This window comes from Leptidea sinapis, chromosome 19, assembly GCF_905404315.1.
Source record: "Leptidea sinapis chromosome 19, ilLepSina1.1, whole genome shotgun sequence".
NCBI classification, from domain to species: domain Eukaryota; kingdom Metazoa; phylum Arthropoda; class Insecta; order Lepidoptera; family Pieridae; genus Leptidea; species Leptidea sinapis.
This window is the reverse complement of record NC_066283.1, coordinates 1619107-1858689: the sequence shown is the minus strand read 5'-3', so window position 1 is coordinate 1858689 and position 239583 is coordinate 1619107. Positions and strand designations below refer to the sequence as shown.

At 35.6% G+C, this 239583-nt stretch overlaps 9 protein-coding genes and 1 non-coding gene across 20 annotated transcripts; 4 read left to right on the top strand and 6 right to left on the bottom strand.

The window, feature by feature from the left end:
* Window positions 1-4687: 4687 nt before the first annotated feature.
* On the bottom strand, window positions 4688-6126 carry LOC126969926 (26S proteasome regulatory subunit 8). The gene has a single exon (XM_050815562.1). The coding sequence runs from the start codon at window positions 5967-5969 to the stop codon at window positions 4761-4763; it is 1209 nt and encodes a 402-aa protein (XP_050671519.1). The 5' UTR covers window positions 5970-6126; the 3' UTR covers window positions 4688-4760.
* A 6234-nt stretch (window positions 6127-12360) lies between these two features.
* On the top strand, window positions 12361-48194 carry LOC126969915 (MTOR-associated protein MEAK7). 7 transcript variants are annotated; one of them, XM_050815545.1, is made up of 11 exons: window positions 12361-12508; window positions 13238-13367; window positions 26059-26191; window positions 27293-27384; window positions 31507-31703; window positions 34574-34710; window positions 36294-36440; window positions 36889-37115; window positions 38686-38871; window positions 39967-40092; window positions 44382-44496. In XM_050815545.1, exons 2-10 carry the CDS (start codon window positions 13239-13241, stop codon window positions 40084-40086), a joined length of 1368 nt encoding a protein of 455 aa, XP_050671502.1. In that variant the 5' UTR covers window positions 12361-12508; window position 13238; the 3' UTR covers window positions 40087-40092; window positions 44382-44496. The 7 variants fall into 7 exon arrangements, with proteins under 7 accessions (XP_050671502.1, XP_050671498.1, XP_050671499.1 ...); XM_050815541.1 differs by having other exon boundaries at window positions 13238-13400; XM_050815542.1 differs by having other exon boundaries at window positions 12364-12408; window positions 13238-13400.
* On the top strand, window positions 22241-22379 carry LOC126970060 (U4 spliceosomal RNA). Its single transcript, XR_007730528.1, has one exon. It is a non-coding gene; the product is annotated as a U4 spliceosomal RNA (small nuclear RNA).
* Window positions 48195-54793: 6599 nt separating the features above from the next.
* LOC126969928 (zinc finger protein 382-like) lies at window positions 54794-63126 on the bottom strand. The gene is made up of 5 exons (XM_050815563.1): window positions 62988-63126; window positions 59160-59807; window positions 57744-57897; window positions 56247-56378; window positions 54794-55064 (listed from the first exon to the last, which is right to left on the bottom strand). The coding sequence occupies exons 1-5, from the start codon at window positions 63046-63048 to the stop codon at window positions 54884-54886; spliced, it is 1176 nt and encodes a 391-aa protein (XP_050671520.1). The 5' UTR covers window positions 63049-63126; the 3' UTR covers window positions 54794-54883.
* Window positions 63127-63261: 135 nt separating this feature from the next.
* On the top strand, window positions 63262-146140 carry LOC126969873 (NACHT and WD repeat domain-containing protein 2). Of its 3 annotated transcripts, none has more exons than XM_050815457.1 (24): window positions 63275-63735; window positions 106944-107086; window positions 108484-108672; window positions 111538-111705; window positions 119381-119531; window positions 120414-120570; window positions 122175-122327; window positions 123949-124148; window positions 125065-125157; window positions 126204-126332; window positions 126932-127037; window positions 127917-128079; window positions 130066-130274; window positions 130990-131248; window positions 132158-132333; window positions 132850-132926; window positions 133404-133940; window positions 134860-134977; window positions 135434-135563; window positions 137293-137365; window positions 137618-137754; window positions 138149-138349; window positions 140821-140961; window positions 141555-146140. In XM_050815457.1, the coding sequence occupies exons 1-24, from the start codon at window positions 63668-63670 to the stop codon at window positions 141788-141790; spliced, it is 4014 nt and encodes a 1337-aa protein (XP_050671414.1). In that variant the 5' UTR covers window positions 63275-63667; the 3' UTR covers window positions 141791-146140. The 3 variants fall into 3 exon arrangements, with proteins under 3 accessions (XP_050671415.1, XP_050671414.1, XP_050671413.1); XM_050815456.1 differs by having other exon boundaries at window positions 106923-107086; XM_050815458.1 differs by lacking the exons at window positions 130990-131248; window positions 132158-132333; window positions 132850-132926; ... (6 more) ...; window positions 140821-140961; window positions 141555-146140 and having other exon boundaries at window positions 63262-63735; window positions 106923-107086; window positions 130071-130266.
* A 2126-nt stretch (window positions 146141-148266) lies between these two features.
* On the bottom strand, window positions 148267-151832 carry LOC126969955 (cytochrome c oxidase subunit 6C). The gene is made up of 3 exons (XM_050815602.1): window positions 151675-151832; window positions 150996-151168; window positions 148267-148401 (listed from the first exon to the last, which is right to left on the bottom strand). The coding sequence occupies exons 2-3, from the start codon at window positions 151166-151168 to the stop codon at window positions 148338-148340; spliced, it is 237 nt and encodes a 78-aa protein (XP_050671559.1). The 5' UTR covers window positions 151675-151832; the 3' UTR covers window positions 148267-148337.
* Window positions 151833-154725: 2893 nt separating this feature from the next.
* On the bottom strand, window positions 154726-182237 carry LOC126969872 (protein piccolo-like). Of its 2 annotated transcripts, XM_050815453.1 has the most exons (9): window positions 181508-182237; window positions 176857-177031; window positions 174176-174371; window positions 171449-171712; window positions 167261-167514; window positions 165819-166214; window positions 160247-162587; window positions 158337-159956; window positions 154726-157874 (listed from the first exon to the last, which is right to left on the bottom strand). In XM_050815453.1, the coding sequence occupies exons 2-9, from the start codon at window positions 177028-177030 to the stop codon at window positions 157807-157809; spliced, it is 5313 nt and encodes a 1770-aa protein (XP_050671410.1). In that variant the 5' UTR covers window position 177031; window positions 181508-182237; the 3' UTR covers window positions 154726-157806. The 2 variants fall into 2 exon arrangements, with proteins under 2 accessions (XP_050671410.1, XP_050671412.1); XM_050815455.1 differs by lacking the exon at window positions 154726-157874 and having other exon boundaries at window positions 159784-159979.
* A 5898-nt stretch (window positions 182238-188135) lies between these two features.
* On the top strand, window positions 188136-194992 carry LOC126969936 (coiled-coil domain-containing protein 102A). Its single transcript, XM_050815574.1, has 2 exons — window positions 188136-188292; window positions 191465-194992. The coding sequence occupies exon 2, from the start codon at window positions 191477-191479 to the stop codon at window positions 192608-192610; it is 1134 nt and encodes a 377-aa protein (XP_050671531.1). The 5' UTR covers window positions 188136-188292; window positions 191465-191476; the 3' UTR covers window positions 192611-194992.
* On the bottom strand, window positions 194988-219577 carry LOC126969922 (snRNA-activating protein complex subunit 1-like). 2 transcript variants are annotated; one of them, XM_050815556.1, is made up of 9 exons: window positions 219368-219577; window positions 219114-219261; window positions 218949-219042; window positions 217774-217808; window positions 217066-217309; window positions 214240-214365; window positions 212709-212816; window positions 196772-196877; window positions 194988-195653 (listed from the first exon to the last, which is right to left on the bottom strand). In XM_050815556.1, the coding sequence occupies exons 5-9, from the start codon at window positions 217190-217192 to the stop codon at window positions 195170-195172; spliced, it is 951 nt and encodes a 316-aa protein (XP_050671513.1). In that variant the 5' UTR covers window positions 217193-217309; window positions 217774-217808; window positions 218949-219042; window positions 219114-219261; window positions 219368-219577; the 3' UTR covers window positions 194988-195169. The 2 variants fall into 2 exon arrangements, with proteins under 2 accessions (XP_050671513.1, XP_050671512.1); XM_050815555.1 differs by lacking the exon at window positions 217774-217808.
* Window positions 219578-221277: 1700 nt separating this feature from the next.
* On the bottom strand, window positions 221278-226965 carry LOC126969952 (cytochrome c oxidase subunit 5B, mitochondrial-like). Its single transcript, XM_050815598.1, has 4 exons — window positions 226795-226965; window positions 224973-225146; window positions 223544-223587; window positions 221278-221595 (listed from the first exon to the last, which is right to left on the bottom strand). Exons 1-4 carry the CDS (start codon window positions 226880-226882, stop codon window positions 221533-221535), a joined length of 369 nt encoding a protein of 122 aa, XP_050671555.1. The 5' UTR covers window positions 226883-226965; the 3' UTR covers window positions 221278-221532.
* Window positions 226966-239583: the final 12618 nt, after the last annotated feature.

Sequence of the window (239583 nt, the reverse complement as noted above, 5' to 3'; positions counted from 1 at the left end):
ATACAAATAACTCCGTTGTCAAAGAAGCTTTAATTATTTCTTGAATTTTTGCTCAGCCAATCCTAGTGCACTGTAGTATTTTATTGTACAATAAGAAGGAACCCTTAAATCTAGCTGACCTATTACATGGCACGTAGGAACAGTTTATTATTGAATTGAATGAATTCATATCAAAAATGCAGACCTACATTTTTGTACCTACGTTCATAGCCTCAGTTTGACTATCTAATATGATTAAAGATTTTAACACATTCACTGCTACCTTCAGAAATTTAAATAACTTCTAAAAACCGACAATAGGCAGAACCTAAAACCTCAAACTCACACCGGAGCCCTTGGTTCGATCCTCGTCCGACACGTGCCATATGTGTTTTCGGTATTCAAATTCATAATAATATATGATCATTTACCAGTGGGAAGCTCCTTTGCACAGGATGCCGGCTAGATTATGGGTACAACGACGGCGTTTATTTCTGGCGTGAAGCGGTAATGTTAACGCATTACTGTGTTTCGGTCTGAAGGGCGCTGTAGCTAGTGAAATTACTGGGCAAATGAGACTTAACGACGTGACGAGCGCAGTTGTAGTGCCACTCAGAATTTTTGGGAGTTTTCAAAAATGCTGAGCGGCACTGCATTGTAATGGGCAGGGCAAATCAATTACCATCAGCTGAATGACCTTCTCGTCTCTTCCCTTATTTCCTTAAAAAAATATATATCTGATCGTTTATTCTACGCTAGGTCAAAAACACTATTATATTTCCTCTGGTGTTAGAAGCGAGTATGGGCTGCGGTGATCACATGCCATCAAATGACCCCTATATTTATGCTCGTCTGTCGTCTTCTCCAATAAAAAACGGTGCTCAATAAATTAAAGAAAAAATACATGTATAATAAGATGGTCTTTTTTTTACCTGCAGGGTACTTCCGATCTCAGCTTTAACGCCCAAGTACAAGAGGATCTATCAGATACAGAATCAGACCTGGATGTGAAGGAAACACAACGAATTTTGCGAAGAAGATAATTATTTTAAATAAAGCGATAAATAAGAATATAATACAATGTTTATTAAGAATATTTAAAACTAATAATAATAATTAATTTGTAGTTGTTATTAAGAGATTTATCTATGATTCTGCAAGCAGAATTTAATCGAAAAACGTTTAAAATGTTTTATTAAATTATTTACACAGATATTTTATATTGTCAATTTTTTTTTTTATAATGCATGTTGAGTTATATTATGGTTAATTAATAAAAATCAGTACTATTATCGTAAGTCTCGTTTTCTTTTAGTGATCTTGTACACCCTTCGCCAAACTTCAAGTTCACTCCGACGTTGCTGCGAATAGTTACGTAGTAACCAAAAAGGAAATAAAGTATAGGTAACGATAATATGGTGACGAATTATAGACATTTCTAATAACTACTAGATACTACTACCGCTTCGGAAACAAATGGCGCACTGAGAGAGAAGAAGCGGCGCAATATCATTTAGAACGATGTTTCTAGCAATTTTATGTAAACTAGTAAATTACCTTACATTAGTGAATATGTTTTTAATACTTGTTACTGTGTTCTATTGACTGATACGATACCGCCAGGAGATTAACAGGCATTTATTTTCTCAAAATTTATTCCTTTAGAATTCTTTTTGATGTCATTTCTAATAACTTCTAGATACTACTACAGCTTCGGAAACAAATGGCGCTCTGAGAGAGAAGAAGCGGCGCAATAAACTCTCCCAGCATTCTTTTTTTGCGCTCTTTTCAATAAAAATATACAATATTGTACAGTCATTTCTATCGCTATAAAATAATCGCAATCTAGTCCCAGGCTGTCCGATCATTTAGATATTCAGCAGTGGAGTAATAGGATTAACGACAGAGCCATTTTTTATAAAACATTTAAATTTATTTATAGATAATGCCTGAACAGTGGCTGGGACTTTATTATAGAAATGAAGTGAAGCCTACTAGAATTAGTTATAAGCAATCCCTTATTTCTAGTGTTATAATAATAAAAATCATTATTAAGAGAAAAAAGGTGACAATTTTTAGGATTATCACCATCATCATGCGAAAACTTTTGAATAGTGTAAAATGTTCACATTAGTATAGTAATTAAGTTATTGTAACACTGTCAGTTTTCCAAATAAAAAAAATAAAATAAAATCATCATCCAGATCGTTGGTCCATTCTCGAGCCTACATCGGGCCTACCAATACTGCGTGTTCAGGCGTACCTGAACGTATGTACGTGGACTCGGCATTCGAGTACTTTACCGCCCCAACGGCCATCTGGCCGTCGAACTAAGTGCCCTGCCCACTGCCACTTCAGTTTCGCAATCATTTTCCCGCACGTTTCAGACAATCGCTATTTTCTTATAGAGTTTCGCAAGGCTGCCAAAAAGCCTTTTTTTGGTTACTGCAAACCTAGACCCTTCTCGGAGGGGCGAATACGGAATGTATCTGTGTAAACAAGTGCGCGTGGCAACTTCAGAGCGAACAAGAACTTTAGCGAGCATTATACAGACATTCAAAAATCTGATCAAGCCTTAATTTGCTCTTTGACTTTTGAGGAGAAAAAATAAAAGTTTTGTGTACATCTTAGCCGATGTGCGCGAACAAACGTTACGTAGCTGAGCGTGTAACAGCTCAGTCTCATCATATACCACACAAAATGCTCAGACAACCTAAATAAGTTTTCATTAAAAAATTCCAGGGTCAGGGTTCTCATAAAATAATGGTATTGAGTATACTGTACTACGTATACAACAAGACATTAAGGTTTAAGTGGTTGGTATATGTATTTAATTGAGATTTTGATCAGAATATAATCGAATAAATGAAAATACTTGTCTAAAAAGAAACATTTCGGGTTATTAATGAATAGTTTCACTTCAGTATTCAAAATTATGCTCTATTTGATCAATTCTTTAAAAAACTCTACCAAAATGGTGTTAGATCATTTCAAAAGGCTCCAGCTCATGTCCATACGGTTTTTCGCCACGAAAATCTCGGTTTGTTCGCCATGATCGTCATTTCTGTTGTATGGATCACTTTGGAAGCTTTTTGACGTACACGGCGACACCATCGTCTATATATATATGTGTGTGTGTGATTTATAACAAAGTTTTATCGTAGTAGCACTCTATGAGAGTATACTGACGACGCCAGATGTTTTCACAGCATCAAAACGGAACTGAGCCGTTGCCTCTTCCTATGGTTTTACCTTGTCAACTGTCATATTATACAAGGTCGCACGTTTGGAAGAGAACCATGTTTGCCTTGCCTTGGTCCTCTTGTATTCTATAGACACTCATGATATTAATAACCATCGACTTCGGCTCGGGCCTGTTAATAACAGTTCGTTTACAAGAACCTCATGTATCACAATATACATACTATAACTTAACCATGTTTTATTTGGTCCATTATAAGACAGTTTTTTTACACGCAGCGCATTGTGTCCAAAATAACTCCCTGCCCGCACCTCACTACCCCCTCAGTACTACCAGCGCCAGATACATTACCAATGCAAATTAATTATTTTAATATTTATTTATTTTTGCAAGTGAGTACGAAACAACGGTGAAATTATTTGAAAACTGACAACTGCAACTAGTTAGAAATACGCGGAACGCCATTGATAATTTAACTACTTCGGCGTGATTTACACCCCTAACTATTGAGGGTTTCTAGTTTGTTCTGTATTCCGAGACTATTATATTAGGCTTATAAAAGTATTAAATTATTATCACAAGTTAAACATAAGCGGGAATCAGAGTTTTTTACACTGAAACTCTTACAGTGAAACATAAATTACACCACCAGAAACTTTTACTTAACAAAAACTCAAATTATAAAGAAATCACATTATCATACCCATGTGACGGAAAACGAAACGAGTAACACAAAAGAAAAGTTATTCTCCCCCTCCTCGCGTCGTTTTCCTCATTTCTGAGGGTCGTGACTCCCCCGCTGCATCAGTTTCTCCCGTACGATTCCCCTCCATCTGCTGCAATCCTTAGCCTTATGAAGGGCATCATGGAAGTTGATGTTTAGAGCACATTGTATTTGGTCCGACCATCTTGTGGGACTGTTCATCAATCAGCTGTTCCAGGTTATAACCCTCATTACAAGCAATATGTCCAAAGAATTCCAGCATCCTACAAAGGCATATTATGGAAAGTCTAGTTTTCAAGTTATTCTAACATAGTACATTATAAATTATATCGCAATAGAATTATGTTTTTGCATAGTGGCGACTATGGAATCTGTCATCTTGGTTTTAAGTATTTGTTGTTGTAGAAGCCGCAGTAATACGTACACACTGTTAAAATTTCAGTTTTTATGGGTAACCATATCAGCAGGAAACTCCACAAACATGGATTGGTGGACTGTGTCATTCCTCATTAGAGCATTTTCAATGGACTTTCTTATACATACAACCAGATTGTGGAATAATCTGCTTGTGTGGTGTTTCCAGGATGATGACAAAGCACACCTTCCTAAAAAGCCTTGAAAAATGATCACTTATTATAGTTCAATCTAAACACTTGTTTGTCCTCCTCTTCAATAAAAATTTTTTTTACAGAATGCTAACCTACCATTATGACTGGTTACTTTTTATATGCAACCTTAAAAATCAAAAACAGACACTAACATTTGTAAAAATAAAACACTAATAAAATCAAAATAATTATATTTATGAAGGGCTATTACATAGAATAAAAGATTCGTAAAAAAGAAATAGAGACATTACTTCCACAACTTTTTAATAGACATGTTCTTCTCTGAATCTTTCTGCATCACCTTAGCTACTGCCATTTCAAAATCTTCTTGAGTTACATGAACTCTGCGTTCTCTGAGGGCATACATACCAGCCTCAGTACAGACACCCTTAACTTCAGCACCCGATGCTCCTGGCATCAACTCTGCAATCTTCCGCAAGTTGATACCTCTTGTTAAATTCATTTTACGAGAGTGAATCTTCAAGATATCCAAACGCGCTTCTTCATTTGGTGGTGGGAACTCAATCTTCCTGTCAATACGACCAGGTCTCAACAATGCTGGGTCCAAAATGTCAATTCGGTTGGTGGCCATGATAACTTTAATATTTTTGGTTGCTTCAAAACCATCCAGTTGATTTAGCAACTCCAACATAGTTCTCTGTACTTCAGAATCACCACCACTACCAGACTCAATTCTTGAAGATCCAATAGAATCTATTTCATCCATGAATATAATGGATGGTGCATGTTCACGGGCCATAACAAACAATTCTCTTACCATGCGACTTCCTTCACCTATGAACTTTTGGACTAACTCTGAGCCAGACACACGAATGAATGTACATTCAGTATGATGAGCTACAGCCCTAGCAAGTAATGTCTTACCTGTGCCAGGTGGCCCATATAAAAGTACACCCTTTGGCTGTGCAATACCAAGAGCATCAAACAGCTCTGGATGTTTCACAGGCAACTCAATCACTTCCTTGATTTCTTTAATCTGTTTGTCTAATCCACCAACCATTTCGTATGTGGAGTCAGGAACCTTTTCCACCATCATGAGTGATACCAATGGATCTACTTTATTTGGCAGAATTTTATGCAAAGTGTAGCTCTCATTGCGCAGTGCTACACGACAATTAGCAGTAACATCGTTAATATCAACGTTTTTATCTAAATCCACTACAAACTTGCCTTCTGGGTGTACCTTCACTAGAACTTTCTTCTTATCCATTGGCTTGACAACTTCACCGACATATGAGCCTTGTTCCTGGAGAAGCTGCAACTCCTCACGTAACATACGAACCTTCGCGTTAAGTTCATTACGCTGAGCTTGAAGACGTCGAAGATTTTGAGACTTTTCGGCGACGATAAGTTGAAGTTCTTCTATCTTTGTTGTGTAGTAAGGGCGAAAACCCTCACCTTTGACGGAGTCCACCTCCATCTTTGTGAGCGTCATATTGAAGTTTTGAGTGATAAACACGCATACAAAAGTTTCAGTGTTTTAATTAATGGAGCTTACTGAAAATGAATTGTAAAATCAACTATCTACAACATAGCATTCACAAAACTGAAATGCGAAATCTCAAATCACGATTCATTTTTCAAATGACAACTGTCAAAATCAATAACATAATGTCATGCTTCAGACCACAGACTGAGACTTGCCTAATGCGTAATGTCTCTACACTGTTTTGGAAAGTTGACCAAAGTTGAGGAAAAGTTTTGTCGTTGAGTTTCTGGCAACTTCTTTTTAGCCCTAGTTAAAAAATTTAGTGATGTGGTCCTGAAGTACCTTACTAACTACTCAACGCATCTGTCTGCACTACCCTCTCGGCAATATGCAAAACATCTGCAAAATGCAAGGAGCCGTCTGGAGACCGGTTCCGATACGACTATTCACAGCTGGTCTGTTGCCATTCCCTCCCTACCCACGAAATAATGGAAACCATAATGAACCGCCAACTCATGGTATCATACCTAACAAATAGATGGGTGGTGGATATCGAAAACAAGGGAGAAGGCCTGGTACTTAGGCTAGATATAGCGAAGACTGTTGGTTATGTATGGTACAAGGCTCCTCTCAAAACCTCTAACTTTTGGGCTTCTCGAGAGTTTATGCAATTGGACTACCAGCATCCTCATTAGCCCACCATACAGGTCATTGTCAACGGGTATTGCTCGAACTCGAACCCTGTGAACGCTGGAGTTCCCCAAAGCTGTATGCTATCTCATATATTGCGTTGATATTTTGATTAAACCCCTCCGTATGGAAGAAATCTCGAGTTACTATTCTCAAAACGGGATCCAAGGCTGCGGTGGAAAACTATCGGCCAATAGCAATTCTTTCAGCTTTAGCTAAATCTTTTGAGAGTGCCTTGTACGACATAATCTTACCGCAGTGTATTCCCTTCGTTACTGAGACGCAGCACGGGTTTCTCCCACGACGATCAGTAAGCTCAAACCTTCTCCACCTTGTGGATCTTGTATCATGGGAATTAGAACAAGGCAACCAAGTGGACGTCATCTACCTGAAGGCGTCTACGTCGACTTCCAGAAGGCGTTCGATCGGGTTGATAACGACGTCATGATTCACAAATTGAGGATGATGGGTTTCTCACCAAAACTGTTAAAGCTTTTTGCAAGTTACCTATCTCAAAGAGAGCAATTTGTTAAATATGGTGAGTTTGTATCTAATCCTTATAGAACGCGTTCTGGAATTAGTCAGGGGTCTAATTTGGGACCTTTGCTCTTTATCCTATTCATAAATGATCTCCCAGAAGTCATACAGGATGCTGAGGTGTTACTGTTTGCTGATGATCTAAAGTTGGTCAAGGCAGTAAAGAGCTCAGAGGACTCTTTATCTCTACAAGACGATTTAGATCGGGTTTACAAGTGGAGTGTTGATAATAAGCTGTTTTTTAACCTGTTGAAATGTGAATTCATGTCATTCTCACGCTCCTCCGCCGTGCAAGAGTTCAATTATTTAATTGGTGATGTGCCGGTGATGCGAGTACAGGAAGTACGAGATCTTGGGGTTGTATTCGATCCTAAACTCACGTTTCACTCACATGTGGAGACTATTGTTGAGGCAGCTTACCGACGGCTTGGATTTGTTCTACGTAATGCATCTCATTTAACGTACCAAGCACTTCGTATCCTTTATACGGCGCTAGTCCGTAGTATTCTCGAGTGCAACTCAGTTATTTGGAACCCACATGAGAGCAAATATACTTTAATGATCGAACAAGTCCAAAAACAATTGCTTAGACATTTGTATAAGAGGCAATATGGATACTATCCATTTATGTACCCAACACTCTTTTTACAAGGACATCTGAGCTTTGATTCACTGCAGTTACGTAGGTACGTAGCTCTTACTAAGTTTGTTCTCATAATAATTCAGGGCAGAGTGGACTGCGTATACTTATTACAACGTTTGTTGCGTTTCTTTGTAGCGACCTCGTACGTACGCGCGCGGCGACACGCACTATTAGCGCAGCCACCTGCACGCACTCAAGCGCATAAGCACACGCCTGTAATACGAGCCATCTGTCTTCTAAACTCTGTACTTGAGGTAGCACCACAGTGTGATCTATTTGCCAGCTCGATGGAATGTTTGGTCAAAGAATGTAAGAAAAGATTTGAGAGTTTGATGCCTGTAAGCTCTATAAAATAAGATAACTAGTTTATAATTTTCATTGTTTGTTTTTTCTTTAGTATAATATCTTTGTAACGCTTTAGATTTAATCTGTAATGTTACATTGTATCTTTGATAAATAAATAAATATACTGCTTTTTCTGTGTATCAGTGATATTTTGGACCATGTTTAGTTTAACCCTATTCTTGGGAATGTAACTCTGCAGATACATCAGTTTGAAAAATTCTCAGTCTATAATTTTTTCGCTAAAACAAAAAATATCTATGAAAATATTTAGATGTTTTTATGCTTTTTGAACGTAACTTAATTTTTTTAAAGTAGGCAACACGAGTGAACTGTAAAACCCCTTTAATTTTCAACGGTCGACATGCTCCCGCGCAAACAGATATAAAAAAAATTTTCAAAATAATGTGTTTTATGGTTATTATATGCATTTTTTTGTGAATTTATAAAATATAATTTTTTTTTCTAATAAATTAAATAATTTTCAGTATAAATAATCATCAGATTGATGGGTTTATTCACATTTTAAATGGCTGTATCTCGTCGTGCACATTACCAAGTGTGCAACAGTTTTGTGTTTATTTGGAATGTATCTCGTAGTACACACTGCCAAATCCATAACCGATTCATTATGCTTACAAAAGCCTAGCTTATTTTCTGTTTTTTTTAGGTAAATAAGTTGCATGTGCTTTCAATGGGCAGAAAAATACTTGGTTTGGTCCCAAAAACCCAAACAATCATCAAATGATGAGGAAAATTCGGAGTCTGACTGTGAATTTGGCAATATTAAGCTATTGCAGAGCTTCTATCGCGGGTCTTGAGCTTGGGGACCGAATCCAGAAATTCCGTAACGAAAATTACCTAACACCCCCCACTACATGTATATAGATATTTCGCCTTCGTCGTTACAGTTGCCGTGGAACAGCGGTTATCACGTATGCCTTTAGTACAGAAGGTCCCAGGTGCGAGCCTGGGGTACGTCTTGATTTTTTTTATCACATTTTTTTTAATTTTTATTATTATGACAAGCATTTTTATTTAGTTTCACCTGTCCCGTTGTCTGTCTGTAATCAAATCCTGCAAGTAAAATTTTACTCACTTCCCGTTTGCTTTTTTTTAATTAGTTTTATCAAAAATAACCTCAATATTTTTATTTTCATTGTTGTTTTTGAAATATTCATAATATGAAAATGTGTCAGTCGACAGTTGTGGGTCCATTCAATGGGAAACGAGTGCCATCTTGTGTTAAAATATAAAACTACGATAAATAAATTTATCACTTTCTTTTCACTTTTTTGGATCACTTATTGTATCCAAAAAATAATCCAAGCAACTGGAGTTCACTGAAGAAGGGTCGAAAATACTTGGTACAAATGGTAATAAATTTCCACTTATTTTGGCTGGCGATTTCAACATCAACTTTGCTGATAAAAATCAGAGCAGTTGACAACTTTTCTTTCGAAAATATTGAATTTGAAAATGAATAATGATCCACAAGAATCCGCAACAAAATATGGAACCACCATTGACGCGGTATTTTCCAGATATTTAGAAGATATCAAGTCTGAAACTTACGTTTGTTATTTCAGTTACCATAAACCTATAGTTTCAATGATAATTTTTCCTGAATAACCTACATGTATTGTAAGAAAATAAAAATATTTTGTACAATTTTAACTTCTCACTTATTTAATAAAAGAAAAAAAATGTTTTCTTATCGGTCACCACGCTCAAAAAGTGTAACTTGAATTAATATCAAAGAAAAAAAAACAAAGGAAAAAAAATACTGCATAAATAAAATAAATAAGTAAAAAATGCTATGCAATAGCTTTACCGCGGCAGTCCCCGAGTGTCACACGTCTTTTATTATTTTTCAAAAGCACTTCAGTACTGGATCTTCACCGAATCCTTCGCTTCAAAATCTTCACTTACTTTCTGACGGTGAATGTGACCTTGCAAAAGTGCAAACGATATTTGATTCCGGCCCTTCAGTACCAGCACAACCACTTTTTTTTTAGACCTAGGAATAACCGAATTTTACCTGTTACACCTGAGCCATCGCCACCTACAGTAGGAGCTTCACTTCAGCCAAGATTTGCTGTTAAAGACCAGCGCCCATAAAAAAGAAGCATTTAAATTTCTATTGGATAAACAAGAACGCCAGTTTGTCTGCTGTCATCTGTCCTGAAATCACCAGGCACTGCAACGCGCACATGGGAGGTGTAGATCTTACGAACATGTTGCTTGCCCTCTACAGAACTGCAATGAAAAGTCGTAGTAAATACTTACCAATATTTTCACAGATCTTGGATATGTGCGTAAATAATGGCTGGATTTTATATATTATCATGTATAAGACAAGGGCTACTGAATTCTGGGAGACAACAATTATGAAACAAATGATTTTATGTCACCAACACCAAAGAAAACCACCAAAAAACCTCGTACTGCAAAGCCAACTACTGCGTCAGATTTGATGGATATAATCATTTCCCGACATTTGGGGCCAAGTGTCGATGCAAACCTTGCATAAAAGGGCAGACCAAGGTCTTGCGCATGAAGTGCGGTATGAGACCATACCTACTGGACGTCAGAAATTGATTTTTTTTTAATTTCCATAGCAAGCATACCTAAGCAAATCTCATTTTGTCAAATTTTTTCTCAGAGAAGCTTTTGTATTTTTGTTTATTTTATTGGTTTGTCAACAGGATTGATATTAAATGTAATTTTTATTGGATTTTAACAAAAAGTACAGATTTTGATCAAAAATGCGATCAATTTTCCTATTTTTCTAACCAAATTATTACACAATAAGGTCATAGGTAACTTGGCTATGTATCTGTAGAGATACATTACATATCTTTACATATTATCAAGGACTCTTGGCACTGTATCCTACAGGACCCATGTGTTTTTTTAAAAACTACTCTCATCAGATTTTTTTCTGCATTTTTCTAGGCATCTTTGGGTTATAAATATTACGCCATATGAAAATTATTTTGATATTCAAAGATTCTTTTCTCTGCCAAGTAAAGGGTTAACACCCAGAAGACGATGAAACACGATTTGTGGTAGCACCGCTCTTAGGCAACACTCAACTTAATACCTCGCCTAGTATCAGAATAAACTAGGTGTCTTATAAAAGCACGGCAGTACTTCAATCCGCTCCGCATGTCGAGTATTGCTATCATCTGTGGTCTGGTGCCCCCAGTTTCTGCTCGAATCATTTGACTGCGTTCAGGATATGGCAGAGCTGCTCGCATAGTGTGGAATCCAGTATTTTTTGAACGGCTAGATTACTTTGCGTTGCATATAGACGTCGCTGCATCTACCGCATATTTCAACACAGGGATTTTTCAATAGAGCTGTTTAACCTGATTCCTGCTGCCGAATTCCATTTTCAAATGACATGCAACAAACTTAGATATCATCCCAACGATCGGGTTGTTTGGAATTCATGTACAGTGTGCTTTTTTAAGAAACATTCTTCCACGTATAACTCAACTATAGACTGAGCTTTCTTGCGCGGTGTTTCAATGATCATACAGGCCGGCTTTTTAAAAGGGGAAGGGTTGCAGGAATCTTTTGGTAGTGGTCCCTCAACATCATGCTTGACTTATTCTTTATTAATAAAAAGTTGATATTCTTGTCAGAAAAAAAGTTGCAAAGTCGCGAAAGTCATGCAGTTGTACTAAATATGCCTAAAATATTCTTTAACATGAACTAGCCTCCCTCGTTAGAGTACATAATATATTCATATTAGTACTCACTAGTGTCTAGTTGCCTAATTTCCACTTTCAGTTCAATCTTCCGCCTACACAGTCCACTAGGCACTAACCTTATAGCCTAAGCACATGATCAGATTTGTTTGGCCGGACCTATTATAGTCTAAGCACATGGTCGGATTTTGTATCGCCGGACCATCGCATGGTCAGCTGGGCGCCTCGCACGAAATTCATAGTAATAAATTAACAATTATTATTTTGTGCGATGGACAATGCGACATACCATGGAATATGGTCCGCTACCAGCCCGCGTCCGATGGTTCCGCCCATAGAAATCTATTAAGATTTCTATGGTTCCGCCGTACCTACTCGTAAATCTATTATAGTAATAGTTATATATCTATTAGAGTAGTAGCTAATAGTGTTTTGTGCACTAACTATTAAGCAGTAACCACTTGTAGTTTCTGCGTGGCGGACGGCGCAGTGGCAGATAGTCGAATACCTTTGTGTTAGTTGTCAGTACCTAACTACCTAGACCTATCTACTCTCGTCTCGCAACATTACGGAGAATTCGCGGCTATTTCAAAATTCTTCTAATTTAGTGACAGGTAATATTGTCATTTTATGGAAAATATAATGTGACAATTAATGTGAAATGACATAGAATTAATCAAATAAATTGATTCAATCTGATGAATTTATTATTTATTATTGATTTTAAATGTTGTGGTTTAGAAAACTTTATTTGTTTTGTACAAAATACGCAACATTATGAAAATTTAGGAATTACGCGTAATAGTGATTGATATTTTTATGTTCGATTGTTTTGAATTATTCTATTTTGAATTATTTTCATGCTAAATAAGTATTTTTGTTTTTAAAATAATTAACCATTTTAGTGATACTCGTACTTTGAGTTATAGGTACTTGAAAGTGATAATTAAAAGGTTTGTTGCCATCCCAAAGTGAGAAGATTTTTGAATTTATATTTATTTACACTCTGATTCTAATTGTCTCGCTCAACTAAACTAAATCAACAATGGCCAAAATCATGTGAATGGAAAATCTTACATGACATCTCGTGACTTAGATTGGAACTTATTATAATATATTGTTTGTTTTGTTTCTTTATTCTAAACTAATTTATCATGATAAGCTGTTAGGTTTATTTAACATTAATAATTAGTTTAACAGCTTTAATATTCGTAAATAAAATTAGGCTTTTAATTTAATACAGATATTCGCTGGTTTTAATTTTTATTATCAGTGTGAATTCTTCTGCAAAGCTTAGTTCTTTGCAGTTCACATATGTAGGTAACAAGCAATTTTCTTTGTAGAATGGGGAATACAAGTAAGAAATTAGCAGCAAAGTGTACTTTATTAACAAGAGATGAACAAAAGTATGTGGCCGCAACATTCCGGGCAGCAAGCAAGAACTCTGAAAAGATCCGCGAGGAGGAACTCATCGTGAGTGGAAAAGTAGATCCAGTGTCATTAGAAGTTTGTGCATTTATGTTTTGTTTTTATTTTTATTTTGGATTAAGTTTATTTTGTTGCTCAATATGTGAAGAGATACTGTTTTCAATACTTTACTTGGATACATATTTCATTATAAGAAAGAAAGCTACAAAATCCTTATAATTGAGAATAAGTACTTTTTATAAGCTCTATTCTAAATATGTTGTTATGATGCATGTAATTAGTTATATTAAGTGATAAAGTTAGATTAAGTATCAAGAAAACCTTAGCTAAACTGTTTGCAATTGTACACATAACTTTTTTATGGATGGATGGACACATTTTTTATGGATGAAAATGACAAATGAGTGGTACAGGTCACCTGTTATTAAGTGATCACCACCCACATTCTCCTGTAACACCAGAGGAATTATAGAATCATACTGGAAACAGAATAATACCGGAAACACTGTCAAGTTCATTCTACATCTTCATTGTACATGGTAGAAAGTTACTTGAAAAAACACTTTATGTGAAAACTTCAAATATACTCTTTTCTATGGAAGAGGAGGACAAACAAGTGTACAGAACACCTGATGCTAAGTGATCATCATGGCCCATATGCTCTTGCAGTATTAAAAAATTAAATTGCAATAATCTCATTTGTAAAATCTTCTCGTCCCAAATACCACAGTGTCTGAGGACGAAGGTTTTCAACCAGTGTGTGTTGCCAGTGATGACTTGCCGTATGCAGAAGTGGTAGCTAACCATGGGCGTTATGAGAAAACTCATGGTCGCTCAAAGGGCAATGTAGAGGGCTATGCTTGGAGTTTCCCTGCGAGATTAAATTGAAAATGAGGAGATCTGTAGGAGAACCATAGTTACTGACAGCCCAAATGATCGAAACTGAAGTGGCAGTGGGCAGGGCACATACTTCGATGGCTGTTGGAGTAGTAAAGTCCTCGAATGGCGACCACACACCGGAAGACACACAAGATGGACCGCCAATTTGGTCAGGATTAAGGCAGCGCAGGACCAATCGTCATGGAAGTATTTGGGGGAGGCCCTTGCCCACTCATGGATGTCTTCTGGCTGATGATGATTATTTTTGCTTTTTGGAGTCATGAAAAATGTTATGCAAAAGAAATACAATCATGTATGGGCGGTTATCTTTTCACAATATTGAGTCACATTATATACAAGTCTTACACTTATATTTTATAAGCAAGTAAATTCATTTTGTAGTTTTATGTACAGTGGAGACTCGATTCTTGACCTCTGTGATATGGATTTGCCATTATCCCAAACCAAATCACTGAATGTGAAAGAGCGACATCTCAAGTCAATTCCCTAATAGGATGCAATTATTGGGATTGAATTTGTGTAATAATTAATCCCAGTAGTTATCGCTATAAAAATAACAAATTCTTTAAATTTGAATGAGTAACATCTCAAGTCAATTCCCTAATAGGATGCAATTATTGGGGTTGAGCAAGATATAAACTATAAAGTGGATCCTGGATGGAGTCACCACCTAAGAGTGGAATAAGACATACCAAGATTTACGAATCATGTGTCACTCAAACTGTTGGCTCAGTTGGTAAGAGCGCGGATGAACCCAAGAAGATCGCGGTTTCGAGTCCCGCATTATGAGTTGTTTGTTGTCTTCTACAAACAACTTGCTAATTATCCAGATATTTGATTATCCAAATGACTCACAACAATTAATCTGGTTAACCGAGTCTCTACTCCAACTAATTTTGTGAACATAATATTTGTCCAAATTACCAACCATCAATCAGTGTGACTAACTTGTATGTAATGATTTTAATTCATTAATTGTTTTATATCTATCAGAAGTAATAAGATATTACATATTCATCACTATTTATATCCACACCAACCCAACTATAAAGCAAATATCTATTAATACAATTTCTGTGTCCGCAGATGACTTAAAATAATATTAGGCATAATATTACTTTTATTTTGATATAATTTATTGATAGCACTCTCTGATAGCTTGACCCCCTGTGGCATTGTGGTCCATAGGACATTTAGGCCTCTGCATCTTATCCTCTTGTGATTGCATGGGTGGCTATTGAAAGTTATTCTATCTATGCCTGAATTTATTAAAATGTGTATGTTTTGAGCTACAATTTATATCAAATATAGGCAGTTTAGTTTTTATTTTTACTAGTTGAAAAGCTTAATTTGTAACCAACTTTAAAAAGGAGGTTTTCAATTCGATTGGTTTTTTTTATGTATGCTATTATGCTGAGATTTATGATCCGATTTTCGTGATTCTTCTTTAGTTTCATGCGGAATGTTTGCCATTTGGTCCCATAATGAAATAGTTTGGCCCAGTAGTTTTCATTTTATGTATATTTTTGTTTACGTGGATCATGTTATTATAGTTTGTATATTGCTTTTTTATGGTGCCAAGCCCAATGTAGGTAGGTACATGCTATGACATGTACCTACCTACACTCGCCACGCGTGACGTTGAGCGGGATGGCTTCGTCTAGAACCAAACAACCCAAGCGGACAGGCACCGACTTAAACCCTAGCAATACAAATAGTAATAGTATTTTGTATATTAAAGGTTGCATAAGAGGTGTATTAAATTAAGTTATTTTATACTTTTCAGTTTTTGAAGTCGGTTTTTTTAAAGGAAATTCTTTTTTCTAAATAAGCATGTAATGAACATACTAAGATACTACAAAAGAATGCTGTTTCATTTAAAAAAACAATTGAATGCTACTTTTGAATTTTAAAACTGTCATTTCTGTTTTCTCATATCCGCTCCAATCTGTGTTAACCGTTCGAATGACGTATCGTCATACGGACGTCATTCATAGTTGAACAAAGCATACAAGATTTTATGACGTCACTCGAATGGTTAATATATATTCGTATTTAAATTACATTAGGTAGGTATGTACCTATGCTTTAAGATTTGAATGACCCAATTTCCATGTTTAACTTGTCACCAACTTCAAAATGTAATACAAGTTTCAAGATGTGTACTGAGATATATTTTTGAGAAAAATATGTCAAAAATTCTGCTCAGGTGTTCGGATTAACCCTCTTAGCAATACCATGACCCTAACAAATAGTCATTACAGCATGAATCAGCATCGAGTCATAAATATTGATCGATTTCTAAATGGTACTGTCGCACTCTGACTTCATCAGACCTTAAGAGAGGCTGTAACTAAACCAATCGTGGCCAAAAATAGGGCAAAGTGGAGCTAAAGAAAATGTTGACATGGATTGGTTATGTTACCAGTTTTACCAGTGTGAGGATCCTTTGCGCAGGAAGCCGGCTAGATAATGGGTACCGAAACGGTGCCTATTTCTGCCGTGAAGCAGTAATGTGTAAACTTTACTGTGTTTCGGTCTGAAGGGCGCCGTAGCTAGTGAAATTACTGGGCAAATGAAACTTAAAATCTTATCTCTCAAGGTGACGAGCGCAATCGTAGTGGCGCTCAGAATTTTTGGGTTTTTCAATAATCCTGAGCATTGTAATGGGTAGGGCGTATCAATTACCATCAGCTCAACGTTCTGCTCGTCTCGTCCCATATTTCATAATAAAAAATGTATGAGAGGGCTGATGAAAATGTTGGAAAAAAATTCATGAGTACGGAGACTAAGGTCCGCATACCAGAAGGTTTCTCAGTAATTCGTGATCAAGTGTGTTTTGTCTCTTTTATGCATAGTTATTAAGACAGTGGCAAGTCACACTGCATGTCGGATTACGTATTCAGAAATACGGACTTAGCGAGCTTGTATAAAACAGTTGATGCTAGTGGACAAAGCCAGAGTCGCATGAGGTTCGAAATTTTTGCCCTGGAAGATTAGTTAGGTACCTATAACACAAACATACGACGGCCACTCGGGGGCATCCGATGAGAAAAAACACTTCGATGGTTGACCGTAGTGTCATTTACCTATTAGAAGTTAAATAAGCGAGTTTACAAATTATATAATACAAGGGGCAATAAACTTTATGGAATTGACTAGCAAGAATAGCTGTTATATTATTATTCAGAATTATCATTAACTTAGTTACATTTACGCTTATAACGACTTTTGTCAGGAACTTTCTGATAAAGCCTCATCCCCTGCTTGCGATTTTAAGCGAGTTCAAGCAATCTCATTTAACAGGTGCCTTGACGTCAATTTATAACCTACCAGTTAATACTGACGTGTTTACACGCTTTTGTTTTATGCGTCCCATTTTGCAGATTTACTGTTTTACGATGCTTTCTTGAAATCATAAACAATTTATAGAACATTGAATGTAAACATTTTTAGTAAAGTCAATCTTGCTCGCGTAAGCAACGGCGCTAATTGTTATTGTTAATTGGCGATTATTGTTTTTAGATTTACTTCTACTATCAAAGATTCCTATCAGCCCTCGGAACGGATTTTAATACACAAATGTAGCTTCAGGCGCGTATGTTTATTTGCAGCCAAGTACAGCGTGACCGACGCTGAATATACATTAAAATTCTATAAAAGAACCATATGCACTGTAGGGTAAAAAATTAGTAAAAAAATGAAAAAAATATGCAGTCTGTATTAACAAATGAAGCAGTAAACACATTATAAATTATTATGTTTAGTCTGGAAGATATTCGCTGGGTGTGATTTGTGCATTTCGCCCCTGTACCCCCCGCCATTGAGATTCTTTTTCTGTTTTCTTGCGCGTTGAATGACACTATTGATGGTCCAGCCGAGCCTTTAGAAAGGTATATAATAGATATGCAATCGGTTGACTATCGCTCACCGCGACGCGCATTTTATTCATGTTAATGTTTTCTCAAACATGAAGATATTTTTAGAGAAACAAACCTTAAGACCTAGATGCATAGGTAAGTAATAAAGTAATTCTTTCTTCAGCTACAGTGTGAGTTGTAAGCTAGTTTTGTTCTTGCCAGATTGTTCCTCGGCTTTACAGCCCTCGTGGTTGCTAAGTAGCCAAGTAGGGGGAAAATGGCGCCTGTCTTTTTGCGCGCTTCTGCCCTGAGTTAGTACCCAGTTAGTAAGTAGGTACGAGTAGATCGTAGTATGAGTAAACTAATGATGGGTCTACCGCAACTACGAACTAAGTAGGTACCATATTTGGGAAGAAGTCTTGGCTCAGAAACAAGAGAGTAGACTGGGATCAAGACAGTCCAAGAACTATTCTGCCTAGCCATGGCCAAGGAAAAGTTGAAGACTGAAAACTGTCTGCTGACCTCTAGTAATGGAGAGACACGTGAAGAAAAAGAAGGTACCATTTAAAACGATAATAAGATATTAAACGGGCATCTAACGTTGCTTTTTCGTTTAAAGGTATAACTAAGTGTAACTCTGCTAGGTTCTATTACCTATTCTTTATTCTGCGCTTTATGTTACACATTTCTGCTTCAAATACTCTGATATTGCATGAGAGTATTCGGTCACTGTCCCACACTTTTTTTTATGAAAATAAGGGACGAGACGAGCAGGACGTTTAGCTGATGGTAATTGATACGCCTTACCCATTACAATACAGTGCCGCTCAGGATTCTTGAAAAACTTCAGTTATTCAACTAACTACGCCCTTCAGTTCGAAACACAGTAATGTTCACACATTACTGCTTCACGGCAGAAATGGGCGCTGTTGTGGTATCATAATCTAGCCGGCTTCCTGTGCAAAGGAGCCTCCCACAGGTCCTGGTCTTCTTACGTACATTCCCATCTGGTCAAGGAATGTGCTAAGCCTACATTGATCTTAACAAACATTTAATTTTAGCTAATTACTACATGAATTAGCAGAAGGTTAATTATTAGTTGCTACTTGCAACAGTGAAGGCATTCTGGCGCGCAGATCGTAACAAGAGGAATGTTGGTATATTTTGATTTACGACCCACGGGATCGACGTGTTCCTGTAAATAGACGATCTAAATAGAAGCCAGTATATTTCAGTGATTTATACAAGAATTGTTGCTAACAACAGGACGTAGCACGTGCCTATTGTTTGATTAATGCTACCTACTGTGTTTATATTTGCCGGGCCACTACTACCACCACACCTATTTCATTCGCTAAGTACCTGAAGGAAGTGCTACTGCTTTGCCCTATAGAAGACGCCCGGTATATACTAATAATATATCTTATACTAATAAATGACTTACTATTTTGATTTTTTTGTTGCAATACCGATCTAGCAAGAATTCACTATTCAAAGTCATTTAAACTTCCATTAATTAGGCTTAAATAAGCGCTTTTGAATTTTCACTAAGTATTTCTTTTAAATTACTGAATTTATCATATGTTCGCAAAAAGGTGAGCTTGTGAGAAGAACATACAATAAACTCAACGGCCACTCTTTTCAATCAAATAGAGTATTTTACAATGGCTCTAATTTACATAACAAATTAGTTTGTAAGCTGTTGCATACAATATAAAAATCGTGCTTAAATAATATAATTATTTCATAAAAAGTAATAAATACTTAATAAGCTGTACAAATATAAATTATTGTATATTGGATGCATCATACTTTATCGAGTTTCAAGCTCATCGTTTTTGAGCATCGATCTTATAAGTGTTTAGTGTAGTACTGAGCTAGGGGTCCCGGGTTCGATTAGTTCCGATAGGTGCAAACTTTAATTAATATCATTCATATTTCCGATTGTTTCCGAGTCTTTTTTTTAAACGTATGTATGTATGTTTAAGTAAGTATAATATGGTATTACATAATTATATCGTTGTCTTGCACCCATAGCACAGGCTAAGCCTAATTTGAGGAAAGATAATTTATGCGTGTCAAATGTCAATATTGAAAAAAAGTAATTATTTAAAAAAAAATTCAGCGAACCAACGCGCTTTAGAAATGGTAGAAATCACACTTTCAGAATACAGAATGGGTCGGAGTTTCTTAATTTCGGATTGTAACAATTTTTTTCGCTATACATACATACATCTCTTACACCCCGTAACCGCACACACACTAACATAAAGGTGCTTCACTTGCTAATATAACGGCGTCTTCTTTTTTTACTAGTCCGTAACATACATATTGTAATTGTGATTATTTAGTCGAGAAATCGTTCTATAATGTTTTATTCGTGAAGAGCGCGTGAGAAGTTGACATAATTACCGGAGATCTTTCTTACATTTGCATCAAACCTTCATTCAATAATGATATTTTATTCTTGTCATGGTTCCTTTATTAATACAACCCCATGATCGTGAAATGTAGGTATATGTGGGCGAATATCCATATATTGTATTTCTTCAAGTATAAACCAACATGCTTTATATAGCAAAAGCCCACGGCAGTCAGAGTTCAGACTTTTATTTTATAAAAGCTTAAATTGTCTTTGTGTATGTCCCTAATACAGGTGAAAATAGTCCCCGACTATGAAGTTTGGATCAGTGGCTTTGAAAGTTTGGAAAGGTATTTTACGAATCGTTAAAGAACATACAAAACATGAGCTGTTATATTTTATTTGGAATTATATAAGAAATAAGGTCGTCCATTGTCAGTCACTTAGTATGGTTGTAAACCTTTTGCCACGACACCCTTAAATTATGATAAACTAGCTGACCCGGCAAACATTGTTTTGCCAAATAAATTGTATTGATCTAGTTGATAAGAGATGGCGCTAGTTGTATTCATTAGTAACAATCACACTTCTATTATATTTTGTATAATTCACACTATAGTTTTATAAATTATAGCCTATTTGTTATTCTGGTGTGTAAGCTATATTATTGTAAAGTTTCCTCAAAATCTATTCAGTAGATTTTGCGTTAAAGAAGTTCAAACATACATCCAGACATACAAAATATTAGTAGGATTACCTTTAATATTATATCCTACTAACTGACCCAGCAAACGTTGTATTGCCGATATTAAAATCGCGATACAAAAGTAACTGTTGATCGTAGATGGTTGAAAATTTGAAGTTGCATGTATTTTTTAATGCTGACTCATAATCAAACAAATTTAAAAAAAAATTCAAAAAAATTAAAAAAAAAAATTGGCGTGGACCACCCTTAACATTTAGGGAGATGAAAAATAGATGTTGTCCGATTCTCAGACCTACCCAATATGCAATCAAAATTTCATGAGAATCGGTCAAGCCGTTTCAAAGGAGTTTAACTACAAACACCGCGACATGAGAATTTTATATACATATATATATGTATATATCTCATAATATGGCTACGTAGGTATTATTAACGAAACAGTTGCAATAGTTCCTAAACCCTTATTCGTATTTTTCATGTACTTAGTTTAATTTTCTTAACTATTATTAGTTATTTCATCAAACAATATTTTTTTTATATGAAAGAGGAGTATAAACGACCGTACGGGCACCTGAAGTGTATATAGGTATCTAATTCTAAACACTTGAATTTAACTATCCGTCATTTTAAAATTACAAGGGCAGGAATCTGTGTGTGTAGGTTAATATAGTTAGGTTGTACTTTAGTTTGAAAATGTCGGTTAGAATCCAAATAAATTATATTCTTTTTTTAAGTATAAATTAAAAAAAAATCATGTTCAGCATAAAATTATTTAAAAGAGTGGCAGTGAAGTTTCGCTCCACTTCTTCGCTTCATTACTCAGCTAAACTTTTTCTAAGTGGTGGTATATAGTAAAATGCATAACTTTAGTATTTATATTTATAAGTAGCGTTTATAACTAGCATTATTATAAAATATTTGAGTTTGAGTTATACTTCTCAGGTTTTATCTATGATAAATCTGGAACGAGTACCTCTGGCAACTAGTTATTTTTCCACGAAAGCGGTAGATGGCGCTAGCAGTCTGTTAGAATGCGGTATAACTATTTTTACACATAACATGACGACATCACTTCATTCATGTTATAATTAACTTTGCGCAGAGGCAATATCGTAACCAATGAGGTTAATCCGAGGTGCGATTATTGCTAGTTGAAAACTTTACCAATACCCCGCCGCGTGGATGTGAAATACCGTCCGCGATGGCAATTTTTGAACGGCTGTAATGGCCTTAAAAATCTATAAAATCCTATCATGACGCCAAGTGGCAAGTATTAGTATGTTAATAGTATATACATATTATGTAGTAATAATAAATATTGTTAACTCAAAAAAGTTGTTCTTTTGATTCTTCCAAAAAGAGACACTTCAATTGTATTTTGAATATTTGTACTACTTCGATTTCCGCAGAATAATCTTTACATATAAATAAAATTGGAGTGTCTGTTTGTAATATTGAAATAACCGTTTTTTACTAGATGGACATGAATATATAATATACGGTACATACACTAAAATATTTTTTTTTACAATTTTTGTCTGTCTGTTTGTTCCGGCTAATCTCTGAAATGGCTGGACTGATTTTGACGGGACTTTTATTGGCAGGTAGCTGATGTAATAAGGAGTAACTTAAGACACGTTTATTTTAGAAAAATAAAGTAATGTTGCATGACCAAGAAACGTTGTAACTCTAAAAATAATTTATATGGCAAAACAACGTTTGCCGGGTCAGCTAGTACGAAATATAACGCACTCTTAATGTTAAAGAAGTATAGGTATCGCTTTTTTCGTGGCCTCGAGCTTAGACTATGTGTGCATCATCGATTTATTATTAAAGACTGATTGACGAAAGCCACGCCGCGAATGTAAATATTTAGTGGCGAAATGAAATATTAAACGGACGTGTTCATAATTTTGTTTGTTTGAAGAAGATCATCAAATTAAATGAGGTGAAGCTGATGCCAGCCACCTATTTATGGAGCTGGGGGGCAAACGAGTGTTGTGATCAGTATTTTTTTATATTTATTCTATATATTACAATCATTACTGGCACTGCAGATTAAATATGCATCTCTCGATCCTAGGTGTCAGATATTGCAGAGCGTGTAGATTCTGTAATAGTGCAGATGAAACCCTTCTTATTTTTTTTATATGAAAATAAGGGAGGAGACGACCAGGACGTTCAGCTGATAGTAATTGATACGTCCTGCCCATTACAATGCAATGCCGCTCAGGATTCTTGAAAAAACCCTAACTGCGCTCGTCACCTTGAGACATAATGTGTTAAGTCTCATTTGCCCAGTAATTTCACTAGCTACGGCGCCCTTCAAACCGAAACACAGTAATGCTTACACATTACTGCTTCAGGGTAGAAATAGGCGCCGTTGTGGTACCCATAATCTAGCCGGCATCCTGTGCAAAGGAGCCTCCCACTTGTAAATTGTAGTGGTATTATTAAACATCCTCCCTGAAAGTGGTCCTCGTACAATTAGCATCTTTTTGGGAAGTCCAATTTAAACCGCTTAAGTATCGTTAGATTGCTGCAAAAGATTTAATAAGATTTAGAAAAAGAATCAATCAAGCAGTGAGCTTTATTTAACAGTGGCTATCACAATAGATCACAGTGGTCGCAGTGAAACATGCCTACCCTAAACTGTATTAAAACTTTTCTGACCATAATTTATTAGTTATTTATGCAACTGTTGTGTAATAAGGGGTATTAAAAACGAATGTGGGTTAGAATAGTATCACATGAGTGTTTTAATACCTAATTATCAACAGTTGCATACAAGACTTTATCCACACCCAGAATATGAATCCTCTAAAAGATTCTGAAACAGCTTACTGCTAACACTAAAACACCAGTCCTAGTAGTAACCTAATATCATTCATTACTGATTATATACATATAAACTAAGTATTGAAACAATTATTTATTTTAGTAGTAATTTACATTTTGTATGGCGCAATAATTAAAATTAAAATGTTCTTTTGCAGCGTTTAAACTTTAAGATGAATCGCTCATTTTTTGTAAACAAAACAATAAAAACATCGAAGAAAAATGGCGGGGATTCGAATAACCTACTTTTTTACGGCGTTCTGGTAGTGTGGAACGTGCGTAAACGAAAATGTTCTTTTTTTGTAATTCATACAGATACCACGCATCGAGCAATAAGAATGTGGCTGTCTGTTGAAACTCTTTGCGCATGAAGGGATTGAAAAAAAAACATAATAGTGTTGTTATAAAATTCAGTACAACATTACAACACTCGTTTGGATGATTTAATGGATAATAGGACATTGGGTGTTTTAATGTTGGCAATAAGCTAACTGTTTCAGAATCTTTAATAGAGGTTTTAAAGCATGGGTGTAGATAAAAAAATATTACAAGAGCCGAAACACGAAAAAAAATGGCAGTCGTAGAGACTGCCGATAGAAGTGAAAGCATAGAACTTTTATTATTAAAATAAAATTTTGTTAGTGTTTAAATACAATTAAATTATTAAATTCAATTTATTTTTAAAACTTATTGTCAATAATATTTTAATCAAACAAAAACACTATTTCAACAATGCCCAGTATAAAATACACATTGAACATTTTACTAAATCCATTCAATTACACTTATAAGATATACACAGCACTAATGTTGCACAATACGGCAGCTGTATAGCTACAGATATACTGCTTTAAGCATTTCGATGACGCGAACCCATAAGATTTTCCCCCTACCAAAAAATGATATACTAACATATTAGTTTCTAAGAAATACTATCACTTATGGGCCAACAGTCTAAAATAAATAGTTTTTTTTTATTAAATTCTGTCCATCGCGGCTAAAGAAGTTTTACACTTCAATAATTAATTAAGAAGCGTTGGTGGTGAATTAGGTAGTACCGTTGACTGTTACCATGGAGCGTCTGGGTCGATCCTGGGCCGCCTCGTAACTGTTTTCGGTTTTCGACGTTTTATGAGTTCGGTAATGTGATTCCTCTAGCGTAACAGGAGAGCTTACATACCATCTGGTGACCCGTATACAAACACAGCCATGATTATCCTATTCGTCTATAACAAAATACTGCTGCTTATTCTGCATGTTAGAATGTTGCTCGAATTTTCTCGTCAATTAATATTACGAAGTTGGTGTTGCTTTTACACCCCATGCATAATTCAATATTATCGCCTACATTATGACCAGTGCAACGTTTATACGCTGGAATAGGACATTTTCATCTATCAAAATTAAATTATGATATTATGTTATATATAGTGTTTTTTCCCATAAGTAATAAGAATTCTTAAGATATTAAAAGATATGGCAGTTATTTTATTATATCTCAACTTATATCATTGTGATTCGGGTCCACTGTTTTCCATCTCTTGTTTGCAGTGCATGTGAATGGAGTTGTATTTTAATATCGCTTCAGAGGTGTATGAAAAGGGACAGTCACGAATAGAAAGTTTTAATGAGCTTGTTTGGAAAAGTAGACACGATTTTATTGAACTGTTGAAGTAAGACCAAATGGTCTACTTAGAATAAACTACGCGTTCCAGTAAGACGGTTGTTCCTTTTGTATGTGTGATGTATATTGTATAGCATTTACAACAAGATCTCAGAAAATGTTAGAAAACAAAAGTATTACGATAATCAAAAGAATTATTAATAAACGTTTGTATGGTAAATAAAGGTTACTATAACATAAATGACTTTCTTAATGATACCACAGACAGGGAGTGAAGCGACCGTTCTCAGCTCGCTGAATTTGTTGCGCCCATTCTTCTCAGGTCTGAGGCATTCGTTTTGTAATAGGTCGTAGTTTTTGACTTTCAATAAGTGATGTTACAGCCTAATTTAATTTTAGTAGAGTTCATTAAAAACAAATTTATCGTGATTTTATATATATTTCAGAAATTCTGGAGCCCACAAATAGATCCGAGGCTGGCCCAGTACCTGTCAAATTACCTGTTCGGCTCTGGAGCGGATAAGTTGACTACAGTTGACTTCAACCGGTTCGCGGAACTTTACGTGTATAATGTGCGAGGTATGTAACTAATTCCACTGTCATCGGTTACTTATTGGACATTAATATAATCCTAGATACATCATAATACAGGATGTAGGGCAAGTACTTTCAAAAATTCGAGCCAGTTTTTGCCTTATTAGCTGTGATTATTAGTCATGATTTTACTTGTTATTCACCGAGTATAGCATCCCCATACTTATGGGGATAGATACTTATCTATAAAATCTTTTTCGGTATATTTCTGTTATCTTTTACCCTTTTATTAAAATGTAAAAATGATATAAGGTCAATTTTTGTCGCATTAGCTTTGATGATAAGTCATGATTTTACTTCTTATTCACCGAGTATAGCATCGCCATAAGTACATATAATATCTTTTTCGGTATATTTCTATTATCTTTTACCCTTTTAATGTAAAAATGATATAAGATCAGTTTTCGTCGCATTAGCTTTCATGATTAGTCATGATTTTACTTCTTATTCACCGAGTATAGCATCGCCATAAGTACATATAATATCTTTTTCGGTATATTTCTATTATCTTTTACCCTTTTAATGTAAAAATGATATAAGATCAGTTTTTGTCGCATTAGCTTTCATGATTAGTCATGATTTTACTTCTTATTCACCGAGTATAGCATCGCCATAAGTACATATAATATCTTTTTCGGTATATTTCTGTTATATTTTAACCTCTTCATGTAAAAATGATATAAGATCAGTTTTTGTCGTTTTAGCTTTAATGATAAGTCTTGATTTTACTTCTTTTTCATCGAGTATAGCATCCCCATAATATCTTTTTCGGCATATTTCAATTATCTTTTAACCTCTTAATGTAAAAATGATAGATCAGTTTTTTGTCATATTAGCTTTTATATTTGCTTCTTATTCGCTCGGTATTAGCAACTCTATAAGTAAAATATCCGTTTCTGTATATTTTCGTTATCTTTCAACCTCTTCAGTATAAAAGTAATGATGTGTGACTTTTTGTCTTAATAGCTTTACTATACTTTATTATGTAGTATGCCAATAGCTATGACACATCGTGTTATTTCTTTTAATTCGAAGAGTATAGCGTCTCTATGAGTATCTGCTTTTATCGATCAAATATGCCTGCAGGCACAATAGAAGAAAGATTGACGGTGACATACAATTGTCTGGGAATGGATTTCAATGAAGATGTCGAGCTACCGTTTCAGCTGCTGAAAGAGGTACGTACTATAGTGCACCACAAGCCACAAACTAAACTATGATCCCCACCATTTCGATGTGTGACGTCCAAAGTGTGGAATAAACTTCCTTAGGCAGTATTGAGTCCATAGAAAGGTCGTTAAAGGTGTTTCCCTCGCTAAACTTTTAGTTTAGTCTGAAGTTGCCGCGAGTAATTGCGCAGCTACTTCAAATAGGTTCTCGGAGTGGTGAATGCGGAATGTATCTGTGTGGAATAGAATAATATTTATTAACCATAATGAGTGAAAATAACATAACATATTGCAACAACACTTGGCAAACGTCATGAAGATACATCAGTTCGTAAAGGAGCTATGACATGGGGAGAAGAACTGAAAAGAAACTCTCAGCCCATCTTTTAAATCATAATCTCAGTTTTAGGTCGCCTGCGCAGAACCAGACAATTTTTAATTTTTTTTATTCATCATTATCCTCTATATAATCTACTCTACTATGGTAAGCCTTCTTCATAAAAGAAGCTTTAATATATTTCTTGAATTTGTACTCAATGATTCCTAGTCCACTGTCTGGTATTTCATTGTAAAATTGAATACCAAGACCTATGAAGGAGCCCTTAACAGCAAAACAGTAAACAGGTGCGCCTGAGAGCTTCAGAGTGAGCTCGAAGTTTGATGAGGGATTCGAAACAAGCGAGCATAGCCACCTTATAGGCCGATAGCACTCGATATCTTGTGTTGTAAAGGAATCGGTGATCTAAGGCGATATAAGCCGGGCGGCACACCAGGCATACATTTGTAACTCGATACGTGTAGCGCCACATTTAACGCCCCCATACATTTGTACGTGAGCACGCACACCGAGCAAACATTTGTGGCGGGCGCACTTTGTAGCGAGACGTTTTCCGCGCTACACGAATTCAAGATCCAACACGTTCGTTTTTTGTGTCGCGTTGGTTTGCAAAAATGAAAGACAACATTGAATTTTACGTTGAGTTTATTGCAGAGGTTGAAAAAAACCCTGTATTATACAATCACACGCTCAATAATTATAGTAACAGACGGATTACAGAAATTATTTGGACTAAGACTGGCGAAAAATTCAATGAAAAGAGTAAGTACCTACCTACCTACCTAGATTAAACGGATGAACCCAATAACGTCTTTTTTTTCTCATTAATTGCCACATCAAGAAATCTTCGTCATCAGACGATGATGTCGACATTCTCAAAGCGGTGCCACGCTACAACTGTGCTTCCGATGTGCGCATTTACAATACATTTGTAGCACATACAATTGTAGCGCAACGATTGTGGCTACGTAAATAACAAATGTATGCCTGGTGTGGGGCCTGACTAAGGTGACGCGTTCGCTCTTTATACTAATCGCTAACCCCCTTATTCATAATAGTCTGCTAACTTAAAGCATTGCTAATTCTCACTCCTGTCTTCTTCTATTGACCTAAGTCAGAATGAGAAAAAACACTCCTAAGCGGCTGTATAAAGTTAGCGGACCATTATGAATAAGGGGGTAAATATTTGCAGCGTAAATTAAATAGAATTTGTTACTTTGTTGAAATGCATATTATACTACGATGCCGCAGTCGTTCGTCGTAACGCTTCGCTGCGGCGGCGTATACTTGAGCGAAGTGAGGTAAATTGATTGATGCTTATTGATCATGAACATTCGAAAATGATCAAAGGATAGCAGTCTTTCAATTACTTCGTGGTCTTCTCTCGCCGCGCCCACATGGGCGCGGTGGGGGAATGCTGATCAGGACTTTTCGTCCCCTGCAGCAAGGATCACTCGCCGCCCGTTGAAACGGGCGGGTCATTGGGGGTGAGAGTCGTTGCTCTCTGCGGTCGTCTTCTTTAATTTATGGTATGGTTGGGAGAGCGCCCCCCCCTTTGTGGTCGTCTTTTTGGAGCTGAGGGAGCGCCTGTTCCCTCAGCTGAGGTCCGGTGATTGTTGCCGGTTTGCGCGGGCCTTGACGATCAGCCCCGAAGAAGAGGGAGGGCGATCAGCCGAGCCGCGCGCAAACACGTCACTCTACATCCTCGTCCCGCACGAGATCACGCGGGTAGCGGCGGCTGTCAGGTGGCCGCGCGTGCCAGGGGGCCAGATCTCGCAGATGATGGAGATCGGACGAGTCGGCACGCGCGAACATGTTGACGGCGAGACGACGAGTGAAGTCGTCCAAGCCCTCGACTCTTAGGTCCCTCTGGATTGTTTGGTTCCTCACGTACCATGGTGCGCCCGTGATGCGGCGGAGGATCTTGTTCTGCACGGTTTGCAACCTTTTCCGGTTAGTTAGATTCACGAGCGCGTACCATGCAGGCGCGGCGTACGTGAGTCGGCTGCGTAGGTGGGTCTTGTACACCAAGACCTTCACCCTCAGAGGGAGGCTTGAGGAGAGCACTGGACGAAGTAAGGCCATCGCGACGTTTGTCGACGCGATGGTCTTCGTGACGTGCTCGTTCATGTTGAGCCGGCGGTCGATGGTGACCCCGAGGTACTTTACCGTCGGGGACCACGAAATGTCCTGTCCGTTTAGCTGCAACCTATGCTGGCCAGTGTGCACACTCCCAGTCGCGAGCGCCTGGGTTTTGCCAACGTTCACCGATAGCCGCCACTTCTTGAGCCATTCTGGCAGGGTGTCCAGCTGGCGCTGCATCTTCACGGCGGCGTGCGTTAGGTTGAGTGACGATGTAATATACGCCGCGTCATCTGCATATAGCGCCAGAGTCGCCGACGGTTCGAGCGGGATGTCATTTGTGTATTTTGCGTACAGCAGGGGAGAGAGACAGCTCCCCTGCGGTACGCCAGCAGAGATAATCTTGGAAGCTGAAATGGCATCGTCTACCCTTACTCGAAACCGACGGTTTTCAAGGAAGTTGGCGACTATCCTCACCAGGCGGGGAGGTGTCGAGGTTGCAGCTAACTTGTGCACGAGTCCAGTATGCCAAACACGGTCGAACGCCTTCTCCATGTCCAGGAATACTGCCACAGCTTTCTCTCTTTTGTTGAGAGAAGCGGTGAGGGTGTGCAGTACCCTGGACAGCTGGAGCGTGGTGCTGTGTTCAGCGCGGAATCCAAACTGTTCTTCCCTAAGCTCTATGTAGGGTCTTAGGAGTGACAGCAGGAGAGATTCGAATATCTTAGACTGGGTCGCCAGAAGAGTGATGGGCCGGTAGCTATGTGCTTTATGTCTTTCAATTTAAACTTATTGTGATTTGGCGCAATTTTTAAATAAATATAAATAGCGCGTGCTAATTTAGAATAAATTGTAAGTCATGTTTCAATAATTGAATGAAGTTGAAAATCAAAATTCTGTCTCGTCAATAACCTAGAAAATTTCGACACTAATGTTTACACATAACTGCTTCACGGCAGAAATAGACGCCGTTGTAGTACCCAGCCGGTTTCTTGTATGATCATGTGCATACCCTATTGACTTGAAACGTTAATTATTAGTGAAAAAGTGATCTCTCATAGTTACGTCGTCTCATGGTGACGAATGCAGTTGCAATTTTGAGTTTTTCAACAACTGAGCGGCATTGCATTGAAATTGGGAATGGAGCGACCGCCGTCAGGCTATATAAATTTTAAATTTTATTGTATCGATATGAGTTCAATTTTTTTTAAAGTCGCTCCAGAAATGGCCGAGTAACAATTTCACACAGAAATCGATTGGAGTCACCCGGTGGGAGCTCCGCTCAGCTTCGCTCAGTAAAATATTATCAGTAAAAATCTTTAGTGTTAATTGCGGTAAGTTTCACAAAATGACGAAGCCGAGTCAACAGCTTCCTCGTGGGTGAGCCTGAAGGTGGTTTGTGAAGACGTGAAACATGTGTCGTAGGGATTTGGTGAACACAACGTAGGCTATACCGGCTACACTAGTTTTTTAATGAAATAGGACGAACTGTAGGTACTTTTATTATTTCGTGGGATAATTTATTGACACTATCTTTTTTTTTGTAATGGTTACCGATAAACCAATTGTTTTTGGTAATTTTTAAATATCTTACTCCCTGGTGTTGCTGATGTTCATGAGCGTATGCCTCAACACTCCACGTGAGCCTCTTGCCCGTTTACCCCCCTTTATATTAAAATATAATAATAAATGATATTAAAATATTTTTTCAGTACTGCGAAAGCATAGCAGCCACTTACATGAAAATAGTTAAGTCGTCGACGTCCAAACGCGTCAAGACATGGCTGGACAAGGGGTTCCGAGTGGACGCGGGTCATGTGCAGGCGCTGGGTGAAGCAATCGCAGCCACGGCGGGGGGAGACCCGGACTCGCCCCCCCATCATTGTACCTCATCGCAGCTTTCCAAATGGTAAGCAGACCTATGAAAGGCTTCATCATCATTTCAACCGGAAGACGCCCACTGCTGGACAAAGGCCTCCCCAAAGATTGCCATGACGATCGGTCCTGCGCTGCCCTCATCCCAACTGTTCCGGCGATCTTGACTAGATCGTCAGTCCATCTTGGCCTACCAATACTGCGTCTTCCGGTAACTAAACTATTTTTTGAGCGAAAATAACCGACGTGTCGAGCAGTACGTTCAGCTGATAGTAATTGATACTACTTATTACAACGCAGTGCCGCTCAGGATTCTTGAAACACCTAAAATTCTGAGCGGCACTACAATTGCGCTCGTCACCTTGAGACATAAGATGTTAAGTCTCATTTGCCCAATAATTTCACTAGCTACGGCACCCTTCAGACCGAAACACAGTAATGGTTACACATTACTGCTTCACGGCAGAAATAGACGCCGTTGTGGTACCCATAATCTAGCCGGCTTCCTGTGCCTTCCACTGATAATATGAACACCGTGAAACAAAAACGTTATCTTGTGGGGGGCCTACCAAGACTTTGTCTTCCGGAAAAGTATTAAAGGCTTATAAATATGTACTAATTTAAGTATATTTATGAATATAAAAATAATAACTCAGTGCTCAAAAGACTTTTTGAAATAGCTAACCGACTCGAACGTTTTACAAACAATGACGTCATAGTCCATAACAACAAACAAACAACAAGGGTTGGTTAAAAAATTTAGCACCATTATTATTATACTGGCCAATGGCATCGCTTCTCAAATATTTTATTTTCACAGAAATTATTAAACTTTATAAAAAATATTTACTACTAAAAATAAAATTTATATATCAACAACATGTAAGTATTATTATATATGTTTTGATAATAATCTTAATATATATAAACTAGCTGACCCGGCAAACGTTGTTTTGCCATATAAAGTATAATTCACGCGATAGTTTTATAAGTAATAAAATATTGCCTATATTATAGCCTGTACATCATTTTGTTCTATTGTCAATAGTTTTTGCAGCGCACGCAAAAATATGTTTTCGATTTTACACCTTGTGTTACAAAATAGCAATTTTATTACGGATACCTAATTTTGAAAAAACATAGCCTATAGCCTTCCTCGATAAATGGACTACCCAACACTGAAAGAATCATTCAAATCGGACCAGTAGTACCAGAGATTAGCGCGTTCAAACAAACAAACAAACATATTAGTATAGATTACGTGACACGTTGTTTGTCCGCGATGGACTCCTAAACTAATGAACGGATTTTAATGGGGATTACTTCATGGAGAGCAGTTTAGTCCGACTTGAGAGATAGGATAGTTTTTATTTCGATTTGGGACTTAATTATTTTTAATTCCAATATTTGTTTTGTATGGACATATTTTCTGTGAGAGTATTTATTGACGCACGGTTTGACAGTTCTGCTGTGAAACAATTTCATTGTAACAACAGGGAGCATTTTTTAGGAAATAATTCTTGATGTTATGAAAAATTATTGGACAAATACATAATTTAGTACATACAGTATTTTTTTATTATCCACAGAACGACGTCTGTTGGGTCAGCTAGTAGTATATAATAATAAATTTTACTGAAAAATATATTTGACTTTTATGATCATGTCCTTACCCTATTGACTTGAAACCCTAATTATTAGTGAAAAAGTGATCTCTCATAGTGACGTCGTCTCATAGTAGTCATGTCCTATTGTGACGAATGCAGTTGCAATTTTGAGTTTTTCAAGAACCCTGAGCGGTATCGCAATGAAATTGGAAATGGAGCGACCGCCGTCAGGCTATATAAATTTTAAATTTGATTGTATCGAAATTTTATCTAATATATAAAATTCTCATGTCATGATTTTAAACATTGAACTCCTCCGAAACGGCTTGACCGATTCTCATGAAATTTTGAGTGCATATTGGGTAGGTCTGAGAATCAGACAACGTCTATTTTTCATCCCCCTAAGTGTTAAGGGTGGTGGTCCACACGAAATTTTTTGACATTGACATTTTTTTTTAAATTTGTTTGATTGTGAGTCAGCATTAAAAAATACATACAACATCAAATTTTCATCCTACTACGATCAACAGTTACTTTTGTATCGCGATTTTAATATCGGCAATACAACGTTTGCTGGGTCACCTAGTTATATATAAAAAAGAAGAAGCCCGCTGAGTTTCTTGTGCCCGTTCTTCTTAAGTCTGAGGCATACTTTTTCGAATGGGTGATAGTTTTTGCCTTTCAAAAAGTGATTTCATATTCAATTTTGAATAAAAATGTTTGAATTGTTATAGCCAGGCTGATTCACCATCGGGTGCACAGGTTGCTCATGTTGTCACTCCTCTCATACCGATACCATAACCGATAACCGATACCGATCCAATAGGTTTAAGAATATTATTGACAATTATTGTGTGCTTATAAAGTTTCGTAAATTTTTTTTGAAAAAAAAAAAAACTGTATTTTTAGCCAAAATAACCGACGTGACGAGCAGGACGTTCAGCTGATGGTAATTAATACGCCCTGCCCATTTCAATGCAGTGAAAGGATCCTTGAAAAACCCAAAAATTCTGAGCGCCACTACAATAATTGCGCTCGTCACCTTGAGTTCAAACCGAAACACAATAATGCTTAAAAATTACATATGCAGAAATAGGCGCGGTTGTAGTATTTATAATCTATGGCATCTTGTGCGAAGGAGCCTTCACTGGTGAAAATATTTATGGATATTTTTTTCCTAGTAATTTTATCTGTGTGACTTCATGAAAGTAATATGCCAAAACGGCCATTATGTCGCTAGTATAAGTACAATAAATACTATTTAGAACAGTAGTAACTTTTGAAAGATCTGTTGCAGGCTACAAACAAATATACTGTTTAAGCAGCTGGAGGAGCTGGTCTTCGTGAATCTGTACGGCATCAACAAGCGAGGCGGTGACGAGAGCCCCTCGCCTCTACCGCCTGCGCCCGTCACCCTCCTGCCCGCGCCTGACGGTAACATGACAGACGCCCTACAGCATTGCAAATTAACTACAAAATATGTGTTTTTATTGCAAAAGTCCATCTGCTTTATAAAAAAAACTAGTGTCTCCTGCCCGTGTATGCATGCCTGGTGAACAAACCTCAACTTCAATGTTCACCTCCTCCTCGAGTCGTTTTCCTCATTACTGAGGGTCATGACTCCACCTACACCAGTTTCTCCCGTACGATTTTCCTCCGTCTGCTGCGATCCTTAGCTTCACGAAGGGCATTGTGAAAGTTGATGTTCATAGATCGTGGGACTGTGTCCTCTGGGACGTTTGCCATCTATCTTGCCTGTCACCATCAGCTGTTCAAGATTGTGTCCCTCTTTACGAGCAATTTCAATGTAACTGTTTGAGAAACGTTTGAACCCAAATAGCTTTAATTAACTCAACGATTTTAAGCTTTTCATCAAGACCTTTCCAACGATATATTATGTGGGTCTGTACCTATTGTGGTTGCTGAGGAATAAAATTTCCAACGCCACCTTTCTTTTACAAAATTATTATTTCTTTGGGTTAAGTCAGAGATGGCTATGTCACCCCCGTAACTTAAACAATTCCTTAATAATTAATAACAATAATAGTATTGACACACTTACACAAATTATCTTGCCCCAAATTAGGCATTGCCTGTGCCACAGTAGACATATTATGTAACAGTATGAAAACTTGTTGATAATAATACTTGCCTACACGTGCCTTCATTCCATTGAAGCAATAGGGTTGTCAGCTTATTTTTCTAACCGACTTTAAAAAGGAGGAGGTTCTCTAATCTAGTATACAGTCCTGTTTAAATTTTATCAAAATTTCATTGAGATATGGTCATATGGTTGTCCGTGATTTCTACATGGGATTGTACCCAATGAATAATGACGGTTTTATTTGTGTTTTTAATTTTGCATATGGGTTCTAAAATGTCTGGCTATCGGGTATCCTCAAATATTCGAGGGCGCTCTTTGAGTCAGAAATCACAAACTTATCACCTTCAAGTGACAATATTATCATCATCAGCTGGAAGATGTACACTGCTGGACAAAAGATTTCCACGACAATCGGTCCTGCGCTGCCCTCATCCAACGTATTCCGGCGATCTTGACCAGATCGTTGGTCTATCCTGTGGGGTGCCTACCAACACTGCGACTTCCGGTAACAATATATAAAACAGGAATTCAGTTATTGCCTTCGCTTGTTCACATATACTACATCCACAGCGCAATTTGTGAATGTGTTCTACGAGTCATTTTGAAAGCTAGATTTCCGAGCAGCGCGGCTCTATCGCAACAGCCGCAGCGGCTCTGATACAGAAATGACTTCCGAACTGCGCGAATTTAACTTTTTTCCCTTTTATGTATAGACAAGCCGTTCCCACACGCTTCGCTGGCCGCATTTTAAAAGGAAATAAATAAACGAAGTAAAATAAGTAGCCATAAACCATCTAGGATAAATTTTGCATCGAATGGTGGTAGTTTCATGTCGATACGATAAGTGGTTTAGGCGTGATTGAGCCTCAAACAAACACCATTTTCATTATATATATATAGATATGTTCTGCAGGTCTGGACGCGATGCCTGACTACCCGGCGTTCATAGACCTCTCCCACATCGCGTGGATCAACAGTCAGCTGCCGCAGAAGTATCAGCACAAGTGGAGGTTCCTGTTCTCCTCGCATATACACGGAGAATCCTGGTCCACTATGGCAGGTTAGTAAATGTTTAACAAAACAATACCACCAGCGGGCTTCATTGTTCCTGTGCCGGTTTTAGTACGCAGAAATACTGAAAGGTTAATTAAATGTACAATAAGTATATAATTTACTTCACTATAAGCCGCCGCACGCAACTATATAAGGCGCAAATTTGGCCTCACATGAAGTATTGTTCTCACCTCTGGGCGGGTGCTCCCCAGTACCAGCTTCTTCCATTTGACAGCATACAACGAAGAGCGGCTCGAATCATCGACGATGAAGTCATCTCCGATCGGCTTGACTCTTTGGCGTTGTGTAGATATGTGGGTTCTCTCTGCATCTTCTACTGCATTTATCACAGGGAGTGCTCAGAGGAGCTGTTCGGGTTGATTCCAGCGGCCGAATTCCTTTGATCTTATGAAATAATTTATAGTATTCGAGCTTGCGTGGCTTATCTACTTCAGGTCGCATCCAAGAGCAAGGTCCATCAGTCCTCATCATAGAAGACAACAACGGATACATATTCGGGGGCTTCGCCACCGCGTCCTGGAGCTTCAGCCCCAACTGGACCGGAGTCGATGACAGCTTCCTCTTCACCTGCGCGCCCAAGATGAGGATGTACCCTGCAACGAACTATAACGACCATTACCAGTACATGAATCATCATACGAAGACGCTGCCCAATGGTATGGTAAGTGCACATCATCATCATCAGCCGGAAGACGTCCACTGCTGGACAAAGGCCTCCCCCAAGATTTCCACGACGCTCGGTCCTGCGCTGCCCTCATCCAACGTATTCCGGATCTTGACCAGATCGTCGGTCCATCTTGTAGGGGGCCTACCAACACTGCGTCTTCCGGTACGTGCACATCTTCTTGAAATTTTGCTACAAGGAGCAAGCTTGCAGGTCCAGAGGATTTTTTTATGGAATGGAGCCTGAGCGAGTGTACGGTTTCCCTCATGGTAGGTGATCACCGCTGCTCATACTTTCATGCAACAACTGAATCATCACAGGTGCGTGCTCGTCATCATAACACATACCTATGATGAATTCGCGATGTTTGGTGTTTTTTTTATAACAACGAGACGAGCACGACGTTCAGCTGATGGTAATTGATACGCTCTGCCCATTACAATGCAGTGCCGCTCAGGATTCTTGAAAACTTTGAGCGGCACTACAACTGCGCTCGACATAAGCTGTTAAGTCTCATTTGCCCAATGATTTCACTAGCTACGGCGCATTTCAGACCGAAACACAGTAATGATTATACATTAGTGCTTCACGGCAGAAGTAGGCGCCGTTGTGGTACTAATAATCTAGCCGACTTCCTGTGCAGAGGAGCCTGGTAACTGGTAAACTGTTTTGGTGTGCTTAAAGTGTGATCATTTCTTGGCTTATCAATATTCACAATTACAATATCTTGACAAAAAATATTATTTCTATCACAATTAGAAAATGATGTCCTCTTACATCCTAGAAGTGTTATTTTTATCATATTTAAAACAGCACCAGCGTCCTTACGTAGGCTGTGTTTCGCCCATAAACACGTTTAATTGTTGCCATATTTCTCTTGCAGCTTTTATGGGTTACCTTCAATCCTAGACATTATTATTGATCGACGATGCTATACGTAAAGATACAGTAGAAACTCCATGGCAATATTTTCGCCCTTGGCAGCTTCAAAAAACCTTTTCCAAATCTAGTTAATAATAAATATCAAGTAAATAGTTGCCAGATGTTTTAAATATAAAAAAATAATCACGGTTGCTTTGTTTGTTAGCCCCATTTTAAATTTTAATTGAAAAGTATCAAAATTTATTTTGAATTTGAAAACTTGATGAATTTAGTATTTTATTGAGCTCTCAAGGAAAGCTGTTAATTTTTCAACAATAAATAAATAGACATTGTCTAATTAATATTTCAGAAAAAAGTAAGAAAGAAAAATTTATTATTTGTGACACATTTTAAGGAGGGTAGAGTATAATTATTATTGTATACCAGAGATTGAATTAATTCTTAATTTATCAATATATCATTAATATTCTTTTTTAGCCACCTTTATATTTTACATTGTAAAATGTTTATAATAAATTAGTAAATAATCTGATATTTTTAATTATTCCAAGACAACACAAATCAGCTGTGAGTCGTTTCATACGCGCGACGTTGTTCAGCATTTCTTCAAACAAATTATCATGAAAATATTATCGTATGTGCTGTAATTAAATAAAAAATTAAAGGTATTTTCCAAATGTTGCAGATAATGGGTGGTCAGTTAGAGTTTGGTGGTATCTGGGTGCCCGCGGAGCCCTTCGGCGAGGGTTCCTCTGCGGAATCTTGTTCCACATACAAGGGCTACAAGAGGCTGAGCAAGGAACCACACTTTCACATACGATCCATTGAAGTCTGGGGTGTCGGAGACAAACCGAGTGTGGACAAGGATATGGTAAGTTTTTGGTATTTTGATAGATAGAGGCTAGGGGGGGGGGGGCTAAGGATTATCATATATTACTTTTTATTTCAATATATAAAGCGAGTAGTTTTGACCTCACGCAAATTTTCGTTATTGCGTAATGTATATAAATAAATGAAATTTGTTAATCTATTAAATAATAATAAATTTTATACGGTATGAAATGCTTGCGTGACGTCATAGCAACGCGTGCTGCTATCAGTAAGTGCAGTGTAGTGACGTCACAGCGGTTAGGGACGCCGTTTGACAATTTTTTATGTTTTACAATGGAGTCAAAATTTTGTAACACATTTGTTAAATAAAAAAGAGGTGTCAAGCTTGACGCTGTAACATAAGTTTTTGTACTTCACACCATTTTAATGATGAATTATTGTGGGCTTACAAGTCCCGAATGTTTTTATGTGTGCATGACTTTAAAAAGTGCTTCATTAATGACCAATTTCGGTAAAACTACAAGCACGGTTTATTATTGCAAACATTTAAGGAAATGTATTGTATGATAATATCGTAATTTTAAGGTACTTATTTTTTTTTTATTGTCAGTGGACTCCAGATTGACAGATAGTTATTGTTACCTTCTGTATGTTCATAAATTGTGACATTCATAATGTTAACACGAGGAACAAACATATACTTGTTATGCCTACTACTCGGTTGGGTCGAGTTAGTAAGTCTTTTGTTGGGCGATGTATATGTATTGTAGAAGACAATATGATCCCACAAAATGTACAAAACAAATGTGTTACGAAATTTAAAAGAATTGTTAAAAAACGTTTGTGTGGGAAGGTTTACTATAGACGATATATATAAACGATTTTCTTAATGACACCACAGACTGGGAATTTAGCGAACACCGGCTCTTTAATTATAAATGTTTATTGTACGATATTACATTGTAATCCATATTTTTATATATAAAAAAAGCCCACTCAGTTTGTTCTTCTCAGGTCTGAGGTAATCTTTTTTGAAAGGGTGGTTGGTAGTTTTTGACGTTCAATAAGTGATATTGAATCCTTTTTTGAATAAAAATATTTGAATTTGATAAACTAACCAATCCTATTTCATCAGCCTAATCCGGTCACCGAAAAAAATAGCGTACTGAACGCTCATGAACCTGAACGTAACTTTTTACACTTGATTGGCAAACCTGTGTACAGCGAAGACCTTCCTGACGTCCAGAGTTCATGATTCCTGGTATTATTATCATTCACAATCTAGTAGACTTGGCAGTATTCATGAAAGTGTAGTGTAGTATGTGGGTTACTGGTAATTAAGGCCGCTTTTCCACCTGCAAGCAAACTCGCAGAAGTCTTGCAATATTGTTTACATATCGTACAAATTCCTGCAATTTATTTCTGCTATAACTGTCTTGCGAGAAGCTCGCGGATCATACTATCGCAACTTATTGCGGAGGTGTTTACACAATAGCGCTTACGAGTGTCACGATTGCCACTATCGAAATTTATTCCATTCTATACTGTGAAATCATGCCGCCAAGACGCGCAGTAGCTGCATTTACCATTTTGTTGTGGAATGAGAAAAAAAGATCAATTTGGGTTCGAGAATGGATTTCTAGACGAGGAGCTGGTGATTATCATAATTTATTAGGTGAAATACAACTGGAAGATGGTCAAAAATATTTCAATTTTATTCGTATGACGGCAGTTGATCGAGAAGTGTTAGAGCCCGCGCAGACAGAAAACGGTCAGGAGTTCCGAGTTCCGCGTTCGGCGTTCATTAGAATATACTGAGTCTATAACAACAACGCATCAGCGTTCGGAACCGTACGATAATTATCGTACACATACGATAATTTTGTGCCTACGTACGATGTACGATAGCATATTATTATCGTACGCAGATTGTACGATAATTTCTATCATGATGCAAAATTTGAGAATTTATATTATTTCACTCATGCGTTGATAGTCTAAATCGCAGTAGCATGATTTTATTTTGTCCAATAAAATCTTAGGAAAATACCGGGAAATACAAATTCTCTATTCCTATTGGTCCTTACGATCCGCTCTACTAAGTTTCACCACTGCTGCATACTGTAACTTTATCCAGCGCCTGCTGTACACGCTTTCTTATTGGTTAGTATAGCATCTACCAATGCGAACAAGAGAATATAAGCTCGATATTTCGATTATGTTCACACTTCATATGTATCGTATATTTTCGTGTAGAAAAGTTGGCAGTTATTTCGTTATATTATTATGATTATATGTCTGTATTCGCTCTGACAAACGGAATTATTCAAATTAAGTGAAGAAAGAAGTAATTTTCTAGAACAGCAAAATTTTGATTACACACTCGGAGTGATTGTTATCATTGGCAAGTAGGTATATTTATCAAATACATTTTTTCAGTGGCTGTATATTTTCTGTAACTTACTAACCTATTAATTATTTTTTATCTGTGCAATGAAGAATGAGTTCTACATGCAAAGTAGATAGTACGAGCAGTCAACTGGCTGAATCAGACTTGGATTACAATTTATATGATTTATTTATCTATAATAGACATTATCCTAAAAAATACGATAATTTCGATCCTTGTACGATAATTTTACGCCCCTGGTACGATAGTCAGTCCACTCCAAGTTGCTAACGCTGCAACGCATACAGCGGGCAGTGTGACCGCGGCGGTCAAAGCGAAATGTCGCGTTCCAAGAATTCTTTTCCCGCCAAGACAGAGAACGCCGGAACGCCGCGATGTCTGAGTTTGGAATAACGGAAAAGTTAATTGAATTGGTTAAGGAAAGGAGTTTATTAATCGACATTCGAAAATAAATATAGAATCGTTGTTCATCTTTAAGTAAATCCTGAAAAATATTACTGAATTCGTCTTGTTCTTCTCGCGTTGTGTTAATTGGGTGCACCCAATACTTCCTTTACTTCTTAGAAGCTGCTGAGCTCCACAAGGTCAATAATTCTTCATCGGATGACGAACTTTCTAGTGACATGTGCAAAGACCCAAACGAAACTAGAACGCGAGAGTTTGCACGCCGTTTGTGTGCGTTGGAACTCTTAGGCGGTCAACAGTCACTAGAACGCAGAACTCTGACCGCTCTCTGTCTGCGCGGGCTCTTATTATAAGTAAAAATTGGTGACGTTATAAAAAACAAGTCACAAAACACATTTCACATATTCGATATCACCGAAGTAAAGACTGGTATTGAAACTGCGAGTCAAAAGTGTAACTTAAGTACATTAACTTTTGTTCAACGACTTTTGTCGAAACTTAATACATTGTCTTAAAATCTGTTTTCATTGCGTGGGGACTTCTAGTCATGCAAACCACTTCAGTGTAATCTACGTTAGAGATCACGGTCGAAACAATTGAGCGCTTACGAGAAGTGGACTCTATGAAAAAATCGTAGAATAAAAGTTGGTACCAGTAACTCCGGATAGTCATATATTTCTGTATGGTTATTATATTTGTGTACGGTAGAAGTAGATGTATGTATGTTCATATAAGTGAATTTGCGAGAAACTGTCATAACCATAATGTTAACACCAGTAATAAACATAAGCTTATAATGCCTACTCGGCTAAGTCGAGTTAGCAAGTCTTTTGTGGGGCGATGTATATGCTTTTACAATAGGATCCCAGAAAATGTTCAAAACAAAAGTATTACGTTATTCAAAAGAATTGTTAAAAAACGTTTGTTTGGTAAAGGCTACTATAGCATAAATGACTTTCTTAATGATACCACAGATTGGGAATGGAGCGACCGCCCTCAGGCTATTAAATTATAAGTTTAACTGTACAATATTACTTTGTAAATGTTACTTTAATTGTAAAACATATTGACACGGGAGTGGGTCAGGGATTGGAAATAATACTCCGCTTATAGGAACGAGTCTTTATTTGCGTTCCCTTTATCTGAACTTGCACTTCGCCGGTCTGCCGCTGTTCCTCTTGTGGGCGGCGGTACCTTCAACGCGTCACACTGCACCGAACACTACTTCTCTTCTGTCTTCTTCTTCTTAGAACACTTCCACTTTTCACTACTTCTTCTTTTCTTCTTCTTCTTCTTTACACTTTCGAGTCAGAACTAGAACTGCCGTAGGCCACGCTTAGTACGGCTTATATACCCCCGGATCCGTTCTATTTTCAAAATGATTCTCCCATTCCATCTTTAAATTTAAATTGTACTAGAAAATTCTTTTAACTATTTTTATCCTGCTTACACATTTTTCATCCCTTTTTTTCTGTTCGATTTGATCCTGAACTTACTAGAAATTTCCTTTAACTTTACAAAACCCAAAAAAATCCATACACTGGTAGGTGTATCGAACCCGGGTCTACAGCGTCTAAAGTAAACACTTTTCCGCTGAGCTACGAGTATTGCTGACGGAGCTGTTGAAATTAACAATGTGTTGAAGTTTGACAACTCTCGTCATATACTTCAAAGGGTTGCTACGCAACAATATATTTGATGAAAAAAAAGCCCGCTGAGTTTGTTGCGCCCATTCTTCTCAGGCCTGAGGCATTCATTTTGGAATGGGTGGTAGTTTATTGACTTTCAATAAGTGATGTCACATCCTATATCGAATAAAAATTTTTAAATTTAAAACAGACAAACTCCAATTTATCATTTCGGTATTGTTCACAAATAATTGTGTTAGTTTACGTATCTACGTGTAAAATAAAACAAATTATTTTGATTATAGTTAAACATTGTAACGATCAATTTTATTATTCATATTATGTACGTCTATTCGACCCCTTATGAGGTCGGCAATGCTCTGGCGTTGTAAGAAAGCATGGGACGAGGTGATCTGTACCATAAAAAAAGTTGTCAACATTTATAGTAGGCAATTATTATTAGCATATTTTAGTAATACCACAATTATTAATAATTATTTCTGTACATAGATATGGTATTTATTAATAGTATTTATAGTCAATCTATATTACAAGTCGTAAATTGTCGGTTTTTTTGAATGAACACAAAGACAGCGGTGTGGCCAGTACTATTTTTATTTATTTTATGGAAATAAGGGACGAGACAAGCAGAACGTTCAGCTGGTGATAATTGATACGCCCTGCCCATTACAATGCAGTGCCACTTTGGATTCTAGAAAAACCGAAAAATTCTGAGCGGCACTACAATTGCGCTCGTCACTTTGAGACGTAAGATGTTAACTCTCATTTGCCCAGTAATTTCACTAGCAACGGCGCCCTTCAGACGGAAACACAGTAATGTTTACACATATCTGCCTTACGGCGGATATAGGTGCCGTTGTGGTACCCAAAGGAGTCTCCCACTGGTAAAAATACTGTTCGAGTCGTGCGCGATAACGAACTGAACTATGTATGGAAAACTATGAAAGCACATTCGCACGCGCCGCGCCGGGAACAGGTACATACATGCTCGGTTCGGTCACTGATGAAATGCTGCTTGCTGTATATTTGGCTGCTAAACATTAAATCACGTTATCTTGTAAGAAAGTAATTTGTTAATAATGTCAGGACGAGCGTGACGTCAGCATCCTGGATGCGAACCCCGATGCTAAGGCGATACTGGACATGGCAGGTCGCACGCGGCACAGCGAGGGACTGCGTGAGGAGCCGCCCTTATAATATACGACGCTAAGTAAGTTTTACACGATACACGTTAATATTTATGTATAGTTTTACTAATTTAAGGCGACACTAAATGCCGGCGACCTTGAGCGATATGAGTTCACGGCTCCTATAAAACAAAGCCAATATTTTCAAAATTCTTGCGTCGAAAATTTAACATTTTAACAGTCGCAAACTGTTTAATTACTTACAATCCTCATTATTGATTACTAATCTGAATAAATGTACCAACATAAAAAGGAAAAATCTATAAGAACAACTTTTATGATAGTAGTATACTAAACAAATGCATGATGCCGAGAAAAAACTTGTTTAACTGCAAAGAAAACTGGTAGTTCATAATTGCTCTGGAGTGCTAACTTTAACCAACAATAAGCATTAGCAACCTTCAAGTAAGACTTAAGGGTATGTGTAACAGGATAAAGTAGTGTTTACATATCCAAATGCTATATTTTCACCACAAAACTTGTCTAAAAACACCTTGTTTGCGTGTTTTCTGTTTACCCTTCGCCTTAATTGCTTATCATTCGTTTGATCACATTGATACATTAAAACGACGTAAAAATAAAAGAACACACCTAGTATTTGTCACTGTCAAACGTTGTGTAAACAAACGCTACAAACCGTTACAAAGCGTCCCACTTAGGATCCATTCAAGTTGCGCGTTGCAAATGTTTTTTAATTTTGTGTAAATAGCGTCATTATTGGTGTTTAAATAATTTAGCTCAAAATTGGCCAATTCCATGGCTAATGATGATTAAAAATATCATAGTACAAATTAATGAATATTATCGGGATCAAACTAAACAAATTCCAGCCGCAATTAAGCTTGCCTAAATCACATTGGAAACCCACAAAATAGATGATAAGTATGCCGTGAGTGGTTGTTTAATTTTAGTAAATAACAGTGCAAAAAGAATATGGCATCGTCTATGACGCTGATTTGAATCCTGCTCGAAGGGCCAAGTATACCAAAAAAGGATAGGTATAGGTTAGAATTGGCGGCGATTATATCCCTACCCACCACATGTGTCTTTCATTTGTTGAGGTTGTGTGTAGCGTTGCCAATCGTAGTCTAAAATAGAGCATGGTAGTCGATTTCGGGTATGTGCACTTTAATGTGCACGACACAGGCAACGCCTAGTGTGGGGGTGAGTATAAAATGTTAATTTGTACATGAAAAGTGCGAAATAAATGATTTTGTATTTTTGTTAATCTAAAGACACTAATTTGCATACGCTAAAACATTTTTTGTTCATAATATACTGACTTTTTGGCACATACCTGACAATTTACATACTCATTTAGGTAATCTCAGTGGTGCCCACTATACAAAAAAAATACTCTATTTATCGAACCAAATTTTTGATTATATTCAGACACAAAAATAAGGTCCGTTTCTGCAGGAGGCAGCCACTAGCTTAGCGAAACACACTAAAGGCCGTTCCCAATATACTATCTGCAGATAGAGATAAATTACTACCTTCTGCTGTCAGTAATTAGCAGTCAATAATCTGAAGCTGTCCCAATATACCCGATAAGTCATTCTTATCGCCTTATATTGGGACGCGTGAATTGATATTACATACAAACTTCTATCGCTGGTAAGCTATAGGTTGTCCCATTGACAGACAGCGTGTACGGATAAGGTGAGTTACCGTCGATAAGTTTAGTCGGACAGAAAAGTCAGCGATAAATACGATTTTTATCTCAAATAAGAGATAGACTGATCATTGACAGATTCACAGATGACGGCTATAATCTTGTAAAAACCGGATATAGCCGAAATGCACTACGTTTTTAGCCGGATTATACTTCGTCGCCAATCGCGATACTGTAATTACTACTATTTCAAACTTGTGCCAAATGACTGCACGTTTCATAGTAAACTAAATTTCAATTTTTATTCAGACAGTCCAGCCTCTTATTCCATAGTTTTTACATCCTCTTTGGCAGCCACAATGACAAGTAGTTGGAGGAAAAAAAATGTTTAAAAAAATTTAGATTAATACATGATACTCTTTTATATTAATCTGTACTCTTTATTCATCCTCTCTGTAGTCAGACATACTCTATTTCTTGTAAAGAAAGTGCAGCCCTAGTTGTGTGTGAAATTGAATAATTTGTTGTAAGCCTGACCTAGGGCGCTTTAAATAAAAATAGGCACATAGTTATAGACGTCGGGTTGTGGAAAATGGTCCAAGAACTCTTCTTCCTTGAAAAGTGTGGGAGGCTCCTTTGTACCGGATGCCGACAAGATTATGGTTACTACAACGGCGCCTATTTCTGCCGTGAAGCAGTAATGTGTAAGCATTGTTGTGTTTCGGTGTAAAGGTCGCCGTATCTAGTGAAACAACTGGGCAAATGAGACCTGCCATCTTGTCTCAAGGTGACGAACGCAGTTGTAGTGCCGCTCATAATTTTTGTGTTTTTCAATAATCCTGAGCGGCACTGCATTGTAATGGGCAAAGCGTATCAATCACCATCAGCTGAACGTACTGCTCGTCTCTTCCTTTATTTTCATAAAAAAAAGTATACATACAATTTAATTTTCAATAAACACCCAAGTTTGAATCAACGCCAAAATCTTTAATTAAGCATATTAATATATTTCCAGTGAATCAAGAAGTAATCTACAAGTGACAACATGTTCTGCGATCTCAATAATGGTGCAATTGATGGTGATTTTTATTGTGTTGAACAAATGATGAAAGGATTACGAGGAGTTTCAAGTATAATCCGCAAAAAGCAACAAAATATTACGGTGTGTTTTATTACTCTATGTAAGCGAAACAATTGGAACTCGTTACCGAAAAAAAATTCCATAATAGTACAATTAAATTGATTGAAACAAAAGTAATTATGATTTGTACTATTGACAAAATTGATTCATGACCCACGTTTGCTAATAATTCTTTGAAAATTATAGAAAAAGTTAGGTTTATATTTGAATGAAAAAAATTGTATGACATTTTATGAACTATTATCAAGCGAATTTCGACCTACTTATTTATTATGACTGTAGGGTAATGGCATGAAAGTGGGTTACGACTAAATTTTGTCGATAGTACATCTGTTTATGTGACATACAGACGTTAATACTATAGATGTATAGAACAAAATGGCGTCGAGTGTTTTCGTTGAAATACGCGCGAAAATTTAAAATACACTTATCGATTGATTAAAAATTAACGATTTTGTATGGTCTGTTATCACCCTGGGATCTTAATTTTTTATGAGAAAAACGAGACGAACAACACGTTCACTCGATAGTAAATGATACGCAGTGAACGGACTACAAATTAGGCGCGTCGCATTCAGAAGCAAGATGTTAAGTTTCATCATATCACTAATTTCACTAAGTACTGAGCTCATTCAATCGAAACCCAATAAGGGTAAGCGTATACTGAGACTCAGACGACTCAGGTCCACGCATCACAGGGCAGAGCAGATTTTGTAATACAGTGAAACCTGGTTAAGTGAGACATCAAGGGACCTGCAATGTCGTTTCACTTATAGAGGTATTCCACTTACCCAGTGTCTCAGATATACAGGTATAAATAAATATCTGTCTCATTTACAGAGGGTTCCATTAATAGAGGTGAGAATACAGGTTATTTCAGTTATACAGGTGCGATCATTAAATAAAATAACGTGTTATGCATGTAAATGAGTTCTAATAAAAAAAATATTATGTACTTAAAGGTAATCATACAAATGTAATCAAATTTTCTTAAACCCTTCCATCCAACCATTGCTGCTACAAAAATTATGAATATCGAGCCTTCGCGCGAAATCTTGTGCCTTTTCTTTAATCATCGGTCCACATACCGGAACGTTTTTGTTACGAAGTTGCTTAACCCATGTTAGCAAACACTGTTCAAGTTCAGGATATTCTGATAAACGTACACGTTTTAGTTTTCCTTGTCCTTCAGAACATTGTGATTCAATTTTATGTTTACTCTGAATTATTCTACAAAGAGTAGATTTTGGCACATTAAATTCCCACTTTCATAAACGGATATTAACTTCAGTTTTTCACGTAATGATAACGATTGTAGCTTTCGTTTTGACATTTTTCAAATAAACATCTGTATGATGATAGTAAAGCGAAACTAAAACTCAAGGCAATTGAAGCTCAAAATTTGTACTTACGTACTTGGAATTACGTGTGGAATTTGTGGGTAGAATAAGAATGAGTAAACAAACAATGTTATCTATGATGATAAATCGAAAGAACAAATCCCAGATATAGAGGTTTACCTCGTCCCACTAACAGAGGTAATTCAGTGCCAAAGTGTTGGGACCTCAGCATGAGTTCCAGTTATGGAGGTTTCTCACTTATCCAGGTCCCACTTAACCAAGTTTCACTGTATATTATGTACGTACTAAGCGCAGTCACTTACGGCACAGACATGCGTCTGTCTTGCCGGCACAGATAAATGCGCGATGCGTGCATGTTTTTAATTCTTAACTTTGTTGCAATTACAGATCATTTTATTGAATTAGTGCGTTGTGAACCTTATTTGTATGATTCTAATCATAGTATTTTCTTAGATTACCGCGAGTGTTACACATTTAAATAAAGCACTTTGAAAGGATTAAAACGCGTGTAATTGTAACTGTGTTTTTACATTAGGTTTCTACGTAAAAGTTACATTTTTATTTTAGCTAACCCGACGTTTCCAGAACTCGTTTACAGGGGGACTGCAGATGAATGAATGAATAATAGTTTTAATCCTTTAAAAGTGTTTTATTTAAATGATTCTTGCCATCGATACTATTAAAACAATATATTTAAAGAGGTTATAATGGGTAATTAATTATTGCCGAGTAATAAACGTTTTTCATATTATGTATGTTAAATAAAAAACCTACAAGCGACTTCTTGCAACCGCCTTACAAAGAAACCACCCCTAGTGTATTTAAGTAATTTTTATCTACACCCATGCTTTAAATCCTCTATTAAAGATTCTAAAACAGTTAGCTTATTGCTAACATTAAAACACCCTATGTTCTAATAACCATTACATCATCCAAACGAGTGTTGTAATAAAATTCAGTACAACATTATATCATCCGTTTTCATAATAAAACTCATTTGGATGATATTAGGTTGCTAGTAGGACTGGCGGTTAATGTTAGCAGTAAGTTATAGTGTTTCAGAATATTTTGTAGAGGACTCATATTATGGGTGTAGATAAAGTCCTGTATGCAACTGTTGATAATTAGGTATTAAAACACTCATGTGATACTATTATCATATCTCAGCATACGGTTAGTCTTATCTATATCTAGGAAGCCTACCACTGGTAAAATAATATTATAGTTGAGAAATATAATTTCAACTTACTGTACTTTTTCTATTATAATTTGTAACTTATTATTTATTGTTCACTAATGTATATATTTTATGTAATTTTAAAATATATTTAGGTATATAATTATAATAATTGAAAAATTTTGATCTGTGTAATATTCTGCCGAGTTTTTGAATATCTGTACAAAGCTTGGATAACTTAACTAGTTGAAATTGAAGACTTTTAGAAACAAATAAATTATCTCATTTTCAATATCGTAATGTTAACTTATTTAACGCCTTTATAAATAAAAATGAATAATAGTTCTTATTAATACATCTCATTGAATTAAATATCTATTAATTAATTTTTGTTCTCACTGACAATGTCATAAATGATATGGCTGCAGACTGGACATGAGAATTTTTAGACAGAGACATGGTTTATAAAAACAATGATTTTCATAATACTTACTTGTACAAATTTAATATTTTACTAAACACAAGCTAATATTATAAGTATATTCATATGATTTAAATAAATAATGTTTATTGTTCCAGAAATGAGTCTATCAATATGTTTGATGATATGTTTCAACCCCGTTATTTTCTGTTGCGTGTTTCAGTCAATTTTCACTTATTTTTTGTTTTTATGAACTATGGCGTCACGTGACCGCATTGGTTGTGACTTTTCAAAAATATTACTTTGTTTTACTGTACGGTATTATTTTTTTTTTTTTCGAATAAGAATATTATAAAATATATGCATATACAGCATATAGATTCAACAAACGATTAATAATTATTGACATATTATGTGAGAGAAAACTACTTAACTATTTGGTGGCTATATAAAACTGTATATACGTGAATACGACGCCGCTTATCAATACTTGTCATAGAGATTGACCAAAAGCAAAATACTACAAACTTCACTAACTCACACATCTGTAAACCTTTGTTTACCCAAACATTACTTTAAATGTAGGTATGCATAACCTGTCTTTTTGAAATATTTTAATTGCCTGTCGGAGGAGCCATAGTAATTATTATTTTATACAAAATAATTGAATTATCTATTAAATTTTACTAAATATGTGATGATTGATTATTTATTAAATTTTACTAAAAGATGTGTGATTCTCAGACGTACAAATGTTTAAAAGCCTTGTATTTTTAAGTATTTGTGTAGGTTTTGTAAATCCCTCTCGCTAAATTTATAATGATAATCTTTCCTAGCAGATATAAAATAACATATTTCGTGGTCATTACATCCCACGTAGCTTTGAATAAGTCCCTTAATTCTTTTTTTGTTTTATTCATACAAAAATATTTTTATAAGATTATTGTGATTTTCGGAGACTAGTCATAAAATACCGTTTTATCTTTATACGTTTAAGTCAAACTTTATATGTTCCAGAATATTACTTATGGCTTTTTAGTTAGGAGTTATGTTTGTTTATATTTTGTTTTATGTAACGCTTATCAATTAGGTAGGTATATGTTTATTAATATCTACTTATTTTTCTGATTATTACATATTCTAATTATAACTAACAATAATATTATTTAATGTAGATTATAATATTAAAGAGCAAGTGCATTTTATGTGATGGATATACTGTAAAATCTACATTTCGAAATAAGTATTTTCCAAATGCTTAAAGGTGTTTCACTCTTGTAATCGTGTAAATTGAAAAATGTTTTAAATATTCTTGTTCGATTTGTTAAAGTTGGAGCTGATGGTCTAAGGCCCGGTATTCACCAAAGCGGAGAGGAGAGGAGATGTATTTTAATAACCAATCAGATTTTGTTATTTCCACATCTCCTCTCCGCTGAGCTTCGGTGGAAATGGATCTAGCGGAGAGAAGATGTCTCATTTGTCTATAGAATTTTGTGCCGCGTCGAACGATCAAGCGGCGCGGCGGAGCGGAGATGCGTGAAATCACACCCGAAAGAATTGTTATAAGCACAGCTCACATCTTCTCTTCGCTTTGGTGGAAATAACCTGACAGCTTCACGGCTTATCTCCTATCCGCTTTGGTGGATACCGGGCCTAAATCTGGCATTTCACGATCGCGCCACAAGCCAAATGTAGGAGCCCCGCGACTGAATCAAACCGTGAATGAAAAATGTAGAGTTTAGCGCGGCTTGGTGGATATCCATACAGATGCATAGCTATTGCGGGTCCACGTAACGAATACCGCGAACAAAGCTATGGAGAGAGGCACCTTTTGTGTATTATCGATCGTACCCAACTTTGAACCTTTTGGAATATTTTAAATGTTTAAACTAACGAATTAAGAAATATTTATGATTTGTTAAATCTTGTTATTTCTCGTTCATCGGCCCATAAAAGAAAAAAAAGCTTTGTCCCTGATTTGTTAAAAAGGGCTTACGCAAAACTTAGTTTTCTATTTACTTTGAATTTGACGATTTCTATACTACGAAAATAATTTAATATTATTCAATTACGTACTTACTCTTTTTAGTTCAAAATAAATTAATCACTACTGCTGTAATTTTATTTTATATAATATTGTGTATATAAATTATGTACTTATACCAACTTTATCAAAAAAATATCATTTCCTTGTGTAAAGTGTCCGTTAAACTAATTTATAAACATTTTGTTAATAAATTATGAAATATTCTATGATGCTGTTTTATTTTGGGTGTATAAAAATAATGGAAGGAAATGAACTTCCTTTATTCAATTTCGTAGAGAGGTCGCTTCATTCTGCGTCTTATACTGCATTTTTCACGGGGAGTGCTCCAAAGAGCTGGTTGTCCTGATTCCTGCCGCCGTATTCCACCTTCGCAAGACACACCCCACCATCTGGATGGAACCCCAACATAATTCCACATAGGTACAACCAAACTGTGGAATGAGCTTCCTAGTGCGGTATGTCCGGGTCGATACGACATGGGAACCTTGGAAAAGCGCATTTACCTTCTTTAAGGCCGGCAACGTTCCTGTGATTGCTCTGGTGTTGCAAGAGAATGTGTGCGGCGGTGATCACTTAACACCATGCTACGCTCGTTTGTCCTCCTTTCCATAAAAAAAATCTCACAGTAAAATACCATATGACAACACTTACGAAGTGACTGAAATATATACAAGCCCTGCTGTCTCAACTTCAGACAGTAATCTAATTTTTTTTTTGAGCATAAAAAGCCGAGCTATGTCTTCCTGATAAGGTAGTAATAAAAAGATTCTCATTGAACCCATTGTCTTATTTCTTAATTATATTATGTTAATTTTCATTTCCAAATTTCCAATGACCTGTTTGACACTTTGTAATGAAAATTTAATACATTTTGTCTGTTAAGTTTAAAAAGTATGTGTTAATCATTCATCTGCAAATAATATAGTCTCACACAAGTTATTAATATGGAAAGGCAGATCATTTATATAAATCAGAAAAAGCACTGGACCTTATACGAACCCTGTGGCACGCCCATAATAAAATGCGCACCTAGTCTTGCTTTATTTATAACCACTGTTTGTCACTCCAATTATTTTTATTGAGACGCCGTAATGTTGCAATTTGGCCAGTAAGGTTTTATGTTCTTCACAATCGAATGCCTTTGACAAGTCACAGAAGACACGATCATATTGTTTGTTTTCCAAAGCATCAAATACTCATCACCTGCATCTGTCGTATTTATAACCTTAGTAAAACTTAATTTTGTCTGTAATTAAACAGTTTATTCAACGTAAAATGAGAAAGCAATGACTGTACATATTTTTCTCAAATATTTTACTTTAATCCTTATCATTATTGATTGGAATATTGTATATGTTAAGTTTTTTTTATAAAAACTTATGACCTTCCTAAGACGTCGAACATACCTACTCGGTTCATAACTTTCTGTATTCTCATTAACAATGCCACAATTTATGTTTATATTATATGTTTATGGTTTTTCAAAGTATATTCCTTTACTATGTACACACTTGCATTCTCTGGGACCATTGTATAAAGCAGTTGTTCCAGTCTTCCTATGAAACGTCTTGAGTGGCGCCCTCACTTCGCATTCACCGCTTGTTCAAGATTTGTAAATCGTATACCTCTCTGCTTATTCAATCTTCAATCTTATAAAATAATCACTAGATGCGAGGCCCGAGTGTATGGTGGATGAATGAGAGAACATTGTCCGCAAAAACTTTCAACCGCCAACAACTGCAAATTACTAACTTCAGTTCAGCGACTTCTCAGACCTTCGATTTGACATTAAATCGTTGGTAACCGATTGTAAAAAGATAGCAGAATACCACAGACACAACGATTGAAGTCCGTCTAGCTGACGTGAATACGCTTTAGCGATTTTTGGATAGGATCGTTTCTCGAACGTTCGATTTAAATCACGTGAATACGAATCGTAGGTGAACGACAAATGTCGCTGCGATATCGCTCATGTAAAATTACGTGAATCGAGCCGCTGGGCAAGGACCCATCCACATACTACTCGGTCCTTTCTGATGCAGTCCTTTGGTTTTACTGTAAGCGTAGTGTTACTGTAGTGTATCTAATGTCCCGGTTTGCCGAAAAAAGAAGCAGCCAATGCTTTGACTTGACTGACGTTGGCAAATCTTCAAAAGTAAATACCGAGGTTATGACTTCGATAATAATATGACATTGCTGATGTGACAAGACCCGTATGGCCCAGTAGATGGTAACTCCGACTAATAAGCTATGGGTCCCGGTAGGTAGTAAGTTACCTTGAACCCTCTAGTTCAATTCAATATCTGATCTGCGATGTTACTATCTACTAGTTAGTACTACTACTAGTCGACCTATCCCAGCACTTCTATTCGCAATCAAATCACATTCACAATAACTTTGTGCAATCAATCTATTTTCATCCCATCTATCTACATGACCAACCCACTTGTCTCCAATTTGAGTACAGTTAGGAGGACACTTTTTCAAAATAAAATTAACATAAAAATATTTTATTTATTATTTACATTTCATTATAACAGATAAAGCAACATATAAATCCGACAGTTCCATTTCATCAAGTTCATTTCCATTTAAATAAAAAACTTATATTTAGAAATAGCTGTTTTTTACAGACAAATTTACGTAACAACTAAGCTTAATTTCACGTTTCTTTTGATGGATAAATCAATCGGCTCTTCGCTATATTCGACGGACTTCATATCACACTTAGAAACAGGATTCTTGCTGCAAATCATTCCGTACAACGGAACGGGCGCGTTCGCTAACTGACAGCTCGTGTGCGCTTGGCGGGTGTTCATTCTGTAGAAAATTATAAAAATATGTTATTTAATAATTATAAAGTTTATATGGATAAAATGTATGCATGATACATAGTACTATCGATCTGTAGCACGCCTTATCTCGTTCTGTGATTCGTATATAATATTACCACTGTTTTGTATGGGCAAATTATGCCGCTAAACACATGATAGGCCATGATGGTTCCAAGTCTCGAAAACGCAACAGCTAAATGATTCCTTTTTTATGCTTACAAATACTATAAATGTGAAATTTTTTATGTTTGTTACAAGCGACGTTGATTAAAATAATGGATATTTATTAAGGAAGAGGAGGACTAACGAGAGTACGGGACACCCGATGTTAAGTGATTACCGCCGCCCACATTCTCCTGCAACACCGGTTGTGGTGCCGTTGTGATGTTACATCGTGTGTTCTCAACGATAAGCGGTACTGTACCCTCACCAGAACACGCATTCTCGGAGATGGATTTTCCGACTTTGGCAGAGTCGATACCCTCCTGGGGCAAATAGTCTTCCAGGATTGCAGTCAAATTGTGGTGAAGGGTTGGGAGCCAATTCTCGTCACTAACCGGTGTGCAACATAGCGGTGCTAGGCCACGCTTTCCACACCCGTGGTTGTCTGTACGATTGCGGTAGCAATCCGGTCGTGCCCGGCCCGTTTGTGACGTATCATAATTACATTTGAAGACTTTGACAGTTGTTTCTTCGACTCGTTTAAGGGAGTGTAAATGATAGTTTTTTATACTTCTGCCATTTATAATACAAACTTTCTCAATTGAGGTTGAGTGGAGTTAAGGAACATTTTAGTAAACGTATTCTACGTTGCCGAATACGGTTTTACCTGATTCCTGCTGCCAAATTCCACCTTCGCACGACACGCCTCTAATTCCCACCATCAGGATGTGTGGCGGTCCTCCACAGTGCGGTTTTCAAGGAGCTTTCTTCCATGTACTACAAAGCTGTGGATTGAGCTTCCTTGTGCGGTGTTTCCGGGACGATACGAAATGGATACCTTCGTCCTTCAAAAAAAGCGCATACACCTTCCTTAAAGGTCGGCATCGCTCCCGTGATACCTCTGATGTTGCAAGAGGATGTGGGCGGCGGTGACCACTTAACACCGGGTGACCGTTAGGATCGTGTGTCCTCCTTTTCCAAAAAAATAGTCCATGAAAGTCCTCACTTGTACTTCTTGCAGGCTTCCGCTTTGTGCCTCTCCAGGTATCTGTTCTGGCTGAACGCCTTCCCACACTGCGGACATCGCCACTCCCACGTGTGATGCCCACGTGTACGCTGATGCGCTCGCAGATTCGAACTAAGATGAAACATCCGCCTGGTTATTTTGGTGGTTAGCGGGAATTATAGCATTACTTGCGGCGGCGTCGTGTGCCGGGTCGTCTCCTTCCCTCAAATATGTGCGAAGGGAACGATGGCTGGTTCATGCGTCAACACGTGAACGTCTGCTGCTTGTTAATAAATCATTGTATTTGTTGGATGCAATTACTAATTGTGACAGTAATTACGACCATCATGTTCACGAAGCATTCTTACACAAACAATGAGTTCAAGCTCTAAAGATTGATGCATCCAATATACGATAATTTATATTAATTATACAGTTAAGTATTTATTACTTCTTACGAAATAATTTATATAATTTAACCACGACTACTATTAATATTGGATGCAGCACCTGACAAACTAATTTGTTATGTATATTACAGCCATTGCAAGATACTCTATTTGATTGAAAAGAGTGGCCGTTGAGTTTCTTATATATTATGTTTACGAACTTTTACGAACATATGGTAAATTCAGTAATCTAAAAGACATAGTTGTTGTAGTGACGATTTAGAAGCTCTTACTTTATTCCTAATTGAATAAAATTCGTGGAGTTTCATAAAATGAAATGCGCGTAATAAATGAAAAGCAAAGTGTGATCAATTGAGTCATTTTTAACCTCGTACCTGGAATATTCACGAGGTGAGGACAGACGTGTTATTCTCACTTCGAAGAAATTACGTACATTTCAAATAATATTTATTCTCCTCCCAGAATCAAAGTGACGATACGCTGAGTTATACTTTATAGGAAGTCTATTGACTTGTTTTAATGATTCATGGATTTTATACTAAATTAACTTAATTCATACTAACAGTAAAGATTTAAGCATTTTTTTATTATGAACAAAACAACGTCTGTCGGGGCAGCTAGTATAATATAAAATATTTAATTTTAATGTGAATAAGTAACAATACGAGTAAGAAGTTCACCTGCCCAGCATATTACAATACAGTGCCACACAGTGAACTCAAAATTCTGTGCGGTACCATAACTGCGCATGTTAAGATTGATACATTAGACATAATATTTAATTAGCCAATCTAATATATAATTATATTATTTTCGGGCTGATTTCATTAGCAAGTCGTGCATCTCAATATAATTTCCGTATGTTGCAGAATAATGCGGTAATAATCGTTGGAGTAAAATTAGCTATGCGTGCTAGATTTTTCACAGCCCTGGTGACATGCAGTTTGCATCTTTAGGGCTGCTTCGGAATGTATCCAATGTCTTTCAGACAATTTACTCAACTGACCTTGGATGGCATTTTTCTGTTTGATGTTATTTTTTAGACGAAGAAATAATTTTTAAACTTTGATTTTGTTACAATATTCACCGATCAGCGAAGGTCCGGCCGCAGTGCGCATGCGGACAAGGAAAGGGTCGCTCGCCAGTGTGCAGTCGAAGGTGGCCCTTCAGAACCCAGGGCCGGTCGAAACTCTTCCCGCAGAACGAACACATGTGGTTGGCTCGCGGACGACGCTCGCACTCTGAGACCAAGTTATACTTGAAAATAGCTTCTTCTTCAACCGATTTAAGAAAGGTTGTTTCTCAATGCCAATGTTTTTTTTATATTTGCTGACGTTGGCTCGTAAGTCTATTTTTATAAAATTGGGGGTATAACGAGCGTACCTACGTTTCACTTAGCGGATGTTGTCGCGCACACTATCTTGAATCATCAGAAGAGTGGTAGGAGCCTTAAGGTCACTTTTTTGTAGATACCCATGTCGTATTATCCTGGAAACATCCCGCACCAAAGCTCATAAGTAGGTGCATCCTTAGTTGTGGTATCTCCTCCTATATTTAATATGGATTTTTTTAAATATTAACCATAAGCATTAAGTATAATATAATAAGAGGTATGTTCTAGATGCAACGAATTATCGACCATCAAATCATCTCCCTACATGTATAGCATACTCCTTACATACCTTAAAATAGCAACACATATTTTGACCCCTGGTATGTCCATAGGCAGCTGTAGCGTTCTATTAGCTGAGATACTTAGTTCTCTCCCGTTCACCTCTCATACATAAGTAGGGAGGGCAAAACAGCAGGGATGTATTCGTTGGTAGGAGTTAACCATTGGTCATGTTTTCTTGCAAGTACACGGGATCTTCTTTTATAATAAACATAATTGCAAGAAAACAGCCCGCGTCATAGTAGCTTGGTGATTCTTTCGGTGTGGAGCCGACTGATGGCAATATAAGCCGATAAGGCAGGGCAAACGGGGTGTGGTAAAAGAGATAACGCGATCTCGCCCCTTCTTGTCTCTAGCCCTGGACTCGAAACTGAAAAGTGACTAGAAACTCATTTCTGAATTTCATTTAATGGGGGACGCACGACGCAATCTTATACCACCAAAGGGGTATTATCTTCGAACATTGTAGAAAATTACAAACTGTAGGCCGTGTAACACGTCCATTCAATTGTTTTATCAATGGAACTGACTAGCTGTACATAACAATCTATGTCTGCGTCACAATAGCGTTGCCAGCACTTGCACTGAACCTTTGTAGTAAGTGTGAAGAATGCGGTTTTACAACATGCGTCACAACTCAGATCATATTGCCACAGTTATAAAACTGAGCAGTACATTTGCTCTTTTCGCCAAGAGCATATTCACGCTGCAAAGGCCGGCAACAATATCTTGATCACTGGTATTGCGGATATGGATAAGTGAATACCAAAATAGAACTTGAATAACACTTAGGTATCTACTATAATGTTATAAACTTTGCAAAAAGCTTACCATCTTTAATAGGGTCCATATCTTTTTGTTTATCGTCGTTTAAGGTTTCGACATCAAAAGTCTCTTTGCAGTATAATAATTCCTGATTTAATTTATCTTCGCTGTTATTTTGAACAAGACTTTTCAATTTCTCAGCAATTTTATCGATTTCAAAGCCTTTGAAGGAACATTTCAATGCTTTCAGGGGCTCTCTACTTTTTATTTCTTCTATGATTGGCGCTAAAGGCTCACTACTGGCTACTTTCTTAAATTCTATTTTTTGTTCGACGACGTCTGGTTTCGAATGTGCAGTTTTTGATGAGTTAGCTTTTTTTCTACGTCTACGAGTTTTTTCAGCAAATACTTTGCGCTGAGTTTTAGACTCAGTTGATCTAAGGTTGTACGTTGATTTGTCTGTTACCTCGCGTTTTTGGTTCACCAATTTTTTGGACGATTCTGATATTGTTACCGCTTTCTCACTTTCTGAGGCATAATCGTATGTCTCGTTTTCTACAAAATTTGGGAGAAATTGGCTTTTCTTTAGGAGTTGCAGGTAAAATCGCGTAGATATCGGAACTTTATCGTGATAAATAGTTTCGTTTGCTTTTAAAATTATCTTTTGCTTTTTCAGAGACATTTTAGGTCCTCGAGCAGTAGATCTTATTTCATCTAAAAGCAATTTCATCATTTTGGGAGTTGTGTTAAAAATCCAAATTGAGTATAATTAATTATTAATTTGAAAAAAATATAGAGTAGAGAATAGTATCGATGGAACTCTAAATTTAGTGAACCAGTAGGGTATGGTACTAAAAATGAATTGAAACCTCATGGTAGTAAAAATGAATTTGAAAAAAGTATTGGTTGATTGCGATCTCACAAGATATAACATTATGAACTTTATACGTTTATAAAAGACTTTTTTTAAAATTGTTTATGAGATACAAGTTGCTGACAGCCAGAGGAACGGATGGTTGGCGAGCGGAGTCTATAGTAAGAGGGTTCCCGTTGATTACCATAATAATCTTTTGCTATCCACTTTTTAGGGTATCATCATACCATCAATAGGGTACCAACCCTAGAAGGAAAATGGGCTGGTGGTATTGTAGTTAATATAAAATATAGTACTAATCTAACCGCCGTAGAAAGATACAACAAATTACTAAGTTACAATAAATGACTGACAATAGATTCTGAACTAAGTATGTACTAACAACACATAACTAACACACTGCGACTTTCCTTACCTTCATCTCAGGATTGGGACTGCCGCTTTGCCTCAATTTTGCCGGCTATAGAGCAGAAAGAGTAAAATGCAAAATGCCGCTAAAAATCTGGGCTTTGATTGCCAAGGCTAGTCGGTATTTTAAATCAGAACAGTTTCTAAACATATATCAAGGTCGATTTTGTGTGGAGTGTTTTCGAGGTCTAAGTCAATGATCAGATAAATGGATGACAAGCAAAAGGACGTGGAAGAAATGAACCAGCATTTATTGCGTTAAGCTGTTATGTATTCTGTGAATAAATATTATTTAATGTAAAGAAAACAAATTTAAATACGCTGAGCCGTTGACTCTTACCACGGAGCTCAAGTTTCGATCTCGCCCACTACGTACCAACGCTGGCCGTTGACTCTTACCACGGAGCCCCAGTTTCGATCTCGGCCACTACGTACCAACGCTGAGCCGTTGAATCTTACCACGGAGCCCAAGTTTCGATCTCGGCCACTACGTACCAACGCTGAGCCGTTGACTCTTACCACGGAGCCCAAGTTTCGATCTCGGCCACTACGTACCAATGTCCATGGGTGAGGTTCTGTATACAGGGTCAACCTACTTCAGACACCAGCTGTTTAAAATGTAACACTAATGTACTGTTTTTGCTGTAAGATTTTTGGTGAGGAGAAAATAAATAGATATATTATTAATGTATATTCGGTTTTCAAATTCATGTACATGAATTTTAAGTGAGAGGCTCCTTTGCACAGGATACCGGCTAGATTATGGGTACCACAACAGCGCCTATTTCTACCGTGAAGCAGTAATGTGTAAACATTACTGTACTGTGTTTCGGAATGAAGGGCGCCGTAGTTAGTGAAATTATTTTGCTTTACGTTGATGAAATTACTGGGAAAATGAGACAAAACATCTTATGTCTCAAGGTATCGAGCGCAATTGTAGTGCCGTTTAGAATTTTTGCGTTTCTTAAGAATCCTGAGCGGCAATGCATTGTAATGGAAATGGCGTATCAATTACCATCAGCTGAACGTCCTGCTCGTCGCGTCCTTTATTTTCATAAAAATGTATATTCATGTACGTCTATTGGACGCTTTATAAGGTCGGCAATACTCTTGTGATTCCTCTGGTGTTACTTGAAGAGAGGATGGGCTGCGGTGATCATCTACCTGTGGTGACCTGTATTTATATTCGTATGTTGTCCTCATCCATAAAAAAATAGTAAAGGCATTGAAGCCATCTTTGGGATGGATCTGCCAAATATTAGCTCGCAACACTAGAATCCTTAGATCGCCGATAAGAAAGGATGATAAATAACAAAGTAAGTAAGTAAATTTTCTAATGTGCAAGTATGGGGATTGAACACGCTATGAACTTTAGTGCAGATCCCGTAGATGGCGCCACAACTGGTGAGTCAAACAAACATACGAGTATAATAATAAGATTTATGAATTATCCCGTATCCGTCATTCGAACGTTTGCGGTTTAAGCGTTGGGGGCATAATGTCCAAGGACCTTGATACAAATTCAAATAGTTCTAAATGTTGGTGTCTACTTAATTTGTTGGTATATCTAATCTGAGATGTGAAGGAAATCATAAAAAAAAACCAATGAATATATTAACGCATTATATAGTATCGCAGATTTCTTTAGATGAACTAGAGATGAATATTTTTGTATATCATTGTTTTTACTTATCACTAAGCAATTCGCATTGCATGCGCTTTACTTCCGAGTTACTTCACAGCAACAGAAATCAATATTTAAAGAATGCTCACAGGTGTAGCCTAATACTAGATAGCCTACTATACCTATAACTGGCTAATGTATAAAAATATGTAAAGAAGTCTTCAAATCAGACTACTAGAACCTAGATATAAACGCGTTCAAACAGAGAACTCTTCATCTATAAAATAACGGACGTGACACGTATAAATAAGTATTCTAGTACCTATGTGTGTGGAGAGTATGATGAAAATCAGCCTCAAAATAAGTAATTCAAGAGTATTCATTATTCGAGTCAATTCTTTTGCACTTGATTAGGTATGTGTTTACTGCTTAGAAAGATACACAGCAATGTGACGTCATATAATTAGCAGTAGGAATGCTTGAACAGAATAATCAAACTCTTTATTTCAATAGTATATACCTACACGTAACACGATATTTTAGGTACACAAATTTATAATAATATGGGCTCACTAGTAGGTATATTTTTGGTGATGGTGTTTTTTTATTATACTTCTCTTTAGGTAAACTTTATATTATGATTGGTACCAAAATAGATGTGATTCGACCCTAAGCATATTTATTATCCTGTAGGTAGGTACCTACATATAAAGCAGACTGTTCAGGAAGTACCGATAATATATTATAATAAGTATCAATATTTCGTCCTTCTTATCTGTCGTCAAATCTTCCTTAATACTACTACATACAATAATATACCAAATACTGAAAATAGCAATTACATACATAATACTATACAGTAATATGAGATAGGTCTATACTTTACAATCTAATTTGCCCCCTATATGCGTTCTATTACTTAGTTTTGTATCTAAGAAATAATAAAATAAAGTATACTATTTATACTGATCTTATTCACGAAAATCACCTGTTTCATGAATGAAAAATCCCATTAGCGGTCGTACAGTATTAATAAAACATTTAGGCATTGTGTTTTTTCAACCTGTTTTACTTAAAATCTACAGTTTAAATTGAAAATAACTTGAAAATGTAACACATAATATTTCACTGTAAAGCACTTGTTGAAATTCGACAGATAGAAACAAGAGAAGTGTTTATTTTTAAATTTTAAATTGGAACGGTTACGGCCGGTCACTATTGACTGCCAGTGTCATCTGTGATGTCGCCTATTTTTAACGTTTGTCAAAATAGATAGTAAAATATTGTAATGCAGTAACTATTAATAATATAGAAAAACAAAAATTATTAAATGTTATAAAATATATATTTTATTAATTTATAATATATAAAATTGATAGCCACAGCAAGACCTCCTTTTTGAAACGTGAAATGGAAAATATGGAATTGGCGCGCAAGCGAGCTGCAAAATGGGCGGGGGGTGAATGACAAGAGGGCGCAAATCGATTTTATTCGCTGATGAGGCGTCGGTACGGATGCGCGTGTGTATATAAGTTTAATTTTGCCGCTAAACATCGCGTCGGGCGATGGTCAACAATATTTCAAGTTACATTTGCGTATTTTTGAGTGTATCTGAATTGTGTTTAATATCTATGGTGATGTTGAAGTGAGGAGCCAATCGGCGACGCCATGGGCAATTCTTGCAGCTCCGGCCAAGCTCATAAGGATAAAGACAATGTGTCTCAACAATCTGAAGAGTATGTATTCTATTGTTAAATATATTTTTTAACTCGCCATGAAGGTTACAACTGACTACAACTTACAAGTATAACGAGCCTGTTGAATGCACAAAATATCACGTAGAGTTTTATGGTAAATATTTTAAATCTCACGGCAAGATCAATACCTAACATCTCAGTGTTATAACAGAATACATAACTTAATGCTTATATTAAACAGTAAATATATTATGGCGGAAAATAAATGTAATATTTAAGTGTCGACGTTTAAATGCTTAGATAGCAATGTTATTAAGTTTGACCTTCAATAGAGTGAATACATTATACGCAACCAACATGAATAACTTTATCAAAAGAAATTGCATTATCTACAATAGAGTATAATTATCTGTAATCAATGGAAACGCTTGTATGAAAGAGTTCAGTGGACAAATTTCCATACTTTGCTAAATAAAATACGTCAAATGTGGATTTCCACCATTTAAGCCACTCTCCGTTGCCGTTTGCCCCCTGTATTATAATAACCGGAGTTAGACTCGGTGGTTCCGTACCATCGTACAACTAGCTTTTTAAGTAGGTACTTAAGTTCGAGATTTTTTTTTTATTTTTTAATACAAACTACGTACAATACAAAAAAAAACAACTACTTTAATACAACCCGCCGACACACAGACAGCTAGTCTAAGTAATAGGTTCCGGTTATCCTCGGGTATGGTACCCTAAAAGTCTCTTATATAATAATAAGAGATACCAATGCCAAGAGATAGAGAGTATCAATAGGTACTCTTTTAAAAGAAACACTAGCGAACATTTCTCAATACAATCGAACTCCAATGTTTTCTACTTAATTTTTAACCCAGACCAATAATATTTAGAAATAAGATAATTTATACGTCTAGATAGAGAAGAGACTCTATATCTATATCTCTCTAACGCTGTTAGACAACCGATGAAAACAGGCCAGGAATATTTGTATAGTGTGCGCGACAAGATCTCACATCACACTTGCGATTTGTATAACAACTTCTGTTAGTGTGCGTGAATTGCTCAAAATAGAGGTTAGTTCTAAACTTAATTTTTTTTTCGACGTTCTCACAGCTGTCATAGTCATCTAGGCCTATAAATGATCTAAGATTAATATCATCATTATCTGTGTCTCTCTATTTGTATTGTTTTATTTTTTTTAATGTTAGATTGCTTACTTTAAAGAGCAATGACGTTCTAGAACGTCATTGTTAAGGAGTGTTTAAAACGGCTTATTCAAAGAGGTCGCATACAGAGTTCCAGTCTATAAAACCACAGTATTTCTTACTCAGTCAAATTCAGTTTCCAAATTCCGTTACGACCAGTTAAGATTATTTTTAAATAGTCGGGGACGAAACCTAGTTTTTTATTCAGGTTTAATAGTCGAAGCTAAGGCTGTCCTTATCGAAGTGATTTCGCCTCAAATCACACCCGCGTTAGCGCCACAGAAATATTTATTAAGAATTGTTAAATCTGAAAAGAGCCTAAGCTACTGTTACCTCTTAAGTAGAACGAATAAATGATATAAGATAACTTCAATAATATACTATTTAACATCTTATCGTTTTAATATCTAGTTTAGTTATCAGCCCTCGAGTTGGTTGATAATCATCCAACATCAATTACTTGTTTTGTCAAAGTACTTCAAAGTTGAAATACAAAATTTCAAAAGGCATTGATCGGCCGCCATCAATTGAACCCCACACCCGAAGTCATTTCGTGATGCGCTAAGTAAGCGCCCTTTACGACTACGTCTCTAGCTGTATGTGTTCTTCCACGCCACGGAGTTCTTAAGAATACCGACTTCTTTTTTTACCAAGTTAAAGAATACTTTAAAAAGTTTCGTTATCTTTTTTCGGTTATATTGCGAAAACTACTGAACCAATCGGAATAATACTTATACTTATATAGCGTGTTTCGGAGTAGGTTTTAGTATGTGATATGTTGATGATTACTTATGTGGCACCTTTTTTTCACTTAGAAATCTCTACTAATATTGTAAATATGAATGTAAGTTTGTTACGCTTTCACGCCTAAAGCACCAAACCGATTTTGATAAAAATTAGTCCAAAGATAGACTAGAGCTTGAAAAAGAATATAGGCTCCCTTTTATTGCAAAAAAAAAAAATGAAATTCGTCATTATCGAAGATAAAACCATGAAACATTGTATTTAGCACTTGATACGAAATGATTTATAAACATTTGTTCGAGCAATTTTGAAACTTTGAACTACATGGGGATGAAATAGGAGATTAAAGTTCACAGGGAAATACTATTAAAGAGACTTCACAATGAGAAAGAATATCCGCTGTATTATAGAAGAGCGCTGTCAGAAAGAGCAGTTTGTATGTGTATTATTTGAAATGTATCCTAAAAGATAAAAAAAATTGCCCAAAGTAACTATTCAACGCGGACGAAGTCGCGGGTTAAAGCTAGTAAGTAATAACCCTTAGAGCTTTAGCTCTATTACTTACTAAACTTACTTTAGTAAGTTTATTTCAATTACTAAGTTAAAAGTGACTTAGACTGACACTGACGTCAGTCTAAGTCACTTTTACCAGTGGGAGGCTCCTTTGCACAGGAAGCCAGCTAGATTATGGTTACCACAACGGCGCCTATTTCTGCCGTGAAACAGTAATGTGTAAACATTACTGTGTTTCGGTCTGAAGGTAGGGTTGCCAACTATACTTTTTTCAACAGTATTACACTGTTTTTCACTAAATTATACTTTTTACTGTTGAACAAAAATAAAGTATACAAAATACTGTTTTCAGCATGCAAACACATTATGTGTTATACTTACTCGCTCACACTTTGTTTTATTTAGTCAGAGGACGCTCACTGCTGCACAGCGTGAGCGTAACCACAAACAAATCACACCGAGTTTCTGAACGAATCTGTCAATGTCAAATATTCAAGACTGTCAGTGACTTCATACTGAAGGGCGCCGTAGCTAGTGAAATTACTGGGCAAATGAGACTTAACATATTATGTCTCAAGGTGACGAGTGCAATTGTATAAATGGGCAGGTCGTATCGGCAGGACGTTCAGCTGATGGTAAATCAGCCGAACGTCCTGTGCGTCTCGTCTCTTATTTTAAAAAAAAAGTCAGGGATAACCAAATTCCATACTAATTAACATGAAGTAAGAAATGATTACACTAATTTGACTTAGGGCGCCTTTTCACAAGGTCGCAAGCGGTGCGACTGTAGCAGCGCGACAATCGCGCGGCTCTTTTTTTGTATAGCGAACAGCAGCGCGGCAGTCGCGTGCAATCAGTCTCATTCGAGTCAATGTTGCAAGCGCACGTTTTGCATAATGGCAATAGACACAGAACAATTTATCATCGAAATTCAATTGCGTCCTACTTTATGGGATACATGAAGAAGTGCGCCACCCCAATCTAAACAAGTCGCGCGGCTGCAGTTGTAATGAAAAGGCATCAGCTACTGTCGCGCGGCTACAGCGCGGCAGCCGCGCGACTGTGAAAAGGCGTTCTAATTCGTTACTCTCGGAGTAAACCCGAAGGCTTGCTAGTTTAGCGAATTATCTACTAACGATGAAATATCGTTTTATTTATGTCGTAACTTCACCGATTTATCATTTTAATGATAATATCCGTTTTCCTATTAAAGAAATACAAAATACAATGTAATTATGGAATGGTTTTATTTGGTAATAGATTAAAGTTAAGCGATAATAATAATAATTTTAGTGTTGCTGATCATAGAATTTATGGCCATCAGTGATGACCGTAATGATGTAATTATAAACTTTTATATAATCGACTTTTCCCCTCGATAACTCAGAAACAGGAAGCCCTGCGATGGTCTCGGATTTACCATATTAAAAAATCAGATGTCGAGTCGAATGGTATATTTACGACGACCTGTATAGCCGAGTGGTTAGCGATCCTACCTACTAAGCTAGAGGTCCCGGGTTCGAATCCCGGTAGGTGCAAGCATTTATATGATGAATATGGATGTTTGTTTGCGAGTCATGGATTTATGTATGTTTATATGAATTTATGTATGTTTAAGTAAGTATTAAATATATCGTTGTCTTGTTACCCATAACACAGGCTATATATGCTTAATTAGGGGCAAGATAATTTGTGTAAAAAGTGTGTCAATATTATATTATATTTAAAAAATTGGTAGATAGTTGGTTTTGCTTCTAACCGGGCGATAAATGTCACTATAGGATAACGTAGTCTGTACCTATTTAAACACAACACTTACTTATACTTCATAGACAAACTGGTAGTAGCTAGTCCTAATCTAAATTCGGGCTTTATGCTGGACCAGTGGGAGGCTCCTTTGCCCAGCATGCCGGCTAGATTATGGGTACCTCATCCGCGCCTATTTCTGCCGTGAAGCAGTAATAAGTAAACATTATTGTGTTTCGGTAAGAAGGGCGCCTAGCTAAGTCAAATTACTCAGACTGAACATCTTATGTCTAGGAGACGAGCGCAATTGTAGTGCTGCTCAGAATTTTTGGGTTTTTCAAGAGCCCTCAGCGGCGCTGCATTGTAATGGGCCGGGCGTATCAATAACAATCAGCTGAACGTGCTGCTCATCACGTCCCTGTCATAAAAAAAGGCCTAGAAGATTTTTAGTAACAAAACAGTCGCGGTACGGAACTCTGAAGTGAAAAGACGCTTAAATACCAGTGGAACAAAGAGCACATCAAATGAACAGAACTCAGTGACTGACAGCGTATTATGAAACGTCTTCTATTATCAACGCAAATTGTTTTACAATGTGCCTCGGTCTTACGTCATCATGGATTTACCGGAATCGGATGTTTTGTTCAGTACTTCTTTAGAACATCGTTTCCTACTTTATGAATATAAACATTTCAATCACAAATTAAACGTTAAACGATCAAGTATCTTATATCTTTAAACGAGCAATTCTTGAATATATATCTTAATATATATAAATTACTAATTATATAGAGAATTTATTGACGCACGGTTTGACAGTTCCGCTGTAAAACAATTTCACTATAACAACAGGGACCATATTTTACGAAATAACTCTTGATGTTATGAAATATTATTGACAATTCATAAAAAACAGTAGTATATTTATTATGTACAGAACAAAGTATGTCGAGTCAGCTAGTATATATATATTATAATCGGAATCTCGGAAACGGTTCCATCGATTTTCATAAAATTTAGTATACACGGGATTTCGGGGCGATAAAACGATCTAGCTAGGTTTCATTTAAAAAAAATGTTTTGTCCGTGTTTTAATGAGAAACAGCTACAATAGCATTAGAATACATAGGTAAATTTCGCCACTACATACAAGACTGTCATAGCTCAGATGGGACATTGGGTGATTCGGAAAGCAGAAGACCCCGGTTCGAACCCAGATTCAAGTTTTTTACATTTTTTAAAATCTGAGCAAGGCTCAGTCGTTCGAATATTTAAATTAATGAGCGAACAGGAATACCGTTAGTTACTGTGGTACGCTGGGGTCAACTGGTGGTAAGTGATCTGTCTTTCAACATCATAATATGAATTACAATATGATTGTTGACCGGCCATTTACCCTTGTATCGACTTCAACGCATTACAAAGTCGAACATAAGTACATTTCATTACAAAAGTACTTAATAACAACTCTTAACGCGTAAATAAAACACTTCTTAAAGGATTAAAACGCGTGTAATTGTAACTCTGTTTTTACATTAATTTTTCGTAAAAGTTAAATTTTCCTTATTATTTTATCGTTAATAAGACGTTTCAAAATCCAGATCTCGTTTTCAGGAGGACTGCGAGGGGGACAACGAGATAAAGAGAGAAAAGTTAAAAGAAAGTTACAATTATACGCGTTGTAATACTTCAAAAATTTACATGTGTAACAATCGCGTTAATAAAATGCCCCAAACTAGGCATAGCCTGTAGTATGGTCACAAGACAACGATATATTCAATACAATATACTTACAATACCCCGCGACTTCGTTCGCATACGTTAGGGATCCCTATTTTTTTGAAAATAGCCTATAACACCCGGGGATAATGTAGCTTCCCAACAGTGAAAGAATTTTTCAAATCGGTTCAGGAGCTGCGGAGCCTATTCAATGCAAACAAACAAACAATCAAATCTTACCTCTTTATAATATCAGTATAGATAAATACATAATATTAACATCCATGGCTCGGAAACAAACATCCATATTCATCACATAAATGTTTTCACCTACCGGGATTCGAACCCGGGACATCTAGCTCAGTAGGCAGGGTCGCTAACCACTAGGCTATATGGGTCGCCTTTAGATCCAAAAATTTCATCAACTGTCACGTGAAGCGTGATAAATGAAGTATACTTTTATTCATCAAGAAGGAAACAAGATTCTAAAGAGGTGATAAGAAAAACATCCGATTCCATATTGACGTCAAGGAAGACTTTTCCACAGTCACAAAATATAAAGTACTATCTTCACCCGCGACTTTGTCCGCGTTTAACATTTTTTTATCTTTTAATAAAACACATACAAACTCCTCTCAACTGCTGGCAGCGCTCTTCTATGATACAGCCCATATTCCTTGTCATTGGAGACAGTCTCTTTAATAGTAATTCCCTGTGAACATTAATCTCCTGTTTCATCCCCATGTAGGATACAAAGTTTCATGGTTTATCTTCGATACTGACGAATTTCCATACAAATTGTCAACGCCTATTTCAACCCCTACATTTTTTTTTTTTGCAATAAAAAGTAGCCTTTGTCCTTTTCCAAGCTCTAGTACTCTGTACTAATTTTTATTAAATATCGGTTCGGTGGTTTAGGCGTGAAAGCGATACAAACAAACTTACATTAACATTTATAGAATTAGTAGGGATATTTATATATATACTAGCTGACCCGACAGACGTTGTTCTGTATATAATAAATAAAATAATGTTTTTATATGAATTTGTCAATAATATATCATAACATCAAAAATTACTTCGTAAAATATGCACCCTGTTGTTATAATGAAATTGTTTCACAGCAGAACTGTCAAACCGTGCGTCAATAAATTCTCTCATAGAAATTATGTATGGACATATCAAAGGAAAAACAAATTTGTTGTCTTTATTTAATTTAGCAGCATTTTCCTATTTATTCACCTTTTAAACCTTCTCTGGACTCAACTAATTCAAGACCTTCATTTGCCAAATCGGTCCAGCCGTTCTCGAGTTTTGGCGAGACTAACGAACAGCAATTCATTTTTTTATATATATAGATAGTATATTTGTAATAAATACTACCTAATGGCGACACAAGTACATTGTTGTACTGCTTAATACCTACAACACTGTCTCGACGTCTGGCCGTTAAGAATAAGCAATGGTTATCACAAATTCAAATTCTAATATTTTTATTCAAAATAGGACATAAAATTTACTTATTGAAAGTCAAAAACTACCAAAGGTATGCCTCAGACCTGAAAAGAACAGGCGCAACAAACTCAGCGGGTTTTCTATTTTTTATATAAAAATATGGTTACAATGTAAAATCGTACAATTAAATTTATTATTTAATAGCCTGAGGGCGGTCGCTCTTTTTTTTTAATGAAAATAAGGGACAAGACGAGCAGGACATTCAGCTGATGGTAATTGAAACGCCCTGCCCATTACAATGCAGTGCCGCTCAGGGTTCTTGAAACACCCAAAAATTCTGTACGGAATTACAACTGCGCCTGTCACCTTGAGACAAGATATTAAGTCTCATTTGCCCAGTAATTTCACTAGCTACGGCGCCCTTCAGACCGAAACACAGTAATGCTTACACATTACTGCTTCACGGCAGAAATAGGCGCCGTTGTGGTACCCATAATCTAGCCGGCATCCTGTGCAAAGGAGCCTCCCACTATTCCCAATCAGTGGTATCATTAAGAAAGTCATTTATGGCAAGTAACTTTTAACCACACAAATGCTTAGCCGAGTAGTAGGCATTATAAGTTTATGTCTGTTCCTGGTGTTAACATTATGGTTATGACAGTTTATAGCAAATTCAATTATGTGCCTGCTTATTTAGTAATACATGTCTTTCCCAAGTTTAATCTTTATCAGCAACAGAATCCATTGGTACAATAATACAGGTTGTAATCATTTTGAAAAATCATTCAGGTCGATTTTCGTCAAAAGTTCAAGAAATTTTAAAAAACTAAACATGTAGTTATTGGTTTCTCATAAATCGAGGGTATAACTCCTTTCACGACTTTTCTCTAAGTATCAAAGTTTCCGACTTGGCCATCACCGCCCTTCTCAAAAAACCATCCTGTAGAACTGAAACTGTACAAAACTTGGTGCAATACATTTTAACGTTGCCACACGTCAACTAGCACACCAGTGGGAGGCTCCTTTGCACAGGATGCCGGCTAGATTATGGGTACCACAACGGCGCCTAATTCTGCCGTGAAGCAGTAATGTGTAAACATTACTGTGTTTCGGTCTGAAGGGCGCCGAAGCTAATGAAATTACTGGGCAAATGAGAGTTAACATCTTATGTCTCAAGGTGACGAGCGCAATTGTAGTGCCGCTCAGAATTTTTGGGTTTTTCAAGAATCCTGAGCGGCACTGCAATGTACTGGGTGCCCACCCAGTATCAATTACAATCAGCTGAGCGTCCTGCTCGTCTCGTCCCTAATTATCATAAAAAAAAACAATTTAAATGACAGGTTGTATAACTGAAGACATTAATGGACTTTGAACAATTAACGCGTCTCAAGTGTGCAGCATTATAATTGTATGTACTTATATCAATCTGAAATCATTGATTATAATAAGATCGGTTACCTAGTCTTGTTATTCATTATAGTCTAGTAATTCATTATAACAATTAATTGCTTGGCATATTTCCTTTTGGCGTCTTCAATAACAGATAAATAAATGGTTTTGGTTTACAATAACGAGCGGGTATTGCAGCGAGAATTTGATGAAGTCATTTGTCTTCATTATTTTCATCATTCCGTGTGTGGGTTTGTGTGTTCTAATTTTGTCGTGACTTTTCTTAGGGCAGGTTGTGACAGTCTGTCATTAAATCTGTTGTCATTTGTATATTAATAAAACTATTATTTTTTGCAAAAAAAAACTCGCTACTTTCAACAAAACTTTCTACCAACTAAAGATTCTAACGGCAAATTTTTGTCATAATATTATCATTTCTTAAAATTTAAGTATTTTTAAAGTTCCCCTTATAGGATCAGGTCGACAGTCTCTTAAAGGTGTGAAAAAATTAAACATCTAAGTTAACGTAACAAAAAGGTACGATCGGCAGATATATTTCTCTTCGACACTCTCAAGGGAATCAAAATTTATAGGGTATTTGACCGAGAACTATAAAATTTTGCAAGTTATTCCGTCAAATACTACAAGTATAGAAAAAAGTCGGAAAAATATATACATTTTTAATTATTCATAAATAACACGGTCTTTATGCAAGAAACGGCGGTCCTTGAGTTAAGCGAACCGAAGATATTTTATATCTTATGAAAGGGCTTCATTGCCACAAGCTTAAACAGATTTTAATTATTTTTATGATTTAGTTTTCTCTTTATGACGAAGAATTAAAAAAAATAGCCAATATCGAATCAAAACGCGCTCAATTGACCTTGGTTTGACCACTCCTGCCTCTCGCCGAAAGCAGGAGTGCTATCAGGCTGGGGTCAAAGCAATGGTATCTGATGATGAGAATACCACCGAACTTAACAAAACACTGAAATCACTCCTTCAGGTCCCTCAATACAGTTATTGCTAGGCGAAGTCGAAGCACATTGGCAGAATTGGCGAGAGACTTGCACGCCTTCCCTCGGGAACTCGTGCGATCTGGTTACGCCAAGGCTGTCGAAGGAAATTTCTGTCAGCCTTTGGCGTTGCGTAGAGACGTCGCTTCATTGTGTGTCTTCTACCGCATTTATCACGGGGAGTGTTCCGAAGAGCTGTTCAACCTGATTCCTGCCGCCGAATTCCACCTTCGCACGACACGCCACAAATTAGGATATCATCCCCACCATCTGGATGTGTGGCGGTCCTCCAGAGTGCGGATTTCAAGGAGCTTTCTTCCACGTACTACAAAGCTGTGGAATGAGCTTCCTTGTGCGGTGTTTCCGGGACGATACGACATGGGTACCTTCAAAAAAAGCGCGTACACCTTCCTTAAAGGCCGGCAACGCTCTTGTGATTCCTCTGGTGTTGAAAGAGTATGTGGGCGGCGGTGATCACTTAACACCAGGTGACCCGTACGCTCGTTTGTCCTCCTATTGCATAAAAAAAAAGCCTACCGTTCTGCCACTGCACAGGGACAATGTCGCTGACGCTGGCCCATGTCGTGAAAGGCTCCCTTTTTCGCGTCCAACTGGACTCTGGATGTCGAAGGTGGATCACCACCGCATGTTCCGCGGTACCACTCATACATGCCGGAGGTAAAATGGTAAAACGGCATGGCGCCGTGCTTAAGGCGCTTTCTGTCTTAGACGTTCATACATCGAGCGGGCGCGATGAAATTCACCGATAGTGCTGCGGACATGTGCTCCAATTGGCGCCATTCCTTACTCGTCTTTTCCGGTTCTCCTACTCAACAGGCGTTGTACCAAAATTATGAAGAAGACATCAATGCACCATAACCCTAAGAAACTTTAACGCGTGGTTCTGTCCAACTACCGCCCCATTGCCATTACCTTCAAAGTTATAGAGTAGAGTATCTATCGCCGCTCTCTAGGATACCTAGAGGAGCACCAGTTGATCAGCCACTGCCACAACAGTTTCCGCCAGGGTCGCACAGCTGGTGATCTTCTTGCATATATAACCCTTAAATGGGTGAGAGCGGTTCAGTCGTAGATAGAGGCGTTAGCGGTGAGTTTGCACAATTTTTTGGTCAGCTAACCTTCAATCGAGTGTGGCACAGAGTGCTTATAGCATAGACTAAGTATAGTAACTAGACTAATTGATGGCTTCCGTCTCACTCACAAGAGAAAAAGAAAAACTTATGCGAGTCTTATGTAAAGAAATGAGATAGAGTGATTAGATTTTTTGTTTCGCCATGCGTGCCGGTTTTTTAAAGGTCAGTACACCCGGTGTGCTAAACAAACTTGACAGCGCTGCAAAGATATTTTGTTTACTTTTATTTGCGTCTATAAAAATAAGCTATTATTGTTGTGAAAATATGGTGTGATGTTGTGTGTTACGATGTAAAAGTGCTAGTGAAAGAACACTTGTGTTATATTATGTTCCTATATACGACATCTTGGCATGAGTAAAGTGTGTTCAAGGTGGGTCCCGAGAATGCTCACGCCGCTGCAAAAACGTGAGCGCGTCAACTGTTCCCGCGAGTATTTGGACCGCTGTGGAGAAGTTAGGGAAGAAATTATGGCCCGAATTGTAACCGGTGATGAAACTTGGGTTCACCACTATGAGCCTGAGTCAAAGCAGGAGTCGATGCAGTGGCACAAAAAAGGCACACCACCCCCAAAAAAATTTAAAGTGTCGCAATCGGCCGGAAAGATCATGGCGACTATTTTTTGGGATACTGAAGGTATTCTTTTGATCGATTATAAAGAACGTGGTGTTTCTATAACGGGAGAGTACTACGCTTCCCTATTGGACCGATTAAAAGAAGCTGTCTCATGTTGGCCACGCCAAACTGATGTCTATTTACTTTACTTAGTACGTATTTGACCTAGAACTATTCTAGTCTATGGCTTATAGCGAAAGTGCAATCCTATCGACTTTCCGAGAGTTTATGAAAATATATAGTAGCTGGGACTAGTCCCAGGCTGTCCGATCATTTAGATATTAAGTAGTGGAGTAATAGGATTTACGACACAGCCATTTTTTTATAAAACAATTTATTTATAGATAATGCCTGAACAGTGGCTGGGACTTTATTATAGAAGTGTATACATTTACCCTTAATACAATTCCTAGGCGAGGGAGTCTACGCAACGTATCATTTAATATTTGATCTACTTGGTCTCGTACTTATATTTGTCCAGCTCAGTTCACTCATTGAATACGTATAATATATTGCTATTTCATAATATTTAAATATATATCTATTTTCATCAAGCAATAAAATTTAATGACCTACGTATTATAAATACGGATAGTCTCGTAAATATATCGAGCCACATAGTCGAATAAAAATAAATGTTGTGAACTAGCTTTGGCGCTCGGTTACATCCATGTCGTTGGTTACGGATGAGTCTACTTGGAAACTTTAATATCTAGTTAAATTTATATAAGTGTTTATTAAGTTTTAAAGCATAAGTATTATATTATATGCAGAGTATGAAGTCGGCTATCAAGTTAGTAAAATTTTACAAATTGATTTCAAAATTCCAATTTATTAATTGAATGAACCTACAGGTACAGATGCGTACACAAAAATAGAATTGTATATTTAATATTTTAAAATTCTAAATGCAACTATTTAAGCACAATGATATTATAATATAGATGGTTTTATTCTCACAAACAACAAAAAAAGTGTTTCACCCATAACACGAACACGTGAAATGATGTTAAAAGATAGCCTAGACAGCTACGGCCTTACAAATAAACTTGGTATACAGTTATACCTGAGAATAATCCAAGATAATGCTTAATGTTAGTATATCGCTGACAACACTGTCAATACAATGATAATTCTGAAGTTTTCCGAATGTGACGCAGCCTTGCAAATAAACGCGGGAAACGTGATACGTCGGAATAAACCAATCAAAAGCAAGATGTCTATTTGTAAACATTTTGCATATTCTTGGTTTATTATCAGGTATAACTTTATATCAAGTTTAGTAGTAAGGGCGCTAGTGTTTGCCACTTTTTAACTTTGTATTCAAATCGTCAAAAAAAAAGCTACAATTAGCATACTTTGTGCTGATCCCATGTTGGCTCTTTATTAGGTACCTTTATCGTTAAACAGTTTGTAATTTTTAAGTGATATCACTTCTGGGATTACGTCACTCGGACGGTTGGCTTCGTTGGAAGGACGTAATCCGAGCGGGTTCGAGTCCCCCATCGTCCATAAATTTTTATGCAAATTTAATTTTTACGTGAATAATATTAAGTAATTATTAAGTAATAATATTATAAATTGTTAAGAGATAAATAATGTCAATTTTACGAAATAAAGATGTTGTAAATTTGTAATAATAAGTATGTAATAATTAATAATAGTCACAGCAGCAACTGTGAATGTTGTGTACATCTATTATTGGTACTCGCATCAGTAATGTAATTTCCTAGATAGTGTTATATGTAATTGTTATATGTGTGTACTGTTGATGTACCTTTTAAAATAAATAAAAAATAAATCAAAATAAATTCATTTACACGCGTTGTCACTATTTAAGATAGGTAATTTAATATTAACGGTCCAAAATGGGTGATAATTTATACTTGGATCACATGGCGCATTTAGTAATTAGTAACAGATTGTTCAATGAGCAAAAAATGGTAGTAAAAACATCAAATCATGTTCAAACGTGTACTACACTGGCCTGCAAAAGTAAGTATCACACTTTTCAAATTAAATTTTTTTCTTAACTATAGAAGGTAGAGATTTAAGATTAAAAACGTTTTGTTGCAAATTTTATAGGCTTTAATTCTTAGAAACTAAAATAATACATTAGTAACATTTTTTACTTAAAAAAGGTATAACAATGAAAATAGACATTTTTAGTTTAGTGTAAAAAAAATTCAACTAAAATGTATTACATGTTATTTAATTTTTAATAACTGGTATTGCCTCCTCGAGCTCTGATTACAGCTTCGAGCCGGTTTGGCATGCTGAACACTAGGTTTTGGAGCCGATGTTGGGGAATATTCTCCCATTCTTCTACCAGGGCCTGCTTTAGTGCCCTGAGGGTAGTAGGTGGTGGTCTGCGATTTCTGATTAGCCTCTCAAGCTCATCCCAGGCGTGTTCAATCGGGTTGAGGTCAGGACTTCTTGGTGGCCAAGCCATCACGCTGATATCGACCTCCTGAATATACTCTTGTACGATATGAGCCGTGTGTGGCCGGGAATTATCATGCATCAGCATCGATCCATCACCCATATTTGCTAAATACGGCCCTGCATACTCATTGAGAATCTCTTGAGCATATCTTTGCCCAGTGAGGGTGCCATTTTCTATGGCTACTAGCTCTGTGCGACCTTCTGAAGATATGCCAGCCCATACATGTACACTGCCTCCACCGTATTGGACTCTTTCTGAGATGCAGGCTTGAAGGTATCGCTCACCAGGTCTACTGTAAACACTTCGCCGTCCATCAGAAGTGTAAAGGGAGAATCGAGACTCATCTGCAAACAAAATTCTTGACCATTCTTCTTCATCCCACTTCATGCGTTCACGGGCGTATCGCAGTCTCGCTACTCGATGCTGTCTCTCGAGTTTTGAGGCACTCGCTGGTCTTCGGGGTTTCAAATTTGCTTCAGCAAGTGTTCTTCTCACTGTACTGTCACTAATGTAGTCCCTCCGGGTCTGAAGTAGCTGTTGCTGGACTTCAACTGCATTCTGGTGGCGATTTCTTAACACAGTGGAAATAATAAAACAAGACCCATCGATCTTGAAAAAAATTTAAAACAGAAAAAAAACTGTGAATGGTAAAATAGTAATTCGGAAACGTCCATTTTGAAAAAGGAATGGTTTTGTTTTTGAAGTTTTTTTTCAGCCAATTCTTAAAAGAAGGTGACCGACTATTTTTTATGTACAAAATTAAATTCTCTTTGGAGTCCTTTTTATTTCGAAAGTATATCTTGTAAACTTAAAACGTTATCCTAATTTTAAAAGTGTGGTACTTACTTTTGAAGGCCAGTGTAGATTAAATATTAGATTGATTCAACACGAGCAAAACGTTCATCTGGTGGTATTATACGCCCTGGCCATTACAGTGTAGTGCCGCTCAGTATTATTGTGTTACAAATATTAAAACCATAAGTCTACTTTACTTTAATTCCATAGACATGTTGGTTCTCTCTAATCTGCCTCCTAACAACTTAACGTCCTCTTTGTTCAGTAAGTTGCAACTATGGTTGTCTTCTAATACCATATTCGTATATTAAGTAAGTAATATGAGAAGTAATTGTAAATCTAATAAAGCGCTTATTGTGAAGACGACGTTTTAATCGTACGGCCTAAAAATGTATAGAACCCAAAATTCTGAGCGGCATCGATGCTCTCGATACTTTGAGAGGTAACTTTGTTAAGTCTCATTCAATGATTCAAGCCACTGTATGGAACAGTTCAATCTGGCAGCAGTCATGTGCTACCACTGCTCTTAAGACGCTGTAGTAGTGAGTCTATCCGTGATCCTGAGTAATATTTACACATCACTGTATCAACATTTAACACAGAATGAAGCGCCACTGTGGTGTCCACTTAATTCGCATCCTATGCTAAGCCTCCCACTGGTAATAACTAATAATACGACCACACATAATGTTCCATATGGGTCAACTACAGCCTACGTACGGACGCGTTAGCGCTCCTTCATGAATGGTAAAAAATCACATATAATCCAAAAAGGTCCGAGTTTAAAATACATTTTACATTCATTTTCTGCATTTTATTTGTACGTCTGAAGGGTGCCATAGCTAGTGAAATTACTGGGAAAATAAGACTTCTTATGTCTTAAGCTGACGAGCGCTATAATTGTAGTGCCGCTCAGAAAGTTTTGGGTTTTTCTAGAATCGTGAGCGGCACTGCATTTTCTCGTCCATTATTGATATAGAAAAAAAAAATATAATACTCAACTCGGTTAATATACATCGGGTTCGGCATTGGAGAAGAGTGTGTTCCCCTTCCGCCCACGCTGTCCGCTGTCGTACAGATTCTTGCCATTGCGAATCGGTATTTGTATCAGTTGCACGTGTTTTGTGTTCACATTAGTGAAATTTACTATCAAGTTAGTTTCACTTATATAAGTGCCTAACCTGTGCTTTAAATAAATGCCTTTCCGTCAAGTTCTTGTAATAACCCTTGCATGAGTCAGCGTTGTAATTATTTAGTGGTAGAAAAAAGGAGTTGACATACTAATTGTACTAACACTATTATTTTTTATGTGAATATTAATATTGAAAATATACATGACCTTAGCTTATTACATAGAGCCTTGTAATAGGCAAGTTTATTTTTGCCATACCAAAAGTTGACGTCTATGTATTTTTCAAGCCTTACGTAGCCAAAGCAGTGGGCAAAAGTTAGTTTACATAAAGAAATGCAGTTGCTCATAAATAACTCCCATCCAATTACATCGAATATGTTCACAGCGACATGCGAGAGAACAATGACGATTGGGCACTTGGCAAGGAAACTGTGCCACGCTAATTCATTGTGGACATGCTTCTCGACACCACGCTCCAACCGTCGTATGACTAATTTAATTACTGTTGTCGCTTTATGGTTCTTCTTCATTTTATTGTCACATTAGCGGCCTTGTATTACATACCAACTTATGCCCGCGGCTTCGTTGACATCTTCAGTATCTTATTTTTTTCGTTCCATGTTCCTTCGTCCTTCGTTATATTATGTGAAGCCGACCTATAGGTCGGCTTATACGAAGTATAAGTATACGAAGTATACTTCGCGTTGCGCTTCTTCAGAAATCCTTATACACCTGGGTATTCTATATCTTTTTCTATTACCCTGACATACCTACTAACATTCTCGACTCTTTTCTTCTTGTATTTAAAACCAAGAGCAAAATTATTTTCACATAAGACCAATATCATCAGTATTTGTGTGTCTCTTTTTACCTTATTATGTTTACTTTTCAATAACTTACTAAAACTTATTAAAACTTCGATCAAAGATCCAACGAACTACAAGAACTTTTATACAAGGGGCACACTAAAAGTTTTGCGCTTCTTTCGGAACTATTTGAATTTCGAATGTTATATTTTTTGAAACATTGCAAACTTCTTAGTAAAAAAAATCAATTGGTGGGAAATCATTTGTCAATTGTTTTTTATCACGCATACGCATACGCAACGACAATGGAATTAAGTCGAAAAGATTTTAAAGCGATGACTTTTTATGATTTTAAAAGTTCTCTCTCTCCGCAAGACTGTGGTGCTCGTCTTCAAAATGCTTTTTAGATGAAACACCTTGCTTGAGCGTGAGGCGATTGTTTGCTGAATTTGAGAAAGGTCGGGTTTCTTTACATGACGAATTTCCTGAAGGGCGGCCTACAACCGCCGTCAACGAAAATAATGTGGCTACTGTTAAGCGGCTTATTGAAGAAAACCCGCGGATTACCTATGAGACAATTCGGGGACTATTGGAGATTGGTATGAGTCAAATTCAGAAAATTTTACACGTAGAATTGAAAGTTCGGAATCTTTGTCGTTGGATCACGAACTGACAGCGGAGCAGAAGTGGGCTCGCGTGGCACAGATGCTAGTGAAGTACGACTATGGACATTCTAATGCTGTTTATGATATTGTGATAGGAGGCGAAACGTGGTATTATGGTTTTGAACCCGAAAAAAAACAGCAATCTTGTGAATGTGTGTTTAAAAATGAGAACAGGCCAACAAAAGTGAGGCAGGCGAGAAACATTGGTAAAAAATACCCATGCTAATGCCGAGTGTTATTCTACCATTTGTTTACCCAGGTGTTAAAAAAAGTTCGCGAAAGACGACCAAAAAGCTGCGTTCTCCTACATCATGACAACGCTTCATAACATACGGCCAACAAAATTAAGTCATTTTTAGCTTCCGAAAAAGTACAACTCGTCACCCATCTTGCCGATAGCCCCGACGTAGCACCCTGTGATTTCTGTATTTTCCCCAAAATCAAAGATTCGATGAGAGGTTTCAATTTTACCAATTCCGAAGAGGCAGTGATAGCGTTCAATTAGCACGTAGAAAACATGCCAGATCTGTGGTTCTTCTGTTTTAAAAAATGGTTCGATAGCATGAAAAAATGTGAATATAGTATTTTGAAAAGCAATAGATATAATATTTTGGTTGGTTTTGTAACTTAATAAAACAACATGTCATAACATTGCCAATTCCGCGGTCACCTGGAGGGCAAAGCCAAATTGGCTTCGAAGAAGCTGGGCGTCATAGATAGAGCACGGCAATACTTCAAGCCAGCCCACATTCAAGCTTTCTAAAAAGCGCAGGTCCGGCCACATATACTGTGATCTCCGGTCTGGTGCACTCCAGTATCAGCTGGAACCATTTGACCACATGCAACGCAGAGCTGCTCGAATTTTCGGGGACCCAGTACTCTGTGAACGGCTCGATCATCCGGCGTTGCGTAGAGACGTCGCTTCATTGTATGTCTTCTACCGCATTTATCACAGGGAATGTTCCGAAGGGCCGTTTCACATGATTCCTGCCGCCGAATTTCACCTTTGCACGTCGCGCAACAAATTAGGATATCATCCTCACAATCTGGATGTATCGCGTTCGTCCAGAGTGCAGTTTTCAATAAGCTTTCTTCCACTTATAACAAAGCTGTGGAATGAGCTTCCTTGTGCAGTGTTACCGACATGAGTACCTTCAAAAAAGCCCGTACACCATCCTTAAAGGCCGGCAACGCTCCTTGAATTCCTCTGGTGTTGCAAGAGAATGTGGGCGGCGGTGATCAGTTAACACCAAGTGACGCGTACGCTCGTTTGTCCTATTTTCCATAAAAAAAGCATTCTATGGTTAAAACCAAGGAGAAAAGAAGAACGTTTGTTTTAGAGATGATACTAATTTTAGAAAAAAAATATCCGCAGTGCGTGAATGACAGTTCCAGTAAATCTTAACACGGCTAAGGCATCAACAGATCACGTCAATGGTAGGTACTCTTCTTTCATAAGAACCGTATAATTTGATTGGTACTTCATAGTAGGGATCAATACTGTCATCAATGTTATAGTCTCTTAACAATCCACTTTGTTAATTTCTGTTTAAATTACTTGTAAACTAATTGGGTGTTGGGTCGCCAATAATTTATTAATTTTATTTGTTTTGTTTTAAATAGAAACACATCTTAGGGTAATAACCGCCACAAATACTCGTTTGGTCACCATCTCTTCTCTATAAATAGTTAAAATCTAGAGTCGCGGACAAATAATTAAAATATTTGATCACACAAATATGAGAGTTAGTACGCACGTTTGGCGCCGCGCCAGCTATAAATGAAGATTGTATACTTTTAAAACGTACTTATATCGGAGTGTTGCGGAATTCGGTCCGTAGTAAACATTGTTGACGACACTGCGTTTATAGATAGCCGCTCAACGTAATGACAAATATTAATATTATTTATATTAAGTATGTCTACATACTTATACGCATATTCACCAGTGGTAGGCTCCTTTGCACAGGACATGCCGGCTAGATTATGGGTATTTCTGCCGTGAAACAGTAATGTGTAAACATTATCATGTTTCGGTCTGAAGGGCGCCGTAGCTAGTGAAATTACTGGGCAAATGAGACTTAAATTCTAATGTCTCAAGGTGACGAGCGCAATTGTAGTGCCGCTCAGAAATCTTGGGTTTTTCAAGAATCCTGAGCGGCACTGCAATGTAATGGGCAGCAGAATCAATTACCATCAGCTGAACGTCCTGCTCGTGTCGTTCTTTAATTTTATAAAAAAAAAAGTAGTTATACCACGGACGAGTAAAAAAAGAAGTACTCCGCGCCGTGATTTTAGCAAGTGAAGCACCGTTATGATAGTGTGTGTGCGGTTACGGGGGATACTAGTTACACAATTTTTCTCCCTTAAATAATTATATATGGCCACAAATACTTATATAGTATCGTTTTTACACTTTTCACAACGCACGACGGCATTTTTAAAATAGTTTATTGAGACGCTAACCGATCTGTCACAGACGATGACAATTCTCATAATGGCCGCCTATCGGCCTGTAGTAGTGTAAGTGTGTGCGTGGGGCTATGTATTTACACGTTAATCGGCTTGTTTTGGTGCTACACTGTTATGTAAGGTGACACGGAGTCCTAATTTTTTTCTAGTCCGTGACTTATACGTGAAATTTACCACCATATTACATATAGCACTCTTTCTCACGGTCTCATCTCGGGACAGTGGACGATAATACAAAATGGATACGACGCTTTTAACTTTGAACCTCAGTAGCTATTTTGTTAATAGTTGCAGTACCTCACAAAAGGTAGAACCACTGAGCCTTTAACCTATTTATCAAGACAATCTGTTATGTTTTTTTGTAAAAGTGATAGCCCTCACTTCTAGGATTAAAACACAAATAAAATTTGACAACAAAATTTTATGAACGATGCGGGACTCCAACCCACGACCTCTGGCGTTCCGTGCCAGTGCTCTGCTAACTGAGCTAACCGTTCGAGTGACGTATCGTCATAAAATCTTGTATGCTTTGTTCAACTCTCAGGTTGTGGCTTCATCTACAGGATCTACTTTACCGTTGATAACCTGCTCAACCCCAATATTTGCATATTAGTCAAGTCCTCAAGTCAATTTCCTAAGGTCGCTGGTTCGAGTCCCGCATCGTTCATAAAATTTTGTTTTTAAATTTAATTTGTCTGTGGATCAAGCTTATATTTGAGTAATGGTGATTTTGTCTTATCTTGGTCACAACCACAGAACAATCTATTGTAATGTTGCAATGTAGAACGTACGGCACTCCACACAAACCCAAGTGGTTTATGGGTGCTATTGTATTGTATTATCCTTTATGTTTCCTAAAATAAATATTTAAAAAAAACACAAAAAAGACAATCTGTTTTTTTTATTTTATTTTATTTATTTATTATGAAAAATAGAATTACAATTTATTATTATATAACAGGCCAAAAACCACAGAGGTTTATCGGAAATGTTAGAAAAAATACTATTATCGCCTACAATAAATATTAATATTAACTTATAAATACACAATTTAATAATATAGGTAAAATCAAAACTATAAAATAAAATAATGTTCTGTGGTCACAACGTACCTACCCCATAATCGGTTTAAAGAACTTTAATTTCTCATTAAGACTGTCGTCACTTACATGAGAACATAAAATCAGTGAGTGAGAGGCGAATTTGCTCATTGCTGCTTTCCAGTTTTTTAAGGTGGTGGTCCAAGTTACAAGATATAGTTTATTGTTATTATGATAAGATGTTTTTATTCATTGCTTTGTAAATGATATAGCAGCCTTTTTTTGAAGATGTTGAGCGAAGTCGCTTCTCTTACAGTTTTCGGAAGCTTATTGTATAGCTGTGCTCCTGCAAATGTTATATTATTTTTACCATAGTTGGTTCTAATACTAGGTAATACAAGGTGTCTGGCGTGACGTAAAACATATTTGTTGGTATTGTGTTTTGTTGTGAATGTTGTATTTGAGTGAATGAGTCTATGAGTTATCTTATATATAAGTATGCATGTGTAGTAGTTGTAAAGTTGAGTAATGTTCAATAGTTTCGTTTCTTTGTAAATAGTTTCTGTAGGAGTTAAGTAGTCATAATTATGTAAAAATTTTATTATTCGGTTTTGTAGCGTTTGGATTGGTTTTATATTAGTCTTACCTGCATTACCCCATATTTCAATGAGGTAGAGTAAGTGTGGCTTAACTAGGGCATTATATATCAATAGTCGAGCTTGTTTTGGAATACACCGAACTATTTTGTGTAGAGAGCCTACTAGAGATGAAAGTTTGTTTTTTATATTTATTAGGTGTGATTTCCATGTTAAGTGTTTATTGAGTGTCAATCCAAGGTATTTTTCTTCAAAAGTCTATTGCAATACTTCTCCGTTGATGGTAAGATTAGGAATGTTAGGTAGTTTTTTTATTTTTAGCACTTAATATCATATATGATGTTTTGGAGGCATTGATAGTTAAAAGGTTACATTGAAACCACTTTTGCAGTATATTTAAATCATCTTGTGCATTTCCCATTAGTTCTTCTAAGTTTTTGCCGAAGTAAAATAGACATGTATCGTCTGCATAAAGGGTAAGATGACCCTGCAAACCTGCTTGATGTATGTTATTTACGTACACCAGGAATAATAAAGGTGCTAGAAGGGACCGCTGAGGAACCCCGCATGTCAGCAGCTTGGATTTGCTTTGATGAGCTCCAATTTTTACAATCTGGTACCGACTTTTTAAGTATGACTCTAGGATTTTGTGTGCGGTTTCTATTATACCGATGTGTTGCAGTTTTTCTAGGAGCAGGGTGTGGCTGACGGTGTCAAAAGCCTTTTTGAGATCAATAAAGACTCCTATTGCCACTTCCCTCTGATCTATTTTGGTTTTTATTGTGGTTACTAGATCAATGGTGGCACCAACTGTATTTGATTTTGGCCGGAAACCGTACTGTTTATCATATATAAAGTTTATCTCAGTTAGGTATTTCTCTAATCTGTTATATATGATTTTTTCAAAAAATTTTGAGAATGTCGGTAGAACTGAAACTGGTCGGTAGTTCCCAGGGTTAGATTTATTGCCTGCTTTGTACAGTGGGGTAACTCTAGCAACTTTTAGACTGTCCGGAAAGATACCTTCAGCCAAAAGTTGATTTAGACATTTTGTTAATTTATTTATTATAAGATTTTTGATACATTTTATGGCTTTGGTACTTATACCATCCAGTCCTGTACTCGTGTTGGGATCTAAGTTGTCTATAATTTTGGAAACCTCATTTATAGTACACGGAGTAAATTGAGACAAATTTGATGTTTGGTGTTGTGGTTAACTATGGGTAGTGTATATGTGTTACTATTATGAAACTGTTTGGGTATTTTGTTGGCCAAATTTGTCCCTATATTTGCAAAGAAATTGTTAAAAATTTCGCATACCTTATTATATTGGGTCCGTAGTAACAGTGCCGTTTTCAGAGGTTAGGTTTGGAAGAGCACAACTATTAACAGTTTTGTTATTAGAAAGGGTATTGATTAATTTCCACATTTTTTTCGGGTTATTTGTGAATTTTGAGAATTCTCCGTAGTAATATTTTTCTTTTGTCTTCCTTATTAATTGTGCTAGGTTGTCTCTTTTTGTTTTAAAATCTTTTTCTAGTTGACTATTGTTAGGGTGTTGTTTTAGTCTACACCATAATTGATTTCTTTCATTAATTCCTGCTAATATCTGTCTGTTGATCCATTCATTTTGTGGCTGATTAAGTGTTTTGTATTTGTATATTTTATTTTCGGAGATCATCTTTTTAATGTACTCATCAAATAGTGAGTAATCAAGAGTAAAGACTTCTAAAATTGTCGATTCAACCGTTTTATATAATTTCGCAAAATCTATAGACTCGTATTGAACTATTTGTTTCTTTGGTGGTCGTATTCTTTTTAGTTCTGTATAGATATTCTTATGGTCTGATAAGGATGACTCAATGATAGCTGTATGAAAATTGTCTTTCTTTAGATTTGTAGAAATGTGGTCTATGATTGTTCTAGTGGTTTCAGTCTCACGTGTACAGTATTTTGGATCAATTTTGTTAATCAGTTTATAGCCGGATTCCATAAGCATGGTACTGTAACGTCTAGTTGTACTGCCAGAGCTTAACAAGTCGATGTTTGTGTCTCCAAAGATGATAGTTCTCTTTTGTTTAAGAAGTTGTTCCTGATAGTCACAAAGAAAGTCATTAAAATTTGTGTGTCCAGGCTTATACACAACCCCAACTGTGAGTGCATATTTGTGGAGATATATGGATAGGTAGTTATTTCCACCGACATATAATGATGTAGTTATGTCGTGTTTTAAGTTGTTATGCACATATATGGATACACCGCCTCCGATGATATCTGGTCTGATATTATAGTAATGAGTATAGTTTTGAATTCGAAATTGTTGTACTTGTGTATCCGACCTTATCCAGGTTTCAGTTAGTAGGACTATGTGTATACATTTTTTATAGGAATGTAGGATACAGATGAGTTCGTAAAATTTACCTGGACTACATATGCTTCTTACGTTGGCGTAGAAAAAGTTAAGACTTGATTTACAGGTAAGTACATTTTGGTATGTGTCAACTACTTGATATGTCATTGTGTCTTCACTGTTTGAGTTTGCATTGCGGGTATTGAGTTTGGTTGTCATATTTAGTTTTTTGAATCATTGATTTCAATAATTTTTGGTAAACCCTTGACATACTTTATTGTGATGTTGTTTTCCCCATTAGCTTTACGCTGCGCTAGTTCAGTTTTCAAATCTTTCAAGTATTTTTGTTGCGCTGGTGTTTGATCTGAGTAAATTTTTATGTTCTTACTTAATTTATCTTTATTACGAAGTTGCAGTTTCGCGGTATGGGAAGATTCGAAGCAAACTTTGATGCTACGGTCTTTTTTTGCATTATACTTCCCAAGTCAAAATATTCTGATAGGTTTTGGGCAGTCCTCTAATAGGCTATTTGTGATATTAGTTACCTCCTTCATATCATATAAGCGGCCCTCCTTAGTGTTCGTAGAGTTACATTCCGATATACCCATCAAGATAATATTTTTTCCCCTAGAATAACGGTCCTGTAATTCATGAAGAAAGTTTTCATTGCAGGTGATGGTACTCGCAATCGTGTTGTTTTTCATTCCCATAATATCAGATTCAATTGTGTGAATTTTACTATCGGTTGTAGTCGCTTTGTTAGTTAGATCAGATATTTGCTTCTTCATTAATATCTGTTCCTTTTTTAGGGAGTCAGTTGCTGCTTTAATATCATTCAACTGAGTTTTCATTTCAGAGATGTTTTCTTGAATTGACTTCATTGTATTTTCTTGGTTTTCCGTGAATTTTTGTAACATTGCTGTTATGTCTCTGTGGATATCTTGAAGCTCTTTTGCAAAATTACAACTTACATCTGGCTGCTTTCGTTTTCTGTGTGTAACTTGAGACTCCATTGAAAACTCACTTGCTTTGGATAAGTTCGTTAAAGAACTACTTTGGCCCGGTGGTGATCGCCTGACGCTCATGATTTGTACCACACAACAGAATAATTGTCGGTATTGTGTATGAGTCAAATGCGAGTAGTTTCGAGTTACTTTGTTTTGTTCGGAAAAAAATATAGCCAGTCGATATCTATTGGTATAATAATCTAGATGTATTATAATTGTGTTTGTATCGGTTTTATGTTATTATAGTTCGTTGACAATGTTAAACAATGTACATTTTCATTCAAACACCAAAATTGGATGTGATAAACAGTGTAGTTGTTTATAGCAATTGTTACCTTTTTGAAGGAATGCTGCTTGAAGATATTTGTGTTTCACAATAATTCACGATATTTTTACTAATCGTAAGTATTTTGAGCAGCCACCATTTATTATAAATTTTCACCGGTTCGTACAGTTATTTAACTCACATATAAAGGTATTTGTCCCGAGAATCTAATTTTAAATGATATTTTTATGCCGAGCACAAACCACTGTTACGCGTTCCGTTAGCCAACTTGCAATAATATACCAGCTTATAAAGGAAATGAGTATTATATAGCTATATATCAATTTGTATCTCAGCATCCGTGATATGAAATACAATCGGATGCCGAGGAAATAGATCGTAGCGTTCCTCACCGCAATACTGTTTGTGTTACCGTTGTAGATAAATTTATATTGCTGTACAGAATATCTGCCTTATTCATAATAAAACGCTTTTCGATCGTATGAAGCTATATTAGTTAAAACGTCTATTAAGCCTATCGAACGTTTGATAAAATTCCTTCTTCATATTCGTTAGATAAATCCGCCATAACTAATACGTCTCTATAGTACGCAATGTTGCCAATTCGTACAAAAAAACATGATTTTATCTAATATAAAGGGGAACTGTCACTGGAAACAGACATCTTTTCAATGTCAATGGTTTGTCAGTTGTCAAAAGTCGATGTCGAAATGACGGATATCCAACAACTTTGAGCGGGAAGCTATTTATCACATTATTTAACGATCAGCTGATCGATGTCGGCCATGTTTTTTTGCGTTCGAGTGCTTAAAATAGGTTTATAGTAGGGTCCTAGCTACTACTTATAGTACGTGACGTGACTTATCACGTCAGCTTTATCGAAGAGATAATGAGCGTTTTAGCTCTAATATCCGATTGTGAATATCATTTTTAACAAGCGTATATTAGCGATGTTTTAAATCTCCGCTAAGTTATTATGAATAAGACAGTATATCTATATATTTAAAAATTAATTGCTGTTCGTTAGAAAACTGTACCGATTTGGCTAATTTTGGTCTTGAATTATTTGTGGAAGTCCAGAGACGGTTTAAAAGGTGAATAAATATGAAAATGCTCGGAATTAAATAAAAAGAACGATTTAGATTTTTCTTTGATAAGCCCCCGTCGTTCAGAAATCAAATTAAAATAATAGTTTAAAATAAATAACTGATTAGAATTTTTATATCTTTCTAACTTTCTCAGGGGGTAAAAAATAAACTTCATTTTATGTAACTATAGTAGGTAGATTAACTACTATAGTTCTTTCCATAGTAATTTACTATAGTAATTTCTGAACGTAAACAATCTTATTTGACATTTGACAACATATCTTAAGATAAAATATATATAAAATATCTTAAGTTTTGTCAAAAACTAAAATTTCTGAACCTAACCGCAAAACAAAACAAAAAATATAGTTTATCTTGAGTTTATCAGAAAGCTTTAAATTGATTAACAGACTGTGTCATAACTGTGTGTGTCTGTCAATATCAAATTGAAACCTTATAAGTAGTCAGTATTTTTTGAAAAACTCTGTTTTGTAAGTGAGCGACATCATGTGTAATTAATCGAAAATAATAATAAAATTTCATTCATTTTAAGTTCATTTTATACAAAAGTTTAGGTCTTTTATTGATCGATTGAGGCAGTATGAAGTCTGCCGGGTCAACATCACGAATATGAATATCTCGTTTTACAGCGTTTGTTACCAAACTCCTCCCATTGTTTTTTTGTAGGTATATTCGGTAGGTCTAGTAGTTATTATAGATGAAAACTACTATCTAGACTACTGTCAAACGCAGTCCATCTGGAAAAGCGCGTTTGCAATGATCATGAATACTCTGGCTAAATATACTATCGTAAAAATGTAGCTTTTAAAGCAAAACCTAAGGTGCAATTATACTAGTTTATGTCGTTTATAGTTCGACGGACAGGTGGCCGTTGGGGCAGTAAAGTCCTCGAATGGCGACCACATACCGGAAGACGCAGTGTTGGTAGGCTCCCCACAAGATGGACCGACGATCTGGTCAAGATCGCCGGAATACGTTGGATGAGGGCAGCGCAGGACCGATCGTCGTGGAAATCTTTGGGGGAGGCCTTTGTCCAGCAGTGGACGTCTTCCGGCTGATGATGATAATGATTAAATCGTTTAGAAAGTATTTTATTTAAATAAATAAATAAAAAGTAACGATCGCGTATGTGTAAAGAAAATATTATACTTAAAGCTCTTTAGTACAAATAAATAAACACATGACGACAAAAAAGGCTCATATAGTAATTGCTTTCTATGAAATGATAACTTTGGAATATTATGTGTAGCTAGGCGTTTTGTCTGTAAACTTACAAAGAATGACGTAGTTCGTGCGTCATACATCGAAAGTGGGTCACGGAATGCCGGTATTATCAATGTGTTCTTTTCAAATTTAGCCATTTGGATAACAACGCTCTGATTGTTTTCTTGGTACAAATAACTATAACAAGAACTGAAATCTCCAATTATCACAACTGGTGAAAAATCTAACATGCTTGTTAGAAAATACTCGGATGTATTTCGTAGTGAAAAATTTTTTAGGTTATGGGAAAAATTAAATGGCGTTACCGTCACACTAAGGGATTAAGGATAAGATAACTATGACGTAGAGTTGGCAACACGAAATCTAATATATAAAAGTCACGGTGTGCGGGACCGTACTCCTCCGAAACGGCTTGACCGATTCTCATGAAATTTTGAGTGCATATTGGGTAGGTCTGAGAATCGGACAGAATCTATTTTTCATCCCCCTAAATGTTAAGGGTGGTCCCATCCCACGAAATTTTTTTTTTTTAATTTTTTTTACATTATGAGTCAGCATTAAAAAATACATACAACTTCAAATTTTCACTCATCTACGATCAACAGTTACTTTTGTATCGCGATTTTAATATCGGCAATACAACGTTTGCTGGGTCAGCTAGTTTTTTTATATATATATAAACATTTGATAGGGATTTGAAAATTGAATGAAAATTATCCGTTTGTTAATTCAGTAACCATGAGCATTATACGTAGATCACACTAAAAGTTTTGCGTAACTTAAAAAAACAACATGTTATAACCAAAATAGTATGTTTTACGCACACACTAAAAGTTTTGCACTTCTAACTAATCGGAACTATTTGAATTTCGAATGTTATATTTTTTGAAACGTTGCAACCTTCTTAGAAGAAAAAAAAATTGGTGGGAAATCATTTATTAATTGTTTTTTATCGCACATCAAAGTTCTACGTACGCAACGAAATTGGAATTAAGTCGAAAAGATTTTAGAGCGATGATTATGATTTTAAAAGTTCTCTCTCTCCGCAAGACTCTGCCGCTCCTCTTCAAAATGCTTTTGGGGGAGAAGGACCTTGCTTGAGCAATGGTTTTCTGAATTTGAGAGAGGTCGGCATAATTAGATACATGACGAATTTCGTGAAGGCCGCCCTTCAACTGCCGTCAACGAAAATAATGTGGCTACTGTTAAGCGGCTAATTGAAGAAAACCCGCGGATTACCTATGAGACAATTCGAGGACCATTGCAGATTGGTATGAGCCAAATTCAGAAAATTTTACACGAAGAATTGAAAGTTTGGATACTTTGTTGTCGTTCGATCCCTCATCAACTGACAGCGGAGCAGAAGCGGGCTCGCGTGGAATGGTGCTCACAGATGCTAATGAAGTACGACCACGGATATTCTAATGCTGTTTATGACATTGTCACAGGAGACGAAAATAATGTTTTAAACAGTAGTTTAGTTAGTAGTTGTGACGAGGGGCTGCTGAAAACCAGTGTTGTGTTGGTGTCTTCTGCACTGACCAACAATATACTGAGTCAGCTCCTTTTAGCAGGGAATCACGCTCACACTGTTATTATTATTACTTTATTTTTAATCTTTATAATACTGTTACGGTATTTAATTTAGTATTTTAAGATTTTAATTAATATTGTTAATTGTTGTGTTTTTGTGTGGGTGTTTTTTTATTGCTAATAAAGTGTTTCTATTCTATTCTAGTTGGTATATAATATATTCAATCAATGCAATCTTTCAGAAACTGATTAGCGTGGCACCTCGCGTCGGTGTTCAAGCTTAGCGGGTACGGAACCCTGATAAAGTATCATAAGTAATTAAATTGCATTCGCGTTATACCCTCGGGTCGGATCGGTGTCGGGTCGCTCTCGCCCTGACCTACTTCCTGCCGTGACGCACGCCCGCGTCATATTTTCTTCAGCAATAAATTACTATAATATATTATTACTAGCTGAGCCGACAGACGTTGTTCTGTAGACAAAAAAATGATGTGGTGTCGTGGGACACCAGGTAGGAACGAAGTTCCTTCGGCTAATGTAGAATCGACACAAATTGCAAAAAAAATCGTGCTCAATTAGGTATTATACACTACTCGCTTGTAAACCGTTAAATGAGACTGTCGCGCCTGCGCAAGTCTCATTTAACGGTTTTATTCCACGCACTTTTTTCCACTGATTTTTTCTTACGGTTTTACTATCACATTTTTTTCAGTTCAGTCGCGCAGCAAAATCCCTATCCCCTCCAAGCCTGCCGTAAGGAACTTCGTTCCAATAAAAAAAACTGTTTTATAGGAATTTGCCTATAATATATCAAAACATCAAGAATTATTTCGTAAAAAATGCTCCCTGTTGTTATAATGAAATTGTTTCACAGCAGAACTGTCAAACCGTGCGTCACTAAATTCTCTCATTGAAAATATGTCCATACAAAACAAATATTGAAAATAAAAATAACTATGGGTCCCAAATCGAAATAAAAACTATCCTATCTCTCAAGTTGGACCAAACTGTACTCCATGAAGTATTCCCCATTAAAATCTGTTCATTAGTTTAGGGAGTCCATCGCGGACAAACAACGTGTCACGTAATTTATATATATTAAGATTTAGCTGATAGACTATGAAATAATCTGTTATGTTTTAAAGATATATAGAGATAATACACAAATAATAAAAATTTATTAACGATGCGGGACATTCAGTAAAATTGTGTTTTAACTTTTAAGTAAGTATATCTTTATTTGGAACAAACACTACAAATATAGGTAAACATTTACATATTATAATAACAAAAAATATGAAAAACTTATCTAAATAATTACGAATATAATATACATGCCTAAACTGATTAAAAGTAACATACATTAAGAACCAAAGAAAAAAAAAGTAAGGCTTAGGGACTACGCGCACTTATTCAGCTCCTATCGCGTTTCGCTGAACGATTTTGGTCACACTTATACAGCTCTGCTTCTATCAGCCGCGTACGGCGTCGTAAGAATGAGAATAATAACTTTAAATCACGTCTGCACTCTTTAATCTTTGCGTGCATAATGATTACGTCAAATCAATGCAGGAACAATACAGGTCGCAACTTGTCGACAAGGAGTCGCGAACCATCCCTGTAAAGAGCTGTTCCGCCGAATTCGACGGCGAACAGCGCTGTACGCGACCGAACGCTCTCTATAGCATTCGTATAATAAAAACACATTAATTCTCATTTTATGCTGGTTTGCCGCGAAAGCAGAATGGACGCGGAAAGCTGAATCGACGCGTACACGTCTCCATACAAAATTGTTGTTTTCTATGGACAAAAGCTGAAAAGAGCTGAATAAGTGCGCGTAGACCCTTATTCTATATCAACATAATAAGGTGGTGTTTGCAGTGTTTTGTCCCAAAAAGGTTTGCTACTCAGCATATTAGTTGGGTATAACCCAACACTGATTTTCAGTAGCTACCTTCAATAATGCGGCCGTCGCGATTACAGCCACAAGTGCTTCCATTATTAAATACAATAATTAGTTAATAAATAATAAATAAATAAATGATAGTACTCAAAACATAAGATAAAAAATAACATTGTTGTATACGGCTAGGTCGTAACAATTTTGATATAATATATTGATTATCTAATCTATATATATAAAAATGAATTGCTGTTCGTTAGTCTCGCTAAAACTCGAGAAAGACTGGACCGATTTGGCAATTTTAGGTCTTGAATTATTTGTGGAGGTCCAGAGAAGATTTAAAAGGTGAATAAATAGGAAAATGCTGCTAAATTAAATAAAAACAACAAATTTGTTTTTCCCTTGATGTGTCCATACATAATTTCTATGAGATAATTTATTGACGCACGGTTTGACAGTTCTGCTGTGAAACAATTTCATTACGACAGCAGGGTGCATATTTTACGAAGTAATTTTTGATGTTACAGAACAACGTCTGTCGGGTCAGCTAGTATATGTATAAAATTCTCGTGTCCCGGTGTTTGTTACATAACTCATCCTATTTTCAAATATTTGTGTAATTAATCCCATAAGTGAGGGTCTTAAAACATAAATTGTTTACATTTGCAAGAGCGACATCTCAATTCAATTTCCTAGTATGCGAACTTTGATTGAGCAGGTATCAACTGTAAAGTAGATCCTGTAGATGAAGCCACAACCTGAGAGTTGAACAAAGCATACAAAGATTTATCAACGATAAGTCACTCGAACGGTTGGCTCAGTTGGTAATTTTTTTTTATGTATGTACACCGATTACTCTGAGATTTATAATCCGATTAACGTAATTGTGCTTTAGTGCGATGTGGAATAGATGCCATTTGTTCCCATAAATTTTACACAGTTTGGCCCAGTAGTTTTCATTTTATAAAATTTTTTGGCTACGTTGATGATATAATTGATTTTTGTGTACGGCTTTTTTAAGAGTTTTTATTCAGGTTGATTATATATTATTATTATTAACTGACACTAAATAGTAAAAAATAAAAAAACTACGTGCCAAGCCAAATATAGTAGGTACCTACACTTGCCGCGTGTGACTTTGAGCGGGATAGCTTGATCTAGAACAAAACAAGTGGCCAGACAACCTTAATAATTACAGTAAGTAAGCTGTTTATAATATTAAGTTTTATTTTGTTTAGGGCTTGGCACCGACTTAAAACCTATCAATAGGTAGCCCATATTCATAATAGTATTTTATTAATAATAAAGGTAATGGTTTGCATAAGAGGTGTATAAAGTTAAATTTTTAGTTATATGATACTTTTAAGTTTTTATCTACACTCATGCTTTAAATCCTCTATTAAAGATTCTGAAACAGTTAGCTTATTACCAACATTAAAACACCCAATATCGTAATAACCATTGTGGTCTACGTCCTCTCATCCTCACCCAGCCTTCTCCATCATCAACTAACTGCCTTTTATACTAATTCTGCTCGCTATGTGCCTTTGTTATTGACGTGACAAATGAGCCGATAGTGTGTAACTTTTTAATACCATTTCTGATGTGTTTTTTTTTTTTGACCAAGTTGAATATTTTGACCGAAAACAGCAGTGGTCGGTTACAATTTTAAACGTGACATCTATTAAAACATTTTTAACAGCTTATTATTAGGAGTTATTCTCCTCGGAGGTAGGTATTCCATATATGTATCTCGGGGACGTGCGATTTTACAACTCGGGTGTATCGAGGGCCTTGTCTTCGCCTAGTGCCTACAAATTGCTCCCTCGTTATTAATCACTAACGTAAACTACTCTCCTGTAAAGGACAACATACTATTATTTGCAAAGACTTAATTAAATAAATATGAAAAAAGAAGACAGTTGGTGTTTCTACTTGCGCGTAATCAATCGTTACTGCTAAAGTTAGTCCCAAATTGTATGTTTTGGAGCCAACACAACGTAAGCGCTCTTTACATACATATTTCCGCATTTAGGATTAAAGATTTTATGTCTCAAAAGGAACCAAAGGTACATGAGAACAAACATTCTAGATAAATATAAAAGAAAACATAATTTTTAAAGTTACAGTGACTTTTTACAATAAAAATTCAAAACACGCTATGTTCTAAGATAACAAACTATTTTAATTTAGCTTTAAATTTTGAAGATTTTTCCTCAAATATATCTTTCGGCAATTTTAATCTGTAATCAATTTATCGGAAAATTTAGTGCACTAATAACTTCACCAAAAGCCAATTGGGTAACTTTAAAAATAAAACGTACCAGCGAGCTAACCTGGGACGTTTATCAGTCGAGTGTATTAACTATTAATCACCTGGAAATCAGCGAAGCAAAGAGCTGGCAGAGCATCAAAGCGCATAATTTTACGTGCAGCTTATTCGAATCAGCTGTTAGCACGCCGCCATCTTTGTTGTTTATTTTTAATTCCGATTACCGTGGACCAGGGGTGCTCAAACGGTCGATCGCGAACGACAGGTCGATCACGAGTGCTTTTTGAGTCGATCTCTAGAAAAAAATCCGATATAGAACTATTCACAGATTTTGTTTTAGATTAATAAAATCGGTAATATCCGTACTATTTTATGAAAAGTATGCTCAGGACATGAAGTGTCATGCAGATTCAAGATCCAAAGTCACTCTTTAGTTAAGTTTAGAACTCTAGACACTAGAACGCGTTTGTTTTATAAGAACCAATAAACTCGCAATTTTGAATAATTATGAGTTTTTTCATTGATATTTTAGAGCAGCAAAACTAATATCTATGTCATCGTGACACTCTACATAGACGACAATCCTTCATCACACATACTTGATGCCTCTCAGAGTCGATCAATCGTAGTCTAACAATTTTGAGGTAAATCGCGAGCAGTTCAAGCTTGAGCAACCCTGCCATGGACTATGAACACATTGGATACAGCCACGGTATTTCAAATTTATCGGAGTTTTCCAGATATTCTTTTTTTAGTCAACTAACGTGGGTAGAGGAATCATAGGTAATATTTATCAATTATTCAAACTAAAATTATGTGTTGAAAACTTTTCATTTAGAAACGATGTTTGTAGCAATTTTATGTAAAGTAGTAAATTGCCTTACATTTGTGAATATGTTTTTAATACTTTTTCCTGTATTCTATTGACTGATACGATTCCGCCAGGAGATGAACAATTTAAATAACTTACAATTTTATTGCAGTATCAAATTCAAATATTTGTTAATCTTTTTAACCGCGTATGATGCAGAACTAAAGTCTATTAGCCAATTCTTCAATATTCAAGATGATTAAATTATCACCGATTAATTTTACGAGTTCATTGGTGATAAATATATACTGTTATTGCAAAAAAGTTAAACATGTGTTGAACACTTGTTTTAGACAAGTTCTTTTACAAATCTGTCATTCTGTTGTTTAACGTTCAACAATCTTCAGACATTACTTATATTTAAACACAAGTCGAAGATTGTCTAAGGTTTGTTTAACGTATAGACTATAAATCATTTTCATAACGAAGATTGAGATTATATGATGACAGATGGATGACAGCTGACAAAAATTGTGTTCCGTTCCTTTAATAATTGTTCCTGTACACTTCAGTTTATGTTATGCTTAACGACGCTTTAGTTAAACACAAGCTAAACACTATTTAGTAATAGAAAGAGATAAACTTCATTTTTGACGTCGTCATTGTAAGGTCACTGTGTAACAAAACACTTGTCGAAGCCATGTTTAAATTTTTTTTTTTGTTATATAGCCGGGCATAATAATAAAATGGGCATATGACATATTCATGGGAAAAATGCTTTTAAGAAAATAATACACGAGGCTAAGATTATGTTAACTGAATGACGTCACCGCTCAGTAGTCATCACTGTGACGCTTAATGTATTGAATGTTATATTACGCATTATCGTTAATTTCTGCGACGTGACGCTACGCGTAATTCAAGATAAATTGATAAAAAACGGTCATATGCGTTACAGCTTTTCTATTGCTGAAATAAAGCATTTTCGTAAATAGCAGACGTCGACTGACATTATACTTAGGAAAAGAATTTAAAATCTGGCATCTTGTCGTTGCTTTCTGTTCGCGATGAACTAAAGAAAGATTGATATCTTCTTAAAGATTTATATTTCGTCTGTCTTAAGGACGCGTTCTCAAAAGAGAGAGGTATCGAATCGCACCACTACACTGACACCGCTCAAACACATACACGAACTTAAAGCTAATAGCGGGAATCAAATGAATTTGATACTACGCAAGTTTGAATTTTGGTTTTTTTTAATACATAATATCTATTTTTGATAATTGGTTGGTGTATTCGTTTAGTAGTTAAATATTGAAACTTTAGATGGCAGTTCTGTCGCATAACGTAGTGTGCAGTAAACGCAGTTTTTTTTAAATCCAAGATGGCCGCCATGAAAAATTATGATTTCAGCAATATGGGTATCGTATCCAAGGTTATCGAGGGTGCAGAGAACGATTTTGGGATCATTTTTGAAATCAAGATGGCCGCCGCGCAAAATTATGATTTCAACAAAATGGGTATCGGATCCGAGGTTATCGATGGTGCAGAGAACGATTTTGGGATCATTTTTGAAATCCATGATGGCCGCCGCGAAAAATTATGATTTCAGCAATATGGGTATCGTATCCGAGGTTATCGAGGGTGCAAATAACGATTTTGGGATCACTTTTGAAATACAAGATAGCCGCCGCGCAAAATTATAATTTCAACAATATGGATATCGTATTCGAGGTTCTCGAGGGTGCAGAGAACGAATTTGGGATCATTTTTGAAGTGAAACTTCTTTGCCCGCACGAGAGTAAAATTTATACGGATGAAACGGAATAAAGTGTCACGAAAATGAAGGACGTTTTTATCCAAGAAGAGGAGATTGAGTCTGATTGAGATAGAGTGAGAAAATGCGAATGTAGTATGAATCAGACGGTACCGCTATGAAGTAAAACAAATTCACTACTAGCATTGTATCATGTAGGTTTAGCGCGCGGCCGCGAGTAAGTAGAACATCTTCCCTACTAGCCAAAGCTACAATACAAATATTGTGCAGGTTTCATGAGTAATAATAATTAGTAAAACATTTAATAATTTCTAATATTGAGAAAAATAAATTAGGATAATTATTAATAATAAACGAGATTAAAAAATTGGTTTTCACAAATAAGTTTCAATTCTGACATGTGTACTTTGTACGCACGCCATTTTTTGTGTTGTCTGGTTCTTTGGACGTAGCTTCCTCCCTAAGGACACCTCCCCTACAAGTGGAGTTGAAAAAAATACTGGAGACTAACCTTGTCCCGTATTGTTGGATAGGTCTTTGAAAGTTAGATCCAGGTTTGATACATGACATTTCCTTTGGACTTTTGAAAATAATGCGGGATTAAGGAAGATAAACGTTACACTTATGTAATAGCTTATACCTTATGATTACAATATCTATTGAAATAACTCTTCTTGACATAATATGGTCGTAATAATTGATAAGAAGGGTAGAGCTTCTTGTGGTTAAAAAGAGGATGAAAATTTTTTTTGCATGTAGGGTATCATTAGATAGGTCTTTCAAAATAAAATTTTGAGATTTTTTAATAAGATTGGTAACGGAATGTGTATTGTAAATATTGTGGGTGAAAAGTCGAAACGTAAATATTTATATATTTAGGGAATGAAGAATTAATTTAGCATGTGGGATATTGTTAGACAGGCCTTTTATCATAAAATTTAAGTTCATGAATGAATTCTATTTTTAACGATGTAAATGACACCAATGAAGAAAATTTTGTATATTTCATAGGCGCCATCATGGATTTGGATTTTGACCCGATATTCGTTATTGTTGACCCCGAAAACCATGAAAACGACACCCATGAAGAAAAATTAGTAAATTTCATAGGCGCCATCTTGGATTTCGATTTTGACCCGACATTCGTTATTCTTGACCCCGAAAACCATGAAAATGACACCCTTGAAGAGAAGTTGGTAAATTTCATAGGCGCCATCTTGGATTTAGATTTTGACCCAATATTCGTTATTGTTGACCCCGAAAACCATGAAAATGACACCCACAAAGAGATGTTGGTAAATTTCATAGGCGCCATCTTGGATTTCGATTTTGACCCGATATTCGTTATTGTTGACCCCGAAAACCATAAAAATGACACCCATGAAGAGAAGTTGGTAAATTTCATAGGCGCCATCTTGGACTTCGATTTTGACCCGATATTCGTTATTGTTGACCCCGAAAACCATGAAAATGACACCCATGAAGAGAAGTTAGGAAATTTCATAGCCGCCATCTTGGATTTCGGTTTTGACCTGATATTCTTTATTCTTGACCCCGAAAACCATGAAAATGACACCCATGAAGGTAGTTGGTAAATTTCATAGGCGCCATCTTGGATTTGGATTTTGACCCGATATTCGTTATTCTAGACCCCGAAAACCATGAAAATGACACCCATGAAGAGAAGTTGGTAAATTTCATAGGCGCCATCTTGGTTTTCGATTTTAACCCGATTTCGATTTTATATAGACTTAATATTTAGGGATGAACTTAAAAATCACTGATTCTACAAAAAAATAAGAAACATAATTTTTAGAAAATCTGACTGCTTACAAGTAAGTATCAAAGACAGTATTGTAGAGCTTATACAAAATATTCATGTTCGTACAGCGATCTTTTCGAGTTGTCGAGCTGCTGCTTACAACTGTGGCCGAGCGCGGACTGACGTTGTTTCGATAGATCTTTCTGTGCAATGCGTACGGAGTGACAAAATAAAATAACCCTTAATACCACACTTTAAAGCTCATGCTTTTCAGAAAAGTATATGAATTTTAGACGATTCATTTATATTTTTTCTGAGATTATTTATAACATATTCATTAATTTATTTCCCGTGTTTTTGAAAATATTATATCTGCATTCCTTACGTAATTTTTAAGATACAAAATTATGTAAGTAGTAGCAGAAAACTGATCCTGAATGAAGCCCCATTTCGTCAATTTTGTGTGAAGAGGTAACGGATAATCGTTTTTACGAAATAAAATATCAAAATTTCAAAGCAAAAATTTCCCGCTAATTGGAGATAAAGAAGTAATCTATTTGTGGCAATTTTTAGTTTTGTTAGAATTAGTTTCATTTCATCACAAACTCTACTGAAAATTATCTTATTTTTGTCGGATTCGTAAACGCGTCCTTAACAGGATTAGATAAAATAGTTCTTGTATAGTTGAGGTGTCGTGTGTGAGTTGAAGTAGAAGAGTGAAATGAATGTTTTATTTGACAGATAGATGAAGGATGAAGTATGATTGACAGAGTAGGTAAATGGAGTAATAGTAATTGTTTGACAGGTTAAGGTGTATGACTCCATATAATAATAAATTAAACTTAATCCAGTCGACGATAGGAAATCTGGCGTCGACACTTTCATAATTTACCAAAAGGAAATATTACTTTGAAAAGAACAAAGGTTTATCTGTTTAAAGCGATCTGCAAGACGGTACCTAACTCTATTAAAACATAATTAAGAATCCAGATTAAACCAAGGCTGTATGATATAATAACACAGAGCGGTATAAAATATTCATTTATAGGCAAACAAGCTTTGTACACACTGGCTGGAAAAGCTCGCAAACTAGGTCGTAACGTCACGCTTTGACGTCATCCGTGACGTCAGTCGCGCCTTCCCCCTGCCACGCCTATCCGTGGAGTTGATCCCCGTTATCAGAAGAAAGATAATTTTAGTAAAGCTCCATGTAAAAGTAAGATTGTTTGAAAGTTTATGTTATTGTGTCGGCATCTTCTATGTTTTTATGTTAAATTAGTAATAATAATAATAATAATAATCTTTATTAAAATAAGAAAACAACCATTATACAGCTTCTTAATCTATACAATTAACTAAACACAATAGAACTAATTAAATATTCAAAGTTAACTTTCGTTATTATAGGTAACTTAGTGGCTGTCATTAAACTGATTAACCCTATCGTTTCGTACTAGTAAAAACTGTATCACGAAAGGATAGTATTCATCGTCCTTAGATCAGCGATACTTAGGTGCGTGTACTTGAAATAAGCAAACTTATACAAACTAGGTACTTGAGTTTGTTCAAAATCGATCAAGTGTTATATTATATTTACGTTATGACTGTTATGTGTGTATGGTGAATGTGTGTATGTGTGAAGGGTGATGTGTGTACTGTATTTATGTACCCGAGGGGAAGAAATGCCTTTGTGCCTACTGGTCAAATAAGATTTTTCAGTAAATTTTCGGTCTCATTGTAGTCCAATGACTTCAGATATTTATCAATTGTGGTTTTGCATGATCTTTGATAAAGATTTTTAATTTTAAAAATTTTATTTAGTTTGTTGTAAAGGTTGGGACCAAGATAACCATGATATCTTTGAGCAAAGGATGTCCTAAATTTAAGTATTTTATATACTGCATCTGTAGCTAGAGACAAGTATAGCAAGGGGTCGCACTAGTAGAAATATAATAATAAAGCAGTCATCTACCTATCCTCATATAATCTAAATCTATACATATAAATAAAACTGGAGTGTCTGTTTGTAATATTGAAATAACCGTTTACCACTTGTATATGAATATAATATATACGGTACATAAAATAAAATTTTTTTTTTTACAATTTTTGTCTGTCTGTTTGTTCCGGCTATGCTCCGAAAAGGCTGGACCAATTTTCACGGGACTTTTATTGGCAGGTAGCTGATGTCATAAGGAGTAACTTAAGCTATTTTAGAAAAATAAAGTAATGTTGCGATGTCCAAGAAACGGTCTAACTCTAAAAAATAATTTATATGGCAAAACAACGTTTGCCGTGTCAGCTAGTCTTCCATATGACTATGATCTATCCGTTAGATACACTTTAGACAAGCTATGTATGAACCATGAAAGTAGTGCTAGAGAATTGTTGAAAAACTATGTATAAGGGTTTCTATGGGAACCGTCCGTCCCTCTAACAATAGGTTGCATTTACAGCAGAAGTTTTGACTGTATGTAGGTATTCATTAAAATTGTCGGTATGACAAAAAAAAACATGATTTTTGAACGAGATGGTCGTTTTCATTGCTGCGTCTTTCATTTTCATCTTTACTAAGCTAGTTTGATATGAAACATCTACTCGATGATGAACGATCAGAGACTCAGCATCTCGTGGACCATTCGACGTTCACTTCGCCTTCGACGTCAATCCGTTGACCACCTGTAGAGTGTCAACGAGTGACGCCGGACAACGAGGCGGTGGGGGTCGAGTGCTGTATTACGCTAATGCCCTTTAAGATGAAAAGTCTCGTGTTCGTGTAATTATACCGGCACACATCATATAGCTCTACTAGTTCTACTGCTACCAAAGTTTAAGTACGGAAAATCAATTAAAGAAATAGGGGCTCTTGCGGTCATATAGTAAGGTGTAATTCATATCGCACAGCTAGGGTTGCCAACTATACTGTTTTTAACAGTATTATACTGTTTTTCACTAAATTATACTTTTTACTGTTGAACAAAAATAAAGTATACAAAATACTGTTTTCAGCATGCAAACACATTATGTGTTATACTTACTCGCTCACACTTTGTTTTATTTAGTCAGAGCCTCAGAGGGCGCTCACTGCTGCACATCGTGAGCGTAGCCACAAACCTATCACACCGAGTTTCTGAACGAATCTGTCAATGTCAAATATTCAAGACTGTCAGTGACAGACATGCGAGTGTATGCGTTCTCGTTCTCATTCGCAGGACATATAACCTTTTTTTACGTGGACCGTGAATTAAATCATATATTTTATTTTTAGTTATAATTGTGGTGAGGCGTTTGAAGTTTTTAAACAAGATTAAATTTGAAAGTTGTGCGAGCAGTTCAAAAAAATATGTATTTAATACAATAAATGAATAAAATACTGTTCATTTTTCTAAAATACTGTTTAATATTCTTCACAGTCCTGAATATACTTTATTTCTTGTAAAAAAAAGTTGGCAACCCTACGCACAGCGCTACCAACCTACATTTTAATTCACCTAGAAGTTGCCTCTCTTTCTATCGCGTGACTCTTACCTCTTCTGATAACATTAGAGTTGACTTATTTACCTACATCTGTATCTACCTAGTGTAAGGTCATCGTATAAAAATGGTTCAGTTTTTTTCTATAATATAAATAGGTAAGTACCTATGTAATCGTAATTTTAAACCAAAATTCTTTCGTCTGTAGTCAAACCTACATTAGTTGCAGATAGTAATGTTTGCGTTGGAAGACCACGACATAGTCAAACCTACTTACTTTATAAAAAGTACAAGTACGGAAAATCAATTAAAGAAATAGGGACTCTTGTGGTCATACAGTAAGGTGTAATTGTGATCGCACAGCGCTACCAACCTACATTTTTATTCACCTAGAAGTTGCGTCTCTTTCTATCTCGTGACTCTCACCTCTTCTGACGACATTAGGGTTAACCTCTTTTTCCTACATCTGTATCTACCTAGTGTAAGGTCATCGTATAAAAATGGTTCGGTTTTTTTCTATAATATAAATAGATCGTAATTTTAAACCAAAATTCTTTCGTCTATAGTCAAACCTACATTAGTTGCAGATAGTAATGTATGCGTTGGAAGACCACGACATACACAAACCTACTTACTTTATAGGAAATAAATAAGTAGCTATCATGAATGATAATTTCATTATAATAATAATCACATTAAAATAGATTGTTTCAGCGACTTAACGAAACTTATGACTGAATTTTTAAAATATTGGTTGGATACTATACTAATACTGAACAATACTTAATCTCAAAAGTTAAAACTTATAAAAATTAAAAAATTAGAATAAAAATATTTTTATCTATTTATTGATATAAAGGAACAAACAGTCGTATACAAATAATTAAATCTAATTGACCAAAATTGTCTCATAAATTATTAAACAAAAATTTAAAATGTAATCTAATATATAAAATTCTCATGTCGCGGTGTTTGTAGTTAAACTCCTTCGAAACGGTTCTCATGAAATTTTGAGTGCATATTGGGTAGGTCTGAGAATCGGACAACGTCTATTTTTCATCCCCCTAAATGGTAAGGCCACGCCAAATTTATTTTTTTAATTTTTTTGACATTTTTTTAAATTTGTTTGATTATGAGTCAGCATTAAAAAATACATACAACTTCAAATTTTCACCCATCTACGATCGTTTACTACGTCGCGCGTCTACGTCTAGCTACGTCGGCAATACAACGTTTGCTGATATTAAAATCGCGATACAAAAGCAAAATATATCAATTGCAAATATATCTACTAGCAGCGAATCCCGATGTTGCTCGGGTTAAATTACATCGCACGTTTGATGGTTTAAGAAATATTTAAGGATCCATTTTCTAAAGTAGGTAAATATAATATATTTCTATCTTAAATAATAAGACATATCTACTTATTCGACCACTTAACATACGCTGTAAAGTGTATCAAATTAATTAACCTATTATTGAATCCAAATAATTATAAGTTGAAATAAGAAACACTTAAATAGTAAAATTATATTTTAACTTTCTAGATCATTTTAGAAATTTTTAGAATTTTCTAGACCATTTCGGATCGATTTTATCTGTTACACGCATTTTTGAACTTCCCATATCATTTCAGAAATTTTTAGAATTTTGTAGACTGTTTCACATGAGTTTCATCAATTGTACATATTTTGGAACTTTATAGAGGATTTCAAAAAGTCTTAGAACTTTCTAGATCATTCCAGAAAGCCTTAGAACTTTCTAGATTGACACAGATGTATATAATTTCACATTTTTGCCACCCAGAACCACTCGCTTCCACCCATCCCGACCAAACTCCCTTATGCACACAAGGGGACCGAGGGGTATTAGCCATCACAACGGGAATTTGATCAAAGTTGTGGATGATAGAGAATACCGTGGACATACGTACGAACATTATCATTTTATATAATAATATATAAGAACATATAATATATATCTATTAAGAATTAAGATATTAAATATCACAATGAAATACTTTTTTTAAAAAATGTGTTTTGTTGATCTAGTGTAAGTGTTGAAAGTAACACACTAAAAAATTGCTATGTGTATAAGTTTTGTTTACATCTGTTTGGTTTTGTTTAGTTTATGCCCTTGAGTGTATTTATAAATAAATGTATATTTGTTTCAACTTACTTTCCAAAGTACAAAATAACATAGCGTAGACCGAATTGTTGCGCCCGCAGGTCGCCTTCGTACCGCGTCACCAAGCCGCCGGTGGAGGCGACGCCCGAGCCTGCGCAGGAGTTGCTCGAGCCCGCGGCCTCCTTCAGAGACAAGAAGCCGCAGCTCAAAGGCCCCAAGAGCCAGATAGGGTCCAGTGTTTCCGGTAAGTTTTGAAAAACATTAATTGGAATGATAACCCAAGTATTCGTTCGTACTCGGCTAAGTCGAGTTAGTAGGTAAGTCTTTTGTGGGGCGACGTATATGCTTTTACAACAAGATCCCTGAAAATATTCAAAGCCAAAAGTATTACGTTATTCAGAAGAATTGTTAAAAAACGTTTGTGTGGTAAAGGTTACTATAACATAAATTACTTTCTTAATGATACCACAGATTGGGAATGGAGCGACCGCACTCAGGCTATTAAATATTAAGTTTAATTGTACAATATTACTTTGTAAACATATTTTTTGATGAAAAAAATGGCCGCTTAGTTGGTTGCGCCCATTCTTCAGGTCGTTTTGGAATTGGTGATAGTTTTTGATTTTCAATAAGTGATGTTACATCCTTATTTGAATAAAATATTATTATTTGAATTTGAAGTCCTTTTGCAAGTGGATAGTACGTAGGTTGAACCATTGACTCTCACCACGAAGCCTCCGGTTCGCGTCTCGAATTCACATACGTTTATTCGACGCTTAGTTCATTTCGGCAACGCTCTTGTGATTGCTCTGGTTCTCATAAAAAAATAGGGACTGCGGTGATCGGCCATCGCGCTTTTTTATGTTTTTTTTTACATTTTTTATTGACACTCTTGCCCCTCATGTGATCCCAATAACCGCAAAGCACAGCTAGAGGCTGTAGTGTTTCATTTGAGAGTTCCGCTGCCTATCTTCCGGCGTCATCGGCGTCATTAGTTCTATGCAGGGGTGGGACAGACGCCTTAAAGTGACGTTTTCAGAAGACTGTAGTGCCATCTGTTAGTTGGCCCGAAAATGAAAGCTTTGTCAGCTGTCACTCGCTTTGAAACCTTTCAACTTTTCTTTATTTGTGTCACTGCCCACTGGTCATAAAATGGCGGCTACTTCTAGCGTTTGCGCATGTTTGTAGTTCTCGTGTTCCATTTTGCTTAATTACACTACTAAATCCATCTTTTATGTTCTATGTTGTGACAAAATTGAATAACCTTTATTGTCTTCCTCTAATATAACAATAATATATACCAGTGGGATGTTCCTTTGCACAGGAAGCCGGCTAGATTATGGGTACCACAACGGCGCCTATTCCTGCCGTGAAGCAGTAATGTGTAAGCATTACTTTGTTTCGGTCTGAAGGGCGCCGTAGCTAGTGAAATTACTGGGCAAATGAGGCTTAACATCTTATGTCTCAAGGTGACGAGCGCAGTTGTAGTGCCACTCAGAAATTTTAGGTTTTTTGAGAATCCTGAGCAGCACTGCATTGTAATGGGCATGGCGTATCAATTACCATCAGCTTAACGTCCTGCTCGTCTCGTCCCTTATTATCATTAAAAAAAAATATTAATGAGAAAATCGATCATTCCAGATTCCATATCTCTGTCATCACCGCTGACATGCACATCTCCACGTGTGGAGGTGGTTGGTCCACCAGTTCCGGCCAACGTCGCTGCGCTGTCAGAAGAGCATAGGTCCTACCTCATAGGCAAGGTCCCTGCACAACGCACGAGAAAGCGACGCGCGATGCTCATCTACGTTTGCGCTGCGGATTCCCAAGGTTTCTATTATAACACTAGAAATAAGGGATTGCTTGTAACTAATTCTAGTAGGCTTCATAAGATACATTATAGCTTTAAGGGTAAATGTATACACTTCTATAATAAAGTCCCAGCCACTGTTCAGGCATTATCTATAAATAAATTTAAATGTTTTATAAAAAATGGCTCTGTCGTAAATCCTATTACTCCACTGTTGAATATCTAAATGATCGGACAGGCTGGGACTAGATTGTGATTATTTTATAGCGATAGAAATGACTGTACAATATTGTATATTTTTATTGAAAAGAGCGCAAAAAAAAGAATGCTGGGAGAGTTTCTCGCGCCGCTTCTTCTCTCTCAGAGCGCCATTTGTTTCCGAAGCGGTAGTAGTATCTAGTAGTATAAGAAATGACATCAAAAAGAATTCTAAAGGAATCAATTTTGAGAAAATAAATGCCTTTCTGAATACAAGCTCTTAGACAGAAATCTATACGTACTTAGACTGCTCATATTTTTCTTACGAAAGCTTAAACTTAGCTGAGTGTAAGCCTATCATTATCTTTAATTTCGTTTACATAGTCTTTTGACAGCTGAAATTATGCTGAGCCTAAACTAAGACAGCCAATGCAAAGCACATGTTCGCGTTTTATCATACTAAGCTAAGTTTTACGTAAGTAAACCTAATGAACATGAATTCGCGGCGCTGCCTTCATTTTGCCACTTTGCTTTTTAAAATTATCCGTACTCGTAAACCACCTTATTTGTTCCACAAATTGGAGTTCTCACGACGCCAGGTCGTACAATTTCGTATGACAGGACTGGCATTAGAAGCGCTCTCTGGGTTTCCACGGAAGACCAGCGTTGTGGATTTTCTCGAAACCACAACTATGCTGAGTTGGGGGCCCATTGGCGTCATTAGATCATAATTAGATGAGTATAACTTTAAGAACTATTACCAGAATGTATAATGACGTCAATAAACATTTTTTCTTTCTTTCTTTCTAAAGTCTGAGCAAAGTCTGAGTACGCTCTACTGATCTCAGCCTCAGAATATATCTTAGTTTAAGAGAAGGGCAACACGCATAAAACTAAAATATCATTCTCATCATCTGTTCCTCCCATAGTTAGTCGTGTATGGATTTCTTCCACGCATGATCATTATGGGATGAACTTATTTTTGTGGTGTTACAAGGAATTACGACTACCTTACTTACGATACCTTTAAACAAAATAATGTGAAAAAATAAACCTTTTAAAACAAACTCCAAAAATAAAATGTGCGGACGCACTAAAATGCCTCCGTGGGCTTTTAAGTGGAAACATAATTACACAGTTTAATACAAGTATTTCGTTGTTTACTTACGCATTACTGCTTCACGGCAGAAATAGTCGCCGGTGTGGTACCCATAATCTAGCCGGAATCCTGTGCAAAGGACTCATGTCGAAGGATGCCGAATACAATGCTGAAAGGCGTGGCCGTGCGGGTTTGCTCTAGTGAGCTATGACCTTAATAAAGTATTTATGTATTTGTTATCGCAACATATTTAGTCTTTCAATTAAATACTTTTTTTGTGTTAAATTAATTTAATTTAACTCTTCAAAAATGGCCAGGAACCGACAAAATATTTTATTTTAAACGGGCAAAAGTGTATTATTTGGCTGCAGGGAATTGTTGAATGAATACCGCAATTTATAATAATTACTGCTACTGAATGAGCTTGTCTCTATCGAACCATGGTGTCCGTATTCCGGTTAACTTGTAATCTTTTTTGACAACTTTTTATGAAAAACTCACTAAGTAGTCATGATAAATATAAAGGCATAAAAGGCATTTATTTTCTCAAAATTTTTAGAATTCCTTTTAATGTCATTTCTAATATATATGTACTAGACACTACTACCGCTTCGGAAACAAATGGCGCTAAAGAGAGAAGAAGCAGCGCAAGAAACTCTCCCAGCATTCTTTTTTTCCGCTCTTTTGAATCAAATATACAAGCCCTTTTTAATCAGCTTTAATTTTTAAATTATTTTATCTTCTAAAGTATGTATTATTGATGGAAGTCGAATTTAGGTTTTGCAGTTTAATAGAAATGTTTAGTTTAAAAAATATAATATGATATGTTTGATAGCACGTAAAATATTTCATCAGGGTATTTTAATAATTTATTACTGTCCGTCAAACTTTGACTCTTTGTTCTTTGAATATGCAGTAAAATAAAATCCATAAATCGATCAATTGCCATATTTTCATCTACAAATTTATGCAACCTACTTTTTTTTTATGGAATAGTAGGACAAACGAGCGTACGGGTCACCTGGTGTTAAGTGATCACCGCCGACCACATTCTCTTGCAACACCAGAGGAATCACAAGAGCGTTGCCGGCCTTTAAGGAAGGTGTACGCGCTTTTTTTGAAGGTACCCATGTCGTATCGTCCCGGAAACACCGCACAAGGAAGCTCATTCCACAGCAGAGTAGTACGAGGTAGAAAGCTCCTTGAAAACCGCACTGTGGAGGACCGCCACACATCCAGATGGTGGGGATGATATCCTAATTTGTGGCGTGTCGTGCTACAAATGCTGTGGAATGAGCTTCCTTGTGCGGTGCGGTGTTGTGCGGGACGATACGACATGGGTACCTTCAAAAACAGCGCGTACACCTTCCTTAAAGGCCGGCAACGCTCTTGTGATTCCTCTGGTGTTGCAAGAGAATGTGGTCGGCGGTGATCACTTAACACCAGGTGACCCGTACGCTTGTTTGTCCTCCTATTCCATAAAAAAAATGTGGAATTCTACTTTCATGCGTTAATTTGCATTATTATTAGTTTAAGTATTTTGCACATTATTTACGTGAAATTGATTCTGGTTAATGTATTCTAACAGACTGTTCGACGGAAAAGGGTGCCCTTCACTGCGGCGTCGCCACACGTCTGCGCATGCGCGCCCGCAAGCTCGGGTGGCGCGTGCACGTGTCTGACCTCCACTGGAGATCTCCTCTAGAACAGCAACGGGACCACCGGTTCCCTGTCTTGTGCATAGCGGAGCTAGCGCGTAAGTTATTGGCTGAATCACTTAAGGCGACACTAAATGCCGGCGACCTTGAGCGATATGAGTTCACGGCACCTATGTAACAAAGTCAACATTTTCAAAATTCTTGCGTCGAAAATTTAACATTTTAACAGTCGCAAACAGTTTAATTGCTTACAATCCTCATTATTGATTACTAATCTTAATAAATGTACCAACACAAAAAAGTAAAACCTATAAGAACAACTTTTATGAGAGCAGTATACTAAACAAATGCATCATGCCGAGAAAAAACCTGTTTAACTGTAAACAAAACTGATAATTCATAATAGCTCTGGAGTGTTAAGGACGCGTTCTCAAAACAGAGAGGTATCGAATCGCACCACTACACTGACACCGCTCAAACACATACACGTACTTAAAGTTAATAGCGGGCATCAAATGAATTTGATACTTTAGCAAGTTTGAATTTTGTTTTTTACCTATGTATTTTTGATAATTGGTTGATGTATTCGTTTAGTAGTTAAATATTAGAAGTTAAGATGGCAATTCTGTCGTATAACGTCGTATGCGCAGTTTTTTTTAAATCCAAGATGGCTGCTGCGAAAAATTATGTTTTCAGCAATATGGGTATCGTATCCGAGGTTATCAAGGGTGGAGAGAACGATTTTGAGATCATTTTTTAAATCTCAGATGGCCGCCGCGCAAAATTATGATTTCAACAATATGGGTATCGTATTCGAGGTTCTCGAGGGTGCAGAGAACGAATTTGGGATCATTTTTGAAGTGAAGCTTCTTTGCCCGCATGAGGGTAAAATTTTTACGGATGAAATGGAATAAATTGTCACGAAAATGAAGGACGTTTTTATCCAAGAAGAGGGGAGGGAGATTGAGTCTGATTGGGATAAAGTGAGAAAATGTGAATGTACCATGAAGCAGACGGTACCGCTATGAAGTAAAACAACTTCACTACTAGCGTTGTATCATGCAGGATTAGCGCGCGGCCGCGAGTAAGTAGAACATCTTTCCTACTAGCTTTGTATTGTGCAGGTTTAATGAGTAATAATAATTAGTAAAACATCTAATAATTTCTAATATTTACAAAAATTAATTGGTTTAGAGAACAGATTAGGATAATTATTAATATAAACGAGATATAAAAATTGGTTTTCACAAATTAGTTTCACTTCTGACATGTGTACTTTGTACGCACGCCATTTTTTGTGATGTTTGGTGCTTTGGACGTAGCTTCCCCCCTAAGGACACCTCCCCTACAAGTGGAGTTGAAAAAAATACTGGAGACTTACCTTGTGGGGTATCGTTGGATAGGTCTTTGAAAGTTACATTCAGGTTTGATACTTGACATTTCCTTTAGTCTTTTCAAAATAATGCGGAATTAAGGAAGATATACGTTACATTAATGTAATAGCTTATATCTTATGATTACAATATCTATTGAAACAACTCTTCTTGACATAATATGGTGGTAATAATTGATAAGAAGGGTAGAGCTTCTTGTGGTTAAAAAGAGGATGAATTTTTTTTTTGTATGTAGGGTATTAGATAGGTCATTAGATAGGTCTTTCAAAATCAAGTTTTGAGATTTTTTAATTAGATTGATAACGGAATGTGTTTTGTAAATATTGTGGGTGAAAAGTCATAACGTAAATATTTATATATTTAGGGAATGAAGAATTAATTTATGAATGAATTTATGAATGAATTCTAATGTTGACGATGTAAATAATACCCATGAAGAAAAGTTTGTAGTTTTCATAGGCGCCATCATGGATTTCAATTTTGACCCGAAATTCGTTATTGTTGACCCCGAAAACCATGAAAATGACACCCATGATAAGAAGTTGGTGAATTTCATAGGCGCAATCTTGAAATTGGATTTTGACCCGAAATTCGTTATTGTTGACCCCGAAAACCATGAAAATGACACCCATGAAGAGAAGTTGGTAAATTTCATAGGCGCCATCTTGGATTTCAATTTTGACCCGATATTCGTTATTGTTGACCCCGAAAACCATGAAAATGACACCCATGAAGAGAAGTTGGCAAAATTCATAGGCGCCATCTTGGATTTCGATTTTGACCCAATATTTGTTATTATTGACCCCGAAAACCATGAAAATGACACCCATGAAGAGAAGTTGGTAAAATTCATAGGCGCCATCTTGGATTTCGATTTTCACCCGATATGATATTCGTTATTGTTGACCCCGAAAACCATGAAAATGACACCCATGATAAGAAGTCGGTGAATTTCATAGGCGCAATCTTGAAATTGTATTTTGACCCGAAATTCGTTATTGTTGACCCCGAAAACCATGAAAATGACACCCATGAAGAGAAGTTGGTAAAATTCATAGGCGCCCTCTTGGATTTCGATGTTGACCCGATATTCGTTATTGTTGACCCCGAAAACCATGAAAATGACACCCATGAAGAGAAGTTGGTAAAATTCATAGGCGCCATCTTGGATTTCGATTTTGACCCGATATGATATTCGTTATTGTTGACCCCGAAAACCATGAAAATGACACCCATGATAAGAAGTTGGTGAATTTCATAGGCGCAATCTTGAAAGTGGATTTTGACCCGAAATTCGTTATTGTTGACCCCGAAAACCATGAAAATGACACACATGAAGAGAAGTTGGTACATTTCATAGGCGCCATCTTGGATTTCAATTTTGACCCGATATTCGTTATTGTTGACCCCGAAAACCATGAAAATGACACCCATGAAGAGAAGTTGGGAAAATTCATAGGCGCCATCTTGGATTTCGATTTTGACCCAATATTTGTTATTGTTGACCCCGAAAACCATGAAAATGACACCCATGAAGAGAAGTTGGTAAAATTCATAGGCGCCATCTTGGATTTCGATGTTGCCCCGATATTCGTTATTGTTGACCCCGAAAACCATGAAAATGACATCCATGAAGAGAAGTTGGTAAAATTCATAGGCGCCATCTTGGATTTCGATTATGACCCGATATTCGTTATTGTTGACCCCGAAAACCATGAAAATGACACCCATGTAGAGAACTTGGTAAAATTTATAGGCGCCATCTTGGATTTCGATTTTGACCCGATATGATATTCGTTATTGTTGACCCCGAAAACCATGAAAATGACACCCATGATAAGAAGTTGGTGAATTTCATAGGCGCAATCTTGAAATTGGATTTTGACCCGAAATTCGTTATTGTTGACCCCGAAAACCATGAAAATGACACCCATGAAGAGAAGTTGGCAAAATTCATAGGCGCCATCTTGGATTTCGATTTTGACCCAATATTTGTTATTGTTGACCCCGAAAACCATGAAAATGACACCCATGAAGAGAAGTTGGTAAAATTCATAGGCGCCCTCTTGGATTTCGATGTTGACCCGATATTCGTTATTGTTGACCCCGAAAACCATGAAAATGACACCCATGAAGAGAAGTTGGTGAAATTCATAGGCGCCCTCTTGGATTTCGATGTTGACCCGATATTCGTTATTGTTGACCCCGAAAACCATGAAAATGACACCCATGAAGAGAAGTTGGTAAAATTCATAGGCGCCATCTTGGATTTCGATTTTGACCCGATATTCGTTATTGTTGACCCCGAAAACCATGAAAATGACACCCATGAAGAGAAGTTGGTAAAATTCATAGGCGCCATCTTGGATTTCGATTTTGACCCGATGTCGATTTAAAATAGACCTTATATTTAGAGATGAACTTAAAAGTCACTAATTCTTCAAAAAAATACAGAAACATAATTTTTTGAAAATCGGACTGCTTACAAAATATGTAAAGTATCAAAGACAGTATTGTAGAGCTTCTAAAAAATATTCATGATCGTACAGCGATCTTTCCGAGTACGAGCTGCTGATTACAACCGACATAGTAACTACCCACGACGGCGGCCGAGCGCGGACTGACGTTGTTTCGATAGATCTTTCTGTGCAATGCGTACGGAGTGACAAAATAAAATAACCCTTAATACCACACTTTAAAGCTCATGCTTATCAGAAAAGTATATGAATTTTGGACGATTCATTTATATTTTTTTCTGAGATTATTTATAACATATTCATTAATTTATTTCCCGTGGTTTTGAAAATATTATATCTGCACTCCTTACGTAATTTTTAAGAGACAAAATTATGTAAGTAGTAGCAGAAAACTGATCCTGAATGAAGCCCCATTTCGTCAATTTTGTGTAAAGAGGTAACGGATAATCGTTTTTATGACATAAAATATCAAAATTTCAAAGCAAAAATTTCCCGCTAATTAGAGATAAAGAAGTAATCTATTTGTGGCAGTTTTTAGTTTAGTTTGATTTAGTTTCATTTTATCACAAACTCTACCGAAAAATATCTTATTTTTGTCGGATTCGTAAACGCGTCCTTAAGTTTAACTAACAGCAAGCATTAGCAACCTACAAGTAAGACTTAATGGTATGTGTAACAGGATAAAGTAGTGTTCATAGCTCCAAGTGCTATATTTTCACCACAAAACTTTTCTAAAAACTTGTTTGTGTGTTTTCTGCTTACTCTTCGCCTTAACAGTAGCAGTAGAACCAACCAACTATATGCAGTTTTCGTCCAGGAAGTACTGTCACCGCACTGTTTTGTGTTATATTTAGAACTACTACATTCCATCTTACAATCCGTTTTCCAGTAGGCGTCAGAAATGCGTGACCAAGTGTATTTTTATCTCTTTTATGTAGAATTATGAAGATATGGACGTATTATGACCTCTGGAATACGGACCTAAATCTGGTAACTGGTAAGGTGCGATTTGATCAGCGCCGTAAAATCCCCGTGCGTTAAGATAGAAACCGGCCGCCATCTTAGTGACGATACAGTGACGTCGCGTCCAGGCATACACTACAAAAGTCACCAATCAAAAGTACCGTTCGAAAACAAACTGCCTGTTGACGTAGCGTCATACTCCATTGAATTTGTTTTTTATGATATATTGGGTGGGGGTAACCTACCCTCAAGTAAGTAATGTATTTTGTTATTTTGAGTTTGATTGAAAACTTTTGATATCGAATGTTAGCTTTTAAGCTAAGGATGGGTTTGCTTTTATTATATTCTTTAATAACAACAGTGTCTGAAGGCGAAGGTTTTCAACCAGTGTGTAGTGCCAGTGATGACTTACGGTACGCAGACGTGGTCGCTAACTATGGGCCTGATGAGAAAGCTTGTGGTCATGGATAGGGCTCCGACATAGCCCGTATGATTGCGAAACTGAAGTGGCAGTGGGCAGGGCACATAATTCGACGGACAGATGGCCGGTGGGGCAGTAAAGTGCTCGAATGGCGAACACGTACCGGAAGACGCAGTGTTGGTAGGGCCGCCCACAAGATGGTCTGACCGACCGTCGTGAAAGTCCTAGGGAGACGACTTTGTCCAGCAGTGGACGTCTTCCGGCTGATGATGTTGATATTCTTTATTATGAGAGTAAGTAAAGACGATCGGACGATCCACCTCATGTTAAGCAGCATCGTCTGTCCATAACAGTCAATATCATCTGAATCCCGTGTATAATTTGCTGCAACTCCTGGAACTATTCGCGCCAATTTGAACCCGTCTTTTTATTTTATTTATTTTTATTTTTATGATAATAAGGGACGAGACGAGCAGGACGTGCAGCTGATGTTAATTGAAACGCCATGCCCATTACAATGCAGTGCAGCTCAGCATTCTCAAAGAACCAAAAATTCTGAGCGGCATCACAATTGCGCTCGTCACCTTGAGACATCAGATGTTAAGCCTCATTTGCCCAGTAATTTCACTAGCTACGGCGCCCTTCAGACCGAAACACAGTAATGCTTACACATTACTGCTTCACGGCAGGAATAGGCGCGATTATTTATATATTATATTAGGTCTATATTATAAGTTGATTTAAATGTTGTGAATTAGTATTTTTAGTGTTTCTTCTCTGTCGTGTTAGTCTTCATGTAGGTTTCAGAAGGTTTTTTGCAGCGTTTCACATCTTAAACTAACTCGTTTGTTAAGTCGAGAGTTCATCGGAAGCCGATTCTCGCTTACCTCTAACTCCAGCCCGTGCGGGCGGGTTTTTATTTATTTTATTTATTGCTCCAACAGGGTTAGCACCAATACAATTCCTTAATAACTAACACAGATATATATATATATTTTTAGGTGACACCCCAATTATAGGTGCAAATCGAGATCAAAGTCAAAATCAAATAAACTATTTCAATTAGGCTTAAGCTTAAGCGCTTTTGATCGTCACTACAAATATTTCTTTTAAATTACTGAATTTACCATATGTTCATAAAAAGTTCGTAAACATAATGTATAAGAAACTCAACGGCCACTCTTTTCAATCAAATGGAGTATTTTACAATGGCTGTAATATACATAACAAATTCGTTTGTAAGGTGCTGTATCGAATATTTGAATCGTGTTGAAATAATCAAAATGATTTCATAAAAAGTAATAACGAATGAACTGTATAAATATAGATTATCGATTATTGGATGCATCAACCTTAAGGCGCGGTCATACCTCAATATCCACAAAAATTGGTTTCTTAAAGAGTCGATTACAAAATAACGCAATAAAAATATTTCGACGCAAAAAATACAATGTACAAAGAAGGACTTAAAGAAAATTTTGAACCGAATAGAATATTTATATATAATTTGAAATATCCAAAAAAAAATTTGGAAGTTACTTCTCAAAAATAAATTATGGACTCAAAAATTTCCGAATTTGCAGCTATAACAACATTCTTTTTTTAAAGAATTTAATAGAATGAGTACTTTTCTAAAACTTCAACCGAACATTTTTTCAATTTAATACGTAAATTTAGAATAAACCAAAGAAAATCAGTAAAATAAATGCCCATTTGCAGCTTAGCCACATGATCAACACAAATATTGTAGGGTTGGTTGTAGCATTTACAATCCTAGTCAGTCCGCGCCTTAAGAGCTTGAATTCATTGTTTTTGTAAGGATGCTTCGTGAACATGATGGTCGTGATTACTGTCTCAATTAGTAATTGCATCCAACAAATACAATGATTCATAAACTATAACAGGTCGACCTGGCACCACAAGCAGCACACGATCAAGTAACAATACGGACATAAACAGAGCATTACATACGTTTTAGCAAATTAATATTAAAACATAATTAAATAATAATAAAAATATTGAAAGAGACAAGAGAAAAATTGAAGAACATAAAATCAACAACAAATTTCTTCTTTTTATGCTTGAAGAGTTACGGCCGTTCCCAATATACTATCTACAGATAGAGATAAATTACTACGGTCAGTAATTAGCTGTCAATAATCTGAAGCTGTCCTAATATACCCGATAAGTCATTCTTATCGCCTTATATTGGAACGCGTGAATTGCAATTTCCATACACACTTCTATCGCTGGTAAGCTATACGTCGTCCCATTGACAGACAGCGTGTACGGATAACGTGAGTTATCGTCGATAAGTTTATTGGAACAGAAAAGTCAACAATAGTTACGATTTTTATATCTCAAGTAAGAGATAGACTGAATATTGGGAACGGCCGTAACAAAACTTAGCGGAATTAACACTAAAGATATGAATTCAATTTTTTTTAAGTAAGCTGGCATGAGCGTATTGAGTCTCTCAGGATTTGGCTCACTTTATTAATGTTTTATTAATCCTCAGGTCAATCGGAGCTCGGTGCAGTGGTACCGGTGTTGTTCTTGAGCTCTAATTTGGGCACACCACTGCTTCCTCATACCCTCGAGTGCGCGGATTTTAAGGCAGCACTGCAAGATGCCACCGACGAAAATGATAAGGCACTCCTCAATAAGTGGTAATTTTTTATAAAAACAAACTAACTGCTTACTGCTTCTAAATGTTAGCAAATCTTAGATTTGTATCAGTCAGTTTTTAATTATCTCCACAGAAAGGCACTACAAAAAAATTAAATAAATTGTTGAACAAAAATCAGTCAGTTACTGGAATTATCAGTAGAATCAAGTGTATCACTAGGAAAAGATTGGTGACAACAGATATGGGACTTGCGTCTGGAAACTGCATTAAACAAAATACACTACTCACAAAGTCCAGAAAATTCCTTTAAGCATTTGTATAAAATTTAATAATAATCTTTTATTTGACAATACCTACAGAAAAAATTAGATGTAATATGATGATATTTACGATCTCTTAACAGCTATTCTACATAGCATGACCTTTTCATGACATACCATGACCGAGCCTTGCTCGAAATAAATTAAGAATGTACAAAACTTGAACAAAAATAATAATAGGACATCTAGATTCGAACCGGGGTCTTCTGCTTCCCGGATCACCCAATGTCCCATCTGAGCTATTATAGTCTTGTACATAGCGGCAAAATTTACCTTTGTATTCTAATGTTATTGTAGCTGTTTCTCGTTTAAACACGGATAAAACTACATTTTTTAAAATTGAAACCTAGTTAGATCGATTTACCGCCCCCGAAACTACCTGTATACTAAATTTCATTAGAATCGTTGGAGCCCTTTGCAAGATCAGATTATATATACAAGAATTGCTCGTTTAAAGATATAAGATATAATAATATGAAACAAGTAGAAAAAATACAATGGCCTAGATTGTGATAATAACATCGTGAAAGTGTGGGCACAATTATCCGAAGTAGGAATAATGTTTTTGTTATGTTTTTCACTGTCAAATCTCTTTTGAAAAGGTACACCCTGGACAGTAGCACAACTCCACCGTGCTACAGGCTGGTGAAAGGTGCGCCAGCTCGATGGAGGAGGGAGATGGCGAAAACCTTGACCGTTCTCGTCAGAACCCTGCCTCAGGAGGCCTGCGACGCGTATCTCACAACAGTGTTGGAACAGGTGCGATACTAGAATTGCAGAGCAAGCATTATTTATTTTCCTCGTAGGTTTTGTGTAAAGCTATTTGTATTACTTGGCAGAAAGTGCCATTCCACTAACATTCTCTTAGGAAAAAAGTTCTATGGGTACTCTTCTTCTTGTCACGTTCTTAATTTCTGAAGGTCGTCTCCGTAATTCAAGGTTTTCGTAACGTTAGTCACTAGAGCCTTTCACTGCTTTGGGTCCTCGACCTTCCTTATTGCGGTCGTAAGCGGTAGGCCAGTGAGTGTCTTGATCTGGTCCGACCAGCGGCTAGGCGATCGTCCGCGTGGTCTTTTGCCCTCCACCTTGCCTATGACTATCAGTTTGTCTAAATTACTGGGAAGGCGTCGGCCAATGTGGCAAAAATACCCAAGATCTTTTGAAAGCAAATTGTGGACAATCTAGTGCCAATGCAAAGTTGCTCCAGAATAGGCTTGTTTGTTCTTTTACTCGTGTCCACGCTATGCGAAGCATTCTTCTCCACCACCACATCTCAAAAGCGTAACTCCTTTTCCTCTCTGCCGCTTGGATGCCATTCCATGCTTCAGAGCCAAAGAGGAAGATTGAGAAGACTAAGGTATTCACGAGTCTCTTTTTGATTGTATTAGAGATCCTCCTGCTTTGCCAAATTCTGATTAGTTTGCTAATCGCACTTTTGGCTATTTGAATTCGTCTTCTGTTATCGAGCTCACTCCCTCCCTTGTCTGAAAGTAAAGATTCGAGGTACATAAATTCGCTTACGAATACCAAATCTGAAAGTTCGTCAGTCTTAGCGAGTTCACTGGCCCTGTCGATTAGCATAACTTTTGTTTTAGACTTGTTAATACTAAGTCCAACCAGTCCACTCTCCTGTTCTGGTCTGCGGATCAATTGAGCTAGTTCCTTTTCAGATGATGCAAAGAGTGTGGTGTCAACTGCGCATCTCAGGTTGCTGATTTTAACACCTTTGGTAATTCCTCCCTACCATCCATCTCTTCACATAAATATTTTCTCCATAGATGTTAAAAAGAATGGGAGAATTTACATCCTTGCCGTACTCCCTTTTTCGGTTTGAAAGATCCAGAAATGACGTCGTCAACTCTAACCATGGACTCGCTTTCTTGGTAAGGTTTGAGACCAGAGCTATGACATATTGGGGTACGCCCATTTCTCATTCTCCATAGATAATTCCACTGCACGCAATCAAATGCTTTTGAGCAGTCAATGAAGCACATAAACATTAGAACGTTAAATTTTTGGTTCTTCTCAATGATTTGCCAAACGTTCGAAATGTGTTCCCTTGTGCCTCGTCCTTTGACAAATCCCTCTTTTTCACTGGGTATTTGCCACTGAAGAAAACACTGTAAGCTATAACTGTTTAGTGCATAAAGCATTATCTTGCGAGCATGTGATGTGGGTACACTTGTACCAAAAATTTTAACTAATTAAAACCAGAAAATATTTTCACTTTATTGTTTTATACCGTCGTAAATTGAAGGAAATTTTATATTGCGCCTATATGTATTGGTGTAATAGGTATCAACTTCAATGTGCCTATGACATTAAATATTACGTCAAACCACGTCCACAAAATTACGTTACAGGAGGTGCAACACACCGTGCTCATGAGTTCGGAGACGGCACGACGTTGTGTGTGGGTTTGTCGAGCCGGACCCTCGCCAGACTTCAGCGAAAGTCCAGAGGAACAAAACAAGGAGTTGCAGCGGAGACTCGCTAACCTGCAGAGGGATTTGAAGGTCATAAAACTCAAATATTCATATTCAAAAATGATTTAATCACTTACACAAGGTCAGAATCTTGTAACAAACATCTGAAAATATCTGTCAAAACGATCTGTGTCGTCACACAATAGGTACAAAACACTGACCACTTTATATACCACTGGACTGGCGGTTGTCAAAGTGCTTTTGTGCCTGTTTGATATTCGCCATTTTGGCGCTATTGGCCATGTGGCGCGAGTCTGCGGTACTAAAACTAGTGATGACAACCTCAGCAAAATGCAAAAATACTTCAGAGTATTGTACGTTTCATCGCAGCTATTTATATTATGGCACAACAAATTTGCAGTCAAACATATGGAATAACCTGTCCAGTCGTATTTATACAGGTCAGTGGTACAAAACGAACACTTATCAAAACATGACACGCCCGGAGTCTAGATACATGTACAAAAGTAAAACGATAACTTTAAGTAAATTAAGATCTCACATACCATGACACAAATATAATTGTGAATTCCAAATTAAATTAAAAATAAAAAGTAATAAAGAAGCCTTCTTATAACTACTAGTAAAAATAAGGCGTAGAGCAATGTTTCTTTATTATAACCGTATTTTATAACCTTAGATTCTACCTACTAAGCTAGAGGTCCCGGGTTCGAATCCCGGTAGGTGCAAGCATTTATATGATGAATGTGGATGTTTGTTTCCGAGTCATGGATGTTTAAATGTATTTATGTATGTTTATATGAATTTATGTATGTTTAAGTAAGTATATTGTATTAAATATATCATTGCCTTGTAACCCAAAACACAGGCTATATATGTTTAACTTGGGGCAAGATAATTTGTGTAAAAAGTGTGTCTAAGTGTGTTAATATAACCATAATAGTCTGAGAATTGGTCGTAAACTATTTTTTATATCCCAAGTGATAATGGATGGCACCTAAAATTTTTTTATTCATTCCTCTTTCAATCACACACACAATAACTTAGCTATTTTGTATTTGTGTACCAAAATATTCACTAGAAATAATTTATATGGCCAAACACCCTGTGCCGGGTCTGTTAGTAATAATATAATGTTATAGTAATAGTTGATACTTTTATGCTATATAATATTGTACATATTAGCCACTCACCTCTACTATAAACCACTGGACTGGCGGCTGTCAAATTGCTTTTGTGCCTGTTTGATATTCGCCATTTTGGCCATGTAGCCAGACTCTGTGGTACTAAAACTAGTGATGACAACCTAGTGGACAACAAAGATAGTGAAAACTATTTCCAAAAAAAATTGTGTATTTTATAACGTTGATTCTTGAAGTATAAATAACACGGAAAGCGAACGAAATGAATTCAAAATGCAAAAATACTTCAGAGTATTATTTATTATACGTTTCTTCGCCATTATATTATACGTCAAAATGAGTTCTCTGGACGCTCGCGAGTGGCGTTTCAAATAGGCACAAAAAATTTGTTGTGGAACAGCCTGTTCAATGGTATTTATACAGGTCAGTGATATTAGTATATAATGTTCCCAAGTCCACGCCGGGTTTCACATAATATTGTATTATAGCACCACTGTACTTTGCTTTAATTTAACTTGCAATAAAAGAAATCTGTTTGAAACTTGCAGTTATACCTAAGCGAGCGAAACATAATCCGAGCGAGCATTCGCGGCCGCCCGAATTGTTCGAACTCTGTGTCGAGCTCGGACTCGGAGGAAGAGTACACGAGCCGGGTCCGGAGCGCGCTCGGCTCGCGGCTCGACGCGGTGCTCGACACGCTCGTCGCCGAAGGCGACGCGCCCGCGGGCTCGTGCGGGATTCCTACGAGGTATTCCATACTAGATTTAACCCGTGGCTTTGCTCGCGCTTATATCTTTCATCGTGATGATGACATAATCAGCCGGAAGACGTCCACTGCTGGACAAAAGCCTCCCCTACAGATTTCCACGACGATCGGTCCTGCGCTGCCCACATCCAACGTATTCCGGTGATCTTGACCAGATCGTTGGTCCACCTTGTGGGGGGCCTACCAACACTGCGTCTTCCGGTATGTGGTCCATCTTGTGGGGGGCCTACCAACAATTTTTATGTCTTATTTATCATTCTTATATCTTTAAGTAAGTGTCAAATATCATTGAAATTAAAGAAAATATTTTAAATTTTTCCTCAGACCATGATCTGAAAAGCATTGAGAATTCTAAAATTATGTCCTTTTATGATTTAACACTAATTTTAAGACTAAGGCTGGGAAATAGCTGATTGATAGAGTCTGTCTGAGTGTTAGTCAAAGTTGGCACTGGAAAAGGGCAGTATATTTAAATAATCTACCACTCTATTTACTTACCATGAAGAAATTGTAATAAGCTTTTTTAATCGTTGATAATTAATTGATATATATTTAAGTGGAAATTGGATTGATTAGTAGTCAGTGCCTATATTATAAACACAAAATTATTTCTGCGGTTGTTTATCGTTGAAGTTGTCAGTCATGCAAAACAACATGTCACGGACATAAGTTTTAATATAATTATTGTTTAGGATAATTTTTAGATAGGATCCCAAACACACCACCATTGCTGCACAAGTCCCTTATCATATGGAGCGTTGCAAGCGTACGTCGCAATGTAGTGTGTGTATTTAGGCGACCTCTTTCTGTGTTCCGTGTAGGCGACATTCGCCCGGCAAGGAATTAATACTTGTAACATTTCTAATCATTGCTAATATTAAATTGTTTACTGTTACAGTTTATTCGACGAGATTTGTGAACATGTATCATTCTGTCAGAAGTCGACGCAATGCTCATCGAATCGGGAGATTACACTCAGCGAGTTAAAAACGTGAGCATCAATTATTATACTTACCTATTGTTGCAATGGGATAATACACCCATTTTTGAAGACATTCACTAAAAAAAAACTCAAAAATATTATACAATTATTAAGGACATTATACATCATCATAATATAAGTCGGAAGACGTCTACTGCTGGACAAAGATCTCTCCCGAAGATATTCAATCGGTCCTGCGCTGCCCTCATTCAACCTAGGAACCTAGGTCATACAATTTAATGAGATTGTGGGACGCTCTTTTGTTTTATAGTTATGATGTCAGTTGGTCATGTTAAATGAAAGACCATAGGAAACTCAAAAGCGTAACTATCTTATGAAGCGTTCAATAAACCAATTGTATATGAATTGGTATTGTTACCGTAATTGTTGTTATTTTGAATATCGTGGCGGGTGAGGATCAAAGGGGGGGGGGGGCACCATGGTATGATTATACGGTTCTACCTATTGCAGTATCGTTTAGCTCAGGAATATAGAATTTATTTTAATATTTTCTCTACACCCATGCATTAAATCCTCTACTGATGACTCTACAACAGTTAGCTTATTGCCAACAAAAAACACCCAATGTTCTAATAACCATTACATCATCCAAACGAGTGTTGTAATGAAATTCAGTACAACATTACAACACTCCGCGGTGCGAGTCATACATTGCGGAGCTAAAATTCCGGCATGGCGCCGTGTTCAAGTCGGTTTTCATTTTGGGCATTCATAAATTGAGCGGACCGATGACATTCCCCCGATAGTGCTGCAGAGATATGCTCCTGAGTTGGTGCCGGTCCTTACACCGACTGAAGCCTAAAGCCGCTCTCCATGATAACTCACCGATGGTCCGTCAAGCCGCTGTGTTGAAAGGAATATCATTGTAGCACTACGAAACATTATCTTTTTATCAAAGTCTCAACAATTGCGGTGTTTGAATTACGGTTCGTTGACAGACAGATGGACCGACAGCGGAATCCCCTAAAGAGAGGTGAACATTGTACTTACAGTTTTACTGCTACTGATTTTATCATGTGTGTCGCATTGAATAGGTACGTGCAAGGCGAGAGTTCTGTTCCCCTGGTGTTGCTGGGTGGGGCTGGCTGTGGCAAGGCGACCCTGCTGGGCAGGGCCGCCTCTCTCGCCCACACCTGGCTCGATGACTTGGCGCTTGTGGTCAGGTATTTGGCGTTTTTCGTAAATTACATAACTGGCAAAACCTTTCTCGTATACCATGTCAGTACAATGGTATCAAACATGACAATATATTCTATGTGCTAGAACTTTTCATCAACGTTGTTATTTTTACATTATGATATTAGAAGCTAATGCGAACGAGTACACACTGTACATTAATGATGCGTACTACTCGGATAAAGTTAGTAAGTCTTTTGTGATGTATATGCTTTTACAACAAAATCCCAGAAAAAGTTCAAAACAAATGTATTTCCAAATTCAAAAGACGTTTATTTGGTAAAGTTTACTATAATTAACTAAATGATTTTCCTAATTATGGTATAATTATATTAGTATATTATATTATGGATTGGGAATGGAGCGACCGCTGTCAGGCTATTTAAATTATAAATTTGAGTGTATGTATTTGTAATAAGTACATACTGTGGTATTTTTTTTCAAGTTATATTTAACTAACCTGCGGGTAGAGACAAAACACGATGAAACAACTATTTAGTGAATTCTTACGAAACGCCCCAAACCATTAAGTTTTGGTTTGAGAATTTTCAGTATCAGTGGATCAGTAATAATAACTGTATTCCAGATTCGTGGGCCTGACATCACAGTCAAGTAGCTCACACCAGCTGCTGAAGTCTCTCGTGGATCACCTACACGTTCTTCACACAGGCTCGGTGTACAGAGGGAGAAATGTAAGAGAATGAGTGGAGAAGGTTCCGTACGATAATCTGGTTTTTTTACACAAGTGTCTGATAAACTAAAGAAAGCGGTTTCTTATTGATATTATTATTCTTAGCCTTATTCTATCGGGAAATATGAAGTAGAAATTAGAAATCAGAAACGGATTTTCTTAGCGGTATTTCGTATTTTTTTTTATATCTTTTAAAAAAATATATCGCTATGGAACTTTATTTATTATATCGTAAAAATATATTTGAAACCCCACAGGGTTTAAAGCGCCGTCACCCGAGGCTTTTTGATTGTTACGATCAAATTTTCAAGGCGATTGATACACCTTCTTCTTAATACCTACTTCTAGTACCGATAACTCGTTACACTCTAACAATGATCACACACTAGCAGAGATTGTATCTCTTGTATAACGCTCTGAATGTTCACTTAAATCAAGTGCGCCTCTTTATATACCTTATACAATCAACAAAGAGGATAAATAAGTTAACATGTTTGTTTACGTAACAGCTAGTTGTTAACAAAACTATATTTTTATCGTAATTATTATGACGGGTACTCGCGATATATATTTTATTGATTTCATGCCGATATTCCGATCCTATGGCATGAATCGTAGTCGCGGCGGGACTGCGGAGGCGGCGAGAAAAACTTGACACATTGTGCCTAGTTCGTATTGGTCTTCGATTCACTAATTCATGACACACAATACTGTCGACGTCCATACTTTCGGACCTTTTTGTTGCATTTGTACCATATTATTACTATACTCGACCTTAAAGTCTAATACATAAGGTCTAGATTCTCTTCAACAGCCCGCTTTTGCGAAAATTATTATTGTCTCACTCCACAATACAATTAATAATAATAATTAATCGTAGGAGCCCACACGTCTATCGTCTACATTGGGTCGACTGCTGGAAGCACTGGGTCGAACTCGGCCAGTACTCCTGTGTGTTGCGGGCACTGACGCACTACGCGGAGTTCGCTGGCTTCCGTGTCGACTACCGCGAAATGTTAAGATGATCATTACGGTCACTGAAGGTATGCCATCCAATGTAACATTAATAGTTATTTATGTCACTGTTGTGTAATAAGGGGTATTAAAACATGAATGTGTAATAATAGTATCATATAAGTATTATTATACTTAATTATCAACAGTTGCATAAAAGACTTTACCTACACCCATAATATGAATTCTCTATAAAATATTCTGAAACAAAAAAGCCAGTTCTAGTAATCATAACGTCATCCAAACGAGTGTTGTAATGTTGTACTGAATTTCATTACAACACTCGTTTGGATGTTGTAATAATGTAATGGCTATTAGGTGATTGGGTGTTTTAATGTTGGAAATAAGCTTTAGAATCTTTAATAGAGGATTTAAAGCATGGGTTTAGATTAATATATTTTTCAACACACTTGCTCGTAACGTGAGCCTAATTACATCGTTCTTAGGACCTTAAACCGAACTATAACACACACGTGCATAATAATAATACACACTCGTGAATAATAGAATTATCTCTATAAAACTTAAGATAGTACCTAACTGCAAATTATTTGAGAATAAACAGAGCATTTTCAATTTAACCGGGTAATATAGTTTTTTTTTTTTTGGATATACAAAGACGTTTTTATGCCGCTGAAAATCCATTTACATTTTTGGAATAAATATATGTCCCTAATTAAAACGAAAAAAACATATAAAACATTATAATTCACAGTAATTTGTTATAAATTATATGTAATAAATATATTTTATCACTAAAATTATAATTTTTAAGTAAGATGTAATATGTAATCCATTATCACATTACATTTGGCGGGTGCAAAAAAAAAACTTTAATTTTCATATTTTGATGTATCGCGTTTGCTGCTTTGTGGTAAATAATTTGTAAAAATGTGAAGTTTTAGTTTACAAAATGCAACCCAAAGCCTGATAATACCTGCACAATCTAGAAATCTAAAAGTACTTAGCTGAGTTTCAAAATTTATGCAATGCATAATTACTTGTAGTTTTGCCCCTTGATTGTGAAAAAAAAAGTATGGTGCTATAGCTGCCATTTATCTTAAAAACATGGCTAGTATGTGTAGATTCTAAAAAGGTATGATAGTGGGTACCTTAGCAAATAATATTAGCTCCAGGAGCAAAAGCACTAAGCTAGGTCGGGATTTCAATTTCTCAAGTAATGTCATAATTTTCGTGATTCAAGCTATAACACACCAAGACATGATTTTATTCCATTAAGAATGCAATTTTAATCTAAGTAGTGTGTAATCATCTGTTAATTTGCATTCGTAAAAACTAGATTTTATTGTAGCCTGACATCGGGGTTACCTCCACTTATCGGATTATCCATTATTTACGACAGACCCTGTATAAGAAAGTGTGCGTCCATAGTGCGAGCCTAGCGCGGATGCGACGACCGGCGCGAAATATCAAACATATGAAACGCGCCTTTGCGTCTTTACTGAAGTGACTAAGGCGGAAGCCTAGCGCGACGGGTCGGAGCGAGTTAGCGTTTCATATGTTTGATATTTCGTTTCATTTTCAAAGGTTCGGTTTCACCCGTTCCTATCCGCGCGTTATGGCCGCACTACGAGCCTAGTCAGCGAGCGACCTGGCGCGCGAATAGCGGGGATAACAAACCAGTTCGGTCTTATCGCTCGGCATTTGCGCGGCTGCATATTGTTTGTTGTAAAATGGCGGTAAATACTGAATAGTTTATAAGTGCAATTCAATCTAAACCACTGCACAGTAATTTTTGGGGTATAACCTCAATTCTTCATACAAATTTAAAAAAATCACCACATTGTTTTCTGTTTTTATTTATTTCGTGTACACTATCTCTAAAGTTCAACTACCCCCATCTCAGAATCGGACTGTCAAGTAAAAATACTAAATCCTCGTCTCTCACTCGCCAATAAGGCCGATCAGTGTTTCAGGAATGAAGAGCCTCAACCACTGACCATTTTCATTATATATATAGATAATAGTGTCTATGTTTATCACGCCATTTCCAGAGAAGGACGAACCATCAAGTTCAGCCATAATGGCAGTTTTGTCGTCTGAAGATGGGCCCAAGGTGGTTCGAGCCCCGCCCGTGGGTCCGGAAGAAGCGAAAGCCGTGCTCACTGCGTGTTCCGCCGCCTACAGCAAGACTGGTTCCGCTGTTCCACCTGAAGCTGCCGTCAAAGCTGTACAGAAGTGTACCCTACCTTTGTATGCCAAGGTAATGTTACGGCTTGCTTCAATTTATTTGGCACTCAGTATAGTAATTACGTTATTAAAAAGACTAATTGTCATAAAGCCTAGATATATAGACGTACGTAAAAGATTACTATCGATTCAAAAATGACAAGGGAACCATAATTTGATAGTAAGGTTGAATTTCGTAAACCATAAGATATGTTTAATATTAATATAATGATAAATTTTAATTAGCGCGATTTTTTGTAGTATATTCGGGTTGGAGAACATATTGTCATGCTTAAGAAAATATTGAACTATTTTGACCTTGCCTTGTATATATATATACATAAAAAATTATGTATTTATTTTATTTATTCTAAAAAAAATTTTATATTTATTTTATTAATTCTTATACACAATTGTCACTTTAGCAAGCATTTTACCTGAAATATGTAAAAAATGACACACTGTCATAATTCATAAAAGTGTTACGTTGTAATACGAAATACAACTTATCGATTGTGTTCCATATTGATAAAAGTACTGACATAATTGCCATTGTTATACTACATTACTTTGATAATTTTTTTCTAACTGACTGCTATAGTCCATTTGACCCACTTTACCCGGTTGAACGTTACATAGGTGAGCGTGACATCTCAATCTCATTCAATATTCACACATCATAAATAAATGTGCTCACCTCGAAGTTATTCCTTTAATAATAATTTAACAGAATGTGTATATTACCGCAGATTCTGGCCTGGCAAATATCCCTCTCAGCAGAGACGTTTACAGAACAAACAGAGACAGACACAGCACCAGAACTAGTGATTTGTGACGAGTTAGAAGCGCAGCTGGAGCAAATATTAATCACGACCGAAGCTGCTTTGGGTGCTGATAGAGTGAAGGCTTGTCTCTCTGTACTGACGGCTTCTAGAAGAGGACTAGACGATGCCGAAATACTGGATATATTGGCGCATGATGATCTGTTCAGGAGTGAAGAGACTTACTGTAAGTATTTGAATTAAGGTGAAAGTCACACACAACAATGAACCTGGCCTGTCTCTCACAGGCTGGCATAGATTATAGACTTTCATTTGCCACTGTTTTGAAATCGCCTAGCAACCCGCTTTTTAAATAAGTACCTTGGACTTTCCAGCAAGACTCTGCTAATGATCTCTGACCTTTAGGATTTGATATTCATATTATTGAAATAATAATTTACCACGGCGGCCATTTTGGATTTCACAAAACCCCAAATCGTTTTACGCCATTCTGAGATCTTTTCGAATGATTCTATAGGTTTCTTACCTCGTCAATTGTGTCATTTTTTGGACAATACCTAAAATTCGTATCACGCTCACTCGAGAACTGTTATAAATATCGACTTAAAAGCCTATGGTGAAGATAGTTAAACGTCAACTTTATTGTTAAGTGTTATTGTTAAGTTTAATTATTTAATATTAATAGGTAGTATAAATACTACTTTCATGACAGCGCCTAACAACTCCCGTAATTGACACCCATATCAGATTATTAAATAAACAATATTAACTATCTTGAATTTTAATGAAAGAGACTCATGACACGAGCGAGTTAGAAAATAAAATATACTTGTGCCATTAATGATGTAATATTATAAATATAGTATAATATACACATAGTATTTTGTATCCAGCGCTAGAAAAAAACTGATCCAAAGAACGAAATAGACATCCAAATCTGTATAATGTTTACATTAATAATTAAAGACTAACATACTATACTCGTAATTAAACACTATTAATACTAACCTAAAAGACCCCCTTTTGGTCCTTCGATCCGGATTAGCAGAATACGTCACAGTAAACCGTGGCCCGGCTTAGCTATATAATATAATGAGGCAATATCAGTTAATTAAACACTTTGTAACAACTCCAGTACCCTGGGCCCCCGCGGCACTACTTTGGCCGCAGTTAGCAGCCCTGCTTTCCCCCTGGCTGCGTTGGGACTCGCGCGGAGCGGCTCGGTGGAGAGACGCAGCCCTGGCGGCTGTCGCTGCCGAGCGATATCTTACCGACATGACCGCCAGGTCTCTACTACTTGGTTACTACGAGGTAACCTCTTTCTATACTTTATATTTGTAATATATGCATTCGACTCACTAGAATCTAAATGATGCTATTTGGTGTAGGGCAAGTAATATTTACACAATAGTACTACGTACTAATTGTACGTGCACGCTTGCACCTAAGCAGATGTCGCTTTTATCTTTAACATCTATATTCTATGTTCTCAGTGAGACGTTCCAAGAGAACAATTGTAATTATTTTAGTTAGTTTCAAATTGAATGCGTATTTGATGTTTTGTTTCTGTTCATGTCTCCAATAAATAAATACAGGCAGTTTGAAAGACTGTTCTTTACGTTTCCCTTGATTTTCCAAATTTGCGTGGTAATTGGCGATTGATCGATCACCACGTGTAATAATTATAATTATTTTACGTAAAAACTGATTCCACAGGCAGATGTCTTTACTGCTGAGTCCCACAATTAACATCAGAATTAACTCTGTAGTTCCATTGCGAAACTCAAATGACAGTATCATTACTTATTTGGTGTCACACAATTTCAGGGCGAATGGTTCAACGAAAACGATGTAAAGATGACTGGACGTCTCTTATCTCAAGAAAACAAATTCTCGGAAGATTTGTAAGTATGCTCATTTATCTTAGTATGTAATAGTTTGGGAATTACATCTTACATTTCCCAGAGCAATTGCGCGAGATAAGGACAGGCAGACGCTTGCTGACGTCACGCGGACAAGTTTCTGTCCCTGTTCTAAAGCGGGGTTGGAGTTTCATTTTTTCTTGATTTGGATCTTTATCTATTTTTCATTTAACGTTTTTTATATACTGAAAATTAATAAGAATGAGGCCCACTTTAAAAGAGGTTACTCTCACGGTATACTTAGTTAATTTGTATTTCTTTTACTAGTGCTGATTTTTCTAATTTTTGCCGCCGAATCCCACTATCGCACCACACGCCACCAACTTATATATAACCCTGTGTGGTGGTCTTCCATAACGTTATTTTTAAGATTCCTACTTCCATGTACAGCCAAACTTTAGAATGAATTACCTAGCATGGTATCGAATTATGATTTATAGAATTATGTAATATTTTCAGCTACAACACCAGAAAGTTAGATGAGATACCATTTCAACATTATCATCTTTTGAAGGAAGACCCCGAAACATTCGCAAAAAAGCCATACTTCACCCAGCTGGACTGGGTTCACGATAAACTGGCCGCCACAGATTGTGGACACTATTTAGAAGACATTGGCTTAGTACATATCGACCCTTTGCCGGAACACATTCAAATACTCAAAGAAGTTTTTGAAACTCATTCGTACGCTCTTGATTACGACCATAGACAGTTCTATGGACTCCTTAGATCAACTATAGAGAGGCGACAGAGAGAGGGCGTAGATATACAAAGCGAAATAGTCCACAGTTGGATGAAAGATTTATTTGATCCACCTGTACCAACGTTTTATCCAATGAACGAAGATTTTTGGAAGGTTGACGATGTCGAGAAATCTGATGTTGAAGGGTTCCATAGTAAACCATATGATTTGATTGTTAGATTTGATACTAGAGGGAAATATATCGCTACTGTTTCAACAGAGAAAGAAGAGATATGTGTTTGGGATGTAACGCGGTAAGTGGTACATTTTATATCATTGTTTGTCAAAACTATGAAATAATTTTGAATTTTGAATACATTACATATGTAAGTATCCATACCTACCTTATGCACACACTTTTTGTCCCAATGAGAGGGAAAATAGAAAAGATATTGTTATTTGTTAGCAATAAAAATAATGAAATGAAATGAAATGAAAAACAATAAAGTTATGAAATGATATTAATAGATAGGGCTTATGACAGTAGATTGACTAATTGAACAGATTAATAGAGAAATGTTTTGAAAGGCCGACCAAGTCAAGACCACTATATAACTAGAAATAAGGAATCGCTTTTAACTAATTCTAGTAGGCTTCATAGGATACATAATAGCTTTATGATAAATGTATACAATTTTATAATAAAGTCCCAGCCACCGTTCAGGCATTATCTATAAATAAATTTAAATGTTTTATTAAAAAATGGCTGTTTCATAAATCCTACTACTCTACAGCTGAATATCTAAGTGATCCGACAGCCTGGGACTAGATTATGATTATTTTACAGCAATAACAATGACAGTACAATATTGTATAATTCATTAAAAAGAGCGCAAAAAAAAAGAAAGTTGGGAGAGTTTCTTGCGCCGCTAATTCTCTCTCAGATCGCTATTTGTTTCTGAAGCGTTAGTAGTGTGTAGTAAATTAGAAATGACATCAAAAAGAATTCTAAAGGATTCAATTTTGAGAAAATAAATGCCACCTAATATAATAGATTATATTCCACCAACGACATATTAATCGTGAATGCGCTAGGACGATTGGGACGATTCGTACTTTTCATATGTGCCATTGTACATGAAATTGTATTTGGATTATATACAGACTTAGCTGATATGAAGCGCACAAACAAAAATAAATTTATTGTATAAAATAAATATTTATGCTTTGCAGATGTAAGCTGGTACGAAAGTTAATTGGTGTGACACATCCTATAAATTTGGTACCGATCGATGAATACAGGTGTGTGGTACTCTGTCGACGAGAACTCCGGGTTTATGATCTGAATCAGGTATAAACTTACATCACTGACCTGTATAAATACCACTGAACAAGCTGTTCTATGTTTGACAGCAATTTTTTTGTGCCTATTCGTAGCGTCACTCGCGAGCGTCCAGAGAACTAATTTTGACGTATAATACAAAAGGCTGCGAAGGAACGTACAATACTCGAAGTATTATTACATTTTGAAATAATTTCGTTCGTTTTCCGTGTTATTTATACTTCAAGAATCAACGTAATAAAGTACACAATTTTTTTTTGTAATTAGTTTTCCACCATTTATCAATGTTTACTGAGATTGTCAACACTAGTTTTAGTACCGCAGAGTCTCGCTACATGGCCAACAGCGCCAAAATGGCGAATACCAAACAGGCACAAAAGCACTTTGACAGCCGCCAGTCCAGTGGTATATAAGGTTATTATATGTCGATGTAGACATATTAACGGTTGTGATGAATGTTTGCAGGGTAAATTTGGAGTGGCGTTGAAAGGTGTAATGAACCAAAAGATGCCCTACTACGGTCTACACGACTCCAAGCATCTGGTGACGTTGTCAAGAAACAGGATGTACGTCAATCTGATGAATATTGAGAACGGTAACTATTGTAATATTATTGATATCCCCTGTGGTCTCCTTAAAAGGAGTTTTCTTGAAGTAAAATTTTCTACTTTTTTTTTACATCAGCCGGTTCGGAATGTAGCTGTATCACAACCGGACCTGAACTGTGAATTTGCGTTACAAGAATACGAAATTTAACTTTTTGAAATAAGGTTTGCTTGGCTTGTTACGAGAGTAGGGCTACTAGACACACCACCATGCGCCCGTAATACAAATACTTACGTTATTGTGTTTTTTTTTCAATGGAAGAGTAGAATAAATTAGTTACCTGATGCTATGTGAATTTTAAAACTGAAAATGTATTACACCGTGGAGGGCGAAGATCCCACCGGGGGTTCTTTTGTGAACGTCAACGGTTCTGCCTATAAGAAATATATATAACTCCAGAAGCGTGAGGGAGGGAAACTTAATTGTTCCAAAGATAAAAATTACTATGGCAAAAGATTAAATGAATATGTGGTGCCAGTCATATACAACGAGATAGCGTGGCTGAAGAGTGTTACCAAGAAAAATGCGCTGTTTTAACAGCTATGCTATTTATAGCATTAAATTTAAAAATTTTGGATAGCTTATGTAAATCGTTTGTTTTTCTAATTGTAGTTTAGTTGTTAGTCCTATTAATTTATTTTAAAGTAAGCAGTAGTTAAGTAGGTACACATAATTAAATGTTTTTAAGCGCAATAACTTGCCAACAAACTGTTAAAGTTTGGAAAGATATATCAGTAAGTTAAAAGTGTACTTATCAAATTTAGAAATATGATTGAATAAAAAATATTGCGCGTGTCCTGTGTAATTTTACCGGCAACCATGAGTGCATCAATTATTTGTGGGAGAAATAAGTGTAGTGGTAGAGTACCTACCACCGATAAACAGCATGGAATATTAAAGATCATGTGGATACATCCCTAAGAAAAGTGACTTTGCTATGTCGCGGATTGTAAAATCCGCCACATAGCTGATTTGCTATGTGGCGGATTTTACAATCCGCGACATAGCAAATCAGATTTCATGGCATAAAAAGAAAAACGTCACATCCAACGTATTCCGGCGATCTTGACCAGATCGTCGGTCCATCTTGTCCTCCCAACACTGGGTTTTTCGGCTCGTGGTCGCCATTCGAGGACTTTACCTCCCTAACGGCCACCTGTCCGTCGAACTATGTGCCCTGCCTACTGCCACTTCAGTTTCGCAATTTTCATTTGGGCGATGCCGGTGGCTATGATTCTCCTACGGATCTCCTCATTTCTGATTTGATCTCGCAGCGAAACTCCGAGCATAGCCCTTTCCATTGACTTTTAGGCGACCATGAGCTTTCTCATCAGGTCCATAGTTAGCGACCACGTCTGCGGTAAGTCATCACTGAACACACACCTTCGTCTTCAGACACTGTGGTATTTGGGACGAGACGATTTTACGTAACTTCTCAAACGCTGCCCATCCGAGTTGGATTCGACGAGTGACCTCTTTCTTAAAAGTAGTAGGTCTTGGGAATATAATTTAAATCCCGGCACAGTTAGGGCACACGTTTCCTAGTTAGAACGATTTTTCGATTTTTCCACAGCTCATTTTTTAGACATAGGAAGCCGAGGCTAGCGCAAGCAGGGGGCACAATAGATCCTAGGATTTAAGCGCATTTTAATCCCCTACTCATAATAATTATAAGGTGAGCAGTTCATGTTTTATGTGCAGTTGATTTTATATTGCAGGTGACTGTGTAACGACATTCAAAGCGGGTGAAGATAGATTTCTTAATTCACTTCTCGTCTCAGGCGATGGACGGTTCGTACGATTTTTATTGTGAAAATATTCGAAAGTGTTTCATTTTTCATTGTATTGATTTCGTTTGCCTCAACTCTGCGAATTCGACTGTTTCTGCCCGCGTTTTTAAAGCTTAAATTAAATTATTTAGTTTATATAACAGTTTTATATTGAAATCTTAAGGATCAGATCTACTTGCTACAAACATTGACATAACTGAGTAAAAATTGAATATATCTGACTTGTTTTCAATTTTTATTTTGTTGTTTCCAGTGTTCTAGTATGTGGGGATGAAACACAGAAACCTTTCCCGTTACTAGTGTGGTCGCTGACATCTCGGAAACTGTTGTACGATCTGAGAATACCTCATCACGACTTCATCACATCTAAAGCTGCTATCACGTATGAAGGTAATGTGTCCTAATCATAACTCTTACAATTAAATACAAATTTCTTTAAATTGAACCCGTCGGGACCAGGGTGGATAGCGCTGGCAATGGAGTAGTCCTAATCCGGGCCCGGTTGAGACTCCATTACACTTAATAAGTCACACGAAATAATTTCAAACTCAAAAGTTATTTATTTATTTAAAAAAAAATGTAACTAATACAGTAAAAATACACTAATTAACAAAATTTTGATTTAATAAGTAGTAAAATTTACTAATTACTTAATTTTGGATCTAAGTGGTTTTGAAGTAACGTGCGCTTATTAATTCATTAGAGATTCTTAATAGTCTTTCTGATTTAACATAATTTGAGCTTGACTTAAAATATGACGTGTAACGCTCGGAGCCTCATTCAGGGTCGTACGTGTGCGTGGTATCCCGCGAGCTGGAGGAACCCAGCCCCAACTTCATCGTGGTGTACGACCTGCAGTCGGGCACTCTGTTCAAGAAGTGGAAGCCGGGCTGCGACACCGTGGCGCTCGCCATCAGCTCCGCAGACGGCTGCGTGCTGTCCAGCCTCGCTGACACCAGGATACTGGTCTGGGACCTGGTCACAGGTAGGCACTTTACAGACGCTGTACACGCTTCATTACCAAGAATAATACAACTCCCAGGAACGAGAGGACTCCAGGGGAGTAGGTATGTCAGTAATGAGATAAATCTCTCGTTGGTTTCCCAACCAATGAGACTTCCGTCCGTTAATCTGCAGACACGGAAAAGAGGTATCACATACAGTATGATACTACTCGAAATCAGTGTAGTACCTGACATCCACAGTTCATCTGTTTGTAAATGGAAATCTAATTTATATAGATTTCTTAATTAGTTTATAGTTATTTATGCAACTGTTGTGTAATAAGGGGTATTAAAACACGAATGTGGATTTATCTCACAGGGCGAAGCCAAGTGTGATAATAGTATCACATGAGTGTTTTAATACCTAATTATCAACAGTTGCATACAAGACTTTATCAACACCCAAAATATGCATCCTCTAAAAGATTCTGAAACAGTTAGCTTACTGCTAACATTAAAAATAACTGATTATATACAAATAAACTAAGTATTAATGAAACAATTATTTATTTTAGTAGTAATTTACATTTTTTATAGTGCAATTATTAAAATTCACTAGAATATTATGTTCTTTTGGAAATTAATCGCTCATTTTTTGTAAACAAAACAATAAAAATATCGAAGAAAAATGGCGGGGATTCGAATTAACCTACTTTTTTTTACGGCGCGCGACGTTCTGGTGGTGTGGAACGCGCTTAAACCTAAATGTTCTTTTTTTGAAATTCATACAGATGCCACGCATTGAGCAAAAAGAATGTGGCTGTCTGTTAAAACTCTTTGAGCATCAAGGGAATGAAAAAAAAATAGGAGTGTTGTTATGAAATTCAGTACAACATTACAACACTTTTGGATGATGTAATGGTTATTAGAACATGGGGTGTTTTAATGTTGGCAATAAGCTAACTGTTTCAGAATCTTTAATAGAGGATTTAAAGCATATAGTAGATAAAATTATTTAAAAAATCTTAATATTATTACCATAATTATTCACGTCTATTTGTCCAAATATATATCTCCTCTGTCTTTTTCTTTTATAATATTACATTACCTAAAGCTAGTTTTAAAATCGCTATTATTGTTGTATTTTTAAAGTTATTAATTTATGATGTGTACACACCCTCGTGGAGTTGCAGCCTATCCTTTTTTTTACATGTTTTGTATGTAGCTGATAGTTTTTTTTACATGTCTTGTATGTAGCTGATAGTTTTTTTTACATGTCTTGTATGTAGCTGATAGTTTTTTACATGTCTTGTATGTAGCTGATAGTTTTTTTTACATGTCTTGTATGTAGCTGATAGTTTTTTTGCTTATTTAATATGTATTTGTTGTAATTCTTTTGTGTGTACCTATTAAATAATTAATTAATTAATTAATATATAAGTTACGCACATTTTTTATGTATTATATGCATTCCTTGAGTCATTAGATAGCCTTTCATATTCGTAATGTGAACACTTCAGTGCCCTTTCAGTCAGAAAGTTTTTACCAGGCTTGTTTGCACAGTATACCTGCTAGGCACCACAGCGGCGACTTGTCCTACAAAGCAGTAATGTGCAAGCACTAGTTCTGGTTCAGTTCGAAGGAGTGAAATACCTAGGCTACTGAGACTGAATCCCATTTATTGCGGTGATGATAACAATTGTAATGCCGCACACAATTATGGGTTCCATCAAGATTGTAATGATGGAACCCAATTCCATCATTTGGTATTATTATTATGCCCATCCGCATTACAGCTCCTGATGTATATTAATTATTAATAATAAAAAATAATATTGACACACTTTTTACACAATTTATCTTGCCCCAAGTTAAGCATATATAGCCTATGTTATGGGTTACAAGACAATGATATATTTAATACAAAATATACATAAATTAAACATTCATAAAGTCATATAAACATAATAATAATAACACGAAACATTCCTACACAAACAATGAGTTCAAGCTCTAAAGGTTGATGCATCCAATTTACGATAATTTATATTTATATAGTTAATTGTGTATTACTTTTTATGAAATAATACATATTATTTAAACACGACTCATATATTGGATGCAGCACCATACAACCTAATTTGTTATGTATATTACAGACATTGTGAAATACTCTATTTGGTTATAAAGAGTGGCCATTGATTTCTCGTATGTTCTTCTCACGAGCTCAACTTTTTACGAACATACGGTAAATTCAGTAACATAAAAGAAATGTTTATAGTGACGATTCTAAAGCGCTTGGCTTAAGCCTAATTGAATAAAGTTTATTTGACTTTGACTAAAAAAAATGAAAAAAGTAATCTGTTTTCTAACATTGCAACTGCTAACTTCAATATTTAATTATGTTTTAAATCAACTAAGTTTATCAATAGACATAGTAAAGCTTAAGGTAACAGTGTGTTTGTTAAAAAAAAATATTTCTACTGTTTTTCACTTCGTTTTTCTACTCCAGGGAATTGCCGCTTAACGTTGCGTGGCCACGTGAGTGCAGCAACACAGCTACGTCTCTCTCGATCTGGCGGTGTCTTACTCTCCGCTGACCTCTCGCTCACACCTGCGGACCGAGCGCTCCGGCTGTGGGATCTTAGATTAGGTGAGTAATCAATCATCTTTAAGATATACCCGATTAAATAAATTAGCCTACCACCACTGTCCGTGAACACGAACTTGAAAATATTGTAGAAGTGTAGTAGCGTAAAAAAATATAATAATAATCGTTATAATTTCGTTGTTACAAATTGAATATCATGCATATATCTACGAAAGCCTGTCTCTACTCAATATTATTATATACTATAATATATTGATATGTTTTAAAGGGAAACTTTTTCATTGAACCAGTATGCTAAATCTCAAAATCAAAACTAATAATTTTACCAGATCACTCGTGGTACTGTATAGATAAAATTACTAGGGGCAACGATTCACATATAAGAATACGGCTTTATTTTCTGAATCATAAACCTAACGGCGTGATGGCGCATTTTTGATGTGGTTATAGGGCGGAGGTGGTCACCTAAAGTCAAGTGTAGTGTTGGTAACTTTTATACGCCCGTGTTTTTCAGGCGTGTTTCTAATTCTAATGTGTGGCAGATTCTAGTATAGTCATAATAAGTGATTGTAAAATTTAATTAAGTATAAAAATATTTTAATTTTATTAGGTTCAATGTTAATTTATATCTTCAGGTAAACCAATAGCAGTATACACGCCTCCACAACGCGTCACATCATGCGAAATTCTTCTCGGTGGGTCCATTCTAGCTTTAGCCTTAGAGAATTATAAAGATATAGTATGTGTGAAGCTCTATGGTCCCGACGTCGAGGCTGTCAGACGCGGGCAGGAACTCGAGTACGACGAAGACGAATATGGATATACAGAGTACGAGGGGCGGACTTTTGATGTGGGAGGCGGAGATACATGATCGCTGGCGATCTAACATAACCTAGAAGTTAATAATTACTTATGAGTATGGAATGTTCTACAGACCGGTGTACAGACAACTGCAATTGAATATAACATAATATAATATGATATATTATGTCCTGTTCAAACACAATAAAACGTTTCGATGAAATGATATTATCAGCTAAATATTCATAGTGATAACCAATACAGTATTGTAAAACTGAAAGGAATTTTGAACTTTAGATTTTCGCGTTTCATGGTTGATTTGCACTCCGTCTTGAGCCTTTAGCTTTAACTTTTTTATTAGTCGCATTAATAACAGCTAAGAGCACACTGTATAACTTTTCTGCGGATCCTCTTACGTACGTTATCTCTGCCAGGTTGTGAATTAATTTTTAAATTGTTGCAATTATCGCTCATATGACGAAAACAGCTACATAGATATTTTTTTATTGTTATATTACAAATAGCGATGCATAACATCTCATTGGCATATAAGGCTAGATCTTTTTGATGCTTTAGATTTATTAATAAAAATCAACCGAAATTTAGAACAAAGTTAGAACGAAGAGGACAATTTAATAAATGTATTGTTACCCATTTAAATCAGTAAACTATATAAAAAAAGTAATTGGCTTGAATATCAATTTGTAGATCCTTCCATACTCATATGAAAAGGTTTAGCAATAATTTAGGTAGCTATATGCTGTTCTATTCGTACTACAAAAGTGCAGGTCACTGTTTTAATGTTAACTTATTATATGTGTACAACGTTTATTTCAATGTTTTCAAGCTGTTTGCTAAGAGTATGGTATTGGTCACAGAACTTACCGCTAGTAATAAAAGTTTTAGAACTATAATTTTCTTAAAATTAAAAATACCCACATATTTAATTATATATCTGTTTTGTTCTTCAATAGGTATGACACCACTCCATTATAATTATGAGAATTACTTCCAACAGTACGTATGAAGCGTAAATCATTTCATTGTAGAAAATCATCTAAATATCGTTATGTTTGAAATCGTGAAATCGTATATTATATACAATAAAGAAACTGTTTTTAAATTAATATTAATTTTAAATATACTATTAATATTTAAATATCACTTTTAAAAAAAAATAGCAAAAAGGCTTCGAAACATTAAATACAGTTTCACATGTCTCTACTAAAATTGTGTGATATGCTCCTTCTGAATCAATCTTATAAATCTAATATTACGTACTTGATTTGAACATGAATGAACTGGTAGGTTTCAGAATGGTATTTTTTTAACAAGTAGTGCAAAAATGTTGTGTGATACTATGAATAGTCTAAAAAAATTCAAAGTTACCGTTTACTTCCTATTTAAAACCATATTCTACAGAATTTTTAACAATAACCAAATAATAGTTTAGGAACCTAGGACGGTATTGTGTTATTTAAATGTCCCTAGGATCGTGCACCATTTTTAAAAATATGAACAAAACGATCACGCAACCGCAGTGCTACTTGTGTTTTATCCAATATTGCAAAATCCACAATATTGTTGACCAGTCATAGCTAAAAATGGAACTGGCGTTAAAAGACACTCAATTATTAAAGTAAGCTGGTACTGAATGCCAAGTACAAGGAGAAATTGACAGCACATTACATGCATAGGTCGGTCAGGTTACAGTCATTGTATGGCACAACCTGCTGCTTGATTGATACACTAGTCTGTGCCGAAGAAAAACCGATCCGTCTCTCACGAGAGATGTACATATACGAACACGGCCAACATGATGAACATGACAGAGATTGTTATAGATTTCGCTTTCACTTACTTATCACTCACTTTTAAAAAAATGCATTTGTCTGACTAATGTGAACTGAAAAATAAATAGTTCACTAACCTAATACAGTTTTGCGATCCAGTCAAAGTACTGAAAGTTTTTCAAAATTATTTTGCTATGCTGTATTTTTGTACCGAGTTTATCGCAGTACATCATTTAATAGACCTTCCTCGTATGTTTTTAACTATATTTTATCCGGGAAGTACGATATCTTCAATTTTTTAACTAGCTATTTTTCTAAAACTTACTATCTGTGGACCAGATAGATTTGATATATATAATAGTGGCAGTTATTTGATACACTAGGTACTGAGTACAAATATTTTCACTTTTAATGTTTTTTTCCTAGTGAGTGCATTCTATTAAATATCCCATATAACAATACTGTAAGTATGTATTTTCTAACATATCTGCCTAGTTATATATTTCTGTTATTTTAATTTTTTGTTTGCCCAATTTACCTGTGCGCAATTGTAAACAGATAATTATTTATGCTTGTATTAAACTAGCTTTAAATACGTTTTCGTATCAGTAATAATATTGTCCCTACTTTTAATTACTATGATTAAACTGAACTTCGTGAAGTTGACCAATCTATTTGACTTAACAACGCTGGTTCGTTCGATGTTTTTGAATAATTTTGTTTATTATCACTTAATTATATTCGATTTAACTGCAGATGGTATATACACATTTATTTCGAGGTGTGGTGATCACACCATGAAGTATATAAATGTAATGAAAAAAGCATCAAATATGGATATCTCTTTTGCAGGAAAACAAAATATTACCGATTTCCTCTATCAAGTAGCCTACTGTATACCCCATGTTATGTTACCACAATGTGATCATTTTTTTTATGGAAATGAACAAATATTTTAAACAAAATCCGTCGAGTATACCTACAGGATTTGTTAAGGTATTTTCATATATTTGTCGAAACAAATATGTAGACTCGCCCTAATGTTGTGCACAATAGGATTTGCGCACACAACTTTATATGTTTTTACACAATATTTTCAAAGTACCGCCGTGAAACTGCCACAAATCCTTATATATAAGATTTACCCAAAACGTTTAATCTATTACGCTTATTAATTAAATTAGTGTAGTTATAATTACCATATTATGTAATTAAAATATCTATTTGTAATGTTAGGTGTAACTGTTAAATTAAAATTAAGTGTTTAAAAAAACCCATTTCTTAAGCCCTATGTGTGTTCTTTATTACTTTCCTATTGTTCAGTGTGGTTTACTTCATAAATATGTTTGAGGATCTCCGGTAAATATTCCACATATTTATTTTAAGCTTCCCAATTTACACAACTACATCTCGTAGTCTATCTCCAGGAAAATCACAGTGAAATTCTCAATGAATTTACCGCAATGTTACTTCGGAAAGAAGCAATGGTTGTCATCTGTTCTTGTAAAAAATATTTTAATTGATTGCGGTTAAGTAATGTTATATAATATAAAAAATATGCGGAATTACTTACTGATTGTAGCGTCCATCCATCGCGTCTAGGATTGATTATAAATTTTCTCGACCAACTCATCAATGTTAGCTTCGAGTACTTAGATTTTGTAAAATATTTTTTAATATTCGTATAACATCACTTAATTGTTTTCTTTTTCATAATAATATTCGATATTATTTTAACAATTTGTAATTTTTAGAGGAGGGTAAACATACCACCTATAATGGGCATATTATTTGTTAATTTCGGGCAATGATAAAAAAAAGAGAATTATCTTATTGATAATTCCTTGCGGGACGACTTTCTCCTATATATATATAATTATATTGCTACGTACGCTTACAACGCTCCAAATATTGAGGGACTTGAGCAGCAATGCTTTGGAAAATGACGGAATTCAAAATTAATTGAAGAATCTCACAATGAAAAATTATAGTAAAACATCAGTTTAGTTAAAACTGGTGTAGCTTTTATCCGCATAATACTAAATTACAACTCACTTTCCTGGGGTTTATAAGTCGCTACATGTCACGTACAGATAAGTTACGTATCTAATAAATAGTCACCGATACATTTTTGGGAAATATAGGACACTCGCCTCGCCCATCGATATCATATCTTGATCAAAAAATCATATCTTTATAAAGTGAAGAATTTTTTACTTAAACCATGTTTACAAAGGTGTTGTCAATATATTTGAGCTCTATCCCCTATTATCAAACCACAATGATGTAGCATTATATAACAAAAAATTGTTCGTAATAAAATTTTCTATCTAATTCTACTTATAGTATAATCCTTTCAGCATTTTTACCTCTACTTAGTATTAATGTATTAAATTCGTCAGGCTGGTACCTGTATTTCTATCTTTTAAACAAGAGTGATTCGAGTCAAAACTTATTCTTGGAAATTCAACACTAATTACAATTATATTTTCATTCGAGAATAAGTTTTGACACTCCAATAACTGATATTAAATGACAAAAGACAAGCTACGTTATGTATCCGTTTGATTGTTATTATTATTCATTCTGGCGTTAAATTGGTGTCCGGATTAAAATATTGCAAACTATACTTTGGTTTTATTTGGGGCGAAGATTAAATTAGTTGAGGTGGTTTACTATAAGTCCATTGACATATTATTATATAGAAGGAACGACACAGGCACCTCGATGTCGTCTAGTGCCATCTAGTGACAAACTGGTTCAAACTTATTCGGGCCTTTTGAACATAATGGCTGTTTGATTTCCGGGGATAAATTGTCACTATAGAGGGCGTTGTTATTTAGCGCTAGCACCAGTTTACCAGGCTTATACCTTATCCAGATAATATTGGGAAAGACAGTAAACGTACAAAAGTAGACGAAGATATTGTGCCGAAGTAGACCAAATCCCTGAATCCTATTGGATGGTGCCTGTGTCAACCTTAGAATTATGCGAATACAGCACCGTCTGGCGCTACCAACCAACCAGATATGATAATTACGTACTAAAATTTTTTGCATAATACCAGGACTGTCTCACTACCCGTGTAGATATCCAAATCGTAAGTACGTGCGGTGGCCTCTACAGAGTAGGCCAGCCAGTAGGGACTTGTGCGAGCAGTGACGCACGTCCGAGCTTCATCCGACCGATATTTTAAAAGTGGAGTTAAATGAATTACACTTTATTGTATGAACGCAAGAATCCCTATTTCTTTGATTGATTTTGGAGAGAGAGACTTCCGTACTTGTGTTATTATATATTCAAAGGTATTTTAACTTCATCATTGAATAATAATCAAAGAAGATAAGGAGATAATCAACTATAATTAAGCTCCTACTTGTGTAATTATACACTATAATCTAATGATTGATGATCCATAATACTTGGTTAACATTATATCAAGAACATTCACAAAAATAGGCTCACTTAGAGAAACCTAATGAACCGTGTAGGTACCTACCTAATGAGTCGTAATGAAACCGAAACGTTTTGGAAGATATCTATAGTTGGGTGACGAAAAGTGAGTCAGACTGTGGCATATAAGGTGATGCTTTGTTTATGGTAGCATTGGAAAGGCGTTGTTCATTATGATCTTTTACCAACAGGTAGAACCATCGATTTGGATCTCTACATCCAACAATTGATGAGCTTGAAGCAAGAAGTTCAGAGACATCGGCCAGAAATGATCAATAGGAATGATGTGATATTTCATCACGATATAACGCTAAGTCACATACATCTTTATGCACTCAGCAAAAATTATATAAGAGTTTGGCTGGGAGATGTTAATGCATCCGACACGTCATATAGACATGATCTTAAGATTTCCTTCTCGAAGACCTGTTTCGTTCTCTAAAGAATTTTTTAGGCAGTGTCAGATGAACTGCCAAAGGACAGCTGAGAGAGGACTGCCAAAACTAGATCGATAAATATTTATAATTTACTAATAATTAATTACTCAGCACCGCGTAGGCAAGCGTCAAACGGTAGCTGCTGAAAATCAGTGCTGTGACCAATTATGACAAGTAACCTGAGTTGTAACCCTTTTGACACACACTGCCCCACAGCTGCTACATAATTTTTTAGTTTTAGCTATAATATTTATTTCTGTAGCTATGTAATGTTTGATGTGTGTGTAAAAAAACATTATCATTATTATCTAGTTTTTTTTTAAATCAGAAGTCCCAAAATTTCTAAACGGGGTTAGAATGACACATAATATAGGTATACTGTAATTAAGGGTAAATAAACTGAAAAAATTCTTAAGTTTTCATATAAAATGCGAAGAAACTTTCGGCAACCTAATATGTAGTCTTTTATAGAAACTGGGTTTGTGGTTAATGGCGCAGTTCCAACCAAATAACCTTGTGTGAGGTGTTCTGTCATCTTTGGTCTCGAGCTATTAAAATTGTAAGGGATTATGCGTTTTTGAACACATCTATCTTGGGAGTGATACGAAGCGTGTAGCGGTATCTAGTTGAAGCGCAGGGGAGACTAATCCTTAATCTAAGCTCAGACGTCTATTATAGTGAAACGCTACGAAGTTCTTTTCTTTAAAAACTGTCATTTAAAAATATTTTTACTCTTCAGTGCACAAAATAAAGACTTATACTTTCTCAGATCTGCCCACAGTATCACATCATACCGGAAAGATGGAAGTTTTCGTCGCGATCGAATACCCGCTCTTAATGCTAATATAAATAAATCAAAGAAAATGAATGTATGATATTTATTTTGAAATAATTTACAACATAATAATAAGAACTACATTTCTACCAGTTATGCTTAACATGATTGGAAGATACCCTTCTTGCGCATTTCTTCAAATTCCTTTTCAGCATCATAGTTCCTGAAAAATAGTTTGATATAAGTACTTCATTTCAGAAATAAAACATAACATTACATTGACGACCCATGTAGCCCAATGGTTAGTGACCCTGACTACTAAGCTAGAGGTCCCGGGTTCGAATCCCGGTAGGTTCACCCATTTATATGTTGAATATGGATGATTGTTTCCGATTCATGGATGTTTATATGTATTTATGTATGTTGAAGTAAGTATATTGTATTAAATATATCATTGTCTTTGTACCCATAGTACAGGCTATGCCTAGTTTGGGCCAAGATAATTTGTGTAGTGTGTCAATATTATTATTATTATTATCAGATATACTCAGTATTCAGACCTAATGAATAAAAAGGAAAACATATAACAAATTTTTAATTCACCAGTGGAAGTCATCTAGCTCAGTTATTTTCTACATCTACATGAAGTACAACAGAGGTACATGTTTCTCTTACTGCTCAAGATGTCAATCCTGAACTGCGCCCCATACTAGTAGGCAGGGTGTGTTAAATCAAATTGATTTATTCAATCAGGTCAACATAATATAAAATTAATGAATCTCGAAAATTATACATTTTACCCTTTACCTTCAATTTGGAAATAGTTGAGCTTCAATGGGAAGAAGTTGAAGCATTTACACCTCCATAATTTTACAAATTATTTTAATTACAATAAAGCTATGCAACATAAATACTCAAAACTTAAGATTAAGGATTGGTCTCCGCTGCGCACTAACTAGATACCGCTACAGTACTAGCTTCAGATAAAGATGCATGAACAGCATCCAAGCTTTGTAAGCCAGCCTAAACAAAATATAGCAATAGAGGATTGGAGAATTAAGGCAAGTGCATCCAAGTCTACACATGTGACTTTCACACTACCAAGAGAAACCTGCCCACCAGTGAAACTGGGAGACAAAGAACTGCCATAAAGGGAATCAGTAAAATACGGACGGACGGAAAGAGGGATGAGTTGAAAATGAAACAAAATTCTAAGCTTGCATTAGATAATAAGTTACTGGTATGTAAAACAATCTTGAAGCCAGCGTGGACATGCGGTATACAATACAGATGCACATCCAACATCAATGTTATCCAAAGGGAGCAAAATATTATATTAAGAAATATTTCAAGTGCATAGTGGTTTGTCACTAATACTGAAATACACCAACACCTAGGCATAACTACAATCAAGCATGAAATAAGGCTAGCCTCAGAAAGATATTAGACTGTCTTGCCACCACAATCCTTTAGTAACACCTCTTTTAGATGTTAGCTATAGGAAACGCTTGAATGCTATGATGTGCAAACACTTGACTCCAAAGAGTAAGTTAGCAGGATGAGTAGATGCTTCCGCGGGGAAGCACACTCTGCACATGAGAAATAGGAACACATCTGATTAAAGTCTAAGACTGATAGCAGATCCACAAAAACTAAAATATAAACTAGATACCGCAGGTGTAGTCAAAAGTGTGGCAACTAATACTATGCCCATATTCATACTCAAAACAGTCTCGAACAATGTGTGACATTGACATGCCACATGTTCTGTTAAACTTATAATTGAAACTGAAATGCAAGGATGCTTAGTAAAACTTAGTAAAAAGAATACTACAAGAAATAAGAAAGACACTAGGATCACATTTCATCAGTAATTATTTTATTAATTTAATGTATAACATGAAGCATATGTTACAAAATTTGAAAGATGCCATTGAGTGTCAAGATGCAACCCACACAAGCACCTAATAGTTGCCGCAATAAAGAAGCTATTGTTCTCAGGTATCAGTGGTATCTAGTTGGAGCGCAGGGGAGACCAATTCTTAATCTAAGACTCATATATGTAGTGTCTAACACAACGATGTTAATAAAATGTAAATTATTTTAAAAAAACACAAAGAGTTATTGAGTAGAGTGGATGCATCATTCTACACACACTTTACATAATAACATATTATTTTTTATAGTAGAGGAGGTCAATTGAGCGTATGGATCAACTGATGTTAAATAATCACAATCACAGATATAATTTTGCAACACCAGAGGTAACACAGGACCACAGCCCGCCTTTTAAAAATGTAGAGTTTTATTTAACATACCGATATTGTCAATAGTCAACCCATAGTTTTTATACATGGAAAGATACATTGCTATATATTCCTCCGATCAGATAGATAAAGATCCTCCCATCATAGATTGCATTGATAAGAAAAATAACTCATAAATAGATTAATTTTAAAATTAACAACATAAAGCAAAGATCAAGTTCTCAAAGAGAGGATCATCCAGCCACAAGTAGTGTTTCTTCATATGAGCATGACAAGGGGATGAGCCATCATGTCCCTCAACCTTATTTAGAGAAGGAAATAAATAGCCCCATGTGGCCACCACATGTAACAGCATTTAAGCGAGCATGTCACTCTATCATGCTCATCATGAGATGAGCATGATAGAGTGACAAAAGAATGATCTTTTCAGGTATTTAGGTAGGTCATTAGTAGGTTTTGATGTTGTACCTTCCAACAATAACTTGTTGTGTATTTCTGAATGTAAAAATTAAGAAATATCTGAAATCAATTATTATTTTGTATCATTTACCTGTAGAACTCGGCATATCTCTTCTTTCTTGCATCACCAACCAATGTCTTCCATAGGACTCCAGAAATACCAGCAAGGGTAAATGATATAATCAAATGACGCTTAATAGCACTTGTCAGGAGGCCTCGCATCTGTGGCTTAGTAATAGTAGATACTGCACTTGCCCCAGTCATCTGTTGTGTGATAAATGTCAGAATATATTACTATAAGCGGGTTTATTAGAACAATAAGAACTTTGAATTGTGGTATGAATGAGTCCCATGGGTATATATTATTTATACTGGTTTTCCTCTGACATTTTAAAAGGGTGACCATTTATAAAATTTAAAGATTTTTGTAAACTCGTAAAGTCTCCTATCGCAATCGCAAAACTATTTTTGCTAGTTAATGTTTTAAAAAAGGAATTAGGTTATGTTTATCTTATCAATCATGAATTCTTCAAACGAAAAAATTATTAAAATCTTTTAAAATTGTTCAAAATAAATTAAATTATTTGTTTAGGATGTATGATTGTGAAAGAAAATATCGCAATAAATATTATATTCGTGAAGAACCTAGCAACAATCTTACATAACTCTACGCAATGAAAATATTGTACCACGGATACCAATCCTGTAGAATAAAGTAGTAAGTAAAAAATATGTACATATTTAGTTGTTTAAATTAAATTGAAACTTACATTGATTACGCTATTCAGGTGTTCGTAATTCAAATAATTCTCCTAATCGTATGAGATACGAAAAATCGAACTTCAACAATATAACAAATGATGACTGGATTTAGGAATACCCATTACACATGTCAGTAGACTAATGACAGTGACAGACTGAGAGCTGCCATCAGTTATCACGAAGAAATTTAATGCCCATAATCTAACGGGGGTTTTTCTTGTAATGTAAGTTATTGTCAATGATATATATTCTTATTATTATTCTTATATATATATATATATACAATATTCTTCTGTTAATGTTTTTGGTTTAATATGATGGTCTTGTTACCAATAAATGAAATAATACAAAATAATTAGTTTTCACATTCACTTGTTATTGTGAAATCAAAAGTCGAAAAAACACGGGAAACGTCGGATCGATTGATCATATTTTCCTTAGATCTATACGTTTATATATTATCTGTGACAGCTGTGAAAACACTTCACGCACACTAACACAAAGTGTCATAGAAATAACAAATCGCAAGTGTAAGACGTCGCTTGTCACGCACACTAACACACCTTCAACCAGCTTCTTTTCTGAAGGTATGATGTAATCAACTTCTCCGCAATAATTGAAATAGCACTGCTCAGTTGTTTTAATTTGCTTTCTCTTGCATTTCTTTTCATCACTAATTAATTAACATCTCTTCCTTTTGAGACGCCTTCCTCGGTTCCTGTAAGAGTTGCAAATAAATTTACTTTTGGTATTTTCACATTCCTATTATTATTAAGTACAATTAATAATAACACCGGAGCTCTGTTACGACTTTGTTTTGTTTAATAAAATCAGTATTCAGTATTGGATGAAAATAAAATACAGATGGAAACTTTACTTTCATGGTGTTATCAAAGTAGTAACTGATGTTACTACATAGCCATTTTGTGTCATTAGGCAATATTGATTGATAATTAGCTATTATATTAATATCAGACATAATTTTTTTATTAAGTATTGTAAGAGACATTGGTTATGGTTTTTGTTTTGAAACATCTATAGGCGACGGTTAGCCTTATTGTTGGCGTGGCGATATAGGCCGTGAAATGCGTCGCCACGTTATATGATGGAATATATTATGGACTATACGTAATAGTTCTATTATGATTATTGTGCACATTTCACCTTATAAAAAATAAAAAAAATAACCGACTTCAAAAACACGCTCATAAGTCAGTAGCGCGATTATCTTTGGTAGCGCGCACGCAATCACTGAGTAAGGTCGTGTAAAGCGGTACGTATAGCTGCGGTCTTCGAGAGAACGATGACTGTACTGCTGGTGATCTGCACGATTCAATGACTTGATGTACAGCAGTATGAAACGGTTCTTATCAGAGCTAATTAATATTTTTATTTTATTTATTTTTATTTTATTTCTTAGGGACAACAAACAGTTCACACAATACATTTTACAATTTCAAATTAAAGTAGATATTAAATTAATTTTAGTGAGAACCCACACCGTTATCTACAAAAAATATATATATAATATGTTCTTTTAATTTTTGCACGATTTATATTTCTGTGATCTATAATTATTCTACGAACGTATTACGTTAAAGGTTAGGTATTAGACATTTATATTAACTGATGTTATTTACTGCAGGTACTGCTACAATCCAGGGCATTTCTATACCAAGCTCGTACCTAGTACCGATCGATAGCAGATCACGGCCCTGGTTCGTTGCGTCAGTTAAAGCAGGCAGACTGCAAAAAACAATTTCTAGTTAGGTACCCGACTGGAATTATGTAATACTATCGTAATAGAAACCTGGCCAGAGTGGCATCATATTTATACCGATGCGCCAGTAGATTTTGTAGGAGAAGGAGCGAAAAGAGTACCTATATAGCAAGAAAAAAAATAAGAGTAGGTACGTCCGCCTATATGCCTTTGCGATAGAATCTAGATTCGACAAACTGTGTTAAAACATTTTGTACTGCCTCCTGAGAAGAAAACTTATCACGTAGAAAATTATCCAAATCAAGAAAAAATGGTAGTCCGTTGGAGCAAGGTCTGGCGAAGATGAAGGGTGACGAATGGTTTCCAATTGCAGTTCCTGTATAGTTAAAACGGTTTCTCGTGCTGTATGGGGTCTCGTGTTATGATGGAGCAATAATGGTGAAGATCGATTCATGAGTCGAGTGAAGATTGTTCGAAGTTCGTAGCAGTAGACATCTGTCGTTATTGCTTCACCAGATCGGAGAAAGCTATAGTGCAAAAACACCATGCTGAGACCACCAAACATATTATTATTGGTAAGGTTTGCTTTAGGACATTCATATTTTTTTATTTTATTGATTTGTCGCAAATGAGCTAATATTGTTGGTAAGGTAATGGTGAACCATGCCGCTAATTCCTGGGTAGTTAGGCTCGGATCGGCTTTCACCATCTCTTTCAATTCATTGTTCTTCAGATCAAAGTTTCCATCACGAAAGCATTTAAACCAAAATCGTACGGTGCGTTCATTGGCAGTCCCATCTAGAAACGCAATATTGATATTGCAAGCTGTTTCTGCGGCCTTAGTTCCGCGTCGGAACTCGTACTCAAAAATTACTCTAATTTTCGAAGTATCCATCTTTCTTGTCTAAGCTGAATAAAAAAAAACAACTGAAAATCGATATTATCGAATGCTGCGATTTTTAAAAGAACTACATAGATACTACGTGAAAAAATTTTCACTAAAAAAATCTCAAACCATGAAAGTTCTATATCAATTCGGAGTACCCTATTACAATAAAACGGCTATTTCATACTTCAACCCCTATTATTATAAGCAACGCGGCGCTTATCCAGACATGTAGCGACAGTACACATTTTTGAGGTATCGCCACAAAAGACGCTAAAACTATTCTTAATATAAACCGCTATAAATAGTACTCTGATCTCTTGGTTACCATTTTTGCTTCATAACAACAAATTGCATTTCTGGCGTCTTAGCGCAAAGGGGATCACTCAATACTTACTGCTTTTATGAAAATATTGGTAAATATGAATAGTATGTTAAGAGTAAAACAACAAATATATTTTTTCATTTATTAATAAACTAACTTTACAAATTTAATAATAGCAGAACAATAATATTCCTTATTTCTTTTCATTCATAATAATATGATAATAATTCACCATGACTCATACTTTACGAATATAATATGATTTAAAAATAATGGAGAACGACAGAAAAAGCAACTTACAGAAAAATATAATGCACAATAAAAACTATAGGTATGCAATTCTATGATTGCTAGCAACAAAAAATTTACAAGCGCTCTTTTGTCTGAAAGCGCGGGAAACCCACCATGGGTCATGTCTGTCGGACACATACTAGAAAAATATTACAAATAACATAAAGTTAAATGTTATTGTATCCATTTATTTATTTCACTATTTCTGCGACTCTATTTACAAGTAATATGTTTACATACATACCAAAACTATATGCTATTTATCATGTGTAAGCCTATATTTATAAGTGTTTAAACTAATATTTTGTATTCTCTCCTTCATCATAGATATATAAATGTATAATAAAGATATTTTTATCGGCATAAATTACTATCAATTAGTCGAAAAGTAAAACAAAACAATAAAACTAAAATGATAACTATACACCCAATATACACATCTAGTTTGAGAGTCCATTCACTATAACTATATGATACAAGCAGGTCAAAACTCTTACACTATACAAGGCTTCAACATTCCTACAGTCCGGCTCCAGACAATTACTAACATCACTATATACAACAGCTCCAGGACTTATCAATGTTTGAAATCATAAAAACAAATACTTAACGTGTAAAATATTATATTAATTTCCCCATCTATACGTAAAGATATACAAAGACATTACATGGGTTTTAAATCAATAATAATTTAGAGACTGATGATATATAATATATAATCTGCAACACCATGTCATAGTTCATTTATTATGGATCTGCTTTCCACCCCACAACTAACTACACACAACTATAAAACACTAAAATATATTTTGTCACATATTTGAACGCACTTTAAACCCTGGTATTACAAGAAACTCAAGTTTGATAACCCGACCACCTATTAAAACCACCAAAATGTTTACAAGAAAAACCCTTAAGTAATTTTACTTATCCTTTGAATTGAATTAATCTCATTGGATCATTCAAAAATATGTCAAAAATAAATAATTATTATGTTTATTAGACAATGCAGTAACACACAGCACTAACCACGGCACAAGTTTTCAGGGCACTTAATGTTAGTGTATTCTCTACAAAATATTCGAATTTATTACACTACATATCTATTAACACAGCTGTATTGTAGCACAGTGGAAAATAATAGAATAATTGTATACCTCAACTAAAGTTGTAATAATATTCTTGTGGGTAGGTGTGAAAAATTGTTACATGAGAACAACTAATGTACAAGTCTATGGAAAAAATTGATTTATAGCTATAAAAATAACATTTCACATCCACGAATTATTGCTTTTCATATTCTATCAGACTTAGGAACAGCAAAAAGCATTGAAACAAATCATAATGAAAAAATTTTAGGATTTTATGAAAAAACATTCACTTAGGTAAAATAAATACTACAGTCTAATTATGCAACTAAGTATAGCAATTTTCAAATATATACACTGCAAAAAGATCTTAATAAAGTAAAATGATTAAATAGCCACTGGTTCTCAAAGTAAGATTAATAATCCATAATTGAGGCGACTCCACCATTCTGTTGATAGTTATTATAAAACAAATAAAATTATAAACATTTCTATTTAGCAATGTTGGATGTCAATTCATTCCTTTAACATATAATATATATAAATATATTTGATTTAAAGTGTTGTAATCTTAATATGGAATAAAACAAAATAGATAAATGTAATTCATATTTCGACATGCAACCACGGTGAAGATGCCAAAGATCTAAAAACATTGGGGTTACAAAATTGTGTTTAATAATATTGTCAACAAAAAAAAAAAGTAAATATTGTTTAGAATACTGGAAGCCCAAACAGACAACTGTTGAAACACTCAGTCATGATTAAGTTCACTAAGAAATTATTTAAGTATAATAATGTCACATTCAAATTACAATTATTGGTCGTGAATTCTTAATAATAATTAGTAACATTAGCGGCGTATATTCTACCCGGGAAGCCGCGCATCTGTTCATGGTTACAATATCCTAATATTTGCATCGACAATTTCGCGTATAAAATGTTCTGTACAGTGTACTGCGATGTACCCGGCTTCCCGCTTCATCGTTCATAATCTACATCGCGGTGACATTACGAAGTTATCACGTGCAAAAACCTATGAAAATATCTTTTTAAAACTTTACGCATTAACTATAACTATAACTCTCGGGCAATTTACCTATTATAACAATGCGCCAAAGTCAAGTGCTCTCTGTACAATACATACACTTCTATTCTCTAAAGCTAAACTAAGGCTCCGCTTTACAACTCGCAGACGAGTTGCGCTATACATACGGACGCTTAAAATTCAAAGAAAACAAAACCTACAATTAAAAAACTGAGTGCTTTATAGTGAATGGTAACATCTTTTGTTCACTAATTAGAAAAGTATTATAAAACCCCACGCGATCTGAAAACACCTTAGTGGTAGGAGATATTGGACCATAACCGTTACAAATACTCCATCGATTTAGAACTACCGTCATTTTCACTAATAATTTACAAATCGACTCTTGCATATTGCACTTCACATATAAAATTTTTCCAATAACAAACAGGTGAGATTCATTATATCGAATATTCTATTCACAATATTTAGCAATCGATGAAAATGAACAAGTTGTTTAGTCAGCGCGTCAAATACGCCATAATAGTTTTCAAAAGTAGACAATTAATGCAAGACCACTAAAATAAACATTTATGTTGCACTGTTTGTAACACTCGCGACGAAACACAATGTGGGTAGTTGTAAATAGAAAAGTTCAACAACACGAAAAGCTCGGATGAACGCTGCACTGTTTGTAACACACGCGATAGACCATAACACGGGTAGTTGTGTCAGTCTATCTGATAGTATAAGGGCAGAGGGAGAGCAAGGGCAAGCGCGTGCGGACGCGCGAGTCGCCGCCGTCACTTGCCGTCGCGGGAAACACGCCTTCTTCTGACTGCGCCTGGACTTGCGGTCGGGCCCTCACCAACTGGAAGGCAATAATAAAAGTCTAAATAGGAATCAAAATTTCCGCAATATGTTTCAGTCAAAGAGGATGTAAATACTACGTAAAACTGCCTAAGTAAAAATTGAAATTTAATTAAGTTTGAAACATGCAGTCATATAAAATAAGTTTGAAATATTAGTAATTACAGTATCGTGATTGGCCACGAAGTATAACCCGGCTAAGTTTGAAAGCGAAAAGTTGCTTATAACATAGTAGATTTCGGCTCGGATTAATATAATCGAGTGAATCGCTTTTTTCTTAGAGAGTTTCGCTAGCCTAGTGCTCAATGTGATTTTGCGACAGATCTACGCTCATCTAATTGGTATTTTAGCAAGTATTAACTGAATTAGCAACGAAAAAATTATTGTATTGGTATTGAACTCAATTTCGCCCAATTTCATCTATATTTAAAAATAAAGTCAAATCATAATATAGAGACCTCACCTGCACTTCTCGTTTTCCGCCTTACAGCGGTGGAGTTGGGAGGCGCCGGAGTTACAGTTAGGGGACCGTGCCGCACCGAACGTCTCGTACCTACGCCTTCAGCATTCTTCACCACCTTCACTCCAACCTTTACGCCCTTAACGCCCTTTCCCCTAACTTTGCAAATCAAGGGCTCATCACTATCACTGTCCGAATCTTTTTTAGTCTTCCCTCCGACCACAGCGGGATTAACAACGGCCTTGGGATCGACACGCTTCGGCTTCTTTTTCAATCTGCCTGGGGATATACCCTCCTCGCAGCTAATGGTTGACGCGCAAGAACTCTCTGACTCCCGCCGCTTTCTTTTAACCGCTGCAACTGGTTTCATAGCCGCATTGGAGGCGTTTGCTGTTCTCGGACTTGTCTTGTCAACTGACTCCCTTCTTAAACAATTACGAGGCTGCAATGCGGGTGAATCTGATCGTTCAAATTTATTTATTCCCGGACTCAACCTTGGTGTTTTCGGATCCGCGGGACTATTCATTTTGCTACTCGATCTGGTTCGAACACTACTCCGCGCTACCCTTTCTAAAGCAGATGGAGATGGCGATTCAGGCCTTTTCCCTACATAGTCGGGAGTTGGTATCTCTATAAGCAATTGCTCCAGCAAACTTTTGTCAGGGAAATCTGCTTTTAAAGGTACCCTGTCAATTTTAGGTTCCTGCTGCTCTTTGACATCTCCTTCTCCGCATTTAGATTCACCATTCGAAGATATGGTTGCTTTTTCAGTTTTAAATTCTGATGAATCTAATGTTGTAACCTTTTCTGGGTTTGAATATGTGTATAAAGGTGGTGCGATTCTGCTAGGGAGATTGTCGAAGTCATCTACACCTTTTTCTTTTTTCAACGAATGATTTGATTCCTCTTTACATGTTCCATCTTTCAATGTTGCATTACATTCGAGTTTAGCTTCTTTATCACCTTTTTTATTCTCTTTTGTAAGCACATCATTGTCGTCCCTCCGATCTATACTCTGGCTCGAAATGTTCTCATTATCTCTTAGTATAGGCGTAGGTTCTCTCTTAACTTCTTTGGTTTGTTTTGTATCATCTGGTGGTCTTCTCGGTGCATCATCGCCATTAATATGGTCTGCGTGCATTTCTGCCAATTCCGCCTCAATATCTCCCATATCATCTATGTCAGGCGGTACAGGATCGTAATGAGGTTTCCCGGTCGCTAGTGATAACCTTTCTAAGAGTTCATCAGAAGCAGGCGCTGGATCTATGACGCCTATTATCCTCTGCACAGATGTAGGACTTGTGGATATGGGCATGTCCAAGCGTTCTTTTCTCTGCGGACCGGGCGGCGATTGGCTGGCTTGATTAGGCGACTTCTCCGACAAAGCATCCATCGACTCTATTCCAGAATCCTCTCCCTGTGCTTGTGAGTTAGGTGACCTATTATTGAATTTTTCAGTTTCTGGTCGCGCATTTCTTTCAGCAACGAGTTTGCAATATGATTTATCTTTGGGCCTCTCTTTCCTCCGTGGTGAGACAGGCCCAGATCGCTGACTAGATGCAGGTGGAGACGAATCTACACGATTGCTGCCTATCGTGCCTACGTTTGTCGATCCAGGAGGATCTGGAACGCAAACAAAGGTAGTCCTGTAAATATTTTTAATAATTGGAGGGGTGAGCCTCCTGAAGAGATATTCCTAATGTGAAATAAATCTCCTTATTAGGTAAACATAAAATTACATTAGGTTACCATATTAAATTTACAATGAAAGAAAAAGCATGTGAGAACTATAATGTACTCGCTACTGTTAAATATAAGATCTAGTTGATTGCATTTATGATCAAAATTCAAGACTGGTTTTTGACTCTATCAATACACTGTGTTAATACTATAGTTTTTAGAACACATCTTACCTGAACAGGAACTATGGCTGGTTTTCTTCTTCTTCTCAGAAGACAATAACCCATTAGGTGAGGTAATTGCACTATCTGTAAGTGTCCTTTTTAATTTCTTTTCGTCATGATCAAATTTGCCACTCTCAGAGTCATCAACACTTATCGTTCTTTCAACACCCTTATGACACTTTATTAACCTGTCCAAATCACTAGCACTTGTTTCTTTTTGCAAACAATCGCTGTCACCTTGCACTGATGTCACTTCACTGGATTTTATATCATTTTTCGTAACATCCTTCTCCACTTTAGAGGTTGGTAACTTCTTTTTATTTTCGTGATTATTCATCTCTCTGTAGCCTTCATTTTGCGCATATTTGCCTTCCTTTTCCAACATGTCATTCCTCCATTCCTTGTCCCTTTCGTTTTCTAGAACCTTCCCACTCTCATTTAACATTTTGGACTTTTTCTTTAACTTTAAACTTTCTAAGCTCTGTATTTTATTGTTTAATTTGTAATCATGCTTTGTTACTATATGCGCGTTCTTCGATATCGTCTTCATTCTATACACAACATTGCTGTCCCCAGTTACTTCTGTCTTTATAGTGTCACCTTCCCTATAGTGATTATTTAATTTTACATTTTTCATATTTAAATACTCATCAGTCTTTGAGTTCTCAGTACTATCACTTGACTTTGTTGCAGGGGACTCCACCGAATCTCTCCGATGCGATTTCTCATCTGACTCCAGAGATTTTCTGATTTTTAGCTTTTTTAAATGTAATTCACCAGGTGCTAACTTCTTCTTTTCTTTTTTTGAATTTTTAATTACAGCCGAATTTCGACCCCGAAGGCTAATGTGTAACGGAGGTACCCTAAGTTCACTATCACTGGCTTTATCGCCTTTGCCCTGTTGATTCATAAAACTTATATCTGCTTTATAAACTGGCTGCACAACTGGCTCATTTTTGTCTAGTTTCAGCCTTAATTTTATAGACTCCTTTTCACCAGACGGCGATTTTGGGGCTTCACTCGTGGGCGTGGGAGGTTTAGCAACTTGCGGTCGCGGTAAGGCAACTTTGGTGGATTTTACATCGCGCACAATCTTATCTTTTAGCACAGCAGGTTTTTCTTTAGCACCGACTCTTGGTTTACCTCCCTTTTGCGCTAATTTATCATCTTTTTTGATGATTTTGTTCTTCAGTTTATCATCATCTTTTTTGCTGTCGTCCTCATTGACTTTTGCGATTCCAAAAATATCCGGTGGATCTACTAGATTTTCTTTTACTTTGCACTGTGCAACTGTAACTTCTTCAGGCTTTTTATCTTGTTCTTTAGGTGGAGGAGGTGATGGCTCATCATCCCTCATAAGAGTTTTGATGAGGTATCTCTTGCTTTGCTCTTCTATTTCTTGAGCTGAAGCCTGAGAGCCCACAGTCGCAGTTGAGACAGACGTGGTCGCTCTAACTGGCAATCTCATTGGTGGAGGCATTGATGTAATATGATTAATATTTCTTTCCATCCGGTCCATATTCGTGCTGGAAGGCACATTTGTGTTTGATAACATATTTGTATTGGTTGAAATACTTGCACTTGGTGTCTTACTTGCATTTGGGAGCATTGTCATATTGGGTGCTATATTTGCACTAGGCGACCTACTTGTATTGGGCAATATGCTCATATTGGGTGATATACTGGCGTTAGGCGATATGCTAGTATTAGGCGATCTACAAGCATTGGGCATCATATTTGTATTCTGAGGTACGTTTGTATTAGGAGACACATGTGTATTTATTATGTTTGGTGCTTGTGATATTGCTGGCATGTTCATACTAGGTGTCATACTCGCATTAGAGATAGAGGCATTTGGAGGAGATTTAAATGGTAAATTTGTTACAACACTTTGATTAGAACTATTTTGAAACTTAGATATTTGTGGAGGCACAGGTGGTGGTGGCATGAAGTTGCCGTCGTTAAAATCTGTGGACTTTGAAGGCACATCACTGGGTTGATTGGGCATCTCCATGCATGGCCCATTGAGCGTTGGGGGAAATTGCCCCCCGGTTATTTCCTGTAGCAGCGCATCGGGATTCGGCTCTGTATTTGGTAGATCTTGTTCGTATAGAAGATCCAGTTTGGTGTTGGTATCAAGGTCTGATATAGCTGATAGGGCGGTGTCATCCAGGTTTAGATCTGCCCCAAGGGTGGGTAACAACTGGTCTAGGTCGCAATTATCTGGTAGATCAGGCAAGGAGAGTCCTAATGTGTCCCGGTAAGGTTCGTTCCAGTCCGGCTGGGTGGTGGCGGCACGAGAGGCCGCGCGCTGACGAGCGTTGTACTGTTGTTGATATCGTTGAAACTCCTGCAATATAAATATAAATTCAAAAATTTGTGCTCATAATAATTATTATTCAGCCTAATAGTAGATGATCACACCTCATTGGCATTAAAGTAACAAACGGCAAAATTGAAAAGTTGTAAAGAGGAAGAACAACGGTGCCTCCAGATACTTAGTCGCTAGTCGCATCATATTAGCTGTTAAAGATAAGGTTCAAGTCAAATTTAACATTAACAGTAACACTGACTTTAACATAGACTGCGGAATGTGTTGCACCATCATATTCCTAGGTAAGTCTAGTAGTGTTCTCTAACAGATAAGCGCCATTTAAATTTTTAAGCGCGAGAGACAATTATACAGACGGTTCATCATGTCCTTGTCTGCTTGGGCTCCTCTACTATGTTTTGTACATGATTTATGTTATGACTTAAGGACAATTATGAAAGCCTCATGACAATAGATTCGTTGACATTCTCTAAATTTCGTTATACGAAAGTGCAAAAAAATGATGTGATGATTGATTTTATTATGAACATACAGATATAAATACAAATAGATAATTGTACAATACGAAAGAAATTTTTTAATTAAAAGCCAATTAGCTTGTGGTACGTAATTTTGTAAAAGAAAGAGATTTTTTTTTATATTTTCATTTCGTCAAACGGAACTATTGAGTTCGAACTTGCCAAACCGACCTGCCTATAAGTCATCTTGTAAAGAAACAAAGCGGTGAAGTGGTTGTAAAACGTATGTTTTATTCCAAACTTTAGTCTATGACTATTTGCTACTTGGACATTGTGAAACAGCCCGTTTGTATATTATCTTATTTTCTGATATAAATTGCAACTATATGTTTTTTCAATAAATTTTACGTCATTTTAAAGGAAATTTTGTAAAATATTGAAAAAAATATGGCTCCCAGCTCTCAGGGTTATTATATTATTATTAAATTATTAAATTAGGGTTGCCAGGTGTACCGCTATACGCATTATTGTTGATTATTTACAACACAAAAAACACATACCTACAGAATCAAGCTGTGGGATCTTAGGCTATAAAGTCTCTATTTAACATTAACAATAGCTTTAACTAGCGAAGATTGGACGGTTACGGCTAACATTTAAAGTAACAGTCAAATGGTGCAACACATTTATACACCCGCCTGAATGACTCAAGTTTTGGCCAGTGTTGCAAGTTGAAATTCACCCAGATGTTCTTCCCAGAACTGTGCAGGGGAGTGCACACACCATGACTCATACTAAAAAGGGGAATGCCGGTGTTCTGGGCACTATTTTTGCCCCAACTCTTAACGACAACGTAATCCCGCCGACCCTTCCGGCAGTCCCCAGCTTATTTTACGATCGGCAATGATCAATGGCCGTCAAGCATAGCTTGCGCCTTGTTCGAACAGCTGGCAATTTTCTAGTGTACCTCTGACACACAGATGGACAGGTGGCCATTGACAGCAAGGCAGTTGGATACAGCTTAGGCACTTGATCAAGTATTGGACGGATTTACATGTGACAGACGCAGGTTACACGGACATGAAATCTCAGAAGATTACTTCTTTAGTATTAACTGCGTAACATCAGGTTGGATATTAGTTGGATTTATTTTCATAAAAGATAGAAACTTTTAAATATTCTCTTTTACAACTTCCCAGACATTTCTGATCTGGTTAATTTTCACTCTATATATAAAAATCTTGGAAATAAACTTAATTTTATAATTACTAGCCTTTCTCGCCCGCCTTGCTGGGCGAATTTTAAAAGGAAGGAACGAAAGGAAAGGAGACAGTTCGGATCCGGCAAACTACAGGCCTATTGCTATTACCTCCCTGCTCACCAAAATCATGGAGAGCATAATTAATCGCCTTGTATACTCTTGGTATACCTTGAGGGTCACCAGTTGATCAACGACCGGCAGTACGGCTTTCGCCATGGTTGGTCGACTGGCGATCTTCTGGTATACCTAACACATAGATGGGCGACGGCTATTGAAAGCAAGGGGGAAGGCCTGGCAGTTAGCCTGGATATAGCGAAGGCCTTTGATCATGTATGGCACAAGGCGCTCCTCTCAAAACTTACATCATTTGGGCTTCCCGAGAGCTTATGCAAGTGGACCTCCAGCTTCCTCACTGGGCGCAGCATACAGGTCGTTGTCGACGGTTATTGCTCGAATCCCAAGCCCGTGAACGCTGGAGTGTCCCAAGGCAATCTCCCACGCTGTTTCTTCTGCATATCAATGTTATGTTGGACACCTCCAACATACATTGCTATACAGAGTACAGCACTGGTGATGTCGTATACACGGGCCATGCAGGTCTCTCTCGGGAAACCGTCGATCAGTGCCGGGAGAAACTTGTGTCTTCTATCGAGTCCTCTCTCGAGAAGGTCGCAGAATAGGGTACATTGACCCTTGTCCACCACATTTGCCGTATCACCGTTCTTCTATAACACTTCCCCTAAAGCCTCGCCTAATATCGGAATACTGGACCTCAAAATCTCGAGCGATTGCCAATTTGCATTTTTTAATTTTTATTTATTAATTTGTTTGACAAAGCCAAATTGGCTTCGAAGAACCTGGTCGTCATTAATAGAGCATGGCAATACTTCAAGCCGGCCCACATTCTAGCGCTCTACAAAGCGCAGGTCCGGCCACACATGGAGTATTGCTGTCATCTCTAGTCTGGCGCACCCCAGTATCAGCTCGATCCATTTGACCGCGTGCAACGCAGAGCAGCTCGAAATGTAGGGGACCCAGTGCTCTGTGAACAGCTGTATCACTTGGCGTTGCGTAGAGACGTGGCTTCATTGTGTGTCTTCTACCGCATTTATCATAGCCGAATTCCACCCTTGCACGATACGCCACAAGTTAGGATATCATCCCCACAACCTGGATGTGTGGCGGTCCTTCACAGTGCGGTTTTCAAGGAGCTTTCTTCCTCGTACTACAAAGCTGTGGAATGACCTCCCTTTTGCGGTGTTTCCGGGACCATACGACATGGGTAACTTCAAAAAAGCGCGTACACCTTCTTTAAAGGCCGGCAACGCTCTTGTGATTCCTCTGGTGTTGCAACAGAATGTGGGCGACGGTGATCACTTAACACCAGGTGACCCGTACGCTCGTTTGTCCTCCTATTCCTTAAAAAAAAAGTTGGAATTCGAAAAATAAAGGCGTGATTGAGCCTCAAACAAAGACTATTTTCATTATATATATATATAAAGAGATTGTTTGTTAATGTCTACAACTTACTTGAAAACTTGATTGCGTTTTCTGATCCATCGACGTAGGCGGTGGAGGTAAGAGTGCCTGCAGGTCCTCTGGAGTGACTCTGGGCGGTTGAGGTCTCGGCCGAGGCGTTGTCTGCCTGTACGGCGGGGGAGGCGGCGGGAAGTCTTGATACGGAAACCGAGCTCTCGTTACTATAGTTGCGTTAGGGGGTGGAGGCTGGGGCGCTCTGTATTGCGTCGGTCGGGTTATGAACGCACGCCGAATGTAGTTGGGACGCTGTTGCCGAGTTGACATAGGCGTAGCCATTGGCGTGGGCATGCTAGGCGTGGATGTCGCCAAGGGCGCGGGTGCGGGCGTTCGTATTGTGGGGCGTCCGCCGCGATATTCGAAGGGTGCGCGGCCAACTGCAAGCTCCACCTATTTATTAAAACATTATGTTAAATAGTGACAAATGTGATTTTCTATAATAATAATAATAATTAGTGTCCGACTGCGGTTAAGCACACTTCAGCACAACATTATGGGTTCTAATTTTTAGCCGCGTGATTCGAACTCATTCTATTTAGGAAATTATAGATTATAAGTAATATTAGATTTTGTTTAACCGATTAATTTATTGGTGTATTTTAATAAATATATACAAGGCTGAATTATCCAATAATATTCTGCCTGTAAAAATAAATTTGAATTCGGTCCAGCCGGTTCAGTGATATAGAATTCCCTACTGGCATTTGCAAGTAAACATAAATAAAGATTTGGTAAAAAGTTTTTATTTTATAAATAAATAAAGTGCTCCATCGACCGTCGCTGCGTACGTTCCGTCCTGACGATATGTGTTAACCAACCGTCGGTTTGTATCATGTAGTGCTTTACTGACCAACAAACTGATCTGAATAGTACAGTCGGACACCAAATGGACGCGAATTTCGAATAGTTTAATTGTTGCTTATTATCTTGGTAGACGACGACAATCGTCGCCAAATGAGCGTTACAACAATTACATTTTCTACGTCTAATATATAGTAATATATTCATTATTGCGCGAAGGAAAAAAAATTAATTACTTCAGAATGTCGATGAAGTTTTGACGAATTATAGGCGAAATGAATATATAACGATGAATTGTAGGATACAGACATCCGTAAGGTCGGTCCGCCGAACGGTGCATCACTGAACGCGTTCATTTGCATAGATAATACACTATATATCAGAGATCATTCCTAGCGCGTCGGCCGATAGACGGCGCGCATGCGCACGCGCTATGACGGTCCTCGGACGCAGTGCGTAGCTAAAACACGTGCGGACGGTCGGTCCGGCACTGGACGATTAATGAATTTTCGGATAAATGAAAAGTGCGACTGACGTACGCAACGATACGTACGGTCGGTGGAGCACTGAAACCGGCCTTAGATTGTCTCTTAACCGAAATGTACGCTTGTAAATGATCAAATAACATAAGATACCTGCGAATCCTCCAGCCTGTCGAGCTTGGCGGGGTGGGGCTGCTTGGGTCTCGGCTGCGGCGTCGTCGCGTCGTTCTGCAGCAGGTTGACGAGCAGCGGCGACGACATGGCCACCGTGGGGGGCGCGGCCGGGGCGGGGGCGGCGGGCGGGGGCTGCGCGGGGGAGGAGGGCGCGGGCGAGGGGGGCGCCGGGTAGGGCGGCGGGGGGCCCGCGAACGGGGACGGGGGCGGCCGCAGGGGACTGGCGCCGATACCTGCGACGGAAGTGATACAACTACAGATACTGAATTACGTATTATAATAGTTTATTACATTACGAGAGCGGAAAGCCTGTCATTGCAAAGAGTTCCGACAAATGTGAGGTGAGTGCCGAAGCTGAGGGTTGACACTCGGAACAAGTTGCAAATAACGGTTCCGCCCGTGTACTGAACGACTATTTTTAATACAGTTGCGAAAAAATTAAGCAATTTAATAGTATAACAAAAACTCAATAAACTCAACTAAATAATCATTTCGTCCTTATAAAAGTTATAAGAAACGAACCGATATTGCTGAATACAATAGAAATCATCAGTTTTCATATTTATAGCATTATGCGAAACATCCTCTATCTCCCAAAATTTTCGGATATCCTTTAAATCAATTTTGACGACATGGCAATAATTTTGTAGTTGAATACCGCCACTCAAGATACAACCCAACTTCGTTTCTTGAGCAACAGGTTGCAATGCGCTTTTACGAATAAAGCCTGGTAGTATGATTAGTTCGTATACTTCTACACCTAATGTAAGATCTACAGGTCTTTTCAAATAGAACTCTGGATATGCTAAAGTTAATTTATTAATTTGTCGTCACTCTGGTTTGGTAAACGATTGGTTAGGCAAGTTGCTGACTATTTGTTTCATGACATATGCCTCTGTAGTAATGCTAAAGTCATTAATTAATGAGCATATGGTGATTTTAATAGCTCCCTTACTGCGTATAGATTTCTCTCCAACTCCTACAACCAGACAGTTTCGGTTGATGCGTGGTAAGCCTAATATCTGTGCTGCATTCTCTGTTATCACCGATGATTCTGCACATGGGTCAATCAGAACGCGCATGACGTGCTGGGAACCGTCTACAGCTTCAATATTAATCTTCGCTGTGGCTAATAGCTTAGGAGGTACTTGTGGGGATAAGGTTTAAACGCATATATTAGTTTTTCTAGGTTCTTCCACTGCATGCTGACTTGATTTTGTTGGTAAATACGTTATGTAAGCTTTATGAAGAAGTGTGTTATGTTTTTCTTGGCAAAATCTACATGTTTTTTCTGATCTACACTCCTTGCCTAAGTAATTTATTAAGCATTTCGTACATAAGTTGTTATTTTCAATGGTTCTTCGTCGGTTTCCTGGTGAATAATATAAAAATGTTTTGCATTGAAATAATGAATGTCCCTTTTTGCACAGTATGCACATCCTCTGTAATACGATATCGTTCGACTTAATTGATGAATGGTTAATAATCAACTTATGTTGAATATTTTTATTCACATAATTATTGTTTCTTATTTTATATGAGCTCTTCAGATTTTCATGAATGCCTGTCGGATAGAATGTACTCGACCGAAAATTTTGTCTACGCTTCGTAGACTCCAATGAGGTAATCTTAATTTCCAAAAAACTTAAAAAATCTGTGATAGTTGGTAAATCCCTCGGGTTCCGTAGCGACTCTATGTAGTCGTTATGAGTCTCTGTATCTAATTTTTGGACTAAGATGTAAACAATTAGTGGATCCCAAGATGTTATATCAACCCCCATTGCTTTAATAGCATTCAGATATCATTAGTGGTGTCGTGCAATCTTTTAATAAGTGTGGCTGACTGTTGTTGCAGATTTGGTAAATTCAGTAATATGTGAATTAAAAATAAGACGCATGTTACTATATCTGTGGTTTAAAATTTCCCAACAAATTGAGTAATTGTCTGAACTAATTTTTAAGTGCTGTACCAGTTTATCGGCTTCACCCCTTAATTTATTTTTTTAAATCCGGCACGAAGGACCACGTTGTACGGTGTTCTGGTTGCCGTACAGATTAATTTATTTTTTTAATTTTGCATCTTTTGTGCATTTGGTATAGATTTGTTTTTTTGTATGGTTAACTCATCGAATAAAATCATTTAATCTGATATTGAAACAAATTAGTAGCTTCTTTTTAGAAATATTCGCATGAATCATAAAAACTTCTATGAATTTTTGTTTGTAAAAAACTTCGTGGTTGGTTTTTTCTTTTTAATAGACATTATTTGGACAGTTGGAAAAGAGAACGCACGAATTCGGAAAAGGTAAAGAAAAAACTCGAGTATGTAACGCTATATGTCCCTGCAATACGCCACTTTTTGAGCAACTGTATTAAAAAATATCTTTCTGGAAGTATATTATTTAGGCTGCGTTTCCACCTGCAAGCAAATTCACGGAAGTCTTGCTCTTTTTTTTTTCATCTTCAAAATATTTATTTATTTATTATAAGGAACATATATAACAATATATATACAATAGCACCCAATAGTTCTTGCAATAATGTTTAGATGACGTACTAATTCCTGCTATAAATGTCTTGCGAGAAGCTCGCGGATTATAATCCGCGAGATAGCATACTATCGCAACTTACTGCGGAGGTGTTTACACACGAGAGCTTACGAGTGTCACGATAGGAACTATCGCAATTTATTCTATTCTATACTGTGATATCATGCCGCCAAGACGCATACAAAATACAACTGGAAGATGGTCAACAATATTTCAATATTATTCGTATGACCGCAATCGATTTAGAAGTGTTATTAGCAAAAGTTGGTGACCACATTTTAGAGATTTGATATCACCGAAGGAAAGACTCGTTTTGACGCTGCGATTTTTCGAATTTCATTCTCAGTTGTAGAAAATTCTTTTACAATGGAATTCGCCGGTTGCCCCACAAACAAGGATTGCATTCATAAAATCCTATTTATTAACATTATAGTTTCTTCACGAGACCATTCACGACTTTGTCGTTAACTCATTATTGTTTTCAATTTAAATAAAAACACAAGCCGTGCGGACGACACTTGCGGCGAGATATACGAAACTAGACCGATCAGCAGCGAGATCTGTCGCGAGATCGATGCAGACATGTTTAGACATGCTTTCGCAACTACTCGCAACAAGCGCTTGACAAACTGTCGCGACAGCACTTGCAACGGGGTTTACACTTGTAATCTGCTGTCAAACAGACTGTCGGACATTTCTCGCGGAAGTTGTCTTGCAGATGGAAACGCGGCCTTAGAGTGATGCTACAAATCGTCATTAATCGCTAGCTCTAGTTAGTAGGTGTTGCTCACCAACCTTCATATAATAAATGATCAATAAAATTAATAGCTTATTACATCACATTACGTCACTTTTCCTTCGGGTGCGAGTCTTTTTTTTTTATGAAAATACGAGTCTGACTCGGGTGGATGTTAATAATATTTATCTACACCCATGCTTTAAATCCTCTATTTAATATTCTGAAACAGTTAGCTTATTGGCAACATCATCCAAGTGTAATGTTGTACTGAATTTCGTAACAACACTCCTGTTTTTTTTTCGATCCCTTCATGCGAAAAGATTTTCAACATACATCCACATTCTTGTTGCTCTATGCGTGGTATCTGTATGAATTTCAAAAAAAGTACATTTTAGTTTACGCGCGTTCCACACTACCAGGACGTCGCGTGCCGTAAAAAAAAGTAGGTTATTCGAATTCCCGCCATTTTTCTTCGATATTTTTATTGTTTTGTTTACAAAAAAGTGAGCGATTCATTTTAAACGTTGCAAAAGAACATTATATTTGAGGGAATTTTAATTATTGCACTATACGAAATGTAAATTACTACTAAAATAAATAATTATTTCATTAATATTTAGTTTATTTGAATATAATCAGTAATGAATGATATTAGGTTACTACTAGGACTGGTGTTTTAATGTTAGCAGTAAGCTAACTGTTCCAGAATCTTTTAGAGGATTCATATTCTGGGTGTAGATAAAGTCTTGTATGCAACTGTTGATAATTAGGTATTAAAACACTTATGTGATACTATTATCATCACATTAGTGTTTTAATACCCCTTATTACACAACAGTTGCATAAATAACTAGTTATTCATCAATAAAACTCCCTCACCTAATGTATTCTCCTTCCGGTGTATAACCCTTGCCTGCGTCATACTTCCGAACGGGAACTCGCAGCGGTCTGTAGTTGGCGTGGGAATGTTCTGCGGTATCTTCCCATCCATCGGGCACACGGTGTTCGGGGACTTGAAGCTATCCCTGTTCGGTGCGGGCTCGCCACTCGTGGAGGCACCCTCAGAGTCTGATATCAGGCGACCCAGCCCGCCCAGTCCCGCCAGGATCTCCGAGTTGGAGGGCGATCTTGATGTTCCCGCATCTGGAAATATTTCCAATAGGGCAAATATTGTCAATCAATGTTTGTATGTAATGCTTTCATGAACTGTTCATACGACTGTAATGATGCCTTGCATAATGGAAGTGGTTTTACAGAAATAAAACTCAATATTTGAAAAATAAACACTGAATAAGTAACGAGTATATATTTAAAAACCTCATAATTCATAACAAGAACTAATAAACAAGTGTAGAGGCTATCCTCAACATAGGTTGAAAATTGACTTTTGTGTCAAATGAGCAGAAAGAGTTTACCAATATAATTTATGAATCAAAGATATCTTGTTACTTACAAATAATTATTTATTGTACTAATTTATTAATATTATTGTCATAAAAAATCGGGTTGCACTCCGGGAGTGAAAACTTCAACATTAACATTATGGATTTTAGCTAAGCAAAAATTCGGACGAATTGCTTTTTTTATCAGTATTAGGTTACTAGAATTTATCTGGTTAAATACAATATTCATTTATTGCGCTGTCGTACACAAAAATGACAATTTATATTACATAAAAAATTTAACACTACAGAACTATTACAATTATTTTACATTTATCTCTCAGAAAAAATCAAGTTTCATCGATAATTTCAACGACTCTTTCACCATCTTCATTACCAGCATAATCTTCGTCAATCACTAAAACTGATTAATAATATCTAAAACCTAATAATAAAACTGTAAAAATATTTCACGGCTGAACTCAATCCCTAGAACTCTCGGCTTCGCAATCACAATGATTCAACCACTGGTCCAATGAACGCGTGATCTGAGTGAGTTGAAATAGCCGAACTATAATTAGTTATTAGTATAAATCTTTCATCTATAATTTCAACGATTGTCTTACGAATTTTCGATCAGGCCACGTGTCCTGACGCGAGTTTGACATTTTATACCCAGTTGTTGAAATTTTCACTTAAATAATAACTAGTTGTTTACTATTGCAACATATTTTGTGATAGCTACACATAGTCACACAGTAGTAAGGGACAAAACAGACAATGCAAGTATACTGAAAGACCTCAGCAACAGCCCGAGTGTTGCTCATTCCACAGTTGGGTTGTACATGGATAATGTTCTTTGAAAACTACACTGTAGACTGTAGAGTAAGTCACACCAAACATCCAGACGATGATATCCTACTTCGTACCATGACAGAAGAATTTTTGGTCAAACAGCCTTTCCTCCATTCAAATAAAAACTAAAAAATCCAAAACGTTATAGGTACCAAATAGATGAGTTGAAAAAGACAAGAGGAGGGATAAATGTTTTAGATTGGTCATTGAAATGCTAAAATACGAATTGAAAAATCCCATGATTAAAAATAAAGATTAAACAAATAATTAAGCCGCAAATCTGTCGACTACTTCATGGCAGATTTTTTAACTGTTCTATATTATTTACTTAAAGGTTTAACAATACTAATTTTCCTACCGACACTACCGAATTTGGCAACACGCCTAGGAATACACTAATTTTTGTTTCAAGCGACTCGTTTTGAAGTTACGATAATTTTCGTTTGCGCATTATTTAAATAAGTCATATGGCTACTACGAGTGAGTGCAGTGTAGTGACGTCACAGCGGTCAACGACCCCACTCCGCAACGCCTAGCTTAAATAACTTGATATATCAGAAAGTATATGGTTGTATACACAATATTTTCTGTCAATTTTATGTGGTGATATTATGGTCTCGTATTTTATGCCGTACGCGTGTCGCAGGTGGCTCAGTGGCTACTCGCGAGCGGTCACGTGCGGAAGTGTTTTCGCGATTATTTTTTTCCAATATTGATACTTATAAATATTGTTTTTATGATTCTTGACACTTTTATCATACACTGCATTGTAAGATTTTACTGATTCAATCAAAAACTCGTCTTTTCCTTTATAATCCCTCGTCATTTTGTGTGGTGCGAGCGACGACCTTCAAACTGCAATGGTTCGAAATGACGAGGCGCACGGTGTTCAGATGCCGCGTACGGCGTCAACACGCCAGCGACGACGTGTGGAAGAGACCACAACAGTACATTTATATAGTAAGAACTAGATGACCCAGCAAACGTTGTATTGCCGATATTAAAATCGCGATACAAAAGTAACTGTCGATCGTAGACGGGTGAAAATTTGAAGTTGTATGTATTTTTTAATGCTGACTCATAATCAAACAAATTTAAAAATAAAAGGCCAAAAAAAAAACAAAACATCGTGTGGACCGCGCTTAACATTTAGGGGGATGAAAAATAGATGTTGTCCGATTCTCAGACCTAGCCCAATACGCACTCAAAATTTCGTGAGACTCGGTCCAGCTGTTTTGGTGGACTTCAAAGTTTAACACCATGAGAATTTTATATATTAGATTGTGACGCAGCGTAAGGCGTAACGAGGCGTCGCGTTCGGTGTAAAAGAAGACCATAGCCTAACCTACGGTGAACAGGGCGCCCTCACCTTCTGCCTCAGTGTTGATCCTGAGCTCTGCTCCGTGCTGCAGTCGTAGCGATATGGCCGCGTCACCGTCGAGCTGCACTGACAGTATGCCGAGCGCCCGCAGCTGCGGCGCACCTGCGGCGGCCAACGCTCGCAACCGCGCCGCCGCCGCTCGCGGCACGCTCAGCGTCACGCGCACAGAGTTCCAAGGCTCCACCTACCAAACATTTAGATATCCAACACATTAGAAGAGAGTTCATTCTGGATTATATCAAGGGGACGATATAACAAGGTGTTCGTATCCGCATATAAGAACTCATTGTGCAATCGTAGTCATAGTCGTCAAGGTAAAGTTAAAGAATGATTAAAATATAAATATTGACGCGGATGAGAAGACAATCGAATTAGAAGAGATAAGAGAATGAAGTAAATTGAGAACGGTCGGCCTTCGGTGTAATATTTAATATTTATAATTAATATGTTTAATAGAAAGTGAAAGAATAAGAATTACAGAATATATTAGATTGTTTTATTCTATGCTGAGATGGTTTGGACATGTCGAGAGAATGAATGAAGAACGATTGACGAGAGTGTATAAGGCCAGTGTGAATGAAAGTGTTGGAAGGGGTAGACCTAGGCGGACGTTTCAAGATCAAATCAGGTACGTCTTGAAAAAAGGCCAGGTCAAGAGTACCCTAAACCGGAGAGCATGTATGAAAGCCCTAAACCGGAGAGCATGTATGAAAGGAATAATGAAAGTGGACTAAGCGAAACAAGTATGTAAGGATCGTAGCAAGTGGAAACAAGTGGTCTCTGCCTACCCCTATGGGAAAGAGGCGTGATTTTATGTATGTATGTACGTTTTATTCTATAACAATTCCGCGTGTGAGGGAGGACTAACGCGCTACAATATTATTAACACAAGGTAAATGATTCCACAATAAGTTATAATCTAGGGGTAGTTTCTTAATATTCAATTAAAAAAGCTACTTAGAGAACAGCATTCATTATTGAGAATGACTTCGTGCCAATTTTATCGCCCTTCATTACAAATCAATACAAACAAATATTATACCATAATTTTCATGACTTAATATAAACACTTCCAAAATAATTATCATTTACCGAAAATAAGATACAACGACCTTTCTTGCCGAGTGTGATTGTTAACACTTAATGGACCACCACCATTTGCAGGTTGTCTGTGGTTCAATCGTAATAAACACAAAAGAACACAGATATTCCACGTTCGCACGACACGCCACAAGTTAGGATATCATCCCCACCATCTGGATGTGTGGCGGTCCTCCACAGTGCGGTTTTCAAGGAGCTTTCTTCCTCGAACTACAACGCTGTGGAATGAGCTTCCTTGTGCGGTGTTTCCGGGACGATACGACATGGGTACCTTCAAAAAAAGCGCGTACACCTTCCTTAAAGGCCGGCAACGCTCTTGTGATTCCTCTAATGTTGCAAGAGAATGTGGGCGGCGGTGATCACTTAACACCAGGTGACTCGTACGCTCGTTTGTCCTCATATTCCATAAAAAAAAATGTTTTTGGTTACATTTCTTTAATCTATAACATACATTAAATCACGCCTGTCCCCAGAGTTGTAGGCAAATAAATATACAGAGACCATTAGTACTTAAAATAGCTACAACCTTTAGTACATTGTTTTTAATACATCCCTGATCTGGTCGTGGAATGCACACCCAGCTCCACTTTTCTCCCAACACTTAATTCCACATTTGCCTTTCCAATTGTGTGTTTCATTCAAGACCTAAGAACAGGTGACACGTGCACAACCAGATGTGCCTTGTTGGGAACATTCTGACTCCACATTTACGGGCGCAGGGCCGCGTTCACTTGATCACAGAATAAAAAGGAGTAACTAAAGAAGTTTTACGTTTCGAAGAAATAGCTACTTTAGCTGTCTACTATTAAGAGACATTTTAAGTCGTACTCTGTTCGCAGCTACGGTGGATTCACAATATTGATATAGTATTTTATGCAACAGATGTATAATGACGCCAGGAGCGTTTTTTGACCTACTTATACAACGTGTCGCATACATTAACTTTTCTACGACTACATTATATTAAATAAAACAAAAATTAAACAAACAAATATCACAAGTTTTCGAGTTGCCGCTTAAATGGGCGTATACATACTTTTATCTGGTGGTTTCATTTTCCCTTCAAGGTTTGGCAAAGGTACACCCATACAGCCAACACTAAATAAACACTGGAAAACTCTTTAACACCAATCAAGTACATAACCCAAGCTTGGTGGTCCTTCCATAGAAGCCACTATTGACTATATGAAGAATAAAATAAGGGGAAAGCCAACAATTCGCCTGTGCCCTTCACACTTCGCCATTACAGTCATGAGGTAGGTGTAGATGTGTGACACTCATAAGGGACTGTAACATTGCCCGGAGTAGACGAACCACTTGAAAGTTCACATGGATCCACCGCCAGCCTGTACGTCGGCAGAACTAGAGGCAGCGAGGACGTGTATGATCGGACTGGATGATGCGCGCCAGTAGCCCAGTGCCACACACCTGAGCGTACGCTATTGGCTCTATCTCAGCATTTATTACATATATATCTTACCACCGAGGCCTGACAACATCTCCCCCCCCCATTTATTGTACCTATTTCTAAATCTTTTCTAGTCTGTTCTTTCTCCTTGTTTTATCACCTTGTTAACTTTGAGCGTGTGCCGATGGGGCTCCGCCAAGAGCGCCCGCAGCTCTCGCAGCAGGCGGCGCAGGCGCGCGGGGAAGCAGGGGTCGTGCAGGTCTCCCTCGCACGTCACAACCACGCCGCAAGAGCCGCCGCCCGCGTCTGCCCCGCCGTCGCTGTCTGCTGCCATGCTGGAACATTGCAGATACCCCTTTATAATACGGAACCCAATGGCGGAGCTGTAGTAATAACTGAGACAAATATCATTAAAAAGAAAATAGTGAATACCAAAATGACAGTTACGGAAATTAAAATTTCTTAGATTTTATTACAGTATTATTATCTAGTATTTAAAGGCAGTTATTCTCTCAAAATTGATTCATTTAGAATTCTTTTTGATGTCATTTCTAATATACTAGATACTACTGCCGCTTCGGAAACAAATCGCGCTGTCAAAGAGAAGAAGCGGTGCAAGAAACTCTCTTTTTGGCATGGAATTATTTGTAAATTTTACAATTTGTTTATACCCTTTTCTGTTAAAGTGATTCACAAGCTCTAGTAAGTATGATTTCAGTATAAAATAAACTGGAATGGTCCAAAAATTCAATGTTTTCAGCATCTTTTCATTTATTATGGCTTCATTGATCTCCTAACAATTGAACACTTATTAAACAAACTACGTCCCAAATACATAAAAAACAAATTAACATTAATCCATTTGTTACTGCTAGAAGCACTTTCAGAATCAGCAATACATTTTTCAATACATTCTATAGTTCTATAATACTAATTATTATATACTGTTTCCAAGTAGTAAATAATTCAATGTAAATCTGTAGGCTCTGGCTATGACTGATCTAAATTCTACTTTATTATAATAGTAGAATTTTAACAATTAGAAAACAAAAATAGCCAAATAAATCATGATCAAACTTAGTACAATAAATTATAAGTGAGAACATGTAATTGCACAAATAATATTATTGATAAAGGTAATTCTTGTGGTGTAAATAAATACTGTTATATTTTGAGCTCAGATTGATAAGGTACATTTTGTACATTTTTGATAGGGTTCTCAGCTTAGAATGAAAAAGCTTAAAGCCTTAATGGTAAGAGAAATAAAGTCATGACCATGTGACCTTATTATTTTAAGTATGATCAAAACTACTTGAATGCTAAAGCTATAATTAGATTTTTACCTGGATTTTGAGTGAAAAAATTCTCAAAATTAAATATTTCTTGAAAATTTAATTAAATAATGTTATACTCCTTTAAATGTACACACAATACAATATAATGTAGAATAATACACAGTATCTAATTATGGGATAGAATAGATGCCTTGGTGGTAACTTAATTGGATGGTAACATAAAAAAGATAACTTTGATCTTCTCAAAGTGTCTAGCAAGCCACAATGTGTTCTTGCAATGGCAACCCATTGCCAGCTAAAGGATTTTGGATATTCAAAAAGGTCACATTATCATATTGGGATAGCATGTAGATTATATAAGAGAAAAGAAATGTAGTAATAATAGTTTTATGCTATCCTATTTATATGTATGTAAATTGATATATGGTGTCCATTCCCTTCATAAATTAGCATTGTGGTGTGGAAGTTGAGTGGCAAATAATAGCCTAGTAATCAATTTATATATTATTCCACATAATATCCATGGTATCCAATAAACATGGTATGTTTTAATGATCTACACCAGCATTTCCCATTTGCCAGGTCGCGACCCGGTAGCAGGCCATCACTGGGTCACAAAATTCTTGCTTCATTACTTCTATATATCTATAAAAATATTACCTTCTATAGATTGAAATATTCATAAGGTTTAAATAGATAAATAAAAAGTTTAAAGTTTATTTTTTTTTACTTTTTATAACCTTCTTACAATTAATTATCATGTAGGTATTATTTTACTTAATGAAACTAGCTTGGGTTTTAAGTGGGTCACAAGGGTTCAGGGTGAAAATTAGCGGGCCATGGCAGTACAATGTTTGGGAAACACTGATCTAGACAATTTTTTTATAAAACTACAGTTCCTAATATAGTTTAAATTATATATGCAGGGTTTTATATATTATTTATCAGTATTCCAGTGTATACAAAATAAAGCAATACTGTGTAAACATAACATAAGATCAAAAAATCTACCATAGATTAGAACATACAGAACATCAAAATTTTCATCTCATAATACAACAAGTATAGTATTTTTGTAATAATATATACTATTTTAATAATAAATAAATATGTGTATTATATAATAATGAATTAACAGTCCAATGTCTATGTGTTTTTGGTCTTCAGATTCATAATATGTATGTTTATTTGATACCTTATAAGATTGACACCACTTTTGTGTTTCTTCTGGTGTTACAAGATACTTATGGTCTGTGGTAATCACATGTCATCATGGAGACATTCTCATTTTATTAATTCAGGATCAAAATTGTTTAATTTAGAAAAATTAAACCGCAAACCACAAAACATATATTTTAATGCTAATTAGCTAACCCAGCAAACATTGTTTTGCCATATAAATTGTATTGATCTTTTGCTTGCTAGTTGATAAGAGATGGCGCTAGTTGTATTCATTAGTAACAATCACACTTCTTTTATATTTTGTATAATTCACACTATAGTTTTATAAATTATAGCCTGTGTTGTTCTGGCGTGTAAGCTATATTATTGTAAAGTTTCATCAAAATCTATTCAGTAGATTTTGCATTAAAGAAGTTAAAACATACATCCAGACAGACATACTTTCACATTTATAATATTAGTAGGATGAATTAACAGAAAAAGTATATCTATCTATGAATATTGATGTAATGTTGCCTGAGATGAACCTAAGTTTTATTATATTTTTTTTTATTGTTCAATACTGTAACATGTAAATGGTAGTGGCTCATACAATGAAATATTATGTTAAACACACACACATATATATATATATATATATATATAATACTTAAAAGAATTCTTCATAATATAGAAATATTTAGAAAAATATAATTTATACATATACAATTATTTTAAATATAGACCATTCAAAAATTTCAAGGAAGTTTAAATTTACTATTTCTGAACACTATTTCTATTTGGAGTATAGGGTCATGTAAAATATTATTACATGAGATAAAATGTTTGTTTTTATTGGGATTAGAAATATTTTATAAGTATGTTTATATGTTTATAATCTGTAACACTACCACTAATCATCATTCATTATAATTCTTTCTAATCCTTCCCTTTTATATTAGAAGTGTAATTTATGAAATGAAAAAAAAAAGAAAATACTTTAATTGTTTAACTTTCATTAGTTTGTTACTTGAGTTGCTTTCATGTTATAATATTTAATTTATCTTATTATTATCAATTATTATTATTATTCTCAAGTGTAAGTAATTAAAATTACAGAAAGTAGAAAATTAATATGGGAACCCTTTCAGGGACTGATAAATATTATGTAAGTTTTGTTCTATTCAGCAGAAAGGCATTGATTAACTGAAATTAAATTATATTTATTTTATAGCGCTGGCACTGATAAGCATAAATAAAATAAGTCATTTTGTGTAATATACACTGATGAAATGTATTCTTACATTCTAATGTATGTTAATGATAATTTTATAGCATTGTTATATAATATTAGATATTATGTAATTTTGTGGTGTTTTATTAAATAACTGTTTTACTTTTATTCTTTATATCAATATTTCAGTGTCATTGCCACTGTAGACATTACAGTAATATGTATAAGTTACTTGGTTATGACTAAACTGGATTATTTAGCTTTATAAATACAGTTTTACATACAAATATACAAATAATTATTGTCTATTTGGTAAAGTTTTTTTTGAATGCTAAAATTTATATTTAACTGTGATCACATCCAAGTGTAGTGACATGTTTTATTGAACATATTTACTGTAGTTCTGGAAAGTTGTTAGCTTTGCAACATCAATCATTTTAAATGTGTTTACTTTCTTAACAAAAAATAGTTCGGACATGTGTTATGTTATTTTCGGCAGTAATAATGTACGTATGTTTTGTCTTATATTTGTAGATCCATTCCAAAAAATATTCTAAGACTGCAATAATTACTGATGATGAACAGATTATATATCAACTGATCTGTTTGTTCATAAGCTAGTGGCAGTTCACCTAACTCTCTTTTGAAATTTCATATGTACATTTTAGGGTCTTGCTTATTAATCAAATTTTAGACAGACTTTTTTTATTAGGAAAACCCTGTGTAGCTTTGAAATACAAAGGCAAATCCAATATCCATATAAACCATTAATACTTTCATTTATTAATAGATCTATAAATATGTGTCACAAAATTTAGCTGTTATATAAATTTATGATTGTGGACTCTTATAACGTAAGAATAATCAGTTCAAACGCCAATTGATTCCCAAAGTGAAGTTTATACCGTGATTCGAACTTTGTGTACAATACAATGATCGTGATTCAAGTGTAAGATGTAACTGCAAGATTTTTAATGTTTGTTTATTACTTTAAGCATTTTTAGTGTCCCTTGGGACCCTGAACCACTGTGCACTGAATACGGGTGTTTCTATTTCATTGCCGATAGCACATAACCAACACAATCCTAATGTAAATAAACCTAAAAAAAACACCAACTCACCTATCATACAATGTCACATTCCGCTTAATACCACTCAATTTCTAAAGTATCGTGCTCCAAAGCATCCTGGGGCACCAAGTGCAACATTACAATCCGATCCGACCGCAAGCCAATATCAATTCTATGGTCACTCACTGTCCACTACAGAACTGCCAAAACATATGATACGCCACTTATGTCCCGTCCCAACTTTTCTAGTGACTTTGCCCGTATTTAAGCATCAAATTCTTACATGCGACCATACGGCTAGATTTGCCTGAATTTCCTTACGAATCAAATCCACTGATTTACGTTCCAGTGACGCAAAGCTCATACATCGTGAAGAGCAGCAGCCATTTTGAAATGTACGGGGAGTACGGTCACGGCATGGAACATTTCTTATTTGTATACTTTCTCGTCATTCATTACCGATAGAACTGTTGTTTACAGTTATTAAACTTCACACAAAATCCATATCCACAATTTTTGTCACGAAATTTCACTTCGTTTTCTCATTGAAACTATCCAAAACAACCTAAACGATATCCGATAATTCCAGCTTACCCCATTTGCATGACACACATAGAATTCTAAAACAGCACATAATACACTACAATTTAAACATAAAACGTACCGCGCTGTATTCTTCAAAAATACAGCATTACATCAGGATAATAGTTCAATAGAAAAGTTTGTAAAAATATTAATATTTATTTTACAAATAGTTGTACGGTACGAACAATAACAACGGTAGCCATTTGCAATTTTCAACTTGACATGCGCATTGACTCGCAGTTGATTATCTGTATGTTTGACAGACGTCTCGAAGATTACAAAAATGGTAAATTAAAAATAAAAATAATGAAAACATTATGTAATGTTCACGAAATAACTGAGAATTCGTTTCAATAAACTTGAATTTAAAAAAATCTCATAAGTTTTATTTTTTTGGTGGAAATGTTAATTGATGTTATAACGTCCTTACAAAACTAGCATATATTGTTACTAATGAAGGCTCTCCGTGATTGGTGATTATTAAGATATTCGTGTTTTTGTGTAACAACAACCTATTTTCATTGGTTGACACGGGCCGCCACAAGAAGTGTGACAAAAATTACTTTATTGCATAATATTATACTTAGTGTACATTTCTGGAAGAAAAAAATAACTAACAATTTTTTAATGTTTACATAGCATAACATTAAACTGGCAGTCACATAATTTATTAAAAAATATTTATCCATATAGCAAGCTATTAGCTAGCAATCCAAGTTACGGCATAGATACCTCATTGGATGGGAGGTGCTTGGCCACACCATGGTTAAATAAACTAGCAGCCATAATTAAGCAATAAATTAAAAAGCTTACCAAAAAGTAACTCATGAAGTAGGGTGGTGGTGTATTTATATAAGTTGTTCAAATGTTATTATGAACTATGCATATTATTATCCTCGATTTAAAATTGGCTGTTGTTGGTTAGATTATTAAATGAAAATAATTAATCATTCGATAAATCGTATTACAGAAATTCTTCAATAAATTGTATGAGTACCTACTTATAGTTAATTATGATTTTGGAATCAGTATTTAACCTGTATTCACTAGTGTCGCAGAAATTATTACGTTTTATTTAAATGTAAACGAGTTAAATGTCACGAAGAAATATTTAAGGATTATTAAGAAAATATTACATATATTAAAAAAATAATGGGTTGCACTCCGAGAGTGCCGGCAGAAGTGAAAACTTGAACATGAACGTTGTGCATCTTTGAATATTTTCGAATGGTTCGGGAATAAATTCGATTAAGTGAGTTTTTGGAAACGAACAATATAAACAAAAAAAAACTTTTTTTTTTCACTTTAAACAAAAGTGATACAAAACGACCGACGGAAAGCAATTCTACGAGTGAATAGTTAAATCTTTGACAAACTCATACTTATTCAATAGCTTCACACTATGCAGTAAATAATCTACTCCACCCTAAGCAATTTGTTTTTACCAGGGAAAATTCAACCATGAATGCTGGAATCGTACTTGCTTAACATATGTTTGACTCATAGGAGAATTCTGTGAACTTTCAAAGGCTTTTGATTACGTGGATTTTAGTACCATTTTACTTAAGGTAAGTTTTATGGTCTTTGCGACAATTCTTTTAAAATTAATTACTTCTTACTTAATGAGTAAACAGTTTGTAGACATTTGCGGTATATAATCAAAAGGCTCCGTTGTCGAGATAGGCTAGATAGGTTCAATCATTGGCGCATTTCTCTTTTAGTCTATATGAATGAACTTCCATTTATGGTCGATACTCGGGGTTAAAGATTTATTTGCCGATGATACGTCACTTTGGTTCAAAATAAAACAGAAAATGTCAATATTGTGGAGAGAAAAATGCTTAATGATACTATGTTGTAAGTATTAAATTGGTTCAAAATTAATAACCTGTTTTGAAATAGTAACATGTAAGCAAATATGAAACAAGCATAAGTTATAGGTTATGTTCCGATATGCACTGCACAGTGCTATCACTGTAGAAAAATTCGTTCCGCTATGGACTGCCAGTATACTGCCGCAGTACCCTAGGGAAATATATGACGTCATAAATTACCATCATATTCTACTGCGAGCACTGGCGTTTTCGAGGTAAGGTACTCGCTGTACTTTGATCACGTGATCAGTCAAAACCACTCGAGTGCCTAGCGTTTTATAAACAATACCTACAGTTTAATCCCTAATATTTTTAATTTGACAGTACTCCAACAACAGTTTTTTTAATGAACTAGAAAACTTTAATACACTCATTTGAATGCTGCGTCAAAAAATGCGGCTGACAGTATACGGGATTTTAAATAGTAACCAGTATAACTGGCTATAAAGGAACGGCTTCACGGTATACTAAATTGACGTCACACTGTACAGTGCATAGATTATACACTATATATACTTGAGAGTACAGTGGTCGCAGTGCATATCGGAACATTCCCAATATCGGTATCCGAGCAAATAGTTCTGCAACTTTTAACGTTAAAATGACAGTTGCCTGATGTGAAAAAGCTCATTTACTTTGCGTACTTCCATAGCATTATGACATACGGTTTGTTATTCTGGGGTAAGGGTGTGGATGTTCATAGTATTTTAGTGCTCCAACAAAGGGCTATTAGAGCAACTTATAATATGCGACCAAGAGACTCGCTCCGAGAAGCGTTCATGTTGAGAAACATCTTAATCCTTCCCACAGAATACATAAGAACACAAGAAAAATTGTGAATTTAATTCATTCAATTCAAGAAGAAAGAATAAACTGTACGTGCCGTTTTTTAAGTTAGCTAGAGTTAGGGGTTTTTCACCCACCCACCGCTCCGCTCGTGCGCTTGCACCAGACAGCAATACCAGCCGGACAAGTTAATGCGTTGATGCAAGTTGCGTTACTGCCGTAGCCGGCCGACATCCCTGCCACCCGTCAGCAACTACCAGCTTCACACGTGCCTACTGCTTGTTTGTTTGACCAATCATTAATTGGGTAGTGAATTCATAGATATTATGGTGTAGTGTTTGACCAGTTTTAAAATATTTTAATACTATTTTATCTGTTACTTTCTTCCTTGCCTTCCGCGTAAATTATTTTGTTTTCAATACTTTGTATTTTAAAATTCAACCGAGTATCTAATACAAGGTGTATGAGTGTGTGTATGATATACCTACGGGGGTCGCGAAGCTTGACTTAGATGGTTGCTGGCAGAAGTAAAAGGCAAGGTAGACTACATTAAAACACAATATTAGTGAAAAGGATGGCCTTTTATAATTTTCAAATCATGGTGCTACTTCTGAAATCTTAAAAATCAAATTATTTTCTACATGAAGGCTATTTTCTCTTTTTAGATTTAGCGAATGTCAGATCACACAGGTATGAAGTGGCGAACTACTATTAACTTGGTTTGACTTTAGTGCTTCTCTTATCAGCTCTGGATTTTCATGTTATTTGTTTCACCCAAAATACGTCGATACTTTGTTTATAAAATATTTATGGTACTTTTTTTAAATAAAATTATAAATTATCCGACTGACAAAGGGGTCGCCAGAGTTTTTGAACCTGTTATTAAATTAATTTTGTATGGGGTCGGCAAATAAATAAGATTGAAAAACACTGGTACAAATTCAAGAAATTTTTAAAGCTTCTTTGACAAAGATGACTTACTATAGTATAGTAAATTAAATAGAGGTTAATGATGCAAGGTTCTCGTCTGGTTCTAGGCACGCCATTATTGCATCAAATTATTATTACATTAAATAGGCTATGTTGTTAATTGATTTAAAAGAAGGGCTGGGAGTTTATTATCAGTTATTCTCCCCATGTCAAAGCCCCTTTACGAACTGATGTAGCTTAGTGACGTTTACCAAGTGTTTTTACAAAATTTCGTGTTAGTGTCACTGCCTATGGTAAATAAATATATTTCTATTTCTACATGTCTCCAAATATACAACTTAAAGAATAAGTTTAACTTCACAAAATATAAAACATCCCTTTAGATACAACAAATTCATTTATTTATTATAAACTTAAGACTGTCATTATGGCTTGGGGACGGATTGAAACAAACCTTTCCTCGCCATTTCATCTGCCCATTCTTCAAATTCTCCTCTTCTGAAAATTTTACAGTTCATTTAATATTTTAGGATTTAGGGCTGGATTTGAACTTTGGCGTAATACAAATCAAACAAACGCTTAGAAAACTAAGAATGATGCTTATTTTGCAACGCTTGGTAGTAATATTTGCTAGGTACATAATCTGATAAATACTAAACAGATTTTTTTTTAATTAGAAGGGGCAAAAGGCCGCGTATTGCCGTTTACGTGTTCAATAGGAGACTTGCGATGTAGCGTTATATTATCTTACCCAATTCAAAAATGTATAATACCTATAGGTGTTTGTTACCAAACGCCTCCCAAACGGCTAAACCGATTTGCATGCAATTTTGTGTGCATATTGGGTAGCTCTGAGAATCGGCCAACATCTATTTTAAAAAATTCATACAATTTCAAATTTTCACCCTTCTACGTTCAACTCCTGTTTTTAGTCACGATTTTTATATTATTCTGTTCCATCCATAGGTCTGCAATAGGGTTGCAAGATGGCAATATTTGGTAGGTCTGTGAATCGGTTGTCATCTATTTTTTATACCCCAAAAATTTAAATCATTGAAAGTTTTTATTAAGTACTTTAATTGGCAATACGTTTCCTGGCTCAACTAGTATAATATATACTCGCAGTATATGATTTTAGTATATAATTTGTTGGAGGTGTCGGAAAAATAAGCAGTCTAGGAGCATTCCATGCAACCGATGTCTTTTTCGCTTTTTAAGATTTAACAAAATAATGTATGGTGGAATAATGTATCTTATATAGCTCTACAGGAAAGTCCGCGATGGCATATGTCTATGTCTTAAGGATAACATACTATATCCATGTTAATACTTTAAAAAATTGGTAATTATATAATTGTAATATGATATTAATCCTTATCATTTCATTACTATATTATATTATAAAATCATTCAGAAATACGTACTACTTACATTTTACCAGTAAAAATCTCTATTCCTCTTGACTTTCAATATATTTCTTGCTGTCGAGCATAGACTGGTTTCTATACGCAGTTTGGTTGTTTTACGCATTATTATACAAATTGACTTAAAGTCCAAGATAGAACTTAAAATATTCGATTTTACACTACTAATTCTATTTTACATTTTTACGCCTTATTCACACAGCTATTTTGAAATTTTACATGCACCATTGGTAGTATAGGACATAAATTTCATTTAAAACCCGAAGATGCATGATTTAAAAATACGGACGAATTCACAGGCAATATATAGTCATCATACATATCCTATCCATAGGATGGTAACTACGCTTTAATTTTTACTCCGATTGCAAGGCTTTCTTGAGTTACAAAATTACATACAACAGACAACTTTTTTCTTAGAATTGTCTTTAACTTTCGTACAAATTCATTAGTCATTGGTCACGAGGAGAAAATAGTTGCAAAAATATTCAGGTATAAACAGTAAAAAAACGTACTAGATTAAAGGTGAAGATAAAGTATTTACAATAAAGTCAAATACAATAATTGTATATATTTGAATTATTCAAATATACTACTTTTTGTAGTTATACAGTACGATGTTTTATAAAATACAATTGTCTTAAAACAAGAGCAACTTACTGAATATTGGATATAAATCCAAAAAAAACAAACTCTGTGCGCTCACGGAAACCACCACCCACAATTATGGCCAGCACTGCTAGTTTGTGGCGCAAATTTTAGTATCGAGTGGTTTGGAGTGTTCGAATCTGTCTGGTCAAAGGCATACCTACACCGTTTGCCTTCCTATCATAATAAGGTCAAGGGGATTCGCGTTTCGTAATAACAAAATAAGACCAAAAATCGATACTTCATGCTTCTGAAAAAATTAAGACAATTGATTTACTCGGTTCCCATCTCTAAATTCTAATAAATATTGCACCTAACTTTATTGTAGTTAACTTTGTATTCTCTTTGGTCTGATTTTCATGACGTATCAATCACAGAGTACTTTTACTTTGTTAACTGTCAATAAGACATTAGTGTATTTAGTAAAAATTAATATACTTACATAGTTTTTTTATTACTTCTAAATTTAATTTGATAAAAATGAAAGGTGTAGAATATCTTACATTTTATTTTATATTTAATTATTGTGTGTGTATATGAATTGTAAAGTGTCTACTTTATGTTCTAGATGTTTTAGAAAATCATTAAGGTAAACACTTTTAAATAGAAAACATAGTAAATTTTTCTCGTTTGTTGTTTTTTAACCAAATAGCTAAAAAGGATACAGATTTTGAGCTAATAGAGAAATAGAGAGAGATACTCATAATAAAGCTTATTTTTATGTTTGCATTCTTGATGCAGGTACATGTAATAAAAACAAGTTAAACGATTTTCTTGGAAAATAATGAAATCCTATGAATTAGTGCCCACTGCACTGGGCAACTTTACAGAATAATGAATAAGTTCTTTGGGTGTGCTTAATTATTCATATGTAATATTACGCATGGGATATAAAATGGCAACACACACTGATAACATAATATATTAAACCTTTTTACTATATCTAAATACTACAGCCCTTTGATGTGTCTGGGTAATTCATTTGTTAACCCATAAATATTAGGTATCATGAATTAAACCTAGTAACTTGAACAAAATGTTATTTTCCAGAGAGCAATCTTAATTTCTAAACAAAGATTCAGGAAATTCAAGTTAGTAAAATACAATAATCTCTGAAGCAATGAGATCCAAAATGACCTAAGTCCTTCTAAGTTCTAATCTATTCTAACAAATGGAGAGAAGGTTTTTCCTTCAGTTACCATAAGATGCCGTGTGATTTGGAGAAGAATTTAGTATATAATATGTAGGTGATAACATATCGAGTAGTTATAATTTTTTACTTAGAAATTCCGTAGATATATTCACAATACAAATATTTCAGTCAATGACAATTCATTATATAAGACAAATCATATTATCAGCGGGTGTGGGTTAACTTAATTTATTACAAAATGTCTGCTGGATGAGCACTTGTTTATTCTATAAATTCTAATGAAACCATTTAAGCTTTCTAAGTAACTCAGCTGTTTCAGTACCTTATGTTTGTTTTAATTGCATTTATGTTATTAATGTTGTAAAGTACTGATTTAATAAAGATTATCAGTTTGTGTACTTTGTCTATAATTATTAAGAATAAAGTTGGATTTATGTTACTAAGAAATAAATGATCTGTTTACACTGAACTGTTTTATCCAAATAAGCAAATATTATTGGGGCTCAGTTCTTGTCAAGCCAACAATGGTTGGTTTTTGAATTTAAAAAATTGCCATGAACAAAAATATATGCCTTAGACAGTGAGACAATTAGAAGAGATAAGGTGAATTATAGAAGAGTTCATTTAATGTTCATATTAAACAAAAATATATTTGTCTTTAATGCTTGATGAGACTGGCAATGATTAAAATTCAAATATCGACAAATAATTCTTTTGCCACAGAAAGGGCATAAAGTTAGAAGCTGACTGAATTAAACTTCAGAATATGGTTTTCAATTTGAAGATAATGCATCATGTGGATTATGGGCTTTCTCTTAAACTATATGCATTTGGGAATTAAGATAGAGATATTGAAATTCAGATTCAGAATTGATTGGATCAATTGTAGCATTACTTTTCTGCTCATTCTGGACAAACTAGGTCTTGGTAAAAGAGGAATGAACCAAAAGAATAGATCAATACACATCCTGTTGTCTAGCAAAGAAGAATAAGCTAAAGATCCAAAGAGATGATCCCATATTGATGCTATTTTCTTATAACTATTCATAGAGTACAAACTTCATAATATACATACAACTTCAAATTTTCACCCATCTACGATCAACAGTTACTTTTGTATCGTGAATATCAGCAATACAATATTTGCTGGGTCAGATAGTATACTATATAAGAAACATAAATCCATAATACTACACAAGACAATTTTCTTAAAGATGATGTCATGGGCTAATTTACTATGTTGCTGCAAACAAAGCAACCAATTATTACATTAAATATTAACATAAATCATCAATATATATTTGTTCACCCCATTAGGCAATCAGTAATATATCAAAATCTCAAATGGCCCTAATAAGCAATTGCAATTGATACATATTTTGGAGTAGCACTCATTTTCAAAAATGAAAATTATAAAAAATTGCCTTTTTACCACAATGATACAACACTATCTGTCAAAGCTTTCTCTTCATGTCTGGATTTCAGTAAAATCATCAATACTTTTTCAGAGTAAAAGCTCGGAAGCTTCTGTTTGTTTTAGATAATCCTTCTTTCGTTATTTATATGTTTGCTATATAATAAAAGATGGTTTCACAATATAAATTTACCCCAAGATCATTCTGATCAAATGTATGAGATACATTTGATCAGAATGATCTTGGGGTGGTTAAATTTGGATGTACTTGAGTACAACCTTTATAACCTTGGTGTGTTGAATTATTCTATTGGGAATCATACCTACTTACACTATGTTAAGGTCATCTAAAACACTATATTATATAGTGACAAAAATGAGGGTGTTCCATCTCAAGAAAATGTACAATCATGTACATCTGATTTTCTTGTTTGTACATCGATACTCATCTCCACTCAATGTTCATAAGGACCTAGGTACATCCTACCCAATCCAGTGATTGATACCATATTAACCTCTTTGGACTTTTAAGCTTGAATACCAAATAACAGCCTCTCCTACCAAATCTCTCATTGGAGATACCAGACACATTCCAAAATGAAGAAGCTAAAAATGGTCTACTAAAATACCAGTAAGAACTTAAAACTTACGCATAGTATTCCTTGTATTTTGCTCTGCGAACTCGACCTAAGAAGAAATATACCAAAGCTCCTGCGCAACAACTCAATCCTAGGGCTGTATAGATTACTCTTTCAGTCTGAGACCAGTGCAAGCCCCGCATGATGGGCTTGACCAAGCACGGCGGAGGGGGCGGCGCGGGCGCGCAGGCCTGGGCGCACGGATCCGGGGGTGGCGGCGGACACTTGCTCATCGTTCCAAGTGTGAACTGCAAAAAAATGCAATCTAATAATTATATTCACGCCGGGCTCAAAGATGAAGGCGGAGACTATGAACTGCAGCTCGCAGCCTTTTTACTTTTTCTTCCGATGTAGCCTTTCATGCAATCAATCCTAATATTATAGAGTAGCATCATGTAGATGTATATTATAAATTTAATACTTTATATTTCCATACATCGCGATCGTGTTGAGCACTTTAATTTTGTTATTTTTAATAAATAAAAAAAAAACTTTTAAAATAATTACAATATGTTTTTTGCCTTCTTTGTTTTAAACAGTTTATTTTTATTTATAGAAAGAAAAAGTCATGGCGCAGAGTTCACACGGTGGGAGTCATAGACGAAGTCGAGACCATGAAGGCGCAATGAGGTATACCAATACAGATTGGGAAGCGAAAGAAGCACTTTACCAGCGGGAACTTGATGAAGCTCGCGCCAGAGCCACACAGATGGAGAAAACAATGAGGTGGTGGTCCGACTGTACTGCTAACTGGAGAGAAAAGTGGACTAAAGTACGCAACGAACGTAATAAAGCTAGAGAAGAAGTGAAGCAGCTTAAAACTAAAGTAGAGACATTATCTAAAGAATTAAATGCAACTAAATTGGAAAAGGGAGATTTGGAGCAGCAAATTAATGGACTGAAGCTAGATAATGAAAAATTGCTAAGTATTGGTGAGAGTAGAATTGTATCTGGTGATTTAACCACGGAAGATGGGGTGGAATTGAGAAAAAAGAATCCAAGCTTCTCTCCAAATGAACCTTCATACAGGCAGAGGGCATCATTAGACTCTCACAAATTTGGCAACATAGATAACGTACTTTCAAATAAGTTAGGCGAAATGCGTCTTCGATTAGACGAAACAGTCAAAAGCCTAAAAAGTGAAAAGGAACAAAAAGCTTTCTTGATTGCCAAAATAGAAACTTTGACAGCTGAACTCCATCACGCCAAGATGGAGATAGCTCATGGTGATAGAACGATAGGTTCAACAGATTCTAGTCATAGTGAAGTGGAAAGGTTGCAAAACGAATTGCAAGACGAAATTGCAGCAAAGCAGGTACTAGAAGAGAAAATAGCTGAACTTAAAATGGATATTGAGAGGCTGAAGTCAGAGAATACTGTGCAGTGGAGTAAACGAGAGTTGTTGGAAACTGAAAATATAGCAATATTAAGAGAGAACAAGAAACTGTATGGCCAAGTTTGTGAATTGAGGGAGCAAATTCATAAACTGAATAGAATATCAGATGGAAGCATTTATGGAGTACCATTTAATGATCACAATAGATTAGATTCAAATGTATTATACATAAGAAAGACTAGTGTTAGTCCCAGATCTCAATCAAGTAATGGATCTTCAGAAGCTAATTTGGCTCATATAGATATGAAAACAAATACTTCTGGGGAGGATGATGAGTTGGCAATAGTGGAAAGAAGTGAAATATGAATTTATATATTACACATACCTGAATTAATATTTTCCACTGCAATCTCAAGTTTGTCAAATCTTGTTTTTCTTTGTCATGTCAAATTTTTACTATGTCAAATGTAATGTAATGAAGTAATTTTCAAAAAGTATTTACTTCAGAAATTGTTGGCGTATAAGTTAGTTAAATATTTGAAACAAATTAAGAAATTAACAAAGTAGCTGATCTCAATAGTCATTTTATTGGGTGTTAAAATGTTTTCGAACAGGATAACTAAAAAATATGACTATGATTTAAAGTATTGGTCCATAAACAAAGTCTAAATTATTTCCGAAAACCTGAAACATTTGAATGCGTAAAAGTTTTTTTCCCCCAATATCCTATGTAACATAATTGAATAAAATTTATAGTTATTACTTATTGAAAAATAAATGTGAGTGTCGTAGTAGAAAAGAATGTAAAATTTGTTGAAAATGTGATAGTCTAGTTTTTGAATTAGATAGTATAGATTACTGTGGAGTAAATTTATTTCAAGTTAAATAATAGTCAAATGTAGAAACCATTTTGCGTATGGATGCAAAAAAATATTGATTATAGAAGTAAGCCTGGTTTGGAAACCCTGAGAAAAATATTAGTGTAATAATATTGAGGAATCCCTAAGACGACCTCGACTTGAACGGTCATTGCAGAATCAAAAGCTATAGAGAAGATGCTGAAGTGGAGAGAAATACAAGACCAACCAGAATAATAAGTCCTTCAATTAAATTGTTTTTGCTTCGAATATGCATGAAATTCTAAACTGTTCTGCTCCTTGTACAGGTATTAATTTATTTATTGCTAAACTTGCCTCTAATATGTGTTAGGTATATCGCGAGATTAATTGTTAAGTAGGAATATTATGTATTAGGTTCAAAATAGCTTTCAATTAGATTAGTTCGATCATGCAATAATTTCTCGTCCACTAATAAGCGAATCTGTTTCAATCGCGATTAATATTTGAGCGTTATTAGGCATGGAGTCTTGTTTTAAACAACCAATCTATGTGGCTATTTATGTACACATCTCATTTCCGCCGAGAGGAGAATATACCCCATTTTTGTATAACCCGCGCGCGTTGGTTTTAAATGGTAATGTTTTTTTTACCCCCTTATTCATAATAATATGAATAAGGGGGTTAATCTTTACGATAAATTCTCGTGGATCTAGATCTAGACTCCGCAAAATGTGTGAAGGCATTTCATTCTGCTTCCTAATAAGAAAATGTTTTATCTGTGCGAAAAATGTCCAAGTCGCGGTAAGTGCTAGTAGGTTTTGGGTAAGGTCCGAGTATGAGAGGGGTAAGGGTATGGAAGGTTTCTGATGATTTCTTATTGCAGTTATTGTAGTGGAAAACGAGTGCTGGAGAATGAGGTTTAATTGAGCTTTATATTGGAGCGATTATGATGAATATCAATTGAGGAATCTGACCTGTTTTTCTGCGAGTTTTTTTGCTTTTCTGTTGACTTAGGAGTTCTGCATAATAGAATCAGTAGATATCTACTGTTATTGTTGGATGGTTTCTGAATAACATTAGGTATTTAACAGCAAATTACGAGAATAACACTTATAGTACCTACCTAAATTGTTTTATATAACTTCATAAAACACACAATCTCTTAACTATATTGAACTACTGCTAGCTGTCCTTGTCGCTCGCTTACAATTCTTATTTAATCTCGCTCACACAGTCGGCACTAAGTTGAATGTCCGAAACTATATTTGCCTCGTGACTACTATAACAGTACTTCATTTTCCTTCCAGTTTTTGTTCTATAGGTATTAAATGCTCATTCTACGGGTATATGTAAAATGGCTTATAGAATAGATGCGCGGTATAGTGTTTTTGAATTTATAGTTCTTTTGGCGCGTTAGGGAAAAACTATCAGATTTCGAGTGAGAGGTGCCTTTGCACAGGATGCCGGCTAGATTATGGGTACCACAACGGCGTCTATTTCTGCCGTACCGCCTTGGTAGAGAGGCTTGGGTCTCTCGTATCTGAAATATGAGTTTTATTAAACATCCAATGGACGGTAATTGAATTAAATTTTAATTTAAACAAGTCTTAAAATAATTATTTGATAATAATATTTAATTACACGTTACTTAACTGAATTATGCGGTATAATAATAAATTTTTTCATTGGTTGTATTTAATGAGAAAAGTTTGATGAACTAATTCAAAAATCTCAACTTACAAAGATATATTGTATAAAAATAGTTTTTGAACTACCCGCAGTTTTATATATTAATGTTAGCCTAAAATTATATTTATCAGAAATGCCTAATTTATCTATTTTTACAATGTAATGTAGGTATGAAGTGTGATTAAATATTGCCAGATTTTAAATAAAACGAATAATTGCATCATAGTTTTTATTTATTTGGAACCTAATACTGTATGTAATAAACAATTCTTTATATACCAAATATCCTTCCCTCAACCAATGCTACCATTGGAACTGGAAAAAGCAGACAAAATAATTATTTCGCCTTTGAGTTCGTTTTGCTGGGACAGTAATGAACTCTGAAATTACAATCTTATTATTGATTATCATCATAGTAATTTCCAATTGGCCAAACCCCAACCCTTTTCAGGCGGGTTCTTAAAATAGAACGACGCGTTTTTCCACATTCTAGTTCATCAAAGCCTTTAGATGTTGATGGTTCTGTTTCATTTACACCATTTAATTCTTTTTCTGATGGGCTTGTACTTAATTTCTCATTCAGTTCTGTTGTTTTAGTAGTTTTCGTGACATCTTTGTTACTGCACTCAATTGTTGTTTCATTTTCATCTTCAGTTTGCGAAGATTCTGTAACTTCCTTATCAAATTTATCCAAATCTAATTCTAAATCTTCTTCAGCCGTGCTATTAGATTGTTTCCTGTTTTTCACTTTTCCACCTTTTGTGCTAGAAGTTGAAGACTGTTTCCTTTTACGAGGTGATAAATTAACCTTCCTTGGGCTGCTTCTTTTGATCTTACCAGGTTTTATAACATTCTTTTTCTGATCTGGTATTGAATTTTCTCTGTAATGAAATAAGTAAACAACTAAATTATTTCCTACATTAAATGTTTATTTGATATCTATAATACCTACATAAATACTATTTTGATTTAATTTGAAAGGTTCACAAATATTTCCTACAGGTATCTATATGTATAGTATAGATTTAATATTCGGACCTCAGCTATATGGATTCGTGATTGTTCTGATTGATAACCACGAGTTTGAATCAGGTTGAGGACTGAATGATCTGAAGATCTTGTCGGTCTACGAAAGTGTTGTCGTTGTTACTTACAAGCGGACAGCAGGATGTACAACATGAAATGGTAGACGCAGAAAGGATGGGGGGCCTCGATATAATATAACCATATACCTTCTACCGTAATAGGTGAACCCTGTGTGAAAGTGAAACTATCCTTACATAAAAACCCAAGTGTGAGAAAGATACGGAATAGATGAATGAAATGAAACCGTGAAACCGTTTTGAAACAATTTAGTGCCCATTAGTCTCCTGTCAAATTAGACCGCATTTAAATTTTAGTGTTTTTATCGTTATTTTTGTTTTTTAACGGATAATAATTAAAAATATAATGGTGTCGTGGCCTGTATTAGATTGTGTTGTTACATAATATAACAACAATCCAATTAAAGATTCTTAAATACTACATTCGTGGTGTTTATTTTCGTAGAACATATGCACTAAAATACTATATATTATATTTTATATACGCAGTAAACCCTCTATTTTCTTAAGATTATAATCACTTGAGAAAATATGTGCTAGATAATAAAATATTATTGTATACGTGAATGACGCCGTTTATCAATATCTGCCATAGGGATTGACCATAAGCAAAATACTATACACTTCACTAACTAACTAGCACATCATAAAGGGATCTCTAATTCTAAAGTTTAGCTAGAAATACTAGTTGAATTCCAAATGTCACACTATGATTAAAAAAAAAAAACAAATATTAGGGAATGAGTAATAATTCTATATTGTATTTAAAAAAATTACAATTCCTATGGAGTAGCACAATAAGAAGATGGCATGAAGGAATTAATGGTATCTGTCACCTTGTTAATTGATAAAGGGGCAAAGGAAATTATTTGTTAGTTAGGAAATGAATTTATTACCTGTGGTCCAAAACAGTTTTTTGGTGTTTAAAAATTGCTGTACCCTTCATAGCTTTGTCCTTGATTGACTTGATATTTAAGTGTTGCTCTTCTTCTTCGTCTGCAACTAAATTGAATTATCTTGTGAATTGTAATTGTAAGTGAATCGTACACAATATAATATTTATATTGTTGTTTTGAAGTTATACTTCTATAGGCGCGTTAAATTATGAGAGTGAAATTTTAAGATACGCGCGAAACACTGTTACACGAGTCACGAAAGTAACAGGTTGAAGTTAGGTCCTAAAATTTTCTGACGTTTGCGACATTCATTTTTTTTTCTTCGTCCATTATTAAGATCAAGCCCGTACAGCCGTATTCAATATTTAATTTAATTGTCCAAGCCATCGTTGCAAGATTTTTACAATATTGTTCTTTCCACAAAAGCAGAATAGCACGAGTAATAAACAATTTTAGGGATTTTTGCTTTGTTAGGCCAAAGAAGTATAACTTCTTGCGTGCAGAAATAGGTACACTCACACTTTTTTATACAAATGTCCTCAAAATTACTTTGTAGAGTATCTGATTTCATAATTATGTATGTATGTGACTGTACAAAAATAATGTGAATTAGAAAAATATTTTTTTTTTTATGACTTTACCGGTACCTTTAATGGTAACAATAATTCTGGAGTACTATAGACGGTTGAATATATATCCCAAATGGTACAAGTAACAAAAATATATTAGCGAGCGTCTGCCTACATTAAGTAGGCATTGCGTAGAGGCGATGAGTTTTCTTGGTGTTCCAACATAAATACTTCTTCTTGATCATGCCAATTTAATAGTCATGAAGGTCACATCTCTTATCGGTATATCTGGCCACATGCCCGGCTGACTACCATATAAGTTTCAAAACATAATATGTCACTTTTTTATTGATTTGATTTCTGACCACTGTTTTTTTAAATTTAAGCAATAGTCCCTTTCAAGTGACCAGTGCTTTCAAAAATATATTCAACACTAGTTTTTAATTACCAAAAAAGTTTGGACAATAGTTTAAAAATTATTAATATGTTGATTGTTCAGGCGTCTAAAAACATGCACGGCGGTACTTCACAACGCGTCAATATTTTAAAATTACCCACAATGTTGTAGTTGGATCTGTCACATTGATTTTATATACACGTAATGGAGGTAGCTCGCATCATTCTTTCTATCAAGCTTCGATTGTAATTAACGAGTACTTACATTAAACCGTTTCTACAATTTATTCGGTATTATCATTTTAAATAAGTACTCCAGTGTACGAGTAACGTACATTGATATTTTTTTTTGTATGGGGCATCAACAGAATTATGGCATATTAAACTTTTCAAAAATTCTGCCTTAAATAATGGACTTGTTAATGAAAGTGTATCAATGTAGGAATCCTACCGGTGGAGGGGAGGACTAGTGATTTATGAATACACTTAAGAATTGTACGAAATTTATCGATAATTTGCTATTTCGTGGCATTACTGTCATTATTATTTTTATTATAAATGTATTCAGTAATGAAAATAGTACGTAACTAATAAATCAGTTTTATTGGTGATTTAAAAATAATATATTATTAGAGAGGTCGCGGGTCCGAGTCCCGCATCGTTCATAAAATTTTGTTTGTGTAATTAATCCCAAAAGTGGGGGTTATCACTTTAAAAACATAATAAAATGTTTAGATTTACAAGAGCGACATCTCAAGTAAATTTCCTAATATGCACATTGAGGTTGAGCAGGTTATCAACTGTAAAGTAGATCCTGTAGATGAAGCCACAACCTGAGAGTTGAACAAAGCATACAAGAATTTATCCACGATACGTCACTCGAACGGTTGGTTCACTTGCAAAGAGCGCTCGAACGGAACGCGAAAGGTCGCGAATTCGAGTCCCGCATTGTTCATAAAAAAAATCACTTTTATTTGTGTAATGTATATAATAGTCTTTTCTGCTGTACCTACTAAATGAAACTAGTTTCCACTTTTCCTAGTCCTCATGGGTTGACTTTCGTATGGAAGACGAGGACAGATAAAGCATACGGTTCATCTGATGTTGAAGTGGTCACAGGAACGTTGTCGGCCGTATAGGAACGTGTCCGCGCTTTTTTTTAAGGTACCCATGCCGTATCATCCTGGGAACACCGCACAAGGAAGCTCATTCCACAGCTTGGTTGTACGTGGAAGAAAGTTCTTTAAAACCGGATTATAGATTATACACACATACATATACTACTACAGATCGTCTTCACATTAAATTCATATTCAAATATTTTTATTCAAAATAGGATGTGACATCACTTATTGAAAGTCAAAAAACTACCACCCATTTCAAAATGAATGCCTCAGGCCTGAGAAAAATGGGCGCAACAAACTCGCAGGCTTTTTTTTCATCAAAAATATGTTTTACAATTAAAGTAACATTAACAAAGTTACAATACAGTACAATTTGTAATTAATAAGATGGTCATGAGATGACTGGGAAATGTTTGAAATATCTGTTTTTGGTTGCTTCGTATTGAAATAAATATTGGTATGTAATTAATGTACTTGTATGTATGTACTTATAGAATTTAATGTTAAGATTATATTTATTTTGTAAAATAAGGCGTAAACTAAGATAATGCATTGAGGACAAACCTCTGTGGTTTTTACAATGTATCTCATTTGTTCACATTTTGTAAAATATGAGTAGTAGGGATTCGCCGGTTCTGGCTCACAGTAGTAGGGATTCGCCGGTTCTGGCTCCTCGATTCTGGCTCACTTGCTCGTGATGCCTACTAAAAAAAAAAAAAAAAGAAGTTTGGTGTCAAACTGGTGGTTTTGATGTATTTCCGAGCGATTGCGCTGATCCGTTTTTCGATATCTCTTATAGTTTCAAAGTTAGCATTTTAAATTAAACAGATCCATAATCATTAATAATCACTGGTCATTTAGCTAATGATTGGTGAGCGACTCAATGTCTAAATTTCCATGAACATGATACAGGTAATTTACTAATTACCTCTATCACATTCGTTACTACGATTAAAAAGACAGTTTCTGTATTTATTATTTATTTTTAAAACATGATTTAAATAAAGTATATAATAAAACATCATTGCAGATTGTATCATTTTCAAAATATTTGATGAAATCATTCAAACTCTTCTTATTAAACTTAAAGTATAGATACATTATGCAGTACTCGCCACACACTGCGGTATATTCATTCTGTACTCTTGCAGTATTGTAGTTATACATTCTGCAATTCCTTTGTAAAAACATCAGCTGGAATCCCTGAGGTGGACGACCATATGAATCGAAGTATTGTCCAATACCCTGCTCATCAATGTGTATTGCAACCCAGTGAGTGCCTGGCTTATTATCACTATCTAAATTGCTGACAATATAACAGGGCGTTACAACATATATCGGCAATCGGTTTGCCGCGTAAACATTATTTTTAATACTGGGATCGATTTTGTTCAAATAATTCTGTATCTCGATTGTATTCATATTAGTTGAGAACAGGGTCTTGTCAGTTGCGAGGATTGAATAGTTATGTGGATCATAATAACATAAGCACTCAATAAATAAGGCTTTAATGTATCTTATTCATGTATTTAAAACTTATATGGTTACAATAAAACAAAATATCATTACAAGCGATTCAAATATAAATCTATGAACATTTGATGAAATTATATTTTCATCAATTTTATTATAATATAAAAGCTGATTGAAAACGAACTTTGTACCTACATACTTACGTAGTCATTAGTACAATCTGGAAATGTTGACTCCATTAAACTATCAATAATTGAACTTATCATTTAAGTGCCATTATGTTTCACGACAATATTTAAAAACCAGTACTAATCATAAACAAATTTACTTTTACGATATTTTAGTATAAAATGCTAGAACTGTTCAGAAAAATAATCATTGAAGTGGCGTATTCAGTCAAATTATTATATATTTTGTGTGTTGTGTAATTGTTGAGTGATTTGCTGCAATGGAGGTAAGTTTTATCTATTATTCACTTTGAAATTAAAAAGTAATATCATTTGTTATATTAAGATATGTATGTATAATACTATTCTAAAGCAGTCTTATTGTTGTTGTAGAATGCATTCAACCCAACAATGGAAGAAACTACATATAAAACATTTTACTATCCATTGTCTGAAGATAGTCAGGATTCATTAAAAGTTCCTCAACTTAAATCCTTGAAGAGGGCCAGCTCAAATGAAAATATAGATGCATTATTCGAAGTGAAAAAAACAAAACAAAAGAAAATATCATCATCAATATCCAGAGCACATGAGAATGGAAGTATTTACATTACAACTAATGCAGATGACGGAAGAAATGCATCACATTTGGTTAAAATAGAAATCTATGATCTCAATAAAATAAAAAACACGCCTGCACAAGAACAATGGAAATACGCTGATTATAGATTAAAATATTATACAATCGACAATAATGAAAGTTATAAGGACATAAAAAAGATTTTATACAATGTTACGAAGAAAATTTTAGAAACAGAAAATTATAAGAAATATAATTTTAACAATAAGTAGGTAGCTATGAAGAAATACATAAATATTAGTTCAGTTTAGTTATTAGTTTATTTATTCTCTTATACAAATAATATTATTATATTTTCATCATTTGGAAAATTAAACATAACGATATGGAACTCTGCTTTGTATGTAATGAGGTTGAAAAAATGATCAAGTGAGTTATTTTCTTTGTAAATTATTTAGTATTATATTATTGATGAAATGTGGCTAATATCATTCACTTATGTTGTAGTCAACCTGTTCTACAAAGTGGAGGAGGTTTTAAGAGAAGAAGTGTAGTATTACAAGGCAGTGAAGACAATGATACAAGTACAAAGAGAGGAAGACAAGGGGAACCATCCACATCATCGGGGCTCACCAGTGTGAACGATGAAATGGTGAACTGTTCTTTATGTCAAATCTTAATACGGAAAAGATATTATGCAAATCATCTTAGAAGTAACCTCCATAAGAATAACGTAATGCAATTACATAGTACTTTAAAAAATGTCACAGTACACGAATCGGCTTTTGGTAATAGAATTATCTCATATAAAATAAAGAGTAAATCCAACCAATTACAAACATTCGAAACACCAGAAATGTTTTTGAATTCTATTAAAAATGAAATTATTTCACTATTTGAGGAATCTGTTCGATTGCTTACAATTTTTAAAGTTAATTTTATTCTGCACGCTAATTTTGTTCAAGAAACAAAAAATATTTCTAATGAATTTGAATTTCAAACATGTAGTTATACTATAATGCAGGGTGAGGATTTAAATTTTTTCTTTTCGTCCTTATGTGATATGTTGATGACTAAAATTAGCACATTTGAGAAAAAAGATAGTGGTTGGAGTCTTAAGAAAATAAATGCATTAGACATGAATATAAACAAATTCAATCCATTACGTGGAAAATCATATATTGAGTTACCTAAAGAAATCAAATTAAAAAAAAGTGTTATAAATGTACAAAACTCGGATGATTTATGCATTAAATGGGCTTTGCTTTCTGCATTATATCCAGTTACTAAGAACTCTCAGAGAGTTTCATCTTACAGTAAATATTCAAATAAATTAAATTTTGACGGAGTTACGTTTCCTGTTAAAATGACAGATATACAGAAAGTAGAAAGGTTAAATAATTTAAGTGTAAATGTTTTTGGTCTTGAATACAATTGTAAAAAGAAAGTACATGAATTAGTTGGTCCATTGTATTTAACAAAATCACGGAAAATTGTTCATATCAATTTATTATTTATTTCGCACGGAACAATTAATCATTTTTGCTACATTAAAAACCTATCGCGTTTAGTAAGTGGTCAAATTTCAAACCATGAACATGCAATCTACATCTGTGACGGTTGTCTTTTACACTTCTCAACAAATGATAAGTTATCAGCTCATCAATTGAATGATTGTTGTCATATTAAAGTGGAATTGCCTAATACAGAAAAAACTTTAAAAGATTGGTTTGAACAACCAATTTCAAACAATGTCTTAAAATTTGATAAATTTAATAAGATGTTACAAATACCCTTTGTTATATACGCGGATTTTGAAGCTTTCCTTAATCCAATTCAGACATGCTTTAACGATCCATCAAAACCTTATACAACTAATGTTCACAAACACGAAGTTTATAGTTTTGGGTACTATATTAAATGTTCATATGATGATAGTTTATCAAAATATGAAACATATAGTGGTCCTCATTGTACTCATGTCTTTATGAATCAGTTGTATAAAGATTTAGAAGTGATTTGCACAAAAAATTATTTTGTCATAAGTCCAAAACCTTTGACTTCCAATGATAATTCCAATGATAATAATAATGAAATTATTTCACAATGTAAAGACTGCTTTATATGTCAATCTAATTTAAATGGTGAATGTGCATTATACTTTGACTCGCATACAGGAAATTTTAGAGGAGTTGCACACGAAGTATGTAAGACAAAGTTTAGAATCCCCTATCACATTCCAGTTTTTTTACACAATCTTAGTCAATATGACTCTCATTTTATTGTTCATGCATTAAATTCTATAGAAGGGGAAATTGATATTATTCCACAAACGAAAGAAAAGTACATTTCTTTCACAAAAACGATAAAATTAAATAATCATAAAATTCAATTGAGATTCGTTGATTCGTTTAAATTTTTACCTTGTAGTTTAGACAAACTTGTTCAAAATTTGAAGGAAGAACAATTTCAAACATTAAAATATAATTTTCCAAATAATAATGATTTTTTACGTCTTAGAAAAAAAGGAATTTATCCATATGAATTTATGTCATCACATGATTCCTTAAAACTTTCAGCACTCCCTAGTCGCGATAAATTTTACAATACATTAACCGACACACATATTTCCGATGAAGATTATGAACATGCCAAGGATGTTTGGCAACACTTTCATTGTCAAAATATGTCAGATTATTCTGATTTATATCTTAAAACCGATGTTTTACTTTTAACAGATGTGTTTGAAAATTTCCGAGCCTTATGTTTGCAAACATATGGTCTAGATCCAGCTCATTATTATACAGCACCTGGGTTAAGTTGGGATGCTATGTTAAAATGCACAAAAATTAAATTAGAATTACTTCAAGACTTTGAACAAATAGCTTTTATTAGATCGGGCATTCGAGGAGGTGTATCTCAATGTAGCAATCGTTATGCCAAAGCTAATAACAAATATATGCGAGAATATGATAAAGACACACCAAACTCATTTTTAACTTATCTTGATGCTAATAACCTTTACGGATGGGCCATGTCTCAATTCCTTCCTACAGGAGGTTTTGAGTGGGTAGATGTCACAACTAATTTTGATGTCCCTGATGATTATGAATATGGTTTTATTTTGGAAGTAGATCTAGAATATCCTATTGAACTGCATGATTTACATTCTGACCTACCCTTATGTCCCGAGAATATATGTATTGGTAATACAAAAGACATAAAATTAGTTCCAAACCTTCGTAATAAAATTAAATATGTGATTCACTACAGAAATTTAAAGCAATGTCTGACAATGGGTTTAAAATTACAAAAAATTCATAGAATTTTAAAATTCAAACAATGCGCATGGTTACAATATTATATAGATTTAAATACAAGCATGCGTAAACTAGCCACATCTGATTTCGAAAAAGATTTTTATAAATTAATGAATAACTCAGTGTTTGGAAAAACAATGGAAAATATCGAAAAAAGAGTAAATGTAAAATTATTGAGTCATTGGGAAAATCAGGGTAAAATTCTAGGCGCACAAGATTTAATTGCTAAGCCAGAATTCCATAGTTTATCTATTTTTAATGAAAATTTGGTTGCAGTTCAATTACGAAAGACGAAATTGTTCCATAATAAACCTATTTATTTGGGATTTTGTATATTGGATATTTCTAAAACTCTAATGTACGACTTTCACTATAACTATATGTTTAAAAAGTTTCAAAACAAATTAAAATTATTGTACACAGATACTGATAGTTTAATATATCAAATTTTTACAGATGATTTTTACAGAGATATAAAACCTGATTTACATTTGCGTTTCGATACCTCTGACTATACAGAAAAAAATATATTTGGCTATCCAAAACTCAATAAAAAGAAGTTAGGCTACTTTAAAGATGAAAACAATGGTAACATATTTAATGAATTTGTAGGACTTAGATCTAAAATGTATGCATTAGATGTTGAGGGAAAATTCACAGCTAAAGCTAAGGGGGTTAATAAAAGTGTTACTAAGAATATGAAAATGGAAAATAATAAGACTTGCTTATTTGAAAATAAGAACGAATATTGTTCAATGCTTAGATTTAAGTCAATAAAGCATAATATTTTTACTCAAAGAATAAATAAATCTAGTCTGTCATTTAATGTTACCAAACGGTACATTTTACCAAATAATATTGATACCTTAGCATGGGGTCATCATAAAATAGAATAAATATTATATTAAATTTTAAGAATAAATTATTATAGTTTTAAAAAACCAAATGAGAGATTATTGTATTTAGATGTATAAGTTGCGGAGTAAAACATGATGTACTGTATATTGTTTCAATTATAGATTTTTCTGTTTAAATAAATGGTGGTTTAATAACAGATTGTTTCATTACTATACTAAACCTTAACACACATAGACGTAGTAGATAATGCATCATTTCAATCATCCATTCACTGCAATAGTTGCTGGTCCAAGTGGATGTGGAAAATCAGTTTTCGTAAATAATTTTATAAAATTTTTGAATGATATCTGTGATGCAAATTTTACTCAAATCACCTGGTGCTTTGATGAAATGCAGCCTTTATATAATCTCAACCACATTAATTATCTTCAAGGTTTACCTGATTTATCTATGTTTGACGGAAAAAATCCTCAACTTGTAATAATTGATGACCTGATGAGGGAATCAGATGGTCGTATTGTTGATATATTCACGAAAGGAAGTCATCATAGAAACTTAAGTGTGTTTTATTTATCTCAAAATTTGTTTCATCAAGGTAAAGGACAAAGAGATATATCACTCAACTCAAGTTATATAATATATTTCAAAAATCCTCGAGATAAAACCCAAATTCGATACTTATCTCGTCAAGTATTCCCTGAAAATCCGAAATATTTGGAAGATTCTTACAGAGATGCTACCAATGAAGCTCATGGTTATTTAATGATTGATTTGAAACAAGAAACAAATGAATTGTGTCGCGTTAAGACAAAGATATTTCCATCCGATGGATATTGCACTGTTTATGTACCCACAAAAGGGTTTAAATATGGTAAGAATCAAGAAATTTCGATCATTTATAAATGATGCATAGACGTTTAAAGACGCATAAAGATCTGTTAATTGCTCTACATAAACTGAAGCCAAAATATCAAAAAGCTTTATTAAAATCATGTAACAAAATAGAAATAAATTACATTTGTGAATGTATTCATAACGTACTGCGGGGTAACGTTGAATTGGCCGAGAAAGAAAAATCTAAATTAAAGAAATATAAAAATATTCTTCGAAAATTGGTAAGAAAAGGTACGAATAAAATTAGAAAAAATATAATTGTACAAAAAGGAGGTTCATTTCTACCGATAATATTGGGTTCTATTCTAAGTGGGTTGATTAATTCATTTATTTAAGAAAATGGACAATGCTAAAAAAATGTTACTTATTGAACCATCATTATTGGAGAAGTTAAAACAACACAAAGAAAATGATACGCCAAGATCTCGATTAGATGCTGATATGCAAAATATCTTAAGCAGTGACATAGAAGATCGAAAGAAATGTATTTTATATTTGCAAACCCTTCAAAGATATCTAAACTTCGTCAAAGAGGATCGACAACCATACCACATACCACTTATAAATGATAATGATTCATATATTGGTTTTAATCAAGGTCATAATGAAATCGATACTGATTATATAAATCATGATGTGAATAAAATAAATGTAGTTCCTTCTCAAACATCCGTGGAGGTTAACAAAAATATTGGGGAAATATACATGAGCTCTGAAATACTGAAACTAATACCGAAAACATATGCTAAAAAAGGTGAACTTTTACTAAATTTGATTTCCTTGAATAAAAATAAAATAAGCTGGGATGAATCTGGTACCGTGATTATAGATAATGAAAAAATACCTGGGAGTAATATTGTGGACTTGGTGAGTGATACCTTGAGAGCTCTTCAGAAAAGTGAACCTATAGGTTGGGAAAAATTCGCAACAACTTTAAAGGAAATAAAAGTACCGCTCACTTATATCGGGAACCCAAAGCGAGTGGATTTTATAAACCATTTGCAATTAAAAGAGGTTGAATCTAAATCAGTACCTGACGAAGAATTTTCTACACCAACAAGTAATAAGTACACAGGGAAACTAAAAAAAAGATTGGACTGGGAAAAATGGACCCCATATTAGAAATAAATAAAATTTATTATGATGCGTCACATCCTGCTGGCTACAGCACTATTGATAAATTGTCAAAAGCAATGAAGGGTAAAATGGACAGAAATAGTGTCTTAAAGTGGTTACAATCACAAGAAACATATACATTACATAAACCTGTTCAAAGAAAATTTTCTCGTAACAGATATATTTTGTCTAATATTAATGAGTTATGGCAGGCCGATTTAAGTGATATGAGATCTTATTCTGAATATAATGATGGTTTCAAATACATACTTTGTGTTATTGATGTCTTTAGTAAATATGCGTATGTTCGAGCAATGAAAAAGAAAAACTCTGAAACAGTTAAGGAATGCTTTGAAAGTATTTTTGCTGAAGCTAATACTACACCTACACATATACAGTCTGACAAAGGAACTGAATTTGTTTCCAAATATGTACAAAAATATTTTAAATTAAAAAACATAAATTATTATACAACCAATAATCCAGATATTAAAGCAAGTATTGTCGAAAGATTTCGGAGAACTCTTAAAACGAAAATGTGGCGCTATTTTACACACAAAAATACTCATAAATACATTGATGTTTTACAAGATCTAGTGCATTCATATAATCATAGTTTTCATTCTAGTATAAAAATGTGTCCATGTGATGTTAATAATACAAATATAATGAGTGTATGGCAAAATTTATATGATAGAGAAAGTAAGATAAAAACATCAATTAGTATGGTGAATCCAAGAATTCACGTTGGAGATTATGTTAGAATAACAAAACATAAACATATTTTCCAAAAAGGATATGAATCAAATTGGAGTGACGAAATATTCATCGTATCTACCATAATACACCGATCTCCGTTTGTAGTATTTACTTTAAAGGATTTAGAAGGCGAAGAGATAGTTGGTACTTTTTATGAAAAAGAGTTACAAAAAATCATATTCGACCCCACTACTAAATACAAAATAGATAAAATAATACGCTCTCGATATACCGGTAACAGAAAAGAATTGTTGGTGAAGTGGAGAGGTTATCCAAATAAATTTAATAGCTGGATATTAGCTTCTACTTTGAAAAAAATATGAATAAAGATAGTTTTTATTTAACTTTACTAAGCAATAGTTCTATGGATTATTTTCCTGATAATACAACAACATTATTTTCTACGAAACTGCCAAAACCAACAATACTAGAAGGTGAATGGAGGGTTGGAGTAGTAGAATTTCAGTACCCATGCACTATGTTCACCGTTCAAGAACATGAAAACATTATTTATATAACAAAGTTGATGCAAGTACCCAATGAAAGTAAACCGTCATATGTTTATTACAAGACACATATTCCAGCCACAAATTACGATAACATAAATCATATTTTGATAGCACTGAATAACACTCGAGAAAAAATTAAATTTAAGTGCGATGAGGTTTCAAGGATTGTAGTTGCTACGATAACGGATGAATCCATAAAATCTGTAACTCTATCACCTAAATTATGTCTTCAACTAGGGTTCGAACCAAACAGGAATCTCGTTGAAAAAAATTTTGGAAAGTGTCCAGCTAATTTGCATTTGGGTTTACCCTCTCAATTATTTGTTTATTGTGACATAGTGGAGCCTCAAATCGTTGGAGATGTTATGACACCCTTTTTACGAATAATACCATTGGATCCCTCAAAATACATATATGGAGCGTACAAAATGCACGTTTTCTCTCCTCCCCATTACCTACCTGTGATGCGTAGAGAATTTGATACAATTGAAATAGATATAAGAACAAGCACCGGTCAAAAGATACCATTCCAATTTGGAACAGTGTGCATTAAACTCCACTTTCAAAAATTATAATGTACGACAAACGTGATAATATTTCATGTCCATATGAACACTATTATACTCACCAGGCCGGATCGGGTATCGGAGTTATTTATAAAGGAGCACCGTATCAAAGAGGTCATGGAATCGGAAGTTTTCTTGGGGGGCTGTTTAGATCTATTTTACCACTACTGTCTAGTGGTGTTCGAACTATTGGTAAAGAAGCATTAAGTACCGGTGTAGGTATATTATCAGATATGGTTAATGCACGCCCCATGGAAGATTCAATAAAAACTCGTCTAAAAGAAGTCAGCTCAAATTTGAAACGAAAAGCTGATGCTAAAATAGATAATATCAACATGTTTGGATCTGGGTATATAACAAAACGAAAACGTCGTTCTGCGATCATTCCATCATTGACTGCGAAAGCGAAAGCTATTAAGAAATTAAAATTGAATCAAAAACAAATCAAAGATATATTTACTGATTAAATATGTCATTTTTACATAGTCAGTCTTGTGAATGCATTAAGTCCGAATTGGATTTATTTGCATTACCATCAACTCAAACTAGCATTGAAAGTGGACTATGGATTCATTATAAGCCCATTTCATCACTTGCTGATGATGGGCCAATAGAATTTCAAGTACCTGGGGCAGGTGATGACTATGTGGATTTATCCCATACTTTACTCCATATAAAAGCTAAAGTTTTGAATCAAGATTATACAAAACTGACAGTACCGACAGTTGTGGCCCCAGTTAATAATTGGTTACATACACTTTTCAGCAACTTGATGTATATTTAAATCAAAAACTTGTATCGCCACCGAATAATACATATGCATATCGAGCTTATATTGAAACTCTATTGAATTATGCACCTGCTGCAAAAGAATCTCATCTCACTTGTGGTCTATGGTATGAAGATACAGCTGGAAAAATGGATGCAACTGATGAACAAAATAAAGGATTTATTAAAAGACAAGAATTGGCTAGTGAAAGCAAAGAAATAGAAATGATAGGACATTTACATGGAGATTTATTCAACCAAGAAAAATTTTTGATTAATGGCGTTGACATGTGCGTAAAGTTAGTTCGTTCTAGAGAAAATTTCAATCTCATGGCTTCATCAACTGACCATAAATTTAAAGTGTCTATTACAGATGCAACTCTTATTATTCGAAGAGCACGAATCAACCCAACTGTGCTACTTGCACATCAAAAAGTTTTATCATCTACCACAGCAAAATATCCAATCACGCGAGCAGAAGTCAAAGTTTTAACTATACCATCATGCATTCAGGGGAAAACCCTTGATAACATATTCCTTGGTCAAATACCCAAAAGGTGTATAGTCGGTTTTGTGAATAATGCATCCTTTAATGGTAGTCTCACAAAAAACCCATTCAATTTCGAAAATTATGATATTAATACATTTTGTTTATACATAAATGGACAACAGATACCTTCAAAAGCATTACAGCCATCGTTTGACAGTAATATTTTTACTACGGTCTATCATACGTTATTCTCAGGAACAGGTATACATTTCCTAAATGAATGCAATGGAGTATCAAGAGAGCAATATGCCAAAGGGTTTTGCTTGCTAGCCTTCGACTTAACACCCGATTTATCAGCAAATTCTTCAAGTCATTGGAATCTTATAAAACATGGTAGTGTAAGATTAGAAGTTCGTTTTGAATCAGCTCTTACACAAACAATTAACTGTATTGTTTATGCGGAATTCGATAATGTTATTGAAATTGATAAAAATCGTAATATTTCTGTAGATTACAGCAGTTAGAATATAATAATTAATGTTTGAATCGTTTGTATCCTTGTGTATTTTTTATGTTGATTAAATACTAGATTACCTTATAAATTTATATAATAAAAATATGTATATAAAATGATATTTTGTTTTATTATGGTGAAACATAATGGCACTTAAATGATAAGTTCAATTATTGATAGTTTAATGGAGTCAACATTTCCAGATTGTACTAATGACTACGTAAGTATGTAGGTACAAAGTTCGTTTTCAATCAGCTTTTATATTATAATAAAATTGATGAAAATATAATTTCATCAAATGTTCATAGATTTATATTTGAATCGCTTGTAATGATATTTTGTTTTATTGTAACCATATAAGTTTTAAATACATGAATAAGATACATTAAAGCCTTATTTATTGAGTGCTTATGTTATTATGATCCACATAACTATTCAATCCTCGCAACTGACAAGACCCTGTTCTCAACTAATATGAATACAATCGAGATACAGAATTATTTGAACAAAATCGATCCCAGTATTAAAAATAATGTTTACGCGGCAAACCGATTGCCGATATATGTTGTAACGCCCTGTTATATTGTCAGCAATTTAGATAGTGATAATAAGCCAGGCACTCACTGGGTTGCAATACACATTGATGAGCAGGGTATTGGACAATACTTCGATTCATATGGTCGTCCACCTCAGGGATTCCAGCTGATGTTTTTACAAAGGAATTGCAGAATGTATAACTACAATACTGCAAGAGTACAGAATGAATATACCGCAGTGTGTGGCGAGTACTGCATAATGTATCTATACTTTAAGTTTAATAAGAAGAGTTTGAATGATTTCATCAAATATTTTGAAAATGATACAATCTGCAATGATGTTTTATTATATACTTTATTTAAATCATGTTTTAAAAATAAATAATAAATACAGAAACTGTCTTTTTAATCGTAGTAACGAATGTGATAGAGGTAATTAGTAAATTACCTGTATCATGTTCATGGAAATTTAGACATTGAGTCGCTCACCAATCATTAGCTAAATGACCAGTGATTATTAATGATTATGGATCTGTTTAATTTAAAATGCTAACTTTGAAACTATAAGAGATATCGAAAAACGGATCAGCGCAATCGCTCGGAAATACATCAAAACCACCAGTTTGACACCAAACTTCTTTTTTTTTTTTTTTTAGTAGGCATCACGAGCAAGTGAGCCAGAATCGAGGAGCCAGAACCGGCGAATCCCTACTACTGTGAGCCAGAACCGGCGAATCCCTACTACTAATATGTATTTCGATAAATAAAAAAAAACTTATTATTTAATAGCCTGAGGGCGGTCGCTCCATTCCCAATCAGTGGTATCATTAAGAAAGTCATTTATGTTATTGTAGCCTTTACCACACTAACGTTTTTCAACAATTCTTTTGAATAACGTAATACTTTTGTTTTGAACATTTTCTGGGATCCTGTTGTAAAAGCATATACATCGCCCCAAAAAAGACTTGCTAACTCGACTTAGCCGAGTAGTAGCCATTATAAGCTTATGTCTGTTCCTGGTGTTAACATTATGGTTAAGACAGTTTCTCGCAAATTCACTTATGTGCTTATGTATTAACTCAATAAATATGTGCAGTTTATCCACTTTCATTCAGGAAAACAGATGTTATATAATTTCCTGTTCAATGAGCCCACACCCACTGTGCTTGGTTGGTTAAATCATTTTTGCATCACAAATATATAGGTGTCTAATTGGATAGAAGGCCTATGACTTCAAAGCATCCCTTGTACGACCAAAATCATCTCAAAACATATTTAATACAATTATAAGTATTTACCATCATTTGTGGTTATTCCCTTGATAGTGTTTTGCAAAGTTTCATTCAGTTGTGTTGCAAAATTTTCGTTTATATATTTTTGATTATTAAACTGTGTCGCATCATCACCTAAAACAAAGTTCAACAGCCTGTATTAAACAAATACTTACAAAAAAATCTTATAACAATGTAAAGTATTATTTAATTTATAACAAAGCTTGGGTATGATATAGGAGCTTTTAATTACTCAAATAGCATGCAACCTAAATCAAAAATTTGGTCATGTGAAAGAGGAATGGAGCGAAGCATCCTGAAAATTAAAAGAAACCATAAAATATCTCACAAAATTATAAGAAATAAGACAAATGTTATTGATGCTCTGTCTCACTGTAGAAAACTTAAGTGGCGATGGGATGACTTAAGTCTCGTAGCTAAACTTGCAGACAATAGATGGAGTCACAAGATATCATGTTGGAAAGGGCCACAAGGCACTAGAAGTAGAGGTCGACCATCAACCCTGTGGTCTGATGATATCATACCAGTGGCCGGTGAACAGTGGATGGAGACTTCAAGGAACAGGGATAGTTGGAAATCTCTAGAGGAGGCCTTCAGCTTTGAGAACGAGCGGTTCTTACTATAAAAAATTATTTTTAAATTGAAAGTTATAGAAATAAGTTTATTTTGTATATAATATATTAATATTTAAGGAATATGTACAAATTATTTAATTTAGTAAGGAATATAAGGCTTTTTTAATTTTATTTTTTATTTATTTATTAGCATGCAACCTCAGGAAAAATCAGAGCTTCAGGTTCGAGCAATATCTGTTGACAATGACCTGTACTCAGTGAGGAAGCAGAAATGATGGTTTATCCAGTTTCGAGACCGTGTGCCGTACATAGGCGACTTGACGAGCAGGTTGTTCATCATACTTATGTATGTGAGTGATACTCTGTACTGCACACTGAAGCAAGGGATTCTTGATTGACCCCAAGGTTTGAAGCAGCATCGCAACTACGTTCTTTTTTTTATGAAAATAAGGGAAGAGACGAGCAGCACGTTCAGCTAATGGTAATTGATACGCCCTACCCATTGCAATGTAGTGCCACTCAGGTTCTTGAAAAACACAAAAATTCTGAGCGGCACTACAATTGCGCTCATCACCTTGAGACATAAGATGTTAAGTCTCATTTGCCCAGTAATTTTACTAGCTACGGCGCCCTTCAGACCGAAACACAGTAACGTTCACACATTACTGCTTCACGGCAGAATCAGGCGCCGTACCCATGTGGTACCCATAATCTAGCCGGCTTCCTGTGCAAAGGAGCCTCTCACTGGTTCATTGAAACTTCACTTTGAAACATAAAAATTCTCATTATACCTTATTTTTGATGAGATGTAAACTGGTCGTTGATAAGAGAGACAAAACGGATTGTCCACGAATATACAATACATTAATTTAATTAAAGAAGGCTCAACAGACTTCTTATAACAGCTTTTTTTATTACTTTCTACAAATATTTTTCTAGAATAAAAGATTTGTGGAACTAACCCATAGCAGCGTCCCTCGCACGTGCATACCGCTTGCATATGACACCCAGATCTTTAATCAATTCAACCTCTTCACCTTTTCTATTAAGGACACCACGGAAACTTATACCGTCACGGGCAAATGACCCTGAAAATATTAAAAGTGTTACCTTAAGTTTTAAATGTCAAAGTAAGCACATTAATAAAACCTGCTGAGACATGTATTGTTAACACAGTGAGAATCAAATTAATAACTTTTATATGATAATTTCACTACTTAATGGTTATTTTGGTTTTTGTAACATTGATTCACGTAGAACCATAGCTGCAAGTCGCCATTACAAGCACATAAGCTCTAAAATTTATAACAAAATCGACAAAAGCTTAAACATCTACCCACTGACCAAGAGGAAATGTAAAGCGAAACTTGACTCCTGGTTAAAAACACTAGATTATGAAGATGCAGAGAAACTTGTGGATGTGTAAAATATTTATCACTCCCTCACACACCTAAGAAAACCACACACAGCACAAATGAAACTAACTTCACAATCACTATATACATATCTCTAACACTCACCCACACACTTCACCCAAAACTAAACACATAATATAATAATAATGTATATATTTCAAATCACATGTCCTGTACTATTTTGTAATGTCTTGTTATCAATTACCGTACTCTGTTTACTATTTAGATCTTTGTGCATGGAACATTGGAACATGGAACATTCCTTATTGTATTCGGAGAAGGGCGATGTTAGCTACGCTGCAGTTTATACTTTTGCAGCTATCATAGTTTTTACTTGTTTGTATTATCTTTGTTAAATTGTTCCAAATAAAAGTTTTTTATTTATTATGATGTAATGATAATAATAAACTCAGACCTTTCGACCATATTTAAACACAAAACGGAACTTGCATCTCAAATGAGCTGTTATTCTTTGCAATGTATTTTTGGTATTTTTCACCGAACCGAATCTAGTCGAAATCGTCGAGTTGCTATGTTGATTGAAGCAGAATTATAATACAAAATATAGTCACATATTACGCCATGAGAATATTAAGTACAGGTTGTCCGCCGGCAGATTTTATACTTATAAAAATAAAATCAATTAAACCATGACTCTACCATCAAAGTCATTTATTTACTATCTTACACCAAAATAACGCGGATTTCATTTAAAAATAACTCCAATTAAATGGCGGCCTTCTAGCTGCAAACATTCTTGCAATCTTTCCATGAAGGAAAAAACTCGTGTTCGCTTGCAAAATTCAGGATTGAACGCCACAACCTCGGGTAGTATTTGCTGGTAGGGCATGTATAGTTGATGGCGAATTGTTGTATACGTGAGACATTAAATATCCCCATAGGAAAAAGTCACAAGGACTCAGATTGGGGGGCAAGGCTATGTGGCCAAGTCGACTTATTAATTTTCCGGAAAAAAGCTCTCTCACTTTTGCCATTGAGTCCCTTGCAGAATGTGCCGTGGCCCCATCCTGCTGAAGATGGATCCCGTTCTTGTAACTAACATGGCGCACCAAAATGTGGTCATTGCGCTGTGCAGGGGTTTAACATGAACATGAATTGTTTTGGATTGTTTGCATTCCAATATTCTATGTGCCGCGGGTACGCCAATATGGAAATGCGCCTCGTCACTAAAAAAGATGTTGCATAAACGGGTAGGCGTAGAAAATCGTTCCAGAAAGACTCTAGCATAATTCTGCCTTTTTATGCTGTCTTCTTTTTCATCTGCTTTCAACTTTTGGGTGATTTGGAGCTTGTACGGATGGTTCTGTTGTGTTCGAATAATTTTATGATCTGACGTCTTTTTCACACCCGTTGATGCTGCAATCTTCCCGACAGACTTGCGGGTTTTGCAAATATTCCCTTCACACAAGTTCTGCGTTTTAAGGAGTAATAACTGACGTTGAAGCTTCAGGACGAAACTCATTTCTAACCGATCCAGTTTCTCTCAAGTTTTAAGTCCATATTAATTGGTTTAACGAGCCATCGTTATATTTTGCTAGACGCCGTAACCGCAATTTATAGTCGACGGGCGGCCTGTATATAATTTCTAAGAATGTAGGCCACTGTTGTTCTCATAGCCTTTATTATCATTATAGTCAAACTGATATCAAGAACATAGTGATAGTCCAGGTTAACTGAAACAGTAGGTACTGCCACCAGACTTGTGCCACTCTGGTGCCTTGCACTTGTTTCACTGTGAAAACTATGTATTTTTAATGAGAAAAAGGGAATTAGATTAACAAAGTAACCTGATGGTGTGTGATAATTACAATGTACCAACCAGTATTCTTGATAAAACCCAAAATTCTAATTTAGCTGGCGTTTTGAAACTGTCTATGTTAACCTTCCCAAATCGGCAGTACCCCAGGGCATTAGATTTTTTAGATACACCACAAATAAGTGTGTGTTGCATATATTGCATAGTCTTATAGATTATTTCAATGGCTTTGTGATACATTCACTCAAATCATCCAAATTATAAGCAATCTATTGCTACAGGTAAAATAATACACATTTTCAGAACACAGCGCCGTTCAGAGTTTCCCGGTACGTAAAGTCTTGTTCACCCACAAATTTCACTAGCTGTGCTTTCCTTCAAACAGAAATATATTCATGCTTGCACAGTAGACAAAGGCACCACTGTGGCATCCTGTCCAAAGAATCCTCCCACTTGTAAAGAAGTCCAGGAGCAATGTATATTAGTATAAGCTGCTATCGTCACTCATCCTTTATCAACATCATTTACACATTCGGGGTGAACTTTCTTAACCACTTCATTCTGATATCGAAATATATTTAAGGAAATCAACTCACCATCGCTATACTTTCTATATTGTGACTCCAACCCTCTGTCTCTTTCCACGGCAGTACAATAAGTGTATTTAACCAACAGAGATCCCAATATATATAACACGTCTAATCTGTTCTGTTCGCGGGCCATTGCTTCTATTTTCTTTATAGCAGCGACATCTTCAGGAACAAGTCGAAAGTATGCAAAGTTTGTGTATGGTTGCGTAGTGACTAGGGCGTACACTACAAATAGACCAGCTATGGTTTTCTGCAAAATTGTGTTTCAATACTTATAACAGTAGTAAACACATTTACATATTATATTTATATATCAAAACTCAACATATAACTCTAAATATAAATAATTTACAAGTTTGTCTTTGCTTTAAAATGTAAGGAGTTCTTTAGCATACAACTAAAATGCATAAAAAAATTTGAATCATATCTAGTTGATAAATGCTTCTATGTTTAAAGGAATTCTATAGGTATAAATTTATTTTTTATTTATTTCCCCGCTCCCCACTCGCACTTTTCGGTGCGACCTAGCGTGACAGATTTTATTCGGGTCCCCATTTGGGTCGCGACAGTTTCCCACCCAGGGAGACACCCCCTCGATCTGACATTCCCTATTAGCTTTGTGGGACAGGGTGCTCAATACTATGTAATCACAATTCATGCAAATAATTAAATTTGATTTCAATTTTTGTATAATAGGGGCAATTAGTGGCTCACCTGATGGCAAGCGGAAAACAGCAACCCCTGGACATCTGCAATACCAGAGGTCAAGAGATTCATTATATTGGATAAGTCAATAAACTGACATAGATATGGACTAGTATACTGTTATGTTCTATGTTATATTATTATAAAGCAATGCAGCTGATGTTATTAGTAAATATATTTATATACAGCTTAGGTTCTAAAGAATCATAAAGCGAAAAGTTTACAGAAATTAACATATTAACTCCAGCCTCTAATATATTCTTGTTATGATATAATTCTATTCTACTTGATTAAGTCTTATCTTGTTTTGGTCTATGTATATCCTTTTACTATTCAATTGTAGGATTTTTTGATTTGATCCTAGAAAATGTATAAAATTAGTGTGTTGAGAAATTGAAAATAAATTGTTAAAAACATTTATGTAGTAAAGAGGAATATGAAAATGACTTTCTAAATGATACCTCCACCACAACCCTGGGAATAAATTATACTGTAACAGAATTTTATTAAAAAGAGGCTTCTTGAAGTTTTGTGTGGCTGTTCTTCTCAGGTCTGTGGCATATTTTTACCAATGGGTGGTACTTGGATAGATTTTGACACTCAATAAACACACAATAAGATTTTAAAATCTTATGAGTGTAGGTAAAGGCATAAATTCCCTTAACTCCATCCTCACATCCTGATACCTGCAGCAGACTGAAAATGCTGTAATCTTTTTGAGAAAACGAGACCTGGATGGAGTAGGAAGATAAACTGACAACATTCAAGAATCTTGGTGTGCAAACAACTCAGTTAAACTAAATATGCCACATCCACAACTGTTTACCTACTTTTCTTTATTTCTAAGTGACAGAGAGCCGCCGAATTCCACCTGTGCACAACAACCCATAAGTTAGGATATCATCCTCACCATCTGGATGTGTGAGGGTCCTCCACAGTGCGGTTATCAAGGAGCTTTCTTCCACGTACTACAAAGCTGTGGAATGAGCTTCCTTGTGCAGTGTTTCCGGGATGATACAACATGGGTACCTTCAAAAAAAGCGTGTACATCTTCCTTAAAGGCCGGCAACGCTCCTGTGATTCCTCTGGTGTTGCAAGAGATTGTGGGTGGCGGTGATCACTTAACAACAGGTGACCCATACGCTCGTTTATCCTACTATTCCATAAAAAAAAAAGAGATATACCTGAAAATCATCTGTGTAATCTATCATGTATCTCTTGGCAATAAAAATAAGCTCTTCCGATACTTCTGCCACTTCTGCACTACCAGATCTTCCCCTGAAACGTATTGGTACATCAGCTTAAGGTCATAATTCACAAGACTAGTTACACAAATAAATTTTAATTACCAATAAAGACAGCTAAAATTTAGCTCCTTCCATATGCTACTAAATGAGTAAAAAGTAAGTGTTTCTAACTGTGTGCATTTTTGAATTAAAAATTCACAATCCTCGCTAAATCCGTCTGCTATATAATATTTGTTGAAGAAACTTCTATCTGTAAACGTATAAAAAATTGAAGTTGTTAACGATTTCAAAAAATATTAGAGGTACAAATACATACAAATAACTCTAGTTATATTAAGAATTTATTAAATACCTACATTGCATTCTCATGCTCATTTTTGGTGATAGTAGAAACACGTTAATGAATAATTATTTTCGTAATGGACAATAGCATACAACGGTAAATTGTACGAGTTTGTCCAAAGTTAATTTAAACAGTAAACACTACCTACGTTCAGATATAATAAATAATAACAAAATTACTGAACATAGTGTATTGAGTATTCTCTTTGAAAATTACAGCAAAGGAGAGTAAACAGTTTAAATTCTCTTTGGCAGTTTGGCTGTATGGGCTTTTGACCCCTTTGCCTGTCCAGATGGACGAACAGAACAAAAAAAAATCTTTGGAAGTGGCCAAAAGGCCAAAGAGAATTTAAGCACTCGTTCAGGAGACGGGAGTGCCATAGAAAATAATCTTGAGAAATTTCGTTTGTATTGTGTTAGCGCTTATTACATTTAACTGAATTTAGTCGTCTAAATTTAGACTTTACTCAATTCAGACAAGTATAATCGCATTCAAATACATAGCTTCCTAAATTCAGAAGTTAGTATGGTTTCCGAACGACTGAATCATACCATTTTAGAAACGCATTTAGGAAAGATTAATCATAATCGCATTAATTAGTTACTGATTTCAGTCGACAGTGGCTCTTCGTGCGTGGAGGACGCATATAAGATTTATGTTCCCGAATAACAGTAATAGCCTAAACAAGTTTCAGAGATGGTTTTTGTCAGCAGGGCTTGGGATATTTAAGAAATGAAATTTAAATCTTTCACGCATTTTTTTAAGCCCTATTTCCTTTTAAACTTCAATGGTTATAATATCAAAAATAATCTTTTTTTCGTTGTGTCCTCAGTGATAAGAGGTCCCAACCATGTAATTACTCATGGTATGAGTCTTAACAGAGCAATACCACCCACGTGTAAACAGCACTAGGGCGTTTTGCAATTTGGCAGACTGAAGAGGCGTGTAGTGTGGAGTGGAAGTGTGCGCCGCGCCACACCGATCAAGACTCGACGCCGCTGACTGGCTAGAAAAATCGGCGTAAACGGCCCGCGGAATTGTCATTTTAAAGCATTGAGAGTGAAATTCACTGGATGTTTTGAGCCCATTGCAATATTTAGATTATGTAGACGAAGTTAGACCATCGAGATTTAACAGTAGCTGCGAGATTACTCGACTGCAGATTCCAAACTATTGACGACAAGTATTTAACTATTTACGGCTACATGGACTAGACAGGGTATGATTTCTGGCTAGCTTTACGCGTCGTGTCGTTTATTTAACAATATACAAACATCATCTCTCGAAACGATGGCGAACTCTACTCAATCAGAGTAGGTACACATCGTCTTCTCGACACTTAGTTGTAATGGAACAGATATACATTCTTCTGAATCTGAATAAAGAAGCGATGATTCCATCGAAAAGAAAGTTTTGAAAGTATTTTGCTGGGTTCGATCCACCGGACTATTCTACGAGCGATATAGATATACTACAATACTGAAATGAACGGCAAGCGTCTTACCCCTATTTCTCTACCTTATAGCTAAAGGACGTAGTGTTTAAATTCTCTTTTTCTAAATAGATTTTATGTGAACCAGCGACAGAATAGAATGTTCTATTTGTTTTAGTAATTTTTATAACAATAAAGGCATTTCAAATTTGTGGAAATTTTAAATGAGTTCAGACCGCCATTTTTTTCGACGTCGTTTACGCCGCCGCCGACGAATTTTTACCTCTGCGCACGTAACTTAGTGTGGAGATTACACGACTCGTACTTTTAATAACTGTGCATAAAAGAGAGACTTGATCATTCATTAGGTAGGTATAAGGGGCATTGCGATCACACATTTTTGTTAAAGTGTAAGCTGCTTCGGCCTTGCCATAAGCAATATTACGTAAATTATTAAAACAAGTTCTTAATATATAAATAAAAGGCTAATAACAACATCAGTACTTTAATAACTACATAAATTAATAATTCCCTTAACAAAACACTGCACTTAGGTAACATGAATAAAACACTGGTTCACTTAAAATTATTATTTTAATGATTTCACGAATATGATTAATATCGCATCTGTGCAGAGTTTTGTTTCACACAAGCAGGAACTGTGGATTTAAATACTAAATCCTGTGCAGGCAGATGCGTTCATGTTTCTCTGGTATACTACTAATAATTGTCAACTAAAAATTGGTTTAAAGCGGCGTCTTCTCGATAAGTTTGTACCAGTGCCCACATTCACACCGACGAGGATGATCCTGAAAAATTTTTTTTTATATTATGTCCACTAAGCATGATAGTTATTATTCCACCTTCGCACGACACGCCACAAGTTAGGATATCATCCTCACCATCTGGATGTGTGGCGGTCCTCCACAGTGCGGTTTACAAGGAGCTTTCTTCCACGTACTACAAAGCTGTGGAATGAACTTCCTTGTGCGGTGTTTCCGGGACGATACGACATGGGTACCTTCAAAAAAAGCGCGTACACCTTCCTTAAAGGCCGGCAACGCTCCTGTGATTCCTCTGGTGTTGCAAGAGAGTGTGGGCGGCGGTGATCACTTAACAACAGGTGACCCGTACGCTCGTTTGTCCTCCTATTCCATAAAAAAAAAGTTATTTTGCAGTATCGCTGTGTTGAATGAATTCCACGAATAAAACTGCACTGCAAATGCACGTTAACTGTAAAATAATCATATACAGTTAAATTATTTATTTAATTATAATTTGCATTCCCATTGGTCTGGGCATTTGATTTTAATGGTACGTAAGAATATATTGGTATCAAAATCGGTTATAAGGTCTATATCTTATCTTATACATAGATATGTTAAATTGTGCGAACACAAAAATGTATTATAATTAAACAATATTTATCTAGATATACAGGATGTTACAAAACTACCACTAGAGCCGAAAGGAGGTTTAATGGGGCCTTATAACGAGTCCATTCACAATATTTAAGAATCTTAGTAACGCTGTATAAATCTTAAAAATAAAAAAAATATTATTTTCGCTGATGTGCAAACCCTATTTCAGTAAAATTAGAGTAAACTACGCAGGATGCACCTACGTTTATACCCAATTCGCGAAACGACAAAAATTTTAAAAGACCTAACCTAACGAAACAAACTAAACGAACACTTACTTTTTCATAATAAACGTTAAATTTACAGAAACGGTTCAAAGTGTACTCCGCCTTGCTCAATAGACAACCACGCTCGTCACGATATGACTTATATGGCATTTCGCACCATCAAATATTATTATTCAAAATAGGATGTGACATCACTTATTCAAAGTCAAAAACTGCCACCCATTCCAAAACGGCGCAACAAACTCTGCGGGTTTTTTTCATCGTCGGTGCTATTGAACCGAACCACTCACGCAACACGCTTCCCATCTCGGCAACCGTTGGGCAATCGGAGAAATACACTCTGTCCTTCACATAACTCTATTTGCAACTTTGACAACATTTTTTGAAGCCAGTACTTGATATGATAACATCCTTATATTGAGGTACCAAACATTTATGAATGAATAGAAAAACTATTAAAGTAGACAATTATTAGGTATTATAGGTACAGTAGTACATAGGCCTTTCTGTTAAATAATCTGGTTCTCTGATATGATAGCTAACTAGGATTGCCAAATTTTTGGCTTTGATATTTTTTACAGGGTATTTTGTAACACGTTGTATAACATATTTTCTTGAGCTTTAATAACTTTTTTTCATTAATTTGGGTTGAAAAAAGTGATTTAATATCACATAAATTGTTGTTTTTCTTTGGTATTTACTGTAATGTTGAGGTAAAGCATTTTTAATATGACTTAAAAGGTTATTGTCAAATGTGTTCCTCTCATCTGAAGCAGATATACAACCTTGAAATAAGCTTTTTAAAATTGCTGCCATCTGTTAAAGGGCCAAAATCAAACTACTCTATTAAACGAATTAAAGAAGAATTTCCTGTTAAATACTATACAAATGAGTTAAGACTATGATATTTAACTATAGTGCAGTCATTTAATAGGTTAAGTTTTGAAGTATTCTAATTGATTCTCACTGGTGTCATTTTAGATGTTAAGTAGACCTATTTTAATGTATCAAAAATTGAGATGAATCTGGCTCTTGCAGTCCGACAGGGTTGGTTGAGTCATAGACATATAAAAGTAAGGAGATTTATTTTTAAATAATAATGATCTCACCTTATGTACCCAGAGCCAATTGATGCTTGTGGAATGCTCCTCACCTGAAAGAAATTGTGGAAGTTAGTGCAACCATACACAATCCATGCATCATTAATACAACTGACTTTTGAAATTAAATATTTTTTTATATAAGAGGGGGCCAACGGCTAAGAGACTCATATGATAGGAAGTGGTTAGGCAACCGCACATGGACATTCGAAAATCCAGGGGTCAAGAAATGCTAGGGCCTTTAAGGTAGGAGTATGCTCTGTGCTTGAAGATCGCTGATTTGGTTAGGAAAATCTTCAGCCAGTAATTGTGTTGAGGCAAAATATGTTGTGGAATGCCAGATGACAACACGATGCCGTTGGAATTTGATATTTTGATGTAATGTCTGGTCGTAGATCCGGCTGCTGGTATCAACCTAGACAACTCCTCCTAGCACTCCTGGTAGAAGATGCAGAGAGAACCCCCATATCTACGCAACACAGAAGATTTAACCCAATTGGATTATTGCAATTGGAGCAATTATTGCTTTTTCCTACATTACACCTACATTTAACAATACTAACAACTATGTGTTGATTTTATATATTATATTTGGTCTAAGCATCATGCATAGTATTCTTACTACTTAGGCAATAGGCATGATTCAATAATATTGAACTCTTCGAGTTCATCTACTCATTGACACAACATCCGAAACACATTTTAATGATTATGAACTGTCATAAAGATTAGGTGAGACTTCTTGACAAACAAACTAAAATACTTTTTCAATATCAGTATCAAAATGTATGGATGATACACAGTTTGAATAAGTACCACCATAGATTACACCTCCAGTGCCCTAACATGACACATCATGCATAAATTTTGCTGTTTATTGGGCTTTCAAATCTTCTGATTTGTGATCTCTTCCACAGATGCTACCTAATACAGCAGAAATTACCCACAGCAAGTTTGTATGTATAGCAAGCTGGTACAAAACTTTTAAAGGTCATATCAACCACCATGAAATATATTCTGAACAGAAATAGATTGTTGAGAGCCATAGTAGCATGAATACACATCAATTTAAAATTATCATTATGGTAACTAAAACATAAATATGAAACTTTTTTTACCAGTAGGAGGCTCCTTTGCACAGGATGCCGGCTAGATTATGGGTACCACAACGGCACCTATTTCTGCCGTGAAGCAGTAATGTGTAAGCATTACTGTGTTTCGGTTTGAAGGGTGCTGTAGCTTGTGAAATTACTGGGAAAATGAGACTTAACAACTTATGTCTCAAGGTGATGAGCACAGTTGTAGTGCTGCTAAGAATTTTTGGGGTTTTCAAGAATCCTGAGCGGCACTGCATTGTAATGAGCAGTGTGTATCAATTACCATCTGAGCTGAACATCCTGCTCGTCTTGTCCCTTACTTTCATAAAAAAAAAACTTACATATACAACCAACAATACGGGCATCAAAGCATGAGGGTACTAATGTAGGGTTATCACGAGTGCCAGCAGCTTTCTTCAACACTTTCATGTTGAAAGGGTCATCATTTCCTGATTGTAACGCTAGCAATTCCTTCTTCTCCAAACCAGTGGCATGTTCCATTGGATCCACCATCACTATAATAGAATCATTAATGTAAATTAAATTTAAGGCAGCAGTAGCACTGTAGCTGTATGTGACAAGTTCATTTGGGGCAGTACTGCTCTATATTTATAATGGCCATACAACTGAGCTATACTTGTACTATTCTATTCGATGGTGTATTCAAATCAAAATCTCTTCGTAAAGGGTTGAGCTAATGAGAAGAAGTAGCAAGAAACTCATTGCCACTCTTTATATCATGATTGTCATTTTCTTCGATTTACAAATCATTTCAATTACAATATAATATGTAAAGTGATGCAACAAACATACTCAAATGTCAAATAGTCAATGCCTTACAAGAGTAAGCCAAAAAAGTAAATGTAAATTAATACAAAAGTTATAGAGTACAGTAGCCGCATCATCCACACACAATGTATGTAGATTTAACTTGTTGTTAAATCTACATGAGACTTCTTATCTTAACATCTCAGGTGGAAAATAATTGAGGTCTCATGGTCATAGTAATGTGCTAAGGAATATTTTGTGATGGGTTCCAACTCAAATTATACTTCTGTCTTAGGCTTTTAGCATTTGGGGAGTCTGCCAGATGATCATCACCAATTTATACCTTGTACATTGTGAACACAAAACTAAGAAAAAATTATAACTAGTTATAATTATTGGCCTATGCAGAGAACCTTCATTTTGGCAAATACTGTTGAGGAAAAATCGGATAAATGCTGCAATCTTTATCAGAAGTGAGCTCTAAAAATTTCTATGTAAAATAACCAGAAAAGACTCGCTTTCTTCCTTACAATACAAAAAAAAATAAAAAATAGATAAACAAAAGATTTATATTAGGTCACATAAAATTTTAATACTTAATATGTATCTGTTACATTGTAAGACACCTTTATCTAAACTATATTATTACAAGTGAGAAAGTATGTTTTAATTTTTGGTATGGATAATTTGAAACTCACATAGATTATCCGTCAGATTATCACATATTATATTAATATAGGAATAATATTTTAATAATGTCAACTTGGATGATAAAATTCAACATTTTCTTAAGACAATATTTAAAGATCTATCATGCATATCTTTTCTTTATTTTAAAACTTATTATAGGCTCGAAAACAGCAAAGATTTTTATTAAAGAATCCGTTCTTACACTTGATAATTTAATTTAATAAAAAAGACATCCTAATTATTTTAGAAATTATATATAAAATAATTTTAGTGTAGTTTATTTCTCATAATACAAATAGGTAATATACATATTTATCTACACTAATTTTATCACATTATGTTTGATAAAGATTGATAAGATCTAACCTCAAAACGTTAAATCGTATTTTAACTGGCTTATAGCCAGTGTAGATTTTACAGATCAAAATATATAAAGTACTTTTTTTCTTGATAAAAGTAAAATAATTGTAATGTAGAGGAAGTTTTCTGCGGTGAATTATGACATGAGACGAAACCAATTTAATATTCAAATTAAAAGTAATTCCTAACACAAATAAAACCTAGTAATTAAACATGAAGTACAATAATTTCTAAATGGATTATGGAGTTTGAGGCTTTTTGACATTACGTAACTAAAATTTTGAGTTTTGACAGGTACGTCGGATGAAAATGTGTTTTAGCCTAACAATATATTACGTTTCTTACTTTTATCAGCGAATCCCCGTCGGGCTGAAGAAAGAAGAACACTTTTGAGGGCATTTCCTCGAATAATTTGCCTGCACAACGAAGCCATTTTCGTTTGTTTCGAAATAATTAATACCACCACCGTAATCAGTATACCACAATCCAGAAATCAGATTTCGATCACAATGGCATTGGCAATTGTCAAATGTTTTTTTTTTTAATTTACACCAAAGAGTAAGACACCACTATATTCAATTGAATGGCACGGGCTGCAAGTGTTAAAGACTGTTTCCCAATTGCAGCGATCGCATTATGCGGCATAATGCTCAACGTTAATTTTTCCAACTACAGCAACGCTTCGCACCATCACGTGATGCTTAGATAATAATAATTATATACCAACTCAATGGTAGAAAATTAACGTGTGTTTTTTCTATAATATGTTGGCATTGATCCATATTTTATTTACAATCGGTAGTAATATTGTTTATTGTTGAAAAAATTTTGGATACATTTCGTCGTAGTTTTTTAGAAATATTAAAACTTAATTCCAACTGTGTTAAAAAAATCTAAGTATGGATAAAGATACAAATTTACCGAAAAATTATTTAAACATTATTCGTTTATTGTATTTTGGTTTGAGCTGATGGTCTTGTTACCAATGCTCTAAATAAATAGAACAAAAACTAATGAAGGCATAAACATTGACTTTTTAATTTTATGTACCACATTTATAATGTGAATACAATTTCATTTTAGAATTCATCAGTATACACAAATTTATTGAATAGAAATATATTTTTGTCAACATTGCAATGGCTTGATCGAATCATTTAATGAAGCAGACATCATAAATGTTTTCGTGGCAATGAACATATTTATCAAAATGAAGAAGACAACATCTTATTTTCTTATTAGATTGCTAACTCTATGAATATTTTTCTTCAACACTGAACTTAGTACATACACACTCTGCTGATGAATTTTAAAACTAATTCATGTTCCAATTAAGCATCAGCACAATTCGGCATTGTGCGGCACTGAGTCGAATTATGCTCTGTAATCGGAAAACTACCCTCTTAATGTCAACTAAAAATGATGATAGATTGTATATAAGTATTGAACTTTCATATGGAATAAAATAAAGATGATTTTTGAATTTGACATGAAATTTTCTTTATTCAAAACATATTCTTTTGGCAACACAATTTAAATATGACTTCTGGCATATGACCGCCACGGCTGGTCCAATCTGGAGGTACAATTTTCGATTACATTTTCCAACATTTGTGGCCGCATATCGGCAAGAACGCGGTGAATGTTTTTCTCCAAGTGGCTAAACGTTCCGGGCTTATCGGCGTAGACTAGCGACTTCACATATTCCCACAGAAAATCTTGCAGGCTGATTCACGGATCCGAAATGTGAAACTATGCGGATACCAAACGTTTCTTTCGATAAATCAATAATGGCACGAGCTGTGTGACATGTTGAAACCACAGCTCCTGCACATCATGGTGTTTCAATTGATGAACGAAAAAGTCAGTAATTTTGCTTCTATAGCGGTCACCATTGCCTGTACAACGTTTTGACCAGCAATTTCAGTACGGACCAACAATTTCACCAACCCATATGTAACACCAAACAGTCCGCTTTACTGGATGAAAGGTGTCTCAACATACACTAGAGAATTATCATTACTCCAAATACGGCAGTTTTGTTTTTTGACGTAACGATTCAAACAAAAGTGAGATTTATCGCTAAATAATATTCACTTATGAGAATCGGTGCATAATGGCGGATAGACTGATTCGAGTCGTCCTCCAGCCTACGCTCTACAGCAGCAATGACTTCTTCTGTACCCACCTTAAGACGTCTCTATGGATTAGTATTATCATTTAGAATTAATGTGGTGCGAAAAACGTTCCATAATTAACCAAATTAATTGCTCTGATAGGCGATTATGTTGACCGTAAAATGGACGTAGTGCGCGATACGTATTTTGGACTGCACCATGATTTTTAAATTATTGCACAATTGAAAGCGTTGTTCAGGCGTCAGTCGTTTGATGAAATGAGAAACCAAATTAAATATAAATCACTTGACAGCAGATATTACCCTAAAAACTTCTGCTTCTGCAAGACCACCTGCAAGACAACTTCCGCGAGAAATGTCCGACAGTCTGTCTGACAGCAGCTTGCAAGTGTCAACCCCGTTGCAAGTTCTGTCCGGACAGTTTGTCAAGCTCTTCCTGCGAGTAGTCGTCACCAAGTTTTACTAATAACACTTCTAAATCAACTACGGTCATACGAATAAAATTGAAATATTTTTGACCATCTTACAGTTATATTTAACGTAATAAATTGTGGTAAGCATCAGCTTCACGTCTCCTAGAAATCCATTCTCGAACCCAAATTGATCTTTTTTCTGATCCAACAACAAAATTGTTAATGCAGCTGCTACACGTCTCGGCGACATGATTTCACAGTATAGAATAAATAGTGATAGTTCCTCTCGTGACACTCCTAAGCTCTTGTGTGTAAACACCTCCGCGATAAGTTGCGATTGTATGATCCGCGAGCATCCCAAGACATTTATAGCAGAACTAAATAGCAGGAATTAGTACGACATACACTGGCCTGAAAAAGTAAGTATCACACTTTTCAATTTTTTTTTTCTTAACTATAGAAGGTAGAGATTTAAGATTAAAAACGTTTTGTTGCAAATTTTATAGGCTTTAATTCTTAGAAACTAAAATTATACATTAGTAACATTTTTAACTTAAAAAAGATAAAACAATGAAAACAGACATTTTTAGTTTAGTGTAAAAAAATTCAACAAAAATGTATTACATGTTATTTAATTTTTAATAACTGGTATTGCCTCCTCGAGCTCTGATTACAGCTTCGAGCTGGTTTGGCATACTGAACACTAGGTTTCGGAGCCGATGTTGGGGAATATTCTCCCATTCTTCTACCAGGGCCTGCTTTAGTGCCCTGAGGGTAGTAGGTGGTGGTCTGCGATTTCTGACTAGCCTCCCAAGCTCATCCCAGGCGTGTTTAATCGGGTTGAGATCAGGACTTCTTGATGGCCAAGCCATCACGCTGATACCGACCTCCTGAATATACTCTTGTACGATATGAGCCGTGTGTGGCCGGGCATTATCATACATCAGCATCGATCCATCACCCATATTTGCTAAATACGGCCCTGCATACTCATTGAGAATCTCTTAAGCATATCTTTGCCCAGTGAGGGTGCCATTTTCTATGGCTACTAGCTCTGTGCGACCTTCTGAAGATATGCTAGCCCATACATGTACAATGCCTCCACCGTATTGGACTCTTTCTGAGATGCAGGCTTGAAGGTATCGCTCTCCAGGTCGCCTGTAAACACTTCGCCTTCCATCAGAAGTGTAAAGGGAGAATCGAGAATCATCTGCAAACAAAATTCTTGACCATTCTTCTTCATCCCACTGCATGTGTTCACGGGCGTATCGCAGTCTCGCTACTCGATGCTGTCTCTCGAGTTTTGGGCCACTCGCTGGTCTTCGGGGTTTCAAATTTGCTTCAGCAAGTCTTCTTCTCACTGTACTGTCACTAATGTAGTCCCTCCGGGTCTGAAGTAGCTTTTGCTGGACTTCAACTACATTTTGGTGGCGATTTCTTAACACAGTGGAAATAATATAACGATCTTCTCGGGCACTGGTACACCTGGGTCTGCCATTACAAGGTCTCCTCAGATGGTGTCCAGTCTCTTCGTACCTTCGCTTTACCTTCTGGACCGTTCGTACCGTCACACCCACCATTCTTGCAGTGCGACGCATACTGATGCCTAGTTCCAGAAAAGCCATGATCCTAGCACATTCTTCAACTGAAAGAGGCATGATAAATAAATGTTATGTGCTTTTTAGCATAAATTTTTAAAAAACAAGACCCATCGATCTTGAAAAAAATTTAAAACAAAAAGAAAAATGTGAATGGTAAAATTGTAATTCGGAAATGTACACTTTAAAAAAGGAATGGTTTTGTTTTTGAAGTTTTTTTTCAGCCAATTCTTAAAAGAAGGTTACCGATTATAAAGTTTTTATGTACAAAATTAAATTCTCTTTGGAGTCCTTTTTATTTCGAAAGTATATCTTGTGAACTTAAAACGTTATCACAATTTGAAAAGTGTGATACTTACTTTTGAAGGCCAGTGTATTAACAATATTGCAAGGAACTCATGCAAGACTTCTGCGAGTTTGCTTGCAGGTGGAAACGCGGCCTAAGTATATAAAGTAACCGTCATGAGAAGCTATAAATTTTGTAAACAAGTGTTCAGGAGTTCACAACATTTGGAGCAACAAAAAAAAAGAATTTGTTTAAGATTTAATAAATTATTAAGTAACAAATATTAATTAACATATATTATTTAAGAATAATTATTCTTCAGATTCAGATGTTTCCATTTCGGTGTCAGAATCAGTGACATGTATCACGAAGCTGTCTACAGTTTTATCAATCATCTCATCGATTTTGGAATAAAAATTATCTTCTTCCTTGATAACATGCTCCACACAACGCTTCCAATTTTCCGAAGTAATCTGCTGCAGTCCCTCTTGTAATAATTGTTTTACCTCGTCAAATTTAAAATTTGTATTTTTGCGAGCAACATATCCTTTTACGTTGGCCCAAATTAGCTCAATTGGATTAAGCTCACAATGATATGGCGGGAGTCTCAATACTTCCACCTTATATTTTTTTGCGAGCTCGTCCACTACATATGTTTTAAAATTGTCTTTAACATTTTTTACTTTTAACAGTAATTCAGTCTTTATTTCATTGTCGTCGTAAGAAATATTCTTACTTACAAGCCAATTTTGTATATAATTTTTTTTCCTGGCAGTAGTAGGAATTCTTTCAAGACGCCTTGAGTGGTATGGTGCATTGTCCATTACCACTACTGCATTTTCTCCAAGTTTTGGGAGAACGTTTTCAAACCATTGTTCAAAATGTGTTGCATCCATTGATTCATGGTAATCTCCCGTCTTCATGCATTCAAATACATTTTCACCGCCCTCTACAAAACCGTTCTTATTGCCGATATGGGTAATTATTAATCGTTTACCTTTTAACGTTGGGTTACGTGCACCAATGCTAAGTCCTTCTAGGAAAGCCTGCTTCTTACTTTTAACTTGTTTGTCTACCCAAGTTTTATTTACGGTATGTCCTGTAAAAACAATTAAACATTTGTTAATTAGCGTCTTGCGCAGTAAAAGAGTTGAAGTATATTATTATTAATACACACTTGTGATAGCCCTTAAGAACTAATGTCTCAAGGTCGGCGGCGCGTGGGTTAAATTTTGCAAATAGATTTGCAGTATCATACACATCACTTCACGGTAAAGGCGACGGTATTTGCTTACAATCAGGCGAACCGTATGGTAGTCTGCCGTTTCACTGCAATAAAAAAAAACACACTAACCTGCATTCACCCATGTAAAATATCAGGCGATTTTGTTGTCTATAGTCTTTAATAGATTTCAAATATTTTCGCCGCCATATTGTTATGTCATCTCTATCAATAAGTGCGTTATTTCGCTGTCGTTTTATATATTTAAAGTTTAAATGCTTTATTAGCCGCCTGAGAGTTGTTTCTCTAAAATTTGGCAAATCTTCATCGTCATTGACTGCCTGAAGAATCTTGGGAATTGTTGGTAATTGGCCATTTAAAAAGAAACTGTGAATTTTTTTCCTAATTACGGATTTATCAAAATCGTCTACTTTCTGATAAAATTTAGGCCTGTCTTTAGACTTGATAGGTGATTTTATTCCCTCTTCTGATTTATATTCTTTTAATATATTATACACAGATGCTATGCCAATTCCCAAAATCGATGCTGTTTTTTTATTTATTTCGGTTTTGTAGGGATATTCATTCGATGGCCAATTTTCTTTCACGTACTTATATACGTTGATCACTATATTTTTCTCATTAGCCGTAAAGCTCGTCACCTGTAAAAATCACCTGTAGCCACTTGTCACACGAAGCTCAAGCTATATCTCCAGGTATACCAATTAACATGCACCATTATACGTAGTAACAAATAAAATTAACGCAACAATTAAAGTAACAACAATAAAAACGTGATAACGAAACAATAACAAAATTAACAATAACAACCAGATCCGCGATATATGCAAAGCAATGAAATAAACTCGTACGCATTCGAAACTCGAATGACGCGTTTATTTCAAAATGGCGTCCCGATAGTTTACAATCCCTGCGACGGACGCGTTCCGGTACCAAGAAACACAAACGATAGCGCTTTGCATCGTTAAAATGTGATCCGACTAAATTAAATAGGTTGTTACTTTCATATAACCCGTCTATATTTCATGTCGATTGAATATGGTCAATTTATTATTATCTCGCAGTATAAAATGTTTACTTAGTAAAAGATGTTTGTTTACATAATTTATAGCTTCTCGTGACGGGTACTTTAGTAGAGGTCAGTGTATGTGGTCCTTAGAATATAGATTATAGCGTCAATATTCTAAGATGTTGTCATATATCAACCATACGTACAGAGAGGATGTAAGTACGACGTAGAGGAGGGGCTGCTTAAGTAAAAATTGAAGTTTAGTTTAGTATGAAACGTGCAGTGATTTGACAGTTTGAAATAGTAGTAATTACATTATGGCGATTGGCGACGAAGTATAATCCGCCTAAGTTTGAAAGCGAACACTTGCAACGATTCCGGCTATCTCCGTTTTTTACAAGATTATAGCCGTCCTCTGTCAATCTACCAATACGTAGTGTTTAAATTCTCTTTGCTACCAATGACTGCACGTTTCATACAATCGAGTGAATCGATTTTTTCTTAGAGAACTTTACTATGCTACACACGTAAAAGTTTTGCAGAATACGGATCTCCCAACAATTGACGTAAACCTAATTCCCTTAAGTCGGAACGTAACTTCATCACAATTACTGATGGACTGAACAACTTCAATTTGTGGTACAACAATACGAAATAAAAATTTTTGACATAAGGTCACTTCGAAATCGATCCTATTCTCGTTTTGTTATGAGAGTAGGGCTATAGGGATATTATATATACGTATTATATGAATAAGTAAATACTTTATCTTATATTTTTGAATTCGTTATATCCTATTTTTTTACTACGTGTTATATTTGTAATAAAACCTTGTCCCCTTGGACTACGTCCTTCCAGTCCGAGCTAGTGTTCAGCCCTTACAAAGTTTCTAATGTCAACTTCCAGACAAGCTTAGTTAGTTTGTGCCTTGTGACCAGGTGCCGAGTCTGGGTAATAAGGTAAGGTAGTAATCCAAGGAACATTTTAACAAAGCGGAGAGAGGAGATTGCTGAGACATTTTTTTCCGATCACTTGTGAAGCTCCTTTGGAGCAAATTGAACCTTGTGCTTTTGCTGTTAAATAAATATTGTTTACAAAGCTAATTCACAAAATGATCCTACCTATGCAATGCGAAAAAAATGGTTAGGTATTAAAAAAACAAAATAATACATGAGTTTAGCCATGTAATTTTATATTCTTTCATAAAGTTCAATCAATCAAAGTCATTAATAATTAAAAAAATTATTCTTTGAGTTTATTGTAATTTCTTATTTTTAATTTCAAAAGAGCTGTTATCATTGTATGTTTACAGACAATTATACTCCACAAAATCTGAAACAGAAAAATATCTATTAATTACATAAAAGCAAATTAGTTGGTTTTTATGTTGAACGAAATTTGTTTCTACGCGAAAAACCAATCGGACAGCTCGTGTAGTGCTGTTCTGAATTTCCCGTGTCTACTGTAATAAAAGGCATAAAAGGCATTTACATTGTCAAAATTGATTCCTTTAGAATTCTTTTTGATTGATTGATTTTTGATGTCATTTCTAATATACTAGATACTACTACCGCTTCGGAAACAAACGGCGCTCTGAGAGATAAGAAGCGGCGCAAGAAATTCTCCCAGCATTCCTTTTTTTTTGCGCTCTTTTCAATAAAAATATACAATATTGTACTTTCATTGCTATTACTATATAATAATCATAATCTAGTCCCAGGCTGTCCGATCACTTAGATATTCAGCTGTGGAGTAATAGGATTTACAAAGCCATTTTGAATAAAACATTTAAATCTATTTATAGATAATGCCTGAACAGGGGCTGGGATTTTATTATAAAAGTGTATACATTTTCCCTTAAAGCTATTATGTATCTTATAAAGCCTACTAGAATTAGTTACAAGCAATCCCTTATTTCTAGTGTTATAATAATGAAAATCACTATTAAGAGCAAAAAAGGTGACGATTTTTGTGAACGTATATTAAGTTTTTATAAATGTACTGACTAATAGCCTAAATCCATGGTAGGATTTGGTACAGCCGGACCACCCGAAGGTCCAGTGAGCGTGGGTGGGCTGCTCGCAGCAATTGCTCCGGCGTCGTATTCGTTACGGTCCGGACAGTAATTAGCTATTTACGCAACTGTTGTGTAGTAAGGGGTATTAAAACACGAATGTGGGTTTATATGATAATAGTATCACATGAGTGTTTTAATACCAAATTATCAACAGTTGCATACAAGACTTTATCTACACCCAGAATATGAATCCTCTAAAAGATTCTGAAATAGTTAGCTTACTGCTAACATTAAAACAGCCAGCCTTAGTAGTAACCTAATATCATCCCTTACTGATTATAATATACAAATAAACTAAGTATTCATGAAAGAATTATAAATTTTAGTAGTAATTTACATTTTGTATAGTGCAATTATTAAAATTCACTTGAATATTATGTTTAAAATGAATCGCTCATTTTTTGTAAACAAAACATTAAAAAATTCTAAGAAAATGGCGAGGATTCGAATAACCTACTTTTTTTTACGGCGCGCGACGTTCTGGTAGTGTGGAACGCGCATAAACGAAAATGTTCTCATTTGGAAATTCATACAGATACCACGCATCGAGCAATAAGAATGTGGCTGTCTGTTAAAACTCTTTGAGCACGAAGGGATTGAAAAAAAAAATTAGGAGTGTTGTTATGAAATTCAGTACAACATTACAATACTCGTTTGCATGATGTAATGGTTATTAGAACATTGGGTGTTTTAATGGTGGCAATAAGCTAACTGTTTCAGAATCTTTAATAGAGGATTTAAAGCATGGGTGTAGATAAAATAATTAATGCGACATACCATCGAATATGGTCCGCTACCAAACCGCGTCCGGTGGTTCGGCCGTACCAAATCCGATCATGAATCTTTTGCTTAATATAATTTCCCTCTATTTTGCTTTTTCACACGTTTCAAGTTGGAGTAAACTGCAAATATTTATATTATATGTAAACCATTTTTAATGCAAAGCATACATTTATAAATTTTTTAATATTTTTTTTAAAAAGTAAATTAGTAAAAAATTATATATTCATTCCTATTTTGTTTGTAGAACCTAAGGGGCATTCATAAATTAATTCACATTTAAGAGGGCGAAGGGGGGCTAACCAAATGTGACATGTGTGTGTGTGATGTGGGTATGAAAAGATTTGTGACATGATAAAATCTACAATATTAAAAATCGAAAGTTATTTGCAAAGCAAATATTACTAACTCAGTCTTTCTGTATAAGGCTTATGAAGCTTTTAATCGTCGGCGAGTGCCAACTAGCTGTCCGATCTATAGAAAAATTTGAGAAATACCTATAAGTATTCTTTGACTTAAAATATTACGGAAAAGGTAGACTTACCGAAATAGCGAACAATATTTTTCGTCTTATCTTGTGTATTTTTTTCACACAAAATAATAATGTTGAAATAATATTTGAAATAGATCAGTTTCTTGTTCTCCCACTTCTCTGAATGAAGCAACCTTTGAATGAATTCAATCGAACATCTATTTCCCCCTCTTCCAACTTAAATACAAAAATAGACAAAAACATGATTATGGTTTGAATGCCAGTTATTTTGGTGGATTTTATATAATATCTTATATACCTATACTTTGTATTGTACAACTCAAGATAGGTGCTATATAATGAAAAATAATAGCACAATTACATACATACTACACTTGGTTTTCAGATTAGTCCAAAGATTGTGAAAGGAAAAGTCAATAAAAATGTAAGTCTCACCGGATCAAGCTGATAAATTTCCCTATAGCAAGAAGGTGAAATGCATTCACGAACGCAATGAGTTCGTTCTAAGCCTTTGAGACTGCCGCACACTCGACTCTGTTCACAAGCGGACTCGTATTCATGGAAGATCATCTCCTGAAAAAGTAATACAATTCATATTATTGACTCTATTATTTATGGAAACAAGTCATATTTTAAACTTTGGAAACTAGCATTTTTTGGAGAATCTTTATACTGAAACTCTTTAAAATTGAAAATGCCGATACTGTCTTCCGCTCTACACTTTAAAATTATATGATATGTTATAAACCACCATAAGATATGCAAATGGCTTTTGAAAAACATCTTTTCACAAATATTTTATTAATACGTAAATGTTGTTGGTTAAGTACTCAAGAATCAATATTACTATGATTTGAATGCATTGCGCATGTCATAACTAAAACATATTAGAAAGAGCAACATGTACTTTATGTAGTATAATATGCATTTTAATTTTATCATTATTTAGCAGTAGGTAACTATAATTAAAAAATATATATAAATATTTCCTGACAGTGAAACAGTCACTATACTATTTGAAAATATAGTCGGAATGTCTCACAACAATTTATATTGAGCGAAAACTTACTGTAAAATCCTAATATAATCTAAATAACTATCTAAATGAGCTCTCGATTGGTGCAGCCATTTGTTAGAGTAAAAGTGTTCTGTGCATTTTTATAGGAGAGAGATAACAGACAACAGCTGATAAAAATAGAGTTAACATGCTCAAGTTTTCAAGTAACAGCTTTTTAGCATCGGCTACCAAAGGGCCTGAATCGGCAAAACAAATAAAAGTCAAACATAGTCAAAGAATTAATAAATGCCGGAGTAATTATAGTGGCAATGGTATGTAATCAAGGAGCAAATCAAATAATAGAAATACAATTAGAATTCTCCTACAGGAATCAAATAAGTGTAAACGCAATTCAAAATGAATAATGCTACTGGAGTTGCAAGGGATAACCTGGGATAACGGGGGATACGACTAATTCCTAAATTAACTGAAAAATATAAAATTAAAAACAAAATTTCTAATATGAAGGTTAATTACTATGCCACACAAATATTTAGCCCAACTGTTAGAAGGAATATAGGACAACTTGCCGGTTTTCTGTTTCACTTGTACTGTACTATCGCCACAATTGAATCATGACCTACTTTGCTGATAATTCTTTGAAAATCTTTCTTTTAGAAGCTTTGAGCAGACTACGATGGGATGTCGTGGGGTTATCTGAGATCAGAAGACAGGGTGAGGACTCGATGATCCTTAATTCCGAACAGGTGTTCGGAATACAGTACACACCCGGAAGTAGAGCACATGCTCTACTTCGGGGTGCGACCAACTGTCCCAGGGTGGTGTCGGGTTCCTCGTTCACAAGTCTCTCGACAGCAACGTAACTGAGGTGGGGAGCGTGTCAACAAGTGTAGCGTTGGTACCTTATACTCAGAATTACTGAACGGTATTCGCTGAAGGTCATTCAGGCTTACGCTCTGACTTCGGCACACTCAGACGGGGAGGTGCAGGCCATGTATGAGGACATCTCAACAGCCATTCACACTCCTAATACCCACTTCGACGATGTAGTAGTAGCGGCGATGAGTTGAAAGTGGGGCAATTTAGTTATGGAAATCAGAATGCCCGAATTCCGGCTGACTTAATGGACATGGAGGACCTCTATACGATAAACTATTCTTCATGAAACCAGAACTACGCAAATACTTAAATCCGCCCCGATGGTGCTACAAAAAAAAATGATTATAGACCACAAAGTCCTAATTTACTTACATAGTAGTAATTGGATTCTAGTATTTTTAATAGTCTCAATTTTATTATACCGCATAATGATGCAAGTAAAAAATTATATTATTGTAATTTGTCTTTTAATTAATAGGTAGAGAAATGATTTGGCTGACTTTTCATACGAAAATCTAATTGACCATAGCAGGATGGTCCTAGAAAATGCATTAGCTATATAAACGAAATATGTATGTATTTCATGTGTTTTTACTATACACATAATGAAAGTTTCCAAACTCAAAATATAGGTGGCGCTTTATTCTCTGATCTGTACAAGCCGAGCGAATTAACATGACACTTCACTCGATCTTGACAGTCGCCCTGCTAGAGCAGTAGCGATAGCAGAGTTGGGTTAGTCGTTAATATTATTGTTATCTTTAAAGGTTAATTATTATAGCACTGTTAAAAAGTAAAAATATGTAAAGTGTTAAATTTATTTTACTTCGTCTATATGTCTACTACAACCTACATTGGTTTTTTTTTGTGTTTATGGATTGATTACTAGGAGGTGGGATCTTAAGCCAAGTCTCTATCTAGCTACAACGTATCTCCTAAGACCTAAATATTATAATTACAGTAATGTTAAAATGTTTGTATACTGAACACTTATTACTTACGCTAATTAACTATACGAATATAAAAAATAATCTAAGGACCAAAACATAACTCGAAAAACACGGCATCGCTAAGGGAAATTTATGAGTAATTTAGTAAATCTACACAGAGAGAAAAACGTTTGTTTACTTTCGCAATGTAGCCGTAAAATTTAAGCCACAAGATCTCTGAAAACTTAGAAAATTAAAAGTTATTTTATCGT

Excerpts from the sequence above, each read along its gene's own strand:
- LOC126969928 (XM_050815563.1), bottom strand. The coding sequence starts at position 63,048 with ATGCCTAAATGTTTTATTAATACTGTACGACCGCTAATGGGATTTTTC. Across the intron at positions 59,808-62,987 it reads ATTTTTCATTCATGAAACAG|ATGAAATAAGATCTACTGCT; the intron begins GTGATTTTCGTG and ends AATTGCTTTTAG. Across the intron at positions 55,065-56,246 it reads GAAGCCTGCAAGAAGTACAA|AATGAACACCCGCCAAGCGC; the intron begins GTGAGGACTTTC and ends AATTTTCTACAG.
- LOC126969922 (XM_050815555.1), bottom strand. Across the intron at positions 219,043-219,113 it reads AATTTTAGCTGTCTTTATTG|GGGAAGATCTGGTAGTGCAG; the intron begins GTAATTAAAATT and ends AATACGTTTCAG. Across the intron at positions 196,878-212,708 it reads GGGAATAACCACAAATGATG|TTGCAGACGAAGAAGAAGAG; the intron begins GTAAATACTTAT and ends AATTCAATTTAG.
- LOC126969915 (XM_050815541.1), top strand. The coding sequence starts at position 13,239 with ATGGGGAATACAAGTAAGAAATTAGCAGCAAAGTGTACTTTATTAACA. Across the intron at positions 26,192-27,292 it reads TTACGTGTATAATGTGCGAG|GCACAATAGAAGAAAGATTG; the intron begins GTATGTAACTAA and ends ATATGCCTGCAG. Across the intron at positions 31,704-34,573 it reads TCATCGCAGCTTTCCAAATG|GCTACAAACAAATATACTGT; the intron begins GTAAGCAGACCT and ends GATCTGTTGCAG.
- LOC126969955 (XM_050815602.1), bottom strand. The coding sequence starts at position 151,168 with ATGACTGGGGCAAGTGCAGTATCTACTATTACTAAGCCACAGATGCGA. Across the intron at positions 148,402-150,995 it reads AGATATGCCGAGTTCTACAG|GAACTATGATGCTGAAAAGG; the intron begins GTAAATGATACA and ends ACTATTTTTCAG.
- LOC126969872 (XM_050815453.1), bottom strand. The coding sequence starts at position 177,030 with ATGGCAGCAGACAGCGACGGCGGGGCAGACGCGGGCGGCGGCTCTTGC. Across the intron at positions 171,713-174,175 it reads GATCAACACTGAGGCAGAAG|ATGCGGGAACATCAAGATCG; the intron begins GTGAGGGCGCCC and ends AAATATTTCCAG. Across the intron at positions 166,215-167,260 it reads ACAGGCTGGAGGATTCGCAG|GTGGAGCTTGCAGTTGGCCG; the intron begins GTATCTTATGTT and ends TTTAATAAATAG.
- LOC126969936 (XM_050815574.1), top strand. The coding sequence starts at position 191,477 with ATGGCGCAGAGTTCACACGGTGGGAGTCATAGACGAAGTCGAGACCAT.
- LOC126969926 (XM_050815562.1), bottom strand. The coding sequence starts at position 5,969 with ATGACGCTCACAAAGATGGAGGTGGACTCCGTCAAAGGTGAGGGTTTT.
- LOC126969873 (XM_050815456.1), top strand. The coding sequence starts at position 63,668 with ATGGGCAATTCTTGCAGCTCCGGCCAAGCTCATAAGGATAAAGACAAT. Across the intron at positions 108,673-111,537 it reads TTGCGCTGCGGATTCCCAAG|ACTGTTCGACGGAAAAGGGT; the intron begins GTTTCTATTATA and ends GTATTCTAACAG. Across the intron at positions 128,080-130,065 it reads GATCATTACGGTCACTGAAG|AGAAGGACGAACCATCAAGT; the intron begins GTATGCCATCCA and ends CGCCATTTCCAG.
- LOC126969952 (XM_050815598.1), bottom strand. The coding sequence starts at position 226,882 with ATGGCTTCGTTGTGCAGGCAAATTATTCGAGGAAATGCCCTCAAAAGT. Across the intron at positions 223,588-224,972 it reads CCGTATTGTTGGTTGTATAT|GTGAGGAGCATTCCACAAGC; the intron begins GTAAGTTTTTTT and ends AATTTCTTTCAG. Across the intron at positions 221,596-223,543 it reads ATTGGCTCTGGGTACATAAG|GATCATCCTCGTCGGTGTGA; the intron begins GTGAGATCATTA and ends AAAATTTTTCAG.